The sequence below is a fragment of the Nyctereutes procyonoides genome, unplaced genomic scaffold, assembly GCF_905146905.1.
Source record: "Nyctereutes procyonoides isolate TBG_1078 unplaced genomic scaffold, NYPRO_anot_genome, whole genome shotgun sequence".
Lineage (NCBI taxonomy): Eukaryota > Metazoa > Chordata > Mammalia > Carnivora > Canidae > Nyctereutes > Nyctereutes procyonoides.
Genome location: NW_026575082.1, coordinates 14,789,256 through 15,077,613, shown reverse-complemented (window position 1 = coordinate 15,077,613; position 288,358 = coordinate 14,789,256). Strand labels below are relative to the sequence as shown.

Genomic DNA, 288,358 nt, shown 5'->3' with positions numbered 1-288,358 from the left:
TTTCTAACAAGTTGCTTTGAGGTCTTTTGCCCTGTTCAAAGATTCCATAATTGAATAAAACAAAAAATATTTAAAAGGTATCTGCAAAAAAATAAAAAATAAAAAATAAAAGGTATCTGCAGTAATACATTTCATGCCAAAATTTTAACAGACAAAAATAACTAATATATATTGAGTAGTTTTGTAACAAAGTATAAGAAATGGTCAGTTGTCTATCAAAGAACAGAAAATTGGAGGCACCTACGTGGCACAATCAGTTAAGCATACAACTCTTGATTTTGCCTCAGGTCATGATCTCAGGTCATGAGATCGATTCCTTAACCAGCTCCACACTCAGCATGGAGTTTGCTTGAGATTCTCTCTCCCTACCCCCAGCCCCCATTGCTTAAGCACACACACTCTCTCTCAAATAATAAATAAATAAAATGTTTTTTTTTAAAAAACAAAAAACAAAGAACAGAAAAGTGTTCTGTCTGGAAAGCCAAGAGGGTAGAGAAATTTTAGAAATGTGGAGAGATCATGCAGAGTGATATGTACAGAACCATCCAGTAAGAAAAGGCAGAAAGTGACTGCTGGGGTGACCTGTGCAAAAGCAATTCCAGTTAAATGATGCCACTGAATGGAAGACAGAAGAGGAGAGAAAGGAGAAAAAGGAATAAGCCAACTTCCCATGAAAACTGAATTAAGGATGGATCTAGTGTTTTTGTCCTGGGTCTGGAGTGAATGATAGCACCCAGAATATGACCCTCACATGGATAAGCATGGGCCATATTTCCAAACAAAGCAACTAATAATCAAAGTGAGATACTTTGCACTTTTCTTTCCAAGCCAGTATACAGACAACAGAGGTAACAAAACAATTGGTAAAATAATTGAGTGGGATGGAACTGAACACACCCAGAAAGGAATAGAAGTTTGGGCAGATAGTGAAATTTTAACAAATAACAGAAGGAAAAAGAAACTGGTCGATTCTGTTGCTTATAATTGTTCCACAAAAGAGATTGATCTCCAGAGTGATACCACCAAACAAACATTGGTAAGACAGAAATGAAGAGATTGTTGGAGAATAGCTGAGAGTTCTAATTCTCTCCAGTGAACAATCCAACAGGGACCGAGTGCAAAAAACCATTCTTGAAAAGCCACAAAAAGGGCACCTGAGTGGCTCAGTCAGGTAAGCATATGCCTTCAGCTCAGGTTATAATCCCAGGGTCCTGGAATCGAGTCCCATATAGGGACCTCTGCTCAGCAGGGAGTCTGTTCTGCCTCACCTTCTGCCCCTCCCCCATTCACTCTTTTCTCTCTCTCTCTCTCAAACAAATAAATAAATGAAATCTTAAAAGAAAAAAGAGCAGACTTCAAAATATTGCTCCACAGAATAGATTTTAAGTACAAATGAAAAGATATCTTCACAGTGGACAAACCAGGTAGAAACCACCTTACCAAGAGATGAAATTAAAATCACCAATCATTAGATAAACATGCCTGTCCAGTCATGTAAGGACACATTACCTCTGCAGCATTTCTGCCAAAAATGTTTAACCAAAATCTGACCATTAGGAAATAATCAGACCAATACAAATTAAGGAACATTTTGAAGAACAATGGGATTGATCCCTTCATAAATCTCCAGTGTCATGAAACATGTAAAAGGCAGGGGAACTTCTAGACCAAAGAGGTATGACAACTAAATGCAACATACCAGGTTATTTGGATCCTGTTCCAAAGAACATCACTGTGGTGATGGGTGAAATTTGAATATGAACCATATATTAAATAATATACTAATGATAAACTTCTTGAGAGTAATAACCATAGTGTTATATAAAAAATCTTCTTTGTGACTGTCTTCCTCATTCTCAACAGTGCTGCAAAATTATATAGATGCATTGTTAAAAAAAAAAAAAAGAAGTAACAGGCCCAAAATGGAGTTACTTGTGCTAAGCCCCACATCAGCAAGCCAAAACTTAATACCTAATCTAATACTGTTTTGAGCCTTTCCCAGAAATGTCACTTTTAGCCAGTCAGCCAAAATATCACTACACAGAATACTTTTTAAAATATTTTATTTATTTGAGCAAGAGAGAATGAGTGAGAGACAGAGCACAAGCAGGGGCACTGGCAGATGTAAAGGGAGCAGGAAGCCCAACTTGGGGCTCAATCCCTGGACCCTGGGACCATGACCTGAGCCAAAGGCAGTCACGCAGTCACTTAACTGACTGAGCCACCCAGGTGCCCCCATACGGAATATTTTTAAGTACAAATGAGCAAAGGTAGTTTTTCTGGTTAGTATTGATGTGGTAATTGACCTGATAGACCCTTGCCTTCCCCAGAAGGAAGGTGACTTTGCCTGAAATAATCCTTTCTTTTGTTTATGACTTCCTTGTCCCACCCCTTTAAACACCTTCCATTTTGTGCAGCTACTTGGAGCTCCTTTCTACTTGCTAGATAGGATGCTGCCCGACTCATGAATTATGGAATAAAGCCAATTAGAACTTCAAATTTACTCAGTTGAATTTTGTTTTTTAATGGTACATTATGCATTGTAATCTTAAGCAAAGTTCTATTTTAAAACTAGTTAGCAAGAACTTATAAGAAATCATGTTTACTAGAATCCAGCTCCATGTTTACTAAATTAAGTTAGGACTAATTTTTCAGAACTTAGAAGACAAGATATTTCAGGGAAATGGAATAGAATTTAGTGTTTTTTTTTTCCAAAGGCAATTAACGTCTATCTTAATATCATGTAGACAACCTAAAGAAATATGAGTTGAATGGTCATATGACAAAGTGAATTCAATCTTATCTGCATGGACATAATTCAAAGGATTGACATTCACCTGGAGAGAGCTCCTACTATTAAGATACAGGATTCTAGCCATCAATTGGATAAGAACATGAATGGCATGGTAATAAAACCTGTTAGTGACAATAGGAAATACTCTCAGTGACACAGTTATGAATCCCAAAGATCCTGATGGGCTAAATGGGTCAAAACCAACAACATGGTATTTGAAGTTCCATTATTATCAATTAGTTGTTAATACACGCATTTTGAACATGTTCCAGAAACTGGAAATTAAAAAGTAAATGAAAAGGTCATAAAACTCTTAATCTTGCTTGAAAATTTATATTTAAAAAAGTTACAAGTGATGGGTACCTGGGTGGCTCAGTCAGTTAAGTGGCTCAGGTTGATCTCTGGATCCTGGGATAGAGTGCCACCTCAGGCTCCATGCTCAACAGTCTAGTCTGCTTGAGGATTCTCTCTCTCTCCCTCTGCCCCTCCCCTTGCACATGCTATCTCGTTTTCTCTCTCAAATAAATAAATAAATAAATCTTAAAAAAAAAAAACAGAAGTGAGATAAGTTCATGAAAATGGAAGCACAGAGCCTTGGAAGTGTGTATTAGAGAGACCTAACAGAAACAGAAATTTAAGAAAGCCTGCCCATTGGAGACAATGCATGCATGGAAAATCTTAGACTGCTCTAGGAATAACCAATCAAATGAGAAGGCATCACAACAGAGGGGTAGGGGAATCTGAGCTGGAAAATGAAGCATATACCAGCCTACAAGAGGGAGTACATGTGCAAAGGCCCTAAGCAGAACTGGCCCTGGCATAGTAACCAGCTGAGAGTAATCCAGTATACTTAGAGCAGAGGGAGCAAGAGGAGACAACCTCAAAGAAATATAGTATATAAGAGATGATCCTAATGGCTGCATAAGTCAAAAAGGGTTATAGGTTTCACTGACTCTAATTTCAGTATGATTCAATAATGTAATGTAGTTCTTCAAAGGATACAATATCCCAGACAAGGACAATGAGGTCTTGTTCTGCTCATTGCTAATCACATCGAACTCTAAATCTGTACTTAGTTCAAATACATCCAGAGCAATCTGTATGTTGAAGCCAACTGAAATCCTGACAAAGTATTCAAGAAATTGGAAGTAGGTCATCTAAGGAGAAGAAGAGGGAAGATTCCAGGAGGCATGATAACTATCTCCAAATATCTGAAGGGCCATCGTGTGAAATAGAAATAACAGCTGGTATGTATTTACCAAGAGTTAATGAATGGGGGTCCTAACAATGCACATTTAGCTCAATCTTAGGAAGTCTCCTAATAGATCCTGGCTGAAGATGGAATGGCTGTCTGGGGAAATGCTGAATCTCCAAGGCTGACTGATAAATAGACAAGGCATTTATAGAGAAAATTCAAGTCCTTGAACTAGATAATTAATAGGCTTTCTTCCAATCCTGATAATCCATAATTCTACGACAGTACCATTTCCATTACATTGGCAACATACTAAAGAGCTATTCAGAATATTCTAGTAGGAAGAATTTGAATAGGGCCAAACTGATTAATCTGTAAGAATAAAGCTTAAAACTAACATCTGTACCACAAAGTTAAGACTGAATCTTAAGAGATGCCTGGGTGGCTCAGCCGGTTAAACATCTACCTTTGGCTCAGGTTGTGATCCCAGGTCCTGGGATCAGGCTCCCTGCTCAGCAAGGAGTCTGCTTCTCCTTCTGCCCCACTGCCTGCTAGATCTCTCTTTTTCTCTCTCTCTCTCCTCTCCTCTCCTCTCCTCTCCTCTCCTCTCCTCTCCTCTCCTCTCCTCTCCTCTCCTCTCCCTCTCTCTCTCTCTCTCAAATAAAATCTTTAAAAAACACACAGAGAGAGAGACTGCATCTTAAAAGTAACTTCAAGGCACTCCTGTGATTCAATGGTTGAGTATCTGCCTTTGGTTCAGGTCGTGGTCCTAGGGTCCTGGGATCGAGTATCACATTGGGATCCCCGCAGAGAGGCTGTTTCTCTCTCTGCCTGTGTCTCTGACTCTCAGTCTGTGTCTCTCATGAATAAATAAATAAAATCTTTTTTAAAAAGTAACTTCAAAAAATAAAACCTGAAAATGTAAAATAAAGGTAAACCTCATTTTTGAGATGAAAGTAGCCTAACCATTAAGAACACGGACTTTAGAACAGAGTGAGTCTCTGAACAAATTTCCCAGCCTTTATGTGTCTTGGTTCTTTACCTGTGTAATGAAGATAATTTTTTAAAGTACCTGGCTTATGGGATTATTGTGGGAATTAGTGAGTTGACAAATTTAAAGTGCTCAGAACAGTCCCTGGCACATAATAAACACTATAGAATTATCTGAGATCTGTGATCAATCACAGTAGTTAGATGAGAGATTCTGGAGTCAGACAAACTGGGAGTAAATCCAAGTTCCACTGCTAACTAGTTGGGTGACCTCTCCCTCCCTATAAAATGGGGATGAAATTATCCACCAGTCAAGATAGTTCCAAATATCAGAAACCATCCTGGTCAGCATAAGCAGATGCAGACTTTGTGCGGGGAATTAGGAGGTTACAGAAGTTTGCGAGGGAAGGCTGGAGGAGCAGGACCCAGACTGAGCTTTCAGGCCAATACCACACCACTGGTCCTCCAATGGAGCTGCTGCCTCTGGCATAATTTGAGATCAAGAGAATGAGGAACCCACTGTCCCAACTGCTAAATCTATACTTCTTCTGCTAGGATCTGGAAATCCAAAACTTCTACCATGACTGTAGACTTCCAGAACATATCACCAGAAAATGGGTGCTTACACTCCACGTCTCTACAACAACCCTGTTGTCATTGTTGCAAAGCCACAAATGCTCTACCAAAGGACTCACAGAGGCAACAGAGTGTAGACTTCACTTCATGTTTGGATTCCAAACTGCATGGGGGACCATCAGTTCACACACAAGCCTGAGTTGTAAGAAAGTCTGAAAAATGCAGACTAACTTTTCCACTATAGCAGCAACCTAACATTCTGAAAGTGGAGATGAAAGGGATGATCTGCAATATCTATCATCCTATCTCTTTATCACTAGGGTAACTTGCCATCAGATATGATATAAGGGACAGCATTTAGCCCTCTGGTTGGCAGACAGGAATCATACAATCAGTTACTAATTGACTTCTAATATAAACCTGGCTGAGTAAGAATTACCTTTCCATTTCTTAACCCAAAAGTCAAAGAAAAAAAAAATGAACACAACTTAAAACTCCATCTTCAGTAAAACTAAGAGAAATACACAATTCATAAAGACTTCCAAAATTAGCAGAAATAAAACAAAAGCCACAGAGGAAGATGGACAGACAGGAAACGCTGGGAGTGCTGACAGGGCCTAGTGACCCCAATCAAATCAAGTGCTGGAAGTGAAACCTCACACCAAAGTGCAAAAGGATATACCTGGTTTGTGAAAATGGGTGCAGAAATTGAAGTGAGAAAGCTGACAAAAGGAACGCTCCTTGGTTGACTTTCATTTTATTTTGAGAAACAGGGAGAAAGGCACCCCCCAATGATTCACTTCCAGGAGCACAGCTGCAAAAAACAGGCCCTCTCTGTGGCAGGAGAGGGCTTTTAGATTGAGAAGCCAGTAAGGCTGCCATGAACACCACACATGCACACAGACACACACACACACACACACACACACACACACACACCACATGCACACACACATGTACAAGTACAGGTCTATAGAAAGAGACAAGGAAAATTCAAATCATTCAATGAGTAATATAAGAAATTCCCACAGAATATGAAAATATGATAAGCAAACAATCTGGGGGGGGGAACCAATAAATTTTATCATTAGATGAAGAACACTTACCAAACAATGAGGAGATAAAAAACAACTAAATAATAATGTGAGAAAAATTTTAAAAATAAGAATTCCATAAAGTTGTGGGCTGAATTGTGTCCCCCACCAAAATTTCTATGTTGAAGTCCTACTCCCTAGGACCTCAGGATGTGACTGTATTTGGAGATAGGCCCTTTAAAGAGGTAAAGCTCAATGAGGTCACTGGGGTGGGCCCTAATCAGTATGACCAGTGGCCTTATGAGAAAAGGACATAAGGACACAGACACGCACAAAGGAAGACCCATATGAAGACAAAGGAGGAAGATGACCATCTGGAAGCCAAGGAGAGAAGCCTCAGAAGAAATCAACCCTATTAACACTTTGACCTTGGACTTCAAGCGTCCAGAACTGTGAGAAAGTGAATTTCCATTGGTTAAGCCACTCAGCCTGTGACACTTTGTTCTGGCAGCCCTAGCAAACCAAAACTTCACCTCCAGGAAGAAAGATCACAAGGGAGAAACGCAAAACTCAGTAAGAGATGGTGAGACAATAGAAGAAAACAAAATGTGTGCTGACAGAACTTATCAGGTAAGTAAAAGGGAGGGGAAAGGCAACCGTGGAATAACCAAAAAACAATGAACAAACAAAACCTACAGAAAACACTGTTAGGGACACATAGGACAGAAATAATAAGATGAACAAAGTTCAGAGGAAATAAGGAAAAGATTTTTAAAAGGGTGAGAGGGAAGATGATTATGGAAAGCAGCCAAGGCAAATCTAACGTGTGCATCATCAGAGGCCAAGGACCACCAAGACAATTCAACAGAATAAAGATTCAAGCACACAATTCAAGAGAAGTTTCCCGACTCTCTCTACCAAAGTGCTCACTATGTGTCCGTCAGTTCGGTTAGCAAGATACATCCCTGTGAAGTTACTGGAGTATAAAGATAAAGATAGACTCTTTGGGCAGTCAGGCAAAAAGATTAAGTTGTTCACAAAGGGAAAAGCTGCAGAGTGATCTCAGATTTCTCTACAGCAACACACAATACCAGAAGTGGGGCAGCACCAACAAATCGGAAAAAGAGTGTGAATGGAGGATTATGTGTGCATCTACTCATGGAAGTTTTGCGTACACAGCTGCAGACAAACAACGGAACATGCAAGTGTACAAGGAGTATGACACTCACAGGTTCTTCTTGGGCACTTGACCAGAAAACCAATGTCAATCAACCAAGAAATGCCTAGGAAAGAAAAAAGAAAAATAGCAGCTGGCCATGAGAACCAAATACACTTAACTGTAAAATTCAGGCTAAAATGAATGTGAAAAATAAGGTGATAAAAGAAAATGTAAATATTACATCACCCCACAATGTAGTAATCATACAACTATTTGGAGAGAAAAAGAGGTTAAAAGGTAGAATGTATGGGAATTTCATTGTTTCACCTGCATAGTTAACAGTCAAAGGATTTCATTCAATAATGCCACTAACATGATAAAATATAAGCACGGTTAACAATACAATGTAAACACTAAGAAAATAGTAATAATTAAAATTGAGTTGTAAAAAAAGAACATGGGAAAGGAAACATGACGAAACATAAGACTAAGACTGTTATTATATAAAGATTTAATTATAAAGATAACCACTAGAACAAAAATACAAACTACTCTAAACTCCGTAAGAAAAAATCTTACACACATACAAACTAATAGGCCAATAGGGAACATAGTTAAGACTTTAAAAGCTTACAAAATAGAAAATATTACATAAAGTAACATGACAAAACTAAGATCAAATATAACTTCTGTGTCAAATTCAGTAAAATGTAAGTTTAATTTGCATATCAGAAAGGAAAAAAATAATGATTTTTTAAAAGATTGTATTTATTTATTTGAGCTCATGCAAGAGAGACAAAGAACAAGGGAGGTGGAGGGTCAGGGGAAGAAGCAGACTCTCCAATGGGCAGGGAGCCCGACATGGGGCTCCATCCCAGCACCCTGAGATCATGACCTGAGCCGAAGGCAGATGCTTAACTGACTAACCACTCAGGTGCCCTGAAAAAAATAACTTTTAATACTACATCATAGGGTGCCTGAGTGGCTCTGTTGGTTAAGCATCTGCCTTTGGCTCAGGTCATGATCCTGGGACCCTGAGATCAAGCCCCACATTAGGCTCCTTGCTCAGCAGGGAGCCTGCTTTTCCCTTTGCCTGCCACTCTCCCTGCTTGTGCTCTCTCTGTCATATAAATAAATAAAAAATCTTTAAAAAATAAAAAAAACACTAGATCACAAAAGAAACCCCAATTCCTGATTTTTATAAAAGATAAATTAAAACAAAATGAGACAGAAAGATTGAAAATGAAACAATGGGCAGAAGTATACTGGAGATGAATGTCCAGCTGCAGCAAGGTGAAGAGTTCAGCAAATATTCTTCACACACACAAAAAAATCATAACTGGTCAAAATCATAAAAAATAACTACTCCAGGGCTCTGGAAATATACCTAAAGCAAACAACACTTTGGAAGAGTACTTGATCTTGAAAAACTACTATAGCTTCAGGTAAGAACAGTCTATGGCCTCATTGCCTGGGGTTGGTTGCATACCCAATCCCCATTCAACAGACAAGAGAGTGATCTTACAACATTGAGGTTGCTGGAAAACCAGCCACTCCGATCTGAGAAGGGGCAATCTTTATTTGGGTTGGGGGTAAGGTGGTGAGAGTAGGGAACTCATGGCTTTCTCCCTAAAAATTATGGGCCTCAAATAGAAAGCATTAAGGAAAAAACTATCTCTTTTCTAGCTTGAGTTTGTGCTCACAGATGGAGTAAATGCTGGAAATGAGAAAGTCACAGAAGGGGTCAATAAGCTTTCCTTCCACAAATCCTTGGATTGGAAGACACAAGAATGTGCAGGGGAAATCCAAGAAAGTCCAATGGCAAACAAACACCAAAGAAATTTAAAAATGGCTGAGCTCTGCATTTCCAACCTCAGCAGAGGGTTGAAGTCTTACTGGCTCAAAGTGTATGAGCACAGCCTTTGCTAAGTCATTGGCTGATCAATAAATTATGCAGACACAGGTGTCACCACTCTAAAGTCTGGCTAACGGGATGCCTGGGTGGCTCAGCAGTTGAGTGTCTGCCTTTAGCTCAGGGTGTGATCCCAGGGTCCGGGGATTGAGTCCCACATCAGGTTCCCTGCATGGAGCCTGCTTCTCCCTGTGTCTCTGTCTCTCTGTGTCTCTCATGAATAAATAAATAAAATCTTAAAAAAATAATAAAGTCTGGCTAACAAGTGAAAAAGAGAATAAGCTGACCAAAGATAAAAGTGTCTGCATGCAATGGAGGAAATGAGATTCCACAGATTAAGTTCAGGTAATTTATTTAAAGAAAAGAAAAACAAAACCAAAACCAACCAAACAAAAGAAATCAGCATCCTGAGTTGCTACACAATGTTAATTAAACTCTCCAGGATTCATTCAATCAAAAATTACAAACATGCAAAGAAACAAAAAAAGTGTGACCCATACTGAGGGAAAAAATCATTAAAAAAAAAAAGAAGAAGAAAAACTGACTCCAGGTAGATGGAGACATTGGATTTATTAGACATTAAATTTCAAGGCATTTATTATAAACATCTTAAAGAATTTTTAAAAATATGACAATGGTAACTCAACAAATTGGAAACTTCAATAGAGAAATATAACCCATATCTTAAAAATGGAAACTCTAGCATTAGAAAGTAGAATAGCCAAGGGGCACCTGGGTGGCTCAGCATGCAACTCTTGGTTTCAGCTCTGGTCAATGATCTTGGAGTCCTGGGACCGAACCCCACATTGGGATTTGCACTCAGCATTGGGTCTGCTGGAGATTCTCTCCCTCTCCCTGCATTTCCACCCCTCCTTGGCTCTCTCTAAATAAATAATAAAATCTAAGGGGGAAAAAAAAGTAGAATAGGCAAAATGTAAAATTCACTACATGGGATCAACGGCAGATTGGAGATGAGAGAATAAAGTATGAATGAACACAAGACAATAAAAGTTATCCAATCCAAAGAACAGAAAGGAAAAAACACTGAAGAAAAAATGAACAAAACCTCAGAGACCTTAGAGTCAAGATTGAGCATGCCAATTTACATGCAACAGGAATCCCAGAAAAAGGGAGATAAAAGCCCAGAAAAAAAGAGACAACGGTTTCAACCTCAAATTTGCTAGAAAACATTAATCTACATATCTGAGAAGCTCGACAAAGTCCAGATAAACACAGAGATGCCCACACCTAGACACACCATAACCAAACTTGTGAAACCCAAAAACTGGGGGGAAAAATAGCAAGAAAGAAATCTTGAAAGTAGGAAGAGAAAATAACTTATCATTTAAAGGGAATATAATATGAATAATGGTGAATTTTGGCTGACTTCCCATCAGAAAGTATGGGAGCAAGAATTCAGAAGAATCATCTAATCAAAATGCTAAAGAAAAACTTCCACTAAGAATTCTAACTCCAGCAAAACCAGCCTTCAAAAATGAATGTGAAATAGTGACACTCCCAGAATAAAATAAAAATAATATGAAGCCTGTTGCAAGCAGACCTGCCCTACAAGATATATTAAAAGAAACCCATCAGGCTAAAGGGAAATTACCCTAGATGGTAACTCATGTCCACAGGAAAGAATAAAGAGCACTAGAAATGGTGAGTAAATATAAAAGAACCACCATCCAGGAGAAACCTTAGCATACTGACTATCCTGGACTTGCATTAGCTTCTTCAGAAGCTACTCAAAGCAGCCAGCAATTCAACCCAGAAATGCAAGAAAGTTAATGTCCCCAATAACATACTCCAACCAATGGAAAATCAGACCAAAAGAAGATAAACTGGTCATCTGTCTACCTCGCACCCACCCTTCCTTTGCAGAGGACTGCTCTGAGAGAAGACTTGTAAATGCCATCTGTTTCCAGCTGTGTTCTTGGGAAGCTGTGGCTTCCTTAGTAGCAAACTCCCTTGTAATTCTTCTGCTTTCTTCATCAGTTCACTCCCCTTTCTCCTTCATTGTCACTTCTCTAGGATGACAACGCCTTCCCAAGAAGCTCTGTTTTTTCACGAAACCAAGTTAAGACAGCTGTTACCAAGAGTGGGCCTAGAACTCAACACTCAACAGATTCGGATTTTGGAGTTAAATTAGCAACCTGTCTGGAAATAATAGGAAGTCCTTCTCCAGTGGTCAATGTGGTAGTAACAACAATTATTATTATTACTATTTTCTATTATCCTGCACAATAATAGCATGATCTTTCACTTGACAGTGTATTTTTTATATTTTCAATATTGATGTATAATGAACTTTCTCATTCTGTTTTTTTACAGTAATGTTCTTTTTTATTTAAATACAATTAGCAATATAGAGTACATCATTAGTTTCAGATGGAAAGTTGAGTAATTCATCAGATGCACATCATATACAGTTCTCATCACATCACCTACCCTCCTTTATGCTTGTCACCCAGTTACCCCATCCCCCTACCCATCTCCCCTCCAGCAACCCTTTTTCTTTCCCATAGTTAAGAGTCTTTCATAGTTTCTCTCCCTCTCTGATTTCTTCCCATTCCATTTTCCTTCCCTTCCCCTACAATCTTCTGTGCTGTTTCTTATATTCCTCATATGAGTGAAACCATTTGATAATTGTCTTTCTCTGATTAACTTATTTCACACAGCATAATACCCTCCAATTTCATCCACACAGATGTAAATGGAAAGAGTTCAGCCATTCTGATGGTTGAGTAATACTCCACTATAGATATATACACCACATCTTTATCCATTCATCTGTTGATGGAAATCTCTGCTCTTTCCATAGTTTGGCTATTGTGGACATTGCTGCTATAAATACAGGAAGAAACAGAAAACCTGAACAGACTCATAACCGGCAAGGAAATTGGAGCAGTCAGCAAAAATCTCCCAACAAACAAAAGTCCAAGGCCAGATGGCTTCCCAGGGGAATTCTACCAAACATTTAAGGAAGAACTAATACCTATTTTCCAAATCTGTTTCAAAAAATAGAAATGGAAGGACAACTTCCAAATTCATTCTATAAAGCCAGCATCACCTTGATCCCCAAGCCACACAAAGATCCCACCAAAAAGGAGAATTACAGACCAATATCTCTGATGAACACAGATGCAAAAATTCTTATCAAGATACTCGCCAATAGGATACAACAGTACATTATAAGGATTATTCACCACAACCAAGTGGGATTTATTCCTGGGCTGCAAGGATGGGTCAACATTTTCAAATCAACCAGTGTGATACATCACATTAATAAAAGAAAGGACAAGAACCATATGATCCTCTCAATAGACTCAGAAAAAGCCTTTGACAAAATACAGCATCTTTCTTAATTAAAACTCTCCATAATGCAGGATAGAGGGAACATACCTCAATATCATAAAAACCATATATGAAAAGCCCATAGCAAATATCATTCTCAACGGGGAAAAACTGAGAGCTTTTCCCCTAAGGTCAGGAACATGACAGGGATGCCCATTCTAACCATTGTTGTTTACCATAGTACTAGAAGTCCTAGCCTCAGCAGTCAACACAAAGAAACAAAAGGCATTCAAATTGGCAAAGAAGAAGTCAAACTCTCACTTCTCTTAGATGACATGATACTTTACATTCAAAACCCCAGACTCCTCCCCAAAATTGCTAGAACTCATACAGGAATTCAGCAACATGGCAGGATATAAAATCATTGCACAGAAATCAGTTACATCTCTATACACTAACAAGGAGACAGAAGAAAGAAGTTAAGGAATCAATCCCATTTATAATTGCACCCAAAACCATAAGATACCTAGAAATAAACCTAAACAAAGAGATAAAGGATCTGTACTCTAAAAACTAAAGAACACTCATTAAAAAAAATGGGGAAGAAATGGAAAAACATTCCATGCTCATGGGTTAGAAAAATAAATATTGTTAATATGTCTACACTACCTAGAGCAATCTACACATTCAATGCAATCCCTACCAAAATACCATCCAACATTTTTTACAGAGCTGGAACACATACTCCTAAAATTTGTATGGAACCAGAAAACACCTCAAATATCCAGGGAAATGTTGAAAAAGAAAACCTGATGGCATCACAATGCCGGACTTCAAGCTCTATTACAAAGCTTGATCATCAAGACAGTGTGGTACTGGCACAAAAACAGACACACACATCAATGGAACAGAACAGAGAACCCAGAAATGGACCCTCAACTCTATGGTCAACTAATCTTCAACAAAGCAGGAAAGAATAGTCAAAGGAAAAGAGTCTCTTCAAAAAATGGTGTTGGGAAAATGGGAGAGACACATATAGAAGAATGAAACTAGACCCTTTTCTTACACCATACACAAAGATAAACTCAAAATGGATGAAAGACCTAAGTAGAGACAGGAATCCATCAAAATCCTGGAGGAGAACACAGGCAGCAACCTCCTTGACCTCAGCTGCAGCAACTTCTTGCTAGACACGTCTCCAAAGGCAAGGAAAACAAAAGCAGAAATGAACTATTGGGACTTCATCAAGATAAAAACCTTTTGCACAGCAAAGGAAACAGTCAACAAAACCAAGACAGCCTACAGAACAGGAGAAGATATTTGCAAATGTCTTATCAGATAAAGGGCTAGTATCCAAGATCTATAAAGAACTGAACAAACTCAAAAAACACCCCAAAAACAAATAATCCAGTCAAGAAATGGACAGAAGACATGAACAGACATTTCCCCAAAGAAGACATACAAATGGCCAACAGGAAAAAATGCTCCACATCACTAAGCATCAGTGAAATACAAATCAAAACCACAATTAGATACCTGTCAGAATGGCTAAAATTAGCAATTCAGGGAACAGCAAATGTTGGCAATGATGCAGAGAAAGGGGAACCCTCTTACACTGGTGGTGGGAATGCAAACTGGTGCAGCCACTCTGGAAAACAGTATGGGGGTTCCTCAAGAAGTTAAAACTAGAGCTACCCCATGACCCAGCAATTGCACTAATGGGTATTTACCCTAAAGATACAGATCTTAATCTTAAGGGGCACCTGCACCCCAATGTTTATGTTAGCCTTTGTTTCATTTTATTACAAGAGTTACAAAAGTTACCAGGATATTTATTTGTTTATTTTTATTCATCATCCAATAAATATTCACTTATTGATTCCCTCATGCTCAACACTGGAACTACCTGAGGGGAAACAAACAATCACCTCCTTGGTGGAAAAAAGTCCTTATCCCCAAGTAGCTAACAGCTTATAAGAGAGCAATGTTTAAGCAGACTTGGACACGCCAGTGAAATGATGAAAGCAATGGTTTTGATTACTGACATGCAATGGCACCATGATGTCTAAAACTTTCACCTGTGGTTAATCGGGATGATATGCAGGTGGGAGGTAAGGCACTGGGCTACCAAGGGGCTGCTACATATAATAGGTATGGGGCTAGGATGATGACAGGAATTATGGAGAGGGTTGTCTGCTTTTTAAGGAATTGAAACACTTGCAAAACAAACAAACAAACAAACTGATATGGTCAGCAGTGCAAATAGCATAGACAGTAAAAATAGAAGTACAACATTCAGAAATAAAAGCTCTTTCAACATACACACACATACACCCCACATGCACACAACGGGGTTAGCTGATTCCAACACCAGGCAGCGTCTTAGCGCAAGGAGAGAGGAAGACTCAAACAGATCACACTTTTCACCTCAGATTCCCATAACCTGCCACGAAGGTCAGAAAAGATTATCTAAAGTATTCAGTACAAATACAGCCTGTCCTGGCCTTCCAGAACCATGCAGAACAGATGAGGTATTATGCTGGATGGAAGTCTGGACCAACACACACGCAAGCACGCACACATATACACTGGAAGTTCACTTGGAATTACGAGGGTGATGATGAGTATATTACAATGTGTTCTACAACAGGTGTAGCCGTCAAAACTGTCACCAGCGATAAACAACTAGAAAGACTAAACCAGGGCTTACCAGATGAAAATGAACTTCATTCACTGCTAATGTATTTCCTGCCTCAAGTGAACTTCTGAAAAATCTCACAGGTTCCCAGTAGTCGAACCTAGAGAAACTGCCCAGTCAGAAGAAATGGGCTGAGAAGCAGGGGCAGGGACAGGAGCAGGGGCGGGGAGGGGATGGGAAGGGGGGCGGGGCTGGGGCAGGACCGACAGGGGAAGAAAGGGAAGTGCAAGGCCAGGCCTCCCTGCTCCCAATGAGGACTGGTAGTAGCCACCCTCCTCCTCAGGTCTCTCACACTCAACAGACTGCAGCCCGGTTGCCTGCATTCCTCCCTCCTCCCCCAGCTGCTCATCTTTCCTCCTTAAGCCCCACACCTTCTAAGGGTCCTGCTTTCTCTCTGTGCTCCTTCTCTCCTTCAGCTTCATGTACCATCCGTTTTCAGGTGATGACCTCAGTCCTCACTTCACATTGGCTTCCCTCCTTCATTTCTGAGCACCGGCAGTCTTGGATAAAGAGTATTGCCTGCAGAAAGTTCCCCATCCACATCGCCCTGGACTTGAGGATGGACTCCAGATATAAGTATGCCAATTGAATTATGAGCAGAGAAGTAAAGGACAAAATGGCTTTGGCCTAGAGCAGCAGAAAACAGATCCAGGAATTCTGCAAGGGTGGTTTTTGCACAGATTTAAGAGCTAGATTTATGTGAACCCAAAAGTTATTTCCTAAATAGTTCTACAGATCATAACAACTTCTCTAAAAAATGAAGTAGCTGTCTTATTCATAGTAGAGCTATAACTTCCCAATATGCCCTGGCTTCAGCTATTTATATATTTAACCAGGGCTCTCAATAAATATTTGTTGAATGGTGAATAAATGGGTGAATGCTTGTGGTTCTGATTAGACAGATGATAGCAGTTGGTCCTTTTGTGGCAGTTGAAAGAGATAAGAATGTCATGTGGCATTATTTTGAGACTACATCTCTGGAAGTACGGACAAGGGAGGCCTCAGACCTGATGTGCCAAAAGACTCCATCAAAAAATTGGATCCTTTGGAGCTGGCGACTTCTACACCAACACATCCACTCTGGGGATCACAAAATCAGAAAAGTAGCAATGTGGATGATTCCTAGCCCTACTTTAGCCTGTCACTACAATTCATATGTAAACCTTCCTCCTGGCTCCCCACACAGACACAGGCTGTCTTATTCCTCAGCCTCCTGGACTTACCATTTCTTTTTTTTTTTTTCAATTTTCCCTCCTCTACTCCGTATTTTAGTTATTTCCATGTAAAGACTGAATCTTCTCTACCTTCTCTGTCCTTAAGATCTTTGCTCTGCTCTCCAACAGCCAGTCATCTGTCCATCCTAATGAGGTTTTCTTTTAACGAGGTATTAATTGCATTATTGGCCCATAGCTATGCGTTTTTGCTTACGCCTCTGGCAGCTAGTCCTTCCCAAGGACTCCCTGGTGTGATTCCATAGTCAACAGGACCATTGGCAAGCCAGACATCCCTCTAAAACAATGCAGAGGGCAATAACTATATGGCATGTGAACCCAAATGTGGCTTCATTCTAAATGTGACAATTCTGAGGAAAACACATACATCTAACCAATAATTAAGAATGAATTATAAAGCCTCTTGTGACAGTATAAAGCTTTACTTGGTAGGAAAATATCTGTTGATTAAATATCTGTTGACAAGAGACCCTGTCTTGGAAAACTTGAGGCTATCAAAAATCTACCAAAGATCTCTTTTTTTTTTCTAGTTAACATTCAAAGTCATACAGTTACCAAAAATTTTTTTCTTATGATGAGAACTTTTTAGATCTACTCTCTTAGCAACTTTCAAATATGCAATATGGTAATATATTTTTTAAGATTTTATTTATTTGTTCATGAGAGACACAGAGAGGCAGAAACACAGGCAGAGGGAGAAGAAGGCTCCCTGTGGGAAGCCTGATGCGGGACTCGATCCCAGGACCCCAGGATTACATCCTGAGCTGAAGGCAGATGCTCCACCACTGAGCCACCCAGGTGCCCCACAATACAGTATTATTAGCTATGGTAACCATGATGTACATTATATTCCCCTGACTTGTTTATTTTATAAATGAAGTTTGTACCTTTTAACCTTCACCCAGGCACACTAGGAAGATACATCCCTATATTTCCAATGTTAAAAGAGTGCTAGATTAGTACAGTGGTTAAGTGTGCAAGCTCTACACCCAGAACCTGGATTTGAGCTCCAGCTCTGTTGCTTCCTTGGTGAAGTTGCATAATTCTCTTTGCCTTAGTTTCCCTAGCCATAATAAAATGGAGATAATAGTAGCACCTACTTAAAAGTGTTTTTGTGACATGTAGATAAGTTAATACATGCAGAGCACTCAGAATATAGCTTAGCACTTAGTAAAAATATGGGGATCTGATACCATCCAGCAAATAATATATTATTTATTTGTATGTACTACAAACATGGCACTGTGTGTTAGGAAATGGAAATATAATAGTGAACAAGACATAATGTCTGTTCTCCAAAAGCCTGTAGTCTAATGGCTTCATAGGAGATTATTTTCTTATATTAAAATAATATCTAAGCACCCAGCAATCTGTCACAAACGCTACAACTATTTCTAGGACACTCTGACCATGAAAAAGATGAGCTATTTTTCATAAGGAATCTTGAAAGCAAATGGGAGAATTGCAGTTATTATTTTTGCCCATCAATGAAGTACAGAATATTTCATTTAGACCCAAATACTTTTCACCTTAGTCACTTGGAGAATTTTCTGAGTCCCTACTTCCTAGGGCATGTATGAACCAAGTTCAGGAATTCAAATGCTAATTCTTTATACTGTTGCCGATTTCCCACTAAACTTAAACTTGTAAGAAACAGAATGAGATTGGTATGTCAACCCAAAATTTGTGCAGGTATTGAAAAGAAAGATAAAATTTCACATAATCCAGCTTCAGTGGGAGAAATCCCTAGATTCAGACATAGAGCTCTGATTAACACAGTTATAGAAAGAAAGTTGCTAAGTTAAATTAGGGAAGATGACATGATTGAAACCTCTAAATCCAGCACTTCCCTCCTTGAAATAATAAAATTGTAATTACAAAAATGAAAATGACTAAAATCCACTTATCTTCAGGGTTTGGTTTACAGATTATTCCATAACAGGCATACCAAATGATCTCAGCAACTGAAGCTGTGACAAGGTCGTAGTAAATTGGCCTCCTACCTGAAATCTCCAAAGACGTAAGAAATCATTTCTTTCAAATATAATAATGCACAAATGTGCTAAATTGTTATAAATGTTAGTATCTGAGAACCAAGTTAAACACAGAATTTTGTTCCTCAGCAACCTTTCCCTGCCTACCGATAAACAAATTTGCTGTAAGAGATGTTATGATACCTCTTTCATGGGAACTGTCCTGTAAAAGCACAATTTTCCTGTAGGACTAAGTGTTGGGATGTTGTAACTGTGGTGCTGCCAGTTCCAACCTGCTTAAGAATTCCCTTTGGTAATTTGCTCAGCAACAGAAACAGCAAGTCTATGGCTTAAAGGGAGAGTGCAGTGGCCTTGAGAGGAGGAAGGATGGTGCACCTACCTCTCTAAGACAAAGGAGCGGGGATCAAAAGAAACACTCCAGGAGACTGGGTGTGAAAGAGGGACACTGACTTGTCACTCTCAAACTGCACACTTGGAGAAGTACAGAGGGCCTCCCAGCCCTGTCATCAGAGCAGAAAGCAGCAACAGGGTTCTTGAGCAAGCTTGACATGGATACTCTGGAGTTTGGGCATATATGAGCATAGAGACTCATAGGTCTCCTTGTCTGGCAAATTTTGAAGGGACCCCTAACAACACAACAGAGAGGGCAACAGTGGGTCAGTCTGAACTGCTACTATGGAGTACAGCAAGGATGATCTTGTTTACCTTGGGTCAAGTAAATACTTAGAAGGTAGCAGGGCGGGGCCCCCACTGTAGGTATCTCATCCATGAGGGTGGGGGTGAGGAGACCTCACAGTTGGAGGTTACAGAACACATTCCAAGGGACATAAAGCAACATTGTTTGCAGATTAGTCAACCAGAGAGTGTGAAGCCAGTATACTGGAAGTGTGCAATGTGGTGGTCTTTGGAAGGACTTCCAAATTATCCAATGAATTACCCTGTCCATGTAGTTGCCCACAAAACAGCCTACCATACAAAAAGTCACAATTACAGAAAAGGGAAATTCTATAATTTCCTCATTATAGAAATGAGATCAAAACATTATATAATCTGCCTAAGGTGATCAAGAGGTGAAGAACATCTTATATGGGTTGAAAAAATAATAAAGCCATTTTCTACTAGTTGTCTAAGACTCTCTCATAATCAATAAATCAATCAGGAAGTTTTTATTGAGCACAAACAATGTGAAAGATAGCGTGCTCCCACACAAATAACTTACAGTGCCTTTACCTTATTTGGCGAAATTGGGGTAGACAGTGAATAGAGCTATACTGCCTAAAGGTAGAGCTACCCCACTAGTTCTGTACCTGCATAACCCTATCCTATATAAATGAAGATCTGCTAAGGGGGAGGCACTTGCTAGACTGATATTCCTGAGACTGTCTGCACCAGTACAGTGCCTGAAATGAATGTGCCTTCTAAAGATGGGAAACTTTAGGTCAAAATTGATGACAAATGTAGAGGGGAAAAAATAGTAACTGAGGGTAAAGGAATGAATAAGTGGATATGAAACAAGGGAGATCCAATTTTACATTGGTGGCCTGATAAAGATTCAGAGCAAGAGAATGATATTGTCTCATAGCACAATTATACCAGATGCCCGAAACAATGAAGCCATATGGTTGCCAAGACCACCCCTGCTTTTGGAATCTGACAAGGTCTAATGGCAGCCTAGAAACCTGAATGGCATCACTCTGGGAAACATTCTGCTCATACAATATGATGATGAACTGGACAAATTATTGATGAGGTTGGAACTCCAGTAATGTGCCAATATCTTTTGACTCCCACTTTTCAGGTAACATATACTATAATTGATATCACTTGGGAAGAAATTTCCAGTCACTAGGTAGTCTACAGCTTCTGACAGACTGATCACTGTGCAACTATAAACCTTGCACATGCTTAGAAAGACCCCTGGTCATAATGGAGGAAACAGAGCAGCTGCATGCCTGACATGCCACCATGAACTATGTACAAGTACATATTGTTCTCATTTTTGTGGGTGAAAAACTATTAACCAGAATAGAAGAACCAATGGGTTTCTGATGAGAATTAAGCAGTAGGCTTCATGCTGTGGGTCCAAAATCTCCTGGGGAGCAGCCCAACTCTGAGATGAGGAAAGCTATGGGAAGCCATACAGCATATTCAAACTACCTCATATCTAGGCATGACTACCACTCATTTAACCCAGCATTTGAGAGACTCAAATTTTGGGGCACAAAATATGCATCCTACCAGCACTCAGGCCACCAGTACACAATGGCAACAAAAAGTGTAGTAGGTTAAACAACACTGGCCCACAAGACAGAAGTGTTTTAGAGGAGATGGGTGCCAGTCTAGACATCACGGAACAAGATGAATTCACTTTTAGTGAGGAACAATATTCAAAGGAAAAAGATAAATTTACTAGAATAAGCAGATTAGAGGGCATTCTCTTCCAGGAGGAAGGTAAGGATTGGGAGCCAGCCTGAAAAGATGACAAGGATTTAGTGAAGTTAGTTAGGCCAACTCAACAAATAATGCTAGATAATGCTAGAACCTGGCATTGAGAAAAGTATTCCTTGTATTCCAACCCACCAGTACCTCTTGACTATTTCTTTAAGATTTTATTTATTATTTGAGGGGAGAAGGGAAGAAGGAGAGGAGAGAATCCTCAAGCAGATTCCCCAATGAACACGGGGCCCAATCTGGGCCTCAGTCTCATGACCTCAAGATCAGGACTTGAATCAAAACCAGGAGTCGGATGCCCAACCAACTGAGCCAGCCAGGTGCCCCTCTTGACTATTTTAATACAGATTAGGGCTAAAGTAACTATGTGGCAATGACCTTCCACTCTGCTACAGAGGCTTAAGAAGTGCACTGATGGGATGTTATGGATCTCCAAACCTAGGAAATTTCTCTGTGGCAATTTAATTTACACAGATGCACCTGACTGCTTTCACTTCAAGGATAGATCAGAATAAAAATATAACCTGTAGTATGGCTAGCAGGAATCAGAACTATTCCAAGTAACACTTGCGTCCTCTCCACAGAAGGAAGTGGGCTTGGCTATAAAAGAGCACACAATGGACACCTCTCTTGATACAAAACTTTTTAAATGAAGGTGAGGTAATTAGCTCTGTCCCTAACTGACTTAGAACCCAGAAATAGTCAAACCATGGCCAATTTTAAGGATTCCTGTCCACAATAATATCTGCTATATGGGCAAGAACCAGTTCTGTTGGGAAGACATTACAAATACCAATATACTTCAACTGACTTGTTTTGTAATAAAACTGAATTGTATCATGACTATATTCAATATAATGTAACACTGGCATTGCCAGTAAGATTCAACCACTTTGTATCAATAAGTTATATAATAATACTTATATTAATGACCAAATGTTTCAGAAGTTAGAGATAAGGCCTCTTCAGGATATAGTACTGATGAAAAATGACCAGCCAGAAGAACTGGATTTAGCTAACCATCAGTTAATCACTATGCTAAGTAGTACTGCATACATTTATCACAAGGTACAAATAACAATAGATCAAGGGGAATAGCAAGTAATCAAATTAGCACAAATATATGAAAATTACATATAATGCCTTCCACAGGATGGATTGGTTGTTCCTTTAAGTTCATCCTTACCCCTCACTAGATCCTTGAGGTGTTAGGTATATTCATGCTGACATGATTGCTGTGTTATGTAAATACTATACTAAATGTAGATGCTCATAAAAGTGTGATTCATTTTAGGAAGAGAGCCTAAGCCAAGGGCCAGGAGTGTAGGCTTTGTGGGAAAGAGATAACTCAGTAGGCTTGGGTTGCTCAAACCCTGCACATGCCCAAGTACCTGCCTACTTCAGGACTGGTCCTTGGCTGGCTCCTAGAAGACAAGCTTCGAGCCCTTGGAATACTCTGCCTGGTAAGAGTGTTTGTATGCCTCAAGCCTTGGGTCACCCAGTACCAGTTTGATCAGATAGCTTATGTTAACAATGTGATTTATGTTGATGCCCATTTTTGCTCTGGGATGCTGGAGGCTGAGTGGTTGGGGTCAGCTGCTTAAGTGACTAAACCCCAATAAAAACTCTGGAACACCAAGGCTCAGCCCTTCCTCTGTTAGCCATATTGCATGTGTCATCACACTTGATTGCTGAGAGAATTAAGCACATCCATGTGATTCTCTTGGAAGAGGACACCTGCAAGCTTGTGTATGGTTTCTTCTGAACTTGGCCCCTTGTGCCTTTTTCCCTTTGCTTATTTTAATCTGCATCTTTTCACTGTAATAAACTGTAACCATGAGTATAACAGTTTTTTCTGTTCCCCATTAAGTCTTTCCAGTCAAGCATAAAGCTTACGAGTGATCTTGGGATTCCCCAACCTATGGAGCAATCAGACTATGTGATCTAGTCAGTAAGATGTGACTGAGACTCGAAGGGTGGGTAGATATCCAAAGGAAAGATAGATCGCTCAAGGCAAGAGGGTGGTTAGACATGTAAAAAACAGTTCTCTCGCACAACAAAGAATCTTGAAAGGGAATAAAGAATTCCACTCACCAGAAGCCGTTGGACTGCCTACTGCTTCCTGGATATCTCTTTATGACTACTTTCTAACCCTGGCAAAAATAATAATAACAAAAACTACACTTTTTTATTTTCTATATTATGTTTCCTAAGTTTAGAAGCTTATCATGAACAATTCTCCACTTCATTCATCCTCCCTAAAGCAGAACTGCAACTTTTTTCTATTTTGAATGTTGATAAGTTGTGAATTTTATTTTTCACGGAACCTAGATCTTTTATTTTTACAGATAAAACCCACAAACACAGGCCTCCGTTGACTGTCACTTTTTTTTTGAGAAAATTCACAAATTGTGCCACATGATAGAACATGTACTATAAAAAGTTATTCCACGTCAGCTGTCGCCAAAAACATCTGAATCCTTTTTGTTTGACCGAGGCTTTTTGCCAAGCAGCTAAAAATGTTCTATCGTGGACACTTGATTTCCTAATAAAACTTCCAGTTCATATCTATGAAAAAGCTCTATAAGTTGTTTGTATGATCTGGTCCAAATTTGCCTAATGTTCTAATCATGCCAAGGTCTGCACCACAAAAGTCTTCCTCTGGATATTTCTTATCATTGTTGCTAGTGGTCTTCTCTCTGACCAACTCCTAGTTTGAAGAAATTCTTTCTTGGTTCTCTAGCTCCCAAATTTTGACTTGGAGCTGTCAAAACAAACACCATCCACAGATATGTCAGAAGTTTTTTCTCTGAAACACCATGAAAACTCTGGCTAACTTCTCATAAAAGTTTTTCTTTGCATTATATCTGGAAAAGTATAAAACAGGAGTGAAGAAAGGAAGTAAATCTATAGTAGGCAGGCAACTGCAGAGTATTTCTCTTGAAAAAGCATGGAGCTCAGATGATTCCTTTGATTTGCTTCCTATTTAAGATGTACCTTTCAAGAACCTAACAATTCTCTCGAGTTCATACAAATAACATGACTTACAGGAGCATAAGCCAGCTGGCTAAACAACAGATTGGAAACTCCAGGCTATTAGTTCTCATTCTTGTATTAAAATATTATAATTTGGTTCAAGTCCAAGGCTCTCTTTCTGCTTTTGTATACTCAGGTGTGAGACAGTGCCAGGAGTCCTAACTTATCTCACTGGATTCCTTGAAAGATTATTAATGATGGAAATTTCAAAGAGTTTTCCTAGGATAAAGCATCATACCAATGCTAAGTAAAAACACATGAATGATTTTAAAACAGCATGGTGAAAAGTATGCTGTAGTAGAGACTCTAACAGCCTCTCATATTTTGTGTTTACACTGGCAAGAATAATAATGTTGGCATATAAACTTTGTGAAAATAACAATAGTCATCCAAAGGCTTGCCTTGAATCTTGAAGCAAAGCAGAATGTCTTAGGTTCTTCTGAAGCTGGCACTCTCAATCCACAATCCATCCCTAAGCCCAGCAGATATATCTAACATGTGTGAATTAATTGAAATGGAGGGCATTTTACCTGAGACTTTTCCTAGCAGTGTGATTTGTTCTGTTCCTTAGGCACCTGGCACCTGACAGACTCTAATTTCAATATTTTAAAATCATTAGTAAGATTGCGCTATGCTTTAATTTAAATTGCCTTTAATCACTTGGTAAAATCTGTCTCTATAAAATTTTTCTATTTTTAATACCTTTTGGACTATAAGGAATGAGTGAGAAGCAGCTTCTCTGCCCAACATTTATCCAGAGCATTTTTTCATGAGAAAGATAAGAAACCTGAAATTAAGCAAGCATAAACAATAACGGAAAACAACACTATTTGTGTCAAAAAAAATTGAAAATCTAGGATCAGATCATCTCTCCACAAGTCAAATTCTCTTCTAATGCTTCCTTTAGTTTCCCAAACTTGCAAATGCAGAAAGCATTTGATTCTGAGCTCTACCTGTACAGAACATACTTACTGAGAATGAAGCTCTTTTCAATCACATGAGGATCCCTACAGTGACTACATTACACCAATGGCCATTTCCAAACTGTGTCACTAAGGAACTCAGCCTTAGTAGGGAAGACTTAGTAGATTGACACGCCAATAATGTAAATGTAGAAAAAGTGGCCAAGTGCACCTGCGCTCCCACAGCTCTTCCTGCAGTCCCACTTCCTCAAGCATGGGAGATGTTCTGCTCATCCATCATTTACAACTTGCTGCCGTGGTTCTGCAAAGTCAATACACACTCCTAACCCAAAGAGGAAGAAAAGGAAATTGAATTCTCTGTAATCTGTACACACATATACATAGTACACACATATGTGCTTGAACATGAATGTATATAAGCAGGAATCCCAACTTAGCAAGAGAAGCAAGTGTCTGAGCCAAAAGTTTACTACATTTCTGCTGAGAGTGAGGTACAGGAAGGATCTTACAGGGACGAGAAGGGTAGCAAGAAGTAAAAGGGAAGCAATTAGTGAGAGGTCTCTGAGCTCTTCATCCTGGGTGCAGTGCACGTGCCCAGAATGGTTTGATTTTACCTAAAAGCACAACTTAACACTATATTAAAGTCTTTGGCTCCAGCTTTTATATTTGCTGACGGCTTTCACATTCCACCAGTCCTTCTTCTCCTTCTGCTCTACATCCGAGCAAGCTGCTAAGAAAGCCTGAGTGCATCCTGCTTTAGTGCCAGCAAGAAGTTCAAATGTGTAAACTCCAGCCCATGTGAGCAAACCTTCACCCCAGCCCCAACCCACAACCACAATAAAAAGCCAAACCAATCTCCTCTCCTAGCTCTCTCATCCCATTTTCAGCTCTGCCTGGACACTTGCCCTGTTCTCTTCAGAAAGCCTCAGTGCATAATAAACCTTTTCATAACCTCTTGGTGCATGTGTGACATCAATCAGTTTCAACATCAGAACCAAATTTTGAGTGAATGGAAAAGCACAGCCTGTTTTTGTGCAGGAGACCAGAAGAGGCTCCATCTAAGCTAAGCAGCTAAGCATGGTCATTATTAATTGGATGAACTATTAAAAGGGTGAACTAGGAGAAGAGTAACTTCTACTCCCACTATTCAGTCCAACATTTTTATTTGTCAGCAGAAAAACTGGTAACAAGTATTTTATAGCATTATCCATGTAAAACTAGTTGTAGCCTTTTCATCAGAAGTGACTAAGGGAATAAGTGCCCCAATCTGTCCATGGATATGTCACAAGTACTTCAGGTCTCTGCCCAGATATCTAGAGAAACTTTATTGGGCAGCCCAGCATTTTTGCATCTGCATTGCAAAATACACAAAGAACAATGCATAAGATGGAAGCTTTCGGTGAAATAAAATCTAAAACTAGTATTATATCATCTCATCTCATATCACAACCTACCATATAACATTTTTTATACCAATTATTAAATTACTTCCAAAGCATAGACAGGCCTTGATAAATACAGAGATTATCTAGAGCTATTGACAATCAAAGAAAATGGGCTTTTATGAGATCTCAATCTATTTGTATCTTAATAAAAGCAGAAAAATCCAGAAAGACACAACAGGAGATACCTAAGGACACAGGGCAGCTCCTCCTGCGCCCCCATGCTAAGTGTTTACAGAAAAGGTGATAAAAGGCTGAGAGAAATTTGAAAAGCTAACTCCAATACTACCCCCTTGTAGGGCTGCAGAAGTGCCCCTCTTCATTAAAAACCTGAGGCAAGAGTGGTATTGGGTACACAAATCAGACCAGTGACAAATAGCTTGCAGAGTATGAGCATCATCCAACTTTAGGTATTCAAAGTGCCTCCTGAACCTGGGCACTGCTTAATTAGAAGTTAGTTGCGACTGGGTCCATCTTTCCTACATCCAACTCAAGCTCTTAAGAAGTCGTGATAATTCAAGTCATAAAGAAAGTTTGGCTTGGTATAACTTTTTTATTACCCTGTCATTTGTCTTCTTGAATACCTTTGCATGTTTGCAACAAGCAGATGTTGTATATTTGTTAAAGAGAACTAAAAACAATAAATACAAGTTTAAAGGGGTCTATTTTGTCAAGCTATGAGAAAGGATTTTCTAATTAGAGCTGCTCTTCAAAGAAATGGGCTTTTTCAACAAAAGATCGAGCTTCTAAATCCTGGAAATGCTCAAGTAGAAGCCATCTGTCATGGGGTTGTACACAGTATTACTGCATTGGGAAAAAGATTGGAATGCATGATCTGTAAGGCCCCCTTCCACTTCCAAAATGTGATGTGGACAGGAAAAACAAATTGTGAATCAGAGAATGATTTGTTCCTCTTAAGAAAAAAATGTCTTAATCTCTTTTTCAAAATGGCGTCCTAAGGAATGTGACAATGATGGTCTTCTAGAGGAAGACAACTATCTCACCCTGATTTCTCTTCTCTAAAACATAATTTCTTATTAAGAGCTGGGACTAGATCCAACCTGCCTGTCTCATTTGGTTAACACGGTTTTTAAAATTATTCATTTAGGCACTTAGGCGGGATATATACCTCTCCATTCCCCATGCCACCACTCCTCATATTATACCAGCCCAATTCACATATTTACATCAAACACCTGACATTTTTGGCAGTGGTATTTTTGAGATCCTAATCTATAATATAAAAAGTTAATAGCAACAATAACAGCATAAGTAGGTATACAGTTACTTTTAAACAAATATCACAAACAAGAAATACTACAGGGGTTTTGAAGAGGGAAAGATCAGTATGAGCTGAGTCTTCTTCAAGACTTTATGGAGAAGAATTTAAGTCATCTTTACACCCAACATGGAGCTTGAACTTACAACCTCGACATCAAGAGTCACATGCTCTAATGACTGAGCGAGCCAGGTGTCCCCTAGGAAGGAAAACTTCATCTGAGTTTTAAAGAACAGAAAGGACTTACGCAGAAAAAAGAGGAGAAGCCATCCCACACATGATAATGACAGGAAATCAGTCAAGAGTGAGAAAGCACAACCACAGCTGGGAAGAGGTGCTGAGAACAGTGGAAAGTAGAAGAAAAAGGTGGAGGTCAGAAGTAAGATTTGATCAAATTGTGGAAGGTTTGAAAGCCAAATCATAGTAATCAAAAATCTTGACAGAAAGTGACAGAAACCCAAGCCAAAAGTCTGTTCAAAAATAGGAATTTATTGGCTCCCCCAATTGATAAATAAATTCAGACACAGCTGGGTCCAGGCACTCAAATGATATTATCAGCATTTTCCCTCTTCTCACTCTTGCAATTACTTCTAATTCCTTCCATGTGTTCTTTGTTGGGTTTTTTTTTTTCTGTCTCATTGCAGATGGGCTAACACTATGAGACCAGGGATCTTGGCCTTCAAGAGCCTCAGCTTCTCCAGCTTCATAACCCAGCAGAAAGAAAGGCCCTTTTTCTCTGAATATTCATTTATGAGCTCAAGGGAAGAATTCTGAGTCCAGCATATGCTAACCACTATGGTCAGGGAAAGTGGGCTTATTAACAGTAATGATATATGTGCGCTGAGCAGTCACAATAAAGGAAGGTATCGAGGTGGCTCACCCAGGTGCCTCCAGGTTATGGAGATCCACTGAAGGTTTTAAAACCTGAAACTCACATGACCAAATCACTGTCTTCAGTTTACATGATGAATTGGAGGAAGAGGCAAAGGAATACAGTGGGCCAGTTAGAAGGTGCATCCAGAAGCCTAGGACAGAAGACATAAAGTTCGGACTAAAATGGAGAAGGATTATGAAAATTACATGCAAGAAATATTTAGGAGGAAAAAAATCAAGAGAATATGGAAACTGGATACAGGAAAGGGAGGTTTCACTGATACTTCATTCAATAAAGCATTCCTTCTGTTGCAGCTACTATTCCAGGTACTGGTGAATATGGTAGACAAGATGTCTGCATCATGGAGCTCATGCTCCTCTAGGGAATATGAAAGAGGGCACATAACTAAAAAACAAGTCACATCATTTCAGTTCCTAATAAATAAATGTTCTGAAGAAAAAAAAATGTGTCCATGGCATAGAAAGTGATGAGTGGAAGGTGCTATTTAGATGAGGAAGTCTGAGAAGGCCTTTTAGAGAGTGACACTTGAGCTAAGAACTGGACAGTGAGAAGGAATCAGCCACATGAGGCTGTAGGGGAGAAGCTGTTCAGGGAGCAGCACCTGCAAGTGAAGATTCTAAGCCAGGAACAGGCTTGGCAGAGGAGCAAGACAGATCACCTGGTAGGAGGAAAGTGGACTGGGGGAGATGAGAGGAGATGAGTGCTGGACAGCGCCAGATCTGGCGGGGCTGCCAAAGCGATGGAAAGGAGATCGGATTTTATTCAATTGCCAGAAAAATTCAGTGGAGGATGCAGAGCAGGGAAGAGACATGATCTCATTTGGGCTCTCCCCAGACCACCCAGGCTTCAGTGTAGAGGATGGACCACAGACAAGAACGAAGCAAGAAGAATTATTATCAAGTCTCTACAGTGGTCCAGACGAGAGAATATGGGGCTTAGGCTAGGGTGTTAGCAGTGGAGAAGGCATCAGATGGCCAAGGAAATACAAGGTTTTGTGCCAAGTGAAATATGGTTTTATCATGAAGGGAAAAACAGAAGTGGTTAAAGATTTTTCGTACTTTAAACCTGAATACATCTAGTACTCAGGAGATGTCTAAACTGTTGGAGGATACTCCCTATTCAAGAAGAGCAAGGGTCCACAAGTGCTTCCTTCCAACTATGCAGAGAGGGAGAAACATGTGAGCAGGTGCCTTAGAACTGCTTCTGACTGAAAGTTTTAACCAAGAGTGGAAAACTGTTGACAACAGCTATTTCTGTCAGGAAAAGCCCTAAAGAATGTCCCCAAAGAAAAAGGAAGGACAAGAAAGGAATATAAAAAATAAATCAAAATGGAATTTTTAAAAGAAAAATTATTTCACACAGGAATTCTTGAAAACTTCACAGAAAAGAAAAAAACAAGTTCCTTTGGCCTCTGGCTTTTACAAATTTTGTACAACAAAAAACACATGATTCCCTCCTACTTCTTTGCTTTCTTCTTTCTATTGAAATGTTGGTGATTTTTCAGAACAAAAAATAGTACAGAGACATTTCTGTACATTCGTGTTTAAAGAGTTAAGTATCTACAGATTTTCTGAAGGGGGTTTGGGCAGAATATATGAGTAAAACATATTTATATCCTTTATTTGTTCTTCCAGTTACAGAAATGTATCCTAAAGAAACTCAAATATCAAAAATACTTATAAAAAGTTATTAATTACAGATATTTTAAAAGGATTTATTTATTTATTTATTTATTTATTTATTTATTTATTTAAGAGAGAGAGAGAGAGGAATAGACACAGGCAGAGGGAGAAGCAGGCTCCATGCAGGGAGCCCAATGTGGGACTCGATCCCAGGTCTTCAGGATCACGCCCTGGGCTGAAGGCGGCGCTAAACTGCTGAGCCACCTGGGCTGCCCCAGATTGTTGTATATATAGTCTATATATATAATAATATACAGACTAGGGGCATCTAGGTGGCTCAGTGGTTGAGCGTCTGCCTTTGGCTCAGGTCGTGATCCTGGAGTCCTGGGATCGAATCCTGCATTGGGCTCCTTGCAGGGAGCCTGCTTCTCCCTCTGCCTGTGTCTCTGCCTCTCTATGTTTCTCATGAATAAATAAATAAAACCTTTAAAAAATGTACACAGACTACAGAGACTATATATAGACTGCATTTGTGTGTGCATGTGTGTATCAATTAAAAGTGTGAAATAATCTAAGTGAACAATACAGTACTGGCATGGACACATAGATAACTTTTCTGTATCCTTTTGTGTTATATTATAAACCCACAGGAGGGAAACCTGGAGAAAACCAAGAGAAAGACCCTTCTCACATTTCACTGGGTAAGTAAACCCTTCATGTGGTACATGGTTCATGATCCTACAGTAGCACTAAGAATGTAAAATACTGGCTTTGCAAAAAAAAAAAAAAAAAAAAACTTGTATCTTTGTTATTTCAGACATTAAATTCCAGTTTGGGAAACAAAATACCCAATAAAAAAGATAAGACAAAAAAAATAAATTAAAAAATCCTGTGAACCCTGGGTCATGATGATTTGAGGATTGAAGACAGCAGATCAGCACTTCAAGGCTAAAGATGTAGAAGTTCTGTTGCACTTTTTTCTGGAATCATCTGCGTTTCCCAATGTTGCTCTCCTCATTCATTGTTTGGCTCCATCAGATTCCTATCACTATCTTGTTCCTTAAAATGTCTAAAAATCTTTAGTATCATCTTGTTTAAAGAAGGGACCCAAAAAGCCACAACGAAGAGGATACAAAGAACTAGTTGTCCCTGCCTGCTTAGGTTTCATACTGAGAGAGACAGAGAGACAGGGGAGACACAGGCATGAGAAAATGAACAATATCATTCTGCAACTATGTCAACAACAGCACCCATCTCCTTTGACCATCTCAGAATTATTTTTCACAAATTAATGGGAGATCTGAAAAAATAAATGGCAGAAAATTTCATTGCAGGTGCTAACCCTGAATACAATACATAAGGCAGAGAAATTCGTGTGATGGCTTCATATTCTGAACCAAAAAAAAGGAAGAAAACACCATGTGTTTATATTTTGACATTTTCATTTTTAATTAGGGACTTCAAAGATTTTTAACAAGACCATGTTTGGCCCCTCAAATATCATATAATTTTAATCAGCTTCCAGATTCCTCCAATAGTTTAAAGAATGTGTTCAGGGTTTATTTTGTGTTTTGAGTGACAAACATCTAAATACACTGTGACACAACCCACTTTAGAGCTTTTAAAAAGATAAATGCGTTGTAAAGTAAGAGTTACATTTTGGTGACTCTGGTTTTAGATTTATTGAGAAGGTAACCACATGCCCTCAGTTATAGTGACATTTATACCACATTCATTTGGCAAAATTCTCCAGAGAGATCATTTATGTTTAAAAAAACACGCTTGGTACAATCAAGGCTGTATTTTAATGTCCTCATTTGTGGCATTGTCTCAAAACGCCAGCCTCTGCTTCGGACACACACACAAAAGAAACAAATAATACAGATCCCACTTTTTTCTTCTGTTTCCTCTGACATTGAGCAGTTTGCCATGATTGCAAAACATGACTTTTTGTTTCTTTAGATACGATGATGCAGGCTCTGGGCCTGGAGACTTTTTACATCGGCCTGTTTCCTGCTCCAGGAACAGTGAAAGGATGCTAACGCTGCCATGGGAGTGGATTCTGGGTCCTTCTAGGTGTTTGAGGGGGCATTTCCAACTTGATGACAGAAATGCATCTAATTCTTACATTAAAAGGAAATGAACAAGGATAAACCAAGTTCAGCAAGAAAAATAATAATCATTTAAGCTGTGTGGGCAATTCTCCTCAATGTCACAGAAACACTAATGACTTCATTGGTTGAAGAAGCAATGACCCAAAGGACACAGTGCTCCTACAGAAACAAGATAGCCAAAGAAATAAAAGCAACAGCCAGATATGATAATAGCTTGACACTGGCTAAAAAATCTGAAACTTCCCTAGCATGGCTTGAAAGTATTTATTTGAGGAAATACACTGGTGACCGACTATGGCCATTAGCTTTTTCCTTGTTGTGATCCTCCTCCCCCCACCCCTTTTGTGTGAGATTAATTTGTGACTGAGATTTATTTGCCTAAAGGAGGCTGGGGTTGATGAGATTTTGCTGATATACTGTGTAGAACACACATCAACTCAAAGGGAAAAGATGAAAAATTGAAATGATAGAGTTGCATTGCTAGCTTGTTGCTGAGGTAATTGAAGTGGCTTGTGTTGTGCTGTGCTGTGATGGGTAGAAATAAAATGTGTACGAATTTATCTAGATCATCCTTCTGAAGAAAAGGACTACAAAATACATTCCCTCTCTATTTATGTATTGAGAAAATCTCCCAATTCTTTTTTTGACAGTGATATTGAAGCAAAACAAAAATGAAACCCATTCAGAATGAGCTCCAAAAGTGAATCCCGCTTGAAGTTATCCATGGAAATAGGCATAAGGGTTAGCATAGATAATTGAAATATGAGCATAATGTAAAAACGGCATTTTGTCTATTAGGTGAAACCACAACTCCATATAATTTCTTTTCTAAAAGAACCGAAATAGCAAAATGAATTCCATTTTTTTAACCTGCCCAAATTTCCATCTGATGGGAAGATGCTAATTACCAGTGAAATGCCTAAAAAATACATACCAAAATATTTTAAAAGGAAGTTAAAAAAGCAAGGGCCATGGCATTCATAAAGCACTGGAATGTTGGTTTCACAAGAACAGGAATCTTTACCTCATTGATGTGTACCACGTGTCTGGAGTTGTGCTTGGCATTGGAAGGTGCCCAGTGGGCCTTTGGGAATTAACAAAGTGCATAATCAATCCTTTACCATTGAGAACTGACTGGCTGGTGTGGGTAAGGCCATGTGTATGTCTTCCTTTTGAGAATTGTCTGGCAGATAAATGCATCACATGGAAATCTGGCGCTCTATAGCAATTCACCAGAATGTGATCCTAGAGAGTGGACCACAGCCCAAGTCTAGTGGGCGTGGGTTTTCCTGGAAGGTGGTATGAGTGGAGAGGAGACATTCCCCCTATGTGTACCACCTGCACGTGGCAGAGATTTCAGAGCTAGAAGACTGGCCCTCTCCCTCTGAAGCCCATGATGATATGTCAGGACTGCTCTACGCCTTGACTCCCTAGCTCTTTAGTTCACTCAAACATGTAACATCACCCAGGTATTACAGGTCCTTCACAGATTTGGGCAAATGAGAGTCCCGGCATCACTGTCCTCTCCATCCCTTTTTCAACCTACAGTAGTTCAGACACAAGTAAAATAAAGTTTAAGTCCAGGGCGCCTGGGGGGCTCAGTCGGTTAAGCATCTGACTCTTGATTTCAGCTCAGGTCATGGTCTCAGGGTCTTGAGGTCTAGCCCTGCATCAGGCTCTGCACACAGCACAGAGTCTGCTTGTCCCTCTCCCTCTGCTCCTCCCCCCTGCTCATGCTCTCTCTCTCAAATAAATAAATAAAATATTTTTAAAAAACAAAGTTTAGGGGGTGCCTGGGTAGCTCAGTTGCTTAAGCATGTGACTTCGGCTCAGTTCATGATTCCAAGGTCCTGGGATCAAGACCCACATCAAGCTCCCCACTCAGTGGGGAGTCTGCTTCTCCTTCTCCCTCGGTCCCTTGCCCTGCTTCTGCTCTCTCTGTCTCTCTCTCAAAGAATATCTTTAAAAATAATTTTTAAAAATAAAAATAAAGTTTAAATTGGCAGAATGCCTCAAAGTAGGGGAAGGCACAAAAGAAAACTTGAGAGTGATTTGTAAAAGCTAATGTGCTTCACTTTGGTGGGGAGGGGGTGGGAGCTATAACAACTGATTGCATATATGAGACTCCAGATTTTACCACTGGGAACCATCTCCTTCCACTTCAGACTGCCCTCCACATCACCTTGACAGCAAACCAGGAGTCTCAGTAGAGACTTGCAGCACCCTAAGGAAAATTCTGACCTTAATCCCAAGAAGAATCCACCACTGTTTTAGTATCTATTTATTATGGTTCTCCTCACAGCACCTGTGCTCCAAAGAGCATCTGGAACATGCTTCACATTTTGCACGAAGGCTCAGGCGGCACCAAGGGCCCCATTATGGCCCTGCTCTCTCCAGAGACAGCACCATTGAAAATAGGGAATATCCAAGACGTTCTTCTGCATCAGTCTTTGGAAGGGCATCAAAGTCTCAAACTGCCACAGACTAAAGAAACTTATCACCCACAGAAGAAGGGTGAGGAGCACTCACTTATTAGCTGGGTGACCTTGGGCAACTCACCCATTGTGAAGTTTATTCTGTTCATATATTAAATGGAGATACAACAGAACCCACCTCCAAAGGCTGTTGTGGTAATTAGTTCTGTGTAAGATATTTAGCACAAATAAAGATACATGCTACAACTTAGATGAGCCTTGAAAATCTTTTGCAGTGTGGAAGACACCAATCACAAAGCTCATATACTCTATGATTCCATGAGTGAATTGTAAATAAGTGAATTATATCTCAATAAAGTTGCCTTTAAAAGATATTTAACACAGGGTCTGTCACATAATTAATATTTGAAAAATGCCATTATCATTTATTAACTCAACAGATATTTACGATATTTATTAAGTGCCTATTATAAACTGCCACTGTTCTTATTCTCATTCTTCTTATTATCTGTATACCATTTTTACGTTTTAAACTTGAATAATGCTGGAAAACTCCCTTGTGCTATTCAACTAAAATTCCTCACTTGAAATGATAAAACTAATTTAGGTGAATGAAATGTTTTAGGTGTAAAGTTTTTACCTGAGAAAAAGTCACTGAAACCCTGAAACCACACAGGTGTCTTGAGAATACCAACAAAAAAAGTATTCATTTATTCAAAACCAGAGTTAATTTATTTATAGTCAACTTAGAAAGTTTTCCAAATGAGAAATACATAATTTAGTGACTGCAGAGCAGAGAGCAAGATTCCATGTTTCTGTGGATTGGAGCACTTCCCATTTAAGAAACACAGACATGAAATTCTGCATTGAATGGTTTAGGCCAAATAACAACATCTAAAAGCCATATTTGAATTTCAGAAGACATTACACAATTACCCTAAGTAGCTCTACAAATGCCATCATCCCTACTACGCTTTCCATGACTTCTGCAAATTCCACTTCCTCTTGCCTTTCACTCTCAATCACCCTCATTTCCATCTTCCACCAAAGATTCCAGGTAATAGGTAAAATAATAGATGTGTAAGCAAAACATTATAGAAAAGAGAAGCAAAAAGAGGACTCTCAAAATCTATATCCAAATGGGAAATTCGTTTACAAAAAACATTTGGATCTGCTTCAGCAAGTGCAGAGATTTAAATGGTGTTGGGTTATGCCAAGCCGGCCTGTGTGCCAGCTCAAAGCGGGTTGTTTTAACCATAATTGGGACGAGACACTGAGCATGAGACAGAACAAAGAAACAAACTAAAAGACAAAGCAGCCAGCAGCCAGACTTCCCCTGTGAAACCCAACTCCTTTTTTTTTTTTTTTTATTTCAGGTCAGATAACCTGCTCGCCAGAATGCTCCCTTGACTTTCTAGTAAATTCTCAGAAACCAGGGCTGAATAGAAAAGCATTGAAGGCACCTGTTATAGCCCGTTTCTCCTAGCGATCCGTTGATACCTTGGCTGCCAGGGCTCGAATGCAGGTCAGAAAAGTTAAGTCTGCACTGGTGAAGGATTTTTTTTTTAAGATTTTATTTATTTATTCATGAGAGACACAGAGAGAGAGAGAGGCAGAGACACAGGCAGAGGGAGAAGCAGGCTCCATGCAGGGAGCCCGACATGGGACTCGATCCCAGGACTCCAGGATCACATCCTGGGCCGAAGGCAGGCGCAGAACCGCTGAGCCACCCAGGCATCCCCGGATTTTTGTTTTAGATAATGCTCTGCCCACTGTCCCCCCTTTCTCCATAAACGCTCCATGGGTTTGTTCATCCGCGCTATGTTCTAAACCACCAAAAGCCATTGAAAAGGGAGGGAAAATTGCCCTAAAAAATCAAGTATCCTAGGAAGTATCTTTCTTCCTTCCAGGCACATTCGGGATCCCTTCCCAAGCACACATTCTGAAGCAAACCGAAGGAAAGAAATTAGAAAAACACTGAAGGAGGAAGAATATACTGAAGGTCTCTAGGCAAATTTCCATGAGGATCACACTCATTTCTCTTCTCCTTAAACACATGGCTAACTTACTTAGCCTGCTATATTAATCACACAGTGAATCTAAATCAGTCAAGAAATTTAAATTCTTCATAGAAGAGAACTGTTGGTTTTATTTTTATAGATAGACAGTCAATATAAAGCAAAGTAGTAATAATACATTAATAATCACAAAGGGTTTTTTTCTTCTATTAGGATGTGAATTTTTTGATGAGTTAACTTTCCTGTATTACTGATATAACTATGTCCTTGAAAACAGAATTACGTTACCTGAATACAGTTATTTGTCCGAGATTCTTTTTGCTGTTGTTGTTAAGATTTTATTTATTTATTCATGAGAGACACACAGAGAGGCAGAGACACAGGCAGAGGGAGGAGCCGGCTCCCTGCAGGGAACCTGATGTGGGACTCGATCCCCAGATGCCAGCATCACGACCTGAGCCAAAGGCAGATGCTCAACCACTGAGCCACCCAGGTGTCCCATTGTCCAGGAGTCTTCACAAGTGCCTTCCTCCTATGGCTTTAGCTTTATGATAGCTTGTGAGCTGAACGCAATGTTTCTTGAGGAAAGTGACTATTTCTCCTTATTGACTTATTTTTATCCTTCTTACCTCACATGGTATCTGGCGCATAGTATGGATTTAGAAATTATTTGTGAAATAAGTGAATTACCACCTGAGTTACTAATGCATACGTGGCATCATTTCAGAGATCTATAACCAATTAAGGCAATTTTTCTCATAAAAAATCAGCCTAAACCCTTACAAATTTTTATGGAATGATGCCCAAATTATCATTGAGAAGGGAACTTCACTATGCTTCCCCTGTTGGTAGGTTTCAATAGTTGATAGGAAAGAGAAAAGTCATTCATGGTCATTTTATTCCATTTCAGCAAAATCTTTCCGTTACCTTTGGGATTAAGATATGATGAGAATATCCTAGCTGGTCTATTAACTTCCCCCCAAATTGCACTTGCCTGCTATTTCCCGTTTGGCTCCCAGGTCCAGAACCCCATCGTCGAGGACAACCAGATCAGAGGAGACAGATCTGGGGACACATAGGCTCTTATTCCTTGATTACAAAGCCACTGACAGTGAGCCTGGGCTGGATGGAGTGCACACCCAGGGCTTCTGACAGTTGCTGGACTCATACCCTGTCTCTCTTTTTCTTCCACATGTTTCGTTCTTTGCTTTCTGTTAAAGATATGTATTGACTTTGTGGAACCACTGCAGTGAGCTGTAAATGATGCATTTAATGAAAAATCCTTGCCTAGTGCTCTGAGAGAGAGCACAAACAATGTAGGGCAATCATTGCCGGGCAGTGACGAGTGTTGTAATATCACATTCATCTGCTTCACCGGCAAGACAGATGTACCGTTGGCAGTATTTCAACAGTATGCATATAGTAAAAAATATTAACTAATATGTTAATCATATTCATTATTTGTTGTTTCTCCTGTCCCTATCACAGTAATCCCTTATTCTTAAAGATCAGTGACTCTTTTGTCTGAACATCCCAAATCCCGTATCATGAAAAGATGCACAAAAGGATTTTGAATGATTACTTTTTTGGAGGGAGTATATTAAATTTTGATTTCTGCAGAGCTCTGTAGTTATTGCTACCATCCTTGTATTTTAATACTGAACTTCAGGTTATTGAAAAGACTATTTTTCTTCCGGTTTTTCTCTTTGTCTCTATTTCTCTCTTAAAAAAAACAAACAAAATAAGCAGGATTTAACCTTTTTCAACAATGCCCAGAAGTACAATTCAAGTGACAAAGTCTAATTGAAATGGGTGCCTATGATAACAGAGAATTTCATGGCAGGGCCTGGCTTGGAGGAGACTGGAGACGCTTCCCCAAGGGCCCCATGGCTCCTGCCCTGTAGTTGACACTAACGGTAAAGAAAATGCTGTCTCTGGATTCCACATTTTCCAGGATGACCACATACAATGGCTTCATATGCTGAGTGTGCATCTCCTGCCATAGCCTGACAGGCAGCCCACCAGCTGGTGTATTAAAGGAGGCCCCACATTGCCTGGGGTGGCTGGGTCAGTTAAGCATCCAACCCTTGATTTCTATTCAGGTCATGATCTCAGGGTCATAAGATCAAGCCCTGTGTCAAGCTCCGAGCTGGGCATAGAGCCTGCTTCAGATTCTCTCTCTCCCTCTGCCACAACCCCACCTTCTCTTTCTAAAAAAAATAGAATAAAATAAAAATAAAAGGGCTCCACACTGCTGAACAGCTCTGGGACCAGAGCAACACAGCACAGCCAACAACTGCCACTGCCACAGGGTAAGCAGCCCAGGACTCTTCCAGCTAGCTTTCATCCCCATCCTGCTGACGTGGAGCTCTGTGGGCTGAAGACAGAAGAGCTGGCTTAGTGATAACAGCCGGCAGGTGCATAAGCCTGCTCATCCTGTTGGAACAGGCTGTCTAGTTGTCCCCTGTGATTACCAGAAGTCACGAAAGTACCAGTCGACTTGTGTTCACATTACCTGAGGCCCATCCTCCCGAAGACAGTATCTTCCTGTGATGCTCTATTTTTTAACTACTTATTCCTGTAAGAGACAGTCTGTCCAGACTGCAGTCCAGTGCTTTTTCTTTATTGGAATTGCTATGCCCTATACTCATTACAGAACAAACTCTCTAATGGGATTGAGGTTTTTGGTTTTTGTTTGTTTTTGCTTTTTTTTTTTTTTTTTGCATAATCCCACCAATGTCCAAGTGAAGATAAAAATATTCTCTATATGATAAAGAATTGGCCAATTCTAATGGGGAAAAATTAGTCAACCGTGGTCTGGGTGTCATATAAATGAAATAACTTGTTGACAGGATTTGGTTGTTGTTCTTTTGGGTTGACACAGATACAGTTTGAGTTATAGAAATGGTTACTCATTTTTTTCCATTTCTGTCTAACTTTGACAGGCTTCTTGGAGTCTCCAGAATGGCTTACTGCATCTCCAGCCATCCTAGAGCATATCTGGGTCTTCAGAGAAGCCTAATTAAAACTGTGGTTAGAAAAATCCTACTTTTAAACATATCTAATCCTAGAAATGTTGTCATGTAAAGACCATACAGGATGCCTAGGATCCTATTAATTCCAAATATTAGAGAATTCTTCATGTTTTTACTTATTAAAATGACTCCCTTAGCAGTTCCTGGGTGGCTCAGTCAGTTGATGATTCCAAGGTCATGATTCCAAGATCATGAAATAGCTCAGGTCATGATTCCAAGGTCCTGGGATCCAGCTCTGTGTGGTCAGGCTCCCTGCTCAGCAGGGAGTCTGGTTCTCCCTCTCCCTCTGCCCTTCCCCCCTGCTCATTCTCTCTCATAAATAAATAAATAATCTTTTTTTAAATAAATAATCTTTTAAAAAAATAAAATACTAAAAAAAATGAGTCCCTTAATTTCCTACCACTGAATACAGTATCAAGACAATATATTTAATTTATAAATTTATATTTTCCCCAAACTATATTTCTAGAAATATGCCATATCAATGTCTTATAAAATCTATATGTTGGTATTCCATTTTATTTAAACTATCACTTGTTTTATCTTTATTTTTCTATTTGTTTCCACCCATCTTACTAGTACTTCTGGAGTCTAATAAATCCCTCATAGTTTCCCATATTTAAGCTACACCAGGCTAAAGAGATATTACCAACTCACATCTTGTTTCCATGGTCATTCCCTTGAAAAAGAACCTTCTTCCATCACTTTTGTGTGCTTCCTCTTTCCCTGATAATCTTGTCTGCTTGAGTCCAAAAATATTTTGCTGCATGATATTGGGGGAGATGAGTTGTTTCATCATTTTCCCCACCACTGCTCCTGGATGAATGGGATCTCCTTGTGAACATTGTGGGCTTTATGCAGAAGCATCACATGTGACATCCCTAATTTTGCCCTACTCTTTCGATTTTCAAAAGCTTTTGAAGGATAATTTGAATGTTCTCCCTCTAAATCCCTCTATTCCTACCTTATAAGCACAAGCCTTCTTTGACACTTCTTTGGAAAACTTTGCTGGCTTCCCTTTAAGAAATTCAGCCTTGATCTCACTGTTCCATCATCTCCCTGGTCATATCCCTCCTGCCCTCCAACTCTTCCAGCTTTTCAAACATCTGTTCTCCTGCTGATATTCCTTCCCATCAGGCAGGTAAAACAAAAGTCTTGCCCCCCAGTTTTCATGTCCCGCTCTCCTCACTGAGAATCATACAAAATCCAGTAACAACTCACCACTACTCACATCCTATAGCAAAACGTTTCATTAAATTTGCCCCGATTTTCCATAAGGCTCAACATAAAATTTTCAACAAACAAAATTAATTATGTGTTCTCTAATAATGGCTTGTGAATGCCCGATTTTTTACATTTCTACATATTTATTTTCATTTCTATTTAATTTTGCCTCTTTTAATCACTCTAAACTCCATGCCCAAACTCTTACCATCCTTGCCCACATTGGATGTATCTTCGAGACTTTCCATTTTGTTACATTTTTAGAATTTTTCCCTATGTTTGAGATCACACAGTCCGTTTTTCTGGCATAATTCTTACACCTCAAATACTGACTCTTTTTTCTCTTATTACCAGTGGGACACTCTCTGCATATGTTATAATATGGGATTTACGCTACCCTACTGTTTCTTTTCTATCTTTAAAATCTACCAGCCTTAAATAACAGTTATTTCCCTAGGAAAAAAAAAATCAGAAATCCACAATATAGCAAGAGCCATGACAGCCTCATATTGCTATAGGTTTTTTTCCTCTCCACCATTGAGAATGAAGATGAATGTCTTTCACGTTTGTATAGACTCTTCATACATTACAGTAACTTGGCTGGTACCCACAATTTGAATGATCTTAGAGAAAAACTGTGTTTGCTGATCCAAATGTTGTTCTCGGTCTAAACCTAATAAAATTCCCTCCTTTGGCACCTTCCCTTGTTTTTTCCCCTAAGATCAACATCAGTCATTGGTCTTCCGTCGCACAAACAAGATCTGGGGAAGTGTTCAGAAACCTGTTTAACAGTCTTTGGCTTTGGCAAGCTTCTCGTAGGCAGAATTCTCCCATAAATTCTTTAATCAGCATTCAAAATATCAATGAAATCAAGTTGCAATACCTGCCTTCTCCTTCTCTGTACTGGTCATCTCACTTCTCTTCCATGTGCCATGAAGTGCTGTGAATGTTTGGCCACTCAGCCTTCAAAAATGCAGAGTGGGTGCCTGGGTGGCTCAGTGGTTGAGCATCTGCATTTGGCTCAGGTCGTGATCCCGGGGTCCTGGGATGGAGTCTCGCATCAGGGTCCCCGCAGGGAGCCTGCTTCTCCCTCTGCCTGTCTCTGCCTCTCTCTGTGTGTCTCTCATGAATAAATAAATAAAATCTTTATTAAAAAATGCAGAAAGAAGTCACCTAAGTTGGAAATGTTTGTTATCCCTACAAGCTTGATCACATTGCTAACATAGAGCCGTAAATGATATTTCAAAAGATACTACCAATTACATTCTTTGTAGAACTGTTTCGTTGGCAGAAAACTAATTGGCTTTCTTCAAAACACACACACACACACACACACACACACACACACACACCTTACACAATCAGACCCTCTTAGGTTATTCTCTCTTGTTGATAATGCCAGTCTTCTAAGTCTGCAGTATCCGGGCTTCACGTTATGAGGTGAGCTGGGTGTGGCCACTGAAACCAGTGGGAGACCAGGAGAATCCTGAGGAGCAGGTGCTTCATAAGCTGAGTCAGGACAAGGCCCAGCTGGCCCTCCTCTCATGGAGAATCTATTCCCTCTGGCTCTCAGAGGTTGGAGGTTTCTTTGCCATTAAACACTTTACTTCTTTGGTCTTAACTCTGTCATTTTTCCACATCCTCTAATCTCAGGATATAGTTCTTCCTGCTCTGGAAACAGTTCTTAAAAGTACTTTATTATTCACATTATCTCTTTCAGCACCATTTAATCTACTGGTGCTCTATAGTCGAGCACCCATTCTGTTCTTGCAAATCAGATGGATTTGCCATTGCTTGACTTCTTTTCTATCAACTCATCCTGTATATAAATTATTCAGTTATTTGTTCTTTGATTCCTGTTATTCATGCTCTGATTTCTTCACTGTTTTCCTATACAAATAAGTGTCTTTCTGAACGCCTTTAGTCTCATCTCTTTGTCTTGAAAGCAGCCTCTCTCTTGCTTCATTACATGTCCCAGCCCTCTGCAATGGTTTTAGATGGAATTTTGGCTTACATTTCTTAATTCAACATATTCTAAAGTGAAATTAGTCCTCTACTATGGTGGAACTAACTAAATTTTCCAGATTCTGCAAATTAATCTGTTATTCCCTTAAAATTATGAGGGAAAAGCAATTTTCATTCAGATGTTAGGAAATGTTTTTCAAACAATATTTACTTAATATCTCTGTCTAGAACATACTTGTTTCGTGCTGGTCTCAGCCTCTCAATTACCAGTGTTATGGTTGGACCAGCCCTTGTGGTTCATATTATAACTGCTGGATGCTCTTCAATAATAACCACTAGGAAACTTTGAGAAAATAAAGGTTTATTACTTACAGGACCTGGAAATTACACAGCACACCTGGGGCCACACAGTCAGGTTTCGAGTAGAGAGAGAGCACAAAGGCTGGGGTCCTGCTTTTACTGGGGTTGAGGGTGGGACCTAGGGTTTCTCAGGCTCACTCTTTTTTGTTGAATTTAAGACATAAGAGTGGGAATTTAAGGTGCAAAAAAAAAAAAAAAAAAAAAAACAGTGGCCCAATAGTCAATCAAAATCAACCAAGATCTGTAAAACAAAGATGGTGGGGGGGTAGGGGGGTGGAGGTGGACAGATTGGGGGGTGGAAGTGGACGGGTTGGCGTGTGCAGCTGACCTGGCTCTTTCTCTGGTCAAGTGACTGACAATAAGTTTATTCAAGATAGCCCTCTTTGAAGTGGATGCCTTCACAATCAAAGCCTAAGTCAGGCACTCGCGTTATAAAAAGAAAAGCCAACGCCAGGGCTTACACTACAGTACTGTGCCAGACATTTGGGATATACAGACACTTCTCTCCACACTCACAAGTTCAACATCTACCTGTGGAGCTAGGTGTGCAAAGAAACAACTGCATCTAATGAAGCACATACCACCATGAGGGTAGGTCCAAAAGGTCTCCATTGGTAGGAAGTGATCAAAGAGATTCCAAGAGAAGAGAAAAGGGAAGTGTTAAAGGAGGAGCCTGTTTGCCAATTGGCAAGCCACAGAGCTAGTGGGAAAGTGGAAAGGAGAGAGCGTTGCACGCAGAAGGAAAAAATCATATTCAAGTCAAAGATTAAAGAAAAATGTATTTAGAGAACTACATATGCTAATTGCCTTAACATAGTTAAAGCCAACTATGCAACCAGTCTATCAACAACAACCTCTGTTTGTGGAAAACCTGGCAGTCCATGTTATCTCATTTAATCCTAACAATTTTGCAGTTAAGACATCGTGTCCATTTTATGGATGAAGAAACTGAGGCTGGGGAGGAACAGCTGGTGTGTGATGAGAGACTGGGACTAGGGGGCAGTGGGACCCTCAGCAGAGAAGCTGAAGCCAGGAACCATGGTAAGGGGCAAGGGCATGAGGGCAATGTCTGCAGAAAAAAGAGTCAATAATTATAAAAATAAACTTTAGTAATAAAACACACATAAAGAATTCCTCTAAGGTATTACATTAAAAGGTAGACTTTACAGGATAGCATAGAAAATAAAAAACCAGGAAAGCTCAAAAAACAAATTTTTTTTGATTTTGAGATTTTGAGATTTTTTTTAATGTACCCAACCTCAATCAGTCATTAAATGATAGAGTCAGAAATGAATTCACCTGTGTCTGATTCCATTGCCCAGACTTCTTCCACTACACCAGTATCTCTTCCAAATTTCATTCTGTAGGTGCTGGAGAACCAGAATACAGTTTTATATAAAAAGAAGAACTTGATCAGATTTGCCTTTTGGAGAAAACTGGTTTGAGAAGGGATGAACTGTAGGTAGGGAGTCCTTTAAAAAGACTATTTTGGGGGCAGCCCAGGTGGCTCAGCAGTTTAGCACCACCTTCAGCCCAGGGTGTGATCCTAGAGACCCGGGATCGAGTCCCATGTTGGGCTCCCTGCATGGAGTCTGCTTCTCCCTCTGCCTGTGTCTCTGCCTCTCTCTCTGTGTGTCTCTCATGAATAAATAAAACCTTTAAAAAAAAAGACTATTTTGATAACCCAGGGAAGAGATGATGGGGATGTTAATTGGGATAGGGAGCGGTAAGGGTAGAAAAGAGGATGTAACTTCAAAGAACAATTAGGATTTAGAATGGACAGCCCATAATGATTGGCTGAGCCTTGAGGATGACTGAGAGGAAAGCATTTGAGCAGTGTCTCTTGGGTCTCTGACAGTACCACTTGGTGAATAGTTGTACCATTCTCAGAGGCTGAGAAGAGAAATGGGTGAGAAAATGTGAGAGATGAGCTTGATTTCTTTCGCCAGACTGGCCATGCGTGGGACAGACTAGGGTGTCCAACAGGCAGTAAATCTCTAGCTGAGGAGCAGAGGTATAAGCACACCTGGCTCCGGGGGTCCCAAACACACAAGGTTCGGCCGCTAGCCACAGCAGGATCCCAAGGCAGAGAGATGCGGGGGCAGTAAAACAAGAAAGCTATTTATTTCGGTGACGCCAACATGAGGAAGACAGCAGACCAGCATCTCAAAGACAACCTCCAGAGTGCTAAAAGTACTTCCAGGTTTATATAAGAAAACATGGGACAAAGGTCGGTGGGTACATGCAGGTGGCAGTGAGAGTCGGGTCAAATATTGTCTTGGGGTCAATCACACAGGGTCTTGCTGGCTCAGGGCAGCCCTTATGGCTTGAAGACAGAGTTTCAGTTCCATCAGGGGGATGCGCCCCCCAAGTCTTTGCCTGAATAAAGAGATATGCTAGAAAAGAGAACTTCATCAGTTACAAGTACAGACTGAGGTCAAAATGGAGGTGGTCGATGTCCTCTTTCAAATCAGATGGGGGCTCAAGACTGAACTCAGAGCTAGAGATAAAAAAATTAGTAATCAGTATATGTCTGAAGTCATGGATATGTAGAATATTGAGTAGGAAGCACATAAAGTATGGCGGGGGATGGGGGAGACATAGAAGAACAGAGCAAAGAGGTGAGAAGAAAAAGGAAAGTCATTAAAGGAGCCTAAAGGCCATCATCAATGTAGGAAGAGAAGAAGAGGAGGGCGGCGTTGGAGACCCAGAAAGAGGAGTGGTTACTACGGACATGATGATGGTGGCAGCATGATGCTCCCCAAAGACTCCCGCCATGTGTAATGCTGCTCTCTCTTGAGTGTGGCCTCAATTCAGCAGCTTGCTTCTAACTAAAAGAACACAGCAAAAGTGAGGGAGGCTAGTTTATTAAAAGATCGCCACTTCCATCTGGGGCACTCATGCTGGTGGAAGGCAGCTGCCACGTTATGACGTGGTCGTAGGGAAAGAGAAACCTGCTGCCACGTCAGGAAGCCTGTGGAGAGGCCCATGTGGTGACCTAGCAAAACCTGCCGGCAGCCACTGGGAGTACACTTGCTTACAAACACCCCCCCTTCCCCCCCCCCCCCCACTGGCCTCCACTCCACCTTCACCTCTGGAAAGACTCTGAACCAGAGCCACCAGCTTCATTGTTTCTGGCCCCTTGACGCACAGAAATTAAAATAACAAATATGTGTTGTTTCAAGGCACTAAGTTTGAGATAATTTGTTGTGTCGCTATTGATAACTAATATAATCACCCAGCAAAGACAGCCCAAAGTAAGAGAGGACCAAAAGGACCCCTGCTGACTTAGCAGTCAGTGCTTTGGTTTTTGTTATACATACACCTGTCAAATTTCTTTTTTAAGATTTTATTTAGTTGAAGGAGAGAGAGAGAGAGCAGGAGCAGGGGACGGGGCGAGGGAGAAGCAGATTCCCCACTGAGCTGGGAGCCCGATGCAGGGCTCCATCCCAGGACCTGATCTGAAAGCAGATGTTTAACCAACTGAGCCACCCAGGCACCCGCATCTGTCAATTCTGAGGTCTCCTTCATGATTTTGGTCATTCATTCTGGCCTGTAAATAGTGCATAGGTATATAGTGAAAAGCATTACGGGGTAGCGGTAAAGGGCACAGGCTCTGGAGTCAAATTCCTGTATACCTCTGATTCCTGTGTAGCCTTGGGCATGTGACTTTACCTCTCTGGCTTTGTTGCCTTGATTTTTTTTTTTTTTTAGAGAGATTTTATTTCATTATTTGAGAAAAAGAGAAGAGAACAAGCAGGGGGAGCAGCAGGGAGAGAGGGGGAAGCAGGCTCCCTGATGAGTACAGAGCCCGACTCAGGGCTGGATCCCAGGACCCTGGGATCATGATCTGAGCTGAAGGCAGATGCTTAACCAACTGAGCCACCCACGTGCCCCTGGTGCCCTGATTCTTACGAAGGATATTAAAGCCATTCCTGAAGTGTTATTAGGAGGAAGACGTGAATTAGTACTTGCCACGCTCTCAAAACAGTTCCTGAAGCGCTACAGATACTCCATCAACACTAATTACTATTAATGGGGTTGGGTGTGAGTGTGTGTGTGCATGTGCAGAGAGAGAGATCCGTCAATTTATAGTTCCATACTGACTCAACTGTCACCTCCCTTGGTCACTCTTTATTTTCAATTCCATCATGTTTTCCCCCTGAGATACAGTTCCTTATTCACTATATTTACAAACCCCACCTTCTTCTTCCTTGGCTGAAGCTCATGATCCTGGAAACTGCCCCAGACTTCCCTTCATACACTGTTAGAACAGTTCCTGACTTAATCCTGACCCTGCACCTAACCAACCCATCCCTAACCATAAACTTAATCCCATCAACAAGTGTTATAAAACCACACACCTAAATCTCTCACTATGCAGGATTCCCACTGTTGAACCCTGTGCTTATTCCATACTTTGCCAGGGGGCTGCCCACACAGGCTGCCTCCAGGAGCCGCCAACCATGAGTTACCTGCTTTACCCGTTGTACAAAGGTGCAGATGACTTCCCTTAGGTCCCCAAGGCTTCCTCCGTCTTCTCCTCCTTACTCCAGGGCATATGCTATTCCTGTTTCCTTCGGGATTCGGGTCCCATCCGGTGCATATTAAGCAGGTCTACTGTCTTGGGTCTCCCCAGCTCCTGACAGCCACAGGCCCCTCCTTTCCTTTCCTCCACCATGGCCCTGCCCTTCCTCCTGTCCTTGGTGGGGCAGGAGCCCTCCTCATCACGCGGTTGCCACAGCTCACGGGGCCTACCTCTAAGCAGCCTTTCAGCACCCCTGCTCCCTTTTCCTCCATCCTGCGTTTCCCCCGGGGTTCTGGGGCCCCTCGCACGATCTCACCTTCCACCTGTAGGTGGCACCCTTGCATCAATCAGGGCAGGTAGGACGGCTGGGGCCTCTCCGGGTCATCAGCTGCCCTCTGAGGCAGCGGCACCCCAGGCCCTTCTTCCTCACGAAGATGCTCTGCCACCTGCATGAAGACATGGTGGCTGGGCCCTTGTCCCCACACCTGGAAGGCTTCCACTAACGGCATATTTCCTGGAATGATTTCTTCACCTGCACCTGTAATCTGTTTGCTTTTGGGCTCCGGTAAAATCCCTTAACCTCTCAAAGCCTCACCATGGTCATCTGTGGGGTTGATAATAATAGACCCCTTCAACTGCGGGGATGCTGTTTAAGGGACATAATATATGCAAATGCAGGCCCACAGCAAACAAGCGATATATGGGGGAGTGCTGTTGCTGTCATCAGCCTCCAGCAGCTCTGCCACTCTGTCCGGGAGGTAAAAAAAAAAAAAAAAAAAAAAAAAAAATCTAAAATCTGGTTTAACTCCATCTTTCCTGGGGTACAACAGTTGCATATCCCCAAATAGGTCTTCTTCTTTTCCAAAAATATCACCATCCCAGAAGAAGCCCTGATTGCTTCAATCCCACTATTCTATTTCTGGAAGGAATGGTGAGCATTTTTCATCCTCAACGTGCTAAGTAAAATCACAACAAACTCCTTCTAAGGGTCCTGTCCTTCGTTCTCCTAAATGATCTCCAAAACAAATCCATTTGCTCTCCAGGCCTGAAGCTGAACATCAGACTTCTTACTGGGAAGAATCCAGTTTACGAAAGAGATTTCCCTTAGGTAGACTCTACCTGAACTGCTGGTCGGGGTGCCCCGCCAGGTAAAAGTCTCTTAGTGCATAGTTGCTTCCGTCTCCCATAAAAAGATTCCTCGCAGCCAATGTGCCTTCGATGGCACGTTGGTGGGGCTCCCTCCCTCTTTCACAGACTTCCAAGACGTTCTTCACTTCTCTGCTTATTTCAGTCCTAACTACCTAGGAGCTGTGTGAAAGGCAAAACAGACATCATTCGCTTCCTTTCCCCCCTTCTCAGTCTCTTGTTCTGGTGCCTTCTGCATGCAACAGGCCCTTCCACGTTTTGCTGTCTCTGCCCCTTGCTAGGTCCCACTGCAGTGGACTCTCATCAGGCTCACAAGTCATAACCCAAATCCTCCGTCACTAAACAGGGTACTTGTGCTGATTACTGACCCCAAGAGGCTTTAAGAATCAGACCCACCCCTGGCTCTAACTGCCCTGGTCGGCCTCTTAGACCACTTTCCCAACTGAAGTCACATCAGCAACTCTTGGCTGGTTTCTCTCTCCCAGATGCCTCTGTTCTCAGCTCCTGACCACCCGGGGAGTTAGTTTGATCAGGATGTCAGTTTTATAGATGAGAAAATGCAAGCAAAAGGAATGAAGAACTTGCCTGGGGTGTATTCGATGTGTAGAAACAGGGACAAGTTCACGACCCCACTTTTCCTATAAGAAAAAAGAGGGCCCTTTCCAAATATTCTCAGTGGGACGGTTCTGTGAACGCTGCCCTCGTTTGAAAAACATATCAGTTCCCATGCTTTTGTCTCTATCCCTCTTTGTGCCCCCACACTGACAAAGTTCTGCCACCCCTGGCAAAAGTGAGAATGAGACTAATTGGTTCTATAAAGTTGATTTGTTTCATGAACCCACACAAAAAGGAGAAACACCCTATGTGCGCACAGAGAGGAAAAAATGCTGTGACTTTGGACAAGTCCCCTGGACTATACCTCAGTTTTTGTCAATAGTAAAATTAGAGGGCTAGATTTGGGGTGCCTGGGAGGCTCAGTGATTGAGCATCTGCCTTCAGCTCAGGTCGTGATCCCGGGGTCCTGGGATCGAGTCCCACATCAGTCCTGCTTCTCTCTCTGCCTATGACTCTGCCTCTCTCTGTGTCTCTCATGAATAAATAAGTAAAACCTTTAAAAAAAAAGAGGGGGGGGGATCCCTGGGTGGCGCAGTGGTTTAGCGCCTGCCTTTGGCCCGGGGTGCGATCCTGGAGACCCAGGATCGAATCCCACGTCGGGCTCCCGGTGCGTGGAGCCTGCTTCTCCCTCTGCCTGTGTCTCTGCCTCTCTCTCTCATTCTGTGTGACTATCATAAATAAATTAAAAAATATATATTTTTTTTTAAAAAAAAGGGGGGAGTAGATTTGACTATCTTTAAGTTCCCTTATATTCAAAAAATTCTGTAATATTCTTATGTTAACAATGGTACGAACAATATAAAGGGAAATATTTCAATCTCCTTTCTTGACAAAGAGGACATTAAAAAACATAAAAACACACAGAGATTCACAACTCTTATTAATAATAGTGAGCTTTTTTTTAATAGTAGGTAATCTTTAATGTATGCTTACTATGTGGCCATTGGTGCTGAACAATTGTCATGGATTCTCTGATTTAATCCTCCTGAGAACCCTGCGAGGTAAGTAGTACTATTTACACCCACTTTACAGATGAGGAAATGCAGGCACACAACAGGACTAAATAATTTTCTCAAAATCACTGGGTAGTAGCAGAGCCAAGACTCACACACAGAGGTGAGACTCCCAAGATGCCCTCTTAGCCACCTCGCTCCCCTGCTTTTGCTTTCTGAATGCTTTTTAAAGAGAGAAAAATATGTAATTAGTGGCTATTACTTTTCCAGTATAATATAGCACTAATTTACTCATTTAAGTCATCTACAACTTTTCCTTTAATAAGTTATCAATAAGCATATTTAGAGCTGTTTCTTGCAATTATTTGTTGCATACAGATTTCAGAATAATGTCAAGGATAACAAATAGTTTTTACTTACACAGGGACTTGCAAATTGAGTTTCCATCATCTGCAAAACCTCTCCACATAAAATTAGTCATCCTATTTTATACTTTATTTTTAGGCTGCTTTATGTTCTCTTAACATTTGGTTAAACATCAAAATTCACAGCAATCTATCTGTATGTGAGGACTTACTTACCAGAGGCTCAAAAATTAATTTATAGTCCATGCTAATTTTAGGAATTAGTGTGTTTTTAAATAACACGCACCTTGCCCAGCTTTTAAAGGATTTGTTATGAATAAGAAGTGATTATTATGCATATGTGTCATGCTGAGTGTACATGCGAATTTAACAGTGAATATATTTCAAGCATTTTTTCCTGCCATTAACTCTATTCTTTGATAAAGCATCAAAACGAAAATAATAAGCCAAACCCACACATTGCTAAAACACTAAAAGTGGAGAAATTCCTACCCCAGTTACTGGCAACTTATATTTTTTATATGAAATGTAACTTAATATTATATTACATTCATTTTTTAAATTATTAATCATCTCACATGACATCCATAATACCAATAACAATAGCAAAAGTAAAGAAGAAATTATTTAAATGCATTCTTTCAAAGGATATGCCACTTGAAGATGAATTATAAAAATGAACATTTAAGCATGATTGTTTTGTTTCAGCAAAGCACAAACTGGGTGAGGTGAACAAGGTTATAAACACACATTGTGATTTTTGAGCATTCGTGCTGTGTTTCACAACTCTTGAGATGCTAGTGTCACATCTAGGAGCACTGTCTGAGAGACTGCATGGGAAGCTTAATTTAAAACCATCGGCCTCCTCACTGCACACAGTATGACATAATCAAAGAACATACGCTCTGACTTCACACCACTAATGCTGTCATGTAGATTATATTCAGACCAAGAATTGGAATTTCATAACAAAACATATTTCTATAGTTGAATCTAGGACATCACATAAGACATAGCTCATGGAGTCTGGGGCATGACGGACACCAATATGTGATAATAAATCCGAAATAGAGAGCATGCTGGTTATCCTTCTGGATTAGTTTTCTATTGCTGTTGTAACAAATTACTGCATCATTAGTGGCTCAAAACAGCATCAATTAATGATCTCACGGTTCTGTAGATCAGAGGTCTGGTGTGTGTCCCACTGGGATAAGGTCATTGTGTCAACAGAGCCGTGCTCCCCTCAGGAGGCTCCCAGGGAGGGTGTTTCCTTGCCTTTTCCAGCTTCTAAAGGCTACTCTCATTCTTCTGCTTATGGCCCCTTCCACCATCTTCAAAGCCAGCAACCGCCAGCAGAGTCCTCATGTCGTGTTACTCTGCCTCTGCCTTTTTTGCCTACCTCTTTCCATTTTTAAGGACACTTGTGATTACATTGAGCCCCCTTGGATGATCCAGGATAATCCCCCTAATGGAACGTCAGTTCTTTAGCACCCCGAGTTCCACTTTGCCACATAACCTAACACAGTTATGGGTTCTGAGGATCAGAACACAAACACCTCTGAGAGACCGTGGCCAGCACACCTTCTAAATGGTTAAGAGGAAACCTTGATAAAATGCCCTGAAGTTCCCGTGAGTTTTTCTCAGACCTCAGAGATGTGTCCTAGCCATGAGGTTTTCCAGCTGTACCCAGCAGAGGCTCCACCAGATTTTTTTCATCTTCTCAGGCATTTCTAAAATCAGAAGTCATCGTCAGCCCCAGACATGCTCTTTTTTCCAATGCCAATTAATAAGGGGCATAGAGAATTTTCATAGTTTGCCTACCAAACTCCAGGACAAGCCAGAATCAATATTTTGCAATTCCTCATTTTCTCTGACACCCCACATCAATTGTTTTTTATTCCATCCAGTAAACAATTATCTAGTGCCAACAAAATGCCTGGCACTGTGCTAGGTACTGAGACACAGAGAGAAAAATGCGAACTATGCTCTTGAGGAGCTCACTGTGTGTGTACCGCATATGTACAAACGTGTGCATGCATGTACATGAACGTGTACACATGTATACGCATATTTGTGTATGTACGTGCATGGTGTGTGCCTGTTGCATGCGCACATGTGTGTGTGTGTGAGAGAGAGAGAGAGAGAGAGAGAGAGAGAGAGAGAGAGAAAAGGAAGGCTGTTGAAACAAAAAACATCCAGGACAGGCAGAAAAAAAAAAAAAAGACCATATTTGCATGTATTGCAGACACACCTGCCATACTGCTTTTCTGCCTCTCTCCCCCTCTCAGGTCCTGCTGCCACATCCCTGGCTCAGGCCATTTTCACATCTCGCCTCAGCTGCTGCAGGTCTCCCAGCTGGTCCCCATCCCATCAGTCTCCCACCTCCAAATGCTCCACACTCAAACATAAGCACAGCTGCACTATGGCACTCCCTGGCTCCAGAGCAACACCTTCCTCCTGGCCTAGGCTATCACATACACATTAGTCCACATGGCATCCAAGGACCTCTGGGCTCCACCTACCCTTCCAGTTCTAGCTCCTTTTAATGTCATGTGTACTTGGGTTAACCCCTCGGAATCAGCTTGTGCTTTCCCGGCCTCTCCCTCTGACCACTGACCATAAGATCCAAGGAATGTCCGGTCTTCAGAACCCGACCAGCCAACACTCTTGCCACTGAGCATCCTTCCATCCCATTCTTCTGTCTCCACTGGGGGAAAAAAATCTCTCTCTAATTGGGCCTCCCATGGTACTTCATTTTTTATCCTTTGATAGAAACTACTCATTTCTGCCTTAGTTCTACTTTGCTAACTATCAAGGCCCTTCTGCCAGATTATAAACTCCCTGAGTGCAGTCACTGGTTCTCTTTCTCTTTGAAACACCTATAACTAGCACAGCACCTTGCCCACAGCAAGGATGCTGTATTCAGGTTTGTCAGATTCAACGGAATGGATCAGCAGCGTCAACGTCCAGAATGTTGGCATGAGCACTGAATGTTTCTACGGCTAGTTCTCCTTGGAGGTGATGGTGGCAGGGTGCGGGTTCCTCCTCCCACAAATACTGTGACACAGACAGGAAGTGACAGGCATCAACCAGTGAGGGAACTGATTTCTTCTGAGAAGACTAAACGTTACTGATTAACCTACAAATTCAAAGGACAGAATAAATATATTGTACGTTACACAAAAACAAAAGTAAAGCAACACAGAACTGCAAACGCCCTTAGTAAAACCAGTATAGAAACATCATCCGACTTGTACATCAATGCTACAGAGAAGAAGGAGCCTGTAGAGTAAGAGGAATTGCTGGTTTTGTGAATATGTCTGCGTGTTTTTAATATAACAACAGTTCTGTAATGAATATTTAAGGGAAGACAGGCTATGAAGACACAAAAGTGTTTTTAATGTTTTAATGTTTTAACGCTGTCTTCAGTTCTACTAAGTAATTATCACTACAAATCCAAAAAATATCTTGAATGGATAATACTGATAGTCTAGATCATGGAATTGCATTGGAAGGATATTAGCTGACTCAGGAGACTCATTATGACGAAGTATTGAGCTGCTTACCACTCATCTCAATTGTAAAACCGTAAACCACACTGGATGGGCAGTGGCTGCCAATCAGGGTCAGTGTGAGGTAGCAAAAATAATACTGAAGGAGGGTCAAGAGCTCTAGCTCCGTCGTTAGCTCAGTGACCTTGGGAGCTCTTAATAAAGATCATCCCACAGGAAAAAAGCAGATCCCTTCCTTAGAGAAATACAGCTATCCTGGCAGCTGAAGCTGCTCATTCTCAGAAAACACCCTTAAATTGCAGAAAGATTACACACACACACACACCCTACACACATTCACTCACCTTTCCCAGACTAATACCTTCTTGCTTAATGGGCCAGTTTAGTACTACTATTAACCAGATGATTATAATTTGAGCAAGTGTTATCCATCCATGTCCTAAATAACAGTAGCTGACATAAAAATGACCAAACTGCTTTCTCACCCATAGAATGTATCAGCCAGAGGTCAAGGCCAAAGTTACTATATTTATTTCTGAATCTACTTTTGAACAATAATAATATTACTACATGGTATTTTTAAATTTCCAAAGCACCTGCCAACTATTTCATCTAATCCTAATAGCCTAGGAAAGTCAGAGACACATTTTCTGCAGTGTGAGGAACTGGTGTTGGTGGGCTCTCTGAGTGCCTCTCCCTAAACTGAACTTGGGGATATGAAAGCGATTAAGACAAGGTTCTTGATCTCAGGTTGCTCTTGGTTAGTGGTAGAGACAACACATTGTGTTCTAATTATTTCTCTGTGCATCCTAGACATCCTAGGGGAGTACAAAGAAGAGGATTGTATTTCTACTGGAGAAAGAAAAGTGTGTGGGGTGGGGGGAGTCTGGACAGAGAAAGATGTAAGAGATGGCTTCCCTGAGAAGGTGACTTTGTCACTGGATCCAAGTCCCCATTCTGTTTCTAGGAGAAGCTCAGAGTGATACTGAATCTCTGTGAGCATGATAGTCCTTGTCAATTAAATATGGGTAACAATGCTGAATTCACAAGGATGGAATTACTAGGAGGATGGAATGAGACAGCATATGGGGAAGCAATTTGTAAACAGCAAAGCACCCCGTAAATAGAGTATTATTATTTCTGCTTTGCAGAAGTACTAACTTGGTTGGCTCAAAAGGTGAATGGTTTGCCCAAGACTGCCCCACATTCCAAGCCACTGTTCCACCTCATACTCTGGTGGTCCTCCCCAGCACTGCCCACTGAAATTCTGGGGGACATTTGGAAAGCATTCATCCTGAAAACATTTTATGGCCCTAAAATCATGTTAACATTTTCATATAAACAAACGTTCCAACATCTGAAGACTTCTACTATACGTTTCCTCTAAATCCTAAGAGGATACTCTCCATAAAAGCAAGATCCAACAGAGTATTGTAAGGGAAGAATCATGATGGGGAAAATCTTAAATATTTAATACAGGGATAAAACAGTATATACCTTTTTTTTTTACAAAGGATTTTAAACTACCCAAAGTTTCAGAGAATAAAATATGGCAGACCTTCAACTGTTTTAAGTGATTTGACTGTGAACTTCAATAGAAAATGTTTGAATAGAAATGTGCCTTGCATCTCATAGGTACTCAACAACTGCTGAATTCAGAGATTTAGCCCCATCATTTTTACTCCTAATATTGTAATATTTAAATTTCTCCCCTCATATATCAATAAACCTTGCTTTAAGCAAACCTATTATAACCCATTGTTGAATTCTTCAAAGGCAATATTTTTATTTAAATCTGATGAAGTCTCATCCATATAAATAGCTATATATACAATTGTTCCTCCCTTATTAATAATGGGTCTAGAAAAGCTTAAGTTAAAAAATGTATATTTATTGTATACTACACAGTATGTATTGGTAAATGGAAATATTCAGACATTCATGGGAAATTCACAAATAGTAGTATTAACTGAAGGCATCCAACTCTATTAGTCAGAGTTCCCCAAAGAAATAGAACCAGTAGGTGACAGATAAATAATAAAGAATTGACTCATGCAATTATGGAGGCTGGCAAATTCCAAACCTGCAGAGCTGGTGTCCATCACAGGCAGGAGAATTCTCTTATTCAGAGAGCCAGCCTTTTTTTTTTTATCGTATTCAGGACTTCCACTGATTGAATGGGGGCCCTTCCACACTGGGAATAGCAATCTGCTTTATTTAATCTACCAATATAAATGTTAATCTCATCTAAAACACCCTCACAGAAACACCTACAACAACACTGACCAAATATTCAGGCACCCTGTGGCCCAATCAAGGTAACACACTAAACTACCGTGGCCGCCCCCCACCTGCCACCCTGCCACCAAAACAAAAACAAAAACAAAAAACCCTGTTTTGTTTTTTCTCTAAGTTATGGTAGGGAATTAATCACCAAGGAGAAATCGCTTCAACAAAACATGAAGATAACGGTTCTCTTTTTAGATACAAGGCAGTATAAACACCTGGGGACCTAAAGACTCTAGCATATGGATTCGGCTGCTCTGAATCAAAGTTCATCTTCCCCATCGTCCCCCATTATATATTTTGGGTACCTGTCTGAGCCACACCTTCCTCGTCCATTAAAATGGGAAAATAATAGTGCCTACTGAGCAGAGTAGTTGGAAAGATGAAATGAGATGACTCCGGTAATGTATGCCTGCCACATAACAAGTTCTCAATAAACACCGGCTGCTGTAATAAGAGTTACTGTTGTAACTGTGAGTTCCAATCCTAGGCCTTGCCAAAACCTATTAAAATATGGCATAACTGCCTTCACCAGGATATTTCTTTCTATGGCGCACATTTGGGAATTTTATCAGTTACTGATGCGCACATACTTTTATCAGTTGTTGTTAATACATGTAGATCATTTGGCCACGAGTACAAGTAAAACGTTTAGTAACCAATCAATTCAATCAAAATATCTTTCCGTATTTAGAAAATCAATGGTTGGGGTGGAGGGGAGAAATGCTAGAAGTGTTGCCCCCCCCCCCTCCAAGGACTGTAAAAAGAGAGAGATGTGGATGTGGATCTGGGCTGAGGTTCCCCCTCTACTCACCGGCTAAACCTAAGTTGTAGTCAATAAATAACCTGCGAAGAACTTGGCATTCAAGGGTAGGAGGCAGGACAAAGGAGACGCTTGTCTCTCCTGTCGACCTTGTCTGACCCCACAACCAAAAAGCCTGGACTAGAGTCAGAAACTGCCCTCTGGACCGGCCTTGTCACGGTGACTGTGTGATTCAAGAAGGCTCTCTCCACCCGAGGGTAGTCCCAGCTCCCTCCTCTGAAACTGCTGACCTTTCAGGTAACTCGGCCCCATCTCTACTTCGCACAAAGGTTTAAAACCCTACGGGGCTGCTGAGGACAAAGGGGGAAAATGGGAGCATTGGGAGAAATTCCTCCAAGTAAATGATAGAGCTTTTCCTCTCTGTCTGCCATGTCGCCCCACTTCTACTCCTGGAAATTCTGTCTGTGGCATCCTCAAGGTCAAGGTTAAACCCAGGTTCCTGTTCCTCTCCTTCCCCATCCTGTTTGCCTCTCTTCCAGTTCTCAGGAACTGCCTCTTCCAGAATCCAGGATCTATGCAGAATAGGTCACTTCAACTTCAGGGGGCGTTGGGGGGTGGGGGGTGTAGATACACCCCCAGCCCACCCCAGGACGACCTACCTCCCTTCCTCTTGCTCCCCCTCAACACTTCCCTACTCTCTCAGCCAATAGAGGAGTTTAAACATTTAAATGTGGTATCTAAACTGCATTTAAAGAATTAACCCCTTTTGCCCCTCACTGCTCTAAAGCGCGGGGTGCCGACCGGACTCTGGTTGCCTTCGTCTGGTGGGGTTCCAGACAGCTCCTCTCAAGGAAGGAGCGCACATTCCTGGCACCAATTGGCTAATTCAATTTACTTCCACGGCATTAGCCTCTGTCGGAATATTCATGAGCAGGGGAATGAGGACCCGCGGCGCAGGCGGGCGGCAGCCACTCGGGCCAGGGACCGCGCGCGGCGGGGGCGGCGGACGGCGCGCCGCGCTCGGGGGACGGTGACCGCGACCCGGGGGCTCTGGTCCCCGGCGGGCGGCCGCGGGGGCGCGCGGGGCGCGGGGGGCGCGGGGGGCGGGGCGGCGGCCGCGGGGTGGGCGCGCCGGGCACTGCCGCCCAACTCTCGGCGGCCGCGCGGACACTTTGCCAAAGACCCGAAGGCGGAAGAGCCGTGACTCCTTGGAGAGAGGGGGTCGGGGGGTGGGGGGCGGGGGCGCAGCGACCCCGCGGGACGCCGGCCGCCGGCGGGGCCGGCAGCGATGTGAGCCGGACGCCCGCCCCGAAGGAGTCTGCACCCGACGTCCCCGGAGAGTCGCCGGCCGAACCAGGTACAGGGGGGCGTTCGGGCGGGGCGCGGGGCGCGGGGGTCCGCTCGCTCCGGTAGCCGCCCCCTGGCGCTGCGCGCGGTCCCTCGCCGTCCCCGCAGGGAGCTGCCGCCGCGGCGAGTTGGACTTGCTCGGACTTCGGGGGAACGGGGCGTGAAGGGGCTGCCCCGGGCTGGGGAGCTGCTCTCCGGGGCCCGGGAGCTGCGCCCGGGGTCGGGGCAGACGGAGGACGCTGCGCCTGGGGGTGGGGGTGCGCGCGTGGCCGGGAGCTGCGCCTGGGGTCGGGAGCTGCGCCCGTGGCCGGGGGTGCGCCCGGGGCCGGGAGCTGCGCCCGGGGTCGGGGGTGAGCCCGGGGGCCGGGAGATGCTCCCGGGATCGGGGGAGCGCCCGGGGTCGGGGGTGCGCCCGGGGTCGGGGGTGCGCCCGTGGCCGGGGGTGCGCCCGGGGACCGGGAGCTGCGCCTGGAGCCGGGGGTGCGCCCGGGGGCCGGGAGCTGCGCCCGGGGTCGGGAGTGCGCCCGGGGAGCGGGGGTGCCCCCGGGGGTGGGGGTGCGCCGGGTGGCAGGGGCTTGGGGACCGAGGACCCGAGAGCGCCGAGGACCCCGGTTTGCCCCGAGGGCGGCGGCGCCTCCCTCCGGCTGCGGACGGGCGACGGCTGCCTGCGTCTCCAACCCGGGGATGCGCGCCGGGCAGGGGGCCCCGGGACCGAGGCTTCGGGGAGGCCCGGGCGCCTGCGGGGCCGGTCGCAGCCCGCGCCCCTCGCCGCGTCCCCGCTCGAGCTCAGCCGTGGGAGGAGAATGTGGTGGAGACTCGGGGCCCCGCCACCTGCCGGACATCGCCAACTCCCCGGATTTCCTGTCTCCGGGCCCGGACCCTCCGGGGAAAGCTCCGAATTGCGCGCGGGGTGTTTGGGCTTTGCTCGCTGTGCTCGCCGCGGGTGGAAGCTGGGGCGCGGAGGCTGCGAGCGGGGCGGATAGGGGGAAAGTTGCAGATTTGTAAAAGAAACGCTACCTCGGAGTCCCAGCCCCTTGGTAGCAGGAGAGACTGTGGGTTGGACTTAGGCTGAAGCAGGAGGCTCAGCAGGGCTACCCACCTTGGGGATGGGGGTGGGGGTTGGAACCTGGAGGGCAGCCTGGAGGCAGCGCCAGAGCCAGTTTGTGCGCTGAGACCCGCCAGAGTGAGAGGGCTGGCAGCAGGACACCTGGGCCGGGGGCGGGGGCGGGGCGTCGCCTGGTAGATTCAGGCTTTACTGCGCTTTAGTACTGCCATTGTCGTTACTATTACTATTGCTGCTGCTGTTGTTATTGGCGCAACCGCCGGGAAGTATTTTGTCTTCTGTTAATAGGTCGCCTGGAAACTGAGTCTGCTCCTCCCCAAATAAAATGTCCCCTGATCCCTTCTAGTCTCTGATGTCCTCCCACCAAAGGAAATTAGAGCTGTCGCGGCATCAGGGACACGGCTAAGGAATTAGATATACTTAAAAAAAAAAAAAAAAAAAAAAAAGTAGGCACAACTGTGTTACTGTGATTGCACCAATGCTAGAAATGGATAGTGTACTTGGATCATCAGCTCACCTTCTTCGGCCTCATTTGGCTGAGGTGCAGTGGGGTCATTGCCAACTGGGAACCCCATAAATGACCCGGCTCTTTCATGTATTTATACGATCTGTAAATGAATTGTTATGTTAGGGTGACCCTCGCAGCCCCACCAGGCATGGGACCTGGCAGGGGCAGGCTTCAGTTGCCAACACTGGAGGCAGCTACAAGGGCACCTGCGGTTGCCTCCTCTTGGCTTGGCCCCTGGTGAGAGCTGGCCAGCTGATGACGGAGAAAACAGGGCAAGAGTGTGGGAGAACAGCATGTCAGAGTGAAGCCAAGTACAGGAGATGAGGTCAAGCCTCCGCACTGGCCACATCCTTTCCTGCCAGGGCAAAAAGAGAGACAAATGAGGAGCAAGTGGGAAGTAGTATAAATTGGAAAACCAAGCACTCAGAGTCTACTTAAGGCTGCCGCCACTGACTTTGGTGTGACCTTTCCTTTCCAGGGCTTCTGATTTTCCCCTATTTGCCATTGCCAATGCACGAGTAGCCATGCCTTTCTAACAGGACAGTTGTCGTGAGATGATCTAATTCTGTATCCAAAAAATGCTTGGAGCATCCTGGGAAAGGACAGTCTATAAAATACGGGGTTTTCAATGTTTTGTGAAAAGTTTGCTACACTGCAGGTTACGGAGATACATTTTTAGCATGTGTGCCATGTGGCGGTGTAAAATTAAAATGGAAAAGGAAAGTGCAAACATAAAAATGACTTAGCATTCTTGACATTCTTGTGCATACTTGTAGAAAAATTATTTTTCATTTGGGGAGAGTTGCCCAGGAATTTAATCAGTGTTTATACTACTGAACCGCCCCTTTCTACCTTTCTCCCCTGTAAAATTCTATGACCCAGTTCTCACAGGAAAGGCAACGCGAATGAAGTGCTAGGGGCTGAGAGGCGAGATCCACGGGTTGTTAGGGGAACCAGCACATAGGGTTTGGAGACTGGAATGGGCAAAAAAGATGCCATCAGCCTCGCAGAGCAGGGAAGTGTTCTTCTGGAAAAAAAAAAACAGCTGAGCAGTGTAGGGCAGCGGACCCAGCCAGCAGTGGCTGTCGTCTGCTCTCAGATTCAGGAAGGACACTCCAGTCCTTCAGCCCAAAGAGGGCTGAGTGTTTTTTTTTTTTTTTCTCCTTCCTTGGGTGAAGGTATTGCCTTTCTCTTGTCTTTGCATTGGCAGTGATTTCTCTGTCCCTGACTGTACAGTGCAATAGTTTTCTCTTGCCATTTCGAAGAGACTCACACGTACTCTCTCAGCCCCTTATGTATTTGTAAATATTCCCCAAGTTCTGAAGCTTCTCAAAGACATGCAGCTGTTGGTGAATTTAAGTAAATAGTTGGAAGTAATCAAGAGAGCCACTGAAAAGTGGGTATGTTCTCCCCTGGTGGAGAAGTTATTGAATGCCTTTTGAGCAAGAAAATGAGCAGTTTAGAAAAGCAGGAGGGATTTCCTTGACTCGCCTCTCCCCATAAACCAGTAGTTGTATTATTCCTTCCCTCATAGTAGTGAGCACTGTTTGCTTAAGCATTTTTTTACAATTTTGGACTTAAAATGGGGTTTTGCCTGGTGGTGTTCTATGGAGAGAGGAAAAAATGTAAAGAGATACGGAAGGAAGAGCTGCAGTGGCTAGAACATAAATCAGTCAGAATATATGGGGGGGTGATGAGAATAGGTCTTTTCACCCTAAAAAAAAAAATGTCCACTTTGGAAGAAAAAGAAGTCTGATTATTGGCATCCAAGGCTGAAACCAAGGCAGCTGATGCCCAGAGGAGCCAAAGGGCAGTTCTTCTCAGTTTAGAAACAGCAAGACAGCCTCTGCCAAAGATTGCTGTAAACACGGAATAAAGATTTCATTGTGGGCTGCTGTGACTAGAATAATTAGACAGTTAATTGTTCATTCTGATCTGGTGGTGTTGGAATCAGTAGTGCAGAGCTGCAAAAATAAGAACAAGGGAGAAAGAGAAAAGTAACACATCACTTTTATCTTCACTTGTTTCACTGCAATGGTACTCTGGAAATCCTGGTTAGTTTGCAAAAAAAAAAAAAAAAAAAAGAAAAAGAAAGCAATATTCAGATCCCCAGAACACTGGCAACACTGTATTTGTAGCCCATTGCTGCCATTTTTCCCAGGTTCCACTCTGGTTATGGACAAAATATGGCATCTTCTAAGAACAGCATGAGGAATTAATGTCTCAGGTAACCCCCCTGTCAGGTAGTAGATTTTAGCTAGGTGCAAACCTTAGTAGCAGTTCAATCAGAATATATATGCAAATAACACCAAATTTTTGTGCTCCCCCAACATGTTTTTCACAGGCATCTTAAAGTTAAAGAAGTAAACATTCCATTTTTGGCAATAATTTTCTATTTTGCAACAAATTGCCTAGTGATTAATCTTTCACATTTAATTGAAGAGATAGCCTCCTCTGTATTTTCATGCTAATTTAGAGACAAAAGAAAACATATTTTAAGTGGTAAAGGTGATTTTAAACAGCTGAGCATCAGTTATTATAGGCAGTAGACTGTGACTTATTGCTATTTCCTAAAAGGTGGCACTGTCATAAATTCCTTCTAAAATGACTTCTGCAAATAAGAAATAAGTAAGGGATTGTGGAGAGCATTAAGTACTTGGTGTCGGGGGTGGGAAGGAAGAACGGTGTATTTATTCATGAGGTTTAAACTCTCCCTGGATCCTCATATTGACATGGAATTTGAAGCAAAGTTCTCATTATCCAAATTGAAAAAAGAACATCATTACATGTCAACATCAAGTATAATTGTCCCGTGAATAAAAGCCTATGTTATGAAGTAAGCAGAGTAAATTGCATAAGGTCATCAAGTCTCATGAAAAGGAATACTTCACTTCTCCAAGATATACATTCGGTCTCAGTTTGTTAAGGAGGTTCAGAACTACCTTTATTACCAACCTTTAGTTTCTTTGACCCATCCTGAATCAAAAGGATCGCAAAAGCAGAATACTTACCAAGTGTCAAGAAACATAAGTGGTACAAAATTATGGAACTCTCTAGCATTCGGATGACAATCTACTTTACGAAATGCACGGTCTACAGCAATTAAAAATAGAAGATCATATTGCCACGTTACATTATGGCAACAACCCATTTTAAAGAGAAATTTAATCTTTTTTCGTTTAATTGCTATTCGTGGTTTGCTAAATAGTTTTTCAGAAAAAAAACTGCCAATCTCCTGCTAACCAGGACTGTCTAGTTAAGAACGTTCCTAATTACATACGGATTGACTTAATTTTAGAACCCTAAAAATAGTCAACCCAAAGCATTACTCAAGTACAATGAAAACTAGAAATGGTCCAATCCCCCTCGAGGTATATGTAATTTTTTTTTTTAAGTTTAAGGAATCATAAAAGAGAGAACATTTGGTATGGGAATACATCAGCTAATAACTACCATAAAAGAGTAAAGGAAGCCATAAGCTGGAAGATCATTTTAAAATATTCAAAGTAAAGTTATTAACAATACCACTCATTTCTTCTTCCAAATCAGTAAGGGCCAGTCGTGTAAAATACCATGCAAAGTACAAATGTCAAATACATGCCCGGCACTGCCCAAAATGGGCATATTTTTGTTATTTATAAGAATGTTTAACAATCTAATTAAAAGTTTGGCCTTTATTCCAACTAATGCCTTGACCATGTTGACAGCAAGGATGTATCTTGCATGGAGGAGATATTTCTTTATCATTCTATAGCTCCTGGCTGGAATCTTACATATAGTAGATTCTCAATAAACATGGGGTGATTTCATTTTTTAGAAGAAAAATAAAATAGAATTGATGGAATTACCAAGTTAGATGAATTTATAACATTTTATGGGAAATACTTGGTCTTTGTTACTTTAGATTATTTCCCTAAATTAGTGAGCTATGCCTGTGACCAATAATAAATAATTATTAGCAGTGTTCAATGTGGTGTGGACCTGAGGAAGGTAAGAAAAGATTTGTTTTGGCGTGTTTTTGAGTTTTACCTAAATATTGAATATGCTTATGCATATGTAAGCTGTTAAAGATGCACAATAACTCTCCATAATAAATATGACACTTTATCCAAAGGGTTATTATTCCCAACAGGTAGTCACACAAATTCTACCCCTGAAGTACCGAGAGTATTCATCAGACCAATTATTACGAACTGGCTGCACATTCCCTCCCGTATCAACTAATTAAAGGGTTATTAATAAAATAATCATTGCATTCCATGGCAGTGGCTACTTCTGGTTGTCACTGAAGTTTGTCTGACATATGGCCCAACAGTCAAACCCAACCATGCACCTGTAACACTGTGCTCAACATCTGGCAGGATGCACTGAAATTACTTGTGGCCAATACGTTTACACTTCTCTGCTCTTCCGCCTGATTTATAACTAAAATAAACTAAGTGAACCTAATAGCAAATGAAAACCAGGTGCCCATGAGGAACTAAAATGTCCATTATAGGTAAATCATCAGCCTGTTTTTTTTTTTTGTTTTCTTTTTTTCCTTGTAGGTCTGACCTTAGTTGAATGAACAACGTGGTCTTAGTGTTTTCCTAGAGAACAGTACATAGTGTAATATGTTGGCATAATTGGGAGCTAGTAGTCAAGAGAAAACCAGGATAGAATTAGCATGAAGATTCAATTACCCCTTGTTCCCAGAGAGAGTTGTTTACTAGGATTCAAGTTGAGGTTGTGGTCAAAATAGCATGAAAAGATGAGCAGCGCAGCTTTCTTGTTCTCTAGCAGATATCTTTGCATGGAAGCAAACTTTGGTTTCCACTTTCCACCAACAAATTACAATGCAGTTTATTAATTAAATAGTAATTGATATAAATTGTTTGAATAGACATTTTTAAGTGTGCCCCTGAGCATACCTCCATGTTTTAGATGTATTTATAAAAACCTGTAGTCAGAGCTATCATATACAGGATATTTTCCTGAAGGAGTAGTGTAGATTTCCTATCATACTCTTTATCACTTTATTTTATAAAGTCAACATCTTTGAATCCCTTACCAAGTCCTATTATGTGGTTAATTTGTACATATCATGAATAATCAATGAACTTACCATCATTTGTTTTTAAACCAACAGAGGTAATTTCATTTAGCGATTTAATTAGAAATTGGCTAAAGGAATTCCATTTAGAAGTAATTTCTAAAGGCAACCTAATACATGTTTTTTTTTAATTTGAAAGATTATTAACATTCTGATATAAGTATCAGAACAGATGGAAGTAAACACTCAATCTCTGTATCTAAGGTCTTTTTCCGTGCAAATGTTTTGAACAGACAAGTAGAGTGCACAGTATCACCTACTTGCCACCTCTCCCGGTCAAGGAAAAACCACCTGGACATTTCAGCCATCTCTGTGCCCACCCACAAACAGGCCCAAAGTTGCCTAGTCTTCATTCTCTAATCCAAGAAACAATTCAAGTTCCAATCTCTCTCTTCTTCAAATCCCTCGATTCTCTGCATCCAAAGCCTCATCTGGAGTATGAATTTGCAAAGGCACCATCATCCCATCACTGAAAGAACCAGCCACTTGAGACCATAGGTCTTGTCAGCTTTTTTTGGATATTAAATAAGAATCTAAATCTGTGCCCATAATTTGCACAAACTGGCAACAACTCCCAAGGATGGTCATCTTACAAGTAAATATATTAAGCCACATCTTTGTGCTGTCATTAATATCACTACAAACTGTATTGAAAGCAAAAGATATCAAGCGATTGGAGTACATTTTCATTAAGGTCATAGTTTTGAAGTGTTAGAGTTTTATCTACCTTTACCCCTCGCCCAGACTGTCATCTCCATAACACTGGGAACATTATGTCTGTCTAAAAATGAGAGGCATACTGGTATTTGGACATAAAATTCTCAAGTAGTCATTAAAAAATTAATCCATTTGGCAGTTCGGCATCTCAGTGGAATACTTCAGGCAGCTAAGCACAGAGGCTATCATCAGATTCACGGGCTGGTGAACATTTGGAGATCAAATTGCTGAGGGCTGTTTCTTTAAACACAGGAAAACAACAGATTTCTTCATGATATAGAAGTGTTATCCATGTCTTTGGATACATCTCTATATACAGTAGTTAGCTTGTGTCAATTAAAATGTGTAGTATTCAGAGAAAAAGCAAACCAAACAATAAAATAACCACCATTTATTTAGTCCTTGCCTTGCACCAGACACTACACTGAGTGCTTCACAAGCATGACCTCATTAGTCTTCTTGCTGAGGATGCCACTGTTACCAACTTTATTTTGCATATGCACACCCTTAGGTACAAAGTTAAGTGGTCCCTGAAGGCAGATTTCAAACCCAGGACTCTCCAGCTCCCAAGTTTGTAGTTCTAACCATACAGCTACACCACCTGCCCTACAGCAGGGTTGTTTGTTTAAAGATGTATTTATTTAGAGAGAGAGAGAGAGAGAGAGAGAGCCCCAGAGAGTGTTGTCAGGGGGGCAGGGGGGCAGAAGTGGGAGAGGATCTCAAGCAGACTCCCCACTGAGCACAGAGCCTGATGCAGGGCTCTACCTCATGACCTTGAGACCATGACCTGAGCTGAAATTAAGAGTTAGACACTTAACCCACTGAGCCACCCAGGCGCTCCTAGAGCAGGGCTTTATAACTTCCACACTGACATTTGGGGCCAGATAATTCTTGTTTATTGGATGGGTAAGAAAGGAGCTGACCTGTATGTTGTAAGATACTTAACAGCATTTCTACCTGTTAGATGCCAGTAGCTTCCTTCCTCCCCACAGTGCACACCAAAAATGTCTCCTCTCCAGACATTGTCACTTGTCTCCTGGTGAGCACAGTTACCCCAATAAGAGAACCAGCACCACAAGAGCAAAGTGCAACATCCATGCATTGCTTATCAAAGCACACAGTTTCAATTTAAGGGTACATTCCATTGCCCAAATAATAATATAGATAATTTGCACAGTTATGCTAGCCACATTATAGATGACTTCTAAAAATTCACTAGACCAACTTAGAAAAAATTAGTAAGTAAACATTATTAAGTAAATATTATTAATATCTTTTGCTATTAAACTCTTTCCTTTGGGGCCCAAACTGGGTGATCAAGACATTGCTGTAATTAGATCTTTATACTGACAAAGACTGGTACAAAGACTGAAAACATTTTAAACCACAGTGCCCCAAAATGCCAACAGATTGTCCACTAGACTCTAGTTTCAGGAGGACAGCGATGGGAACTCTATTGTTCATCCTCACATCCCCTGCACAAAACATCATGCTTACCACATAGTCAGCACTTAATAAATACTTCTTGAATAAATAAATGAAATCATGGACAACCTAGTACAAGTTTTGAACGCTCAGTTATAGACCTGTGTTGGACTTGCCATGTTTTACATTTTAATCAGTGGCACGGATGTGCACATAATAGTATGCTGATCAGATTTATAAATTTAATGAAGCCAGAAGGGAAAGATAATACGTTAGATGAAGAAATGGGATCAAAAAGGTTGAGAAGATGGATTAGATCTAAGAAGATGAATTTTTCACATGCACAAATGCCTATGCGGAAAATAAACCACATGAGGGTTGAGTGGCATGCCCAAGGCCTCTGTCAGCTGGGGAAAGGCAAAGCTGACACTCAGACTCAAACCTCTTGATAACAGCTCTTCCCTGGCTTTATTTTGTCTTGGTCAGAGTACACCTGAGATTTCCCATTTTGTCTGCTCATCACACTCTGAGTCCTGAGTCTCTAGAATATATCCACTGGTCTATGGAGGTCCCACAAACATGGCTGTGAGATGAGAGAAATGGCTGAAGGTCTGCAAAATGGCAGACCTGACACAGAAAAGGCATAACACTCATCTTCAAGTATCTGGAATATCTTCATATAAAATAGAAATAAGTTTATTCTGAATTGCCATGAACAACTGAACCAGGGCTCCTAATGGAAACTATAGAGAAGCAACATAATGACAAGTTTCCTAATGATGAAGTGTCCTAGGTTGGAAGGGGCTACTCCCTTGGGGAGTCGAGCTCTTGGTCATCAGAGGAAAATATGCAGATGGCTGGCCTATGGGAGTCTGAGCCCAAACAGATGGAAAAATGTTCCTCCAGGGTGCTTTCTAGCCCTCTGTGTATAGGAACTCTTTCCTTTTAGTTATTTATTTCTTTGTTTTGAGAGAGAGATTGCATGAGTGCAGGGGAGAGACACAGAGGGAGAGGGAGAAAATCCCAAGCAGACTCCAGGCTGAATGCAGAGCCCAACACGGGGCTCAAGCTTAGGACCCTGGGATCATGACCCGAGCTGAAACCAGAAGTCAGCCACTTAGCCGACCAGGCCGCCCAGGCGCCCCAGGAACTCCTTCTTAATAGTTTATTATTGACCTTGTAAAACTACTCTGTGTAATCCTGTTAATAAAAGCAAGATCTAGGTTTTCTCTAACCCAATAACCTAATATCTAGACTTATGGGGTAAATAAAATACCATAATCAAGAAAGAGAATCTTACCATGTATGATCATGCAGAGCTAGAGTCACCTTCTGTGTGCCAAGCTTTGTGTAAAGTGTATCCCCCATCATGTCCCATCTATTCCTGATTGGAAGCCCATAAAGTAAGACCTGGTATCATCACCACTTCATAACCAAAGAAGCTAAGTCACAGAGAAGTTGAATAATTTAGATCACACAGCTACTAATTCCTGCCTTACTACGTGAAACTGAGTCAGTCCAGAGTTACAAAGTCTGTTTTATAAATATACAGCATACCACTTCATCCTTTCAACAGGGATACACTATTTTGTTTGAAATGCTGGCAATTTCTAGAGTTTGAGACATATGGCTATTTAAATGCAAATACCTAAAACATTTTCCACAGACTCAAATACAACATTTAAAAAATTATTTGCTATTTCCTATTATCTGTGATATTGCTCCCTTCAAATAGTGCAAATTGCTATGAGCTGACTTTAAGTAAACGAACAAAATAGGGTTGGGTTTGTTGTTGTTATTGTTGTTTTTTAATGTCTATAGAAGAAAAACTTGGTAATAGCATTTCAGCTACCATTCTGTAAATTAGAGTTAGAACCCAGGCCTCCAGGCTAGAAGCACTAGTGTGAAAACAGGATTGGTAACTCTGATTTACACAAATTCAGGAAATTTTCATGGTCAAGCTTTTTAGACAGTTATACCATTAGAGATTGTGTTCTCTTCTGATCCTAATTATCTTGTTGGATTATCTTCTGTTTCATGAGTATCTTTTTGGCTATTTTGTTAAACCAAACTGATTTTTAAAACTGCTTCCTATGCCTTTATCATTTCACTGCCAAAAAGATGCTGAGAAGCTCTAAACTCTTCTGCCAGACAGCACTAGATTCAGCCTACCTATAGTTCTGATTTCCTGAGGATAACCTCAACTTTGCAAATCCCGTCTGGCAAGGTCCTCTTCTCAGGGAGTGCTGCTCCCTGCCCACCATTCCAGACAAGAATCAGCCCAAGACTTCACACCCAGTTCAGCATTCTCTTTTTAAGCTGATTGCGGCCCTGGTGCTTATATGCATCTCAGCATGCAATGAAGTCCATAATTCGAAGTGTACCATTTTTGCAAAGCATAAAGGCAGTTGTAGGAAGGGGCCCAAGCACTTATCCTAAGACTGAAGATGGCATCGAATCCAGCTCTCCCCTGGCAGCACTCTTGCCAAAAAAGCAGAAGGCTTCGCTAGGCCCTGTGGCTCACAGAGTTTTCTTCCTCTGTCGATGATGGTGGTCATCTGTTGCTAGTGAAATATATGTTCACAGCCCACCCAGCACATGTCTATAATAACTGCCTTGTTGAACTTCATCCTATGACATTTACTTATCGGGGTACCATTCTTCTATGTCAAACTGTGGCTTGATGAATGTTTTTAAGGCTTTGTGAAGTGGAACGGACATTAGTTAGCACACTAATGTTTTATTCACAGATTTTTTCCCTAGGTTTTTATGTTATTCCACAGGGGGAAACTTATAAAAAGAGCATTCTCAATGTACTTCATGGAGGGAAATATTCTAAATCAAGAACTAAGATGCCTCCTAAATGAACATGAGTCACAGGAAACAACTCTACAACTCAAAGCAGTGTAGAGCATAGCGTACGAAACCACGAAAGCACATCTCCAATCACACATGAGCTGCCCAGAATGTAGGATCCCATAGGTTATTCAGGGGATTCAGACAGAATAAATCAGGAATTGACCTGAGAGAGAAATGTCCTATGAATGTTGAGGAACGTACCTGGCAAGTGCTGCTGCTAGTACCTTGACCCCAGACCTCCCCAGCTTCTTGAGTCAATGTATGTCAAAAGCCATGTGGCATCAATCTCTACCCTCATTCATAGTTCTCAGGTCATTGCCCTTACGTCATGACACCATTAGAAGTCACTAGCTAAGGAATCTGAATAACTAGGTCAGGAGTAAGTAATGTGGAGAGGAGAAAAAGAATGACCACTAAGGCATGGCTTTATTTATCATCAGGGTAGAAAGGAAATGTGCCATTAGTAGGAGTTTCATTATGATATGCAGCCTTTAAGTTAAAGAGATCTGTTACCTTCTCCTTCCCACCTAACCCCACCATCATTAATGTCCAATAGAAGATACCGAAGGGAACTCTTGTCTCTTTGAGATAGAAAGAAACCTTTCATACACTTGGTGCTAGGAAAAAGAAATATTTAAACCAAACTGAAGGCATCAAAAATAAGTAACTGCATTGAAAAGTCACAGCCATATTGAACAATAAACAATTTATGGAAGGAGCCCAGAAAAAAATTGTTTTTTAAAAAATTGAAAAGCGTGGCTTCTGACAAGTATTCTTTATTTATGAGTGTAAGTAGAATTTTCCAAGGAACACAAAAATACTAAAATAAAATGCAAGTTTGACACACACATTTTTCTTTGAGGGTTGCCCCAAAAGGGGACTCTAGATAGATAAGAAGTTAATTGCAGAGTTTAATTCATCATTATCTATACTAATTGAGAGAATAGACATAAGGATTATGTGAAACTATAAATGGTCCAAAATCATTTACAGTTGACTAAGTAAGTGTTTTGGGCCTTTGACCTGACTACAGGAATGCCCTGCTATCTAGCAATTCAGTTTTTAGAAGACAAGTCTAATAAGTGAAGTCCAGATGCTCAAGCCTAAAAACTTCTCTTGATCCTCCTCCTCTCTTAGCTCAGCTTCTCCCTACTTGTCCTGGGGTGATGGTGGGCCATACTCCCCAAATTAGTTCTGGGCTTACTTTCTGCTGGGTATGCCAGGTAACCCAACGGCCCATTGGTTGTGTTATTGCTCTTGTTCTCTGTTAGAGACCTTAGACCTCCAGTGATTGTATAAATGTATGAGTCAGAGGGCAAGGAAAGAGAGGGGATACTGAGAAGGTTAATCTAGGAAGTTTCTGCCCCAGTAACACAACTCCAGATCTAACATCCCAGACTGTTTACCACTATCAGATATGCAAAGACAAAACACTGTCTCTCTTAAACAATTCCCTGGTTTCGAAGCAAATTGAAATATGAATTGTTTCAAAAGGATTCTATGCATGCAAAGTGAATAGCTGTCAACAAAGCTATAATTAAGAAGATGAGATGCTGTCAATACACTTGAAATAATGATTTTCCTTGGAGCGGACACACTGTGTCTTATCTGTTCTCAACCCTCTTCTCATATGGCCTCCCTCCGGGATCATCTAGTTTTCTCAATATAATTTAGGAGGAGGAACTCCCTATGTAGCTCTTTAGAGACTTTGAGAAAGTCATAGACAACACTCTTCTTCCTGTTCAGATGGACATGTTCCTTTGTTTTCTTAAAATTCAAACTGTATGTTGGACCAATTATTATCAATTGTCCTACCTCCAGTGTTCCATTCATTTAAAGAACCCAATATAGTTTCATTGGTCAATGACTAGAGCAATAAGGATTACCTGCTGGGTGAATGAATAGAGCCTTGTCTTTGCAAATTAGTTTCACATGTGCTATTTCATGTTTTTAGCACCATCTGCCAACCACCCTTCTCCTAGCTGCAACTGATTTCATACTATTTTGGTCTACTTGGGACATTTTAGATCTCAACAAATGTTTTTAAATGGAAGTATGGACTTTCCCTGCCAATTAAGTCACTTTCCTTACTCTTCCACTCTTAGGAGCTGTTTCTACCACAGTCTTGCTCATATCACTCCCACTTCTTGAGGAAACCACATTTCTTTGGAACTATCTCCAATCCTTTTCCCCAAAAGATGACTCAAACCATCTCTTCCTGGATGAGACCTCAAACAATTAGCTATAGATTTCTCTGCCCACCTCCAAGCTTCTGTTGTTCTTCTTATACTAACTGATGTTTATGCACCATGTTTGATGGTGTTTCTACCAGTGATGGTGGTTGACTTGTGAACGTATTTTCTTAACTGAGTCATAACTTCTTGAAAGCAGAGAGGGGATGTGCTCCTTTCCTATGGCACAGAGTTCCCCACTCTCATGGGAAGTAGGAGAGAGCTCATTGATGCCAATGGCCTGGTGCTTTACCCCTGAAGCATTCCTCTGTGTCAGCTCCATGCTGGGACTAAGTTCGTTCTCCTGCCAGGTGGTTGTCTGACCTATGCAGCCACAGAAAGATGAGAACACCATATTGTCACTGCGATTCCAGGAAAGGAAGAACTGCAAAGGTTGAAGGAGAGGGGCACAAGAGCATAACCAGAGCCAAGAAAGGAATAAGGGAAGCGAGGAAAGGTGTTGGGAGGGAGATGTAAAGCGTAATTGTGAGGAAAAGGGGGAAAGTTTTCAGCTTTTTAAAAATATGAATAATTACATTTTGTTTGCTTCTTGGGATCTAGGTGTGGCTTTGTGATGTGTTGGGGAAAGTAAATTTATTTTTAAAGCACATGTGGGCTGTGCTTTACAGGTTGGAGACGGCAGGAGTTGAAATGTACTCTTTAGGAGCGGCTGTGAGAAACACAGGAATTACCAGAACTAACCACGACTCCTTTTTATGAATTCCAGGTCCCAGGTAGTATTTTGGCAAATCTGTTCTCTGTGCCCTACCTGCTGAAGAATCTTCTGTTTGGCTTTCACCATCTGCCTCCTAGCAAATCCAGCCCAAATCCAAAACAAATGGGTAGAATGAGGACCCGGAGATGGGCACTTTCCCAGGGAAGGTTAGAGCAGTTCATTAACTATTAGCAGTTTGAAAATACTCATTTGCGAATTGAACCTAAAACACTGTCATTCCCTGAATATGTCTTCCCAGGTTGAGATGCATGAATATGAGCTATCCAGGAAATAGGCTAATTTAGAAGGAATTTAAGTTCTTAATGAATGTTTCCTACAGATTCCATAATGACTCCATTCTGTTTTCACCGTGTAAAGAAGTATGCCCTTTTCACTGCTGTTAGCACACACGTCTTAGAAACTCACTCCTACGCAGAACAATGGCAATTATTTTTCCATGGATATCTATAGATTCAGCATCTAGAGGCTCTGCACTGAGAATGAGAGCATGTTCATTCAAGCCATATCTCTCCAAACCAAGCTGAAAAACCAAATGCGGCAACATCCCAAATTAGGCCAAAGTACTCCATAGACTCCTAAATTGCCACGTGCATATGATAAAAGAAAAGAAAGAGAAAAGTAAACAATATTAAAATTGGATGTTTTGATCAATCTCACATTGTAGCTTGCCACGATGTAATTTGGCACCTATCTCCCTAAACTAACAACAGCTGAAATTTGAAATGAATAACTAGAGGATCAGAACCAAAGGTGGCATATCAAGTCTATAGGGGTTCCAGGACAAAACAGCACAGACAGGGTGGCTGAAACAACCGAAATTTACTTTCTCACAGTTCTGGAAGCTGGAAGTACAAGATCAAGCTGCCGGGAGAGTTGGTGTTTGGGGAACTCTCCCCTGGGACCGAGATGGCCACCTTCTTATGGTGTGCTCACATGACCTCCTCTTTGTGCACATGTAGATGGGGGACAGAGAGAGATCTGCTGTCTCTTCTCATAAGAACATTGATCCTGTTGTATCAGGGCTCCATCCTGTGACCTCGTTTAACCTTAATGCTTCTTTATTCTAAATATAGCCACACTGGGAGGGTTAGGGCTTCCATGTATGAATTCAAGGCAGATACACACATTTGAGCCATAACAGTGATGCTTCAACCGTGAAACCTATTCATGTTTTTGTCACATTTAGATTGACTCAGGCACTAAGGAATCCCTGAATACTGTTTGAATCCACTGGGGATCTACTTGGCCACAAAGTAGTTACCCAAACTGAAACTGGATTCTAGGGCCCATGCCATTGGTTATCCCAGCACGATACAGTGCTCCACCTCACCCGCCACCTGCCACCGTGCCTTAGGTGGCCACTGCATTTCATGGTGTTTGGTAATGTCCGCTGCTGCCCAGTCTTAAGAAATACTGAAAGAATCCAGGGCTTTCTCTCTATTCTACTGGCTTTGTGTTCTAGCCCTTGTCATTTTTCTTTATGTTTCTAGCATGAAATTATCGCTGGTCTCCAAACCTTCAGTTTCTTCCAGCAGGATCCTTAACTTTCTGACAAGACTGAATTCCCTTCCATGATCCCCCTGGTTCTAGAACTAGATTCCCAGGGTCTCCAGTTGATGTGTCAAGGCAGTTATGCAAATAGAGGGTGAATCCAAGCAAGAGTCCTTCCCCAGTCAAAAGGAACCAAAAGTAGATGACTGAACTCGTGTGTTGGAAAGAGAAAGGGTGAATCATTTACTATCAGCAATACTTTGAGTAATACCTGCTAGCAAGTAGAATAAAAGCACCAAATGTCAGTGTTCTAACATGCTGGTAGTCAGTGCCTTGCTCACATCACAGTTCAACTTCCTATCACGCGGTCCTTCTGAGTGCTTTTCCTCCAAGAAATGACTCAGAAATTTATCAATTCCATCTCTTGGTTCTGCTTCACCTAAGGAGCAGAAATCTTTGCCTGAAGTCAGCAGAGGAGGAGAGGCAGAAGGTGTGGTGGGTCTCTCAGGATGTTTTATAGTTAGTCATGAAAATGGTGTAGATTGCTTCCAACTGCCTTTCATCGACCAGAACCCTGCCACTGGTCCCCAAGCTAACAGCAGGGGGACTGGGAAATGTACTCTTCCTATGTGCCCAGGAAGAAGGAATGGGATTCTTCCGCATGGGAACACAGTTCCCACCCTTTTCTTTTACTACTGGGAAGGATCTTGATGCTTAGATGAACTCACCAAATTTGAGGATACTGGGGATGGGGGCTTGGGGGAATGGGGAGTGGGAGAACTGACAAATAATTGTCAGTGATTCCACTTTATCTGTAACAACATGAATTCCAAACTCCTTAACAAGTCTCGGAAGACACAACATGGCAGTACTATATCATGGTTAAGTGCATTCTCTCTGGAACCAGACAACCTGAGTACAGCTGCTGCTGGTTCCAGGATCATAACCTACCCCACTTTCTGTGGGTGTGGATGTGGGTATCACTCTCGACATCTGACAACTAGCTCCTGGAGCATGGGATGGGGGTTTAACCAACAGACCTTGGAGTCCGGTTGGCTTTAGATCACTGTTCCTGACTCTTTCTGAGCTTGTTACTTACATTCCTGAACATTACATAACATTACTTCATCTCTCCGAGCAAGTTCACTCACTTGAGAAGTGGGAGTAATAATGCCAACCTCAAAGGAATTATATTTGATTATCTATATAAAGCACCGTGCACCTCCCCTAACACAGAAAACACACAATAAATGGTAACTGCAAATACAGAAGATGGGACCACATGCCTCTTTACTACCTCTAGCCAATAAAAATAACTGCAAAATCAAATTTTTTTAAAAAACATTTTTTTTTGGTGGTATGGGATAGTTTAAAAAGCAGCAGGTTTGGAATTCTTAAATCTATGTATAACCTGTGTGACTTTGGCTAAGTACCTTAACATCTCTTTCTTTAAAAATCTATTCCTACTACCCATGTCATGAGGTTGACGTCATGACTACATGCCATGACATAACACACAGAAGCATCTAGCACAATTCCTGTGACATAGTTGGGTACCAGATGCATAGTGAGGTACCAGAAGTGGAGTATGGGTTACCAAGTTCCTCTCAAATGGTTCTCCATCAGAAAGTAACATTTCAAACAGTGAGGGTGAGAAAATACCATCTTAGAAAGACATGTTTGGAGAGAATAAATGATTAGTTTAGTTTTCAAGCAGATGCTTATTATGGTGATTTTTTGATCTTTGACCTTTATCACCCCCCCGCCCCCATCTGAGAACAGTGTCTTGATGCCTCTATTCAAATGATAATCACTGTGCAAAAACTCAATGTCTCTCCATTCAGGAGCTTACAGTACACATCTTAATAAACCATAATGAACTGAAGACATGAAGAATCACTGGATAAACAGGCCTCTCTCTCCAGCTGTCATGTCTGTTTGTGACAGCGACTGGTATTTCATTGTAAAAGATGCTAATTTCAATCTAAGCTGTGGCAGTGTTGAGAGGAGCATAAAAGGAATTCTTGATTATCTATATCAGTAACTGTGGTCCCCAGGGATATGCTCGGAAACTTCAGATCACATATGGCAAGAGTGCTGTGATAAAATATGCATCAATGAGGCTTCATGATTTATGATAATAAAGAAATGGAAAGTTTTGCCCTTTATGATAACTGTTTGTGGCTGGTATGTCTCTCTTTCTTCCATTTCTGGAGGCTTTATAAATGACATTTGTTGTACTAATTATTGTATCATTCTCTACCTGGACCACCATCCCATTTCTGTAACTGTTGCGTCAAATTCCTGGGGGCTATTCATAATACTGTTTCAACAGTGATGATTTTTTCCCAACTTAAATTTAAGAAATAATAATTACGTAGGCTGCTGGACCACATTAGCTGCCTATCGGAGTTAAACAAATGCTAATTATTATTTCAACTTAAATATCACTGCTTATTAGCACTGGCCAGGCTACAGGGAGGCCAAAGTTTTCAGAGATGCAAAGCATACATGATAGGCAGAAACGACTGGGGGGCCAAATCAGCATGGCCACTGTCTTTCCTTGGGAATGGGCCATTCTTTATTTTTAAATGATGCTCTTCCTCATTAAGGAGCAGGGAGTGATGATCTTTCTTCTCTTAAACCGTGTGAATATGAGATGATAATGTTTGGGGAAAGTTAATATTCTCACTTAGCAAAATTAAGAGTTATCAACTGCAACCCCTCTATTGCTGTATTTTGACCAGTCCTTGAAATCTCAAAATCTGGAAACCAGTTGGGATGCTTCCCTATAATCCCACCACAAAATCTTCAGGTGGCTGAGGCTTAGTAACCATTTTACAAGGTATCTGGTTCTATTCATGGAAGCTCTCATGATAAGAAACTTACTCACTTGATTGATCTCAAAATCTGCCTTTGTGTATTTGCAACCATCAGTCCTGTAGTGTTACATGGAATAATCCTCATCCCTTTTGTTAGAATAACTCTTCAAATGGATAATAAAGCCAGTGTGGTCTCCCAATTAGCTTCTAATCTGGTCAGCACATCTGTTGTTCATGGTTTCTACTTCATGATGACCTTAGTAACAGCTCTCCCTCACTTCCAGGCACCTCCATCATCTGTGCCCCTACAAAAGAAGGGCCTGATTCATCAACTTCCAACCTAGAAATATTTATTTAATTGTCCAGAGAACAAAGCCTGAAGGTTTTTAGAGCAGCACTGACTTCTTTACCACAAACTTTCCCTCCCCCTGCCTTCCCCTGGTGCAATCCAATACACACTTAGTACACATCCGTCTCTCTGCTCCTATCCTTTCCTGACACTGGGCCTTTTCTCCTCTAAATGCTGATATCTATTGCTCCAAGAGTAACTTATCCTTCAAAGCCCAGCTTTTCCACAAAACCTTCTCAAACTCATAGGTTGGTATTCACTTCTCCATACCCTAGATTCCCATAAAAGGGACCTTATATTGCAATACCAGCACTAATGATTCATTTACTTGTGTTCCTGTTGGTTTCAATAGGACATTATGAGATCTATAATTGCACAGACAGCCTCACTTGCCTTTGAATACCCTATAGTGTCTACCACAGTGCTTTGCACTTGGTTTAACGTTCATTAAAATTCCGTTCCATTAAATTAAATGGTCCCTTGCATGCACACAACCTATCAAATACCCTTCAACTGCCATTCCTCAGTTTGCCAACCCCAGACCCCACTGAGATCTCTCTTGATCTCAACCTATGCTGTCCAGTACTATAGTCACAAGCCATATGTGGCTATTTAAACTCACATTAATGAAAGTTAAACAAAATTAAATGTTCCATCGCTCAGTCTTACTAGCTACATCTCCAATGCTCTCTGTAGCCACATGTGGCAAGGAACTGCCATACTGGATGGCACAGATATGGAACATTTCCATCACAACAGACAGTTCTATTGCAGAGTGTGGATCCAGACACTATTCCAACAATAGAAGCACTACCTTCCTTGCTGTGTGATTAGCCACATCACACTCTTGCCAAACAGCATGCAAGCCTCTGGCTAATTAAAATCCCCAGGTCTTTCTTGAATGAAACAGCTTTTAAGCTCAACTCCCTTCATATTGTACTTAGACAATTACTTCTGGGGATCTAAAGATAATTTCCTCTCCACCACATCTCATTAACATTTTATCTCTTCTATTTTATCTGTCTAGCTTATCAATATCTTTGGTTTTTAATTCTGGTATGCTTTAGGCTATCCTACCCTAGGTTGGAGTCATCTAAACATTTTAAGTACTTCTGACTTCACATTAGTTGTTGATAAAAATGCTGCCTGTAAATAGGGGAACTATATGATTTGTCATCCAAACCAGGACACTTTTCAGAGTGAAATGGAGTGCTATACTGGGACTCTCCAAGACACACCAGGGAGGATGGAACTTTGCCCATGAAAGATCACATTTAGACCATCACTAGAGAGTCCTCAGATTGAGACTGAACTAATATTTAAAAATCTGTTAATATGCTGGCTAAATTTTATCTATTTTCAGGCCATAATACTCCATTTAATTCATGAAGCTATCATGAGAAATAAAAGACCTTAAGCTCAAATCATCTGACTCTTCTCAACCTTCAACAAATGCACCAAAATGACTTTTTCAGAAAAAGAAGAAAACATAATGTAAATGGAAAAAAAATGTAGGTATACATCAGAAAAATGTGAATGGAATAAATACACTTATAAAAGGTGGATATAGTATCTTCCTTGTTGCTCTGTAAGGACTCTAGAGGTCAACAAAAACCTGCTTTGTACATGATAGGTCAACAGTGACTTGAAGCTAGATTTTCAAACAAAAGGAAAGAATGGCAAAATCGTATATTACAATTTTTTGAAAGTGTCAATTTAGAGAAAGCCTATAGCTCATGGTGGTCACTCACTAGTACTTGTCATTCATCTATGGCAATTGGGCCAACAAAGTCCTGGTAAAATCCTAACAGAATCTGACGCCCAGATTTTGTAAAACAGCAAAGACAAAGACAAGTGTGGATGCTTAAAACATGAAAAAGTGGAAGTCACACTGCCAACCTCCCAGAAAGGAAGATAAAATAAAGATTTATGTGTAAGTCTGTTTTAGCGGATTTTATGTACAGGACTATGAATATATTTGGACCCAAAATTGGACAAAACATCTCATAAATTAAAGTAGCTAAAAGTCACATAAAGGTCAGTGAGTAAGACTGAAGGAGAGAAAAGAAAAATACTGGGATGCCTGGGGCAGGCGGGATGAGTGACCCCACCTCTCAAGGTCCCCAAGGACAGCCTTGAACCCAAGTTCTCCATCTTAAAAATCCTGCAATGCTACATGTAGATGTCAAAGGAAATACTTAGGGCTCCTCGTACCCATTGAAAACGTAGCTTTCATTTATAATTAAAAGGAACACGTTTTAGAATTGTCATTTATTTCTTGGATCTCCACAACATATAGTGAGTATCTACAATCCATCTTTCCTACTTTGAAGACATTTTTAGGGCACTCTAGAGAATTATTCCACCCATGTCTTTTACTTATTTTTCAATGTTTTTCTCATATAGATTACATTTCCTTAAACTTGAAATCAAATATTTGTAATTTGGCATAAATAAGTAAAATATTATTTCAACAAAATCTTACTTCTATCCAGCTAGAATACCAAAATGAAGATTATGTTATCTCTTAGGAAAATATTTATTTTCCTCTGCAGCCTAGATAGGGAAAAAGAACTTTCTAATCATTAGTTTGTGGGTTGAGTGTATGTTATCCTTTTATTTGGGTTCTTATTTTAATTCCCAAGCTAATAGCAATTCACAGGCAGTTAAGAAACCCAATTTGATCAATTTTGTAAGTCCCTTGTTTTTCATTAAGGACAATCCTTAAGGCTGGTGGCCTTCAATTAGTTTGGTGGACAGCTCTAGCTAATGTTTTAATGATCCCTAGCAAGGGAAACAAAAAGAGAGAGAGAGAAATAAGGTGGAGGGAGATTTACAATGGTGAGGATAAGCTCGATCAGGCAGGGAGACAGAGTACATAACCACTAATTAACTGTCGTCATTTCAACATCTGGAAGCTAAAAGGAGACACCCAAGTATCCCTGCACTGCTGACAAGTCAGTCCTTGAAGTGCGCACTACAAAGAGTAGCCCCTAATCCTATATTCCCAGACACTAGGAACTTGTCAAACAGCCTAGCTAATAATACTATTACAACATCTAATTTTTGAAGGCGTAACTACACCAGAATACTTGTAAAACAAATGGAAAGAACAACATAATCTCTTGCAGCAGCCTTCTCACTGTTCCCTCTGCTTCCATCTTGCCTCTCTACTGTCTGATTTATACCCAGCAGACAAAATACTCTCTAAGAACAAACTAGATGGTATCATTCTTCTGCTTAAAACCCTCTAAAGATTTTCTGTTGCAATTAGAATAAAGTGTAAAGCTCTTTACTGGGGCAATAAACCCCACATGATGTAGCCCCTGACCACTTACACTTTTAGCTTCATGACTTAGGAACCCAGTTATAATCGCTTAAACACTAGCACTTAAATGAGCAAGAGATGTAAGCACTTTACCCTGATCCAAGTTTAAGAGGTTTATCTTTTTCTCATGTTAACAGAAAGTCTAGAGATTGGCAGTGCAGGGCTGATATAGCTGCTCAACAAAATCAGTAAGGAACCAAATTTCTCTCTGTCTTCCTGCTCTGCCATCCTTAATATATGGCATTTGTCCCATATAGTTGCAAAACGGCTGCTCTACCTCTAGGCATTGTGTCTGTGTTCCAGGGAGGAAGGAAGAGGAACAAAGGATGAAAGTACTGCAAGCCAGCTGAGTTTGTACCTTTCAGTCAGGAAAACGATCATTTTTTTTAGGATCCCTACCCAGTAGTCATCATCTCCTTGCTCAAGACAATATCACAAGGCCACTGCAACATAAGGAAATCACACGCTGTGTGGTTTGTTTGTTTGTTTTTTACTACACTTCCTAATCTCTTCCCTCCATTCTCCATGCTCCAGCCATCCTAGCCTCTCTGTCCCTCAAAAACTTCCTCCTTCCTCTCTCTTGATCTTAGCGCTTGTGTTTCCTTTTGCCAAATTTCTTTTCTCCAAATGACTGCATGGGTCATGCCTTCACATCATTCAAGCCTCTGCATGAATGTCAACTCCTGCAGGGTGCTCTATCTGAGTCTCTAGCAAACACAGTCCACCCCATCTCCAGTTCCTCCTCATCTCATTTTGTTTCACGTTTCTTGGGGTGGTTTATTTTCTTCATAGCATGTCTTGATATTTGAAAGATTTTGTAGTGTTTGTTTATGTGCTTATCGTCTGCCCCCATGACAATATAACCTCTTAACAATGAGGTTTTTCCCTCTTTTCTCTCTGCTACATTTTAGTGTCTTCACAGGCACCTGGCACCGGACAGGTGCTGAGTTAAGAGCCTGCTTCTGACTTAATGAATGGATCAGTGGATTTCTTAACCTGTTTCAAATTTTCGACCCTTTCCTTCACTGCATTAGCCACTTTATCTTTGACTCTGAAATGAGTAACAGCATAATGGTGCTTGATTCTATTTGAATTTTTTAATTACATTTCAGTTTTCTTAAATTTCCATATCACTTAGCTGACTTTTGTAAGCATGATTTTTTTGGTCATTAAATGTGTTTGAGGAAATGATTTCCAATTGTTTGGTATATGCATTGGACTTTTGATTCCCCTATCATTTAGAAGCCTCTGCTTTTAATTATTCTAAATATCTGGGCCATGAACAACTTATTCACATTTTCTAAGTGACTTTATGTGTTCTAGGGACCATTATTCAAAGCTGATCCTGCACCTTTTTCTTTCTTAAAGTCCAACAGCATATATTAAACAATTCTCACAAACATCTCTAGATGCCTTATGAAGTAAACAATCAAAACATTCCATTTTCACATTCTATCAGACAAATCTCTAAATCTTTGACTATGAGTATTTTTGACTTTCTGATTTTTGTTCCTGCTTCAAACTTGGTAAATGACTTTAATGTGACTTTCCTGCTCCATCTCTTTTTGCATCCCCTAGAATACATTTTGCAGAGCATTACAGAGGGACACAATTTTCCTTATCCTGAAGATTTAACATTTATTATGCTCAGAGCTTCTAAAGATTTTTTTTGACGTAGATTTTTCCTTTATATTCATTTGTCCTGCTGCAGGGACAAAAAGCTAGGAGAGCAGGAAAAAAAAAGAAAAAGAAGGAAAGAAAAAAGAAAAAAAAATGCGCCAAGCTTAGAAATCTTTTTCCCTTTCCCTCATGGGCATAAATGAGAACCTTTTCATGACCAATCTTCTAAGAACTCATTTTTCTTTTCACTGTAGCTTCACTGAATAAGGGTGGGGAGCATGGATTATCTGAGTAAAGTAAAAGTAAAAATAGTGCTAAAACTATGTTCTTCTTGAGAAGCCCAAGGCATGGTACGTTAAAAAAGAAAGCCATCAAACTGTCCCATCCAGGTTTTTTTTTTTTTTTTTTTTTCTAAAGGGACAAGAGCATTTGGATACACTGAGCAGGAGAATTAAATGTGTATGAAAACAAAACCTGGGCCCTTCAAATAAACCAAAATTGATCTTTCTGGCCTTGTTCCCTGATGATCATGCATCATCTGTCATCACAACCATTCCTCCAGGAACCCTGACTCTACAGTAAGGGCTGGGCTGCCCTGTCGATGGCCTGGGTCTAACATCAGGCCCTGGCTCCGTCCCTGTGCAGAGTGACAACAGACAAGGCAGCTATCCCTGGAGCAAGGTAAACTCTTTCAGGAGATTACAGAATAATTGTTAGTAACATCCACACAGAAAGAGTGTTCAAATTTTAGGGTGTGCCAGAGTCACTGGAAGGCTTGTTGAAAATGCGATCACTTTTTCTCTTCACTCTACTTTTGCTTTTTTTCAAATTGATTTACTTATTTTAGGCGAGGGCAGAGGGAGAGGGAGAGAAACCCAAGCAGACTCCACACTGAGCGCAGAGCCGAAGGTGGGGCTCGATCTCATGACCTTGAGATCACAACCTGAGCTGAAATCGAGAGTCCTGCGCTCAACTGACTGTGCCACCCAGGCACCCTGCTCTTCATTCTACTTTCACTGAATAAGGGTAGGAACATGGAACTAACTGGAAGTAAAAACAGTGCTAAACAAGGACTCCATATTTGATAGGTGGGGGGTGCAAGGACTCCCTATTTGATAGGTGGGGGGTGCAATCTGGAAACCTGCACTTAAGTTCACCAGGGGATCTTGATGTAGATAACCCAGAGGCAACACTCTGAGAAAAGACACTCCAAACTGTTTAATGGGTAAAAAGGGGGGACATAGCTCAAGTCCTGACAATGAAGTCTGTTCTCCAAAACTGATGAAAATAGACATTAGATTATTGAACAGAAGAAACAAACAAAAACCAGCATGGAGGTATGAATGAACGAATGAAAGCCCTTATTCACTAACATTTATGGAGGGAATACAAAATGAAATAAAGACTCCATTCCCTGGAAGTACTCGGTGTCTTGACCAGAGCACCAGCAGCCACCATCGCCAGTGGTAAATGTACAGCGAAGGAGAGCTGGGCAGGGGCTGTGGACAGTGGAGCACTCAGATTTACTGAGCAGCTAGGCTGTGCCAAGCCCTGTGGAGACAGGGGCCCTACATCCTCTGCCCGATAGTATTGAGTCAGGCCTCAGAGCGGAGATGACACTTGAAGAAGGAATAGGATTTACCTGGTAACTAAGGGGGCACACATTCCAGGGAGAAGGAGCTGAGTGCCAAAGTATAGCCAGGCAAAAGGATCCAACACCTTTCCAATTCTGCTTGCACCAGGGGCTGGGTGCAGAGAGAGAAATGGTGGAAGATCATGTCCTTAAGTTGCCATCAAAGCCACAAATGTGTTTTCTATGCTCAAAACTTGCCATCAAAGCCACAAATGTGTTTTCTATGCTCAAAACTTTCTCTTATGTGTCAGTTGCAATTTGTGGAAATCACACCGTATTTGCCACACTCGTGTTAGCAATGTAGAAGCCACCATAATTTATGCCTCTGCATAAATCTCAGTCTGTGTCCTTGGCACTATATCAGTAAGGTGGACAATTAATTTATCATTCAGACAGACTCTTTCTTTCTCAGAAAGTCTCTAACAAGCCCTGTGTGGTGACTACAAGTATTTCAATTAGTTTGCAAAAGCAAGTTCCACTCATTTATTTTTTTCCCGTTGCTTCATGGTTACCTTTCCCCTCTGCTAGCAGCATGCTGCAAGGTAGTAACAGAAGCTTGGAGAAGGAGCTAAGGAGAAGGAGGTAAATGCATGCACTCAAGGACACCCCCACACCAGATTGAACAGGTTCCAGCATTGTCAGTGCCGTACACTTGAATGAAATTTTAAAACGAGAGGGAAAATTCTCTCCCTAGAAGATTGCACAGTGCTTTTTTGTGCTTGTTCCTACCTATGCTTTCTTTTTATTAGTTCAATTTATATAATTTTTGCTTATGAATTTTATCATCTCTATAGGTCAGTTAACCTCTTGAGACATTACACATAAAAGAAAATCTAACAATTGTTATGAACAGAAAATAATTTTTAAAAAAACACACCTCTCTGATCAGTCACTCGTTGATGATAGTAATCAAACCAGAAGAATCATTAGAGGCCAGCGAGGTGTCAGCTAGTGCTGCTCCATAACCAGCAAAGTACAGAAATTGGGAGTAAGTGTTCACAAGCTTTTATAGCAATTGGACAGAGAAATATTTTTTCTATTAAATCTAAAAATAAATTTTAAATTTGGGCTTGTATATTGTTTTTTTTTTCATTTCATTGTTCTATCAAGTCACTTTTATTGTGCTTTTTAGATGCCCTCAGAATATAACAGATTAGAAGATAAATCCAGTCAGCCTATCAGAACAGATGGTCTGAGATGCACTCATCTAAGATTATCCTCAGACCTATAATAATAATAATTATAATATTAATTTACAGTTACACAGAGCTATCTGTTTTTCAAACATTCCCTTAGTAGCATTCACTCGATAGTAACCTTGCTAATTATTAATTTCCATTTCACAGAAGAAAAAATTTGTCTCGAGAGAGGTTAAGTGAATCACCAAAGGTCACACAGCAAGTCTGAGGTAGACCTAGGACTGTGACCTGTGGCCCCTTATTTTAAGAAACTTTTTTTTTCTCCTACTGTAACTCAAAACCATCACTTAAAGAAGGATATTTTAGAAAATTTAAGAAAATCTACCAACATTAGGAAGTAATGTTTTATAATTTTGCTAGGGTGTGGTTCAATATACTGTTTAAAAATGCTTCTCTGTTTATGGAGGATTTTAATGGTGGCAGAGACATTAAGGATGCATGACTTACATGCCTCCCCTCATATTATACAGATGGGAAAAAAGCAACCTAAAAACAGAAGTGCTACTTATCGACAGAGCCAGGGGAAAGAGATGGTACATCTCCTGGCTCAATGTCCTTTCCACTCGGAAGCACAGCCTCTGTCATTGATTTATTCAATCCTGATGTATTCAGCGCCTACTGTGCACAAAGGCCTAGCCAAGTGCAAAAGATACAAACGAAAAAAAATCCAGGCCCTTTTACAGCTTACATTCTAGTGGGGACAGACAGGTGACAAACATTCAAAATAAGTAAATTCATCATGCTAACAGTATTACACAGGTTAAAAAAAAAAAAAAAAAAGGACGAAAGGAGCCTTGAGAGCAAGGGAGGCAGGAGTTTTAAGTAATCAAGGGATACAGAATAGTCTTTGCTCAAATATACATATTTTTATTTTATATGTGTGTATATATATATATATATATATAATATTTATTCAGAGTTTCTCAAAAATGCCATTGCTTTTAGCCAATGACAGTAGTGCATTCAGAGCAAAATCACAGTTCACTAACCTTCACAGAAGGTAAAGCCTTTGAAACAAAAGACTTTGAAGATTTAAATGCCCCCGAGAAGTGTTATGTCTTATTCTTGCATCTTCATGATCCAAGGGACAGAAATGAAAGAAAGCAGATGCACCTTTTATGATTAATTAACAAATGTTTATCCTGCTCCCCTAACGTGCTTGGATCTGTGCTTGAATTGTGGAGAAAACAGAAAGAAGATATTTGGTCCTGTCTTTGGGGAGTTTACAATCTAGCTTGGGTGATTAAAAAAAAAGAGAGAGCACACTTAAAATATCCCAGAGCCACTTGGGTTGAAAGTCAGCAAGAGTGGCTATAAGATGGAGCAGGGATGCAGGGAACATTGAGGAAGCTGATCACAGAAGCCCTGGGTGGGAATCTCTACCGGGCAGTAAAAAGTTTTACAGGCCTCAAAGTTCTCCTACCAAGGAACTCTACGGGTCTATCAAATAATAATGTAACAAGCATGCTCTAATATCATCTTTTCCTTTGTAGCTAATTCATGGAGAGGCGGAAGTCTTCCTCAAGGATAAGCACTAAGACCAGGGGACACCTGGGTGGCTCAGCTGGTTGGGCATCTGCCTTTAGCTGAGGTCATGTCAAGGTCCTGGGATGGAGCCCCGTGTCAGGCTTCCTGCTCAGCAGAGTCTGTTTCTCCCTCTGCCTCTGCTGACCCCCCAGCTCATGCATGCTCTAAAATAAATAAATAAAATCCTAAAAAAAAAAAAAAAAAAAGGCACCTTGGTGACGCAGTTAAAGCATCTGCCTTCAGTTGAGGTCATGATCTCAAAAGTCTTGGGATCCAGCCCCTGCATCAGGCTCCCTGCTCAACAGGGAGTCAGCTTCTCCCTCAGCTCCTCCCTCTGCTCATACTTGTGCTTTCCCTCTCTTTGAAATAAATAAAATCATTTTTAAAAAGTAAAATTAAAATTATAAAAAAGAACTGAGACCAAGAAGAGTAAGAGACATCAGGAAACTAAAACTACAGCATTCCTTTAATGCATTTAGTATTATATTATTTTTTAAGATTATCTATTTATTTGAGAGATAGAGAGAGCACAAAAGTGGGGGGGGGGAGTAGCCAAGGGGGAGAGAAAAAAAATCTCAGTAGACTCTATGCTGAGCACTGGAGCACAATCTCACCACCCATGAGATCCTGATCTGAGCCAAAACCAAGAGTCACATGCTTAACTGGATGAGACACCCAGGCGCCCCACATTTAGTATTATTTTAATTACGTAAAAATCCATGCCTCAATACACTTGAACTATTTTTATTCTTTTGGCTGAAAGAGTGTAAATCTTTAATATCCATGTGTCTTAACGTGATGCTTATTTTCTGGACTTGTTCTACATGTCACAGAGAGAATAATGACTTATTGTGGATTTATGAAGGAGGTCTATAAAATTTTATTTTATCTTACTTAAAACAAGAGTCAGGGAATTCATCCCACTGGATGGTAGTAACAGCTTTTTATTACATCAAAGCTGGTAGTAGCTTACAGAGGAAAAAAATTGGCCTTCAATGGTGTCTAACTTCATGACCTAAATGAAATGAGATAGATAGTCCTCCCCTGGCTGATTCTTTATATTGTTTGAAATAGAAAAAAAAAAAAGGTAAAGAGAGAGAGAGAGACAGAAACAGCGAAAAGAAAGTACTACTAGTAAAGCTCATCTTCATACAGCACAGTGCTGTTGAGACCACACAGTTAGGGCCAAAGTGACATAGCATTAGCATTGGGGATGATTTAGAACAAGTGCACCTCTACTACAATTCCCATGGCCATCTCTATCATTAGTTTAAGTAAATTATAATTCCTTAAACTTAGTGAACTATTAGGCGAAAACAAAACAAGGCCAAAAACATGATAAAGCTTTGGAAATATGTGGGAAATAAGTCATTCTAAATCACTAAGCTAGAGTTACACCATACATCTTTAATCTCTAAGCATCTACACTATTTTTCTTATTTTAATTTGAATAGAAATCCCATTTTCTTACCTGAGGAATGCATTTACCTCCATAGCATTTTGTCTTCACTTTCAGGGCAATTAACATACCACCTACAGATTACTTCTTTTCACATCCATCCTCCATCCCAGTAGACCGAAGGCACACTCCCCAGGAAGAGGGAGTGTGTTTCATTCACCTTTTGCACAGAGTAGATGATCACTAACCTTTGTGGAATGAGTCAGCAGTGGCCTTACCATGACTAGAGCAGTGCCTTCAAAGATTCTTTCCAAGAAAAGTCAGATGTCATGGTGAATAACCATTATTGAGCCGAACTGTAAAATATTCCCTCAGGTCTTACTCCAGACTGCAGGACTGTTTGCCTCTATATTAATCAGTCCCAGACACTGGGTGAGGGGGGTGGGTATTCCTATTCCATGTTTCAGAGTTCTGGTTACTTCTAATCTCCTGGGACACCAGACCAAGATACTTTTTTCAGGTGCCTTGGCATAGTAATGGATTTCCAGTGACAGTCGCAGGACTAAAAAGTGAGTTTCACTAGTGAGTGAAAATATGAGTTGTAATGAAAGAATTTTGTGAACTTTCTTCTAACAACTCAGAACTTCCCCTCCCACCTCATTTTTAAACTGATTTTTTGGTTCTCAAATATGTATCAGAAAGATGAGGCTGGTGATTGCATAGTTGAGATGTTATATTTTCCAAACCTAAAAACTCTTGTAGGTATACAGATTCCTGAAAATTGAGTCTCTTCAGAGGTAAAGGTTTCCTTGGAACTCACAGATTCTACAACCTTATGAGCTACTGAAATAGTAAAAGTCATATTTCAACATGATACAATATGTGGCCACACACTAGACATTACACATCTTCAGTCTTCTTACAAAACAGAATGGAGTTGAGGATTTTTGTTAATATTTATAAAGTATTTAAAACTCCTTAGATATAAAATTTTTGGTTGAATATTGGAGTTTTATTATTTCATTTATAACTCTAAAAAACAAACTACTCATAACAATGCCCATTTTAAAACCTCTTATGGTTTTCACATACATTATCTAACGTGATCCTCATGCTGACCACTCATAAATATAGGCTGGTGTGAGATCTTTATCAGCTAATCTGCAATACTAAATTCTCAAATTTCATTTGGTTCTAAAACTGGCCTCCTGAATTCTCTTATCCTAGATATTATTCATTTCTTGTGTAAATGTCAGGGGCCAGAGAAAAACAAACTCACATTCTGCCATTTGGTATGAAGCAAGGAATCTAAACCAACATCATTAGTGTACTAAGTATCAGTGGTTAAGCACTGCAAATACTGAAGATGCGTTTTAAAGTTAGAAGGAAGGCTTCTCCTCCCCTCAAGGCCTTCTTCCGACCATTTCAAATTTCCTTAGACTTTATTAATGTACATCATATGTTGTTCAGAAAATTTAATGTTTGTGATATGAATGTGGCATTATTTCTCTAAGATAAGCACCGAAGAACTGGACATGTCCATAAATAAATAGGTTTTTATTATAGGTATCTGATATTTCTTAAAAGAACAGCAGCTGGTATAACTGACAAAAATAATGGGATTTGTATTTCTTAATTTTTAATGTGATATTAGTCTATAGTGAGTAACCAGCATCTCTGATTTAGGCATGCCTTAATTATAATTTTAAAGCATTTGTTATACAGCTCATTCTAGACAAATCTGAATGTTACTTGGAGATTTATAATGTTGCCACACACAGACACACACACACAATTTTTCATAATTTTCTAATTTCATTTCCAACAGTGAAACAGAGAGTGTAAAAAAAAATCTCTTCTTCCATAGCTGTATTTTACCTCCATATTATCTATTAGATGTTACTTTACATAATGCTAAATTACTGTGAAAACTGTGGAATTACAGAGGAGGCTTGTGGGGATACAAAATGAATATATTAGGACTCAAACAGGTAAAGTCAATTCCTAATTCTTAGTATACTATGGCCATCCGTGGTGTGACTTAAGAAGTACATCCAGGATTATAAAGTAATTTCAGAGAAGAAGAGAAGAATAAAAAAAAAAATGGGTCTATTGTATGTCTTACTATAAAGGGCTTCTCAGGCCTTTTTAGAAAAGGTACACGTTTTTTAAAACATTTCCTGTTATGTAGAGCAAGGGAATATCCTAAAAGAGTTTGCAATTCTTAAGAAAGGGAGAAGAAAAGCATGACAAGTTCCTTTAAAAATGTTTTACATGTTCTCTAAAATAGAAGACAGGGAAAAATGAGCCCCAAAGCTTTGAACCCATAAGAGATAAAACCAGAACAAAAAGAAGCCAAGCAGAATCCTAAGGAAATGAGATTTCATACCTAAGAGAAATTAAACTCACTGTATAGGGTTTCTATAGTTGCTGTAACAAATTACTATAGTTGACCCTTGAACAATGGGGTGGTGGGGCTGGGGCGCCAACACCAGCACAATCAAAACTCCACAAATTACTTTTGATCCCCCCAAAAAAAACTTAACTACTATTTTGCAGACCAGATGCCTTACTGAATAACATAAACAGTTAACACATATTTTGTATGTTACATATATTATATGCTGTTATTCTTATAATAAAGCAATCTAGACAAAGGAAAATGCTATTAAGAAAAATCATAAGGCAGAGAAATGCATTTATAGCACCAGACTGTTTACCCCCAAAAATCCACATATAAATGGACCCATACAGCTCAAACCCTTGTTGTTCAAGGGTCAATGGTATTTAATGGCTTAAACCTATCCACATTTATTGTCTTATAAGTCTGGAGTTCAAAAGTCCAAAATGGGTCTCACCATGCAACTTTTTTTTTAAAAGATTGATTGATTGATTAATTGATGATAGACATAGAAAGAGAGAGAGAGGCAGAGACACAGGAGGAGGGAGAAGCAGGCTCCATGCCGGGATCCACTCTGGGATCGCGCCCTGGGCCAAAGACAGGCACTAAACCACTGAGCCACCCAGGGATCCCCTCACCATGCAACTTTTGATCTTGGAGTTGTGAGTTCAAGCCCCACACTGGGTGAGGGCTTACTAAAATCAATCAATCATTGTTTGGGGCACCTGGCTGGCTCAGTTATTAGAACATGTGACTCTTGATTTCGGAGTTATAAGTTTGAGACCCACGTGAGGTGTAGAGATTACTTAAAAATAAGGTTTTTAAAAAACAAATAAAACAAAACAAAATGGGTCTCACTGGCCCAAAGTCCAGGAGTCAGCAGAGCCACATTCATTCCTTGCTGGAGGCTGTATGGAAGCAGCTTTTCCTTGCCTCTTCTAGCTTCTCGATGCTGCCTACATTCTTGGTTCAGGTCACTGCCATCTTCAAGGTCATCGAGGCAGGTCAAGTCTCACTCAACTAGGACTCTATATGACTCTCCTGCCTCTCTTCCACATTTAAAGGACCTGCTTTAGCTTGCTAGGGCTGCCACAACAAAGTACCACAGACTGGTGGCTTAACCGACAGAAACCCATTGTCTCTTCCCTGCGAGGAGCCTGCCTATGTCTCTGCCTCTCTCAGTCTGTGTGTCTCAGGAATAAATAAATAAATCTTAAAAAAAAAAAAAAGAAATGTATTGTCTCACAGTCCTGGAGTCTGGATGTCCATGTAAGGTGCTGGCAGAGTCTCTTCCTTCTGAGGGCCGTGAGGGTGAGATCTGCTCCAGGCCTCCCTCTCTGGCTCGTAGACGGCGCCTTCTCCCTGAGTCTTCATACGGTCTTCCCTCAATACCCGTCTGTGTCCAAATGTCCTCTTCTTATAAGGGCACAGTCATATTCGAGTAGGCCTCACTTTAACAAACTTATTTTAACCTGATTAACTCTACAGAGGTCCTATTTCCAAATAAAGTCACATTCTGAGATAATGGGAGTTAGGATTTCAACATTTGAATTGGGTGAGGGTGTTCAACTCAACCCATAACACGACCCTTGTGATTACACTGGGCCCACATGGATAATCCAGGACAAACTCCTCTTTTAAGGTCCCCTAATTAACAGCCTTCACTCCCCCTGCTTCCTTAATTTCTCCTTTACCATATAAAATAACATTTTCACAAATTCGAGGGAGAAAGATATGGATGCCTTTGGGAGGGGCATTATTCTATTGACCACACTCACTTTATATTTTTTATTTAATGGCAAGTTTTGCTTGCTAAGAAATCTGGTATATTTGCTATGTGTTGATGCCTGGGTATTTTAGACAATAAGTGCTATTAGGGAAAAAATGCTGTTTCAGCTATACAACTGATAAACATACGTAGAGCTACATACATTTTAAACAGAGAATTCTAGAAATCATAAATACAGATGTAAAATATGTAGTATTTTTTTAAATAATTAAAACTTTAAATATGTGTGGACATAGCCAAAAATCCTAGAAATGGCTTTACGTTTTATTTTGACAGTATATCCAAAAACCAGATAATACCTAAAAATTTTTATTATGTCAGTGTTACATACCTTATCTCATAAAAACAAATTAGTAGCAATTGCATTTAAAGGACAACTATACCATCTAATAAACTTCTAAAAACATTGTTGTGGGGAAGAAAACAAATTTTTTTCAAATGTCAACAAGGAGTCAAAATTTATAACCAAGATGCAGAATTCACATAAAGACATCCTGGAAAAAAAGAAAGTAGGAACTAGTCCTTTTTCAAGAAAGAAAATAAGTTCCAAATTAGCTGGGGGTTCTATAAATCACATTTACACCCATTCTACTAGTCCCAGAGAAAAGCTAGGCCTGACATTTAGTAATATAAAAGCCTAACTTCTAATAAATAATAATTTTACTGAAAACAAATAATGAAACACAAATAGTTCCTGGGACCTGAAAATGTTCTCTAAAAATTATAACGTGGAATTTGGATTCAAACAAAAGAGCAAGAGGAAAAAGTAGCAGTACAACTTACTATATAGGTTTACTGTGCATGAGATAGATACCTACATTTCAAAGAATGAACCTACAGGGTAGGTAGGTAAGTAGTATTTTAAAATGTGGAAACAGGGCAGCCCCAGTGGCTCAGTGGTTTAGTGCCGCCTTCAGCCCAGGGTGTGATCCTGGAGTTCTGGGATCAAGTCCTATGTCGGGCTCCCTGCATGGAGCCTGCTTCTCCCTCTGCCTGTGTCTCTGCCTCTCTCTCTCTCTCTCTCTCTCTCTCTCTCTCTCTCTCTCTGTGTGTGTGTGTGTGTGTGTGTGTGTCTCATAAATAAGATATTTATTTATTTATTTTTTATTTTTAGATCTTTAAAATAAAATAAAATGTGGAAACAGGGGCACTTGGGTGGCTCAGCTGGTTAAACGTCCAACTCTTGATTTCAGCCCAGGTCTTGATATTAGGGTCATGAGATTGAGCTCCCCTGAGCACGGTGAGGACTCCCTCTTATTCTGCTCCTCCCCCCGCCGCCCCCCTTCCCCGCTCATGCTCTTTTTGCCTCTAAATAAATAAATACATAAGTAAAAATAATCAATAAAATGTGGAAACAGGCTCAGAGAAGTTTTATGATTTATCCAAACTCAAACACCTTGTAGGGGCAGAACTGAAATGTGAACTCAATTTTGTGTCTGACTTGCAAAACTAACTTTCTGCTCTATGCAAAGGAAATATGCTGTATGGATTTCTAATCTCTGTTTAGTTACAAGATATACTTTTAATAGGGATATGTAAGCTTACCTATGATATATATTCAAGTTAAGTATTCTCTTAAAAAATATATCCAGCTCAAATGTTAATGGTTGTGGGCTGAACCTAGCTGTGTTAGGTAATATATTTTAAATCCTATGGTTAAATTTTCATTTCCAAGAGTTGTCTCTTAATTGTGAATTTTTATAACTAAGAATTTCTGCTCTCATCAGGACAGTTAAAACTTTATGGGGTGCTCATTCTGTTGTTTTGTCCATTTGATTTCCTTAGTAAGCACTTTGTGTTACAGCAGTAAAATGAGGGATACTTGGGTGGCTCAGCAGTTGAGAATCTGCCTTCAGCTCAGGGCATGATCCCAGGGTCCTGGGATTGAGTCTCAATATCAGGCTCCCTGCGAGGAACCTGCTTCTCCCTCTGCCTGTGTCTCTGCCTTTTCTCTGTGTCTCTCATGAATAAATAAACAAAATCTTTAAAAAAAAAAAAGGCAATGAAATGACACAAGGTCTCTCATCCTGAGCACAATATTGTTGTTTATCAGGATGCTCTAAAGTAGATGGGATGCTTGCTGCCTGACATACCTCTTCTAAATGAGATGCCGCGTGTTAATTGATTTTGTAATTCAAGTCATTTAAGAGTGGGTATATCTATGCTTTCAGTCCAGGTAAGTCTAGTACCTACTGAATGTAGGATAGTTTTAATAACTGATGTTATGCCATCACAGTATTACTTTTCCAGACTTTTCTTGGCAATATTGGCTTCTCCAATAGTGTATTACTTTGTATCTACTTTGAGGTTTGGATTCAAACAAAAGAGCAATGACAGATCAATTTTTAACTTGAAAATCATAATCAGGACATTCTTCTAAAATTAACAGTGGAATTTTTCTCCAGCTAGAAAAATATTAGATGAGGCAGGGAGCTCCAGCAATACTTATTGTTGGATAACAAAATCTACCAAATGACGAAAGTATCCTTTTAATCCAACTCTTTATTGATAGGGTCATGATCTCCAAAATGATCTTCTGAATTATGAATTAATTTTAAGAGCAAGAAATATTCATTAAAAGGAGAGATCCGGGGCAGCCCGAGTGGCTCAGCGATTTAGCGCCTGCCTTCAGCCCAGGGCCTGATCCTGGACCCTGGGATCAAGTTCCACTTCGGGCTCCCTGCATGGAGCCTGCTTCTCCCTCTGTCTGCATCTCTGCCTCTCTCTCTCTCTCTCTGTGTGTGTGTGTGTGTCTCATGAATAAATAAATAAAATATTTTTAAAAAATAAAAAAATAATAAAAAGAGAGATTCAAAGAGAGAGAGAGAAATTGTATTGCCTTGTTCCGTGTTTCCTAAGTTTGAAAAAATATGGGGATTAGTAACCTGCAATTAACCTGCTGTATTTGTGCACTTCTCATTAATCAAAGTGCTTTCCATTGTAACCAATGAGACAGAGCAGTGGGGCAATATTTCTTCATTAGTGCTGGTTGGCTTGTTTTGGGTTTTTGTTTCCTACTGAAAAAAAAATTAACTGGTGATAATGAAATGGTGTCTGTCTTGTTACAGGTGTTGTATAGTGAATCACCACAAACTTCTTTGGGATTGCTATCCATATTATTGGAACATGACATTTACTAAATCGAGGAAGCTAGACTCAAGGAAATGAGGTAACACATATTTTGTAATCCATTTATATGCATGGATATAAAATATACATTTCCTTGGATATAAGGAGAAAAAACTTCTTTTCAACAGAACTAAAGAGAAAAATGAGGTATTTTCTTTCCAAAAATACCCATGCCCTATGTGTCATTACACAATAATGATTGACAGCTGCCCAGAGGGCTTAGTCTCAGGAAAGGCTAATAAATGACCAAAAGAAAATAGCTCATTAGGAGCTAGAAAGCAATGACTTTTTATATCCTACAGCTAAATTTGTGACAAACATGATTATTGGCCTTACATTTTCCAAATGGTCTCCCTTCTTTCATTACAGTACAGAAATACACACTACTGCAAGTCAGCATGTCTTCTAGATGATTCCAGTAGAGGAATACTACCTGTAAACAGCTTGGTTACTCAGAAATGTACTGACTTTAAGAACAGTATTTCAATCCCAGTCATTCTCTCCTCATACTTGAAGGTCGTGTTCTTAAAAATCCCTGTGGGAGTAAAACCGCAAGTTAAAAAACTCTCACTGTAGACAAGATAAGGCTGGAAGTCACAGTCATGAAAGAATCTATAGAAGTCCTTATACTTTCATTCACTAGATATTTGTGTGTGTGTGTGTGTGTGTGTGTGTGTGTGTGAGAATATGTGTGTACAAAGAGTGCACAGTAAATGTAATTAACAAAGATGTTTCACTGGTTTTAAAATTTTAAATAATAGCTATTATACTATTAATTTTCATTTGTCTCTCCTAGCTCCCCAGAAATTTCTCAGAATCTTTTTTAAATTTTATTTAATTCTAATTAATTTAGATTTTAAAAAATATATTTTATTCATTTGAGAGAGAGAGAGAAAAGCAGATTCCCCACTGAGCAGAGAGCTGTGATCCCAGGACACCGGGATCATGACCTGAGCCCAAGGCAGATGCTTAACCGACTGAGCCACCCGGGAGCCCCTCTCTGGATCTCTTTTCCCTATGACTTCAATGTCCTAGGTTTTGTTTTGCTTTGTTGCACAGAATACTCATGCTAAAAGATTTTCTGCATCTGCTGATCCATTCAAATGTTCAACTCATCTCTAGTTTGATAATGCCTTATAAGTAAAAGAAAAATATTTTATGATAAAATAGCATATATTTAAACATGTAAATGCTCTAGAAAGACTTCAACTAGAAAACAAAAAATGCCTCCAAAGTTTCCCAGATGTTCCCTCAGGGACAGTATCTGCCCCATCAAGCACCTTTAACTTGGGCCAGAAGTTAGCAAACTATGGCCCACTGCTTATTTTTTTTATATTTGTCTATATAATACTTTATTTTTTTACAATCAAAGTTTTACTCTAAGTCTTCTCATCTAAGGTCTGAAGATTTACTGTTTTGTCCATTAGCAATCATATGTAAAATTATACTAATTTTATGCTTTTTATTCTATTATTGTTTAAATTTTAATTTCAATGTAGTTAACGTACAGTGTTATATTAGTTGCAGGTGTACAATACAGTGAGTCAGCACTTCCAACTGGTGCTCATCATGACAAGCTCACTCCTTAATCCCCATCACCTATTTCCCCACTTTCCCTCTGTGGACCATCAATGTGTTCTCTGTAGTTACAAGTCTGTTTCTTGGTCTTTTTCTCTGTTTTTCCCTTTGCTCATCTATTTCATTTCAAATTCCACATACGAGTGAAATCATATGGTATTTGTCTTTCTCTGACTGATTTTTATGCTTATTTTTTATACAGCCTGCAGCTTAAAATTATTTTTACATTTATAAAGTGTTGGGAAAAAATCAAAGGAATACTATCTGTGACATTAAAAGTTACATGAAATTCTAGTTTCAGTGTCCATAAATAGAATTTTATTGGCACACAGCTATACTCATTTGCTGATGGCTCATCTATGGCTACTTCTGTGGCACAACTACAGAGCTGAGTGGCTGTGGTGCATTGGCTGGCCCACAAAGCCTCATGCCCTTAGTATCTGCCCTTTTACAGAAAAAGTTGGCCAACCCTTGATTTACACTGCAACATCCCCCAATACATCAAGGTACACATTCTCAGCCCTGTCCATGATGATCCAATGAACAAATCTACATCATCAATCCACCCCTCTTCATTGATACAATGTAATTCAAAGGCAGGATTTTACTTTGTCTTTTCTTCTTTTGTCCTACCCCAACTCAGTTTGTCTAACTCTTCTGCTTTGGGGTTTGGTTATTTAGGGACTGAGGTGTAGGGGGGGGTTGTATTTTTGCTTTGTTATTTTGTTTCAATTCCCTCTAATAAGAATGGCTTTTATTGTACCTAAAACCCATATATTCCTGACCCCAGTAGGTCATATTTATTTTATATCTAATTACTACTGTGTGAAATTCCTCTACCCAAATACCAGAAATTTGCCCCCATCAGATTCTCCTACCATTTCTCAGGCTGCTTTGTTAATTTAAGAGCTCCCAGTAGATTCCATGGGGACTTCCGTCCCACCACAAGGAGTGCCATTCTGCTGACCAGATATACCATCCATGGCCACTGCTGCCACCATGACTGAGTTGTTGACTGATCTTCTCTTGGCTGCTCTTTCCAAAGCATGGGACATACCCTGATTCCCTGCAGTGCTTATGAAACCAAGCCTTTAATAAAGGCATAGGGATGATGGAAGAAAGTATAACAAAGAACATAACTGACAACTGCTACTAAAGTGGCTGCTTTTAAAGCCTAGGGCCCTAAACTTGCTGGACTAGAATCACCCGTTTCCAAAAAGTCACCACCTACCACCTTGCCTTGGTATCTGGGACCAATTGAGCCCCCATCAGACATGGAGAACGTTGCCCTTCTAAATCCAAGGCCCATTTCATGTCTTACTCCACGTCTGAAGACATTAACCTTCCCCCAGACATTCATTCTTCTCAAGGGAAACCATGTTGTCAAAGACTAGGAGACTAATTTGGCACCGTGGCCCAGACAATAAAAGTCCAAGTCTGTCAGTACAGTTTTCCCAAAAATTCTGAATTATCTTCCACTCTCTGCTATAATATTTTCTCTAAGATGAAGTGACAAGAAAATCAGATGTGTCTTTCTCTCTGAGTCCTGGCTTAACTTGAAATCCTATCTAGCTCAAATTATAATTTTCAAGCAAAGAGCATCTGTATTTAAATTTAGAATGTGCGTGTTGGGGGGCAGGGGTATTCACCAACTTTACTCCATAAAACCATAAATAATACAGCAAATCTCCATTATTTAACACAACTCTTAACACTTCAGTGTAAAGCATTTTTATTGAATTGCCTCACCGTCAACACATCCTGAGAGGTAAGGGTTGGTATTTGCTTTATTTTCACATAACTAATAATATCCGCCACAGTTGAATATTCCATGATTGTATATTATATATTCTTCCAAGAATAAAAGGATGGTCTGTTCCAAATGGGGGGAAATTCCTACAACTCTTTAAAGGGTAATTTTTCAATCTAAAAAACAAAACCATAAAACTTTAGGTTTTAGTTTGAACAGAAACTGTAACCAAAAATATTACTATTTTCAAAAAGAAAATATTGATGTATATTTTCATCAAAAAGAAAATATTTATGTGTATTGATGTAATATCCACTGATGTATATTACAATTTCAAAAAATTGAACATGTCTTTGGTAAGAAACATTTTTATATTCTGCTTACATCTGTTTTTCAAAACACTAAGAAGAGATCAATTAGCATTTTACAGAAAATTATCTACCCCCCCCTTTTTAAACTCATGAAAAATTTTGTTTAAATCATTTCTAAATACTTTCAGAGTTTTTAGATTCTCCTGTACTTGAAGATCTGAGCTGCCAGTTATCTACTAAAGGCAGATTTAGGTCAGTAGAGATCTGTCTACACGAAGCAAGTACAAGTGAAAGACATGGGTCTTACACATTTTGTAGATGTGTTCATTTCCTAGCCTACCCACTCTGGTCTTACTGTTATCATTAATAGTAAGCCATCTTATTTTACTATTTATCAGTTTTATCCACTCCATTTAGGTGTCTTTAGCAATAATAATAATAATAAATATTAATAATATTAATGAAAGCCTTAATAAAGACAATAAAAACATTAGGTTACTTAAGAATGACTAAACCCATAGTGTAGGATATATATTACATAATTTATTAACAAATATTTATAAATATATATAAATCAAGTAATATACAAATCAGTCATAAACCAATAAATACTGTCTGTAACTCTGTAACCTCTCAGTGGGGAAGCAGTCTAGCCTTAAATCACATCCAGGGGGAACAGGAAAGAGTTACTCTTGACTTAAGAAAAGTATCTGCTGAAAATATGATTCACTTGATCATAAAATACATATTAACATATTATTGGCCAGATTTCAACCATTACCCCATTGATATAATATATTCTTTAATATAATGAAGTTCTGGCTTACAAATATTTTTTAAAAAGAAATTTAGTTTAATAATAGCACACTAACATGTGCTCTCTATCCCTACAATAGAGTAGAGCCACCAAGATTTTCTGTGGGCCAATTATGAGGTGTGAAATCAGCTCATCTCCAAGTCAATTCCAGCAGATCCTGTTCACAGGTCAAAAGAATGCATAGATCTACACATATCAGTTGGTTCCTTATCCTGATTTTCCTATCAAATGTATAAAAGATAAAAGGCAACAGTACTCAATTCTCTATAGGCAGCATTTTTAGGAAAACCAATGAATTCCTTTCTAAAGAAAAGGAATCAAGGCTGTATAGCTATGCTGAATTTTTACATATACATTTGTATGGGTTTTGATTTATATTTGGTTATAAAATATCCTCATGCATCTATTATTTTTCCATCAGAAAGTCACTTTCCTTTTTTTTTTTTTTTAATTTATGATAGTCACAGAGAGAGAGAGAGGCAGAGACACAGGCGGAGGGAGAAGCAGGCTCCATGCACCGGGAGCCCGATGTGGGATTCGATCCCGGGTCTCCAGGATCGCGCCCTGGGCCAAAGGCAGGCGCCAAACCGCTGCACCACCCAGGGATCCCAGAAAGTCACTTTCCATCAAACTACTAGTATTATTTTTGTTATTATCTAAGAGAGATTTCTAGCATTAATATAAATATGTTATAAGAAGCACAGCTTCTTAGGTGTTGATGCTCTTGAAAACTGAAGTTTTCCAATCTAACCTTTCCTTTTAAAAAGGACATTGCCTCTTATGAATCTGTGATTAGCTGTCCTAATCTAATTATTAAAATATACACAGAGTGAGTGTATGTGTGAAGGAGTCAGAAAAACGGACACAAAGACAGGCAGAAGGAGAATGAGAAAATAAATATGCTAAAAAGCTTAAGCTTTCATCTTCCACTTTCTAGGCAGTTTATGAGTAAAATAAGTTTAGTATGTATACATCCTTTTGGAGGTGTAGCTTTCACTTACTTACAAGATTTTCTGTGTAACATATGAGCTATTTCAGGGCACAATAGCCCCCAAAAGATCAGCAATCAGGGTGACCGTGGTGAGGAACAGGTGTGAATGCAGGCATAGAGTTAAGTTATTGATGGAGGAGAAGTATCAGGTAAGCCTAGAGATTCTGCTAAGGTTTCATTAAGCTAATTAAGTATTAGCAAGGCTGAGTAAAGATTAGCTGATATAACAACAACAAAAACACAGACTGGAAGTTTATTTCTCTTTTATACAGAACATGAGGCAAAACTGCTCCCTGAGGCCATTCACAGACATGCATTCCTTTCAACTTGGAACCCTTAGAATTGACACAAAGTTGAGTTCACCCCCACATCCCTTTTCCAGTCTATGGCTCTCACCGGAAAAGTGGGAAAAAAAAGAAGTTTGGAACAAGTAATATCTTTCTAGACAATCACTTGCAGAAGTTGTACTTGGCACATCTATTTACATTTCACTGGAGAGAATGGGGGAGAGAACGGAGTCTCATGGCCACATCCAGCTGCAAGGGAATCTGGGAAATGCAATCTCTAACAGGGTAATCATGTACCCAGATAAACTCTATTACAATGGAACAAGGGACAACCAGCAGGTCCTTATCTGGGCCCTTTACCTTGGGTTCCCCAGTATTACCATTTATTTGTTTTTAGACCATTGGGTCTAAATCTTGGGGGATGAAACTATATATTGGATCTGTGTTACTCTTCCCCTCAGAAACCTATGCATATTTGACATCCCTGCCTTCCTTGCAGATCCCCAAGGGCCAAAAGGGCTCTCTTACATCAGAAAAGACTACAATGCTAAACAGTAGATTGCTCACCATTGGTTCATTCTATCAAGATGAGATTATATACTTCGTGAATATTAAAAAAATCTTAACACAATAGTGTTATGAAATAGCTTCATTTTCAACATTATGTTGACTTTGGTTAGCTGATGTAGTAGACACAGTTCTCCAGAGAAAAGAAGCAAAAGAGTACAGGTATATATTATAAGAAATTGGCTTACATGACTATGGAGGCTGTGTAAGTCCTGAGATCTGCACTTGGCAAAATGGAGGCCCGGGAAAACCAAGGGTATAAATTCTAGTCTGAGTTCCTGAAGGCAGGAGAAGACCCGTGTCTCAGCTCCGAGACACTCCGAAAGAGTAAGCTCTTTCTTACTCAGCCTTTTTGGTTCTGTTCGGGCCCTGGGTGGATTGGAGGCCAACTCACATTGGGAAGAGATACTTGCTTTACTCTATCTACTGATTCAAATGTTAATCTCATCTAGAAACATCCTCATAGACACACCCACTTAACCAAATATTTGGACACCTGGTGGCCCAGTCAAGTTAACACACAAAGTTAACCACCAAGGATGACTGTCCTTATTCTCTTTAGTAAAACAGCTCTGAGTTAGATCAAATATGACCAAAATAATCAGGTAGATATGAGAAAAACAGTTCTGTGTTGTTGTTGTTGTAGTTGTTTTAGTTTCTAAAGGCCCTGGCTTTTGGCACTTGAGCTTAAGTGTGACTTGGGATGTATTTTAAGGAAACAGCCACACTCCAGGCAGAATTAATATGAGACACTCAGGGCTACTTACCAGGAATAGAATATATACTGCAAATAGTCAGTCTAAGAGAGAATATGTAGCAATTTAAGAAGATCTTGTGATAAATTTGGATGGTGGCCTTTTTTTCCTCCCCCTAGTTTTCCCACAGTATTAAAGACTTTCTGAGATGCCTAGATAAATATAATATAAAATGAAAATTTAAGAATAACATCCACAATTAGGTTTTTTCCTTTATAAAAAACCTAATTTGCAAGCTTTTAGGCTGTCTGTATCCCTTGAAATGATGTATAAAAATGATAATGACTCAGAAAGTGTGACACAGACAATCAGTTCAGATAATTACAGCACAAAAGTGGATTTCTTTTATTCCAATTGGCTATTTTAATTGATCAGATAAGCCTAATAATCAAGCAATTTCTACTTAATTTGTGCTAGGCACGTATAATTTCAGCAGCTTTGAAGCATCACTACACTCCCTCAAAATTTTTGTTAAGGCTCTTTGCAAAACTGTAATGTCGAGTTTTAATGGCTTTATAGAGGAGAGCAAACCTTAAAACATGAATAGAAAAAAATCTCTTCATAGTCTCACATTGGTTTCCCTGGTTTTGAGACCTGGAATACACAAACTTAGCAACTCTTCTCTTTCTATTCTTTAGGCTCACAGCGTTAAGCTTAATAAGAGTGAAGAAAAACCAACAAAATCTTCTTGAGGACCAAAGAGACAGAATGTCTATTATTAGTTGATAGTTGTCAGTACCGTTAGATAGTTCCCAGATGAATCCCTAAGATATCAAAGTTTTAGAGCGCTCTGAGTAGCAAAGAAAATATCAGAGGAGAGCCTCAACTTGTAAAACTGTAGACCTGAGATTTACATTTTCTCTCTTGTCTATTGTCTTTGGTACACATCAAATGGTTTATTGGGGTTCTAACGTGATTTGTTGACCAACTCCAAGGGTTTTGTGTACATGAGGTAACCATTGCCACCGAGAAGGCTGCCAGGAGGGAGAAAGTGGTGGTGGAAGGGGGAGGAGTCCTTTGATGATTTAATTTGGATTGTAACGTCATGAGCCCTTCGCAGACCTTCCCTGTTCCCTCCTCTGCTACTGGACCAACGCAATGAGCAGAGCGCTTCTAAGGACAACTGACTCATGGCTGATATGGGCAAAGCATCCATGTCAGGATTAGTCATGCAGGCGGACAAGAGGATGTTTATTTTAGATCATTCGTTCTGACAAGACTATGGATTTGGAGTTGCTGCAACCATGGGTTAAGGGAAGTACTGAAAGTGGCTACAGGCAGAGAAAACTTCCAAAGGGGGGCTTCTGGGGAGGAGCGTCAATATCCTGATGAAAAGTCTTAAATTTATCCATGGTTAGCTGTGAGCTTGCAAAGTCAAAGTGTACTTCCAGGACTTGCTGCAATAATGTAGTACCTGTAGTACCTTCCTGCACTGTACGGAGCCCAGGGGGGTGGGGGGGGGTGTGGTCTCAGACTGAACGGGGTGTATAAACACTTTAGCAAAAACACTTTCTCAAAACGAAAGGAGAAAAACATTGGAAAAAGTGAAGCATGTGAAGAAGAGATGACAAGGTACCGGATGCTTTCCTTGGTTCACACATTAGAAACTGAAGTTAATTCACATTTTCCTGTTTGAGTTTCTGCAGTTTTTGTCATGAGAATTAACCAGACTGGGGCTCAGGAAGAATCAGCACAGAATCAGCACACAAGGGTCCTCTTGGCCGGGCCATGGCACGTATCACTGAATATAAGATAAATGGGCTCTGATTTCGAAAAGCAATTATTCCACTGAAAGGATACAGCCATCCCTCCCCTTAGTGCGACGAACAATGTGTTTACTATAAAATGCTAATTAGCCCTTAAAGTTATTAATGTAATTACTGTTCATCTAAGGACATAAATCTGACAGCCCCTGAGGACAGAGGCATTGCTCATTTTGAAGAAGCAGGCAGGAAGCCCTTTTTGCTTACCTATTTGCTTATTTTAAACTAAATCACTCTTAAAGACAAAAATAAAATATTATCAAGTTGCCAGCTATTCGAAGAAGATAAAGATGTGGAGAGCTGAAATAAGCAGTTATAAGACACACTGACATTTGTGTTCATAAGTAAGGCACCACTTTTTAAGCCTAATAAGAGCAGATCATGGATTTAAGGGTATGTGTTATGAATGCCTCATTTAATCTCTGATAGGGCAGCTTACTTTGAGTACTATCTGGAAGAATCATTTGGGCAGGGAAAATGAAAAATACTGTTTCTCTATTCACTAAGTATAGAAGATTTTAGAGGGGGCCTATTTATATTTCTCACAGAACTTCGAAGTTACATGTCTCTAGGGCAATATAGCTATCTTGTCCTCATTGCCTTCTTCAAATAGAGAGGTATTCCTCTAGTTGTCTGGAGTAAATAAAAGTTCCTTGCTACAAAGATAAAAAGCATATTAGAATTTTACCAATCATGTTCAACACTATTTAACTGAAAATGAGGTCAGTCCTCCTCATTAGGGCAGAAAGAAGAGGCCTCATTGCTCAAATTCCCAATGCTTTTACTATAAAAATTGTTCATACTGCATGTAACAGAAAACCTAGCCCAACATGGCTTAAGCAAAAATAGAGAATGGCTTTTCTTTTATAACTGGACACCCTGCAGTATAGGCAGCTTCAGCTACAGTTTGATCCAGAAATCTACCATAAACTCAAAGCTCCCACTATATTTTGCATTCCCTACTCTTGTGTTGTTGTCTTTTTCCTCAGGTGCACTCCCTTCGGAGTGGCTGCAGCAGTTTTAGATATCAGTTTTAGATATCACATCATCCATAGAAAAAGAGTGTTTATAGGTCTCTTAGAAGAGCATGGAAGTTCTTGCAGGAAGGATGCCCCTGCAAAGTTCTACTTGTGTCTACTAAATCATAGACCCAGTGAAACAGACTATATGTTGCCTATCCAATAGCTGGTATCCCCTTCCTCCTTGATAGCAGAACCTTGATTTTGTTCAAGTATAGAGCAGCAGTCAGCTCAGGGAAGTGAGCCACTCCCTCAGTCTTAAGGGATAAACCATAGTTGGACTAAGTCAATCATAATAGTACCACTGCTTTTTCCAATGACTGCTTTAGGGCTTGGGCAATTCTGCTCAATAGAACCTTTAGAGAAGTCTACTTAAGACCTCTGGAAAAGATTTTCCTCTTAAAGAGAAATGTAAGTAGACATCTACTCTGTCTACCCTTCTTTGGATGCTGTTACAGAAGGAAGTGATTATTTGAGACTGTGGCAGCTATCTTGTGACAATGAAAATCTTAGGCTGATATAGAGATTGACCTTACTGAATCATGGAAAAAGCCTTGGAGCTGCCTCCTTCCAGAAATCTTCTTGGGAGAATAATCTCCTAGTTCTTATGACACTTTTACTCAGATACCGTGTTATTTGCAACTCAAAGCATCTCAACTGATAAAACCAACCCTCAGGAGTCAGGAGATGGATGTGGTAAAGAGCTAAAATGCTAAAGGCCTACCTACTGAGTAGAGGGTATATCAATCCCATTCAAAGAGCCTGGCTGAGAATGAAAAAGAGGAGTTCTCTAGAAGCAGATCTGAGTGATTTTAAGAAAGCCCAAAGGGAAAAAGAATGCTGGAGAAGCAATCCAAAAATGTTTGATACACATGACAATCCACCTTCATCAAAAACACCAACCTGCTCATCAGGAACCTGTAGAATCCCCATTAACTATGACGATAATCAGAAAATAGGCCCTTTTTGTCAGATTTCAGCTGAGCACTTCTTTCTGGGCGTCCCACAAGTTCATCACACTTCAATGTTTAAAATAAAACTCCCATCCATTCCCCTTTAAAAGTCATTCCATCTGTTATATTCCACATCTCAGGGCATAAAATCTCTTTCACCAATTCAAATAAATCAGAAATTTAAAAATCATTCCCGACCCTTCCTTCATCACCACTTCCCAATAAGGTCAAAGCTTCTGTTCATTCCATATCCAAAATGTCTCTTGGTTCATCTCTTGCTGGTCGTTCCCATTTCCTCACCCTCATCCGTGTCCCATGCCCCATAGCAACAATGCCTGGTTGGACCTCCAGAGTGTAGTCACATTTCACTCCAATGTTTCATATCTATTGGGATCACAAACATGACTGAATGATGTTTAAAACAACCCTTCAAAAATCTCTTATACTGTTTCTAATATAAAGCCTCAGACCACTTTGTGCTCTAAGTCCACACTTCAAAGCATGTGTCTAAATGCACTGTAGTAATTAAGCTAACAACAAGCAAGGTCATTTCAATCGAAATAATGTTTGTAAAGAAAACAGAGTAATACTTAGGGCAAAAGGGTAGAATGAGAAAGCCAGGGCTTTGGAGTTAGCATGTCCTGCACCTGAGTTTTAGCTTATTAGCTGAGTAAAAACTGGTTAAGTCTCTTAACCTCTCAGAGACCTCCTTCCTTCTTCTGTTATTATGGGGAGCATGATCCCCACTTTAGGAGCTGTCAAGGATTTGACATAAGGAAACAGAGGTTAAGTATCTAGTACAGCATGACAGTAGATACTCAACAAATAACTATTAGTATTGTTTTTATTACTTGGCACTTAGAAAATGCTGGATTTCCTTCCTTATCCAGAACCAAGACTTGCAGAGATTAAAAACAAAATCCACAGATTCCGTGTACTGTTGCTCATACAATTTTTGCATAAGAGAGCAGCAAGTGGTGACAATATGCAATTCTAATCAGCTTTTTTAATGCTGATTTCCCAAGTCCAAATCCAAGGAGTAGCAGCAAATTAAAAGGCAGAAAGGGTGAAAACAGAGAGAACTAGTAGATGGCAGCAGGGAAGCTTAAGGAGACACCTTCACATACAGATGTAACAACACAAAATGCACAAGAGCAGAGCCAACAGCCTTCACTAGCTCAAGGGACCCACCACAAGAGGGGCAGAGAAGAGCAGCACGTGGTGGCTAACGACACAGATTCAGAACCCCGCTGCATATGTCTGAACCCCAGCTTTTCTATAGGCTACTTTACAGTCTCAGACAAGTTTCTCGACCTCTCTGTGCTTCAGTTTCCTCTCTGTGAAATGAAGACAAACACTGTACCTATGTCACAGGGTTGTATGGAAATAAACGTGGAAGTAAATTACTTGAAGCTGCAGGGGACTTAAAACGGTACCTGACCCATAGTGAGAGACCAGAGAAGCACTCACTTCTATTGTTACAACATGGTATCAGCAAGAGTCTTATCTGAAAGACTGAATCATCAAATATTATGCTCTGTAGCGTCTCCTTTTAAAGACAAGTGGCAATACCTTTGATAGTGAGTCTGGTGCTTATGGTAGGAAAATTTTAGGAATCTGAAATATTTACGTGTCTGTAATCTCACCAAGACTACCAGAAAAATGAGATACTACACTGAGATGCAGCACTTTTAAGTGGATGTTATTTTCAGTCCATTAAAAGAAGTCTTTTCTTTCCCCCATACCTGTGGAACTGCAAAGAGACAGGGAGAAAGACAGGTTCTTTTAAAAGGACCCAGCCTCAGTGCATGTTCCCCAATGGGAAAGAGCTGGACTCCATCCAAAAGTTTCTTTCTTTCTTTTTATTTTTTTTTTAAGATTTTATTTATTTATTCATGAAAGATACAGAGAGAGACAGAGACACAGGCAGAGGGACTCCCTGCAGGGAGCCCAATGCAGGACTGGATCCCAGGACCCCAGGATCACACCCTGAGCTGAAGGCAGCCGATCAACCACTGAGCCACCCAGGTGCCTCTCCATCCAAAAGTTTCCAAGTGATATAAAGATTCCAGCCTTGTGGTTTGTGAGAATGCCAGAACAAGGCTTCCCTACCTTGTCTTCTCTTTGCAGAAAAGAAACCACATAAGACATTTATTTATTCCTATTCCCTTAACTGACAGAAGCCAAAAGCAGCGGTTCTTGCATTTTTTAGAAAAAATGGGTGAAAATCGCTTACCAGATTTTTGTCAGTATGTTGTGTCAGGCTAGTAGGTATGTTCACTTTAGAGATGCTTCTAAATAGTAAATCACTCAGAAAATGCTGCACTCAGTTTTCAGTCCAACAGGAGATTAAAGCCATTTATCATCATCATTCATAAATTGTTCATTGTATCTCATCAGGAGAAAGAAAACAGAACTTCTAATTCAATCTAATTTTGACAGTAAGTTCATATAGTCTTCAATATTGCAATCCTTGGAACAAATCTTCTCAAAGTGGAAGTGCCAGCCTTCTGCCATGAAAACATAAAGTAGGGGTCTGTGCAGCCCTCACAGTGTGCCATCTTTTCTCATGTAATTATTCCCATAACTTAGAAAACCTAACCAAAAGTGTGACTAGGCCGTTGTGGCCAAGATGACTGCCTAACAATATTTTTCAACTGCAGCTGTGAGCAGTAAGTAAATAATCAATACATCGATCAATAAGGTACCGATTTTATTTTCTTATAGAATCTTCAGGATTCTCTTAGCATTTAGGGATTAACTACAACTGATCAATTAAGTTAGTAATTTGCAGCTAAAGGACTATTAAAAGCTCCACATTAATATTTACTCTGAAAAAATAATTAGAAGCAAATCAAACTTGAGAACATAATAAAAATAACATCCCAATGCAGCCAAGTACTTTACTGCATCAATGTAACAATCTATTAGTAGACAAGTGATAAATCTGATAGGATTTGCTCAAGAGATACAAAAAAATTGTTTCAGGGGCACCTGGGCGGTGCACTCAATTGAGCCTGTCCGACTCTTGGTTTCGGTTCAGGTCATGATCTCATAGGTTGTGAGATTGAGCCCCATATTGACCTCCATGTTTAGCATGGGCCTGTTTGGATCTCTCTCCCTCCTTCCTCCTCTTCACCTCCCCCTGTTCTCTCTCTTTCTCTCTAAAATGAATAAATAAGTCTTTTAAAAAAAAAGTTTCACAGAATTCCTACATTTTCCTAACATAAGTAAAAATAATAGCTATTGGATCAAACACCTCGTGTGTGTCAGACCCTACGTTACAGTTTAGACCCTCCTTTCACCATCTCATCACCATATCCAGAAGATGGCATCACAGAACTCTATGTAAAAATGAAGGTCTAGAAATGTAGAGGAATTTGTCTAACACCTTATTTCCAAACCTAGGTTTTAACTCATCATAATATACTACTTATACACATCGAAGAAAAAAACAAAAAAAGACTATTGTCTTAATGTGATAATCTATATATACTTAAACTAAACTAACAACCAATAACATATTTATGACAATCAAGAAATCAATGACTAAGAACATTAAGACCCCACATAAAAGATGTTAACAATTTATATAGAAGACAAAAGTAGACAAATATATGAAAAAATATAAATAGTATAATTTCTTAATGTAAGAAATCTTTCGTGTTTATCAAAAAGAGCAAACATTTCACATATAACACTCAGCTTGTTTAAGAATGTACTAGAACAATTACTCGTGGAAGGGCAAACATCTATAACTTCTTGGATAGATATTTGTCAGTAAATACTCTTAGACAATTTATTACCTTTTGTTCCAATAATCCCTATGTTACGTATTTACCCTAAGGAAATAATTAGAAATTTATACAATTTATAATAAAGAACATTCTTTGAAATGTTATATCTAACACTGAGAAAACTGGAAACAGCCTGACTATGGAATAATAGAGGAAGGATCAGGTTAATTTAGTTCATCCTGATGACAAAATATTAAGCCAATTTCTAAATGTTATTTGAGTATTCACCCAACTTAAAAATATTTTGTATCAAAACATAGCCAGCTATGTTAAATGAAAAACAGGATAGCATTTTTATATCTAATACTATCCTAATTGTGTACCTATGTATTAACTGAAAAAAAAAACCTGAATAAATACATGACAGTGTTGGCAGTAGTTATTTATTGTGGTGAATGTATGGTTGATTTTGATTTATATCTTCACACATTTCTGCATTTTACAAAATCTCTACAAGGAACTCAGATAAATGTTATATTATTTTAAAATGTTATAAAAAAAAAACAAGAGGGTCTCAACTAATGGTATCCTATAGGTATAAAGTCTGAGACTATTTCCATTTTTTTCAGCAAGAAGCTCCAGTAGTAGTGATCTATCTTCACCTATACTTGCACTCAGCTTTCACAGGTTAGACAGGCCCCCGTCACACTGTTGATGTTCATTAGAGTAAATGAAGACCAATAACCATCAGTGGGGTCCCTATGGCAAATACACCTTTCTCACTGTTCCAGAGCCTGGCTTTCTTAACCTCAGCAATCAGTTCTGCCAGAAGAAGCAGGGAATGGAGGAGTGAGGAGCCTGAGGTAAACAATTGTCAGGGTGTGTGCTCAAAGTGTTAGCAATTCGTTCTTAAGTGTAATGATAAAATGGTCACTGAGTCATGGTTCTTGTCCCAGTCACCCTCAGACCATTAACTGTGAGAACCTACAGGAAGATGCAGTCCCCCTTTGGGATACATGTCCAATTACTCAGTTCAATGAAGAGCAGTTCTCATTTGGCAAAAAGGTTGGAATTCATGCAACTCTGCTAAATTTCTTGATGAGATTTCCAGAGTCAAGGGCCTTCACACAATACTTTCCAGACTTTCTAGAGTGCTTTCTAGACAAGCTCGTCCATCCTCTGAGCAAATTCCCCTCTGCATTCTAAATAGACACAGAATAATGTACACAGACATAGAACAGACGTAAATATATGTCTGCCAGGTGGCTACATTGGACATCCAGAGTCAGACAAGATAGACTTATTGTCTTCTACTGCCTTCTAGCACCAACAACACCTACCCAACTAAAGTCAATATCTATTTGTCCGTGGTGGGGGACTATCAGGAAAAATTATTTCAGATCCTAAACACTGGTTATATTAGGGCAATGAATCAATGGAATTAATCTTTTCATTGTAACTTTCTGTAATTTTTCCAAATTTTCTCTCCTTGAATATATAGTACCTTTATAGTAGGGGGAAAAAACAACTTTAAAATGCTTAATGTGGGGCACCTGGGTGGCTCAGTGGTTGCGCGTCTTTTGACTCAGGTGGTGATCCTCGGGCCCTGGGATCATGTCCCCCATCAGCCTTCCCACAGGGAGCCTGCTTCTCCCTCTACCTATATCTCTGTCTCTCTCTCTTTTGTCTCTCATGAATGGATAAATAACATCTTTAAAAAATTAAAGTGATTAATGTTCTCTGCCCTGGCAGAAATTAAAACCCAGCAAGGAGGACAGTTTTACAAGTAGCTATTTGACGGTATAAAGAGTGCTACCCACACAGTGCCAAGGTTTGGGAGTCCCCAGGGAAAGGAAAGTAATTCTGTCCAAGTAGAAAGAGAAGCCATGATGTTGAGTGAGCTTCAGAGAGAAAGCAGCTTCTGAAATGGGCTTTGAAGGATGAGTAATATCTTTCTGTGATTGAGAAAACACTCCAAAGTAGAGGTCAGCATGAGAAAGCTCAGACATGAAAGTCCAAAATACTCTAGGGCATTTAATCTGGGGTGACAGTCCTTATTTATGTGGCCACCCAAACTGTCAACTATTCCAACCCAATAATTAATCTTGATTAACTTGTAAGTCTTGTATATGCATTTGGGTTAAAATTGATTTTTTATTTCTATGTTTTTACACTAAATGAAACTATGTGCTTCATCTGCCTCAATATGAAAATTATTTAAAACATGAAACTGATTTCAAAATTAAACAGATTTCAAAGTTCAGTCAATTCATTTAATTTGCATTTTAGAGATTTCTGTTGAGAAATTATAATGGTTCCTCACAACTCATTATTTCTTAGCTATTTGATTAAAGGTTTTGTAACTTAGCTAAATCAGGTGTAGAACAACATTTAGGAAAACATATTTAAGTGGTTATATGACATATGTGAGGATGTGAACTGTATTATAAGCATACAGCAATAGTTTCTGGTGGAAATCCTCTCAGTTAGTTTAACCAGAGACTCCGCTGAATCACCATAAAGCCAGTGGGGGAAATCATCTGATAGTGACAAAAAAGACTGCTGGAACAAGGAACAGAGGACTGGGGCTTTGGCCACAGTTCCTCCATTTACCAGTCATGAGATTATGGCAAATGACAAGCTCTGACCCTCAGTTTCCAAATCCATAAAAGATATAATAATACTATGTATTCCTTACTTTTTAGGATTATTGAAAATCACATGAGAATGTACATTCATCACTTATGCAAATGTTAAAGACCTTAGAGATAACTATTAGGTTTCTAGATTTTGCTTCATCTGGGGATCCCTAACAAGATGCAGGAAGAATGGAAACAGGATGAAGGACATTGCTGCGAATAAATAGAGTCCACTCTCTAACATCCTCATTTTCAGCTGAGCAGCCTGAGATTATCTGCATTACATTTTGAGCTCCAGAAGTTTCCATTTGAAAAAAATGCCCAATGGTTTAAAAGGATTGAAAACTAGAGATTTATTCCAATCTCCTCATATTAGAATGAAAAAAGTAAAACCCAGAGAAGCTAAGTAATTTCTCCAAACTTAAGTAACTAACTATAAAGCAGCTAGGCAACTAAGAAAATCCAATTGAGCCACCCATCCCAAAGCTCAATGCCTTGTCTGGTAACCACATGGAAGAGTCAAATAAACATGACGTACTGACACAGAAGTGTACATGGGAGCTGGGACATCACCTGTACAGTATGAAAATTCTGTTCGGCAATTATAGTTCATTCACTAATCTGAGTATTTATTCAATAAATACTAAATGTCAGATGTGTGCCATACATTGTTCTAAGCACTGGTCTAAACACTAAATACAATTCCGTTTCAAATGAAGCTATGACATCTCAGCTTAAAACTGGAATACAACATCCATTTTGGCTGAAATTGATGAATGACAGGCAAAGTATTATAAATTTAATTACTGTCTATCCAAAAGCACCTGTAATTCCAGTAATGAAATAAACATTAATCTACTTGTTTCTGGGGCCACCCTCCCTTAATTTCCTCTTATAATTTCTTTCCTTCTATCAAAAGCTAACACTCCATGTGAGAAGTACATTTCCTGTACTCTTACCTTCAAGGAATTGGAACCTGCAGTCACTTCCTTTCTCCTCTATTTATTTTTTTCCTATCTAGAGATCATTCAGCAGCAGATAAATATGTTCCACTGTATTCCATATTAAAAGCAAGACAAAAACCTCTCCCTTCATGACCAGCTGCAACTCGGTTTCCTTTCTTAGTTTCAAAGCAGTTGCTTCTGGAAAGAGTTGCCTTCAGCTACCACAGCCTTTCCAACCTTACCACTCCCATCCCACATCTATGGTAGAAGACAAGTTCCTCTGTTGCTCTCCTCAAGAACATGAGAAAGGAGATCCTGTCACTATTGCATCCCCAGCACTAAAACACCAGCTATCATATGCCAAATTCAGTAAATATTGTTGTATATGAATAAATCATATAGAACCATACAGTGATTTAGTGAATTATATACCATACAGCTTGCCAATTTCTCATGTATTTCTGAAGGAGGGTCACAACATATGCTTTACTTTTGACTTGCTCCAAAATTAAAACACTTCAATCAGTATTCGAAAAAAATTTATAATGACCCATAATGCTAGAGCAAAAGTAATCTGCAAATGCAGTTCAATCCGTACCAAAACCATAATAGGATATTTTTGTAACTTGGCAAAATAATTCTAAAATCCATTTTAAAAGAATAAATATTTTTAAATAACTAGGAAATTTTGACAAAGAAGAATAATGCAAGCAAAATTGCACTACCAGATATAAAAATTGCATTGCAAAATAACAGTAATTAAAACAGTGTGAATCTGGCACAGGATAAGGGATCAGAAACAGAATACAGAGTTCAGAATTGAGCTCAAATATATCTGAAAGTTTTGTAAATAAAAAAGATAGCACTTCAAATCAGGGAGGGAAAGAGTGGCTATTCAATAGAAGGTCTTGGGACAACTGACTAGCTACTTGCTAAACAAGTAACCCTTCCTTACTCCTCATACCAAATTCCAACCAAATTCATAATAGAAAATAAGGACTGGAAAATAATTTTACAGCCTTGGAGTGAGGAATGCCTTTTGAGTATATCAACAAAGCTATCATCATAAAGAGAAGCGCTGACTGATGACAGACCTAAGTACTTAAAAGTGAAAAAATATATATGGTAAAAACAAAACAAAATAAACTAGGAAATTCTGTCAGTGAGATTAAAAGGCAAACAAAAAACCAGCAAACATTTTTGCATCATATATATAAAAAATGTTACAGAAGAGTGATGCTAAGTCAACAGGGAGAAGAATATCCTGATAGATAAATGGGCAAAGGAAATTAAAAGTAACCCACCAAAGAATAAATATAAATGGTAAGTCAGTAAACATGTGAGAATATAGTCAGTGTCATCAGGAATCAAAAGGATGCATGTTAAGATATTAAATTTCCTTTAACTACTATCTTAGCCAGCTAAAATAAAAAAATATTGACAATACACTGGGTTGGCAAATGGAAAGCAGAATTCTTAAACTTTTATTATGAGCAAATAAACTGACAAAGTTTCTGGGAGTTCGTTTGGCATCAAATGTAAAATATCCATTAAGGGAATAACCAGACATTAATACATAAAGGGTATTCTTTGCAGAGTCATTTATAATTGAAAAAAAAGTCTATCAATAGGATATTATTGAATATGTCATTATTGATCCAGATGAACTACTATGGAAACCTAATTAGGTGAGCCTACATTTTTGAAATGTAGAAAGATAATCCACAATATGTCAAGTGGAAAAAGTAGATTACAAAATTATTCCACCTCCTAAATATTTCTTAAATCAGTCCTCTTCTTTCATCTCCATTGCCACTCTGGTGCAAGCTAATATCCTCTTCTCTTTCCTGCTCCAGTCTGCTTCCTGCAACATCTCCCAAGGCAGCTCTGAGACTGTTTTCCAGTGCTAAGACTTGCTTATCTTACTGCTCACTGAAAAAGTGTCCTACCCCTTGGCCATCTGGTTCCTGCCTACTCCTCCAGCTCTCTTGCCTCCTGCTGGTTCTAGGTACCCCAGCCTCAGTGGCCTTCTTTTTGTTCTTCTGTTACACCTGGCCTACTCCAATCTTGGTCCCTTGCACTTTTTCTGGAACCTTCTCACCCACCGTACAGCTAGCTCTATCTCATGATATGCCTGTCGATGCCCCTGCCTTTTCAGAACTCAGCACAGACACCATTACTTCAGGAAAGTCTTCCCTTTCCATACACTATAGGTCAGCGTTCTCTTTATACACTCTCATAGCTCTCTTACCTTTTCTTTGATCACCTTATCACAGTTTGCAATTTTTTATTTGTAGATTATATCATTACTATCCATCTCCCTCCAAAGGTCAAGGCAAAGACCATGTCCATTTGCTTTATCATTATATGTCACTGACATGTATTAAACACAATTTAGAGACTGCCATGTATCATGCACTGAAGTATCTCATAAGTGAAGGAAGGAAGGAAAGGAAGGTGAGAAGAGATAAATGAGGATAGTGCTGTTACTTGAAAATCAATAGAAAGAGCTAAAACCACTTCTTGACTATCATAATTAAAAATGTACACATTCATCATAGATTTTGAACCATGAAAGTAGTACACAGACACCTCACCTAAGAAGATATATAGATGGCAAATAAGGTTTTTTTTAAGATTTTATTTATTCATGAGAGACACAGAGAGAGAGAGAGACAGAGACACAGGCAGAGGCAGAAGCAGGCTCCATGCAGAGAAGCCTGACGTGGAACTCAATCTGAGGTCTCCAGGATCACACCCTGGGATGAAGGCGGCACTAAACCGCTGAGCCACCTAGGCTGCCCTTTTTTTTTTTTTTAAGATTTTATTTATTTATTCATGAGAGATGCAGAGAGAGAGAGAGAGAGAGAGAGAGAGAGGCAGAGACACAGGCAGAGGGAGAAGCAGATGGCAAGTAAGTTTATGAGATGTTCTGTATCATAGGTCATCAGGGAAATACAAATTAAAACAATGAAATACCACCACTGCATACCTATTGGAATGGCCCAAATCCATGACACTGACACCACCAAATGCTGACAAGGACACGAAGCACTAGGAACTCTCATTCATTGCTGGCAAGAATGCAAAAATGGTACAGCTAGTTTGAAGGTCAGTCTAGTGGTTTCTTACAAAATTAAGTATACTCCTATCATACAATTTAGGAATTCCACTCCTTGGTATTTACCCAAAGAATTTGCAAACTTAGGTCTGCACAAAAACCTACCCACGATGTTTACAGCAGCTTTACTCATAATTGTCAGAACTTGGAAGCAACCACAGTGGTCCTTCCATAGGTGAATAGATAAACTGTGGTACTTCCAGACCATGAAATATTCAGGGATAAAAAGAAGCGAGCTATCGAGCCATGAAAAGATACAAAGGAGACTTTAAATGCATTTTACTAAGTGAAAGAAGCCAATCTGAAAAGGCTACACACTGTATGACTCCAACCAAATGACATTCTGGAAAAGGCTAAAACTATGGAGACAGTAAAAATATCAGTCGTTGTCAAGAGTTGAGGGGAGAGATATATGAAGAAGTGGAGCACACAGATTTTTAGAGCAGTGAAAATACTCTGTATGATACTACAATTGTGGGCACATGTCATTATTCATTTGTCTACACAACACCAAAAGTGAACAGTAAGGAAACTATGGACTTTGGATCATAATGATGTGTGTGTGTCGAGGTAGGTTCATCAATTATAACAAATGTGCCACTCCAGTGGGGAATGCTAATAGAGGGAAGCTGTGCATATGTGGGGGCAGGGTTGATATGGGAACTCTCTACTTGCACTCAATTGTGCTATCAACCGAAAACTGCCCTAAAAATAGGCTCTTTTAAAAAAGTACTAAAGGGTTTTTTTCCCGTATTTATCCTTCCCAAATCAGAGGCTCAATGATGCATTGCCTGGTTATGGTTCCTCACTGCCACAAACGAGATGGCAAATTCATCTCTAGTGGCTGGATCACTGTCTGGGTCAACTTTATGGGACTTTAAGCATTCCAATGCCAAGAATCAGACCCATCTGTAACCCAGGGCCCTGATGTCTTAAATGCTGTCAATAACAAAGCCAATCCTACCTTCCATTTGCATAAAATAAACCAGAAATTCTATTTTGAATCAATGATTCCAGATTTCCACTTCTCACCCTCTCTTGCCCTAAGATAGTTCCTAAGATAATTTCACTTTCCTAGGGAAATTTCACTATATATCCAAAAGGGTAAGATCAATTTCCTCTTCATCTTCTCTTTTTTTCTTACGCTTTCTACACCATACACCACAACACCTACCAAATCCTAACCACCTTTAAACTCAGGGCAGACATTTTGCTCCCATGGTTATCAAGTTCTAGTCCATGGATCCCAGCTCCACATTGTATTTTTCAATATTGCAATTGCATTGGCAATAATCAACGTTTATCTGTTGGTGCAATAAAGAGTCCAGGTCTAAGTGCAGAGCCTAGCTCATTTCTCCTAGCTCATTCTGACCTCAATTAGGAAAGATGAATGCTATGAAGGGAGCAGAAGACCATAGTGATTCAAGGTGGTTAGTGATTTTATTTTTAAAGGATTCAAGAAACTTACTGTGCATTTTGGCATCAAATATATATGATATAAACTGTGTATAACTGTAGGCAGATTGGCACCTGTGGATAGTGGGAGGCTGAAGATTTACAGTCAATATTTAGTCAACAGCTCAGTCACTTTGCTCTGGATATAAATGTCTCTGACTTCTTTCAAACATTATTTTTCACTGTGTTTACAAGCTCATGTAATCTTTTTCCTGACCAGTTATATAAAAATAATTTTTTAAGTAATACATTTCAAAGACATTTGACATACTAGAAAATGGGTCTGCAAGTGTGCTTATATACATGGTGTAATTGAAAGATTACGGTAGGGAAGACCTTCAGGAGGTCGTTTGACATTTCGGAAATGAGATCCCTTGCCTGTATAATCAAAAATAAGCCAAATCAGCTGCAAGACTTCACCTCCCTTCTCAAATCATCTTTTAATTTATGTAAGTAACAATCTGCTCCTATCTCACATAGCATTTATCAGATTCTACTCCCGTTTTTGTTATCTGAGTTTTTCATACTCCACTGGTTCCTTCTACCACCACCAACTCCAGGTCCCTGAAGCCAGGGATGTTGTTTCATTCTATCAGTATATTCCCTGTTATACCTAGTAAAGTGTCTTGAATGCTCAGGTACTCAGAATGAATACTGAATGAATTGGGGTGTCCAGAAGTGAGCAATGTCCCTGACACCCACTCTTCTGGCTTGAATTGTGTCCCCCCAAAATTCATATGTGGAAGTCCTAATCCCTGGTACCTCAGAATATGACTGTATTTGGAACTAGGGCTGTTGCATAGAATCAGTTAAAATGAACAGGGTGGGCCCCAATCCAAAATGACTGGTATCCTTATAAAAAGGGGAAATTTGGACATAGACACAAACACAGAGAACAGCATGCAAAGATGAAGGTAGGGATCTCAGGGATGCTTTTACATGTCAAGAAACACCAAAGATTCTTAGCAAACTACCAGAAATTAGGAGAGGGGCATGGAGCAGATTCTTCCTCAGAGTCCCCAGAATGAACCAATGTGGCCAACACTGTGATCTTGAACTTCCAGCACCCAGAGCTACAGACAAGTAACTTCTGTTGCTTAAGCCATTGGGTTTGTGGTTCTTTGTTACATCAGCCCGAGCAAAGTATACCCACTGCATTACCAATAGCTGCCTCACTTGTAGTTATAAAGGGAACCCCTGAGGCCACAACAGCTGCTAGAAACCCAAGCCCACTTGGCCAGTATCATCAAATCCCCATCTGTACATGGTCTGTACACCTGACCACCCCCCTTCCCCTGCCTACCTGTCCACCTTCCCACTGGGCCTGGGAGACTTCCCATATGCTTTACCTTTTCAGAGAATGCTCCTTCTACTTCCTTGCCTTAATGGAAAACTCTGCTCCCCCCAGAGGAACTGCTGTCTGGAACCTGCCACTTTCTTAAATGGAGACTGGTTTGTCATTAGTGCCTCTCATTCCGCCAAGCCAAGAATTTGAGTTGCCCAAGACTACCACTTCCTTTTCCCTTTGCAAACTTTCCTGCTTAAGTTGCACACTATACCCTGTGGCTCCCTGTTACCTGCCATGTTACCTTCCCATTCACTGACAGACCAAGGTGGTTAAGAATGTAGGCGCTAGAGCCAGACTGCCCAAGTCTGAGAACCAGTTATGAGACTCGCCAGCAATGTCACTTGGGCAAGTCCATCAACTCTTGTGAGCCTCAGTTTCCTTGTCTAAACCCAAAGATGCCATTCTCAGTACTTACCAGTCTCTTCCATCTTCATCTGCCTCCAGCATTCTTCCTCTCCATTCTGGTACTCAACCAGGTGAATACTGCTAAAGAAAATTATAAAATAATTTAAACTGGTACAGTAGCCTTGGCATTTTAAAATATTTCCCTCCCTTCCATTAGTTATCCATACAACAGCAAGGTTGTTCCTTTTAAATATGCTGATAGGCCTGACTCTGTTGACTCTCACACAACTGGATGCATGAGCTGTCTCTGGCTGCTGGTTCCCAGTTCAACCCTAGTCATGCTCATTAATCTTGATAATGGATGGCTGTTTCAAGAGGCAAATGGGAACCCTCCAAGCCTAACCTCAACTCCTAGGTTCTCTCCTGAGACTCCCACTCCCCCAAACAACCTATTTATGGCTTTACTACTAGGTGTGGGATCTAGTTAGGAGAATAGTCTATGAAAAAGTGTTCATTTCTTTTTATAAAAGGAAAGCAAAACATTTTTTTCAGAAGAATAACAGGTACCTTCCCAATAGACCGAGAAACCATCCATCCCCCTCTGAGATTGTGCACCAGCCTTGTAGTGAAGCTGGATTCCCAACTCTCTCCCCAGGCGGAGTATCTCCACCCATGACTCTGTGTGTGTGCATGTGTGCATGCATGCTTGCATACATGTGTATATACAAGTGCATGCATCATCAGCAAATTAGGAGCAAACACCACTGAGGGGGTATTGAATTCACTTTTTTTTTTTAAGATTCTATTTATTTATTCATGAGAGACACAGAGAACGAGAGAGGCAGAGATACAGGCAGAGGGAGAAGCAGGCTCCATGCAGGCAGCCTGATGCGGGACTCGATCCCAGGACTCCAGGATCACGCCCTGGGCCAAAGGCAGGCACTAAACTGCTGAGCCACCCAGGGATCCCCCTTGAATTAATTTTTACCTTGATGGCCATTTCTCAGACTAAAGAACAGTATTCTGACTTTAGCGGGTACTGCTAAAAAAACAACTATTCTTTAGAATAACTATTTTAGAAAAATCACAGTTCAAGTTAGAAGCCATAAAAATCATTTTCAGAATTCACCTTTTCTAGGTATTCTTCGTAAAACCAGTAATTTAAATTACTAAAAATGTTCTTAAAAATCTAAACCTCTGAGTACCTTCACATTGTCTTTCTTCTAAAGAACCCCTTTTAATCTGCCCAGAGGGTTTAAAACTTTCTCTTGTGTTTTCTCAAGCTCTACCTTATGACAGACCACAGTTATTTCCAAAACCTGCAGTGATTTCTGAGTTGACCTCCTCTCTGACAGTTCTCCCACAGTTTACACTGGGTGCCTCCAAGCGACTTAGCTTTAATTCTAGAGTTTGTAATCAACCCACAGTGTGAATATCTGCTCCAGGTGAATTTTTACCAAACCTGGAAGATGCCTCCATGTGAAGCAAGTCAGAGCCTAACTCCACAAACTCAGACGTGTAAGAGATCAGCTTTATTTTTCCATTATTCCACTTCTGTTCTGAATCTCCATTCTGTGGGGGTACCTGGGAGTTCATCCCTGGCATTCAGTAACCCCTCCTTTTCCTGGGATCAGTCTAACTTTCTGGGGAGAAGAGAGAGCTTTCATAGTAGTAAGATACTGTTGAGGGCATTTGCCATTCATCTACACGAAGTCTCTCGAGATATCCCTAATGGCTGTGTACATGATTACTTCAGCCCTGGCTGTTCTCTCCACTGTGTTCCTGGGAACTTGGGAACTGTTTTAGCTTATTTGCCATGCTGGGACACCAGAGCCTCTCTGATGATATACATGACCCCATTTGCCTGGCTCTAAGATACTGCCGGTCCCTCTGTTTGAGAAAGGGATTGATGCTTCCATGGACATCAATCCAGGACATACGAACAGATCACCTACAGCCCTCAGCATCTTTGAGTCTCTTGGTGGTTGGCCAAACCCCTGAGACTTTCTGGGACCCACCTATCTTTCTGTCCTCCTTACTTCCTCTCCATATACTTCCCCATCCCTGTCTAAACTCCCCATATTCCAAGAAATATTCTCAGCTAAGCAAATAATTTTCTCTGTTTGTTGTCTGTGTCCCCTCTGGACTGAAAGTTCCAGGAGAGAAGAGACTTGGTATTAGGAGCATGAGCATGGACTTTGGAGCCAGCCTGTCTGGATCCTAATCTCAGCTCTGTGCTTACTAGCTATGTGACCTTAAACAAGTTACTCAACCTCTCTGTGACTCAGATTCCTTTTGTGTAAAACAAGGGAAACATACCTTATAAAGTTGTTAAGACAATTAAGCGAGTCAATACCTGACACACAGTACGTGCTATCACGTGTTTATTAGACAAAGTACCTAACACTTGGTATAATGCCTAAGTCCTATGGGATGCTCAAAACATATTTATTGAATGTAGAAATAAAAGAAAAAAAGAATGAATGAATACCACAAGGCCAAACATTATCTATAACTCACTTGTTCTGTGAGCTAAACCACAGTGCAACAAGATCAAGGTCATTTGCCTGAATCCTGAAAAGGGCAGCAAAATTTATTGTTGCATAGCGACTGAGTACATCTCTAAACCTGTGTAGCTGTCCAGCAATTGAATAATGCTGTCTTCAGCTAGAATGAATAAGAAAGTCTGAACGGGTCAATGTTTGCTTGTCACAGTTGGCATCCAAATCATACACAGGACATGTCCTATTCACTGCAGCTTCACAGTTTCACCTGCTTTATAAATGCTACCTCTTGTTTTTAATCATCCTGTGAGGGCAGCCCGGGTGGTTTAGTGGTTTAGCGCGGCCTTCAGTCCAGGGCCTGATCCTGGAGACTCAGGATCAAGTCCCACGTAGAGCTCCCTGCATGGAGCCTGCTTCTCCCTCTGCCTGTGTCTCTGCCTCTCTCTGTGTCTGTGTCTCTCATGAATAAATAAAGAAAATCTTAAAAAAAAAAAAGAAAAAGAAAAAAAGTAATCATCCTGTGAAAACTGCTATTTTACCAACAATAATCCTAGAACCTGGAAAGAAAAGAGTAATAGCAACTTAATTCTGGTCTCCTTAGGATTATTTGCACATGTATAAAGTTAATATATCTATAGTGTACATATTTAACTCTATATCTGGCTATGTAATCAAAATTTGAGTCTTGGTATACCAAAACTTGGGTCTTTCAGATACCATGCAAATATCTGAAAACCCTCCTACCAATCCCCATGTTGATATTTTTTTCAATGTCCAAAACAAACAAGGAGAGGAAAAGCATGTAAGAAGATACAAAAAAAAAATGCTCCTTAAAGATGGGCCATTACTATGAATTTAAGATTATCTCCACATCCAGAAAGTGCAAGTGTTCCTGTTTTATTTCCTTTGTGGGCTTTAAGGCTCTTGCATAAGTACTTTTCCCTTTGCTTTCCCACTGTCCATTCCAGGTCATTATAAAGAAATCATTGGTATAAAAGTTGGTCTAGCACTGCCCAGTCAGAAAGAGAATTCTCATATCAGAAAGTAGAAGTGAGTTAGAAGTCTATGCTTACTATGACAAGATCCAGACTACATAAGTACGTCTTGGGTAACTAGCACTCTTTGTCCAAGGAGAACAGGATAGTTCCCTTGACTGTCTGACTAGGGGAAAAATTACTATTTCCCCAGACGCAATCCATTATCAGTTCTCGAGAGCAGAGCCGTAATGGATAAAGGAGAGTCCCTCAATCTGTTTGTTTATGCAGTACACTTGAAATTTAGTCAAGCACACAACTTTTATCCACACAACTAATGGAATAAAGATATAAGATAGACACATTTCATTATGATGGATTCTGACCCTAGAATCATTCGGTATTCAGCGCTAATTCATGTTGAGTCCTCAGCTATATTCACAGAGCACTGGCAGTGGTATGAAACTCTACTAAGTGGAACATCTGAGACGTTTTCTGTGATTAATGTGCCTAACAGCAAAATGTTCTATATTCCACCACTAATTCCATGATGTACTCAAGTAGCCTAACTTATAACACATATGTCTCTTTTCTGCTTTCCTTGGGTTTTCATGCCCCAATTTTAAAATCTCTATGGCTATCAGACCATATATAGAAATGCTATCTCCCAGTTACACTTGATTTTGTGCCAATACCATGATTCATTTTATACAGGTAGCTCAATCTGGCGTTTCCTCTCCAGCCTAAAATCTCATCGTGTTTTGTTCAGCTCACTGGATCAAAAATATATTGCCATATCATTTTCTCCACTGGAAAACACTCTTACTATCATTAATTTTTTTTTCATAGAAATCAGGCTTTATCCTTTGCACACTGTTCCTCCTCTTCCCTACCAACAGCTCTCTCCATTCCTGCCTAAAATTGTTCGCCATTCCAATAAAGTGATATACTGGAATGGAAAAAAAATTGGTTTCAGTCTTGGGGATCAATTTATGATAATCTTAAATAAGCCTCTTTTTAATTGATGAGTCTATTGCAAATTGCATACTTTGGTTTACCCTGTAAGGAATACAATTAAACTAAGGCAAAGCTGGTTATGACTCATGTATAATGAAATGAAAACAGTATCATCATTAAACACCAAATAAAGCCATTGATTCCGTGTATTATTCTGTCAGTTTTAATTGAATTGCATTTTCCCCCTTTCAGTTCTTAATTATGCAGTTCATGCTGAATCTTTATTTTTATGCACAGAATGGGATAATGTTCTCTTCCTCCTTACCTTAGTGTCTAAAAATATAAGCCTATTGAGAACAGAAAAGTCTTTGTTGGTCTTAATTAAAGCAAAACACCTGCTTTTATCCTGGGAGCTGAATGTGTTGCTTTTCTGTGAGACTGTTACCAAGTGAGAGGACAATAGGGCTGCTTCCTGTTGCATGTCCCTCTCCCCGACCTCTAGTCTCAACCTCTTTCCAAATTCTATCGCAAGAGGGGAAACCGTGACATCATACTGCCCAGCAAAGCAGATCCAGGACCTCTCCAGCCTGCTAATGAGCACTAACTCTGTCTAGACTGTCAGGTCTAGACAGTACAGAGTAAAGCATATACTGTCTAACATGGGGGTGGATACAGTTAGTGAGATAATCATCTAAAAATTCATTCTCCTCTTTAGCTCACTTGTGAAAGATTTTTAAGGCAAAAGCTGGACTCTCTTCTCCGATATATACCACATAACTGAGATTATATGCAATTAAAACCGAACAGAGGAAGATGGAGTAAGTGTAGAACCTAGATCTGAAGGAGATCTTGCTACTATGATGTAAAGCCTATAATTCAGAAGAGGCAGAAGGAAGACACCCTCTACTCTTCTCTCTTCCCTCAAGGGTGTTGCCTATTTCTTAAGTGCTTCTACCAGATTCAAGTACACACATCACTCTAATATCAACACAATTTTATTTCTAAGGTTCAATTCATGGGGGCCAGATGTTCTTGTCTAGAAGTATCAACTGATAACGAGTAACGAGCAAGTTATTTTTTGTAGAGCATATAGACAAAGGCAAAATTGTGTGTTTTCAGCTAGCACAGTGTCCCAACAGAAACCTAGTTTGGTGAATAAATCTAGGAATTGAGGGATGCCTGGGTAGCTCAGTGGTTGAACATCTGCCTTCAGCTCAGGGCGTGATTCCGGTACGGAGATCGAGTCTTCCATCAGGCTCCTTGCAAGGAGCCTCCTTCTTCCTTTGTCTATGTCTCTGTGTCTCTCATAAATAAATAGATCTTAAAAAAAAATTAAGTTTTATTTATTTATTTTATGATAGAGAGAGAGAGAGAGAGAGAGGCAGAGACACAGGAGGAGGGAGAAGCAGGCTCCATGCCAGGAGCCCGACACGGGTCTGGATCCCGGAACTCCAGGATCGCGCCCTGGGCCAAAGGCAGGCGCCAAACCGCTGAGCCACCCAGGGATCCGCTAAAAATTTTTTTTTAAATACATCTCAGAATTGAGAATCCAGGGATCACCTAAGATCAGTCTTTGATGTCCCAATGGCATCCCATATGAACTGAGTAAATAAAGATTGAACAATTATTATCATAGCTTGGAAACCCAGATGACCTGGGCCTGAGTCATGGATAGAGGAAGTGGTTGCCATGCGGATGTATCCCCAGAGTCGACGGACTGGCCTTCTTGGGCTGAGAACATCTGATGGGTGGTGAGGAGGTGGCTCTCCCTAGAATATCTCCTAGCTCTGGCATATCAGACTCTGCCACCCGTGCAGCTGCATCTCCAGTATTCATGCTAATAGAGAAAGCTGTCTTGGAATGAGAAGAGGCACTAATCATTCTTGTACTCATTTTACCCATGTTGAAACTCATCTGCCAATATTTCCCTGTATGATGCACTGCTAAGCATTCTAATAAGCTTATTCCAATTCCATCCTTTTTATTCCCAACTTACCCTTTGATAGAAGAGAGGAGAGAAAGGAAATGCCTAAGAAATGAGAAGGGCGATGTAGACTAGGCTCTGGGAACTCAAATGTATCAAATTCCCTTTATGTCATAGGCATATTTGATTTTTTTTTTAATCAGTGACCAGACTTGAGATTTTTTTTTTTTTACATCACTGGTAAGTTTTTTTAAATATCAGTTTGTATGTAGGATTAACAGGGAAGTAAGTTAATGCTACTTCGGTACTTAACAGCCAAGGGTTAAATGTAAATGTGAGACATGGATCTCCACATTTTATAATATTCCTGACTCAGATTCTACAGTAGTAGGTCATTGGTAAGTCTATAAATAATGTTGATTTTCTATGTTCATTGTTTCTAATGTTGCAAACTAATGCTTATGCCATGGTACCATCTATTTCAAATCGATTTCCTGCAAATGCCTTTCACAACTATATTGCTTATATTAATAAATTAAAACACGGCATATTTTGGCAATGTTATTTTTCTTGTTCCACACAACTATGCAGAGATCCAAAAAGATTATGCAGGAGATAAAATTGTTGTTTACAGAAACTCTTCTTCAGAAGGGTTTATGAAATTATTCTTCCACTATTAAAAATGAGAAATCACAAAACAGGGAGATTATAACAAATCCTTGGCATAAATTCACATGAAGACTGCCTGCCAACATTTTAATTAAGGAGAATAGGTTGGCTTATCAAATATAATTGAGAGAATATTGACCAAAGATTGGTTTGTCTAAAAGGCAGTTGATGGGACATGAGGTTCTAGACAAGCATCTCTCCTTGTTCCCCCTTGACATCCATTAAAAAGGAACATTTTCCTTTACTTGGCCTTCCAAGAGCTGAAACAGTTAAATCAAAATGCCCAGCTGGATCTGACAGCCAGGTTCTCTGGAAGTATAAAGCCTTCTGATGCGGAAGGAACTCTTTCAGGGTAGATACCAAAGGGATTCCCAGGCCTTTGGGGACCCAGGAGGATACCCATGCAGGAGAAGGGTTCATGCCCCACCCTGGCTATAACTTGGGCCCCAACAAATTCTCTGATTAGATTTGCTGAACTACTTCTAAATGCAGAACGACATAGATTTACCCTGCCAGCATACAGAAATAACTTCCTGAGATTAAAAAAATGACATATATTCAAGAAAAAAATGGAAATCGACTGACAAAAATACCCTGTGAAATACATCCCCTGATTCCTTAATGTCGTCCTCTTTAAGAACCAGATTTTCTCACTGCCTAAACTACTCCCTGATTGTAAATTAAGCACCATGTGGATAACTTGCTTGACAGTATTCTAGTGATCTCAGGTTAACATTTAACTATTAACAGAAAATAGGATTCCAGGTACTATGGCCTGGGAAGAGTACCATTAGGGTACCATTTAGTGAATTCTGTTTAAGACTTATAATAAAGAAGTAACTTAAGTGCTGGAGGAATCTGAGCCAATGAAGAAATTGATGTGAAAAGAATTTATCCCTTGGGCTGGGGTATTTTATGTTTCAATATTGAAACTTGAACATTTTTTTGCATCAGAAAAGTTATTCTTAGTTGTTGGCAGAGTAAATCCATGTTATCCTGCATTCTGAAGTAGTTCAGCTGAATCTAATTAGAACATCTGCAGATTTATGCAGCTTTCTGTATATTAAAGTCCCTACCCTTGTGAAATAAATATTTCTCTTCAATCCTTTATTTTTACCCATCTGAGTGTTAATCAGACTAATATGGTATAAATTTTAACAACCACTTTTATGATCCTAGGATGAATGGTGCACTACAAGTCTAAAATATCAAGACCTTATAAATAGTGTCAGTGTGCACTGGATTTCAATGCCTTCCTACTGGCCATCAATTTTGGCTTAGAGAAAGGGAAACAATTATGAACTCAGCCTTTTGCTTCTTGTTATTAGTTTTTCAGAGATTTTCAAGGTGATCCATGCATTCCTAGAATATTAAGGAAAACCTCTTTGGTTTCAGTGTCTGTTGATAAAAAAATTCATTGACTCAGGTAGGCAATTAGATCAAAAAAGGTCAATTTGTTTTTGCAACTTAGATAAATTACTCAGACTCATAGAGAAAATGAGTGTTTTGCTAGAGTTAACTTTAAAATACTCCAACCCTCTTGGTAAGCAAGTCTGCCATGTTTCTTGAGTAATACACTTAGATGCTATACTTCACATTGGGACCTTCTTTTTTCCTTTTTTATCTTAACCAACCTTCTGTATCAGATCAGGCTCACCTCAAGCAAATGAGTAACTTCCTCCTTAGTTGTATAACACCTCAAGGTGTTACCATTTAGTCTGAAATTAAAATTAGTCTGAATTTTTCTGGCTGAGAAGCAGCACAATCAAAAGAGGCTTAATCCTCAAGTTCAGATAGCCCTGTTGAAATTCCAGCTTCATCACTGAGTAGGTTTGAACAACTGGACAGCAATCAAACAATCCTGAAGCATAAACTCTTCCTGGGTATAATGGAAATAATAATATTTAATTTGATGTGTAACCATAAGAATTAATTAAAAAGATGGATGTAACTAGGACATATTCAATAAGACCCAACATAAAGACCTGGAGGCCTGAAAAGAGGAGCACAGAAAAAAGAGATCCTTTTTCTTGGCAATTAAAAAGAATGTAACCTTTGTTTAATTTTTTTAAAGACATTATCAACTCCCCAAAAAATTGTTATAAACAAACTCTATCAACTTCTTCTAGTCAAGCAACACTTTAAACCAAGGACTCTCAAAATACAGTGCCTGGGCCAACAGGAGCAGCACTTGAAAAATTGTTAGAAATGAAAATTCTTGGGCCCCATTCCAGGCCTATTAAATGAGAAACTTGGAGGGTGGGGCCCAGCAACCACTGTTTAAAAAGCCCTCCAATGCATGCTCAAGTTTGAGAAACACTGTTTTAAGCCTTCCTTCAAATGTCAGCATAACCTCTAAGGCTTCCCCTATAGGGAGGTGAAGATTCCTAGTAGACTTGCTAAAGGACCTGAATCCCCACTTCCTCCCTCTTGGCAGTCTTCTCCTGCTCTTTATTCAGGACTAATTGATGTTCACACTGGCCAATTAGTCAATGCTACAATTCAAATAGCCCCAGCTGGAGCCAAAATTAACATGAAAGCTTTCCTAAAATATTTGCGTGTTTTTTTTTAACATTATACATGTTCCTATTTGAAAAACAAGGATTGGGGCCTATTTTTATTCAAGTATGAAGGTATGTTCATGGGTTACTTCCTCTCTATAACCATGTTATATGCTCATCAAACACAAACACTGCTAAAAGTAGTTTAAGACTTCTCTACAAGTAGAAAATAAATATGATAAAAGTAGATGTACATCTTCATTATATAACCACCCTAATGTGCTGATCATGTCCATCTTGTTCATTCTATTCGACTAATAGTTATCAGGCACCTAACAGGTGCTAGCACTATTCTAGGTAGGTATAGGGAATTCAGCTGCAAACAAGAGAGACTGGTTGGGGGTGGAGGAGAATCTCTTCCTCCTAGACCTTGTACTCTAGCAAAACAAAACACACTACAAAAAAAGTCAACAAACCAATAAGTTACTCTGTAAGATATATGCAGGATGATGTGATAGCCTGATGTAAGCAGTGGCTTCCTTAGACAGGGTGGTCGGGAGGGCCTCTTTAGGGACATCATACACAAGCTCAGTCAAGAATGGAAAGAACCAGTTTTATAGAGAGGTAGAAGAAGATGGAGGGTTTAGGCAAAAATCAGAGCCAGTAACAGTTTGGGATTTTTCAAGACATGAAAGAAAGCCACATTGAGTTAATGGAGAAGAGTGTTGGGGAAATAGAATTAAAAACAAAATCTTCTCCCAATCCAGGAAACCTCTCCACAAATGTAGATGAGAAAGAGAACAGTTTTATAATCGAACAAGCATTAAGTCAGAATGTGACACTCATCACAAGCAATCCACTAAGTGATTCCAAAGACTGCAAGCCATCTCACCCCTCTACATGGCCAAGTAGATACAACCCATTACATACATATTCTTAGGATAAACAACTAGTCAAGTAAGAGGACTTGACAGCACCATTTGTCACACAGTTGCTCCTAAATTTACTTAGTAGTGGGGTGACCATCTGTGTTAGCTAATTGGCTTTATTCAAAGGAAAAATAAACTTCTCTTTATGACAAGAAGTAGTTTTAAAACTTGGAATGAGGCGCCTGCTGCAGTTAAGTTCTATCCTCCCACAGACTCTGGGAGTTAGGTAAGGGGCTCTATCTTCCTTAATGATGACATTTCAAAGAGATGGCTCCCAGGGCCTTGAGAAACACAGTCCTGGGTCCTAAAGCTAGTAAGAGTCTCTATTTTAGCTTTTACAGAGATTTACATACATTTCAAACAGACAGTGGAAGAACTTATGAGTTTTTTTAAAGTAAGTGTTCTAAGATTAGGGAAGGAAAGGCAGTCCCATCCCTTATTTTCAACACTGAGAATGAAACTCCTTTTTTTGGTTTGTTTTCGCCCTTCCACAAGGCATGAATTAAAGTACACAGGGGCTAGAATACACAGTGTGTATTTCCTCAGAGAGACGGAAACTCACTGAACGTTTGTGGCAAGACCTATTACACTTACAAGACACTCAGACCCCCGCCGGATGTTCTGTGAAGAACAAACACATGACTTTGGTGACGATTCTTGCCAAAAATGCATAACTTCAACCTAATGGTAGAGAACAAAAGACAAACCTAAATTGAGGAACATTCTACCAAAGAACTGACAAGTACATTTCAAAAATGTGGAGGTCACAAAAGACAAAGAAAGACAGAGGACCCATCATAAATTGCAGGAGGCTAAAGAGACAGGACAATGAAATGTAATGTGAGGTCCTGTACTGGATCCCTGGACCAGACACATTAGTGGGAAAATTGGTATCATCTGAATAAGGTTTGTTAGCTTAGTTAATCGTACCGCATCAGTGTTAATCTCCTGGCTTTCCAAGATGGGTAAAGGATATAGAGGAACGTCCTGCACTATTTTTGCACCTTTTCTCTAGGTATAAAATTATTTCAAAATTAAAAATTTTTTTAGAAATGTAATAGATCATTTAGGCTACTGAAAAATTGATGGGGAAGGGGCTGGTGATAGAAGTAGTGAGCCCAGTTAGGAGGCTGATGAAAAAAAGTCCAGATAAGAGATCATAGTTTAAAGATGATGCCAGAAAAGGAGAAAAATAGGAATGAAAGTGTATTTTTAAGACAGAACTGACAGTATTGAAAATCTACTGAGTGTGAGAAGTGAAAGGGCTTGTTTCTAGGAGTTTGGTGCAAGTAACTATTGGAGAATGCCATTTGCTCAGATAGAACTAAGGGAGACCCAGGGTTTTGGCAAGATGATCTATGGTTCCAACCTCTCCTCTAAAATGTCACCTTATAAATCCAGCTCCCTGCAAACAAGGAGAGGAGGACATTCATCAATGCTATAGTGATCAATATATGATTCTAATATTACTGCTCAGACAGGTGGCCACAGATACTTCCAACCCTAGTTTAGACCTATGGACAAAGCACAACCTGCATAAGACTTTTTTCTTACCAATATTTGATTTCATATTTATTTTCTTTCCCTCCACTCCCCTCAGATTATCCCTAAACCTTAGACAGCAATCTAGTAAGAAAACAGAGGTAACCAGAACCCAACTGAACCCTTTCTTCCTCTTAATTTAGCCAACTGTGGAAGCCAAAAGAAAACTGCCACCTGCCTATTTTTTTATTTAAATCGTCATATTGCATCAGGTAAAATTTAACTAGTTTTAACTAAACTTCACAAAATCAGTAAAAGTGGATAAAAGATACTATTAGTAAGAAAATGCCAGAACTAACATTTCTAATTCTAGTATCTGCTCGCCATCTACCACATTACAAGCTTAAAAGTCAAGGCAATTAAATCAGATAAAGCAGTAACAGCCTCCTCTGCATTTTTTTTTAATAAATAAGTAATTACAATCTTCCCTTCCAGATGAGGATGCCTTTTCACAGAGACAGAGAATGTTACCACTTTTCACAAGGAACTTAGAGGCTAGGCCACCACAGCATTTTGAGCATTTTAAAATGGTTACTTAGAAATGGTTTCAATATACATGGTTTTTGTCACCAAAAACAATGCGAGTCTACCTCAGAGTTCCTACCATGGAAAAGTGAGTCTCCAATAGTGCTTCTGAGGCCAGCCTCCCCACCTCCACTTTTCCAAAGACTTTAAGACCCTGGCTTTTAAAGGGACAGGCAACTGTTTCTACCTTTACTGTCCTGCCTTTGGGGCACACTCCTTCAGCAAGTGCCCACAGCTGTCCTGGGGAAATTGCAGCAAACTGAGGAGACCCTTCAGTGGAAACATCTGGACTCCAAAGTCACACTGCCTGGGTTCACAAGGTGGCCCGGCCACTTATCAGTTATATGGCCTTGACAAGTTGTGTATCAACCTGAGCCCCCATCTTTCACTAGAAAGTGGGGGCTGATATAATGCCTCCCTCACTAGTGATGCAAGCGATGCTAAGGGGATTTAATAAGCCCCAGGATATAAAGTTTTCAGAATAGAGCTGAATAAAGGTTGGCTACTATCCTGGTCCCCTAACGGGACAAGTCTCCTGAGCTTTTGGTTTCAGAATTGTCCTGGTCCTGGATCAACCACTGCTGTCCATAGTTAAGGCAAGCTGTTAGTGAAACATGAGCACATTGAACTAACCTGAAAATACTGAAAAATAATTGCAAAACTGAATAACCGTAGGAAAAGAGTTCAGCCTTACTACTAATCAAGGATAGTACAATAAAGGTTTCAGATACTATATTTCATCTACCAAATTGGCAACTTATAAAATATATGTAAACTATATGCAATACATATGTACAAGTATTAGTAAGGTGAAGTGAAATAAGCGCTTGCATATACTGCCTCTGAGAGTGTAAACTGGTACAGCTTTTCTGGACTCCCCCAACCATGAGTAAAATTATACAAAACAATTTCCTTTGAGGAAGTAAGTAAAGTTTTTTTCTTCCTTTCAGATGCAAAACACATTATGAGGCTATAATAATGAAAACCATATATTATTTGAGCAAGGAATAGAGAAAGAGATTCAAATAAATATGACAATTTATATTAAGCTGGCACTTGAAATGAGTGACAAGAGATGGTACAAGAAAGAAATGGTTTAGAAATAATTGGATATTTTGAGGAAGAAGCAAAAAGATTTCCTCCTCATACCATTAAGCAAAAAACAAATTTCAAATGGGTTCAATATCTAAACATAAAAAAAAAAATGAACTATTTTATAGCCCTTGAGAGGAGAAGGCCTTTCCTAGCAAAGGCATAAAAGCTAGAAGCCACACATAAAATGGCTAAAATTTGGACAATTAAAAATATTTGTACAGCAAAAAAAAAAAGCCACAACTAAAATTAAAGATAAATTAAGATGGGGCACCTGGGTGGTACAAACATCTGACTCTTGGTTTCAGCTCAGGTCGTGATCTCAGGGTCATGAGATCAAGCCCCATGTTGGGTTCTGTGCTCAGAGTGGAGTCTGCTTGAGTTTCTCTTACCTCCTCCCTCTGCTCCTTCCCTCTGCTTGATCTTTCTCAAATAAATAAATAAATCTTTAAAAAAAAAAGATGAAGATTGAAAGAACACATTTGCCAGACATTTTAAAAAGGGTTAAAAGTTTCTATAAATCAATGAAAAGACATAATTTAATAGAAATATACACAAATGATTCAAACAGAAAATAATTCACTGAAATGGAAATACAGTCAACACACATTGAAAAGATTTTTTAAATTATTAAGGCCATAAAAATTAAGTTATATGTGAATTTTTTCCCAATAAGGCTGACAACATTTTTTTATAATGCTCAAGAAGATGTGGGAAAATGGAAATTGACATTGTTGTTGGGGGTATAAACTGGCACAACTTTTAATATAATACTTTGGCAATATATGTTAAAATTTTAAAAGCCACACAATCCTATTACTGGAACATTTCTCTTACAGAAAGCTATACTACATAACATACTCTACATATGCACAAAGATATGTGTCCAAGATGATTACAGGTGTTTTGTTTATAACAGGAAAACAAACAAACAAACAGAGATAGCCCAAGAGTCCATCAGTTGGCGAATAAGGGCACATAGTGACTCAGCTGTACAATCAAAAGAAAATTTTAAATAGCAATAAACAAAAAACTAAATATAACATGTCGTAATCAAGCTATTGCTTTAAAACAAATGTCTCCTCTATAATGAAATGCTTTGTAGTCATTAAAAATGATGCTTTAGAATATTTACTTAGGCAACATAGAAAAGGGCTCATCATCAGCTGATTAGAATGAGGTTACAATACCACAAGTTCACTATGACCCATTCTTGTGACATATACACCCCAGAGGAAGGACACACACCAACATATCAACAACAATGGACATTTCTGAGTGGAGTAGGAAAGGGCATTCCAAGGTTTCCAGGGTAGCTTAATTTATTCTTTTTATCTATACTTCCCAATTTTGTCACTATTCACAACTGAATTTTGTGATTGGGGGAATAAAAGTTTAACAAGAACAACAAGATGAAGTGTTAGGAGAATTCCAGAACGAAGGCAGAGTGCTTTATTTTCTATTTCTTTCCATCCAAACCCTAAATACCTAAAAGGAAATGTTTTCTGCTTACTTTACACATCTAAATACAAAATGTTTTAATTTCATCTCTGAAACATCCATAGTACCATCCACACTCACAGCTGTCAATCCTTTATACAAGGGGGTTGGGAATTTAGATGGTGAGATCTATGAACTCCACATTCTGCTGTCAGGGTTAACACCAGGGGTTTTAGAAAGTAGCATGAATAAAATGTGCTAACGCTGGCCTTGGGATAGAAGCATTCCACAAAAGTGTTTGTTTTTTATTTTTTTTAACCAAAGAATGAATACATGTTTCAGCTGCTATATATAAAAATATTCACTTTTCAATATGAAAGCTCAGCTGCAATGGGAAGAGAATATAATGCATTGTAAGAAAAATTTAAAGTTATAAGCTTGTGTGGCCATGCATAAAAACTCCTAAAAACTGTGACCATCCAAGGGTTTCTCTCTGAATGGGTCTTTTATTCCAGTGAGTTGGCACAGTGAAAGATACACTGCATTGTTCTGACATCACACCAGGGTGAAAACACACAGTTCTGTTGACATCAATACAATGCACTACAATATATTTTTTATATCCTCTGTAGGTGTTCTGAAAGGACCCCATTGGTAGAAATGTTTTTTTAAAAAATTGCAGGAAAATCCCTGCAATGAATAGAGCACAAAAGCATCTCAATTTCCTAGGAAAAACTAGAGTCTACTTAGAAATGTGACAGTAACATGAAGCATACAAATAGAAAGAAATTTCAAAGCGAACATATAAAACACTTTTCCTGTGTCACAGTTCATTATGCAAACTCCATACATCTTAGTATAATGCAGGATATTTAAGAAAATCAGTTTATCAGGAAACTTGTTCATAATAAACCTCAGCAGATCAAGAGAAACTTAGTTTTCATGTAGACATGGTTTTATCTCTCCCTGTGCTCTGTGGTTCTCATGCCTCCTGACATGAGACAATAAATCTGTCTTTATTTGAATTCTTATAAATGAGCCTTCTTGTGGACTTCACCGTCCCTCCACCAAATTCTAGAAACCAAAAAATAAAACATTACATCTAGGTGTGGATGGTAATATGGATAGTGTGGAATGCAATTAAACCAGTGGGAAACCAGACAAGTAAGGAACAGATGCAAAGCTTGAACCCCAGTGGGTCTAGGATACGAACATTCAAATGTAAGAATTCAGAATCTTGTTACATGCAGCTTGACTCAGAAACTGGAGAAATACAAAGGAAGATCTCAGCAAAATAATTCTTCCCAGCCCTATATATGACCCTCACATTGTAAGCCTACGACCCTCACGTTATACAAAACAGTAGCTCCAAAAGAACTGTGGGAATCAGAGTACTTAGTCATTTGCTAGCTTAATTAGATATTAATTATAGATTGGTATTAATTATAAATAATATAGTGTGCTCAAATTGATATGGGATCCATTGTATAAAAGTGTCAAAATGAGTGATTTGGGATTCTATATCCTCTATCTGCTTACTTCTGTGAGCATATCCACATAGTACAATATCTATATAAAAGCAATTCTGTCCAAAACATGTAGAATACCCCAAATAAAGGCATGGGTAAGAATAAAAGCAGTCATTAAGGAAAGCGTTTTGTGGAAGGCAATTTGTGTTTTAATTTAACTAAATTTTTTAACTTTTAGTTTTTTAAATTTGCAGTAAAATATAAATAACAAAAAAACTGACCATTTTAACCATCTGTATATGCACACTTCAGCAGCATTAAGTATATTCACATTGTTGAGGCAAACATCACCACTATCCATCTCCAGAACTTTTTCATCTTCTCAAAATGAAATGCCATGTTCATTAAACAGTAAATTCTCAGAGTAAAAAAAAAAAATGTTAATAGAGGAAAAATATCAACAAGTGTTGATAAATGACAAAAACATCATTTAACAAGTCAAAGACCAAATAAAGAATATAGGCTTTCATGTGATGTTTCCCAAACCATACAGGTAATAGTCTCTTTTGTGACTTTTTTTTTGTTATATTCAAGTACTTTTAGTAATTAGTATTTTTATGAACTTAATGTTTATCATCTAACTAGTTAGCTGTTTCTACTTAACCCTTGGCACACCAGGAAAAATAGCATCATTTACCATCTGAGTCAAATAGGCCTTTTAATATTTTATATTTTAAGTCATTTTACAAAAAATTTACAGAGGTAATAAAAACTTTATTTAAAATTTCATAAAAATTTAAACACACAAAGTCTCAAACAAGTAAATGTTGGTGCTCAAGCATCACAGTAGTTGAAATAGTACCATAATACACCTTGTTTGTGAGTCTTGTCACAAAATATTGGTATATTGAAGTCCTTCCTGGTTTAATGACAAACTGAATAAGAACATCTTATTTTTTAATGTATCCTTAGAAATATATTGTCTTTCATCAAACTAGCTTTTCAAGTTAGAAAAAAAATTCAAGATGGACATCTCCATCTGAAAACTCATAATTTCAAATTTGGCTTATATGATTAATTTCCCCATCATCACTCAAGACTAAAATGCTACTCTCTGCCTTTTTGCATTTATCTTTGGATTCATCTTATATTTTGAACGAGCTTCCTCTATTTCATCCCTTCATCATTTTGGAAAGAAAATGTAAAAATCTGTATTTTCAGATCTATTGTGATCATTTCTACTAAAATCATTACACTATGTATCTGAAACTAATACAATATCATATGTCACTTATACTTCAACAAAACAATTTTTTGATAAGCACTTTTTTTTCATTTTTTGAAAGAAATATGATGCAATGCTTTGGACAACATAATAAGAAAGCTGAAGAATGGTGATTTTACTTATTATATCATTCTTTTGAGGGCCTCAAATTTAGGGTATTCTATCATTCTTTTTTTTTTTTTTTTTCAGTCTTGTTTGGCCTAACTGGCCTAGTTTGGTCCAGTTAATAACTGATAATGATTAAATAATTCCTCATATGATGAATTAGCACCATGTTCTAAGATCTAAAAAATAGTGATAACAAGGTCACTAAGATCTCATAATATATTGTAGATTTACAAAAGGGTTTAATGGACTCACATAGTAACTACAAGATTGAATGTATTTTTTCCATTTAAGGGAACTAGCAGGGGCCCCTAGATGGCTCAGTCAGTTGACTCTTGGTTTTGCCTCAGTTCATGATCTCATGGGTTGTGAGACCGAGCCCCAGGTTGAGCTCCACACACGGTGGAGAGCCTGTTTGAAGATTCTCTCCATCCTTGCGCATGCTCAATAAAATAGATAATAAATCTTTTAAAGGAGAGAGAGAAACAGCAAATTTTTCTTTGTTCTTTGGAAGACTTTGAAGAAAGAATAAAAGTCATGAAGTATCAGTTAAATCTACTAAAAAAATTAACTCCAAAATTAGATTGGATCCAATACATACCAGTGAAACAAGTTTGTTGTAGAAGTAAATTTTGACTCACTGACATAATTAGAAAAACCAATTATATTTGCTGTATCAGTTTGGATTGTGTTGCTTTATATACCCACCTAAAATAATAACAGCTAAAACAGATAAATCTCTCATTCAAAAGTAGTCAAGACATAGGAAATCCAATCTTAGCTATGGCAGCATCATAGTAACTAGGGACCAGTATCCTATTTTTCTGCTTTGCCTTTCTTAATATGAGTCCTTTGTTCTCAAGATTGCTTAATGTTCCAGTTCAGCGGCTGCTTCTCTAGCCACCTCATCTATCTGAGAAGCAGGAAGGAAAAATGGGGCTAGGGCAGATAGTGTGCAATTCTCAGATAAACAAGCACTATTTAAGCATCCTTCCTGGATATCATACATGGCATTTCTGTTTATTCCACTGGCCGAAAACCGAGACACATGACCACACCTAGCTGTAAGAAGAGGGATTTTAATTCTTTAGCTGGCACACTGCCACTATCAATAACAAAGAGATTCCTTTAGTAAAGAAGAGGGAGTAATGTATATTGAATAGGTAACCAGCAGTTCATACTGCAGCCACCAAAAACAAATAGTAACCATGACACATTCAAGAAAAACAAAATAATATTATTTACCTATATGTATTTGTTGATAAGTTCAAAGCTCAAAAGCTTCTTGCACTTGCTTTAAAAAAGGGAAGTATCAAGTACTAGAAAAACATTAACAATTTTCTTCCTGACTCCAGCCAAAAGTACTGAAAAGGTCGAAAACTATTTTCCCCCACTGATTTGATAATTCAGTGATTCAATATTCTTTAATGCCTTATTTATGTAAGCACTCAAAGTCACCTCTAGAACCACTGGTATGCCTCCCACACTTTGGGAAACATTGGGCATGGAAGAAATCATGAAAGGAAATAAAATTATAGAAGTAAACTGAGGATATGGGGAAACAAATGACTGGTTACTAAGTCAAGGAACTCTAAATGAGAATGGTGGAATATATAATCAAAAGGGCACTTAGACGTTAGCTGGCCCCAGAGTCATAAACTCACAAAATTGAAATTTATTTTACTAGTCTTTCCCATTGACTAGGATGATTCTTTTTAGAACATCTTGGGAATAGTTAATAATTAACTAAGCTCTGTTTCAACCCTTCCAATGAGAATGGAGCTAATAATTGACAACCAATTCCATTTTAAAACATTTCTAGTCCTAGAAAATGCTTCCTTATACAGAATTAAAATAAGCCTAATACAACGGGCCCTGTTTCCTCTCTGGATCTACATAGAAAAAGGAATTTAACCGTTTTTCCATGTATAAATCCTCTAAAATTTTAGTTATTTACATTTATTCATTTATAACTTCCACTTATTATTTGTTCCTATTTTTTAAACCACTTCAATATATTTTTATGTAAAAATTACAATTTATGCAAATAAGGAGCCCCTTGACCCTCCCTGAATCCCAAAGAGGGGACCATTATTGTCAGCTTGTTATAAATTATTCCATGTGCATATCTGCATATCTCTTTATACATATAAGGGAATGTATCTTTTTTTTTAGGGCTTTTCCATACATACCTATTATACTCAGCATGCTATTTTTTTCCACTTAATAAATCTTGATGATATTTTGTCTATCAAAACCTAGAGATCTGCCTCTTTCATTTTCACTGCTGCATGGTATCCCACAGTAATATCAAGGATACAACCTAACTATGATAAACCCTTAGGATATTTCCAAGTTGGGGAAATTAATAAAACTGCTAAATACTCTTGTAAATTTCTTTGTATATGTACTTTTGCACATATGCATTGTGCACAAAATTTCTCTAAATTACCTATAGATAAACATTGATTTAATCAATTGTGCCAAATTGCCTCCCAACACAACCATAGCATTTCACACCATTTCCTCAAATTCTCAGCAGTACTAGATACTGTCAGTATTTATAGCTTTTCCCAATAGAAAACAACCATTTTTTTGAGTCATGCAATATCTCTACAACCTTTTCTTTCCAAGCCCAGCCCTCCAGTTCCTTCAGTCCTACTTTCATAGGTCATGATTTTCAGATATTTCACTATGGCAGCTTACCTCCCAGAGATGCTTCAGTTTATCACTGTTACTCTTAAAATGTATTTCCAAGAATTGATTACAATGGTGCAACTATACTTTGACCTGATGTGTATACAAATAAGACTGTTACTGATCTTCTGAACTGGTAGATCGTAATATTATGTGAATCATTGTTCTCATTAAGAATTTAATAAAAGGGGGATCCCCGGGTGGCTCAGCGGTTTGGAGCCTGCCTTCGGCCCAGGGTGTGATCCTGGAGTCCCAGGATCAAGTCCCACATCAGGCTCCTTGCATGGAGCCTGCTTCTACCTCTGCCTGTGTCTCTGCCTCTCTCTGTGTCCCTCATGAATAAATAAATAAAATCTTAAAAGAAAAAAGAATTTAATAAAAGGTAAGAAAACTTTCTCCTAAAAAAAAAATACACATAGGTGATGCATACAGTATCAGAGGTTTCATGAATCACAGACCCAAGGTTAAGTATGTATTAATGCAGCCCCAAATCATATTTACATTTTAGTGATCATATCAGGTTATTGTTGGTTCACACTGGGCTTGCAATCAAACTACATTGCAAGTGTAATTTATATTATATATTTAATTACCGGAAAATTCTATTTTTGTCAACCTATAGTTTTTATACTTTTTGAATCTGGATGCTAATAAGCATTTGCATTATTCTTTTAATATTTCATCCTTTTATAATCTATCTACTCCATCAGCCCCTTGTGTTCTGTGTGAACTGTAAGTCTGCTGTCACCTAATTTATAAATGTCTTCATTCATCTCAATGAAGAAGATTTAAGTAGAAGCACCACAACATGCCATGCAGCTACTCTCCAGAGGCTTCTTTCTTTTTTTTCAACAGGTATTTTTGGAGTGACCACTGGTCAGGCTCTAAAGTAACTAAGCTGTGACCTAACACATACTCATCTTCCTCTAAAAGATATCATGTACAAAATGATTAATATCTTGCTGAAATCCAGGTATACTTTATGGGTGGTATCCAGTAGTCTCCCTAAACATCAAAACAGGAATTGATATTAGTTTGCATTGCCCTAATTTGTTTTATTCATTCTTTCAAAAGATTTAATGAATGTATTCCAAGTGAGAAGTGCTTTCCTGGGGCTGGAACTACAATGGTGCATACAACAAAATGATGCTTCCCTGTACAGAGCCTGCAGTCTGGTGAGGGACTGCTTTGCTCATGCTGACTCCATGTCATCCTCACACCCCTTGCTGAGTGTTCAAAAACGTATTCCAATGGATAATCCATTTGAGTACTGTGCCGACTATAAAAAAAAAAAAAAAACAAAGGGTGAGGGGTATTACTTGCTCTTTCCAAACTTAAATAGCTATCTAGCAATTGTTTGGCATTATCTGATCAACAGTAACAGTGGTGAGACTACCAAAATACTACCTAAGAAAACATTCAAGAATTCTTTTTGTTAGTAAATGAAGCAGAGCAGAAAAACAGAGGCCATCAAGAAGATTGTAGAAATTCGGAACATTAAAAAGTAGTGTAATCTAATCTATTGAACATGAAGATAAATTTCACTTAATGAAATTCATATTATTCTCTCTTATTATCTTTGCAAATTCACTATTATCACCAGAGGCATAAATTCCATTTGCATATTCCAAAAGGGAAGCCCAGGATCTAAATATGAGTCTCTGGCAATCAGCCTGAAATGTTTGCCACTGTTTAATCACGTAGTCCATCAAAAGGGCATATGGTAACATAGAACTGACAATTGCACTGGAAAAATTGAGTTTGGTTTGCTTAGTTTCAATGAGTTTAAAAAAAGAAAAAAGTAGTTTTCATCTGAATAGTCACAAATTCCATTTTCAATAGTTCATATCATAAAATGAGCTCATTTTCCAAGCCACTTGTCAAAAATCTATACACTACCACGCTTACTGTGCTTAATACCTAAAATAACAAAAGAGGCATATTGATTTGGGATTAACATGGTTTAGGCCCATGCATTCATGACCTTAATCAGCATGGTAATATAAAAATAATTCAGGAAGCACAATGTTAAATTAACATGAGTAGTTCTTTAGTTCTGTAGGATAGAAAAGTGATTTCCTACATAAGCTTAAAGACATAATTAAACATATACTTCATTTCTCTTTCAAGAAGATTCTTTTGACCATGTCTGATACAGCTGCAGGGAAAGAAGTTGGCAGTTGCCAGTCAAAAAGAAAAACTATTGTTTTTTTATAAGCTACTTTACAGCTTTTCAAATTCTCTTTTTGTCTCTCCATCTCATCTTCCTCTGTCTTAATGTTATTTGTTGAATTATAAATTAGTGTTTTACCAGAGAAAATAATGTTGCTACAAGTAAAAGCAAAAATTAAATACTCAAATTAATGATGATTTTCCTAATTGCTTTACAGTTAGCCAGGATTTTTTGTTGACCCCTGCTCTGTTTTTGAGAGAAGCTGTTATTAGAAGAAAACTACATAGCTGCAAATTACATTTTTAAAAAATTGAAACTATTTGTACATCTCAGAGAAATAATATTACCCAGCATGGGAGCCAAGATTCTGAAAAAAGATCATCATACTGTGAGTTTCTGATTACATGAGATTTAATAGAAATTATTCATAGCATATGTCATAAATGAGAACAAAAATACATTATTTGTTAAATGGCATATTTATATAAGTATAGTAAATATACATACTTATAAACTTATATATCAAATGTTTCTAAAATTTATATAAAGTCCATATTTTATAGATATAACTAGTAAATGGGAAAGAGCATATAACCCATAAATAAAATTGCCCATGATTCATCTATTTAACATTAATGTAACTCTATGAAACAGTAGGGAAAATATGTTCAAACAATTATAGTATTTTGCCTTTGACTATATTCAGATGTGAATTCTATTACACAGAGAACAATGTGTTTTTTTATTACTTTTGCTTATTTATTGTCCTGGGTCTTTAAACATTATAACAATTAGCAAAGGAGGAAACATTTTCTGTGAATTTTAAACATTCAAAACTCTTCTTTACTTTTTTCTAGGCAAGTTAACTTTCCTGAAGTAGCAGGAGAAATGATAGGGAAAAATACAACGGGTAATTTTGTAACTTAAGTCTTATGGATAGATGATGGGCTTACTAACTAAAAACACAACTGTATAATCATCAATTGGTTTTATTGCTTCTTGCTCTTTCCTTTTAACCAACATCACAATCAGCATTAGCTACTACACACAATGGTTACCCACAGCATCCATCTTAAGCAAAATTATGAAACTGACAATCATGTTTTAACTTTGGAAGATGTGTAAACCAATGTTTGGCAAGTCAGGCAGCTGTTCAAACTGAATCAGCAAGCACAGAGGATATGCAATGACTTTGTCCAGCGGGAAAAGTTGGTACAGGGACAAATACTGAGCAGACCAAGCATCAGATGAAGAGTGGACCATGAAAGATGTGGTCAACAGGCTCAGGTCAGCATCAGAGCAACAGAGGACGGAGGTATTTGAAGCACAGGGAGACTGGTTTGGGGAGGTCCCCTGCGTCCTCAATGTTCCTCTTGTCAGCCCTGCACTCGCTGTTGTGTAACACAACCCAAATCTTCCATCTTGAGCTTCTCTAAGTGTGTCTGAGGACTCACTCCTTGGTGTGGAGAATTCACTGTGCTATGAATACTCGGACAGTACAATCCCACCAGGGATAATCTATATGTATGTCAGCGATCTCTGCTTTACCCCCCATGGCCAAGGCCCTGTCTTACCTATACACTGACTCCCCTGAATATCATGTACCATAAGTTTGAGGATCCACTAAATCCACAGTGATTCTCTCTGGAAGCTTCTTTTTCTTTCTAACTTGATAGATCTGTGCCACATTATAACACCCAGTCAGTAGGAGCCACTGTATGATTGTGATGTGGTTTAGACTTCCTACCTTTCTCCCCACAAAAATCCTTAAATTCAAGGCTCTGCAATCTGGTTCTATAAATCTGGAGTTCTGTAAAATTCTTTTACTTAGCATAAATTGTCTATATTTCACTTCCAAAGCTAGAAAATGGATTGTCTGTGTTTCATTTCTAAACGCTACATTAAATTCTTTCAAGCTGACAGTGCTTTATTGTTTCCTAAAGTACCAAAATTAATTAAAGAACATAACATGTACAGAGATAATGATCTCACATTCAAAGATTTTAATCATGTCTAAAAGTTTGTAATTTTTTCCAATCTATCTTTCTCTTATTTTCTGGCAAGTATACCCTTGTTAGCCTAGTCTTCCTATACTCATCAAAAAAAGGTGGGCAAGACAAGCTCCAGAACTATCTCCAATGCAAACTTGAGTTATATGCCCAGGTCTTTCAACTCACGTTTACAAGCAGTGTGCTGGAGACACTGAAGTCTTGCTGGTCACCTTATACAACATTTATTAAATGAAAGGCCAACTGAAACCATAAAAATCTTTTTTTCTCTGGGCATTGGGCAGCATGGCAGTATTACACTGATTATTATTTGTGTCTGGATTAGATTTAATTTGCTCTAGGCTAGAGAATATGCCTTTCCCAATCAGTACAGTATCTGTCATACTATGGAAGCTTATAAACTATAGAGAGATTAGTGACATCTCATCCATCTAGACTTTTGTTTATACTAATATTATTTAATGTCAAATAGAACCAGTTTAAAATTAATCAATCTAATCTTTCAGTGTTTTTTTTTGTTTTTGTTTGGTTGGTTTTTTTTTGATATTTGCTTTGAGGTAGCCTTCTTAAAATCACTGGAATAATACTGGAATCCAAACTGTTATAAGAACCTACTTGCCACTTATGTAATTTTAAATCACATTATTTCTTCTTCTTCCTTCAGTATTTTTGCTTTCTAACAGTAAAAAAAAAAAAATAAATAAAAAATAAAGGTAGAAAAATCTGGCCATTGACCACAAACCATTTAGGGGAATTCCTCAATATTCTCACCCCAATTTCTACCCAAGCAATGAAAAGTTCATCAATGACAGGGTTAACAATTAGATCCCAGAGCTTCTAAAATATCTCCTATTATTCCACAGTCCCTTTCTCTTTCTCTCTCTCCCTCCCTCCCTCCTAAAAAACATCTTACTGTAAATGCAAGACAAATCTGAGGAGTGTCATTCTGAGGACAAAGCCAAAGTCCTAGGGATGCACTTACTTCAGACTGTGGGGCCGGTATTTACATTTCCCTGACTTCGTTATTCAGATTTGTTCTCAAGCAGAGGAAGATGGACAGGAAGTAGTAGGAACTTCTAGTGATGACCCTGCCATTGCCCCACAGAACAAAAAGTAGAATGCTATGCTGTCAGAGAATAAGGGAGAAGGGGCATAAGGGGCGGCTGAGGGGCAGAGACCTAAGTGGCATTCCCTTCGTTGCTCCTCATGCGGTGTTGAGTAGGTGACCCCAGCAGACACCTGCCAGGAGCACATTCACCCTACAAGTTCCTGAATCACTCTGTGCCCCAACTTAAAATGGGGATAAGGTATTTCCTAGGGTGGTTGTGAAGATCAAATGAGTTAACATACATAAAACTCTTAGAAAAGAGCCCAGCATACTGTGAATCCTCAATAAATTATTTAAGACATACAGTATGCATACAAGAGGTCCAAGGACATAAAACTTAGAAAGGGTTTGAAAATGGTTTTGTAAAGCCTTGTGGGAGGAGAGGCGTTATATGAGAACGGTGTTCTTTATCTTCTCAAAATCTACAATTTTTAGGAGGCCTAGCAAATGGTCCAGGGAGCAGATTTTTTTAAATTGGTTGTTTTGTTTTTTGACAAAACATAAGTAAGACTTTCTAACTCCAGTCTTATAGTAAATCAGTTCCCTCATATGGGCAGAGTCTGATGGAAATTAAAACATGTTGTCCATTCTTGCCCACTGTTCTTTCCATGACAGGTCAATATTGCTTGTCCCACAAGGACTGACTTAATGGCCTGCATCAGCAGCATATTGTGTGATTCATTTTCTTTGTGGGAAAATCAGTCATCATTTTCATAAACATTTGCAGTCACCGCTCATCTTTGCTGCAGTGTTCTTGTGACACGTCCTCATTGTTTTGTTAAACAGCAGAGTTGGTGCTCGTCAGGAGATCAGCCAGCCCAGGTAATCTCTGTGATGACTCCAGTAAAGAAATGAAAGCCCCAGAACACAGAACAGAGCAGTAATTCCACTGTGGTCAGGGGGGAAGCAACACCATGACACAGATGTGTTCTACAGTAAACAGTGTGAGGAGGGCACAGAGCAATTAGGGAGTCAGCACAGGGTGAGGAAAGAGTATGAGAGAATTCAGAGAATATGATCATTGTTGGTAGGGGAAGATTTGAACTAAAGAGAAGAAACCACGAGAACATAGAATCTGCTGAGATGTCCAGGGACCCAGGTCTTTCTCTGAGTAGCTGTGTAACCACAAGCAACTCTCACCACTTCTCTGAGTGTGCTTTTCATCCACAAAAATAACAGAGGCCAGTAATTGTGCCACATTCGCTACATGGCAAGCCCTGTTCTAACGGCTTTATGTATGTGGACTCGATCATCACAACCACCTCAGGAGGTAGGCACAAAAAAACTGTGTCTTCATCGTAACCCATTTTTACAGAAGAGGAAACCAAGGAACAGAGATTAAGTAATTTCCCCAAGATCACCCATTTAGAACACAGAAGAACCAGATTCCCACTTGGGTAGCCTGTCTTTATGCCACGATGCCTCCCTGAAAAGGTGGAGAACCAAACTATAAATATGTACTTTGAGGTGGGAAAGAAGACAGACCTTTTTGTCTCTTTCATTCCCAATCCCTCGTAAACCACTATTGTAATACTGTCACAAATATGAAGTACTAGAAAAATGATCACAGGACTAGATGTTTCTGCAATGTCAAATACCATAAAAGGTTCTAAATACTTTCCGTCTCTGTACTTACCACAAACCAATGACCAGACCACATCATCCCAGGATCGATCCACCGATCACACTGTGTGCAGTCCTAGACTGATGGGTCTCTAAACTCCAGCTCTGTGGTTGTGAAGGGCAAATTTTGAAAAGCTGTCCAGGTATCCCCCCCTTCTGTACAAAAACAATTTCACTAGAGATTAAAATTCAACCTGAATAAAGCACCTAACGCAGTGCCTGCTTTAGGTTATATATCTTCCATTCATTCACAAGCACTTGCTGAGCACGTGCTTTGTTTCTGCTGTTTTAGCACATGTGGAGGATATAGAGATAAAAATATAGTCCCCTCCATGAACTTCGACTCTAGAAGGGAGGACAAAAAAATACATCCCAGGTGATATAAGATTGCCACGAGTGCTGAAGACATTTAAAGCTGTAGGAGCTTTCCTCTCTCCCTTCTACCCTTTTCAAGGAATAAAAAGAATGAAATCTGTTTCTCAAGTCATCCTTTTTACCAGCTGAGTACAGGATGGAGAGTGTCAGGGTGGTATAAAAATGGAATTTCTAATCAAGTAAGAGCATCAATTGGGCTCTAGCCTTATCCATGCAACTCTGGCTCTCTCTCCTTTACATTACTACCAACAAGGTCTGTGTGGCCCCAAGGATCTATGTGTGCCCTATAACCAATCTTCTTGACACCATGGCACATCATGGTCCTTCTTTGTCCTACCCTGATCTAGTTCTGTGTGATGATGTCTTGTGCATCGCATATAAGTGATAGTTGAACAACCGATGGCCACTAGTCTCCTACCCTCAATATTGAGGGCCCTGCTATAGGGTCTAGTTCCATTTCCCATCACCAAAAATGAGCACCATCAAGGCTGATGCTTGTCATCTCATATCTCAAATCTCCTAACTTCTACTGTTCTTTCCTTGTGCTTGCCTCATTTCCCTTGTACAGACAACCCAAGCCTTAGTTCAAAGGGCCGTGGTTGGGAGGACACTGATGAACTCTACAGAGAATCACCAACCCTCTCAGACACTAGTCCAAGGCTCTCTAAGATGCCCATTTCACCTTCCCTGCAAGATGAAATCATCACAGTTCCCTTAGTTCTTTCCAGTAACATGGACCCATAAAGGGACCACCCACCTGTTGTCATACATGGCTGATACAGGTTTAAGCTAGAATAACTGTTCAAGATGCCCGTGGCTCAACAACAAGCCCCTTGCCCTTTTCTTTAAATGATTACCCTTGTCTGTGCCAGAAGGCTTCCCAACTTCAGTTAGCCTGCACAACACCACTCCTAGTAATATACCTTGGTGCAGGCATCAGTGGGTTATATGAGTGTTATATGGGAATCCAGGGAGTGATGGGGGTTTTAACCAAATCTCTTGGAGGTATGGAGGCGTGCAGAGAATCATGAATGAATGGTAACTTCTTTGCAACACACAGGCAAACAAGGGAACTTTTTGGAAAACAATGCACTTCATTTTTTTAAATGCCAATTCAATATCTTTTGACTTTTGTTGCTCTATTGTTCTCCTTCCAAACACAAACCATGACTGATGGTGACACGGTGACTACACCTGGGGATTTTGCAGAATGCCTTCTACACCTCAGAGTTCTATTTCCTCTCTCAATTGTTCTACTTTATCTAAAACTTGGCTTTCAGACACCCTTTCAGTTGTTTATAACCTACAAATAATTACAATTAGTATGAGTGTTGTTAGAATACAGCCAGCCAACTTAACATCTCCCACAATTCCTGCTTTGAAGGGAAATCCTGTTCTTCAGATGCAGTCACAACTTAATTAAATTTTTTTATAGTTTTCTCCAAATTTGACTTATCTTCCCCAAACCACCTGGAAGAAGTAGTAAATACTCTTTCCTCCTCTTCCCTCCAGCTCACCAGGATGGCCTTTCCTCCCCCAGATTCTCCCTAGCACCAAAGAATTGAACTATCACAGCAATTCCTTCAAAGTCTTAGGAACATACCTATCAAATTAAGAGCAGAGAGAAACTTGGGGGAGTTCATTTTGATACGTGAATCCTCACTAATCCCTTCTCAGATAAACAATGATAGTTTACAATTATTATTTCTTGTTAGGAATTAGGTACTCTTCTCTCTCTTACTTCAACAGACTTCTATCCCTTTGTAGTTGATACTTTGAAAAAAGTCTATGGAATTCTCTACTCCAGCTCCTATGTTTTTGTCACATACCACACGTGTACTGTGAGGAAGCAGCAGCTTCAGAGGTGACCAGTGCAGATGCTGTGACAACACACGGCACCTGGAAGGGCTCAGTAACCAGAGTGGAATATTTGGCTGTTTGTCCCAGGTATTTTGTTTGTTTGTTTGTTTGTTTGTTTGTTTTTAACAAAAAATGCCTGAGTTGTTTTTCAGGTTGATCATTTACGGGCATAAATCTCACAATATCAAGGTGCCTGGGTGGCTCAGTTGGTTAAGCATCCAACTCTTTATATCCAATGCTCAGGTCCTGATCTCAGGGTGGTGAGATCGAGCCCCATGTCGGGGTCTGCATTGGGCATAGAGCCTGCTTAAGATTCTCTCTTTCCCTCTCCCTCTGTCCCACCCTTCCCTCTCTCTCTCTCCCTCTTACAAAAAATAAATAAATAAAAACCTCACAATTTAGATTGTAAACTCTCCGTGAATAGGAATACATCTTTGTTTTTTAAATTTCAAATAATGATGGGTTCCCAACGATTATCAGTCATCTGTTTTCAGAGGTAAACCATGAACAAATCCCTTTTTAAAACATCAAGAAAACATGTCTAATGAAGAACTGAATTTGCAGCACTCACCCATCAAATGTTTTGCTTCCCCATTACCATCAGCTACAGGTCTGCAGGTGAGGGTTGATGGGAAACGTTGGCTCTCAATCGTCTGCAGGGGGTAATGAGGGCTGCTGATTTGAGTCTGTGTTCTGCCTCTCAGTGCTGCTACCCTCCTCTCACCTGGGGAATCTGCTCCTACCTTCCCTGCCTTGGAGACTAAACTGATACTCCAACCTTTGACCAGCTGATACCTTTAAGGTTTTTGACATAGTCTACCTAAGTGCCTTCCACAAAGGCTGTACCAACACTCACACCAATAGCACCAACAGTGTCAATTTTCTAACACTCTCACCAAAACTGAGCATGAGGAAATGTGTGGTGGGTGGTGGAAGTCTCTCACTGTTGAAACGAAAGGTTTCAGCTAAGCAAAGTGAGAAGCTAGAATGAACCATGCAGTACTGGATGAGAATCAGCCAGAAGTATGAGCCCATGTTTAGCTTAATACAGACACAGATGGATACAGACAGAGAAATAATTTCGATATACAGGTACATGTGTGGTAGTATAAACACATACTAGTTCACAGCACTATACCCTAAGTGTGCCTAGAAGTAACAACACCCAGTAGCAATAAGCACAGCTAGGGCCCAGATCTTGGTATCTAAAACCTTCTCTAGGAAAAGGAACCAGAGCTTCTTGAGAAAATGGCTGATTCTGGGACTGGGACATTAAATATATAAGATGGGCATGGAGCAGGATGCCTGGGTAGCTCAGTGGTTGAATGTCTGCCTTTGGCTCAGGGCATGATCCCAGGGTCCTGGAATCGAGTTCTGCAACAGGCTCCCTCCAGGGAGCCTGCTTCTCCCTCTGCCTGTGTCTCTGCCTCTCTGTGTCTCTCATGAATAAATAAATAAAATCTTAAAAAAAAAAAAAAAAAGATGGGCATGGAGCATTTTAACAGTGCCAGAAAGTAGGGAAGTGCTCAAAAAAACAAATGCTGGGGGCCTGCCTGGGTCTCACAGGGGCCAACCTGAAAGGAAGTTAGGACAATTTGACTGACAAAATAAATGACATAATATTGGATTACAACCCTAAGTATAACATAAACATCCATAAATCCATGCTAATATAAATAATTAAATGAGGAAGAAGAGACACCTCTCTGTGCAGAAATCCAAAGAATTATGTAGATACACCACCCTCAAGGAGGTGGAACATAACTCCCCACTCCTTCAGTGTGGGCTGCATAGTAACTTCCTTCCAAATAGTATAGTATGGGAAGGGGAGGAAAAGAGTTATTTACAGTGAAGAAATCTGACAATACTACCAGCTGACCAGAGCTGACATCAACAGTGATGAGCCATGTTGATAGTACGTATCCTGGATATGAGGATGATGAGGTGATGAGAATAGTACTTTACTTCTGTGGTCTTCTTCACAAAACCCATAACTAACCATAAGGAAAAACATTAGACAAACCCAAATTGAAGAACAGTCTACAAAATACTGATCAGTACTCAAAATTGTCAAGGTCATCAAAAACAATGAAGTGTGAGACACTAAGGAGACATGATGACTAAATGTAATGTGACAGCATGAATGGGAGAAGAACATTAGATAAAAATTAAGGAAACCCAAATAAAGTATGGACTTCAGTTAAAAATAATGTTATGGGTTCATTAGTTGTGACAAATGTCCCACAGTATTGCGAAAGGAAACAAAGTATATAGGGTATATAAGAACTCTCTGTAATAGTCTTGCAACTTTTCAATAAATATAAACTTATTTTAAAATAAAAAATTGTATTAAATTAGGAAGGAGGTATAGAAAGTACCTGCATATACAGGAGTTCAATAAATAGTAGCTCTGTTATTTTTTAAAATGATTTTTGCCATTTTGAAAAGTGAAAGGAAACATTCTTGTTGTTGTAATTTTAATCTCTTTGGTTACTAATGAGGCTGGCCTTGCGAAAACATTTGTCTTTGCTTTTCATATTCATGTCCTTTATCTGGTTTTTGTAGTTTCTGGATCCTTCTGATTTATCTGGCCTAAGATGATCAAACTTCCCAGTTTGTCAGGGACAGGTCTAATTTATGTGCCCTGTTCCAGCTAATGATTAATAAGATCCCTTTTAATTGAGAAAGTAAATTGTATGGCCACCCTCCCATGTCCCATTGCTGCCCTCACGTTGTTTGTGTTCTCCCACATAACTGCCACTCCAGCTGCTAATCCACACTGTCCCTTTCCATTGCTGGCACCCAAGATACACCTTGACACTTGAATGGGGCGAGTGTTGGGGAGCTAGTAGTCTTCTGCCACAACTACACTTTACAGAAGATAGAATCTCAATATTAATTACAATTCACTTCAATACCCAACCTTCCACCTTCCACGGTGTTCTAAACACCTGCGGGTCCCCTGCCCAACTCTTGTGTTCTGAAGGACAGTTTCCTCTGCTCCTGCCCTCTCTGCTGGACTGCATTCAATGCCAGGCCCAACCCAAAATGAGGCAAGACGGTACAGAGCTGTGGACACGCGTCCCCTCAGAGCCACCTTAGGAAGACATCCTTCCCTCTCATCCCTCCTCTTTCCTTCCTTCCTTCACTCCCTCTCCCACCTTCTTCTCCCTCCCCTTTCTCTTCCTCTCTTTTATCTTACTTTCTTGTTACCTTCCCTTCTTTCCTTTCTGCCCTATCTCCTTCTTTTGTTTTGGCAAAGAGGAAGTTGTTTATGGTTCAATTTCTTTCTCCCCCTTCATTTATGATGCAAATAAGCTCACTGAAAAAAATCAGAAAATACGAATAAGCTAAAAGAAAAAAAAATTCCACACCCATGGATAACAATTACTATCATTTTTTAGAAAGATTTTATTTATTTATTTGAGAGAGACAGAGAACAAGCACACAAGCAGGGGGAGGGACAGAGAGAGAGAGGGAGAAGCAGACCCCTTGCTGAGCAAGGAGCCTGATGGAAACTCAATGCCAGGACCCTGAGATCATGACCTGAGCCAAAGGCAGATGCTTAACCCACTGAACCACCCAGATGCCCCAATTACTAACATTTTTATATATCTTAGCCTCTGTCTTTTAGGAGCAGTAGATCAATATGCATAGTACTGTTGGAATCAACAGCTTCCCAGCTCTCTCACATTTTGGCCATGTGACCTTCAATAACTTACTTAACCTAAGCCTCAGTTTTCACATCTATAAAATGAGGATAAATGGTGTATTTTTTATTATTAAAATACATATTATTATGTCCAGATAAAACAAGACAATATATGTAAATCACTTAGCACAGTGCCAAAAACAGAACAGGTGCTAAATAAATGGTAGCTTTTACTAATAATACATGTTTTGTCAAACATGAGATCATACTAACATTTCAAATTTGGTACCCTGGTGTTTCGCTCAACAAAATACATAACTAATATATGACTAAATATAGGTCTGCATTCTCATTTTTGCTATGTATTTCTGTGCTGCATTTTTATTTTAAAATACAATGAGGGAGGCACCTGGGTGGCTCAGTTGGTTGAGCATCCAACTCTTGGTTTCAGCTCCAGCCATCTTCCCAGGGTTGAGAGATCGAGCCCTGCATTGGGCTCTAAGCTCAGCTCAATGCAGAGTCTGCTTGAGATTCTCCAGCTCCCTCTGCCCCTCCCCCAACTCATGCTCACATGCATGCTCCCCCCCCCTCAAACAAATAAGTAAATGAAATACAGTGAGAAGGGACGACTCGGTGGCTCAGCGGTTGAGCACCTGCCTTCGGCCCAGGGCATGATCCCAGAGTACCAAGACTGAGTCCCATTTTGGGCTCCCACCATGGAGCCTGCTTCTCCCTCTACCTATGTCTCTGTCTCTCTCTCTCTCTCTCCATGTCTCTTATGAATAAATAAATTTTAAAAAATACAATGAGGAAAAGTATATGTTAAAAAATAACTATTGGGCATGACGTATTCCCACTACTTTAGAAACTTCCTGGGGATTCTCCTTTCCCCACGAATGATCACTATTCTTTTACCTCAGTCTCACAGGAAAATAGAGCCACTTCACATAGCAGAAAGGCTGGGCCAGTGGAGTCCTCAGTAGCCCCTTGCTCTCATGAGCAGCAGGCCCTCAAACCGGATGAATCTTTGGGGCCACTACTGAGCCAGAAGCCTAAGGAGCTCCAAAGAACAACCTAAGCTAGAACTAATGGTGGTCTTCTTGTAATGTGATTTGAACAATCGCCTCTTCTGCCCTCTGCTGTTTATCTGGGGGGAGTGTGGTTTCTTCGTGGCCATTGCTGTGGTTGTTTGTGCTATCCAAGAGCCAGAGGTTTGGCCTGTGTTGGCTTTCATAATTGAGGAATAAGAAACCAGAAAACAGGAGAGAAATGTAATTTCTGTATACTCTCAGAAAATGGAACCCTGGAAACAAATTCAGGAGTAGAATCAATGCAACACAAAGAGAAGGTATTGAGTTCCTTGGTATTTGACTAGATTTTCCCTAGAGAAAAGTCTGGGCAGGCTGATTATTTGGGGACATTCATATGTATGTGTACTCTTGCAGGGTTCCAACATAATAGTAACAGCCGTTTACATTATGATATACAATATATTTCATAAGTAGTCTGTATGCTTCTGAATATATTTTCATATTACATTCTGTATGTTAAAAAAATGTGTATTAACCAATTAAAGGAGCCTTGATGATATAAATCTTCCCATCAGTTAACTGGTCCATTTCATCTGGGGACTTAGAAGTCCCCGACAGGGACAGGAACCACAGTGCCTGGCATACTAGGCAATGATAAAGCCCTGTTGACTGATTTGAAGGTAAACTGCTATAAAATGTGGTATGAAACTCTGTATTTGCTTACAAGTTATGTGGAGAAAGGGTCTTCAAAGGATCCCTCGGTCTGAAGCACATCTACTGAGGGCTCACTAAGTCCCTGACACTGTTTGAAGGTTTCACATCCTGGCTTCACTTTATCTCCTTGGACACCTGTGAGGGAGCTATTATGATGGCCTGAGTCTCGCACACAGGGAAACTGAGGCCTGTAGAAGTTACATCACAGACCCAGGGCCTGCACAGCTAGCAGGTGGCAGCCTGGCACCAGAAGCCCACCCTCAGCCACCTGTCTGTGCTGTGGGACTTGGCCTGGCACTGTCTTGGACAATCACTGGGCAGCCCAAGCACCAGGATCAGACCCTGCCTCCTAAGTCTCTGGGTGTCATGGGGTGTCCTCCTGTAGCTCACTAATTACTGAGCTAAGACTGATGAAAAGGATCACTATAACACAAATGAAAATCATGACATATGAAGACATTTTGGCCCATAAAGTAAACAGTTATTGAATTCATGCCAATGTTTGTATAATTCCACAGTTCTTCCACTCATGCTTCCTCTTAGGTGTCCACAATGAGTATGAGAAAGAAAACACAACCGAGTTCCTGTGCTTACCCCTTAACTGAGATAGGGTCTGAGGACAGGACTAAAAGTCCAAATAACAATATAAGAACAGCAACAAAGCCCTCTCACCATATTTCAGACAACTTTATATACAGTCGCATTGTATCTTCACAATCCTTAGAAGGAAGTGTTCCTATCTTTTTTCTATAGATCGGAGAGAAACAGAGAGACTCACAGAGGACAGATAATTATTCAAATCACCCAGCTGGGTTCACAGCCTGGCCTCATTATTTACTGTCTCTGGGACCTTGAGGAAAACTGTCATTCTGCCCAATATATCGAACTGCCTCTCGCGGTGCTACTACTACCTAGCACACCCAGGCTGATAACGAGGGAAACCGAGATGTGGGTAGGATGCCTTCAATACCGCCTGTTAGTCCAAACCTGGCTCTTTTCCCTTCTTTCAATGCCCCCATTTCTCCCAGGTTCCCAGGGGTCTCCTCCTGTCCGGGTTCTCCTTAGAAGGCAGGAAAATGCTACTGCCCTCCCAGGATAACTCACCTCATAAAATGGGTCACATAGGGTCTAGGCATGATGCTGGATGCAGGTGGACAAACATGAATAGGAAGCTGGCCCTTGCAAAGAATACACAGTCCCGCTGGGGAAAGCAGCAGGGATGTTATTATCGTAGGATGAGGGATAGGTAGGACAAGAAATCCCATACATGCTAGTCAATGCCCCCATTCCCACACACCTCCTACACCAGCCCTAAGCAACCACTGCTCTACCTTCTGTATCCATAGACTGGCCTATTCTGGACACTTACATAGATAGAATCATATAATATGTGGTCTTTCATGTGGCATCTTTCACTAAACATAATGTTTTCAAGGTTCACCCGTGTCGTAGCGTGTATCAGCACTTCACGCCGTCTTATTGCTGAATAGCATTCCATTGTATGGATATATAACATTTTGTTTTTCTCATCATCAGCTGACCAACAGTTGAGTAGGTTTCCACCTTTTGGCTATTATGAACATTCATGTACAGGTTTTTGAGTGGACACAGGTTTTAAATTCTGAAAATATGCCTAGGAGTAGAATTTTGGGGGTATCTGACAATTCTATGTTTAACCTTTTGAAGAAATACCATGTTCATTTCCAAAGCAGTTGTGCCATCTCCCATCCTCCTTCCCCTCCCCCCAGCAATGTATGGGGAGTTCTAATCTCTCCATATCCTCACCAATGCTTGTTATTGCCTGTCTTTTTTATTCTAGACTTTCTGGTAGGTTTCAAGTGCTATCTATCTCATTGTTTTGATTTGCATTTACAAATGAGTGATGAAGTTTAATTTTAGACACTTTGAATGTAAGACATCTAGAAAACTTCCGGAATGCAGCTTTAAGTTTGGTAGAAAGTCTAAATTGAGGAGAGATGTTGTATTTACTCTTGGAAGTCATCAGTGCAATAATGTAAAAGAAAGCATTTTTATTTGTGGGATTCAAGAACTGTGGTATTAGGTGGAAACTATCTGGGATATGGGATTTTCCCAAGACTTATACATGGTACCACAATGGGTAACTACTTACTCTACTCACACCCAAGACTAGTCTTGGCTAAACAAACTAGGCTTTTCCTGTTTTGCGTTAGGTTTAGAGGCTTTCTGATGGTGGGGGCAGGCTGCATGCCTAGGGGTTAAAAGCTCAGCTTATGAGATCTAAATCCAGACTTACACATCACATAGCTGCATGACTGAAAGACATTTTACTTCACCTCCCTAAGACTGTTTCCTTTGCTGAACTGAGGAATACACATCTGTACCTACATCCTAAGGCTACTGTGAGGAATTAAAAAAAAAAAAATGGAACAGTGGCATGGAGCACCTGGGGGGGCTCAGCTAGTTAAGTGTCTGCCTTTAGCTTGGGTCATGATACCAGGGTCCTGGGATTGAGCCCCGTACTGGACTCCCTGCTCAGCGCAGAGCCTGCTTTTTCCTCTACACTTCTCCCCTGCTTGTGATCTGTCACTTTCTCTCTCAAATAAATAAATAAAATCTTTATTTTAAAAAAAAAGGACCTAGCACATAGTAGGCATCCAAACAATGATTGAATGCATGCATGCAAGAATGAATCAGTGAATAAAATGGAATAAATTAATTAATGAAAAGTACTCAGCACAGGATCCTGCACTTAGTAAATGTTCAACAGTTACTCTTATTACTCCATACATGCAAGCAATAAAGATTAATGCGCAGCAAGGGCAAACATTCCTTTGCTACCATCATCCTCTGACCAGAACAAAACATGAATGGTAGATGTCTTTATATGTTCGGCCCAGCTGGCAGGTGGCTCCCTGTGGGCCTCGTCAGACAGGAAGAATTCATGTCCACAGTCACTCAGCTCTTTGAGCCGAGTAAACGTGATTTGTGAGCCGCCATGCTCATCATCCTCTTCCATCAGGCCATTTATGGCCCTTACAATTTCACTCTTGATGAGAATGCATAAAATATTATTGGCCCTGTGTGCTTACTGTATAATATACGGAACTTACAATAGACATTATTAAATATTGTTAAATGAAGAGCTGAATAGGCACAGTAAAATGCATGTTGGAAAATTCGTTAACCCCGCTGATGCCACAGACAGTATCTGCAATATTTCTCTGATATCTCCTTGCACAGAAATCATCGTTAGCTGGTTCAAAGGGGCCATGCAGAAAGGAAGTTCTGGGCCAGGAGCACTGGTCCTGGGGTCAGGAGCCTGGGGTCGCTCCCGGCTCTGGCATTCACATTACCTAGGGCAAACTACTTTACTTCTCTAGACCTCCATCTCCTCTATAAAATGAGATGCTGGACAGTACAGTTTCTAGATTCCTTTTAGCTCTGGCATTCCTGAACTCCTCAGAAATATTCAGTGTAGAATTCACTTTTACTACTCTCTTCTCCCTTCAGCAAATTCTCTACTCATTTCACCCACACTAGGTTTTGGGGCAGGGTTGATGAAACATTAAACACAGAGAGCCTCAGGTTAGAACTGCCTAAACTGCTTCCACTCGGCACACACGCTGCAACCGAGCCCAGGAGACCTAAGCAGTAGGGTGAAGAGCGGTGGAGAACTGAGAATGAATATTCTGAAGCTGGACAGTCACATCAGTGGCATCTCAACAGGAGCATTTCAGCTTTCTGAAACATTCAAACCTGCTTATGCCTCTTTCATCTTCCCAGTGTGCTGGTCTCTGCACTACCACTCCACCCCGAGTGCCCTTTTGCCTGTATCTCTTGCTTTCTTTCCCCTGGACTCTGTCAACACAGATTGCTCCCGAGGGAACAACACATTTCTTCCCTGGCATCGTATGTGCTCAGATACGAGGATGGAGACAGGAAAGAGAGAGGAGCTGTTTCAGCAAAGACAGGTGAGGTGGAGAAGAATTCTGCAGAGGGCCAAGCAAACGTGCTCCTGAGAGAGGGACTTCAACACATTTGATACAGGGAGAGGTCATCTTTAAAAGACATATCCACAGGGCAAACCAACCAAAAATATGTACTGTGCTTCAAGTTTTTCTTGCAGTATGTTATTTCAAATCAATTTTTCTGATAAACACTTGTAGATACTGAGGTACTGGTATATATTCATTTTTAACAAAGAAAGGGTGTGACTTTTTGTGACTGTCACACTTCCTAAATAATAAAATAGCAGTATTCAAGGGAAGACCTATCAAAGAAAGAAGCAATGCTAACAATCAACACAAAAAAACAATATCTAGATTCTAAAGTTTTCAGAGAAGAGTGTGACATACCTTATATAATACAGGTGACATACCATATATAATAGGGCGTTTAGACACTTTTCTGCATGGCCTATTATGTACAAGGTAGAGTACTACATTCCTATAATAAAATAAAATTATTCTCTCATTTAGTTCTTTCAACTCATTTTACAGCTCAAACTAAACACCATTTTTATACTGTTCTTTCCTATTTCTCCAACACTGTAAACCCAAGGGAACCTTACTAAAAGGGAAGTAGATAAAGTTATAAAACCAAGCGAAGAAATATCACAGAACCCCCAAAGGTAGTGAGCATAAACAGGAGCTGATAGGTGAGCTGAACAAAAATATGAGAACATTTTTGGCATATGCCTTTTCCAAATAATGGATGTTTCAAGAAGAAGACGTAATTCCATATTCATTCCAGCATATTCACTGCCGCAAGTCTTTCATAAGCTATTTTGGCTTTTTCTGCAACAAACTCTTTATTGCACTAATGAGTTTCATCAAGTATTTTAGAAAACAGTTTCCCTCATTTTGCCTTCTCAATAGTTCTCCCTGTGGTCAAATATGCTTCCTGGCTCTTCATTTCTTTCCTGGAATATGATTACACATCATTCTCTTGACATCTGACTTTGCTGGGCCTCTAGCAACCTAGGTAAACTCCACACTGCTCCACTGACTTCTGGCTTGGCCATGTGACTTCCTTTACCCAGTAGAATGTTAGCGGGCATGATGTGAACAAAGACTTTACATTCGTTGCATGTTTTAGCTCAACTCTTGTGTTTCTGCCATCTGTCATGAGAAAACCATATTCAGGCCAGCCCTTGACCCTAGAATGAGGGACATACGGAACAGTCCTGAATCCTACCCTCAGCCCGAAGGAGCCAAACTCAAATCTGTGAGGAGAAATAAAAACAAAAAAGAAATATTGTAAACCATTAAGAATTGGGAGTTGTTTGTTATACAGCTTTACTATGGCCAAAGCTGACTATGCATACCCTCTGGGTCACCCTTCCATTGCCACAATCATACCCTATAAGAAAACAACACAAACACATAAAACAAAACCCACTTATTGTCATTCCTAAGACTAACATCAGCTGCCTGGCTCCAGCCTCCGCTGGTTCAATGAAATTTACTCATGCATCTGTAATCTGTAGTCAGCTTCAAGGCAGCTAAGAACCTTTTCTGATCTTGGCTAGACTCTTCGGCATATCTGGGAGCTTGGCTGCACAGATGGGCTTTACTCAGCTCTGCCCCACAAGGCCTCTCACCCTCCAACAGACCAGCCTTGTTCTCATAGTACAGTTGAGTTCGGGGAGAGAGAGAAAGCTTATAAGGCCTAGCCTTTGAACTTCTGCGTGAGGCCACTGTCACTTCTCTGCTTTCTACTGAACAAAGCAGATCATAAGGTCACCCAATTCCAAGTAGAGGAAGACAACTACACCTCTTTTTTTTTAAGATTTTATTTATTTATTTATTCATGAGAGGCACAGAGAGAGAGAAAGGGGGGGTGGGGCGGAGGGAGAAGCAGGCTCTATGCAGGGAGCCTGATGTGGGACTCCATCCCAAGTCTCCAGGATCAGGCCCTGGGCTGAATGCAGCGCTAAACCGCTGAGCCACCCCTGGTTGCCCTAAACCTCTTAATGGGCAGAGCTACAGTCACATTACTGAAATTATGGATGCAGGGAAGGATGGAACTTAAGAAAGAACCAAATTAAGGGCTGAGGCTCATTCAGGTACTGTCATTTTTATTAGGTGAACCAACTAAGCAATAAATATAAACTTTGTACACAGTGTTCAAGAAATTACACTGAAGTTCGTGAGACAAAGAAACACTGAATGGTCATGCTGACAGCAATGGGACATAGTACCTTCTGTAAAGCCACCTTCTTTTAGGTAGTTAATTGCACCCAATTTTGATTCCACCTTTATTTTGTGTCTCTTTGACATTCCTGTATTCTGTTTCTATCAAAGAATATTTTACATTTAGTGAAAATGCCTTATTTTTCACTTCTACATTTATGTTCTTTTCATATTCTCTCACCTGCCTTGCTTAAAATTCTAAGTCCAACTGGCTGTAGACTGAAGAAGTGATGACCCCAGCATCCTATCTCTCTCAGCTCAGGAGCCATAAAATTTTACGCTATTTTATACTAAGTAAATAAATAAAAACAAAACAAAATGCAAACAAAACTCAGCACCAAGCAAAGGGCTGGTCATGTGGTCATGGGAATTTGCCAGGCAGGGTTTCTGTTTTAGAACATCACAGTGGTTTCCAGAACTTTACCCAAGTCTGGCTAACTGAAGACTTACTCAAAACCAAGTATTATGCATCACAAATACTCTCTTATAATTCCCAATTTCAATTAGTGTATTTCATATGGCACAAGAAAATATATTCAAGGCTTTAAATCAATGAAAACCTGGCATCAAGAAATCTGACTAGAACTGGAGACTAGTGTGTGCTTTCAGAGAAGTCAGATCAAAAACCATTTTGTAAAATTTGTAAGGATTAGAGGGAGCAGTGAAATGAGAATCTTTGTAACAAGAAGATCATTGAACCATTAGAAAACCAAAAGGCAGTTTCTAAAGCAGGACTTTGATATAACCTCCTCTCTCGGGAAGGTTAATGGTAATTCATCTCTGAGCAGTTAGCAGTGGTACACAGGGCTGGGCCTCTGAGACACCCTCTTACCCTTCGCTGGTTTGCTCTCAGGTCTATAGATTTAATAGCTCCCCAGGTTCCTAAAAAAACAGTGCCTGACAGATTGGCACTGGGGCTTTGCTGTGCATGAAAAAATTTACGCATATTCACTTTCCCTCAATTCTCCTCTCCCAATCTCATCACTCAGCAGGTTCAACACAAAGTTTGAATGATTTTATGATGAAGAGGATACAAGACTCCATGAATGGATGGAAGAATAAAGGAAAGAAAAGGAGGAGCATTCTTAATCACAACCCAACCCAGTCCTTCTCCCTCCTGGGGCCGAGTTACAATCATGCTTGTTCAGTGACCCCCCACGATTCTTATAGGGTATCGAATCAAATGCCTCTAAGGGCCAATAGGCAACATAAATAAACAAAGTGGGCAAAATGGGTCCCTTGGGTTCCCTGAATGTACATGCCCAGTATAAAAGGGATAGTCACTTCTCAGTTCCATCAAATGTTGCTGTGTAGGAATATGGGACCATGAGGCTTCAGATGTTGAAGGAATGCAAAGCAAAGGTGTGATTAAGAGGTGTTGGAAATGTAGAATTTTATGCAGAATCTTTCCACTTAAAATGTTGACAACAATAACAACAACAAAAAATGTTGACAACAGTGTGCAGACCAGGTACAGTAACATGGTTCCCTAATTTGCAATTTACACTTAAGAGCAAGCTACTCAAAGTGTGGCCCACAGACCTGTCTACAAATTATTTGTTCCCAATATGTGACAAGATAGGAATCCAACATTAGAATGCAAATCCAGTAAATCACTTAGAAAACCATATAGTTCAGCTGAGATTTTTCTTTATAGGGGACACAAAGCACTGATCTCTATTCTGGCACAAGAAGCTTCTTATCTCATTGCAGGTGGCATTTTGGGTACCATTACTCTCTGGAGAAACTTTCAGGGACCTTCATTACGGTGCTGTCTCAGAGACTTGAATAGACCCATACCTTGGCTCCTTGAAACCCAGTATCCTGTATGGGATAGAAAGGAGAAAGAAGAGAGGAGAATTCTAGTAGGGTCTGGGAAGTTGCTTGTGGATGGTCCAAGATTAAGTCAGGGAAGTAAGACCGGCTTGTACTCCAATGGATCTGAGTGTACAGTATGGACAGGCAGGATGGCAGTCAGCATTCCAGGCCACTTAGGCTTTCCTTTCTCTCTCTCTCTCTGAGATTTTATTTGAGAGAAAGAGAGGTTGTATGCCAGTGGGGGGAGGGGCAGAGGGAAAGGGAGAGAATCTCAAGCCAATGCTACACTGAGTGTGGAGCCCAACACAAGGTTCAGTCTCATGACCCTGAGATCATGACCTGAGCTGAAACCAAGAGCTGGATGCTTAACCAACTCAGCGACCCAGGCTCCCCTTCCCATTAACATACCCAACACCTGCACTCTCTTAGGCACATAAGAGTTTTGTGCAGGTAGCTAATTAAGATATATTGTATGTCATGGATGTTCTTTCTACTAGGACAGGTCTATTTGTTTGTTGTCTATCTTCTCACCACTGCAACCCCTTCCCCAGCCCCACCACAGATTACAAGTTCCAGGAATATAGGGGGTCTAGACCAGTGGCTAGTACATAGTGGATACTCAGTAAATAACAAGCAAATAAATGATATTATAGCAAAGGTATAGAAGACAGATGAATACATCATGCTAATTAGATAGGTAAAATAATTTTTAAAAAATGTTTCCAGAGGCTGACATAAACCTTTCTCAGGAGCTGTTAAGTATATACCTTGTTACTATGTCCAGGCCAAAAGAGATGTTCAATAGGCATTAACTATGGAATGGGACATGTTTAAAGGGCAAGATTCCTGAAAAGACATAAGTCAATAGACATGGGAAGACTTTGGGATATTGAGTTAGTAAATTACTGATTGATAATCTTTTGAGGAAAGAATAACTTCCCATTTAAGAAAGTTTGAGAGAGATTCAGCCCAAAGGTGGAGGATCTCAAGTCCTATGCAAGCTGAAGTGTGTGGCTAATACGAGAGACAAGAACACAGAGCTATGGCCATGAGTTGTCTGTTGAATGATGGAGAGACTTAAATCTCCCCCTTCTTTACTGAAATTCTTAAAAACTAATCCTGCTTATCAATCATATTACTTTCCTTTCAGTCTCTCCATCTTACTTGTCCCCTCAGAACTTCAGATCCATTGTGGTGGAGTTTTGTGGCCTTTTCTAATATTTAGAAACTTATTATTTTTCTAATCTTCTAAGCCTATTTCCTCCTATTCTCAGCACTAGTAGAAGAAAGAGGATGTTCTAAATGCTTTTTTGAAGTCTTTATCTTACTCTCATCATTCAAAAGTTTCTTCTATTGAAACTTATACTACTTATTAATATCATCCTTCCCGAAATTTCATTACTGTCTCTACTAGAACCTTCCTCCAACTGCATGCAAGGCTTCAGTGCTTGTGTCAGAATTTTCTAGTCTGCCCTACTCTGGCCAGTAGTCATAATAAATTCAGGGATATCATACTAATTATCACATTTATAATTAGTATATTACTACTTGTTGAGTACCTACCAGGTGCCAGTCAGTTACTATGCAATTGCTAATCTGTTGTACAGACACAGATTCTAATTTCCATCAACCCTGGAAGGCAGGCTTCATCCTCCTCTTACACAAGAAGAATGCATGATTCAGAGAATTTCCATAACTTGCCCAAAAACCCACACATTTAGTTAGCAATGGAACCAGAAGATAAACACAAATGTAACTGATGCCTGATGCCACAGCCCAAGCTCCTCCCAGGCTTCCCTAACAATAAACAGAAGAGCTGCCATTTGTCAATGGCAATCACTTAACAGCTACTGACTTTATACCAATTGTTCCTAAACTGCACAGTAATCCCTGAGGTCCAAATCATCTCCACTTTAAAGACAGGATAAATGGAGCTCAGAAATGGTCACCAAAGATATGAACTCAGATCATCCCATGTCCAACAACTTTGCTCTTTGCATAGACCACACTGATAGAAACATCTCTGTTGATGACCTTGCTAAAACCCTACTCCTCTTTTCTGTAGCTGCATACAAACCACCAGCTTTAGTGACTTAAAACATAATAATCATACATTTTCCTCACAAATCCACAATCTGGACAGGGATCAACAGGATGAGGCTCCTCTCTGTGCCGCATGGCATCAGCCTGGATGGTTCAACCAAAGGCTTGAGGATTGGCTTCTGGGAGGGTTCCTTCCAGGACTGCCAGAGTACAGCTGGATTCAGCTGGGAGCTCAGCCCAGGCTGAGAGTTGGTTCACAATATAAGTGCCTCTCCCCGTAGATCTTTCTATGTGACCTGGATCCTCAGAGCATAGTAAATGGGTTCCAAAAGCAAGCATCTCTCAAGAAAGCCAGATGGAAGTTACACTGCCTTTTATGACCTGGCTTCACAGGCTACACAGCATCACTTCCACTGCCTCGTTAGAAGCCAGTCACTGAGACCAGCCCATATTTTAAGGGAAGTTTATTCAATCACACCTCTTATGAGAAGAATATCAGAGAATATGCACACATTTTAAAACCACCATACACACTGCCCCATACTCTCTTACCCAATTTTATCTCTGTTCTGCCAACCCAGCCACAAAAATAATGCACTTGAACCACCTCAGCATCACTGAGGAAAGCATCAAACACAAGACTTTGACCATAGGGCTCACCTTCTTCAAGTGTCTCCTGCTCTCTCCTCTCTCTCTCTCTCTCTTACTAAGTTACTGCTCCTGAACTTCACCAGAACTCTAACCCCTTTCTCCACATTTTTCAAGTCCTTCATCTCTCAGCTTGGGCTCCATAGTCAGGAATTTCACTGCTGCCCCTTCCAGCATTTTAGAATTTTTCACATCCCCTTCATTATCTATATCCTTTCCATCACCTTGTCATCTGTCTTCCTTTCCCACAATTCCTCTCAAGTTATTTTCTCAGAAGTTACCGATTCTCCTAATTCTCCTTCTAATTACCTTCTCCCTTCTCTCATTTTCCTTCCTATTTCTGCATCACCAGACATGGCTGTCTACACTGTCTTTAAGTTTTGCCCTTTTTCATGTCCTGGGGTATGTTTGTCCTTGCCTCAATTCATTTCAGTTTAACAGAGGAGCCCAAAACTAACAGGAAGGCCAGTCCTAAAAGTAGAATGAAGGGTAAGCATATGATGAATGATAGCACAGCAAAGCAAGCTGCCATATGTGTAAACCAAGGAATTGTGTTATCCTCACAAGAGGCATGAGACTGAGGTTAAGAAGTACTACAATAGCCAGGATTTGCAAGTCTGCACAGAGTATCTGCCCCAACCATTGGGATCATGATCAGGGAAGAGTTCCATCTTCAGGAAGAATGCACAGTAGCTCTAAGCTTTTCTTGAGCCATGGACCTTTTAAATTATCTATTGAAAGCTTTAAATGTTACCTTTAGAATAAAAATATCTACAGAAAAAAAATCTACAGAGACACACAAATGTTTCAATAAGGAGGCTTAGTGTGTTCATATGGAGCATATAAGATTTATTGATTTTGAGGTACCCATGGGACTCCAAAATGGAGTTATACTAGGAAAAAGTTGGACATAGAGTTACATGCTCAGGAAAGAAATTCAAACTAAACTAGAGATTTTAGAAACAATAATTACAGGCTAGTTAATGCCACTGGGTGCAGTTTCCAACCCCTAGAACATAAATACAGTAGATTGACATGTATGTTAAGGGTAGACAGCTGGGAAACAATAGAGGGTCAGGAGAAAGTGGAACACGGACAGCTGGGAAACAATAGAGGGTCAGGAGAAAGTGGAACCCGGAAGAGACTGGTGAGGAGCAGCCAGTAAGTTGAGGGAAAAATCTACAGAGAGTGGTTTCACAGATGTCAGAGAATTTGAAAAGGAAATGGGTTTGTAACATTCAGTGAATATTCATTAACTGCCTTTGTCTTATGGCTTGAAGATGCAGCAATAAAAAAGTTGAGCAAAGTCCACAACCTATGGGGTGAACAGATATTTAATTAGTCATTATAAGTGTGATGAACTAAACCAACAGTTCTCTTTTGGGAAGAGATATTTAAATGTAAGTTCACGTCGTGACTCTAGTTCCTGTTCTGTTTCCCTACACAGCCAGTCTGAAGGCACCTTACCAACCCTCACAGGTACATGAGCCTCCCTGTTCATCCCAGTAACATTGTCCCCCTCAACTTATACCTGCCACCGCAACATATGTCCCGAGCAGCCGATTGCCACCCGTGTGAGTACGTTCTCAGAGTCCTCTGGTACTCTAGACCTGACAAGGGCTCCATGCTGGTTTACATCCAGGCTTCACTGTTTACCAACCTCATAACCCTGAGCAAGGACTTAACCTCTTCTATGAACTTCAGTTTTCTTACCTGTAAACTGAAGATGATGCTAACTTCCTCCTCTTGAGATCACAGGGCATTAAATCAGATAATGTAAAGCACAGAACACAATGCTTGGCTGAATCCTCATTAAATATCAAAACAAAAAAAGGGAAAAGAAGACTAAAGATGTACTTAGCATAATCCAACCTCCCTTGATTTAGAGGGGAAATTACAGAAAGCCCAGCCCTCCCCCATCACGACATGTAAGGGAAGATAACAGGAGACCATGTATTTTGGAATAGGTGTGAGAACCTTCCACGTCTTTCAAATACGAGAGAGAGGTCAAATCATATAAGCCTGAAAAGTGTCCGCCAACTGGGCAAGAACACCTTGGGTGAGTTTCAAAACCCATTTCAATTGATTGGGGAAGGTAAAGCCAGATACTGCTAAATCGCAAAGTGAATGAGAAGTGAGAAAGTGAAAGTTATATAAACTTCCAAGGAAGTGGGGCCATAGCAGGCATGGGGAACTGGGCACTATTTAATTTTAATTAGCTTGTACTCCTCTACAATCACCTGAACCTTCTCTGAATAGAGATGAATTGGTCTTCTCGGCCTTATTTGAACAAAATCTCATTTGTTTTCTCTCAGATATGGAACGAGTTAAGGTTGTTTTAAATATTCATCTTCTTCTAGTTACCAGCTCTCTCTCATCTCTGTCCTGCCAAGTTGATGACATCTCTGTATCAGGAGTGGCTCAATATCTCCCTTTCTAGAGGTGTTTAAGAAATGGATAGGCGTTGTTGCCAAAAGGATTAAACTTTGCTTTAAACTAGGTGACCTTTGAAGTCCCTTTCCCAACAGCACAAGTCAATGCTCTTTGAGCTTCTCTAGCTAAAATCAATTCTAAGCAGCTCTCCCAATCTCTTCGCTGAGAAAGGACTGATATATTCTTACACCGCATTCCATTTCTGATGGTATCAGATGTGCACCCTGATGCCAGGTACTTGGAGAGGCCACTGATGGCTTTCAATTCCACTGCCCCATTTATATTTTGCTTTCAGTGCCAAAAAAGTCAAGAGGACCGTATTCACATAGCACTTTTCTCATTAAAGCCAAACATGAGCCTGAACCCCCCACCTTTACCACTCAAACCAATAACGACCTCATTTAATTCCAGCACCGAACAATGTCTTTCACTTAAAATTAATGTCTTGTCCACATAAAATTGAAATACAGAATGCAGCCTTCCTGATGATAAGTAGAAAGCATAAAGGTGACTTTTAAGGAGATAAATTTATTCTGTCAGGGATGGAATAAAAACCTTTTGTTATTCACCTGTGACTTGAACACTCCTAAGCAATGAGTTCTTCCCTTATTTGTAACTAAATATGATCTGTCACTCAGCCTTCCCTTGCTGTCATGTGTTAAATTAAAATATATCATTAATATATACATCGCTTCTGATCCTCACATGGTTAATGGCTCTCTATTAAAAGACCAGGGAGTGTGTTGGCATCCGATAGCCAGGCATGCCGAATAATATACCATACAAATGGATAGGTGGTAGGGAACATGGTCTTTAAATTACTTAAAATAGCATAATTGTATCACCTCCATTTACAGAGAAAATCAAGCAAGGCAGTGCAAATTGTCTTGAGTTAATGGAATAATAAAGAATTCTAATGATCCAATAGAGATTTCTGGAAATAAAATCATGTAGAAATATTTGTGTTGTTTAATATGACAGCTCAGATTTTAAAACAGGAAAATATGTTAGATAATTGAACACAGAAGAGGTGTTTTCTCCAGTGAGTCAAAATCAAGAATTTTGCATTCAACCCTCCATTATCTTGTTTCTAGATATGAAATGAGACTAATTTATGATATCAATTTATTTATAATTTATAAGTTATATTGGCCATTCTCTCAAAGAAAACTTAGTTCAGGCTGTGTTTTTGTTGTATTACTGCCAGTGTAGATGTACTTACATTTGGTGAATACTTACTAGGTGCCAACTATTTTATTTAATCCCCACAACAAGCCTTCGGAATTTATTTTAGCATCATCATCATCATCTTTTTTCAGATTGGGAAACCAAACAACATAACATCTTAGTAATTGGCTCAAAATCACCAGTAGTGGAGAGCATGGATTAGAATACAGTTGATTCTGCTTCTCAATAAGGAAAACAAGACTCAGAATAGACAACCATCTCAAAGTCAGAAATGAAATCAAACAAAAATCCAAACCCCTCTTTTTAAAAAATTTTTTATTATGGGGATACTGAAATAGACACTCAACTAAAGAAAATGGTATTATGAACCAGAACCAAAAAACAAGACTTTTATTTCCAAATCTACAATTCTAGTTTTCCTAGAACATGTTTCATCTATGAGATAGAAATATTTATAGAAGTATTTATCTCAGAAATTTTTAATAGAAAAAATTTCAATGCTATTTTAATTTTAAAGGTAATACATGTTCAGTATAAAACCATTCATTGAAAAAGACAAGAAATAACAATTGTTGGAGAAGATGTGGAGAAAAAGGAACCCTTGTGCACTGTTGGTGGAATGCAAACTGGTACAGACATCATAGAAAATAGTATGGAGGTTGCTCAAAAAATTAAAAATAGAGTTATCATATGATCCAATAATTCCACTACTATTTGCCCAAAGAATACAAAAACACTAATTCAAAAAGATATATGCACCCCTATGTTTAGTACAGCATTATTTCCAATAGCCAAAATTGGCAATTTTACAATAGCCAGGTGTCCATCAATAGATGAATGGATCAAAAGATGTGAGCTATATATACATATACATGCACACACTAGAATATTACTCAGCCATAAAAAAGAATGAAATCTTGCCATCTGCAAGAACATGGATATATCTGGCGGGTAAAATGATAAGTGAAATAAGTCAGACAGAGAAAGGCAAATACCATATGATTTCACTCATATATAGAATTTAAGAAACAAATCAAACAACAGAAAAAAAGCGACCAAAAAAAATGGACTCTTAAATATTGAGAACAGATCAGCGGTTGCCGTCTGTGGGGGTGAGTGAAACAGATAAAGGGCATCAAAAGTACACTATTATGATGAGCCCTAAATAATGTATGGAATTGTTGAATCATTATATTGTACACCTGAAAGTAATATAATACAGGTTAATTGTGAATCAATGAAATAAATAAAATAAAAAAGATTAAAAAGACAAAAAACATTCATTCAGAATAGAAAGGTCTGCCTAATAGCTTGTGCAATTCCTTCTAGATTTTCTCTACTCATACAAACACATGTATAGAAATATAATTATTTTTTACAAGATGGAATCATACTATGTGTACTCTTAAAACCTACTAATTTTGTTCTTTAAATGTACAATTGACATATTTCCATTTAATAGACATTTATCTATAGCTTCATTCTTAATGTTTACATTGTGTTCTATTGTATCAATGAACCATCATTTACTTAACCAATCCTTTGTTAATGAATATTTACAGTTTTCAGGGTTTTTCAGGGTTTTGTTACTATAAAAACATTGTGGCAAATTTCCTATCTTATGTATCTTTCTATGTTTGTAAAATTAATTCTTAGAAGTTCCTGGCACATAATAGGTTCTCAATAAATTTGATGAATTAATGGATGAATGAACAGTAAAATGGCTTGGACAAAGAACTGGTAAATCTTATTGCTATGTATGGCTAAATTACCTTCTAGAAAGCAATGAATCCATCTTCTGTTATTTACATTTTGTTGTTTTAACTTTGTTTATGGTTTGAATATTTAAGGAAGTTTCAAATCTTCTACTTTGTGGTTCTGTCTTAGGGACAGTGATGTGTAGGAGTGAGATCCCAGTATCTTGTGAAAGCCAAATGGTGAATTTTCAGAAATTTTGAGAACCAGCTATAAAATGTAGCCATTATTTTAAAATGTTAACTTACAATTAAATAACTTATGTTTAAAAGAGGTAATACTGCACTTCTTAATTATTTTTCTATGTTTTACTATTATTTACACTCTCAAAATCAGTTATGAGTAAGTATCGTATTGTCAACCAAGAGGCAGACCTGAAATCAAACAAAAGTATTCATTTAGGGTCTCAGAATTATAATCGAGGGAGCACAGATTTAGGTAGCAATAGGTAGACTAGGGAGCAAAAGTTGGGTTTTTTTTTAAAACAAATGGGAACGCTTATATGTGTTGTTTACAAAGAACTTTGGTTGGTGTTGGCGGCAGAAAACTAATCTTGGCTAAAAATAATTGGTTGCTACAACTATCACTAAGCAAAAGCCTGTTACTGTGGCAAGTTGCAGATGTTCCTACAGTCTTTAGATGTTTGGCTCAGTTCACATGATTTCACTCAATGAGGACGTGCATAAGCCCACCTCCTACAGGTCTCTCAGCTCCATTTTAAAAGCCCTTGACATGAGTGACTTCATTTATTTCATGTTTCACAATATCTGGAGGATGGAAATAATAGAGTGATGTGCTACTCCGATCTCTTTCCAACTCCATGTTCAGTGACTTTATGTTGGTAGCTTGAAATTGGTCATGGTAGGAGTATTTACCTTGGAAATCAGTAGGTGCTATAAATCAGGACTTGATTTACTGTTGAAGCTGAAAGAGTTTTTAGTTTAATTAAAAATTTATATGAGGGTGAGAAGAAGTCTAACAATAAGCCTTATATCAGATTTAATGGCAATAAATCTACTGGGAAAAGAGCAGACTGAGACACAGCTCCCTATGTCAAATCATAGCTGAATACGCCTGCAGATTTAAAGTTAAAAAAAAAATCAAGAAAAGCATTATGAGAAAAACAATTGACTACATGAAATTATATTTACAATAAGAAGAATTGTGAACTTTTAAGTTGCAAGTTGTGTGCTATGCATCCTTTATATTAGTAAAATCTATAATAAATACATGTACATACATATAATACTTTTTTCAAAGAGTTGGTTGTTAAACATTTAATGGCACATTACCTTTAGGGTCATATACTGAGAAGTTTTCCCTTTATAAAAACTGAAATACCACGTGTACTTTATTTTAACCTTCTACATGCAGTCAGCTATCTCTCAAATTTGTGTTGTTTCATTGATCTTTCTGTATTTATGACCTTAGTAATGATTGAATCATACCTTTAAAATGCATTTAGACTATGTTGTATACCTGAAACTAATATGGTATTGTACGTTAACTAAGCTTCAATAAAAAAATTATAAAATATATAAAATGCATTAGGTATCTGGAAAGGCAAATACACTCATGACTTTCCCGACCCCTGTCCATATACCAGATGAACTTTAAAAAACTCTTTCCAACAGTACACCAGTGACATTTCCTTTCATTCAGCTCTTATTTTATATTCATTGTTAGAATCTTATCATTTGGGGATCCCTGGGTGGCGCAGCGGTTTGGCGCCTGCCTTTGGCCCAGGGCGCGATCCTGGAGACCCGGGATCGAAATCCACGTCAGGCTCCCGGTGCATGGAGCCTGCTTCTCCCTCTGCCTGTGTCTCTCTCTCTCTCACTGTGTGCCTATCATAAATAAATAAAAATTTAAAAAAAAAAAAAGAATCTTATCATTTGCTTCGTATATACCCTATATATTTCTAGTCTTCATAACTCTACATATTTTATATCTTTGGTGTTTATGTACTTCATACATGGGATTTTTAATATTTTTGAAATTATCACATGAGCACTGAGTAATGTATAGAGTTATTGAATCACTATATTGTACACTTGAAACTAATATAACACCATATGTTAATTATACATACATGGAAATAAAATATATATGGAAATGAGAAAAATTATTTATCATAGATGTTATACTACTAGTTAGAATTATTTCAAAACTCTTTCATGAAAGGGGCACCTGGGTGGCTCAGTGGTTGAGCATCTGCCTTTGGCGCAGGTCGTGATCCTGGGGTCCTGGGATCAAGTCCCGCATGGGGCCCCCTCACAGGAGGCTGCTTCTCCCTCTGCCTATGTCTCTGCCTCTCTCTGTGTGTCTCTCATGAATAAATTTTAAAAATCTTAAAAGAAAAAAAAAAAACCTCTTCCATGAAAAACCAAGTTTAAAAGAATAGTTGCAAACCAATTCTAACAGGACGATGGCTGGGTCCTTGTTCAGTTTTTACCATCCTCCCGGTAATTCTCAATTTTTTCCACCTAGAAACTGGTTATGGTTATTTTCTTTAAAATTCCTTTCCTATAGAAAGAAAAGTATGAGTTGTTAGAAGGAGAGTTCTAGAATGCCAGCATTAAAGCATGAATGTTTTATCTGTACCAGGAATGGCCATATACAAACAAGTACAAATATGCCATCTCTAATAATTATCCTTTCTATACTGTAGAATATGAAAATAATATTAGCATTACAAACATACTAGCACTTGAATTTCTTGTATTTTTTTCTTCTACTTAACATGTTTCCCTCTTGGCTGTGACTAAAAGGCAGCACAAAGCCAAGTTTATGTCTTAACAGTTTCTTCGTTAAGATGCACACACGATTTTACATTCTCCTTCCCTCTCCCTTTTGGTAATAGTGCCCTAATAATACATGAATATCTACTGATTTAAAAATTCAAACAAAAAAATTTTCAGGAAGTGGTAGAAACATTTCCCCTCTTTAATATCTGGCTATGCCTAATTTTAAATTATTTTTTTATTCTGAGATAAATACAGCTTCACAGAAAGTTGTAGGAAATAATTCAGAGAGACCCTGTGTACCACTCAGCATCTCCACCATCATCCCCCATGGTAACTTCTTTTAATGATAGCACAAGATCACAAGCAGGTATTGATATTGATACAAAGTACAGACATTTTCCATCATCAAGACCATTCCTTATGTTGCTCACTTAGAGCACATCCACTTAACCTCCTGCCTCTACCCATTCTTTAACCCCCGACAACCATTAGTCCAATCTCCAGGTCTATAATTTTGGCATTTCAAGAATGCTGTATTAACTGATTCATACAGTGTATGACCTTTTGGATTGGCCTTTTTTTTCACTCAGCATAATTCTCTGGAGATTCATCCACAGTACTGCATATATCAATGGTTCCATATATTATTGCTGAGTGGTATGCCATGGTGTATATGTGTCATTTTGTTTAACCACTCACCCACTGAAGGACATCTAGGTTGTTTCCATTTAGGAATTATTATGAAAAAAGCCACTATAAACATTCATGGTCCTGGGTACAGCACCAGGACCATTTGCCAATCACATTATATTCAAATAACCATCTTGTAGAATCTCATATTTTATCTGTTCTTTTATTATAAGCCACCTCAAATCATCTTATAAACAGTCCAGGTAGACACGTCAATCCCACCAGAACTGTATTAACTCCATACTATGTGAACGCTATCCCAGAAGCATAAACAGCATCATCAGGGTTTGTGGGTCCCTATGTGTTAAGGCGTTGGATGGGCAAATATAGAGGGATCATTTTCATGGTGCCTTGAAAAAGGATCAGGTGTGTGATAAAAGAACTGAGTACTAACCCTGGCCCTGTAACTGATCTGGGGGAAGTCATTTAAACCACAGAGGACTTGCTTTCAATGCCAATGAAATCAGGAATATGGACTAAACAATAATATGGCTTCTGAGGTTGTTTCCAGGTCCTAGTTCTTTTATTTCCATTAGAAAAGTATGAGAATTTCACCAAAAGGTATGATCTGAGAAACATCATGCAAATCCAAACTGATGGGCCTTCTACAAAATACCTAAGCAGTACTCTTCAAAAAGTGTATCGTGAAAACCAAAGAAAGCTCAGGAAACTGTCACAGATTGAAGGAGACTAAAGAGACATGATAATTAAATGCAATGTAGGATCCAGGATTAAATCCTGGAATAGAAAATGGACATTAGTGGAAAAATTGGGGAAACCTAAATAAAGTCTGTAGTTAATTAAAAAGTATGATTGATGGGTAAAAGTTTTAATAGGACAGTTCGCAAGATAAAGGTTCTGGAGGCATTAATGAAATTATTTTTTGGAAAAGAGGTCAACTCTTCTTTTTAAATGTGAATATGCATATTTAAATAATCTTATAATGACACAGCTTTTGAGTAATTTATTCCATGTTTTGGGTTTCTTCGATATGCTTAATTATAAAATCAATGGACGGTTACATTATATTATTAATATTCTTTTGGCCACATTATCATCTTCTAGGAGATTCTACAAGTATATAATTAGTTGTCAAACGTGGGAATGTGGTTATGAGAACTTGAGTTAGACAAGCAAACAAATCAACCAACCCCAAAATGTTACCTTTAAGAACAAAACTCGTATTTCTGTGCTAAATGGCATCAAAAAGATGCCATTTAATTTTATTCTTAATTTTATCTCAAATTAGTATTTGTTACATAACTTGTGCAGTTAATATCATCTCAATGATGAGCATCCCTTAGAGTTTTTAATGAATTACTGAAAAATGTTTAAACAAACTGACATGAGTTTAAATGCTGGACCCCTCTTTGCTATAAATTTACCCCCACAGAGTTCTAAAAAACGAACTACTATGACCCTATCATTTATTAAGCTTTCAGCTTGGATTGGCCCCATTCCACACTAAGTTGCTAACCTCGATCCTCTATGTATGTATGTATGTATGACGATACATAGATCATGTAGTTCCTCTCATTTGCTCCAAGGTGGGTGTGGGATCTGATGGCTGTAAAATAATAAATTTTAGTGCATTCAATGATAGTAGGCTCAAACTTCTTCTTCCCTTCTTTCAGGTCATCAAATGCAAAGAATGAGTTGGCCTGGGTATTCTATGTTCTCCATAGGATTTATGGAATACCTCTCTGAAGTTTTCCCAGATCTAGTATTGTCTTTATTTGTTATTCATGGGTAATACCACTAGATGAAAAAAAAAATACCACTAGATGATGCACTTTTCATATTTGGTAGGTAAGACCTGCAAACCAAATCTCTTTAATGCTTAAAAGATTCCTAATCTACTTTAATAGAGTCGCTTTTATGTTTCAAATATAAAAGCTTTTCATGTCTAACAGAATTATGTAATTACATAACACTTAAAAAACAAAAACCAGGTTCAGGAGAACATGGCTTGAAAGCAAGACAATTTTAGCCACGAGTTTCGGGTAGGAGACATTTTACAATGGAAACAGTCTATCTTTAAAAAAAGAGCCCTTTGAGGAGCACCTGGGTGGCTCAGTCAGTTAAACATCTCACTCTTGATTTTAGCTCAGGTCATGATCTCAGGGTGGTGAGATCAAGCCCCACATCAGACTCTGTGCTCAGTGGGGAGTCTGCTGCTCTCTCTCCTTCTCCCTCTGCCCCTCTCCCAGAGTGCTAACTAAAAATCTTTTTTAAAATTTATTAAATTTTTTTTAATTTAAAAAGACCCCTTAATAAAGCCATTTTTGACAGAACATCTTCCAATCACAGATTCTCCCAAACAGATCCTTGCTCTCCCTGAAACTCTGTTCTTGCTTCCACTGTAGAACATCAGTCTTGTCTGTGAAGCATTCCCAGAATCTAAAAAGAGGTGGTGACCTCTGATTATCCACTGATGCTTCGGTGGTTGCCTAACCATGGCTTACTGAAACAAGCAGTGGCTGTGAATCCAGAAAACCTGGTCTGAATAGCTTAGTCTAGCATTAATAATTATAATGATAGCTAGCATTTATCCAGCATTTAAAGAGTTTTGTCAGACACTAGTCTAAGTGCTCGCTGTACTATTCTATTTAAGCTTGACAAGAATCTTGAAAGTCAGGTATTCTTATTATCCTCCCATTTTGACAGAAGAGGAAATTATGGCACAGAAAGGTTAAATTACTTGCCCAAGATATCATAGTGGCAGGGCTACGCCACGTTGAGCCACTATGAATATTACTACTCATATCCTTCCTCACGAGGTCACTTTCCCTGGGCAATTAAATTCCAGTCTGTTTCCTTATCTGCCTTTTGATTAGATGGCCTCGGAATTAATGCCCATACCATCTACTTCACAAACTAGCTGGAAAGATCAAATATGATGGCAAAGCAATGTGTTTGGGTTTTTCTTTTCTTATTTGGGACTGTTACAAAAAAAATACTGAATACTGAATGCAGAATATATAACATACGTGGCAAGATCTTAACTATTTGGATGGAAGTGGAGTTCTTTCTAGAGCTAAATGAACACTGAAAACATGAAGTGGAGCTCCCACTGCAGGGCAATCTACTGCCGTTTCCTGGTCAACCTCACATTGCTGCCTCTCCTCTGTCTAACATTTTAAAATGCAGATCCTCCAATGAACAATCTGGGTTCTCAGTCAACTCTTTTTGTGAGCAAAGAAACTAGACTCCCTTCAAACGCTTGTACAAAAAACACACATTGAGCATAACACAAGTGTTTAAACAAACACAACAGAATGCCTTTCAGCTCTGCCTCTTTGCATCTTCTTTCTGTGTCTGTTTCTCTTTCCCTCTGTCAGCCCTGTTATTGGTATCACATCCTCTCCACCTAGCTGCCTTCCCATGCTCTAAAATCTCCTTCGTAATTCCACACTCCCCCACGCTCTTGATTTACTATTATATTGAGCCAACATATTACCTATTATTTACTCTATTTCAGAATAGGCTTTTCCTTAGGTAAGAATAGTGAAATATTCTAAATATCCATTTTCAAAAAGAATTGCAAAATACCTTAGGTTGTCAATGATTTATTTAGCCCTCAATTCTGATTTATTAGGCCCATTCCCACAATATTTGGGGCCAGGAAAGTAACCTGTCAAAGAGACATCTTGGAAATTATCTTTCCACATGATGCCTACCAAAGCCCCCTCCCTTTCAGAGCAAAGCATCTACCAGACGAGAGGCAAAAAATTGTTCTCCACAAACCTCTTTGATTCTGCATACATCAATAGAGCCTCCCTCGGGCTTGGAGAATCAGGCTGAGAGGCTCATGATGTCTGTAACCTGTGATTCCTTCTGGATCCGAACAGAAGCTAAAGGGCCCATATGCAGTAACTTAACTTGAAGGTAGATTGTGCATAAGCATCTGAGACCAGAAGTCAGCCCTGCAATGGTATGTGAATTAATGAAGCCAAATTAGCCTGGGATTTGTGTTTGTTGTGTGGGAAGGTGATGGCAGAGCAAATCTTCCAAATTTAAGTATATTTTATGTTAATTGCATAAAGTAGCATAGATTTGTTGCTTTAAATCTCATCCACTGGGAGCTGGAATTGGGCTTGTTGATTTCTTTTATTATCCACTAAAATGACTCCAGTCCTTGTTTGTATTTACTTGAGAAGCACAGATCTATTTCAGAATTGCTTTACAACTTTAAGTGTTTTAAGAAACTTCTTTTTAATACCATCCAGTTAATTGTACCATGATAGCTCCTAAGTGGAACATTATATCTATCAGTCTTAAGTGCTCCTGTGGATATAATAGCTTCGGTCATATTAGTATAATCTCTTTTATTTAGAGCACTTGGAAAGCTAAAAATTAAATATGCCTCAATCTGCTATCATTCTATTACTTACCTTAGTGCTAAGTAAATACTAATAAAACTCTATCACCTCTGATACAATTATATTCTGAATTCTTTCATGATGGAATGCAAGTTCATTGGAGACAGACATCTTCCCTTGTTTCCCCTCTCTCTACACAGTTAGAAATGTTTCCCCTATAATGGCAAGTTTCTGTGTGCACTGATTTTTTAACTTAATTTGTGCACTTAGTGGGGGGAAAGAAATAAAGCAGAGAAAGGGGAAATGGTGGAATTACATCCATGTGCTAAATCCTAATGCATTTAACATATCAAGCCCAGAAATTTCTAAGTTCTGAGAGAGGGCCAGATAGAGCCAGAATTCCTAAAGGAGGACAACCTCCTTGTTACTCTAAATGTAGTCCAACACTTAGCATCTGTTTGCAGCACCTACAAGCTTTTTCAGCAATGCAAAAGCTCAAGCCCCACCCCAGGCTACCCTAATAATGTCTGCACCTGAACCAGACCCTCCAGGACTCCTATGCATCATATGTACTTGCGAGTCTAAGAAGCCTTGTTTGTAACTCAGCCCAGAGCCTCCACTGGAAAGATGGGAAAGTCCACACTAATTAACATCAGGAATACTCTAGTCATTCCCCACAGCAGACAATGATGCTACACTCCAGTCATTCCCCTCAGCAGACAGTGGTGCTATAGAGATCGTGGAAAGTACAAAGCTGCAACTCTTTAAAAATCAAATCAGCCACTGAGATCTGGTGGCAGGAGAGATAGAGACAGGGAAGCGGGAAAGTGTCACACACTTAAGCCCAACTACTGAAAGAAAAAGCTCTTGTTGGAACCATTCTACCCTCCTCTCTGCATGATGTTATTGGATTTGATTTCCTTTCTTCTAGAGAAGGACAAATTGAAAAAAAAAATGACCTAAATTCAGTATTCCATCCAGATGCTTTCAATTTGGCAAGCGGGAAGCAAGTTTTGCATAGAGACTGAGCTCACTGAAAGGGATTAGAATTTTGAGTTGGAAATTCCAAAGGCATTTTAAAGTCAAGAAACTGTTTAGGAAAAGAATAAATACAAGCGACCTTGATATAATTCTGCAATGATATTCACATCTCAGAGTCAGTCATCTTAGGGGACCTTTGTAACTACTCTGGGGACCTTTGTAACTACTCTTCCCGGCACTGAGTTCAAAACAACAGACTCATGCTAACTTTCATTCAGACAAGAGACAAAACGTAGTAGGATCCTGAACACACCTCATTTAAGAGGAGGAGCCAGTCACAGAAAACTCCTGCATACAGGGAGGTCATAAGGTAAACAAGGAGCTGTCACCACAAAGGCTCTGCTTACCCAGCTAATGGTGTCTCAGAACTGGCTGCCCTCTCTGAGTCTGACACATACCTGGCTTTCACACCTGGCAGCCCCCCATGGAAGTGACGTGGGCAGCAACACCTGACTTCCCTGAAGGTAATCTGCAAGGCAGACTGCCTCTGGTCTGAGGTTTGAGACTTTGGCATCCCTTGACCATATAGTCTAGTACTGTGTTAGCTATTTTGTTGAGTTTCCTTTTTCCTTAGCCATTTGTGTTCTCATGTTTTGCCACTTCTTTCAATAAGTAATATCTTAGACACCACCAGCCGCTAACATCAGACAATATTTAAATACTTGTTTTTCATTTTTCTCAAATAATTCATTGGTTTAGGAGTAAATACAATTTTTGATATTCTTTAATGAAAATTATTTAGACTATCTCAGGTAAGTGCTAACGAGGTGTAGGACATCGTTAACTTACATTGTTTCCTCTAAGGTACACAAATGAGGTTTTTAATTCTAAAAGACAAATAGCAGTTTCATCATTTTATGAAAAGGTAAATTTGAACCACAGCATATACAGATCATATAAAAATTATGCAAGTGCCGATACAAGCAGGGGATCTGAATTTAGTATTAATTGGGAAAATGTTTTAGTTTCTTTAATGACTCTAATGACTATTCCATCTCAAATAGTAGTATATGAAACTAATGACCCTATTTAAAATTAGATCAAAATTACTAATTATAGAAAAATATTTAAGCATGGTATATTAGCTTTCTAGGCTGCCATAACAAACTAGATGCCTTAGAACAACAGAAATTTACTCTCTCACAATTCTGGAAGCTAGAAGTCCAAAATCAAGGTGTTGGCAGAGCCACAGTCTTCCACATCACTAGAGGAGAACTCTTCTTTGCCTTTTCCAGTTTCTGGTAGCCCCAAGAGTTTGTTGGCTTTATAGCAGCCTCCACATCCTCATGACCACCTTCTCTGTGTCTGTGTCTTTTCTTTTCTTATAAAGACATCAGTCATATTGGATTAAGGGCCCACCCTAATGGGCGGATCTTAACTTGATTATATCTGTTAAAGATCTCATTTCCAAATAAGGCCATATTCACAGGTTCCAGGGGTTAGGATTTTTTTGGAGGGGGACACAATTCAACCCATACCATGTGGCTAGGATTTTCTCAGTGAGGGAATGTAGACTCTAACTTTACCAAAATCATAGTATCATTCTGTTTCTGCTCCAAAAATTCTAACTTCTTTTCACGTGCCTTCACAAAACAAAGGAACAGTCAGAAATCACGCAGCAGTTTCTAATGTAATGTGTCAACAAGTATTTGATAAACAAAGTATTTGATAAAGTTTCTCTTAGAAAAGAGAAAAGGGCATCCAAAGCATGTCAGGGATAGGAGCTGATGACTTAAGACCCTCTGAGATTTTTGAGAAACTCATCTCCCTGGGTGGCAGAGGTAATGTGCCAAAGAAAACAAGGTAATGATAACTTCAAAAGATTCATCAAGGGGAAGAGATAGAAGACATCCTAAAGTTACTTACTCTATAAATAATTTAGCATGACGAATCTTTGATACCAGTGAATATTTAGAAAACATAATCGATGCTAAGTTATGATGTACCATTCAGCACCTAACAGATTATAGTAAACAACTGTTGTTATAGTCTGTCCCTGACTTTCTTCTCCAGACTTTGGATATGCCCACCTTCCCCTTGGGGTACCACTTCAAGGTCTCTTTCCATTGTCTCTTCCCCTGTGCGAGCTCTCTTTCTCTCCCTTGTAAGCACTCATAGGTACCTTCACAGGCACCTCTCTGCATCAGTCCTAGTCCTGCTCACTGGCTTCCTCTAATCTCAATGCCCACTCCCTACTCCTATGCTGGTATCTTTGATACACATCCATGCTTCTCAAACTTGAACGTGGGATCTTGTTAAAATGCAGCCTCTGATTCAGTATATCTGGGGAAGGGCCATCCTCTGTTTCTAACAAACTCCTAGGCAATGACCACACCACTGGCCCATGGACCACCCTGATGGATGGCCCTCCAAGGCCCTCTCTATAAGCCCTACCACCTTCCCCAGCGAAGCTTCCCTTCCTCATCAAAGGCTCATACTTCAAAATAATTTTTTATCACTACCACCCACCTCCTCTCATCAGCTCCTGTCACCTCAAGCACATCTCAGGTACTCAGATGATAAAATAACCCTACTGAAGAATGAAATAAGATGCACTCTCCCTACAGCTCCCCCCTGTCCCCCTCCCAGAGATTTTCCTTGGTGGTTTGTATGAATATTTTAACCAAGTAGTTTTCAGGGCACCTGAGTGGCTCAATAGTTGAGCATCTACCTTTGGCTCAGGTCATGATCCCAGGGTCCTGGGATCGAGTCCCGCTTTAGGCTCCCCCATAGGGAGCCTGCTTCTCCCTCTGCCTATGTCTCTGCCTCTCTCTGTGTCTCTCATGAATAAATGAATAAAATCTTTTAAAAAATAAACAAACCAAGTAGTTTTCACTTGAAGTGTCAACATAGGTACATTTTTCTGGGACGTGGAATCAAGATTGTTATCAGACTTTCAAGTAATTCTCTAATCCCTTTACTTTAGGTAGTAAAATATCAGGTACTGTCAATAAACGTATTTTGAAGGGCATAAGAGGGGTGTGGAGGGGCCTCCTCTTGGAGCACACCACCTGGCTTTCTTCCTTTCACTTCATGAGACTATTCATGGGAGAGGAAGAGCAGAGCTGAGAACTACAGCAGTTTCCTATTCACACTCCCTCAAACTCAGGGAAGGAGCTGCTTTGGGTTGTGTTTCCTTATATGCAAACAGAATTCCAGTCTGCAGGCTGGAGCACAACTCCCAGCCCTTAGTGAAACCTGAAGGTGAGACAAGATATAGAAGGAAGCAGCCATGTCCTCACTGCATCCAACTGTAGCTAAGACTATAGGGCCCAGGAAGTCCAAATTCTCAAACTGGGGAGAAGGCAAAGGATCCTGGACCACTGGGAAAATATATGCTTCTGACAAAGAAAAGAATCCTGGGTCTTCCAAAGGACCTGGATGTGTAGCCTCTGCTTCCTCCAGCCACGGTGGACCCTGGAAATGCCTTGTTTAGCTACATATTAAATGAGATAACATATGTAAAGCACCCAGCATGGAGCCCAGCAGATATTAAGAGTTCAATAAATATTAGTTCCCTTCCCTATTAAAAGTAACACCAGCTACACGGTTTATGTGATTTGCTCGCCGTTATTACCATACAGCACAGTGAGAGGCGTGCATAATTAAATATGTACCACTATGGTAATTTCGGTTTTTTAATTTTATTGATAACATCATTATATGCTTTATATAAGCTCAGAGTTTTCTGCTTAGCCAGCATGGTCAACTATCCTAACTTTCAAAAAAAAAAAAAATGCAAAGGACCTTTCTGAGGGAAGAATGAAAAACAGTTTACTGGTTTAACAAGGTAAAACAAGTTTAACATCTTCCTGCAGGGTGAAGTGTCACCTTCCTCATGGATCTTCTTGTGCTAACCCAGTTGCAGCCCTCAACCCTAATACTCCCCACCAGCTCCACACAACACCCCTCCCTCTGTCCTCCTTATAAGGCAGCAAAGACCAGGCAATCTCCAGGGATATCTCCTCCCATAGATGCTCTGATTCACACGCTGTCCAACCCTAGCAGTTTGGCAACACCAGCCAGGGCATGGAGCACACAGGAGCTGACTGTTGCCTGGCAAAACTATCCTCATTCAGGTCCCTGCTGGCACAAAGGGAATGTGGGTGGTGCCTTGACACCACATGGGAGCTCAAAGCAATCACACCCATTTATCGACATCTGGGACCAGGAGGAAACATCAGCACCAGAGTGAAAAAGAGCCAGAGCCCTCCTACTTGAAAGCAGACACTCATGAACCAAGCACAGAGCTGAAGTTGAAGTTGAGGTTGTAATGAAAGCTGCTGGAACCTCCATCCTGGCCTGGATGTGAATCGCTAAAATGTCTATGGAACCACTGAACCTATTTAGAAAATCCTCAATGGCATTTACCACTGTAGGACACTAATTCTGATTTGTAACTAACTTTAGGAAATTATAATATCTACAAATGGAATCAATCATTTCAAAATAAGCCTTGTCACAGCAGACAACTTCAATTCCTAAGTAAATCTTAAAGATGTCATCATGATGCTCACTGGCCTGGCCTGGTTGCCCACGAACATCACCTGATGTTTTTTTAAAACTGAAATTGAAAATAGGGTCATTGTCAACAGGCTCTGGCACTCATTACTCTCCACATGTGTACTCCTACAGCTACTAAATAAACAAGGCATAAAAAACAAAGAACACCAAATCTATTAACTGTACTCATCCTTTAGCCTGCTGACTTCTCTCAACCATAAATTTGCATCTGATAGTTACAACTGCCATTTTCCTACAAAGAATGGCACAACCCCATCTTCTGGCTGTGTGGACCTTTTGCTAGTAACGCACAATATTTTCCATCACAGTAAAGAAAATAAAACATAAATGGCAATAAGAACCTGGATTGTTCAGTTACCAGGTTTGCAAGAGTGAACTGACATCTGATTTCCAAAACATCTTTAAATTTTCATATTTTGGGGATCCCTGGGTGGTGCAGCGGTTTGGCGCCTGCCTTTGGCCCAGGGCGCGATTCTGGAGACCCGGGATCGAATCCCACGTCGGGCTCCCGGTGCATGGAGCCTGCTTCTCCCTCTGCCTGTGTCTCTGCCTCTCTCTCTCTCTCTGTGACTATCATAAAATAAATAAAAATTAAAAAAAAATAAAAAAATAAAAAAATAAATTTTCATATTTTGGAAATAAAATGATACTTAATGTTCAGAAAAAATTAATGGCCTGGAATTTTGTTATCAAATCAGGTGAACTTTAATGGCTCATTTTAAAAATTAACATTGAAATGAAACGAGAAATTTGAACAGCATATTAGATCAAAGCACCCAGAAAACAGATGGAAGGTGATGTTTAAGTGCAAAGTCAATAAAAACTATCCTCATTCTAATTCTACAGAAAAATCTCAGTAACCCACCCACATACATGAGGATCTGCCCTAAAAAGCAGGTGTACTCATCACTTACACAATACAAAGCTGAATAAAGACATATTCCCTAGGAGCAGCAAGCAGTTCTTTTCACCATTTGAAGAGTAATGAATCACTTTTTGAAATAAATACAAATAAAAGATTCACAATCTGTAAACAACTCTGAGTGACTGTCTACCCACATTAAAAAAAAAAAAAACCTCTATCCTTGTTATCTTAAAACATTCAAACTTATTTCCTAACATTTACAAGAGAAACTTTGTTTTATTTAAATGCTGTATCATGGTATGCTTCTTAAAAAATTAGTATTCGGGATCCCTGGGTGGCGCAGCGGTTTAGCGCCTGCCTTTGGCCCAGGGCGCGATCCTGGAGACCCGGGATCGAATCCCATGTCGGGCTCCCGGTGCATGGAGCCTGCTTCTCCCTCTGCCTGTGTCTCTGCCTCTCTCTCTCCCTGTGTGTGTGACTATCATAAATAAATAAAAATTTAAAAAAGTATATATTTAAAAAAAATAGTATTCATAAATCCTTCCATGAAATGTTCTAGTCATGCAAAGTTACAGAATATGTAGCTCATGACATCACTGCCATTATCCCAAGGCCATCTTGTTATGACTCTACCTTCTGCAGGTCATCATATTAATAAAGGTGCTCATATTAATAAAGGTGATCAAAACAATTGAGGGGGTGGGGAAGAGGATTAACTCTATGAAAATCTCAAAGCTAGTTTTCCCACAACTTGAGGCCAGTTTTCCATGAGACAGAGATAACTCTTACAAGTAAAGTTTTGGTCTGAGAGAACCAAAACTGGCTTCCTCAAGTTAGTTTTAAGGAAAAGGGGAAAATGAGTGCATGGTTACGGTAGCACTTCACGATATCCAAAGACAGGAGGCTGAAACAGCTCAGCCTCCCAAGAGAGAGGCCCTGTGCCTTCCCTTGAGTCTCTCTCTTCCCTGCCAGTCTTCCTTTGCACAGCCTCCGTGGGATACAGCATCCTATTCCTCCCTGCACATCCCAGGTCCACATCCCCAGAAAACAGAAGGTATTTAGCCTACCTTGACTCAAACAGCTTCAGCCTGGGAGAGGGACTTAGCCTTTTGTTATGAACAAGTCCGCAGAAGGGTCCCAGGCTTTGAGACAGGGACAGTTCTTAAACAAGACAGACATATGCTACACAGGAACCCTAAAAGACATCTGGGGCAGTCTTGAATAAGAGGTGCCATACATAATGGTGAGCCTGCCATTTGGGAGACACATTGCTAACATTTCCTTGTCAGATTCTACTGTTAGAATTATGTGCGAATTATTTCATTGGAAAATATGCTTCTCATTTTTTCTATATTTGGAGAGACTTTTGTGGCATAATTTTCCTTTCTCTCCTCTTGAGAACCTGACAGTTTCTACACAGACACAGTGAAGAAGCATGTTTATGGTGTTTTGGTCTGGTTTTTTTTTTTTTTTTTCCAAAAAAAATGTCAAGAATAGTGTGTCCTTTTGACAGGCAGAACATTACAACTCATCTACAAGTGTCCATTTTCTGCTATCTACCCAATATAGGAATTGCAACTTCAATGCCTTTAGGGAAATATCCACTCCTGACTAAAAACGGATATGAAATCCCAAGTTGGATAGATTAATGGCCCCTCCTCCACCCCAAAAAAACTCAGAAAAAAAGATGCAAACAACTATGAGAAAAGGCTTTATAGTTTGTACCAACCACAGGAGTATTGTCTTTTCGACTTTCGGAAAGAATTAAACTTTACTGAGCAGCTATTTATGTTTTTCATACACTATGCTTTGCATATTGCAGACAGGAGATGATTTCAACCTTAGAGCAACCCTGTAACACTATAGATTGGAAAAACCCTCTAAGTCTCAGAAAGATGAAATAATTTGGGGGGGGGATATCAGAGGTAAATGTAAACCAATCTGCCTGTTCCCACGGCCCATGGTGTTTATCCCACTAGTACGAATAGCTAATATTTATTAAGGACACTGTGCCAAGGTCATTCAATGACTTAGGCAGCAGATACACAAACCAGCTACCATCAGCTCCATTTCTTTTTATTTCTTTTTTAGATTATTTTTATTTATTCATGAGAAACACACAGAGAGAGGCAGAGACTCAGGCAGAGGGAGAAGCAGGCTCCGTGAGGGGAGCCCAATACAGGACTCGATCCCAGGACTCCAGGATCACGACTTGAGCCAAAGGCAGATGCTCAACCACTGAGTCACCCGGGTGCCCCCCACACCCATCAGCTCCATTTCGTACACGTGGACAGAGAAACACATAGATGTTTAGTGTTTGCCCAAATTCAACCAGCCTGTAAACAGTGGAGCTGAGATTAGAACCCAGGCGATCCGGTTGCATGTCACATCCAGTTGCCTCCTCTAGAGAATCCGATCATGTAGACAGCATACAGCCCTCCTCAGTGATCGCTCTCATTATTAAGTTGATAGGCCGTAATTGTGTCTGTGAGAACAGCCATGATTCCATCAGAAGTTCAAAGTAAAACAGAGTTAAAATTACATAGCTCACCTTTTCATCACATGCGTGCAGGATGGAAACGACCGTCTTGGTAGGCAGGCAGGATTCTCCGATCCTTATTTCACCCTAAAGCAGCTCTTTTTCCTTATATCTTCTAAAGATTCAAGACATCAAGACATGCTAAAGGTTTTACGGGTGGGGGCAATCGCTTCATTTGTGTGTAGGGGTGCATGTGCATGCACATGCGTGTGCACGTGGGTGGGGGTATGTGTTTGGGGAGGAGGAGAGCACAGTAGTAAAGAATATTGGTGACTCTCTTCTAAAAATATTTTCCTTACCTCTCCTTTTAAAGATAAGCGTATGTGGTGTCTCTGCCAGGAGACCTTAATGGACTGCTTTCCTCCAGTAGCTTCTTTTCCCCCTGCTTGCTCCATTAAAAGTCTTCTGATTTCAAATCACTACAGCGCAATTGGTTTAGATAATGTACTGTCATCCGCACCTCATACATCGTGTCCAGGGGACTCCCCTTACAGTAAGCATCACTTCAGTTGCAAGGAGCTGGCCATGAGCCATGACCTGTGGGGGCCCCCGGTGGCCATTTATTGTAAACTATAGCTTCTGGGTGATGCTAATGAAGTTCTTCAAGAAGTCACATTTGCATGACTTCACATTTTTGTCTCCTTTAAAACTGCTAATAAAAGGCTGGCAAACATGTTCTTTATCATTCGTTACCCCATTTTCTTCATCTCTCTGTACAAGGGAAACCATTTCCATGCATCACAGTGTATCCCTTCATGACCACCAAAAACCAAACACCTCCCTGAAAAAAAAAAATCACGAAAACGTAATGTGGTAACTGCCTCCAAATCTGGAGCTTTATATGCAAACTGTTTATGACATTTACAAAACTGGGAAGACACTGCAATGGCACCGTGCTTCTGGAAGGATAAGGCCAATTTCAGAATCCAATTTTTAAAAGGAAATGCCATGTTTGTTTCATGTCAGCCTCTGCTTCAGACCAGGAAAAAAAAAAAGGCGGTTTTGCCGAACAAAGCAAAAACCGTTGGTCTGGCTAGTTATTTCCAAGCAAAGCAGAGGGCAGATGGAAAGCCATTCAGTTGGCTGTAGCCCCTTGTCTTGTCTACTTCCAGTTGCTTTGGAAGCAGCTGAGAAAAAGCTTAACCCCTTTGAATGGGGGCTCTCACTCCCTCTCTCTTGCGCTCTCTCTCTCTCTCTCTCTCTCTCTCTCTCTCTCATACACACACATACACACAAATGTTTATTTAAATAGCAATATTTTTAAAAATATAGGCTGGGCTGTCACATGGACAGGTGGCCTGGCTGTGTTCGCAGTTCTGCTACACCAGGCTGGCTGCCCAGTTTGTCAAAAGCCCTGCCTCCCAACTGACCTGTAGTGACGACACCATACACATCCGTGGACGCACAAGATACCCGCAAGCCCAGTGTAGTCTCTTGCTAAGGCAGCAAAGATTTCCAGAAGGGAACCCGTGGCACTCTGTAAATTTAGAATCAAACTTTGGAGTATGAGTGTGTGTAAAATGGAAATCACCTCTGCAATTTCATTTTGCATTTACATATGTACATTATAGTTTCCAGCTACAACCATATATGGGGAATTAATGAATGAATAAAAACATGTCACAAACACAGACACATAAATATATACTAAACACAGAGAAGGAACTAGATACACTGCAGATATCGTATATGATATCAGATATCAGTGCACCTAGATACAGAGACGATATCACTTATCATACATAGTTCATAGAGATTCTGATAAAAAAAATCTGTATGAGAGGGATGCCTGGGTGGCTCAGCAGTTAAGCATCTGCCTTTGGCTCAGGGCATGATCCCTGGACACCCATGATCAAGTCCTGCATTGGGCTCCCTGCTGGAAGTCTGCTTCTCCCTCTGCCTATGTCTCTGCTTCTGTGTCTCTCATGAATAAATAAAAAATTTTAAAATCTTAAAAAAAATTTATATGGGAAGAAATATATAATCGACTTTTAAATGAATTTCTTTCCCATATATTCAATTTTCTTACTGAAGACTATTTTTCTCATTGCTTCTAGTGTAAAACAATCTGTGTATTGCCTCTGATGGTCTACACAGTGTGCAAAAAGAACACAGGACCAACCAACCAGCCACATCTATGTTTGCTCACATCTGTCAACTGTCTGTGTATAAAGCTCACTCATTCCCCTGCCTGCTGCTGTATATGTAGATCATACATAGCAGAATGCCCAGAGCGTGTAGGGGAAACAAGACTCAGTTAGCTTGATGATTGTGGGGGGTCACATCTTATCATCCCTGCTCACAACATATCCCATGACTGTTGCCTGCAACACGACTGGGCACTAGCTGTATCCAATCTATTTCTACGGTGTATTGTCACTGGTCAAAACTGGCCTTGTTCTCCCATTCCCTCCATTTTCCAACTGAAAAAGGAAAGGAACTGATAAGCCTGAGCTCAATTTGTTCTGGCAATTATTGCAAAGTTCCTACTGTGAGGGAGGCCCTGCCTGTTGGTGCGGAATGACACGCAGCCATCCAAGGTCCAGACAAAAGGAGACCCTGCTTTTCTCCAAGTGTATTCAGCCATATATAGACATATTGGCTGAGATGCCTACCCATTCACATCTTAATGGGAAAAAGAGAGAGACAAGAACCTGCAGTGGGGGGAGGGGAGGAGAATGAAAGATTATCAAGTGACACCAGACAACAAAACGTGAACTTGGTGAAGAGGAAGAAAGGAAACGATTTTGACCACAGGACAGTAAATCACTGATAAAATGTGGATGCAGGTGTTTTAGTACTATCCAGCTAAATTATGCTTTTATCACAGATAAAGGTTACTCTAATGATACTGAAATATGAAGTTGAAGAAAGTTACACTTGGAGGTTGGATTATGTGACTCTCACTTCTATTCTCTCTCTCTCCTGCACATTAATTCAACCAAATGAAACTGTTGGATGAAATACCACCAAGCTGCATTCTAAAGTGTAATTCCTCTGAAACAAGTATGTAGCTTTATTAGAAAACCAAAGTACCGGTCAAAAGGTGAAAAAAACAGATTATATTATGATGAAAAAGAGGTCATTTAAGAAAAGGCTGAAATAGCACTTCTTTTTGAAATGGCATATGGAGGCTTTTATAATACTGAAAAAAAAAAGGTGACTTTTTCTTAATATTTGTCCTTATTCTCTGCTTATGAACAGAAAGAAAATGTTCGACGATAAGGTCACTTTAAATTCTAGGCCATGGCACATGTTCCTCTCTGGAGCTGAATGCCCTCATCCTTCCCCCTTTCAACTATATCTAATGATAATTGTCCTGCCCATCCAACACCCCTGTCTACTAGGAAAACAGATGACAAGAAGTAATGTCAGAGTTGCATCTGTGACATACCAGAAATCATTTCTCCCAGCAAAAGTCACTTATTTCAAAGGATAAGTAATGAAATGAGCAGGGGAAAATTAAGTTAATTTTAAAATCCGTTATTAGTTGCTTCTCTTTAGTCATAATGGAAATAGGGGGGGAAATTACAGATTCAATAACATCCATTTTTTCCATTACGGAGAATGGCTAATTCAATGGATGAATCATTAGAGAAAGATCCCTCTGGCCTTACACAACTCCAGACAGAGAAACAAAAAGGAAAAGTTTAAGATATAAAATATACTATAAAATTGTTGGGAAGAGTGAGCTACAACCCCCAACGAAATTGCCTCTTCTGGCAATTAAGAGCCCGTTTGTTAGAGCATTAATAGCCTCAGGCAAACTAAACAAACCCATTCCTGGCTGCCGGTAATGACAGATTTCTTAGGGAGTATTATTTAATTAACAATAATTTGAAAGAGCAGCTCAGCTGAGACACTGCATGTACTTACTGGAAACACTGAGCAATGGTAGTGGAAAAGACGTGCAATTTGTTAGCCTTCCCATTATCTCTCGTTTCTGAAATACATAAGTAGCTGATAGGTATTTGCCACTAGGTATTTTCAGCTGCCTGTGAGGCCATCATGTCCAAAGAACTTTAGCTCTTACTGTACAAGGCTGCTAATAGTCCTCTGCTGTTTGATTCTGTTAAGAAATCCCCCAGGGCCTCAAATGTTCAGGGACAGCATTCTTTGTCCTTCCCCCTTCTAGACAAGGGCAACTGCCAGCCCCCCTTCCCTGTGTATGCCAGGCTCCCTCCCACCCCCATACATCATTTGCTGCTAATCACCTAACATAAGTGATGCCTTTTGTTCTCCTTCCCTTCCCAAGTAGCTTTAGGTTGCATCAGCAACTTGGTAGCTGGCTGGGCCTTACTCCCCCCAGAGACGCCTTCCGACCCTAAGGCACTGACAGAGGAGGGAAAAAGGCTTTAGCCAGGAGCAGCCTTCTCCCCTCCACGTTACTGGACTAAATCCCCACCTCCAACAGCCTCCTTTAGAGCTGATTATCATTTAAAGACCAATTTCAGAATGGCAGAGGGAGGACCACTTTAAGTTGTTCTGACAGACAGTGGGAGCTGACATGAACTCCATGACTAAAGTGGCAAGCTCAGGAAAATGCAAAAATAGTGCACTCCCTGGAAGAAGGAGAAAAGTAAGTTATAAAACTTTCCATGTCGTATGTTGTTTCCATGACATAGCTTCACAAAATCTGGTTTAAAATTGGTCAATGGCATAGAAAGACTGTGTTGGGAAGTGAAAGTGTTGATTTCGTTCTGTGGAAGCCAAAAGACGCTAGCTAAGACAGTATTTTAAATTATTATTGGATGGCTGTTAATTGTACTTACCAGTGTCCATTAAAATTCCTGCCAACATAAAAATCTTTATCTTGACTTGATTTGTGAGAAGCTTAGGAATGAATTGTCAGTGTAGAACATGGTTACTAAGCCAAACAAACTTGTTTGTAGCTTCTGAAAAGACAAATGTGAAATCCCAACCAGATAGTTCATGCTTAGGAGAGTAGATTAGGACAGGGTATGTGCAGAGCACCAGCATCCATAGTGGATGAAGACTGATTGCAGGAGCTAAAGATTTTTTCTTTGATTCTTCTGAGTCCACGGTAGTTTTTACTCAAATAATATCAAACGCATCTGATTAAACACATCTCCCAGAAGGATTTTATCGTAGGACATGCTTTATTGTGTACAGTAGGATCAGATTGATATCATATGGCATCAGCCAGTGAATGCCTTGTTTTGAAACAACTTGCGGAAATAGATTTTTATCCCCTTCTTTAATCCTAATTTGATACTATTAACCAATTCCATTATTTAAATTGACTATTAAGATTAGAATCAGTTTGATTTATCAGAATGTATTTCCCATTAATAAGGTTTTCTTTCTAGTATTCCCTTTTAACCTTCATTTACTTTTAGCACTTTGAAGAGAAACATTTACAAAATCTTTTTCCCTCGTATGGATTAAAGCATGTGGATTGGTTCCTGTTAAACTATTCTTAGCCTTACGGTATAAGAACAAAACCTTGTAGAGTTTATACGCATTTCTTTTAACGATTTTTTACTGCATAGGGGAAAAAAATGAAAGGGATTATAAGAGAAAGAAATAATAAATTTTGCAAAAGATACATAAGAGCATTTTCCATTCCAAAGAAACCCAATTCCTTTACTGACATAGAAAAGAAATATACAGGAGTTTTAACTGCTAATGCAGTTTCCACTAGTAACATCTGAACATCTTTGTGGCACTGCTATATAGTATTTAAATACCAGAAAGGGGAGAAAGTGCCAACATAAAAGCAATGGAGACACACAATTTTTCCAGACAGAGCTAACAATCCTATCTTGCCACAAGTGTTACCTGAGATCAATCCGCAAGTCATTAACAACAAAAGAAAGTTTTTTCCTTTAACAGATCCTTTACAGCAAGTAAAAGTAGAAATAGGTAGTAGCAAATATCATCACCAACTGACTAGAGAGAAGGACTGCTAGTTCCTTGCATTGTATGCTCATAAATTCAGCATTTCTTCTAGGCAAGAATGAGTGAAATGCTGCAAATACTTACTATGATGTAAAGTCAGCATTTGAAAATATCACTGATTTGTGGAATTTGCAAAAGGCCTTATGTCCCTTGGGTTCCATTTCCACCTTTGGAAGACCTACTTGAGTCTGTGGAAGCATCCCCTTCTGCAGTCTCCTGCCCGTCCTCTCTCCCTGACCAAAAAAAGGCAGATTTCTCAATTTCCATAAGCAACCTGTCCCAGTTTATGAGCATAACTGTTCAGGAAATCTTTGTTTAAATCTCTTCCTCTACTGATTAAGGACATGGTCCCTGCTCCTGATTCCGAGGAGATGCCTATCTTCAGTGAAAATGAATGTTTAAAATCTGGATGCCATTACTGAGCTACACCTTGACTTTTTCTCCTCTAAGCCTTTCTCCTCCCCAGCCTCCTTTCCTGGGGTGCCTGGCTGGCTCAGATGGCAGAGCATGCGACTCTGGGATGGACTCAGGGTTAGGAGTTCAATCCCCATGCTGGGTGTAGAGATTACTTAAAAATAAAAAAAATAAATAAAATATTTTTTTTAATTTCTTTTCCTTGGACACTGTTAGGTTTCATCTTTAAAGCCTTGAGGACTCCTCTGAACCTGATCCAAGCTTCTACCCTCACTTCGCAGCCTCCTTTGGGTTGCAACTCTCAGACATGGAGAAAGCTCTGGTGAGGAACCCAGTCTCACCTGGCAGATCCTCAGGATCATACTCTGTTAACATTGCCATATTCAGTGCCATGATTTGCACTGAAATGAGAATGTTATACTGCTAAATCATTGTTCACTTTTTGTTTAATTTCATTCTATTCCAATTTTTATTAAATTCCTGCTTGGTGCTGACACTGTGCTAATCCTGAAGACACAAGGGTGACAGTCACTGCCCTCAGAGAACTCACAGGCTAGTGGGGAAAGCAGACCATGTGGGCTGACCAGGCATAATGGACAGAGTGGCATGGGGGCACAGAAGACAGGTCTCGTAATTAACAGATGCTTCCTGGAAGAAAGGTTGCCAAGTAAAGGGCCTGGAAAAAGCATCTGTTTGAACAAAAGCATGAAGGTGTTAAAATACAGGGTCTGTAGTTTATTTTAATGAACGAAAAAATATGAGAAGGGAAATGAGGCTAGAATGGTAGGCAGATCATGTAGGTCCTTGAGTACCTTGTCAAGGAGTTCAGTTTTATCAGTTAAGAAAAGAGGAGCCATTAGAGACCTTTTAGCAGGTGAGTGACCTGTTAAGATCTCTCCTGCTGATAGAACAGATTAGAACAGAGACACCACGGAGGAGGTAGCTACAATGGTGAAAGTGTAGAAGTTACTGGGGCAGCTAGAGACAGAAGGAATCTTACATTAACTTCTGGATTCCTACTTTGATGGCTGGAAATGCTACCTGTTCCATGGCTAGCATAAGCAGAGCAAGAGACCCAAAGAGGAAACAATGAGAAGTCAAACTGGGAGGAAATGATATCCACTATGACCCACCAGTCTTGTATTTCTTCAATGAGTTCTTATTTCCAGATATTACTAAATTTTATTTTATTCATTATTGCTCTGCTTATATTTTAATACTTCTTCAAAGAGCCACATGTCTACAGCCAAGTCACATCCTTTTCTACCATCTCTTTAATCTGTTCTACTTTGCAAAAATCCCAATACTTAGTGATCATGACTTTAATATCCTTAAACTGTGAATATTAAACACCTGATACAGAACTTACTTTACTACTTGTCATTGTACTAAAGTTGAAAATGATCCATTGATAACAATTCTCCAGTCACTCAGTAATAGAACCATATTTCCTTATTTTTTATGCCTGAGCAGTCTTATGCAAAAGTTGTGCATCTATCACTTATATAGACACACCCAACCTTTACATACACCCATCTCTACCACAACAGATATGGAAATTAGGCCATTCAAACAGAACTTGCTCTCTATGTTTTTTTTTTTAAATCAAAGAATGACTATTCCCCCACCCCCTAAATCCCTTTCCAAATACAAAAACTTGCCTTTGCTCATCTGAAAATGCAAAAGTTCTTCCACACTGAATTCAGTGGTCCTGAATAGCTTGACTGATGAGCCAAGTGTAAGTGTATTTTCTACACATGGTCACAATAATGTCCCATCCCACAGGCTCTCCTGGGGCCTTGCCACTCCCCTTCAAGAGGTGGAGTCTAATTGCCTTTTAAGTGTGTGGACTGGGAAGTGGCTCACAACCAACAGAATATAGCAGACATGAAGCTTGAGAGGATTCTAAGGTTGGGTCATTAAAGCTAATGCATCATATGCTTTGAGAATGTACCCACCTGAGAGCCCTGACCACATACATAGCCCAAATGCTTTCATGGACGCCCCCACGCTACGAGGAAGCCCAAATTAGTCCATGTGGATGGAAATCGCATGTGAACATACTAAATGAGACTGTGTGAAGAGACAAGAGATGGCCCAGCAGGCTCCAGTGACACCAGACCCCTGCTGTACCAGTCTAGCCACCATTTGACTGCAAATGCCTGAGAAACCCCATGCCAGAATCATCTAGCCAAAACACATCCAAAGTCCTGACCCATAGAAACCACAAAAATTAATAAAATAATTGCTGTTTCAAGCTACTACATTTTGAGGTGATTTGTTTCATAGCATAGCCAGAAAACAGGAATTAGTGCCAAAATGATCCAGTACAAGGTCTTTAATGGAGGACTAGTAGTCAAGATCCCTCTTACACCTCATTGTATGAGGCTATATATTCCTATGATTTGTGCCTCTTGACCCAGACCTGAAGCTAGTCAGTGATCTTGATGCTGACACTAAATTGGGTTCTGATGACCCCGAAATGACTAGAAGATCCTATATTGAAAACAGTTCTCGGGATCCCTGGGTGGCGCAGCGGTTTGGCGCCTGCCTTTGGCCCAGGGCGTGATCCTGGAGACCCGGGATGGAATCCCACGTCGGGCTCCTGGTGCATGGAGCCTGCTTCTCCCTCTGCCTGTGTCTCTGCCTCTCTGTGTGTGTGTGTGTGACTATCATAAATAAATAAATTAATTAAAAAAAAAAAAGAAAACAGTTCTCACTCTTCATGAACCCAATGGTCACTACTGGAACCCATGAGGGCTCCACTTTGCTAGTTTTAGACCAATGTATTTTGCTTGATCCATTTGGGAATCTTCTTTTTAATACATCCCTTGTTATCTTGATAAATGTCCCTAAGAAAAACAACAAGCTTAAGTATATATTCACTGATTCTATTAGAAACTAACTGGACTAGATTTTGGGGGAGCAGGGGGAGTCCATTCAGAGTTCACATTAAGACCAACTCACCACACATTTGCTTGAAACGTGGTTCTGTTACTGAGCTACAGAACACTACTGAAGAACCATCAGGGAATAAACATAGCCTAGAAAGAGGAGGATATCAAACCAATATCTGCCCCATGATTGTATCACTATGTTATAATTAGAGGGGGGCTAATGCTAGAGATTGCAGATCAAATAAGCATTCTTGTTACATATGCATGGCTATCTGCACATGGCTGGGCGTGGTCTGGTGGGGATAGCCAAGAGATGGTGGTATCAAGGAGGAGTAGAGAATATTGAATCTCAAACTTAAAGACAATGCCTTCTACCATTACGCTCTATAAAGGTAACTGAGGTCTGTAAATAATGGATAATAACCAGCCTATGATCAGCTAATTCTAATATAACTTGACTCTCAGTATTATTTCATTTTGAGGTATTTCTGGGGTAGATTTCCCATTTTCTGATAAAAACTTTTTTTTAGAACAGCTTTCAAACCAATTGTTGATCTTCCCTCAAAAATAGAGCTGCATGATATTCCTTCACATGGGTATATCATAGTTTTTAAAATCATCTATCACTGGAAATCTGGATTAATCTTTCTTTTGCTATAATAAGAATACCATAATAAATACAAATAGATTTAAATTCAAATAAAATCTCTATCAAAATTATTTCCTTGGGATCAATTAAATACTCATTTTCAAGACATGACCCATATTGCAAAACTGCTTTCAAGAAAGCTTTTGTCAATCTACACTTCTATCTGAAGTATATGAAAATGTCTAGTTCTCCACATTCTCAGCAACATAGGTTTTATAATGTTTTCCAATTTAATAGGATAGAAGTAACTCATTTTCTTCAGCTAATTGCAAAAGTAAAATTTTATCATATATTATAGGTCATTTTATTTCCTCTTTTATGAATTTCTCTTACTGTCATTTGATCATCATTTTTAATAATGAGTATAAATGCTCTTTAGTATGGTAAGGGTAGTACCTCTATCTATCCTCTATCATTTTGCTAAAACACATGAACTTTCTCAATGGTAATACAGAGTTCTAGAAGACTGTTTTCTCATGCATGTTGCTGATTTTTAAACTCAAAATATAGCAATGTCTAGTAATTATTTAGTTCAATCTATTAACATTATCCTTGATTACCTATCATGATACTTTGGGAAGCCTTCTTCAACCCAGTATCATAAAAACAATATTCACCTATATCTTCTCTTAGTATTTTTTTAAAATATATTCTACTAACCTGCATAGTTTGATTTGTCCCATTTGACTCTCCAATGAAATGGAAAGTGGATGGTGGATGGTGAAGGACAGGATACAGCTTTTCCAACCACAGTTAACCAACTTACTGAAGACATCTGCCTTGCCACATATATAATATAGATTAAGATGGAGCTTAGTAAAGAGGATACAGTAATAAAGAAAAGGAGAAATAAGACGAAGGCAGAGCCTAGCAATTTTACCTTGAAAAAGCTTCAGAAGACCAGAGTTCTGAAAAATCCTGCACTAAAGGATTTCCACTTCCTTGATCCTATGAAAACACAATCAGAAATATAGGTGCCAGGGATCCCTGGTGGCGCAGCGGTTTAGCGCCTGCCTTTGGCCCAGGGCGCGATCCTGGAGACCCGGGATTGAATCCCACGTCAGGCTCCCGGTGCATGGAGCCTGCTTCTCCCTCTGCCTGTGTCTCTGCCTCTCTCTCTCTCTCTCTGTGAATATCATAAAAAAAAAAAAGAAATATAGGTGCCAGAACTGGGTGTTATTCTATATGTTGGCAAATTGAACACCAATAAAAAATAAATTTACAAGAAAAAAAAGAAATATAGGTACCAGAAATATAACAGTTAAAAAAAAAAAAGAAATATAACAGTTGCAAGTTTTGGCTGGGGGAGAAAGGTACTAATGCATAAATGCTAATAATGTAAATAGTGTAAACACTAATGACTTTGGTCATTGTAAGATACATTCTGATCTCAGAAACACTTAAAAGTTTTTTAAAAGTCCTAAAAAATACAAAATATATTCATTAAGTCTGTTTGGAGGCTTTCTTTTCAGTTCTTCAACATCTATTTTATTTTAAAATGCTTTTAAATTTTTAATCAGTTTTTATTTTATTAAAAGTAAAATATTTGTATCGGTCAAAAACAAAACAATACAGTACTGGAAAGCTTATAATAAATGGAAAAGCAGTGCCTTGTCCCCCCCAAAACCCAATACCCAAAGGCAACCCCAGAAGTTCTTTCTTCAAGTACCTGCTCATATATTTCTAAGTAATATGCTTACACAGATATTTCCTCAAATATCTATTTTTTAAAGATTTTATTTATTTGAGAGACAGCTCAGAGGAAGAGTGAAAGGGAGAGGCAGACTCCTCACTGAGCGGAGAGCCCCACGTGGGGCTCGATCACAAACCCCTAGGATCATGAGCTGAGCTGAGGCAGACATTTAGCCAACTGAGCCACCTAGGCGCCCCATGAAATATCTATTTTAGATATTAGCACTTGACTTCCCAGTACAGTAGTTGAGGATTTAATTCTCTCTAAATATTCCCACCCATTCTCTACTCCTTCACCCTCTCAACACAGTTCTATTTCAACTTTCACTAAAAGAATAGTCAACACATACCTTATTATGAATGAATGTTGTTTCCTATCATAAGCAAAGTTGTACATCAAGATTCTAATTCTTGTTTTCCAGAATAGTTTTGTATTTCTGGATTAACGACTGCCTATTCTTTTCTTTTCTCCTCTTCTTTATATCTGTGTCACTATTATTTTTTCAAATGTTCAAAAGATCTGTCTCATGCTTATCGATAATTTTAACAAATACTGCAAGAATTTCTCAAACCCACTAATACTAGCTTCATTTTTTCCCTGGAGCCCTCCCCACTCCCACCCCCACCCAGCCTGGTTTCTGTATCTAGGCCTAGTACTTAACTGTTATCCTAGGCCTTCTCCTTGCTGGTCCTCTACGTTGGATCTCCTTTCTCTGGGATCCCATATCTTTTTCTCAGTCTCCTCTATCATTTTGCTAAAACACATGAACTTTCTCAATGGTAATACCGAGTTCTAGAAGACTGTGGAGCAATTTTCATCAGAGACTTCTATACATAGCCAAACTCAACAGAACAAAAACATTTTATTTTGTTGTTGTTGTTGGTTTTGGTTTTTTGTTTTGTTTTGTTTTTTTAAGATTTTCCTTATTTACTCATGAGAGACACACACACAGAGAGAGAGAGAGAGAGAGAGAGAGAGAGAGAGGCAGAGACATAGGCAGAGGGAAAGCAGGCTCCATGAAGGGAGCCTGACGTGGGACTCAATCCTGGGTCTCCAGGATCAGGCCCTGGACTGAAGGCAACGCTAAACCGCTGAGCCACCCGGGCTGCCCTCAATAGAATAAAAACATTTTAAAAGGAAATGTAAATATGGTCATGTGGTGAAGACTGGACTGATAGGATCTAGGTTCAAGAAGGAGGGGGCTGTCAAAGCATTGTTGACCTTGAAAAGAATTATAGAAATCTTCTCATATCAGCCCCTTTCCCCCTGAATTAAAGAGATAAAAAAGCTAAACCATCAGAGATAACTTTGTGGTCATATCCCTTTAACTAGACAACTAAAAAACGTCCCAGAATTTTAGACCACTGTCATTTTACAAACCCCAATTCTCTCATAAGTTTTCTTAGCATCTCTACAAAGGATTCCTTAGCTTCATATTAACAACAAATGATGCCAAAGTCTAGAGCACTTGTGACCTATCAGGGTTTATTTTATTTGCTGTCCAAGAACAAAACTATCATGTGTAAAAATCTATTCTTTTCTGGAATTTTTTGCCTTTATACTGTCTAATTATACATGCCTCTTAATACATTAGTGGTAAGAACAGATATTAAGTATGAGAAAATATTAAACAAAATTAAAAGAATGAGGGCAGAATGAATAATAATATCAAACTGTTAAATACGTTTTTACAGCTTAAAAACACATTGGCACTCTATTTACTAAACACCTGGGATGTGTCAAATATTGTGCTAAGTATCCAGTTGATAGGGATAAAAGACACTATCTGTATCTTCAAGGAACTTACAATATGGGGAAGAGAGAGGTAAATAATTACAATATCGAATAATTAAGAGCCAACAGAAAATGCAAGAGGTACTGTGAGAAGAGAGACAAGAAGGGGAATACAGAGAAAGTAAAAAAATAAAACAGAATTTGATCTATAGTATTAGGTCATGATAATCTTTGACAACACTTTAAACTGTTAAACCTTTAAGCCCTTTGAAGAAGATATCTGAGCCTCAACAAGGTTAAGCAAACACCCAGCATCACACATCGAGGGGCAGAGCCAGAAGTTGTCTTAAGCCAAAATGTCCTGAGTCCAAATTCTGCATCATTTTCCAAAAGAGGGGTGTTTTTTTTTTTTGAAAACAGATATTAGAAGTTTTTTCCTTTAACAGAAAAAATAAATAAACATCACTGTGATTTTTGTTTTCTTTTGTTCTTGTCTGTTTGATTTTTCTTTTGTTTTACCAGGAGTTTTTCTTTTCCTTGGACAGAGTATCCAGTTGTCCTCTATGTATACAATCCTTACACGTTAGAAAAATGAAAGCTAAAATACGCATAATTCCAACGTGAGAATGGGTATTGTGTAAAGGGAACATCTGAGAGGTGACAGGTCAAAAGGTCCAGATCAGTTTCACCAAATTGGCTATAGGAAGCCACCTGGAGCAGGTCCAGCCCTGGGTCAGGAGCAGGGGGCCTGGATGCAGTGTGTGCTCTGGAAGCAGTCAGAACCACTCTCAGGGAGAGGATGCAGATCACATTCTTTATGTCCAAAGCTGCTTTAAGGTTTTGGACTAAAAAGAGAAGGAAAGTTCTTGCCTCTTTAAATATCAGGCATGGAAGGATGAATTTTTTATTCCTAAATCTAAAACTAAATTTATTACCTTGCCTCTAATGAATGCCTGCTCCCAATTTCCAGCCATAACCTAAGCACAAACCTTCCTGTCATTGTTTCATTAGCCTCCCAACCCCCGTACCCACATTCCTGCACATCGATTCAGTTTCCCAATGATGGAGACTCTGTGTCCTCAGGGGTTCAGACTCCTCACCAACCCTTCTCCTACCCCCGGAGTCCTGGTCAAAGTTCTCCTTCCAGGTTCCCCTGGACTCTCCACTGACTCTCCCATTGGCTCTCCGCTACAGTCCAGCAACGTTACTCAACAGTGACTGGACTGGCTCGTTTGCATGCTCAAAAACCTTTCATTGCTCACTATGAACAACTAGATTCAAAATACTTCAGCCTGGCAACATTCACAGCTCCTAGCTACTGTTTTCTGCCTGTCTTTCCTGCCCCATCTCTCACTACTCTATTGAATGGGCCTCGTTCTCCACTCAATTTCAAGTTATTTTTCTCCTGACAGGGCTTGCATTTGCTTTCACTTGGAAGGTCCTCCTTTCCATCTTTCAAGGTTTAGTTCATATGCTACCTTAAACTCTTCCTTCCCGACAGAAATTATTGCCCCCTCTCCTGACCTGGCCTAGGACTGCTTTTAGGGGTCTGGCAGGCATCATCACCATCAGATCCATGTCATGGTGAGTCACATACGAAACATGCCATAGTTACTCCTGAGGAAGAATCCAAGATCACCCGTTCACTCTCCCCATAGCATCTGTCAAGAGCCCTAATGTCAACACTCACATCATGGCCAATTTAAGATGCTGCAAAAAGATGTGCCAATCAGCTCTGGTGAGAGCTGGTGGGATCCTAGGAGCCATCCCAGCACACCAGTATTGGTTTGTCTTTGTGTCAAAGGGGGAAAGTATACCTTTTCCTGGAATTCTTGCAAAGACTTAATAATAAAGGTACAGGACTTAACAAAGGCTGGCATCAAGTGAACACTCCATGCTAGTACTTCCGCCATCACTGCTTGTTATTCCTGCTGCTACAACACTGTCATCACTGCCACTAGTGATGCCATAATGCCTACTCCTATTACTATTTCTACTACCAGCTTTAATGGCAGTATCTCCCCCACTACACTGTAAACTCCTTGAGAGAGGAAAAGAGAACTAACATGGATTAAGCACCTACTGTTTTTCAAACACAAGGCCATTGCCCAAATACCATGCTAAGAGCTTCATGGACATTTTCCCACTTAATTCTGACAATCATCCTGTGAGACTCTATAATTATCTCTAGTTTGCACATGAAAAACAGACTGAAAGAGTGTAAGTCACTGGCTCAAGATTGCACAGATAAAAAGTGGTAGGGCTAAAACTGGAACTCTATTTCATTTGGTTTCACAAACTACTATTGATTAAGCATATCTGGTGCTCAAGTATTTATCAAATTAATACATTAAGTCTTAATTTTAGACAGCAAACTGACTTTTGCCAAAAACTCTTCTTCCTATGGTTTAACCATTATGGTCCAGGAAAGACTACAGATTTGTCCTATTTCCCTAAAATTCTGTACAAAGACAAAGGTATAAGAAAAGCAATGAGTAGGAATTATTTGCAACTTCAAAGAAGAACTTTAGCCAGATAATTACTTAATTTAAAACACACGCTTTTTAAAAATGAACAAGTGCAAATTTAGTGCAATTATAAATGCCACGTAAGACTAGAAATCAGGGAACATGTGAGACAACTCTGAAAAATCAAAATTGATCATTCTTGTCTAACTGGAGTCAAAGAAATTGCCCATGGACCGAACTGTACTTTCATTAGCTTGATTAAAAGTGAAAGCCAGAGGAAGCATAAAGTAGGTCAAAAACTTCCTGACTCCTTTGGGATTAAAACATGTACTAGATACTAAGTATGCGTGAAAGGATCCGTAAGAATCTATTTGCCATTCTTGGAAGATATGGAAGAAAAGAAAGGGTATCCTCAGATGGAAAAATTAATTATATTAGGAATGAAACCACAGAGGAATTGGGCATGAACTCTAGTGAAAGGATTTCTAAAGTGGAAATGCCTCTATTCGGGACCTGAGCTGGGGAGTTTATAGCCAGAGAGTCAGCGTATATGTAGGATGCACGAGGCAGTTTTTATTATGGGCCTGATCAGGTTTTTCAAAGCCAGCTCCTAATCATATAATTCATACTTTCTCCCATTTTTTTTTGTTCTACTCTTCACCCACATGTGGACACGCACACACACACACACACTCTCTCTCTCTCTCTCTCTCTCTCTCTCCTATAAAACCAAATACTGTTCCTAAACTCCATTCAGCCACCCTACACCTCCCCCTCAGCTGTGTCTCAGCTCCACGCTTCCATATTTGAACTTCTTAAAAGCACTCCCGCTCATCAACTAGTTCCGTTGTGGGAAAGAAAAGGAGAGAAAGAATAAGAGTGGTGAGAGAAGGAAGATTTCAGAGATAATAATAGCAGAGTGATCATTTTAACAGCTGTAGCCTTAGGCTCAGGGTTTCCAGTTTTTGAGGAACCAGGAGAAGTGGGGGTTCATAGAAATATAAGAAAATCTGAATAAGTGAAAGTGATGACCACCTTTTTGAACAAATCCGTGGAAATTAGTATGCTTTGTTTTTCTTCTGCTGCTCAATTAAAAAAAAAGGCAATACCATAACTCCTCAATTCTAGACACACTATTAATTTATTAATAGCCTCTCTGAGGAGGGGGGAAGGAAATATGACCACATTAAATGTACACACTGACTCTAAACTGTATCCATTTCAGAAATGCTAGCTTTGGGGTTGGGGACTATGTCATGAGGCAGGTAAGGTATGCAGCAGGGGAGTGGAAGGGAAAGAACAACCCAAATCCAAGAAATCTAGTACTTGGACAACCTCTTCTGGCTCTGGGTAGGGTCAGTCGCCTCCACAGATTGGCAGCTTTGCATAGGCTGGTACGTTGTTTCTGTTCACTTAATGACCATCCAGGAGGAAACAGAGGATGGCACATCTATAGTAAATAAAAAAAGACTTCGGGTCAGAGAATGTCTCATCTTTCTCAGACTACAACACCAGAATAGACACCCTTTCCAAAACACATCTACGGTGGTGGGTGGACTTGGGTCAGCCAAGGCATTCACACCCAGAGGCAGAACGAAAATATCTCCTTTATAGGATTCCGCAGTGGGAATCTTATTGTCTGTGAAGTGTACATATTCAAAGACATCACCATCATATGAATTTTTCACTCCAATTTATACCGCAACCACCCGCTTTTTGTTCTCTCTGGGTTCTATATTCTATACTGAAGAATTGGGACTCCTGAATAAAATATGTTTGCTCATATTTCTCAAGTGAGACCCTTGATTGAAAGGCAAGATAGCATCGTGACCCTGGGACGCGTTCTGATTTAATGTTGCTGAACGTCCTGGTTCTATAAAGTAAAAGTGATAGCTTAAGAAGTTTAGCTCCCCAAAACCACACCACTGTCTGTATTTACCTCTTAAAGCCAATCAAAAAATTAAAACACCTTCCCTCCAGAGAGGGAGTCAGCAGCAAAGGCAACTGACTTTCTGCTTCTACAGAAATGTCTTTTGAGCTTTACTGAGTAGTACTTCCATTAACCATGAAAAGCTCAAGAAAATGGGAATAATGGAAAAAGAAATCAGAGGGAGACCATAACAGCCCAGTTCATTTCAAGGAGAAAGTGGTAACCATCCCTTCCCCCTACATTTTAAATATCACAACGAATTTAAGTAATGAAATAAACAATTCACCAAAAGCACACTTTATCTACAACTTTAATTTCTTCCTACTGTGTTCATTACCAGGCTGTTTGCTTTCTTCAGGCAGGATGGGGGAAAAACTTTTAAAAGACTCATTTAACACAGAAGTCAATTTCCACTAATGTATTCTTTGTGTGGCATATGTGGTCTTTCAAAGCAGATCTATACATACAAATACACATACATTAGTCTCTTCCTTGACAAGAACGACAGAAATGAACCCACCTTCAAACATCATCACTACGATTAGCCCGTAGGAAAGACACAAATGAGAACCATATTTTTTATAACGCATCAAAGCTGTTAGTATTTCTGATAGAACTGACTTCCCCGCACTTGCATAAACAGCCCTAATTGTGAAAAGAATAATGTACCTTTTGTATAACCCAGAGTTTACTTTCTGAAAAGTTAGGCAGGGAGGATTTTTTCATGCATTCTGCCCCGAGGAAGCAGGAATACAGTGCTTCCCCCATCAACTGTAGCTATCAGGTTATTTAACACAGTAAGAGTTTACAGGTGCTGCGGGCTCTGATATTTGCTGTTTGTGAGGGGGGAATGTGAAAGGGGCACCCAGACCACCTGAGCTTTCACAGGATCACCAAGGGCTCCACAGATCCTAAACAGCCAAAAGCCACTCTCGTCTGTGTTTGGCGAAAGGCTTTGCACGCATGTGTAGGAGGCCAAAGTGGGCAGGAGAGAGAGATGAAAGCTCAGGCAGCTGCACCACCTACAAAATATTCATCACAAAGATTCCAAAGAACATCTTTTTTTTCCCCCTGGCGCTCTTCAGATCACACTGAGGTAAAGACAGGGGGTTTAATTGGCAAGAATGCATGTCTAGTTTCTGAGAGATGAGAGAATATAAGGGACAGTATTTAAAATCCCTCAAAATGGCCTCAAATCTTATTTGAATTGTCCAGAAAATTTAGCCAGTACAAGCAGGAAAGGAGACATCTGCACACCCCCACACCCAAACATGCAGGCACCTAAGCACTCAGAACCCAACAGTGAGATGCTAAAAGTAGCCAGAGAATATATGACATAGTTGAAAAATAATGCTTAGGCAAAAGGCACACATGTGAAACACAGATGTGGAAGGAAATATATTAAAGTATATATATTGAGTTTTAGCTTTGATAAATGCAATCCAAAAAGATAATTTTTCTCTATTCTACAGAATTTTCTAACTAGTAGTTCTTCATTAAGTTCACTTCTACAGGAAAAAAAAAATTGTGGTTATTACAAAATTAGGCTAGGCCAGAATCGAATACTCCAGAGTACTTATCCCAGATGCAGAAATCTGTGAAATGATATATATACATTAGGCCCTTCCGGAATGGTGGTCCAAAGAGTGCCCACGAAACATGGTGTGGGCTCGGCTTTGTCATTTTTACACACAACTCAGCTAACTTCTCCTCACGTGGCTGGCACCTCAGCCATTTACAGTCCATCTTCTAAGTCCCAAGAACAGCATAGCTGTTTCTCACCAATCTTTTTAATTAATCCATCTCCCTGGGTTAAGACTCCTTCTTCCAGAACATCTCTTCCTAGACAGGGATCAGAGAAACATGAGCTGGGTTTTTGTCTATTGGTCCAAAAAGGAAAACCACTAATACTTGGTACCTGACCCTCTGGCACACCATTGTTCTTTATTAACAAACATGTCACCCTAAATAAGGCACACCTAGCTCCCTTTTACTTAACAGTCAATCCACATTTAAGAGCTAGAACTTGAGGCACAGCCTCCCCATTCAGTTACAGAAAATCTTTAGTCTCCCCCAGCTTGTCGTCTTTATCAGTTCTCACTGAAGGGATTTCTCGCACAGAAATGAAATGGCATATTGTATGAAATGATTATAAGATCTCTTTTTTAATTCTTTTGTTCATTTCAATAGTGGGTATTTGAGAGGACGCTAAAACGAGTTCTGGTGGCGACAGGTAGAAGGTGGTAATTCAGATACCATCAAAGCATTCACTTTAAACCACTTGTAGAAATGGAGCATTAAAAAAAAAAAAAAAGAAAGAAATGGAGCATTATTTAGTTGCATGGGTCTGAAATCCCCAAACACACATTGTTCTGAGACGATGACAGCAGTTCTCTACATTAACAGTGAAAATATTAAGCCCACAGAAGCCATTTTGGTTGTTTTGACAGAGTGGTGGGAGTGCTGTGCCGTTTCATTATGCCTCGCCAAAGTAAAGGAAGAAAAGGTGGATGAAGAAAGGTGGATGACCTCACTCACAGCCCAGGAGTGAGGTCACCAGCTAATCTGCCTTCATAGCAACAAAAGAAGTTTGACTGATGAAAAGGTGTCCCCAGGGTAGAAGTCAACATCCTTTTGTCTAAATGAGTCTTTCAGATCAGGAAAAAAAAAACGTGTTGGCTAGCCTCTCTTCACATGCCCCCAGTAGCATGTGACTAACAGCACTTTAAAGTCTGTTGTGAGTGATACAATGATTAACTGACCATTCAAACTCTAGAAAGGTCACATTAGCAGCCCCTCTCAGAGCTTCAGAGCCAAAGCAGTAGAGTGTGAAACTCAAATTCTACCAGGAGCTCAGAGAATGATTAAAGTCCGAAGTGATCTGTGGCTGCTTATAAATGAAGTCCGAGCTTTCTAATATTATCAATAACACAGGGTAGACACAAGATAATTGTAGGTGGCAAAAAAGATAGTTAGATTTGCTTTTGGCTTTTTTAATGAGCCAAGAAAAGCGGTTGGGCTAATGAAAATATTAGTTATTTGCTATAAATTTTGGAAATGAAGGCTGTTTCTAAGAGTTTAGGAGGCTGTCTGACCATAAATATTTCAAAGAGCACACTATTAATTCAAGCCAATCAATAATACAGCATAAACCCTCCAGCTATGTTATCAATGAGAAGAAATTTATTCACCAGTTTTATTCCCGCTGAAATCCATATCCAAAGGTTTGGGATTGATTACAGCAAGATAAGTTGTCTTCTTTTTATTAAAATATTATTTGTTACTCAAACATTTCTAAGGCAATAACATGTTATGACTCTTTAATTCGCTGAGTAGAGAACTGGATATTTACTGACATTTCTTGAAAACTTGCTATAAGCCCACAGGAGAGAATCTGACATCATCACAGTGTGTTCTCCTTAACTTGACAGGAAGTCAACTTCAAGCAGATTGACTTGAATCGAGATCTCATTTGAGAAGCGTTAAGTGTCCGGTAAACCGCATTAGTATTTTTTTACTTGGAAAACACTCAAGTTCCAGTGGCTTTATCATCTTGTACTTTACTTTCTGAAAACCTGGCAATCCCATGTGGACTCCTGGTAGAATGAGCAATGCAAAGAGCTGGCTGGGACTTGGCATGTCCTTGTACTTCTGGGGATTGATGGACCTTACGACCACTGTTCTCTCGGGCACACCAACACCACCAGGCAAATTAGAAGCGCTCCTGCCAGACAAGCCACAGTCACACTTGCGGATAAAGAGGAGCTGGGTTTGGAACCAGTTTTTTGTTCTGGAAGAGTACACTGGAACTGACCCTTTGTATGTTGGCAAGGTAAGAATGGCCACGTAGACACATTATCAGAATATCGAATATTGAAAGGGAAAATGACATGAACTGAATATGAGAGATCACCTAGCCTGTGTTTGAGTCCTGAGAGCAATTTTAACTAGCGGTATGTTACTTGACAGCTAGTTTAAATCTAATTCTGGCTTTGTCAGATACCAGTCAGAAACGGAAAGATTTCTCTCCTTGTTCAAATCTCTGTTCTAAGTGGGAGAAAACAAGGAATTGGATTTTGGAGGAAAAGCCTGGGACCTTGCAACAGCCAAGAGAGTCCCAAAAGAGGCAGTGGCAGCAGCCTGGAAAATAACAGGATGGGGAAGAAAGAAACTGGGAAATGCAAAGAGGAAAGCAGAGGGTTTTTCCTTTTGTTTTTTGTTTTTTTTAAAAAGCATTTCCACAGGTATTGCCTGGGGCCTAAATTTAATGGGAAAAAATGATATATATACATTATATATATATATTATATATATATATATAATTCTTCATTTCAGAAGATCCTAGCATGTGCTTTAGAATAGTTGGAGACAATCAATGAATATATTTATAAACTTTACACTCAAATTCCCTTGATTTATCTATCATCATTTCATTTTTAATCCAGGCTTTCTCCTGTGTTTACTTTATTTGGATGTTAATCAGAGACCATTTTGTGAAAGCAACCAAGTGAGAGAAAATGGGAAACAAGGACCTAATTAGAAAATAAATAATTCATTCAAATGATAACTTAAACACTTGTTTAGCACAGCTAAGAATGTGGGTTTCAGAGTCAAACATATGTGGGTTCAAAATCTGGCTTTGCCAAGCACTTCTAGAATGACTCTGGATAGGACATGAAGCCCCGTTAGCCTGTTTCCTCAGACATCAAACCAGATTAACAAGAGAACAACTTCTCAAGAGTTACCTGCAAAAGCTCCTTCCTCAACTCCTACCCACTTCTGAATCAGACCTGACTTCTGCCCACTGGATTAAAGCCATGTTTTTTCAGTGCTGCCAAGAGCCTCCCAATTACCAAATCTAATGGTTCATTTTATGGAACCGCTCAACACAGCCTCAGACACTGCTGACCAGTCCCCTCCTTCCTGACTCACTTTCCTCTCTGCCTCTTGACCTTCACAATCCTGTTTTTCCCTCCTTCCTTCTCAGCCTCTTTGCTGGTCCTCTCCCTCCACACGACCCCATCTGTTAGTGGTCCAGTTTGTCAACTTTGCTCCAGGCCTCTTCTCTACCCACATTCATTCTCTCTGGATGGATTTGCCATCCTCATAGTTTTAAACGCCACCTCTAAATCCATGAATCCAAAGCCTCCATCTCTGGCTCAGGTCATTTGTCTGGGTTCCAGACTCATAAACCCTACTGCATATGGGTTGACCGCTCCACACTTATGACCCAAAGCCCTCCCAAATGTAGCATACCCAGTAAGGAATTCTTGGTTTTCCTCCCAAACTGAGTCTGCCCCCGTCTTCCCTATGTTACTAGCATGGCCACCACACAGTTTCTAAAACCAGAGACAAGGTGGTCATTCTTCCCTTTCTTGGCCGCTCCTCCAAATTCTCTCCACCTGCAAATTGTTAGTCCTTTGCAAAATACATCCCAAATCCTTCATTTCTCCACCTCTACTTCCACTGTTATCTCTCACCTGGGCAAACACCTGGACCAATTTCTGTACTTCTACCCACACTTTCTTCCAATCCATTCTCCACACATGAGAGCCAGACCATGTCACTCTGCTTACACCCTACAATGTCCTCCCACTGTACTTTGAGTCACCCAGACCCCTCCTCACACAGCTCCCAAGGCTTCCTCGCTGACCTAGCCTGCCTCCTGGCCTCCCACCACATCGCAACCCACCCTTTCTTTCCCTTGCTCTCTCGTGTTTCAGGGACATAGCCTCCTGGCAATTTCCCACAACAATTTCCCACATCAGACCAAGCTTTGCCTGATTGTTCCCCCATAATAAAATATTCTTCCTCTGGCTTCTCTCATGGTTGGCTTCTCCCCACTCTTCAGGGCTCACTTTGAATCTAGGTCTTCCTTGACCATTCCCTAAAATAGGCTTCTCTGTTAGACTCTCTCATGACCATTATTTTTTTCAGAGCTCTAATCACAACCTACAATATCTAATTCATTTATTTACATGAGTCTTGTCTGAAGCCTTGGCCTAGACTATAAGCTCAGTGAGGGCATAGACAGAGCTCCCATTTTATCCCCAAGGCCTAACCCAGCACCTGTCACATAGAAGATGCTCAAAAAAGATATTTAATAAATGGATGCTTCATGGCAGAGTAAGGATTAAATAAGGTAATACATGCAAAGTGTTTAGCACAGTACTTGGTCCAGAGTAAGATTTTAATAATCATTACTCTGTAATAATGGTAGTGATGGTGGTAGTGATAGTAGTGGTAGATAGGGATTGTGTTTGGGAAATCAGCAGCTCAGTAATATTTAGTTATTATCATAACATAATGCGGCTGCAAATCTCTTAGCCTAAAAATCTGTGACTTCTCTTTGACTTCCTCCTTTCCTCACACAAAACCAGTCACCACAACCTGTCAATACCCCCTTGCCAGTTTCGCTCAGATTCACCTTATCCTCTCCAGGCTCTGTCATTACTGTGGTCCCTCTGCTCTTCATGATTAGATTAACTGAGCAGCCACTGCTCATCTCCCTGTAGAGAATCTTCCCAGTTCTCCCCCAGGACTCAACACTTTCATCTCCTTGAAGCACCCTTTCCATCATGTCACTCCTCTGATTAAGAAAGCATTGTAGCAAAAAATGCTTATCAGAGCTCTTAGCATATAGTTCAAGGGCTTGAAGAAAATGAGTCCTCCTCCCTTATCCAGCCCTCTGCCTACAGATTTCTCAAATCTAATCCTGATCCCAACCTTACTGGTCCTGACACACATACCATGTTTGTCCCTACCACAGACATGTACCCATGCTACTGCCCTGTCGAGGACACACCATCACTGCCTCTCTGTTCAATCACATTCCAATTTCCCAGGGCCTCAGCTCAAAAGCCACTTCCATCATGAAACACATCTTCTATCCGTTCAAAGTTCCAAAGACTTGTAGCTACTCATCATTTGTATAATCTTTCTTCCAACTAGACATACATGGCTACTACTAAAATAAGTTTCATGAAATACATTTGAATTCAGTAACTGCTTTGCAGGCTTGTACAATCTAGAGCCCTCTTCCCCTCTCCTAAGGATAGAAGTTGAGATGCCATCCTTAGCCTTACCTACACCTCCCCAACACTGAGTACCAGCATAGGGTTGGATATACAACACTGCAGAAAGGCGAAGGTATCTAACATTTTACTGGGCTACTATAGGACTATGTGTCAGTCACAGTCATACAGAACAGATCGTAGAATCATCACAACAGTCATGTGAGGTAAGTGTGATTCACCACTTGTAGATAATTAGCCTACGGGACACAGCTCACAGAAGTTAAGCTTATTGCCCAAAGTTACAAAGAAAGTAAGAAAAAATCTGACTCTGTAGCCATGGGCTTTCCTTTTCATTGCCCTGAGACTTAGTCCCAGGTACATGGAAGAGTCAATGGTATTAGGGCAACAGGAATCCAAACAAGCCTGACTGCTTCTCAATGCTGGGAATACACTCGTGATTAGTGCCCACCCTTTCCTAATCACCCCAACCCAGGACAGAGAACACCTCTTGCATCTCTACAGTCATCTTGTTCAGCCAACACTGTGCAGCCAGTGAAGTTGGGTGTTACTCCACATTATATATTCACTGACCCAGGCACTTTCCCTCCTTACTTTGTTTTGAAAGAGAATTCATCCACCTTTCATTCCCTCTCCCAGGGGTATTTAGCTTTTCACCTTGAGCTCTGGAGAATGTCTGTTTAGAGAGCCTGCCTATGTATTTGCTTATTTCAGAAGGAGTATGGCAACAATTATCAGATGTAATTGGTATGGCCTTATAAAATCCACACTGGGCTTTCCGGGGACAAAGCCATGTCGAGTTAAAGCTAGATTATATTGACATATGCAAAGAGTGGGATGCAGAGAGCTTGTGCTTTGGGCACGAAGCTGTGGTTCCAAGGCATGCTGAGGTTAACAGCTACATGGAAGCTTCCTAACCACAAAGTCTAAGCACTACTGCACTCTGGAATCATACAGTACATTATGGAAGATGGCAAAAAAAAGAGTGAAAATCACTCTTGTTTTTAAAATCCTAAATCATTAAGATTTTTCATAATTTACCTGGACTTCCCATAATTCACTACTCCTCTGGCTGAAGATCTTATTAACTAAAGCATTAGTAAGGTAAGTAGGAAATCCACCTGTCTTATTAGATTTTGGGGGAAACATTTTCCCAAGATGGACATAACCATGTGCTGCCATCTCCATTCCAGAAACTCCTTACCTTCTTCTGAAGAGCTGATAGTCAGTGTTAGTTGAATTAAACATAGATAGATATAAAACACATTTTTATTAAACTGCCAATTTGCTTGGTGACTTAGGGAAACCTACCATTGTGTCCTGTTCGCAATTGTTGTAATTAAATGTGTGTTCTGGGCTGGCAAACCCTAATATTAGATGCACACTACCATCAACAAGTAACTTACTCGTTACTAAGCTCGTGTCTCTCAGCCCTATGTTCACCTTCCCACACTCCCCATAGTGATGTCAGTCACTGGGACTCTGCAGTCCATGGTGTCTTCTTTTCCAAACAGCTCCCCACCGGGTTCTGATAGCAGAATGTACTAGAGGGAGAATCAGAGGCAGGAAGAGGGAGAAGGGACTTTGTCCCTTTTCCCAAGCCCGCAGGGGTTCCAGTTTCTGGATCCTCCCTATGCTCCGAGCACCAGCCTCATCACACCCCCTCAGAAAGATGAACACAACTAGATGACAGCCCCTTCTCAGCAGTCTAGATCTGAAGTCTGAGAGATGTAGGTGCTGGGGGAACCTCTCCTTAAGCTCCAGCCCCCGGTGACACGACTCCCTCCTCAAAGGCCTCAGGCCCAGCCTCCAAACACCCAGATTCCAGGAGCCCCAACTGTTGCCTTCTGCCCAAGCCAGAGAGATACTAGCTATTTCCTGGAGTTTCTAACACTCCAAAATTTCAGTGTTCCTTTTTTCGCCTTTTTAATTCTCCATATTAAATTCGCTCTGCTGAATTTTTACTGGTTTAGGTTATGTTCCCTGACTGGATCCTGAAACGATACAATTCTATTCCTCAGAAAACAGTTCTGCATAAAGCAGATTCCGGTCATGTCCATAGCTGGTTCCCATTTGTTTCTGGTCGTAAGAAGCCCATCATGCTTCTCTGGGGATGTCCTCTCGCCCCCTCCTCCCTCCCTTCTCTCCTTCTTACACCCACACTCACAAATACACACACAAAAGCTATCTGCAAGATGCTTGCTAGCTTTTTTAAAACAAAGGGAACATTTGACAAAAAGCTTTAACCCTATTCCTATACCCTACATCACTCATTCCATACAATTTTATTGAGCATTTGCTACATGTGAAAACCCACACGAACATGAAAGCCACAGGGTTCCTGCTTTCAAGGAACTTACTATCCAGAAAGTTCCTCAAATTCTTCTCCCAATACAGACAAAAACAAAGACAAGAGATCTGATCAGCCCAGGCTCTACTGACTTCAGCAGCCAGATGGCTCCTGAGGAACCAGAACCTCTATAGCAGCAGCGATTTTATTAGCCTTCTAACTTACGCACTCTCCAAGTCTGGCCTATGATGACAGCAAGTACATTTAGTTTTTTTAAGGACCACAGGACAAAATCTTTTAGATAATAAATAGAATACCTCAAAACAGTCCTGAGGGGATCCCTGGGTGGCTCAGCGGTTTGGCACCTGCCTTTGGCCCAGGGCACGATCCTGGAGTCCCGGGATCGAGTCCTGCGTCGGGCTCCTGGCATGGAGCCTGCTTCTCCCTCCTCCTGTGTCTCTGCCTCTCTCTCTCTATCATAAACAAATAAATAAATCTTAAAAAAAAAAAAGTCCTGAGTACTTTCTTTATGTCAGCTTCTATTCTTTTTCTTCCCCCTAAATAATCTGCCATGCCCTAAATGAACCTATTTCATTCTAAGTAAAAGTTCTATGCCATGTGCCTTAGGATTACATGTCTTACACGGATAAATACACAGCAATTTTTTTTAACTAAAAAAAAAAAATCCTGGGGCCCCAGGGCAGCTCGGGCAGTTGAGCATCTGACACATTTTCGGCTCAGGTAGTGATCTCATGGGTCATGAGATCGAGTCCTGCCAGCTCCAAGTTCAGCGAGGTGTCAGCTTGAGATCCTCTCCCTCTGCTTTCCCTCCCCTGCTCCCTCCCCTGCACACACTCTCTCTCAAATAAATACATAAATCTTTCTTCAAAAAATCCTGAGCTGCTTCTCCTCCTCCTCCCAATTCCATTCCTTTGTCTGGAAACACAGCTCCAAATGGAATGGATTTTCCTTTCTTTGTGACCAGGTCCCAATAAAATGGCTTTCTATTCTACACAATAAAAGCTGGGCACCTCTGGGTTTTTTTTAACTGCATAAATAGAAGATTTAGATTACAAAAAAATAATAATACTATATACAGAATGAGGAAATGTGAGAACTTCATATTCTAAATAGAATTCTTTATTTATTTATTTATTTATTTATTTATTTATGATAGTCACAGAGAGAGAGAGAGAGAGAGGCGCAGAGACACAGGCAGAGGGAGAAGCAGGCTCCATGCACCGGGAGCCCGATGTGGGATTCGATCCCGGGTCTCCAGGATCGCGCCCTGGGCCAAAGGCAGGCGCCAAACCGCTGCGCCACCCAGGGATCCCTAAATAGAATTCTTTAGGTAGAAAAAAAAATCCACAGCTATTTTTTCGGTCAGTTTTAATTCTCTTATTTCTCCTCTCTAGATAAGACACAGCTGAATTCCTCTAGGCAGCAAAATCGCTACCTGCGTGATTTGGCCATGAGTCAATGTGAGATCAACTCAAAGCCAGCCACAACCTCCAAAACCCATCCTTGTCTGAGGATGTTGTGAATACATTTTCAGGTGTCCTCTCGGAGTCTGTGCCATTTAATCCTCAGAGTAACACTGTCCTAGCAATGCTTCAGGCAGTCTTCTGCAGGTTTCACCGTTACACCATGCATAATAAAAAAGCCAACAGGTTGTTTGTACCATCTCTGCTACACTCCTGAAGGCTTGAAGGGAGCAGAGAAGAGATGGGCATGTTAATACACCTTTCTTTATGCATATCATCATCATTATTATCATCATCATAATCGGCCCCATTTATACTGTTCCTATTATGGGAGAGACGCTCGCTGTGCTAGGTGCTTTACATACATTAATTTCTAATGATCCCAACAACCCTTCAAAGTAAGTATTAATGGTGTTCTCCACATTTATAAGATCAGAAATTTGAAAGTAATAAACATTCAATACTTTGTCAAAGGCCTCAATTTATAACTGACATTGCGTTTTAGGCCAGATACATCTGTCCCACTAGCCTAAGCCTAACACTGGTTACCTGTTCTGTAAACGAAACTCTGAACTATGCAAAGCGCTAAAACCCACTTTAGAGAGAAACTGTTACTTATTTGATGAAAAAAAAATTCAGGATTCTTGCCATAGAACATTATCTGTAATTAGAGATGCAGAAATGTATTTCTAGGCCTTAAATGGAAATAGTGCCCTGAACTCCTTTTGAGAGTACAACATTCATTACAAAGTAATTTGGAAGAAAATATAGTTGGATGGGCAGATAAAAGCATGTCCCTAACTCAACTATCCACATATATATTTGAGTGATTTCAAGTACAGGCCCAGGAACTGGTCCCACCAAAGAGAGATACACTGATGCAAATAACAACAACCAGCCGTTAAATGCATTCTGACACCCGAAACATAGGCACTCATACAGAGCCCTACTGAAGGAAATTACTGAATAGGGACCACAGAATCAGAGTTGCAGGAGTCCTTGGAGGTCATTTAACACCCAGTACAGTGGCCATAACCTATTTATTAAGTATTTCATTAGTTTTTCTCAAATACTTATTTTAAAATGTTAAAGTTTGTCCATATTTTTAAAGTGGAAATGCTAGGCTCCTCATTAGACCTGTTCCTATTTCTCATTTCCAGAACTCCCGTTTTTTAGAATTCCCAGGGAAAGGAACCTAAAAATATAGTAGTAAGTGCAGGATACTGAATGTGATATGGGATAACTTTACTTATTCATCAATCTATATTTGGTCTTTGATACAATCATGTTCAATGTATGTTAGTTCTTTGTAGAACAACATTTTAAACATTTGAGTGAAAAACAATTCTTCCTGTTTGAAAGAAGGTCATGAGTTTGGACCAAACTGAAAATCAATCTATTTCCAACACCTGTTCATATCCATAATGAGATTTCAGGGTTTGTTTTTTTTCCCCCAGCTTCATTCAGACATGGACAGGGGAGATGGATCCATCAAATACATCCTCTCAGGAGAAGGTGCAGGTGTCGTGTTTACCATCGACGACACCACTGGAGACATCCATGCCATTCAGAGGCTTGATCGGGAGGAAAGGGCCCAGTACACTTTAAGGGCTCAAGCCCTCGACAGGCGGACAGGCAGACCGATGGAGCCGGAGTCAGAGTTCATCATCAAAATCCAAGACATCAATGACAATGAGCCCAAGTTCCTGGATGGACCTTATGTCGCCACTGTGCCAGAAATGTCACCAGTGGGTAAGGAGGAGAGTCACTGATTCTCACAGACAGCAGTTCTACAGAAGACCCTCCCCTCTTATATATAAAGAAAGAATGTGCAGAACCGCTCACAAATTTTAAAACTGCACCAAAAATGACAACCAAGTCCTTAGGCAGGAAACTTCTTAGACACTGAAATCAGATATACTAAAAAATAATAGCCATAATAAGCCTAGCATTGTTATTCAGCTCTGATTCTTAGAAGACAGAGGATAACAGATAGGTAAATGTCTGACTCATAATGGAGAAGCATTCTGGCATTATCAAAAAGAGCAATGAAGAACCCAAAGGCTGTGTTGTTCTTACTGGTTACTAAGAGTTTAAAACACAAATAACTCCTATCTCACTAGAGAGGCACAAGTTAGGAGCTATGGAAGCTTGACCTCAAAAAGGGTTCTCCCAAGGAAGCAAAAACAACAATTGGAAATGTTTTAAGATTGCCTATTCAGGATTGCTTCCAGCCTTTAGCAGTTCAACTTGAACAGGTTTCACCATCTCTCTTCCTCAGGGACCTCAGTTATCCAGGTGACAGCCACAGATGCTGATGATCCAACCTACGGCAACAGCGCCCGGGTTGTGTACAGCATTCTCCAGGGCCAGCCGTATTTCTCTGTGGACTCCAAAACAGGTATTTTATGTATGCCGTCAGAGGTGGTTGCTTTATTCCCTACTAATTCATAACTGCTACTTATGACAAACCCAACTATCCTTTTCAAGGACTCTCTAGGGACTGTATTAGTTCAAGAAGATTGTTACAAGCTTTCAAACTAGCACTGCCCTGGTGGGTAAGAGCAGCACTATGTAGAGACAGTGTATGGAGTCTGGCTGGCGTGGCCAAAAGGCCTGCCTATACAAAGATGCATCCTCACGAGCCTTCAATCACTACTACAGTTGAATTTATTCCCAGGGACTGTCTTTTATCACTCCAAGAAGACCTGAGAGGATTGACATGTTAACCTGGACTCCCTAGAGGACTAGGATCATTGATTTTGAAACTATGAAGAGCCTTAGGGGAATCATTCAGTCCATTACCGGTCACTTAACAGATAAGGAAATTGGGAATTGCAACCTAACAAAGTGCTTCTATTTGTAGATATGTTCCTTGACTTCTGGTCTGATGTTCTTCCCACTGAACCACCCTATACTAAGTAGAGAACACAGAATAAAGGGATGCTGGGACACAAATATTTTGCTGAAGAGGGAAAGAGTGTAGGGCATGCGATGTGGCCCCCCAAAAGGCAGGTTCTGAGTGGGAAGCTCTCACAGAGAGGACAGCATAAAGAACTGGACGGGCAAGGAGGAATGTGGCAAACAGGACACACTGACAGAAGTTTGGTTTTCTCTTTTTGTTTTGTTTCTTTCCAGTTTTACCTGAGAGCTTTGACTTCAGAATTTATGTTTTATCATTACTATCCTGCACTTGGGCCAATCTTCTTTCCTTTTAAAATACTTTCATAGACATTACCATATTGGAGCCTCCCATTATTCTTATGTACCTGTGAAATACATGGGAGTTACTGTTATTCCCATTTTACATACAGGAAAACTGAAGACCTAAAATGGGGTTAACACTCAAAGTCACCTCTCCATCTAAAAGAGAAAAGATACATTTCTATTAGCAACCTGATAGAATTTTTTTTTCCCAAAAGTCCTAAGGGAACCAGCCATTCAGAAGACCTAAAATGGGGTTAAAACTCAAAGTCACCTCTCCATCTAAAAGAGAAAAAATACATTTCTATTAGCAACCTGATAGAATTTTTTTCTCCCAAAAGTCCTAAGGGAACCAGCCATTCAGAAAATTATGTCATAAAAGCGGAAAAGTAAGGGAGTGTAAATTAGCAAGAGGAAAGAAAAAAGGTTGCAGTGAGGGACTTCTAGAAAACAGTAACTTTAACAATTCTACAAAAGGGGGGTGGGGGAGTGGGGAGATGCCCACAGGAAAGAAAAACACAGACAGGAAGAGGGTAATGTGTCCTTTATATCCTAAGAGGAACCTTACATTATTTTGACAGCTCCCAGGGGGCATCTTTAGTGTTAAGGTCAAAAATACATGAAAAGGTAATTATATCTATGCCTCTAGGGCATTTTAAAAAGGAAAATGCTGCATATTTCACTTTAGAATGTTGTTACTATAATGCACTATATACAGTATAAGAGTAAACTGGAGACAGGTTTGTGGTTCTCAATCTCTTCTCTTTGCATGCAAAAGGTCTATTTAGCCAAGGGTCATGCTATAAACTTGTAATAAACAAGCCTTTAATCTTTGCCTGGAGCGCAGAGAAGTCAACTTTTCCACGTAGCTGGGCTAAAAGGGAGATAAAACATTACAGAAGATCCTTGGCAGGATCAAAACAACACATTTCACTAGATTTTGATTTAGACCCTTCTTGAATGCAACCATATCATCACACTGTGATTCTGCTACTTACTGTTTGGGGGAGTTCCTCCCCTATGCATGTCAAAAATGAACAACTCAACAGAGCAGCTTTCATGTCCCAGCTCATGGAAATCAGTGAAGCACAGAAGTAAGCAGCATATAACAAAACTGAATGAATATATAACAAAAGGAAAATCAAATCATAATTCTAATCCTGCTTACAGGTACCGGGGAAGCAGGAAAAAAGCAAGACTAGAAGTGAGCTGCCTAAGGAAAAGTCATGCACACCACAAGGGCTCTAGGGTCTGAAGAGCGAGCAAGCTGAAAGAGAATTATCTAAAATCACAGATTTGCAGACCTATGGGCTTTGTTTTCAGGACCTGGAGCCCCAGTTTTCTTTGGTACAACAGAGAGCCTTGAATTCGGCCTTGAATTCGGCCCTAACTCTGTTTGAGAACCACTGCCGCCACCTCCTGTTCTCTGGCAGTAATGTTGCCAAAGAAAATGGGCCCCCAGCTCCTCCTGCTGGAATAGTGTTTACTCACAATTTGTTTAAGCGCAGCGCTGTTTTGAAGCTAGAATTCTGACCTCGAATTTGGTAAAATACAGATGATTTGCATCTCGACTCTAGCTATTTACAAATGCACAAGGGAGAAACCTAGAAGCCAATCCTAAACACTGGATTTGTGGTTTTGTTTTTAAAAAGTCTTTTCTATCCTGCAGGTGTCATTAGGACAGCACTCATGAACATGGACAGAGAAGCCAAAGAATACTATGAAGTGATTATCCAAGCTAAGGACATGGGAGGGCAGCTTGGAGGATTAGCTGGGACCACCACAGTCAACATCACCCTCTCGGATGTCAATGACAACCCACCCCGCTTTCCCCAGAGTGAGTACCCAACCAGAGAACAGATCTAAGGCCAGACAGACGTACCTATTACCAAAGTGGAAGAAAAAGACCAGCCTGAGTTACTCTCTAAGTTCAACTATCCATGGGTCTCCTTCCTATATTTATCACGTAATTCTCACATAACCACTTCTCTTCTGGGTCCCAACATCCCAAAGCACTGGACCAGTGTTTCTCACTTGTTTTCATTATCGCCTCTCTCTGGAGCTCTTTCAGACTTCTTTTTTCTTGACTGACATACCCGGCACACCACCGCATAAAACTAAGTTCTAAGGAATAAGATTTTGTTAGGTAGGGCTTAACTTTAGAGAGCCACAAACTACTGTAGCATCTAAGCTTTTTGTTCCTATCTCCCCTGCCCCAAACCGATGTTTGTCCCCTAGGAGACAATACTGGCCTGCTGAGAACACACATAGAGACCAAGCCAAACTGTAGGTGAATACAGAGTGGCCCACATCTGACTACCTTATCCAGTGAATTCACAAGAGTACCAACCATCTGCTTTCTAACGGCCCTGGGCATGAGGGATACAAAATGCTTGAAACCTAGTCGCTGTGCCTGTGCAGCTTAAAATCCAGCTGGGGAGTATGTATCTAACTCCTCAAAAGTTAGCCAAGAAGTAGCATTTGCTGTACCACTTTAGTAGTGCAGACCACTTTAGTAGTGCAGAATGAAATATCCACCATAAGCTATGATGAATGAAGACAGTGTCAAAGGAGGACATTAACTAATGGGGACTAAAGAATATAAAAGATTTAAATAGGAAAAAAGGAAAACATTCCAGAAGGGGGAAGGCATTTATTCATTAAAAAAAATGTTTGCTTCAGGCACCATCTTGGTATGGCATAGGGAGCAGTTGGTATGGCATAGAGAGCAGTTATTTGTTGTGTAAAGATTTTATTTATTTATTCCTGAAAGACACAGAGATAGAGGCAGAGACACAGGCAGAGGGAGAAGCAGGCTCCTTGCAGGGAGCCCGATGTAGGACTTGATCCCAGGACCCCAGGATCCCAGGATCATGCCCTGAGTTGGCAGCCGTTCAACCACTGAGCCACTCAGGTGTCCCAAATGTGTTTTATTTCTAAAGGAAGTCCCTGAAAAGTTTTTGAGCAAGACAGAAACATAAAGGAAGGCTAACCTGATAGCCATGTACAAGATGGGTTGGCAGGAATGGAAACTAGATGCTGGGGAATCCATCAGGGAGGCTTTCAGAATGGTCAAGATTTGAACTGATAAGGACTTAAGTAGCAGCAGAAGGAGTGCAGTGGGACAAATCAGAAAACATGGATTTCTGCCTCCTGACTTCTTGGCTGAAGAAACCAAAGCAGAGGGTGGAGTCAAAGATGACTATGATGTTTTAAGTCTGGGTGACAGGGAGAAGAATTGTAGTACTGACAGAAATAGAGGATACATAATGGAACTCGTGGCAGGGAAGGAGAAAGACAAATTCAGATTTGAAGACAAAGTGACAGCAGAACAATGATTGAATATCCTTAAGAAAGGTGGAGATATATAGCTATACTGTGGAATGGAGCCCAGGAATGGAGATGTGAGTTTGAGAATCAGATGTCTCAAGGGAGCAGGTGGGAGAAATGAAAATAGCAAACACAATTCCAGGTGAAAGACTTGACCAGGAATATCAGGTCAAAAAAAAAAAAAGAAGAAGAAAAGAAACTAAAAACAGAGTCAAGCCAGACCATCAGGTTAACAGCTATATTTTGAGTATACCTGACCAAGTGAGTCATCTCTTTTATCTATGTAAAGACAGGAAGGAAGTTCAAATATTCCCTTACAACTGGTATAAACAAAGACCCCATGATATTTCATGAAACAAAAAGGCAGATACTAGATAAGTATTTCACAAGTGGTGCAACCAAGTACACCACTAAGTTAATAGGTTCTACGGTACAGAATGGCAATGTAGCATGGCACAGTTTGTGAAATGCCATGTGGACTGGTTTCTTACTTTCTGTGGGTTCTATCTTTATTACTTCATGAATGGCTCACATTGCACACACTGTAGACTATAGATTCTTGAAGATCCTTGAACTACCTTATTTGGCTTTTTAAATTTGACAATATCTTTGATGAAGACAGAAAGGGCAAAAGAAGCAAGTTATTATATAGCTCATAAGTATATGGATTTAGACAAACTGCCTTAAAGTCCTATCACCCCCAACATGACAACTTTACAACAGCATAACACAACACAATGATAACCAGGGTTTTCGTCTTGCCCCCACAAACCAACATCTTAACATTCAATCCAAAGCAAACATTTTGAGTTGCCACTTTTTCAAAATAATGGACAATCTGGCATAGCACAAAAGCATGGACTATGCTGCACAGAAGACAAAATCTAAATGATAAAAATAATCTGCCTGAAAGCATTCTTTGCATATTATCTCTGTTCCCTCTAAAGTTGTTAACTATTTTGGACTTTTAAAAAATCGTCTTTAGGGATGCCTGAGTGGCTCAGCAGTTGAGCATCCGCCTTTGGCTCAGGGCGTGATCCTGGAGTCCCGGATCGGGCTTCCTGCAGGGAGCCTGCTTCTCCCTCTGCCTGTGTCTCTGACTCTCTCTGTGTCTCTCATGAATAAACAGATAAAATCTTTAAAAAATAAAAATAAAAAATTGTCTTCACCTCACCATTAAATGTTTTCCCATCTATTTGCTAAAACAAAGTTTCAATGACCTATTTCATAAACCTATCTTGGATAAACTCTCTGCCTTATTATCTTCTGACTGCTCATTTTAAAAATTCAATTTTCCTTCCTTTCTATAAATATTACCATAACTGATTATGGGATGTTGGCAAAATAACATTCCTATTATTTTTTTATTGAACAAGTTCAGTTACCTTTAACTAAACCAAATATAATGGAATATCAAGATCTCAGGCTATTTCTTTCTAATATAATGCATCATGTGTAGAAATTTTATGTAAATGCTTATTTAAACACAGAACAAATAGCTTTCCTGTTTTTTCCCAAAAGTTCTGCAATAGCAAAGTCTAATCCATTAACTTTGGTAGAGAATGGAAGGAGATGATGAAATCCAAGTGCCTGCCAGCTTTAATACAGACATTAGCAATTTCCTGACTCATACTGGCAAAGAACAGGCCTTATTTCTTCTCCTGTGCAAGGGAGGGTGCTGTGAGCTGGTTGGGTGCTGTCAACCTCCCCAAATCTTTGTGAAACTCAAGCCCTCACATCCCAGGCTCCCCTATAGCTTGAAATACGTATTAGAATAAAAGAGACCATGAACATATTGAAAATGTGATTGTGTGACTTTCTTCGTTATTTAGTCAGTCACATTTTGATTGACAAAATGAAGAAGAATGTCAAAAAGCTGAGCCCCAGAGAAGGTAAGTTAGCGAAGACATAACTCTGTGGAGACAAAAAGGAACTAAATTTAATTGTGAATCTGAAAAGGAGAACATTACCAACTCTGAGATTCTTACATTTGTGAGAACTTTGGGGTATTCTGTTCTGAAAAAAGATAACAAGAAACAACAGAGGTTTCCAGTAGGCAGAGCCAAGGGTAAGGACACACCACTGATGGACAACACATGGAGCTGGTGGGAGCTTGCTCTCTGCAGCTGTCCCTCCTTCATAGATCACTGATCACTGTTAAATTTGGGCAGGTGGCCACTGGGGTAGAAACTCCACACACTGGCCTGGCCACGAAGGAAAATGTCGGTATCTCAAGTTTGAACAGAATAAATGTGTACTTTGCAATCACAATGCTTTTTTCTTCCTCAGAAAGAATTAACATTTGAGGCAACAGTCCATTAGGAGGGACTGAAAGATTGGAAAACGAGGTAACTCCTTCCACACTGAGGGTAGATTCATGGAAATAAGGAATATTTTTGTTTTTATCTTGTTCCAGTCTTAGGATTATTAGGTCAAACTATCTTGGCCCATCCTTATCAAATAACCAGTAATAGGATAAGACTTCATACTGTTTGCTCAGCCTTTTGGGGTCTCAGTTTCTCTGTAAAACTCAAGTTTTAATTCTTGAACAAGAAAGATGTCTTGACCGACATGCCTGATATGATTTGATATTGTGGTATTTTTTACAGTAACAGATTACAAGAATGCCTGTTCTGACCTTTCTTCATAGAACATTATCAGATGAGTGTGCTGGAATCGGCGCCAGTTAGCTCCACCGTGGGTAGAGTGTTTGCCAAGGACTTGGATGAAGGAATCAACGCAGAGATGAAATATACCATTGTGGATGGAGATGGTGCAGATGCCTTTGACATTAACACAGATCCCAATTTCCAAGTTGGCATCATAACTGTGAAGAAGGTAATCCAACTCCTCTTTCCAAATCATGTTAATGGAGGCTCTGAATATATATGAGATGTTAGGAAGGGCTGTTGTGCTATTAATACATACAGCTTCAAATCCTCTGATAAACATTCTTTCCACTTCTTAAAAGAAAGAAACAACTCTTATTCCTTTTGCTTACATGTAACATTGGCTGTGTCATCATTTTACAGAGAGGGTACCAGATCACGATAAAAATATAAATATGTCCTTTCTCCTAGCTCACTACTTAACCACTTAAAAAACTATAGTAGCTTAATTCACTAATGATGTTAATGACTTGATCAATATTTGCAATTGAATAACACTCATTTTTACCATAATATGCCATAAATAACAATAAAACAATCTATATTATTATTTATGAATCAATAAATAACATGCAGAGATTTTTTTAATTGCCACTGGAAGATCCATAGATGCTAATTAGACTTGGAAAAGCTTTATCGAACATAACTGCTGAGTGGTAGTATCACTTGAAACTCCTTTGCTTCATAAATCACCAAGTTTTCTGAATATAAGCTAACAATATTTTCTGTGGCACAAAGCACATACGGATATATTAGGGTGGAAGATAAAACCTTGAAACACTGAAGTTTTAACATCTTAGTAAATATATGTGAAGAAATTTAAAAATTCCTTGATTTAATCTTCTTTCTCCTCTATTTTAAATATATCTAAAAACCCAAGATATTTTAAATTATTCATTCAACAAATATTTGTTGAGCATCTACCTATGTGCCAGGTATTATATTCTAGGCATTTAATGTTAAAGAGTAAATAAAATAACCAAAAACATCTACTTTCATGGAGCTTACATTCTAGTAAGGGGAGGAAGATAATCGAAATAGCAAGTAAATTGGAAGCCTGGGTGGCTCAGTGGTTGAGTGTCTGCCTTCGCCTCAGGGCATGATCCCAGAGTCCCGGGATCAAGTCCCACATTGGGCTCCTTGCATGCAGCCTGCTTCTCCTGTCTCTGCCTCTTTCTGTATCTCTCATAAGTAAATAAAATCTTAAAAAAAAAAAAAAACAGCAAGTAAATCAACAAAGTAATATACTAGAAAGCATTACATGCTAGGATGGGGAGGAGTAGAACAGAACAAAAGTGGTATTAGAAAAGTCAACATGACTTTGAATTTAAACTGGGTGCTTGGGGTTGGCTTTACAGAGAAGTGCCATTCATACAAAAATGTAAAGTGGATAGAGTCACAGCACAGAGCTGGGCAGGCTGACAATGCACAACCCTGGGAGGTACCCTACAAGTGACTTTCAGGGAGAACTGTACATGCAGCCCAGAAGATAGGGGAATATGCATGGAGATATTGAGGGAAAGTGTTCCAGGCAAAGGGACAACCAGTGCCAAGGCCCAAAGACAGGGCTCTGCCAAGTTTGTTTCAAAAGCAACATGGGGGCTGAGAAGGTTGAGTGGAGGGGAAGACCAGCAGGAGATGAAAGAAGAAAAGTAACAAGGAAGTCAAAGGCATAGGATCTTATAGGCTGCTATAAGTACTTCTTCCTCTGAGTGGAGAACTGGAAGGCTTTAAAACATAAATAATAGGGAGCACGTGGGTGGTTCCATCTGTTAAGCGTCCAACTCTTGATTTTGGCTCAGGTCATGATCTCAGGGTCATGAGATGGAGCCCACATTGGGCTCCATGGTCAGCAGGGAGTCTGCTTCCCTACCTTTCCCTATACCCCTCCCACTCCCTGCTCATGCTCTCACTCTCTCTCTCCATAAAATAAATAAATGTTTTTTTAAAAATTAAAAAAATAAAACATACATGACAGAACTGGACTTTCATTATAAAATAATTACTGTGTCGGCTGTGTTGAGAAAGGAATTCCCGTAAGAGGGGAGCAAGGATGGGAACATGCAGACCTGCCGGGAGACTACTGCAATAATCTAGGTAGATGATGGAGGCTTGGTCTAGGGTAGTAGGAATGGAGATAGTGAGAAGTGATCAGAATCTACATACATTTTGAAAGTAGAATCAAGAGAATTTCCTAGCAGATTGGATGAGGATGTGCAAGAAAGAGAGAAGTCAACTGAGCAACAAGGACAGAGCTGCCTGTACCTCAGATGGGAGAGTCTGCAGGTAGAGAAGGTGGCAGGTGGTGGCAAATCCTGGATTAAGTTCTGGACATGTTACCCAAGTGGAGATGTGTCACGCTGCTGGCTATAGGAGTATGGAGTTTGGAGAGGAGTTCTGGAAGAAAGCTGGAAATATAAAATTTGGGAGTCGCAAGCATATAAATGATATGCAGCCTTTAAGATGCAGTTTTATCTTATTTTTTAAAAGATTATTTATTTATGCAGAGAGAGAGAGAGGGGCAGAGAGAGAAGCAGGCTCCATGCAGGAAGCCCGACGTGGGACTCGATCCCAGGTCTCCAGGATCACACCCTGGGCTGCAGGCAGTGCTAAACCACTGTGCCACCAGGGCTTCCCTGCAGTTGTATCTTAAAACAAATACAAGAAAATACAAGAAAATTCCAAGGACCTGGGCATAGATAGAGAAGATAGTGAAATGAGCCCTGCAGCACCCCAACATGAAGAGGTCAGAGAGAAGAGCAAGGATAAGAAAGGAGACTAAGAAGGGGGGAGCAGGGAAACAGGAGGAAAATCCAGGGAGTGTGGTGTCCTGGAAGGCATGAAAAACCATTTCCAGGAGAAGGGAAGACAAATGCTACTGAAGCTCATGTAAGAACCCTGAAAACTGACCACAGACTTCAGAAACATGAAGATCACCAATGATCTTGACGAAAGCAACGGTCATAACTTAGAATGGGGCACAAGTTAATGTGCTTAATAACTACTATATGCTGTTCCACAGAGTTTAATTAACACTGCTTTTGAAGGGAAGAGTTCACATACATTTGTCCTATATTCACTTAAGCAATATACAAATGCAGCAAAAGAACAGATATATTCAGCATTTCACTGAGAAATCTTCATAACCAGCACACAATGACCTCAAAGCAGTGTAAAATGCTGATATTAACTTCACAATCATCAAATACATCTGAATATAATTTAAATATTAGTTTCTTATTTTATTCTCATTCCTTGAGAGTTAATAACATGTTAGAAATATAAAAGATAAAAAAAAAGAAATATAAAAGATGATTAGAAATAATACCAATTTGGTACATAGGATTGAGAACATTCCCCTATGCATGATATGCCCCAAGTAAGCAGTTAAATAATACATTGCCTATCATGACTGATAACCGTGAACAAGGTAAATATTTGCTCAAAGCTTAGGATAATTATTGTTTAACATAAAAATTTTCTTTAAAACAATTAAGCAATCAGAAAAAGAGCTTTTGGGATTCGCAACATATTTTCAATTTTATCTTGTATCTTAAAATAACATAATTCTAAATAATACTAATTTATGTCAAATTATTAGAATATAGTTTAGACCTTATTACAAGCCATTTATTTTTAAAAACATTAACTATTACAATTTTGTATTTGAAAGGAACCTCAAAGTGTTGTTTCTCCAGCTCCCTTATGGGAAGAAAAGATTAAGCTCCTAAGATACACTGCTGTCTTTCATTGTTATTACTAAAACTATATCCATGTTTAATCAAAACAGACATCAGTTTTGCCAAGGTCATTTGGATTTCTCTTCTGAATTTAGGAAGTGACAGAAAACGGAATTAAAAAAGAGGTCAATACATTGGGAGATGGACAAGTCAAATATAATAAATACTTTAGAGGCTATTGACTGCTCAGTCTATACTTTTGGAACAAAATTCACTCAGATGCCTGATCCACACCCATCTTCTACTTTGTCATTAATAATGTCATATAAAATTGAAACAGAAGTTCGGCTTTTGATTTATTACCCTAAGCCCTATTATTCATCTAAAAAGCACATAGTTTTTCAAAAAGAAAAATTAAGTTGAATTGATAGAATTGGGTCTTCATAAACCACACTGATTACTACCCAGTACCTTGGGTCTTTTTGGCTTTTAAGTAATCAATCAATTGATTTTCAGTCTCTTAACTTAAATGCTTGAAAGATAACTTAAAACACATATTTTTCAAATTGCTCTTTATTCTAGATGAGCATGCTGTTACACCATACTCCAATCTTCAGCATGTCTTCCATCTCCCAGCATACAAAAAGCAATTGTTTTGAGTCCATTTCCCTCTTAGGTAGTCCACAAAGAGCAAATCTAAGATGCCTGTGAAATGTAAATCACATCACTATTTTATATACTACTTTTAAAAAGAAGAAAAAAAATCTTGCAATTTAAATGATACAATGCCTTCTTCTTCCTTAGTTTATAGTTTTTGAAGAAGCTCTTGTTGACACAGACATATGTGCTTCACTAATAGCAGATTTACTTCCTGCTGTTGTTTCCATGCCATTCTGCCCACACAACAATTTTTGTTTCAATGTCAAATCATAGTACAATCTTTCTGAAGACATTTTAAAAGGCAATGAAGTTCAACACATGTAGTATCCACAATGTGCAGAACTCAACTGAAATGCATGCATCCTATTTCCTGGTGGGCCTAAAGTAATTTTAAGATGCCATCAATTAATTGGAGAAGCAATGGATTTCCAAAATGCCAAAATATGAAAAGATGCACACCTTAAAATCACTGAAATATTGTAACATAAAATCTGTATATATTATCACCCAACAAGTACTATTAATACCTGCACTGAAAAACTTTTTTACACTACTCAATATAACATTTTTTTTTTTTTTGCTGCCTTTTGGGTTTTAGATCCTTGGTAGGCACTGGGGAATAAAAATCTAATTCATAGCCTTTACCCTTGAGTCTGGTGAAAGGGACCAACAATGAAACATCTGTAAAATGGAATAAAAAGAACCATAATGTAAGTATGACAAAGTGCTATGGGAACAGAGGAAGGAATAATTAATTCTGCTTAAAGAGGCTGTGTTACTATTTTGTGCCACAGTTTTTTGTGACTCAATTTTCAAGAATATATTTGTTATATGTTATTATGTGCTCTAACTTTGAGAAATTTCTGGAATTTGGAACTTAGGTTTTGAGATTACTATTCTTGGCTTTACTATTATGACTATGGAAACAATTTCTTGATGTTAAAAAGTAAGTACAAAAAAACATTTCACGAGAAAAAAGTTAAACTCGAATTTCAATTGTGAGCAACTTAACACTTAGAGTATTTAGGACAATGTATTCTTAAAAAAAAAGGACAATGTATTCTTTCAATTTTAAATAATAAAATTATTTAAGTGAGGGAGACAATAATCTTAAGTAATCATCACTAGGTAACTTATTTTTTAAAAACGTTTAATAATTAAAAACTCACTTTATCTCTTCAACAAATAGTGTTGAAAAACTGGATATCCATATGCAAAAAAACCCACTTCACACCTCACAAAAACACATTCAAAATGGATTACATACTTACCTAAATGTAATAAACTAAAACTATACAATTCCTAGAAGGAAACATGGAAGAAAATCTTTGTGATCCTTATAAAGCAAAGATTTCTTAGATACAACACCAAAATCCCAGTAAGAAAGTGATAAATAATGCACATGGGTGACCCAGTCGGTTGGGCATCTATCTGCCTTTGGCTCAGGTCATGATCCTAGTGTCCTGGGATTGAGCCCTGCATTGGGCTTCCTGCTCAGCAGGAAGTCTGCTTCTCCCTCTGTCCTTCCCTCCCTGCTCATGAACTGTCACTCTCTCTCCCTCAAATGAATAAATCTTTTTTTAAAAAATGATAAATAAGGGCAGCCCTGGTGGCTTAGCAGTTTAGCGCCGCCTTCAGCCCAGAGCGTGATCCTGGAGTCCCGGGATCAAGTCCCATGTCAGGCTCCCTACATGGAGCCTGCTTCTCCCTCTGCCTCTCTCTCTCTATCTCTCTCTCTGTCTCTAATAAATAAATTAAATCTTAAAAAAAAAAAAGGAATGTTCTTTCCTTCCTAAAAAAAAAAAAGTGATAAGATTTCATCAAAATTAAGAGTTTCTCTTCAAAAGCACTACTAAGTCACAGATTGGTTAAAAAATATTTGTAAACATATGTCTGATAAAGGATTTGAATACAGAATACATGAACTCTAAAAGAAGATACATAAATGCAAATCAAACTCCAATGAGATACCACTTCATACCCACGAGGATGGCTAAAATCAGAAAAACTGATGAAATCAAATAATGACAAGGATATTGAGCAACTAGAACTTTCGTACATTGCTGGTGGGAATGCAACATGGTAGAGCCACTTTAAAAATTGGTTTGGGGGATCCCTGGGTGGCGCAGTGGTTTAGCGCCTGCCTTTGGCCCAGGGCATGATCCTGGAGATCCAGGATCGAGTCCCACGTCAGGCTCCCGGTGCATGGAGCCTGCTTCTCCCTCTGCCTATGTCTCTGCCTCTCTCCCTCTCTCTCTCTCTGTGACTATCATAAATAAATAAAAATTAAAAAAAAATAAAATAAAAATTGGTTTGGAAATTTCTTATAAAGTTAAAAATATACTTAATCATACAATCCTGCAATCCCATTCCTAGATTTTTCCCACATTAAATAAAAACCTAGGTTCACACAAAAATCTGTATACAGATGTTCATGGCAGCTTTATTCATAACCATCAGAAACTGGAAACAACTCAAATGTACCTCTAGTAGAGAACAGATAAATAAATTGTGGTACACCCATAAAATAAACAGAACTTGGCAATAAAAAGGAATGAACTATTCATTCACAAAACAACATGGATGAATTTCAAATGCATCACGCCAGGTGAAAGAAACCAGATTCGAAAAAGTATATACTGAATGGTTCCATTTACATGACTTTTTTTTTAAGATTTTATTTATTTATTCATAACGACACAGAAAGAGAGAGAGGCAGAGACACAGGCAGAGGGAAAAGTAGGCTCCATGCAGGGAGCCCAACATGGGACTCGATCCGGGGTCTCCAGGATCACATCTCGGGCCTAAAGCAGTGCTAAACCGCTGGGCCACCGGGGCTGCCCCCTAATGACATTCTTTTTTTAATGTTTTTTTTGTTTTGTTTTTTATGACAGTCGCACAGAGAGAGAGAGAGAGAGAGGCAGAGACACAGGCAGAGGGAGAAGCAGGCTCCATGCACCAGGAGCCTGACATGGGACTCGATCCCGGGTCTCCAGGACCGCGCCCTGGGCCAAAGGCAGGTGCTAAACCACTGTGCCACCCAGGGATCCCCCTAATGACATTCTTATACTAGGGACAGAGCATAGGTCAGTGATTGTCAGTAGGGAGGACCTTACCACAAAGGGGCACAAGACAAAGGGTAATGGCAGTGATAGAAATGTTCTATATCTCATCATGATGGAAACATGACTATGTAATCTGTCAAAACCTGCAAAATATATACTAAAAAAGATGAATTCTAATGTATGTATATTATACCTTAATTTTATTTTTTTAAATATTTTTTAATTTATTTATTTATATTTATTTATGACAGTGACACAGAGAGAGAGAGAGAGGCAGAGACACAGGCAGAGGGAGAAGCAGGCTCCATGCACCGGGAGCCTGACGTGGGATTCGATCCCGGGTCTCCAGGATCGCGCGCTGGGCCAAAGGCAGGCGCTAAACCGCTGCGCCACCCAGGGATCCCTATACCTTAATTTTAAAAAGAAAACAAATACAAAATTACACCAAATTAGAAAAATGACTTAAAATTAAGGGGAAACCAAACTTTACCTAGCTCAAGCCTAACATAAACAACAGTGCCCACTTTGGATTACCCATATTTAAGAAAGAATTTAAAGAGAACATAATATAATTTACCAGGAAACAATGAATGTCTAGATTTAGAGAGTAAGTATAAATCAGTGAAACTATTACTTCGAGCATATCATAATCTGGGTGGCAGAATTCCCTATTAATAAGATCTTGCTTTTTTTTTCAATTAATTTTTAATTTATTTTTTGTAAGTAATCTCTACACCCTATGTGAGGCTCAAACTCACAATCCTGAAATTAAGAGTCACATGCTCTACAGACTAAATCAGCTAGGTGCCCCTCAAACCTTGCCTTTTGACTAAAAACTAGGGAGACAAGGAAGTTGGTAAAATGGCTGCTTAGTTCCAATGGGAATGGCTGACTCCACGAAACAAGGAATATAATGCAGGGTGTACCTAATGCAAACAAATAATAACCAAACAGCAACAGCACAAAAAAACTGTTAGAATTTGAAAATGAAGTAAAAGCAAGCAACCTCTACTTGTTTCTCAAAAGCAAAGCAGTTAATTAAATGGACACATGCCTCTAACATAAAATTTGCTGACATTCAGCATATTTTATGAAAAAAATCGCCAGTGAATATTTAGTTAGAAAACTTTAAGTTGCTGCCAAGTGGACGTGTGACTTTTAAGCTATAATAACTGCTTCACTAACCACTGTAATTATCTTAAAGGACTAACTTTCTATGATCCTTCTTTACTATTGATGCTTTGAGGTAATTATTGCTCAAAACACTTAGAAATTTTGTCAGTTTAAAAAAAATAATAAATGGATTGTCTTAAGAGATACCATTGAAGTTCACTTTCTACCCTAAAATGTATTTACTTTGACATAAAACACTCTTAAGGTAGGAATAGAATTTTTAAAAAGGGGGGCAGGGACAACCAAAAAAATTGTATGTATAACATCGAATTTTATAGACAAAGTTAAAGGTTTGTGGATGACCTCTGAGTGAGGAATTTAAAAATCTAGAGCATTTCTACTCTGACACTATGTAGCCACGTCTGCTTAACCCAACATTCTCAGCCTTCTGTCTCAATCTCTTCACTGAAAATGAGGCACTGGATTAGGTCTTTTTTTTTTTTTTTTTTGGATTAGGTCTTTAAGAGGTTTTTAAAGGAGAGTGTCTATGGTAACCTTAATACACAAACACTAATCTAGCACATTATTCTGAGAACCCTTCTAAGGTGCTTGTGGTAGTTTCTTGAAAAAAATCACTATTGCCTTTGTACGGAAGAATTATTTTTAAAGAAGAAGATGGAAAAGACTAGGCCTCAATTGTATAGATATTCTGAAACTGAACTCAAGCTCTTAGTACTCATGACATCTTTTCCGGTAAACAAGCAGTTTAATGATACGGGGATTAAGCTGACTAAAGAACAGGTAGGTAAACCAGAGCTTGCCCAGAGTAATGGGATTTCCTGACCAGTACACTGGCTGCCTTTATCCTCTCAAGTATCCAGCCACATTCCTTACCTTCTTTACTCCATTTGTTGAAAATGACCTTAAGACCAAGAACTATTGGGGCACCTGGGTGGCTCAGTGGTTGAGCGTCTGTCTGCCTTTGGTCCTCAGGTCATGATCCCGTGGTCCTGGGATTGAGCCCCGATTCGGGCTACCCACGGGGAGCCTGCTTTTCCTTCTGCCTATGACTCTGCCTCTTTCTCTGTGTGTGTCTCTCATGAATAAATACATAAAATCTTAAAAAAAAAAAAAAAAAAGACCAACTATGGAACAAAGGAAAAGTTCCTTGTTTTTCCCTTTGCCTCTTTCCCACCATTTTAGTGAAGTTGGGAGTCTACCTTCCAGCCATCAATATTGGTGGCCCTTTAGAACCTTGATATATATGCTCATGGCTAATCAATTTTCCTGTCATTAATTTTCAGCCCCTGAGCTTTGAAAGCAAGAAAAGTTACACCTTAAAAGTGGAAGGAGCCAATCCTCACCTAGAGATGCGTTTCCTGAACCTAGGACCATTTCAGGACACAACAACAGTGCACATCAGCGTGGAAGATGTGGATGAGCCCCCCATCTTTGAACCAGGCTTTTATTTTGTGGAGGTTCCGGAGGATGTAGCGATTGGAACAACCATACAGATCATTTCTGCCAAGGACCCAGATGTAACCAACAACTCAATCAGGTTTTTCCATAGATTTCACCTTTCTTATGCCTCAGAATCTTCCCTCCCCTGGTATCTAATTTTCTAGCACTTTTTCCCTTTGCTTCTTCCATCTCTGAAGACTCTCCTATTTAGTTCTTGTTTAAATATTATGGCTTTTTCATGTTATTTAGAAGCAATGTATCATGTCTGCCACTTACTGCCAATTGGTTCAGCAAAAAACACATGCATACTTCACATACACACACACACCACACACACACCACACACACACACACATGCACGCGCACACGCACACCCCTACCTTACTTTTAATCATAGCCCTATTGACATTCTGGGATGGATTCTTTGTTGTGACAGGCTGCCCTGTGCATCGTACAATGTTTAACAGCATCTCTGGCCTCAACCCACTAAATGCCAGTAGCACTCCCTGAGTTGTAACAACTTAAAATGTCCCCACATATTGCCGAATATCCCAGGAGGGGGAAGGGATGGGGATCAAAACATCCCCAATTCGATAAAGCACATACAGACACATAGCACAAAAAAGTTAAAAACTGTCAAATCCTGGGGCGCTTGGGTGGCTCAGTCAGTTAAGCGTCCAACTCTTCTTGGTCTCAGCTCAGGATTGTGAGTTCAAGCCCCACACTGGGCTCCACACTTGGGGGGCATGAAGTCTACTTAAAACAGAATAACCTTCAAATCTTATTAATGAATACAAAAGTGATCACTGCACATTTTTTCAATTCTTATGAACCTTTGATTTTTCTACTATATATATATATTTCCATATACTACAAAAAAACATAGAAACTATTCCTGCTGTCAATGGCTTCAGTGGTTTATAGAATGGCTAGATAGACCTTTATATTTCAAGCCTACATAATAATCTCTCCAAACGGTGTTTTGTAGTTAAAGATTCCAATCAAGATGCTTCCCCAACAAGGCAGGGAGGAGAGCTGCTCTTACAGCCATGGCTATTTCCTTCTATCAACTCTGGAGCCAAAGTGCAAACCGCTGATAGGTTGACACCTCAACCTTCCAGAGCAACTGCCAAACCTCTAAAGCTTGACACAAAAGATCAGGATTCCAAGGCTGTTTGGGGGCCATCTGTCACATTAATTGTTGAAAGCCAAATGGCAAAAATGGATCTGGGGCTTTAGTACAGATAACACATTTTAAATGCACCCCAATTTATCAAATGCCTTTTCTATTGGATACTTCCCTTACCTAGTGCTACTTTGTATTTAATGAATACATGCTTTTTCAGTTTAACAAGGATGCTTCTCTCCTGAGAATAACTTTACTGAGGAAAAATCTGCTTCATCTAACCAACTAGTAAACATTTTACATTTGCAGGCATTAAAATGGCTAAAATGATTTTGTTTGAATTCTGATATTTGATTTTTAGAAGTCAACTAATCTTTCTAGTATGAATTATATCAACTTTATAGAAATGATATTTCAACCTTAAGCTTTTAAAATGTATAATAGGAGGGAAGAAGTTAGTAAAACCATATTATTCCCAAAACAACCATAACATAAATGAAACAGATTCTATAAATTCATATTTTCAGAAGCCAAGAAAAATATATTTATATCTTCTGATCAATTAGTTCATCTGTTCATGTTGGAAAAGATACTGTGGGGTAAATTTTATGGAGGGAGAGAAACAAAAGAGGCGTAAGCTTGAAAAACTTACGAGTCCATTTCTAAAACAGTCAATCAAATATCCAGTAGATACTTCTATATCTTCTTTCCCGATTCTGAATCTGGATTTCCACATAGTAAGCACTGGGAATACAGTTGTTAGGAGTTACACTGCTAAGTGACAAGCAAAAGAGACTGAATGCAGTCAGAAAACACATACACACACACACACACCCCTAGTGTGTATGTGCAGTATACAAGACTGAAGTCATCAACTCATGACAGACATACAAATAAAAGCAAGATACCAACAAGCCTACATCCACTCCTGCCATGGAGCAAAATGAGGCACACAAAATTAAGGAATCCTGTCTGGCTAACAGAAAATACTGCTTCAGATGACTGGCCTTTGAAAATCATCAGTTGGCCTGCATCATGGAGGCACACAATCGAGAAGTTTTCTATTCCAATATATCCCAGTCAGGAGGAATCCACAAGTGAATAGGCCAGAGGTAGAGAGCAGTGTCTCCTGGGCTTACTCTGGGGCAGAACTCTAGGGCCTGAGAAAGAAACTGGCCAGAACAGGGTGACAGTCACAGGCCTGGAGAGAACAAGATAATCATTCAGACAGAGGGGGAAAGAATCCCTCCTATCAGAAATGGAGATAATTCTCCTTCTGCCTTTTGGTTGCAAAGGAGAATTCATATTGCCAAGATAGAGGGGTCCTGACTCTGTACTGTCTGACAGGAATAAAGAATGGTTCCCTAGACTCAGATATATATTAGGAGTCCTGGATTCTCAGAGGGAAAAGCACATAAAAGGCAAATCTCTGGCTATCATTTAATAAATCCATTTGGAAATTACTGTCCTGTTATCTTTCCCCAAATTGCTCATTTTATCCTCATTTTTCCTATAAAAGTTAATTTCTTTTAAAATAATTTGCAAGTTATATGCTGCTTGGCTATCTAATTCATCTTCTGCATTTTTATTAGAAATAAATGAGATTTATATTCCTAAAAAGAAAACACATATTAAACTGCCCTAAAATCAATATATCACCTTAGGTTAAAATGTTATGGATAGGCCATTTAACTTTTTAAAAAAATTATTAGGACCTTCATAATCTCCTTTGTAGAAACTTTATGGCATGCTCAGGCATATAAACTGGTCATGATTCACTAGTAAATCCCAAAACCAAATCTCCAGATTTAGTTACATATACATGAAAAATATCATGTTTAGTATCTCCTGAACAATTTAGGATCTCCTAAATTTTTAATAAATGCCCAAGGCACTTCTGGCAAGCAGGAAATGGAATCATTTGGCACCTGAAATAGGCTTCTGCTGGTATGGAAACAGCCTGCCCTCCCAGAGTACGTGTGTGTGGATTTAGCAAGCCTGCCGATGACGCCCCACCTTCAAATTGCTCACAAATTCAGAATATGTCCTCAGCCAAGCAAGTAAGCAGGGAGCCCAACAAACACTAGCTATTGTTCACTGAAGGCAGTTCTGTATGTGAATATTATACCTATTCTGCCCATAATTGGTTGGAGTATTATGGTTAGAGAAAGGAAAACCACCTACATAATTCACTAGTATGTCCCAATTTCCTCATTTTCCATCTGTATCTACACCTTTAATTTGTTCTCCTGCCTCCTGAAAATTGGCCCAGCGTCCCACTCAGAGTAGCGAATGCCTCTACTGCCTCAGTTCAGTAACTTCTGATTTGGGAAATCGGAAGGGGGTTCCACCAGATCAGGAAGGCTTCTCTAAGGCAAGCTTGCACTGTTTCCTCTTGGTGTGTCACCAGGCAGTACTGTCATGGGTTCTGTTGGTTAGTCCCACCTCCCATACCACCTCCCATACCATCTGCGACACTTGCTATGGCACTATACATCTGAGTGTAGAAAGCCGGTTCATCATAGAGGCTAGGGGCTGCCTCTCCCCTCCACACCATGCCTACAGCATGGAGAGCTGCCATCAGGATTATAGCTCCATGGGCTGAATGGCTGGCTGAAAGAAAAGACCGTATTTTTTTTCCAAAGATAAATTCAACTCTTAAAATAGCCAGTGAACTTTAAAACTAAATCACTAATTATGCCTAGGAAAAAAATGCTCCAATTAATTTTAAATTAATTTTGTTCTTTACTAAGAAGTCAATGGTTTGTCATCATGGCTTAGTCTATTTCAAGAAGAGATAAGGCTTTGTTTCCTTCAACAATTGCATTCGTTCCATGTGCAATAAAGCAGCATGGAGCGGCAGTTAGGAGTAGGAACTTGAAACCAACCTGCCTAGACTTGATTCCAATCTTGGGAAATGACATAACCAATCCAGGACTCAGTCTCTTTACCTATAAAACCAAGATAACGGAACCTACCCTGTAACATGAGCCAATATAATGTAAAGTATACAGAGCAATGTGTGGCTACAGTAAGTGTTTATTAAAATGGGTCACAAGCAGAGAATGGCACTACTGTTCTTCCTTAAATTTCCCAACTCGTGGAGAATTATAAATGAGATGATTCCACTTCTCCAGGCCTTAGTGGTCACCTTTTCCCTTAATGCCTCTCTGAAAGGCCAACCTGAATCCCTACAGAAAAAATATATATATTTGGAACAAAACATTTTACCAAATTATACACACACAAGAATATACTACATATGTGTCTGTGTTTATATATGTATATATACCTACACACTTGTTCATATTTGGGGATTTTTTTTAAGATTTTATTTATTCATGAGAGACACAGAAAGAGAGAGGCAGAGACACAGGCCAAGGGAGAAGCAGGCTCCCTGCAAGGAGCCCGATATGGGACTCGATCCTGGTTCCTGGGATTACTCCCTGGGCCAAAGGCAGATGCTCAACCTCTGAGCCACCCAGGCATCCCAGTTGTTCATATTTGAAACAAAAGTTGTACCATCAATATTTACCCTTACTGCATGTGACAGTCTGGCATGCATATGTTGCATTTCATTTTCTTTCAACGCTAGTCATAACCTACCATATTGATTTCATAACCTGCAATTTAAAAAATAATGCACTAAAGAAACTTCTTACTCCCATCAAAATGACAGTTTCCTAGTTTCAACAACTTTAACATATAGGCTGCAATCCCTGACAACTTTAAATAGAATTTTGAACCCAATATGTTATAGTAGTTTTATATGCACGTATATAAACATGTTACCCCTGCAAATTATTAGCTGTTTAACTGTACAAAAGTGACTTCTCTTAGTTTTCTTTTCTGCTTACTGAGATAATATCTACCTCTTAGAGATTTTATAACAATTTTAAAAAGAAGCTATAAAACATCTGGTATTCCACAAATGGCAACTATTATAATTACTGGATGTTACCAAGGACTACACAGATTCTCAAGAATGGTTCTCAATCATGGCTACATACCATGGAGGATTTTAAACATACAGATGCCTGAATCTCCCTCCACACTTACTGAATCTCCCAAAATGGGGACCAGGTGAGAGAACACAGAGAGTTAGACTGCCAAATTAGATTCAACAGGAACTGTGGCTCTTACCCAGTGCCCAAAATAAATAATGACTCAAAGGATACAGACAACAGCAAAGTATGAGGCAAGCATTCTGTCCCTGGAGAGATCTAAAATCATCAGGTAAACATCCTTCTTTTCCTGTGTAAGGATGCATGTTGGACCATATTGAACATGAAAGATACAAGCAGTGAAGGACACCGCCTGAACAAAAAAGGAGCCATTTTGGTTATGGAACATCTGCTTTTTATACCCCATTAATTACATGGCTCACATGATATTTTCCAGCAAGCTGTACCCCATAAATTCATAAATTCCAAGTTTATTTACATTAAGCAACCTAGTCAAACCTGGTTCATCCTGCTAAAAATATTCCATGGATAAAAGGACTCTTTAGCTAATAAATACCATTACTGTTTGCCAGCAGGTCAGTCATTAGCACATTTACAAAGAACCCGATGGAAATCTTTCCTTCTCAATAGGTGATATGAATTACAAGGATCAGAACCACTGAACTATACCTTTTCCATTTCCAATCTAACATTTCAAAACTTAAAGGAATACGTTTTTGTTTTTTTTTTAAGATTTTATTTATTTATTCATGAGAGAAACAGAGAGAGAGAGAGGCAGAGACACAAGCAGAGGGAGAAGCAGGCTCCATGCAGGGAGCCTGATGTGAGACTCGATCCTGGGTCTCCAGGATCACACCCTGGGCTGAAGGCGGCGCTAAACTGCTGAGCCACCGGGGCTGCCCTACAATTTGTTTTGAACTAAGACATGTAGGGGTTGATATTCAGAATATCTCAAAAGCCTCAGGGCAGTATTAAGCTGTAAACAGCTGGAATTAATCTTTAATTGGTTTAAAACTTCCCCAAGGATTTGGCATCCTGTTTTATTTCATTTTATGAATGAGGAAATTCAAGCAGTAATAGTTTGTTTGTGTTCGTGTTTTTTAGAGGGTTTTTATTGGGGGACTGTTTCTGGACATGATAAAACAGCAAATGTGGTCTTCCAAGTGTCCTTAACTCAGAACTAGCTGAGCCATGTTTCACGTAGTATGCACTCAGTTCTCTCATGTAATATGCCGTGGTACAGTTATTCAAATAAAACAGTGTACTTAATCTGTGTTTCTGCAGATATTCCATAGACAGAAGCAGTGACCCTGGAAGATTCTTCTATGTTGACATTACAACAGGTGCCCTGATGACTGCAAGACCCCTTGATAGGGAGGAGTTTTCTTGGCATAATATCACTGTCCTTGCTATGGAAATGAGTAAGTAACACAATAAATTGGTCTCTGTCATGTGACAAAATATAAGCATTGTAGACTGTGGAAGTTTCTAGAGCTATTATATTCTTTATGGGAAGAAACACAGATTATGGTTTATGCAAGTGAGTGAATGCATTTAGTTCAGATACTTACCAACTCCTATATACCTAGTTCTGTGCTAGAAATTAAAAAAAAAAAACACTGTGCAAAAATAGCACCTTTAAATCAAGGTGCTAGACTTCTATATGAAGAAAGGGACAATTCCTGAGAAATCTAAGAGGTTTTCAATCTTTAATAAGATTGGGAATGCACAAATAGTATTCTCAAGGAGCAAGAACTCCTGTCCCCTCCAAGGGTCCTTCTAGCTGAACTAAGAATCAAATTGACATGAGACAGATTAACAAAAGAAAAGCAAATGTAACATGCATACATAAAAGGAATCCACACGGACATAAAAATTCCAAAGATAGGCAAAATGAAGTATACATGTCAGGCCGAACTATGAAGGAGGGGGTAGGAGTTTGGGAGTTTCCAAGGGCCGAAATGCATTTCACAGGACGGTAAGAGCAGATGTTTGATAATCGGAGGTTTGGGGCAGCCCAGGTGGCTCAGCGGCTTGGTGCCGCCTTCAGCCCAGGGCATGATCCTGGAGACCCGGGATCGAGTCCCACGTCAGGCTCCCTGCATAGAGCCTGCTTCTGTCTCTGCCTGTGTCTCTGCCTCTCTCTCTCTCTCTCTCTCTCTCTCTCTGTGTGTGTGTGTGTGTGTGTCTCATGAATAAATAAATAAAACCTTAAAAAAAATTGGAGGTTTGCCCTATCATACAGATGAGTCCACTCAGATAAAAATTTTCCTGTTAATAACTCTTATTTTGGGGAGGGGAAAAAAAACAATCTAGATTCTTCTGTGTGGGTTAAGGGAATGACGGAAGTTTCTCTTGAACCCTCAGGGGCTCAAGTGCCTTCAGCTTAAATAATCTGCATGCCAAAGTGTCAAATGTGGGGGAGAGACCCATTCTGTATAGGACATTACTGCTGGATGAAAGAAAGCACTTACATCACCCTCACCACACACATGCATACACACAAACATGAATACAAAAATTTGAGACATCTTACACTAAAAAGAAGATTTATGAACATAAAAATAGAATGGAAAACTACTAAAAACTAGATAACATATTTATTATAAACTGCACAAAAATTAGATTACTCACTACTACATTCAGTTTTTCATAACAGTGATGGTTAAGGGTTCAGGGAAATGCAGACCCCAATGTACTGGCACAACTATGTACAGTCATTCAGGAGGGCAACTGGGCAATTAAGCTTTTGTATTAAGATTCTCCAATATAGGAGGGGGAGGGGCAAGATGGCGGAAGAGCAGGGTCCCCAAATCGCCTGTCCCCACCAAATTACCTAGATAACCTTCAAACCATCCTGAAAATTTACGAATTCGGCCTGAGATGTAAAGAGAGACCAGCTGGAATGCTACAGTGAGAAGAGTCCGCGCTTCTATCAAGGTAGGAAGACGGGGAAAAAGAGATAAAGGAACAAAAGGCCTCCGAGGGGGAGGGGCCCCGGAGGAGCCGGGCTGAGGCCGGGGCGAGTGTCCCCAGGACAGGAGAGCCCCGTCCCGGAGGAGCAGGAGCTGCACCAACCTTCCCGGGCGGGCGGAAAGGGGCTCGCAGGGAGTTAGAGCAGGACCCAGGAGAGCGGGGATGCCCTCAGGCTCCCTGGGACACTAACAGACACCTGCGAGCGCAGGAGAGTGCTCCGAGCTCCCTAAGGGCTGCAGCGCGCACGGCGGGACCCACCGGAGCAGCTCGGAGGGGCTCGGGAGCGGCTCCAGGGAGGGAGCTGCAGGGCGGGAGCGCGAATCCACCAGGCAGGCCCCGGAGCACAGGGCGCCGGGACACAGCCCAGGATCCGGCCTCCCCCGGGACAGGCATTCCTGCGGAGGCTAAATCCAGGCTTCCAGAGTTGCCATAGCAACTGCTGCTGTTCCTCCTGGGGCCCCACGGGGGTAAACAACCCCCGCTGAGCCCGGCAGCAGGCAGGGGCAGAGCAGCTCCCCCAAGTGCTAACATCTGAAAATCAGCACAGCAGGCCCCTCCCCCAGAAGACCAGCTGGACGGACCAGTGATACTCCCCCGTGTTCCAATACAACTTGTTTCTGGCCACTCTGCACTGAGCAAAATGACTAGAAGGAAAACCTCACCTCAAAAGAAAGAATCAGAAACAGCCCTCTCTCCCACAGAGTTACAAAATCTGGATTACACTTCAATGTCAGAAAGCCAATTCAGAAGCACTATTCTACAGCTACTGGTGGCTCTAGAAAAAAGCATTAAGGCCTCACGAGACTTCATGACTGCAGAATTTAGATCCAATCAGGCAGAAGTTAAAAATCAATTGAATGAGATGCAATCCAAACTAGAAGTCCTAACGACGAGGGTTAACGAGGTGGAAGAACGAGTGAGTGACATAGAAGACAAGTTAATGGCGAAGAGGGAAACTGAGGAAAAAAGAGACAATCAATTAAGGGACCATGAAGACAGATTAAGGCAAATAAATGACAGTCTAAGGAAGAAAAACCTACGTTTAATTGGGGTTCCCGAGGGCGCCGAAAGGGCCAGAGGACCAGAATATGTATTTGAACAAATCCTAGCTGAAAACTTTCCCAATCTGGGAAGGGAAACAGGCATTCAGATCCAGGAAATAGAGAGATCCCCCCCTAAAATCAATAAAAACCGTTCAACACCTCGACATTTAATAGTGAAGCTTGCAAATTCCAAAGATAAAGAGAAGATCCTTAAAGCAGCAAGAGACAAGAAATCCCTGACTTTTATGGGGAGGAGTATTAGGGTAACAGCAGACCTCTCCACAGAGACGTGGCAGGCCAGAAAGGGCTGGCAGGATATATTCAGGGTCCTAAATGAGAAGAACATGCAACCAAGAATACTTTATCCAGCAAGGCTCTCATTCAAAATGGAAGGAGAGATAAAGAGCTTCCAAGACAGGCAGGAACTGAAAGAATATGTGACCTCCAAACCAGCTCTGCAAGAAATTTTAAGGGGGACTCTTAAAACTCCCCTTTAAGAAGAAGTTCAGTGGAACAATCCACAAAAACAAGGACTAAATAGATATCATGGTGACACTAAACTCATATCTGTCAATAGTAACTCTGAACGTGAATGGGCTTAATGACCCCATCAAAAGGCGCAGGGTTTCAGACTGGATAAAAAAGCAGGACCCATCTATTTGCTGTCTACAAGAGACTCATTTTAGACAGAAGGACACCTACAACCTGAAAATAAAAGGTTGGAGAACCATTTACCATTCAAATGGTTCTCAAAATATACCCTAAAAACTATAGAACACTTCTGAAAGAAATTGAGGAAGACACAAAGAGATGGAAAAATATTCCATGCTCATGGATTGGCAGAATTAATATTGTGAAAATGTCAATGTTACCCAGGGCAATTTACACGTATAATGCAATCCCTATCAAAATACCATGGACTTTCTTCAGAGACTTAGAACAAATTATTTTAAAATTTGTGTGGAATCAGAAAAGACCCCAAACAGCCAGGGGAATTTTAAAAAAAGAAAACCATATCTGGGGGCATCACAATGCCAGATTTCAGGTTGTACTACAAAGCTGTGTTCATCAAGACAGTGTGGTACTGGCACAAAAACAGACATATAGATCAATGGAACAGAACAGAGAACCCAGAAGTGGACCCTGAACTTTATGGTCAACTAATATACGATAAAGGAGGAAAGACGATCCACTGGAAGAAAGACAGTCTCTTCAATAAATGGTGCTGGGAAATTGGACATCCACATGCAGAAGAATGAAACTGGACCACTCTCTAGCACCATACACAAAGATAAACTCAAAATAGATGAAAGATCTAAATGTGAGACAAGATTCCATCAAAATCCCAGAGGAGAACTCAGGCAACACCCTTTTTGAACTTGGCCATAGTAACCGGAGAAGGACAAACAGTGTATGTTCTCATTCATTTGGGGAATATGAATAATAGTGAAAGGGAATATAAGGGAAGGGAGAAGAAATGTGTGAGAAATATCAGAAAGGGAGACAGAACATAAAGACTTCTAACTCTGGGAAATGAACTAGGGGTGGTGGAGGGGGAGGAGGGCGGGGGGTGGGGGTGAATGGGTGACGGGCACTGAGGGGTACACTTGACGGGATGAGCACTGGGTGTTATTCTGTATGTTGGTAAATTGAACACCAATAAAAATTAATTTATAAAATAAAAAAAAAGATTCTCCAATATATTTATTCATACTCTTCTTCTCAAGAACCCTGCTTCTAATAACTATCTTAAGGAAATAATCATAGATGTCAACAAAGATCTATGTACCAAAATATTTACTGCAGTGCAATTTTTACATAGGGGGAAAAATAGGAATTACCTAAATGTCTAATAATAGGGGTCTGCCTAAGTAAATTGTTACAACCATACAATAAAATGAGACTATCAATCAGATATTAATATACATGTTTTCGAAGTGTATTTGAATGATATAGGATGATACTGCCCTAAAATATTAAAGTTTTAAATCCAACTTTTTAATTTTGCTTAGTTGCAATGCATGTGTGTCTGTGTGTGTCTCCCATATTTTTGGATATATGTAATAGTACATATATAATTGATATCTCTGGTGGTAGGTTTGGGGATCATATATACCTTGACATTTTTGGAGGATTTTCATTATTCCTTCTATAAACAAGTACCACAGTTATAACAGAAAAAAATTAAATAGGTCAGCACTTTGGTAACCAGGCAATAGAAATATTTAAGGGGAAAACATAGGAGAGCATAGATATTTCTGGGAAAGAAAAGATACATAAAGAAAAAATAAATCAGAAGAATAAGGCATTCTGAGATTTTATAAAATTATTTACTAGGAATAATTTCTGTGTCTTACAATTTCTATTTTATCTTCTTGGGATGTGGCCAAAACAAAAAAGGACAGGAGGGGCCCTCCAGGGGCTGTGAAATTGTCCTTGTGTGGCAATGCCAAACAAAAGACAGACCAAAAGACACATTTCCTCATGAGTGACTATGAGTAACTTCTCCTGCCTGAGCCAAAGATATAGATTGGGTGTGTGTTTGATCCCATAATATCTTCTTAGTCCCTAGGCAAAAATAAATGTGCAGTGTTACCTGTATTCCTGTGAATAACTTGAAATCTTCTGAAATATAATTCAAAGAACTGATTATTCCACAGGAATAAAGCCAAGCAATGCCACACAGTATGCATCCGACTAGAAATGGGCTGTTTTCAAGCCCAGAATACAGAACTGACCTATCTTTAATTTCAGAACCTGAAGTGTGAGCCAAGTGAGAGATTCAAACCCTCTTTTGAAGATGTATTTTGTGACACCTGCCCCCTCCCAAGTCATACTCGCCTCATCCTCCTGACATCACACCCTGACACACACCTCATTCTGCACATGCACCTTGTGTTACTCGACTGCACTCTTACCAGGCAGCACATGCATCCTGTTTCTCTTGCCATTTTCGTGTTCTTTATCCATTCCTTTAAAAAACCAAAGTGACAAGGTAAATACCTATTCCAGCAAAGAACCGCTTTCTTATACCACTGAACCCTCACCTTTGGTTTTCTCTGTGTTCTCTTTAGACAATCCTTCCCAGGTTGGAAGTGTTTCCGTCACAATCAAAGTCTTAGATGTGAATGACAATGCTCCAGAATTCCCCAGATTCTATGAAGCTTTTGTGTGTGAAAATGCCAAAGCCGGGCAGGTAAGGCAGTCGGGAGGTGTACACATTGGTTAACCTCCAACATTCAGAAATTACTGCTACAGATAACCAAATTTGCCATCAAAGAAGTTTAGACTTCAGGAACTAACAGTTCATGAAAGACTCCCTGATTTTTGTGTGGCATGTTGCAGTTTATTTGTTAGGACAACCATGGGGAGCCCCCATTACATTTTATGACCTCAACAATGCTTTGGTGGTAGCTTCATTCATAGGCTAACCTGAAGTTATCTACCCATCTTGTAACTGAACTGTACAGTACCAACTGCAGGAATATGTGCTCTGGGTCCTGGGAGTGAGGGACCATGAAGATCAGAAAACTCTTTTCCTCAGTTCAGCACTAATACCTAAAAATACTTGCAGTAAGGAAGGTTTATTTTTTATATCTTCCCACCTCCTTTTCTTAACTTCTGACAACAGGTAACTTGTTTAAGGACTGCCTATCCTATTCTCAGAATGCTTTGTTACCCAGAATACTTACTCACTCCTTCCTCAATTAAAAGACATTTCCTAATGTTGCTCGTGTCAGGTCAATTTTAATAGAAAAGGAATCTGAAGGAAAAATATTCTATTAATTTGAAATAACCACAGTTCTATAATATGCAGAGACATATTTGTACATGTTTTCAAGTATGCTCTTAAATGTAAATGAATAATGTGGTTGATCAAATTCCAAGTGGTGTAACTCAGAACTCTGCCTGGAGTGGCCATGTATTCATGCATACTCTGGGCTGCTGCCTACCCTGTGTCTACTCTTCCACACATCAGAGTATAAGCCTTGTCTTGTTTCTGCTCCTGCTTTTGTAAGATGCTTTCTTCTCTACCTATGACCCAACAGATCCCCTCACAGTCCTAATTTCTTCCCAAAGGATACTCTGTGGTCCTATTGATTCTGGTGCTAAGGCAAATGGGTCAGGATAGGTTTAATCTGGAAGTCATGAGTCTATGCAGTGCATATCTATAACGCAAGGATTTGTGCTTTGGTAATTCAGGTAGATTTTGCTTTCAGTTCTCTGAACATGACATCTTGCTGCAAAGAGACTAGTTAATACAACCAAACGTTATACTAGCATCCTGTACTCAGCAAAGATTAACACATCTTCACCATGCTAGCTTGGTCAAAAGAAAAAGTGATTCACATCAGCCACAGAAAGAAAAAAAAAAAGTCCTATAATGATTCTGATCTAAATCATCTCATCTACTGATTCTTGAAACTCAGTACAATGGTCTATAACACTCCTAAAAAATTTTTTTCAGCAAGTCTGGGACAATTCTACTTCCACATCTGTTGAATTTCTAGGAAGACCTAAAACATTATACAGCTAATAAAAGTTACAATGCTGACTTTACTGTGTAAGAAATGATCTGTGTTATTATAAGAAAGAAGGTATAAAAACTACATGTACATACTTGCAGTTATATAAAATTATGGCTACTTGTGAACAAAGACTGGTGGCGGCAGGATATAAAAACAGCAATAGTTACTGTGTTATGGTAGTTGAGGGTTGTTTTTTTTTTTTTATTTGAGAGAGTGTGAAGAGAGAGAGAGAGAACACAAGCAGAGGGTGGTGGAGAGCAGACTCCCTGCTGAGCAATGTGAGGCTCAATCCCAGGATCCTGGGATCAAAGGCAGATGTTTAACCAACAGAACCACCCAGGCACCCCAATGGTAGCTGAGTTCTGAGTGAGGGTGTTTGCACCTTTCTTTCAATAATTTCTCTTTTATATTAGAAAAAAATTTCATATTTATTATATAAAGAATAACATAAAATTGTGTTTTATAAGACTTCATTAAAACAAATATATATGACAGAGCTAATTATTAATCTGCATGATAAAGAAGGTGATAAGCAGCACATTAATCAGACTTCCTCTCCTCCAGGAAATGAAGCACTTACTTTCTTAAACATCTTCAGAATAGAAGTTGCATTCTGACAGGTCAATAGCACTTTACCTCTCTTGGAGATTTTTTTTATTTTTTTCTTTTTTTAAGTTTTTATTTTATTTTATTTGAGAGAAGGAGGGAGATGAGAGAGAACATGAGGTGGGGGTCAGGGGGCAGTTGGTCAGGGAGAGGGAGAAACAGGCTCCCCGCTGAGCAGGAAGCCCAATGCAGGGCTATATGCCAGGACCCGGGGATCATGATCTGAGCCAAAGACATTTAACAGACTGAGGCACCCAGGCACCCTGCGTTTTTTAAAGATTTTATTTATTATTTAGAGAGAGAGAGAGCACGCACACATGCATGAGTGAGAAAGAGAGGGAGAGGGAAAGAGAGCATCTCAAGCTGACTCCCTGCCGAGCCAGAAGCCCAACTCAGGGCTCAATCTCACAACCCCAAGATCATGACTGGGGCCGACACCAAGAGTCAGACACTCAACCAACTGAGCCACCCAGGTGCCCCTAATCACCTCTCTTATTTTTGGAGCACAAACACACATCTCCTGTTCTACATTTCTGTTCTATACTTCTAAATACATCTTTCTTTTTTATTTATTCATTTGAGAGAAAAAGACAGGTACAAGCAGAGTGGGGGGGGGGGGTTGGTTGGGAAAGGGACAAGCAGACTGCACTGAGCACAGAACCCAACACAGGGCTCAATCTCAGGAACCCAAGAGCCAATTGGACGCTCAACTGACTGAGCCACCCAGGCACCCCTCTAAATACATCTTCTAATGACAGTCCTTTGAAACACAGTTTGTGACTTAAAGTTCAGGTCATGCGCCACAAGTCTGTCACATTTATCATCTTTAGCCCAAGATACTAAAAACCCTACCCCTTGAGTTTGGCTCTGGGACATGTTTCAAACATTTTCAAAAGCACACTACTCAGTAGGCACACCTGGTTTATAACGTATCAGGCCTCCTTGTGTTAAATGTGTCAGATACTGTTGTCAGCTGTGTGCCTGTCAAGTCAGGATATGTGCTCTCCTCCTAGCAAGAAGCCATGAAGGAGACCCATAAAGAAATCAGACATTACCTAGCAATGGCTGAAGGCACAATGAAACCAGTTGAGCAGAATATTGCATGGCAAATGGGACTGAGAATAAAATCTGACTTGCCAGGAGACTGGACAGCAGGAAAGCAGGCCACTGTATTCCCAACAACCAAATTTTGTCTTTATGTGTCTGGCACTGTAGGCAAGATGGAAAGTATAGGATCTGTCCCAGCAGGGATGGGGTAGTGGGGTGGTAAGGTGGCCCTCGTGTGTAAGCAGTACTGACACCAGGCTGTGGGGCAAGTTCATGTTTAGTGTTCTATCAACCCCTCTCTTTTATACAACTCCATTTTCCCAACTTTTAGATTCAACAGAGGCCAGGTGCCAGTTGGGCTCACCAGAAGACATAACCAGAAGTGGAGTTCTGGCATAAGATGTTTATTGAGGAATGCCCTTGGGACCCAATGCCTGTAGAAAAGGACTTTTGCAGGACAAAGCAATATGAGCAGTCCAGCTATGACACAGACCCACTAACAAGCCGTGGGTGACTTCAGAGAGTTCTCAAATTAGAGTTTTTGCAAGTTGAGATGGGATGCCTGAGCCTTTTACTATTTCATCAGTCACTGGATGTGGGTTGCCCTGGAAGGATGTGGTAAATGTGGCTAGGTGACTCTCAGCAAATGAGGCAGTCCTCGAAGAGACAAGTAAAGGCTGAGGCATCAAGCCCTTTACTGAAGGGGGATCTGAGCAACACAGTGTCCACCACCAGACACTCCCTGACTGGGAGCCTCCCTCTCTGTTATTTAATGTTCAGTATACTGAGGGGTAGCATTACCTCTCTTAATTTACAAATGAAAAAGTAAAAACTAAACGAGCCTACCCGCCCTCCAACTGACCCTTGATGTTCTGGGTTCTACCCTGCTTTTAACAGCAGGAATGTCAAGTCTACAGGGTCAGGCCCAAGAGGGGGTAGGAGGTGTCTGTGCTATTGGTTGGCAGAGGAGGAAACATAGAGGAAGGTGAGCACCCTCTGAACTCTTTTTTCATATCCTTCCCAGCTGGCCAGCTAACTTTTTAATGGTGTATATTGCACTGCTTTCTTCAGCAGTTTTTTGTTTTGTTTTGTTTTTTGAGATAGCACATGCGTACACAGGGGTGGGGCAGAAAAGGAGAGAGAATCTTAAGCAGGCTCCATACTCAGCACAGAGCCCAACATGGGGCTCCTATCTCACAACCCTAACACTATGACCTGAGCCAAAATCAACAGTTGGGATACTAAACCCACGAGCCACCAAGGTCCACCTTCAACAGCTTTTATATCATGGCCTTCATAACCCTCATGGCAAACTACTACTTTGAACAGCACTGTGGAAAAGGCAAAGCTTGGGCCAAATAGCTCCAGAGAAAGCCATCCTTTCTTTTGTTCTCCTCACCACCCCGTAAGCTCTGCTTCTGACTCTAGTCTGTTCCATATTTCCCACCGTAGGTCTTGGGCTGTATACCATTCTTAATACTCCTTCCAGGCAACAAAAAACAACAGCCCTGTGACCTATCCCCTTCCATCTGTATTCCATTAACCTGACACAGATATTGATGTGTCTACTTCTCTTCTACGTATTGGTCATTTTTAAATAGGAGTTTCTCAAAGATAGCAAATTGACCCTGAAACATTAACCCAAATGATGAGGTTAAGTAGGTGAGATGAGAAAATGAAATACTGGCAGACAAGCAGGACCCTGTGGCATCCCATAGTTCTTTTAGCCCGTCTTCTATTTAGATTGCTTAACAATGGTGTTGGTGTGAGAATTGGTTATGTTGATGCTTAGCCCCGGACCATACTCAGGTAAAATTCACCATGTGCCTGTCAGTATACTCAGGCCCAACAATGAAGACCAAATTCCAGCCTGAGTTGGGTGATGGCACAGATACTTTCCAGGTAAGTCTCAGGATGTCCTTCTCATTAGGAAAAACAATACACTGTGGGACTCCGGGGTTTAGGGTCTCACTGGGCCCTGATGATTTTTCTTTTGACTCTGATGCACATGAATTCATTTCACTCCCACAGCTGATCCAGACAGTGAGTGCAGTGGACCAAGATGACCCACACAACGGTCAGCACTTCCACTACAGCTTGGCTCCTGAGGCTGCGAACAACCCCAACTTCACTGTTAGGGACAACCAAGGTAATCAGAAGGATAGGACTACCGATGCTTTCCTATTGCACCTGAGCTGGATACTTTTGGTTACTGTACCATGCAAACTGTATCAAAGGCTCTTTAGTAGCAGTAAAGACATTAATGCTAATTTGTAGCATCTTTACAAGTTTTGTTTAAACAGATCAAAGACAAAGAATGTCCTTTTCGGATTCCGAAAAATGTTTTTAGAGTTGGCTCTGTGTGAGACACTGCACCAGGCACACAGGCAAAAGCCTTCCTTCATTCCCACAGACAACAGCCATGTCTGTATGTTCTGTAACTATGAGAAGAATCAGAAAAATGACAGAAATTGAATTAGATAAAGAGAAAAACCTGAAGGAACATTTCTGAGCAAGCATCAAAGGGGATAACAGTGAAAAGCTCCCAGAACAAAAGGGAGACAAAGGCTAAGACAGCAAAGAACAAACAGGATCACAAAGTGTAGCTTTGGCACTGAAACACCTTTATTACTTTAGAATGATTTTAAAAAGACAGAGCCAGGTACGATTCCCTATTCCAGAAAGCACTCCCCACTACAACTTAACTGGAATGGAATTCTAGACCCTCTTTTCCAGTAAGCATTCTGATCGGCTAAGAAATCTATAGACCAAGCACACTCTTCCTTGGGCACAGATGGGAGGAGAAGGGACTTCCATTCTCTCACCAGATGATTTTCAAAGAAAGATCAGAAAAAATCATTTAAATGGGTCAAGTGAACCCCTTCTGTTGCTACCTCTGCTACTTGCTGTCTGACCTTGGGGAGAGAGGTCATCACTTCCCTGGACTCTACTAGCCACATTTTTATTCCAATTCTAAAATATTAGTTGTCACTGTGTAATGACCTAAGCAAAGGGTAACAAAAAGTCATGATTAGGCCTGCCTGGTCTTAGTCTCAAACATCAATTATTTGAGAATTAAAGTATTAAGTCCACCCCACACGATATCCTGCCATTAAAACTTGAGACTATTAAATCTGTTTTCTCTTAAAAGGAAAACATTCCTCCAAGTCTTTCCTTTTACCTTCTACAAGTTATCATAAAATCATTCTGATAATTCTAGATGGAAAGGTAATATAAATCATAACAGAAGCACAATTACACATCCCAATATTTTTATTGGATCAAATGTCGAATATTCATTTATCTGCTTCACAGGGGAAATCCTTCCTACAAAAAGTGGTTTCAACCCCCTCAGGACTGGTTTTACAATGGAAACCAAGGTGGGGATCATACATTATACTGTTTCTTCAAATTTTCAATGAAGTGTTACTCTATTCCTTCACCCCAATATTTGTCAGAATCAATGCAGAAACAATATGTAGCAACATGTTGCAAAGTTTTGGACTTTGGACACCAATTCATGGAGCCAGTGCTTTAAAAAGATGGGCCACTGGAACATGAGGACTATAAAAAGAAATGACTCATTTCTTGGAAGGTTTTCCAAAACGAAAGTCAGCACATCTTCAATAGAAAGAATGAACTCTTAATCTCCTCACAACAATTTATCCCATAAGTATCTTTTACTGAGGCTTATTAAAAAAAAAAAAAAACTGACCAACATCTGATTTGGTGGATCTATTGTCAGGACCCCAACTCCTATACCCAAAACATTACATCCTTTTATGAACAGAACAAGGCACTATCTAAAGTAGAGCCTTTATTTTTTTAATCCCCAAAGTATTAGTAAAAGGACTGTATGTATATAGCATTTTTCGATTTCAAACACATTTTCCCATACTTTGCTTTATTTGATATTTATAAGAATCCTCTAAGGTTTCGAGAATACTAATTACTACGATATTCATGGTCTCATATTCATGGTCTCATTTGATAGATAAGGAAAGAAAGCAAATGGCCCACGATCAGAAAGTGAGTAAGCATTAAGACTAGGACTGGAAGATGGGGCCTGTTTAGCCACACACACACACACACACACACACACACACACACACGTGTTTTATGTCTCCTTGGAAACACATATCGTTACTAAACCCCTATTTATCATATTCAATAAAAACTCAGCAAGTGGTTACTCTGCAAGTGGTTACCTCTTCTAAGACTAAACTCAGCAAGGGAAAGCTCTGATCTTTTTTCTTTTTCTTTAACCTTAAAGAAGTCTGAGATCAAGCATGATGTTTAGTACTTGATTAAGTGATAATGTAATACTTTTGTGAAATTCAGCTCTGATCAAGCTTTCTAGAAGTCTTACAACCTAGCCTCGATTAAACTGAAAAATAAAACAGATTTGTGTTTGAGAAAGACTTGGTTTCTGGAAAAATAAAATTAACACTGTGAAACAGAATTAACAGCACTTACCTACTAAATCTGGAAAAACATAAAAGCAAGTGGGTTGTACAGTAGGTAGAAATATTAATTTAATCCTCAGACTGGCAACCAGTTGCCATCTTCCTCCACAGAGAAGCAAATACAAGATAAAAAAATCTATATCAAAGCAGGGGCCTATATCAAAGCAGGAAGGGATTTCCATTGGCTGGAAAATTTTCAAGAGTTAATATCACGAAACCCAAATAGGCAGTTACACAGTACAATGGAAGAAATGTATATTTGGAGACAGCCCAGAGTTCAAATTTCAGCTCTGCTAAGTTAGTAACTTTGTTGTTGTTTCTTTTTTTTTTTTAGTAACTTTGAACAAATTATAACCTCTCTCTAGGCCTCAGCTCATCCCATGTAATAGTGTCAGATTATCACTATCTCACCAAATGTGAAAATTAAATTGGGTATAAAGACTAAGTACTTGGCACATAAGCACTCAGTAAACAATCACTGCTACTGTGAAAAGGCAGGGCAAGAAGGGGAAGAGCTCATGAAGGGATCATGTATTCATCAGAATAGACTAGCCTATGCTGCTGAACAAATGACTCCAAAATTCCAGTGGCTTAACACAACTAAAATTAATTTCTTGCTCACATAAAACTAATTGTGGGTGTGAGCAACAGGGACAGCTGTCCATGTAGCTCAGTGTTCAAGGCTGCCTGGCTCTCCCTCTTAAGCATTCTTATACAGTATCACACCAAGGCCAGAGAACACAGAGAAACACATACCAGCTGTTACAATGCTTCTGCCTGGAAGTGACACAAATCACTTTTGTTCATCTTTCATCATCAAAAGCAAATCATATAAACATGCCAAAATTCAAGAAGGTACAAAAGAATGATCTTTTAATATGTCCAAGAAGGGAAGGAGAACCAGAAATATTAATAATTAGTAACATTTATTTTGGGTAGGCTGTCAGAAGTTTTTGTCAAGTTCTAGATCTTCCTTGTGAAATGTAAAACACATCCAGAGGACCTTCTGTGTTGGTATTACCTTTGAGAGTCACTGCATGCATGTTCTATCACATCTCTCAAACTTTCCCTCTCCTGAAAATGATCTGAACTTCACAAAAAATATATGACTTATAATTCAAACCCACTCAAAAAAACTTGAAAACACAGATTAAAAAAATAAAAGATCCCAAAACATTACACTAGGCAAATACAAATATGCACCCACACACACACCACCTTTGTGGAAACCCATTAAATAATTTTTGCTATTCCCCTTTAAAACTGGAAGGGGAAAAAAAACTAGTATTGCTGATCAGTAATGGGTTTTCACCAAGTTCTTATGAACTGTGTAACCTAAGACCACCAAGTAGGGAGAAATAACACAGCGTATCACGTCATGAGGGGATTTCAAATAAGCTTCTGCTAAATGAGCAGATCCTTTACAACGCACAGGAGGAGTTGGTGACTGCGTTTCAGAGGCATGAAAGAAAAGAGCAAAAAAAGTGAATTCCAACCAAAGTGGCAAAAATAAGCAATTGGCCTGCTGAGTGGGCTCCTCAGCATTCTTTTCCTGGAGGCACAAAGCAGCCCCAGGGCCTTGGAAAGCTGCTGAGGGGGAACAATCGGGAAGCACAAGTGGCCAGTGATTGTTCATTCCTATCAAGCTTTCACAGGAACATTTCGGTTAGATCTGAAGTCTAACAGCTCGCCCTGGGCACTTTATGTCACAAAGGGTAAAATACACTCTCAGAAAGGGTTTCTCTCCTAGGCCTCAGGGTTTTGCCTAGAAGCCAGCAAAAATCCTGGTTTCAGAATTTGAACGCTGATCCAGACAAACCAGAGCCGGCTGTAGCCAACCGCCTCCAGGGAATGCCTGATGCTCCCTCTCTGTCCTTCCCACATCTTATCCCTGGCCTCTGGCTTTCCTCAATCCAAGAAATTAATTCACTTGCTGATTCTTCCATGTTCTTTTCCCTCCCACTTTTCCTCTCCCCTTTCTCAACCCTGGAATCCTGTCTTCTCCAGATAACACCGCCCGGATTCTCACCAGGAGGTCTGGCTTCCGGCAGCAGGAGCAGAGCGTCTTTTACCTGCCCATCCTGATAGCAGACAGCGGGCAGCCTGTGCTGAGTAGCACAGGCACGCTGACCATCCAGGTGTGCAGCTGTGACGACGATGGCCACGTCCTGTCCTGCAGTCCTGAGGCCTATATGCTCCCCGTCAGTTTGAGCCGGGGCGCCCTCATCGCCATCCTGGCCTGCATCTTTGTCCTCTTAGGTGAGCAACTGCCTCCTTTCTATTCTGTGGGGTCCCACAAGTGTTTACTTAGCTACCATTCTGCACAGCTGTTCAGACCCATTTTCTACACCATGCTTATTGAAAAAGTGACAGAGTAAGGCTGGGAAAGGATAAGGAAACTGAAAATAGTTATAGTTCTTTCCATCAAGGAACTCATGGCCTCTTTGGCCAGATCAAAGCAAATATATTTATCAAGCATCCATTATGGGCCAAGGTATTGCTCTAGGTGCTGGGATTAATAAGATCAACATGTCCCAGCCTTCACAAAGCTTACTTCACAGCAAAGTCAAGTTCATTCTGACACCACAGAATCCACATGACAATTTTGGGCAGGATATGATAAACATCTCCTTTAACCCTTTCATTTCAGATAAATAGTAGTTAAATCACAAAGAGACAGTGACAGGCCCAAGACCAAATGTCAGAGGCAGAGCCAGAAGTGAAATGCAGGCAGACCCTACATTGTACATCCCTGTACCTGAGTGGTAAGGCTCTTCTCTTAAATGCTCCCCCCCAAAAAAAAAAAATTCTGGAGGTGGATGGTGTTACAGAGAAGAGAAGGAAGACAGCATATTCTGAGGAAACTGGAGACAAGGGTAGATGTCATCATAAATGAGGTGGTCAGGGAAGGCCTTCCAGATAAGGAGACCTTTGAGCAAAGACCTAAAAGAAGTAACAGAATGAACCCCATGGCTATCTGGGAGAATAAGTTATCTGGGGGCATGAGCATCCCTCTGAGGCACTGTGGCCATCCAACAAGGAGCAGTGAGCACCCGGGGTTGTGTGCCACTGGGATGACATTAAAAGATGCGATGACAGGCTAGTGGGAGAGCACTAGTGAGGGAGAGGACCCTTTATTCCTCCTCTCAAATCATACAGCAAGGCAGCAACCCACTTCCCTTGTACATAAGGCTATTCTAGCAATTGGTTTTGAACTCAACGGTTAAAAAAACAAAACAACAAAACCACATAAATATCTGCACGTACATCCCAACTCTTCTAATTGAATTAATTCACTGCACATATAATTTGCTTAGAAAAAAGCAAACTTAGTAGATAGTAGTACTATTCAACAGGAAAGAAATCCCAGTGTTCTATGAGGGAAAATACAGCCCTGTGGATTAAAATTAGAATAAATATGCAGATATCCACACAACCCCTTGATCCCAGGTTTACCTATACACCAAGAGACTGAGTCAGACCCAAGAAACAAGGTCCTGAGTGCAAAATATCAGCACTTGACTGAATTTCTAGATAGGTCTGTGGAATATGCTTCTCACAAAACATTCACAAATACCACATGTGGTTTGATTTTGCTGTTTTAGTTCAGTGCTATATGGAAAGAGAAGCAATATAAATAAGTAACTTTTCTAAGTCCTCAGATCCCTGGATCAGAGAGTTGTTCCGGTTTCTGGTCCCTATCTGCATTGACAAATAACTCCTTCCTGCAATTCCCTGAGTGTCCATACGATGGCATTGAGAGTCCTTGAGCGCAGAACAGGATAAAATACAAGAGACCTTTGAAGAAATTTGCTCCTAGAAGAAAGTTCCAGCCTGGCAGTCCATACTTCTATCTTTGGAAAATGTCTACATTATAAGTTCACCCTTGCCCACAAAGAGTAGAAAAAGCCATCATTACAGAAAGATTGATTTAAAAAGACTGGCACAGAGCGGCTCTCAAGCTAGAAATGGTGTGCAAGGGGCAATTTATATGGTGCCTCCCAAACCCATTATGTCTTATCTTTTGAATTGTACAGAATGAATAGACAATTTTCAGAAACTAAACTGAGCAGAGCTTTATATGCAACTTTATATAAAATCCTCATAGTTTTAGGCATTCTTATCTCTAAGAATGCACATCCTAAATAAAAGAGAATTCATAAAACTGAGTTCAGATTGAATTGCAGTGGATTTCCTAACAAAATACTACATTTTGTGGACAATTAGATAAACACACTAATTTTGACTTTACAGAGTTTTTTTCATGTCTCTAGTATATATCTAGTTCCTAGAAAATCTCATAGGCCCTCTGCGTTGTGGCTGCAATACCTAAAGAACAAACATCCCTAGAATTGATTCTCTTCTCTCAGGGAAGCCTTTCATTTAAACGGACCACGTTTCCCAGACTCTGATTCTCAGGGCATTATCCAATACTTGTTATTTACATCAGATTCTCTAAAAAAAATAAAGTATTTGTATCTTATAAGATACATGTAAAATATTTATAAGATACATGTAAGATGGACCAGTCTTATAAACTACCCAATTCTCTATCATCAGAATTCTTTCCAGAAGATAACCAAGAACTTTTCTAATTTTGCATCCTAGCATTTTCTTAAGTACCACCCTACCATTCCAATACCATCTGTGTAAAGGTCTTCTAGTGCCCTAGGAAGAACCACCCAGCCCTGCCTCTCTATCCTCTTTGCAACACTTATAACCCTAGGATAGCCCTTATCACTGCCTGTCTTGTATGAATCATCATTGTCTATAAACTCCTTAGATTACAAGTTTCTAGAACCAAAAATCATGTCATATTCAATACCGTTTCTCTATTGTTTTGCATAGTGCCTAAAAAATATTTGAGTTTAGTCACTGTTGCCTGAACCCCACAAACACAGCACGTTCACTTAGAATCCCATTTATCCAGCCTATATCTACCCAGATCACGCCCCAGCCTCCTACACCCAGGTTAAGCCCCCACTTCCTTAGGGCCCTATTAGTCCACTTCTCTGAAATCCCACAATCCTGTAGTCCAGGAATCACATTTTGGCACACAGAAAATATACAAAGAGTATGTAATTGTTTCCTGTGTGTGCCTTTTGTCATCCAAGCTACTTGGAAAAATATTAGGCATCAACCTCATCAACTGCAATTTACAAAAAGCACGTTCTACATTCATATTATTTAAGTCAGTTCATAATTTTACTGGGCTTACCACTGCACTCCATTTTTCTCCCTCTTGGTAAACTGCAGTTTTATTCTGCTGTGTTGTCAAGTTGTTACCCTTCACCAGCTGTAACAAAGCACATGAGAGAGGGGGAAAAAAATCAATAAGTCAATAGCAGTTCTACAGCTAAAACCTCAACACACTTCCTGGAAAACATTTTCAGTCACAGAGATAAACAGTTCAATGGGATTATCTCTATCTCTCCTCTAAACCCCAGTGAACACATCCTGGGGGGAAAAAAAAAAACACATTTGTTGGGATAAAATTTTGTCCAAACCTGCAAGGGCACATCTAACAGTGTGGTGCTTCTTTGATAACATGATGAATCATATAAAATGTCACTGCTCGTTCCCTCCCTTCCACAAACCTCTTTGGGTCCAGAGAGTCACAACCACCTCTCTAATGGAAGGCTTTCTGAGGAATCTGAGCTCGCTGGAAAACGGCAATCACTTAGATAATTTTTTGAAGGAGGTATAAACAGACTAAGACTTTGATTCACACTTAACCTCTATGCATAGGTAGTAACAAGTGATTATATATGTACAGAGTGGAGTCCTGCTGAGATACCAATGTAAAAAAGGCAGGATTCCACCTACATGGTAAGATTTCCGTATTAAAGGGGCACCCGGGTGGCTCAGTGCTTAAGCGTCTGCCTTTGGTTCGGGTCATGACCCCGAGGTCCCAGGGGTCCCGGGATCGAGTCCCACGGGCTCCTTGCAGGGAGCCTGCTTCTCCCTCTGCCTGTGTCTCTGCCTCTCTCTGTCTCTCTCACAAATAAATAAATAAAATCTTTAAACAAACAAACAAAAAAAGATTTCCACATTATGAGGAAATCTTGCCCTAATATGGTCAGGGGACATTGAGCGCCTCAGCGCACACTGCGCGCAGGCCGTGGTGCTCTGGGCTTCATTAGTGGGATTTCACCTGGGAGAGGCTGCTCCCCCGCACACCCCCGCACGACCTCCGAGGGGCAGGCTGACGCAGAGAGACCTTACCCGCGACGTCTTGTGACCGAGGCAGCCGGGGAAACACACGGGGCTCCACCTGCCTCAACCCTCAGGCTGACCCGGCAGAGCGGGCGAGAACCGCGTGGGCCCTGCGCTCGGAACTACCCCCAACGCGGTCTCTGCGGTGGCCCCTCCCCTGCCCGCGCACCTGCGGCTGGTCACGGCCACTTCCGGTGGGGCACACGCGGCCGGGGCTCTCGGCTCAAGGCCCCGTCCTCTCTGTCCCCCGCAGTGCTGGTGCTGCTCATTCTGTCCCTGAGGAGGCACCGGAAACAGCCGTACATCATCGACGACGAGGAGAACATCCACGAGAACATCGTCCGCTACGACGACGAGGGCGGCGGCGAGGAGGACACCGAGGCCTTCGACATCGCGGCCATGTGGAACCCCCGGGAGGCGCAGGGCGGGGGCGCCCCCAAGACGCGGCAGGACATGCTGCCGGAGATTGAGAGCCTCTCCCGCTACGTGCCTCAGACGTGCGCCGTCAACAGCACGGTCCACAGCTACGTGCTGGCCAAGCTCTACGAGGCCGACATGGACCTGTGGGCCCCGCCCTTCGACTCCCTGCAGACGTACATGTTCGAGGGGGACGGCTCGGTGGCCGGGTCGCTGAGCTCCCTGCAGTCGGCCACGTCGGACTCGGAGCAGAGCTTCGACTTCCTCACGGACTGGGGGCCCCGCTTCCGGAAGCTGGCGGAGCTCTACGGGGCGTCGGAGGGGCCGGCGCCCCTGTGGTGACGGAAGCCGGGAGGCGGGCGCGCGTCCAAACCTAGGCGCTCTCGGGGACGCTCGCCGTGGGCACACCGAGCTGGAGGGCGAGAAGGGGTGAGCGGCGGAGAGGGCTCTCTCTGGATCAGCTTTACTCGGTCACATTAGGTTATCAAAAGGAAGCGCAGGAAGAGGGGGGGCAGAAACTCCACAATTACCTTTTCTTTTCTTTTCTTTCTTTTTTTTTTTTTCCTTTTTCATTTCTGGGACGCTGTATTCAAGGGCTTGGAGTCCAAGGTTCAGTGTTGAAGAGCTTGGCTTTCCCCTGCCAGTCGCCGAGGCCTTTGTCGCTCTGTCCCTTTGCCACTGAAGCGTCTCCGGCCTTACACAGGCGGCAGCTGAAGGAAAGTCTGACTCTCGTATCCTTTTTCTTTTTTCCTCCTCTTTTTTTTTTTTTTTTTTAAATCTTACTGTATTCTCCACTTAAAGAGCGTTGCTGGCTCATCAGACCGCACAAAACCAACCCACACAAAAGAACACTGGGAAGAAAAAAAATTTTTTTTTTTTTTGTTACTTGGTGAAATTAACCTGCTTGTCCGGTGATGGATGGGATTTCGTATTTGACCCTTTTGAGACCAGGTTAAGGCGGATCGGCCTTGCATGACGGGTGGGTGGGGGATGGGAGAAGGAAGAGGCATCGACTTCGTGCTCAAGTGTAACGGCTGAACCAGGAGTTGTTGGCGTTGCAGCGAATCCAAGGCCATCGAGTCAGAGCGCTCCGCTCTCTCGGCTCCTTGACGGCGCCCCTGCAGGATTGTTCACGACGAAACCGGAAGAATCTGCCTCTTTTGCACTGTACATGTCTCTTCCATGTGCCAAATGTGAAGATTAGATGCTACAAATGAAAGCCAAATAAAAAGAAGTATCTGATAAAAGCATGGGTTAGAGGGCTTTCCTAATCTGTGTGAGGTCAATCCAAGGGATGTTTACATACTGTAGATAACCTACTTGAACAAAAATCAGTATTATAGAGAATAAATGGATGTAAGAAAATTACATGTATAAGTTTTGTATATTTGTTAATAATTTTGGTAATAAATATGATGTACTGCATCTCAGTACCCTAGCACTTCTTTTAATAAAAGTTAAATAGAAGGGAAAGTCTATTGCACATTTGTTTAATTGCGGACCACAGAGATGGCCTTGTGATCTTGACCTAGCCTCCAGGTTCCTGGGGCTGGAGCTGATTCATAAGGCCAAGGCAGCAGCAGAGAAGTATGACGCTGTGCACTCTTTTTCAGTCACGGGACACAGGAGCGTTATGGTTCCAAATCTTAAGATTTCATGAACATGGGATCCCCAGGTGGCTCAGCGGTTTAGCGCCTGCCTTCTGCCCAGGCGGTGATCCTGGAGTTCCCGGATCAAGTCCCACATCAGGCTCCCTGCATGGAGCCTGCTTCTCCTTCTGCCTGTGTCTCTGCCTCTCTCTGTGTCTGTCATGAATAAATAAATAAAATCTTAAAAAAAAAAATTTCATGAACACTCTGCATCCCCCAATCTCCGAAGAGAGTAAAGGATGGTTTGATAATATCAATGACATAATAGTGAATTTTGCCCATATTTTTCATTTTGGGAGAGAGTTCTCCACGTAGCCACTAAGGAGACAGGCCACTATGCTACTTTTAACTCTGTTCTATTGGCAAAGCAAATATATACAAATATATACCAGATACATACAGTTCACCAACACTGGATGGGCTCACAGAAGGCTGGAACCAAATTTTATTCATCTGTCCTCGCCCCACAATTGATTGTGAACAAAATAGTTTTCTGTGGGTCTTGTTTATCAAAATGATTCTCAAGTTTTCGTGGGTGTCAGAATCTCCTGGAACACTTGTTGAACAATAGCTTGCTGGGCCTTACCCACCTGGAGTTTCTAATTCAGTTGGACTACGGCAGTTTGCACTTTCTAACACGTTTCTAGGTGCTGATGCCGCTGGCCCAGGGGTCACACTTTGAGAATCTCTGTGGTATTTTATGGTCTATTACATGATACACTAACAGCCAAGCAAGTTCTTATCATCAAACTTCAGTAGACTAACCTTTCTTCCCATGAAAGGCAGTTCGCACACCTCCTCTATGAGGGCAAGGTGTGATAGATATAAAAATAAGTAAACTTAGCAAAGAAAGAAAGAAAGCATCAACTTGAGTCCAAACCAGCCTCTACGACACATTGGATGTGAGCAACCAGCCTCTACGACACATTGGATGTGAGTAAATTACCCCTATAACATTTTTCCTTTCTGTCACTAGCCCTGAGGATAATTTTGCAACTATTTCACTTTGTATTGCATGTGTTAAGGACTGGGAACAGCTGTTATCCTAACCACAGGAGGTTATCATGCCCCACATCCTGCAAATGTGGTACCCATGATACTGGGCATGAAGCGATTAAAGTATCTCCCAGAGAGCTTCTGGTCTCTGGGAGGATGTTTAATGGTGTGATACAGGAAGTGTGGAGAGAAGCACAGAATAAGAGATCCATTTCTGCTCACACTCTAAGCTGAAAGAGACTCTTCCCTCCAAATGTGTTTTAAAATTCCCTTTCCACTGACAGTTTACCAGAAATGCTGGCCCCTGTGAAAAGAAAGCATTATCGCCACCAGATGGAATGCAGAATGTGATCAGGTTAGGCAAGAGAGCTGTAAAATTATTCAGCCATTGCTTTGTTAACAGGTAAAGGAGCTAGCCTATAATTTACATGTTGGGCAGAAACAGGAACATCGGTAGAAATCAATAAGACTGAAACAATTCTGGAACAAGAACACAAGCAGATAAAAATTATCCATGAGTTTTCTGGAAAAAAAAATCAGAATATCCCAACATGGCAGATGGCAAAGACAAAGATGGGATGGTTCACACAAGAAAGAATCCATAAATCCTGAAAACAAAATTCAGACAAGCCAAAATCAGTGCAAGCACATTGATTACAGGTTGTTACTAATTCACTTGTGATGCAGACCTGGACCTTGACATCAGAATTCGTGATACAGTCTTCATAGTGGTGGGACTACATTAACTTGTAGTTTTTAACTTGTAGGATACATTTTACAAGTAGTTCTTGTTGCAGATGGACTCAGTCTCAAATCCATTTATTATCTCCATAGTAGAGCTAAAGAACTTCAAATATTTTTATGAATAAATACCTGGATTTAAGAGGCTTTTGTTTGAATCTAAAGGTCAAAGTTCTGAAATAGGGAGTGGACAAAATTAGATCAAGGAATCCTCCTTTTAAAATGATCTACTAGGGGCAACTGGGTGGCTCAGTTGGTTAAGTGTCCAACTTCAACTCAGGTCGTGATCCCAGGGTCCTGGGATCAAGTCCCACATCAGGCTCCCTGCTCAGCTTGTGCTCTCTCTCTCTCTCTCTCTCTCTCTCTCTCAAATAAATAAAATCTTTTTTAAAATAATAAATAAATAAAAATAAAATGATCTACTAATGAGACATACCTGTCTCTAGTGATTCATGTTGGCAAAAACTATGAATACTAATTTATAGTATATGAAATTAACTATGACATTAACCCCAAACAAAATTCTTCTAAAATCTTTATTCCCAAGGCAGGAAGCTTGCAAATCCTACCCCATGTGTTTGGCTACACTTTGGGTTTTGAAAGGATTGTCAGGGGGCTTTCACTCCAATACATTTGCTACTGTGGCCACCTTTCTGGTACTTATGATGACAAGGGTTACTTCCCATCCCAGAAAGCCTTAGACCACTTCTCAGGAGTATCAACTCTCAAAAGCCATTAAAACTATCTATGAATCCTTTCCAATTTTTCAGAAAGGCTAGATCCTAGCTTCTCTTTTTTTTTATTTCCATGTCTTCCCCTTCCTCCCCAATACCTGTTTTGTGACTACTGCTGCATAAAAAGACCCTCCAAACTTAGTGGTGTAAATAGACAACAATTTTTATCATGCTCACAGATTCTGTGGGTGGGAATTCAGGAAGGATCCATCAAGGATACCATCTCTGCTCCATGAAGCCAGGACCCTACCTGGGGTGACCAAAGGCTGGGGATGAGTCATCTATCCTTTCTATATGTCTGGGGGTTGGTGCTGGCTATCCAGACCTGGGGCAGCTGTCAACAAGACATCCTCTTGGCTGTTTGGGCTTCCCCACATCACAGGTGCTGAGCTCCAGGAGTGAATATCACAAGAAAAGGCAGAAACTGAATCATCTTTTATCACCAGAAGTCACATAACGTAACCTCCACAATAGCTACAAGCCTCCCCATATTGAAAATGAGGAAACAAAAACAACTCCACCTCTCAACAGAAAGAGTGTCAGAGCTACATTGCAAGAAGAAATAACGTGCTCACTGTTGGAAATTGTGAACAGCCATGTTGTCTTTCTCCTTTTTCTGCCTGCCACCTCTCCCCATCCCAGGAATCTTTTTTGGTTCTGTTCACCATTCCCTTTCTCTCTCCTCCTCTCTATAGACCACATTCTTGTTCTATGGATATATTATTCTTCTCTGAAATTCACTTGTATCCCTACCACACAATACTCTCAGAAGTAAGTGAATATTCCATGAAAACAGCTAGCAAAATGTCCAACATATAACAAGCATATGTTTTTATTGAAGTATAATTAACATACAATAAACACATATTTAAGGTATATAATTTAATAACTGCTAACATACATGTATACCCATGAAGCCATCACCACAGTCAAGAAAGTGAGTATATCTGTCACCTCCTCACATCCCTTTGTAATACATCCTTCCCACACCTGCCTCTAACCCCCCACCAACTCTAATCAACCACTGTTGTGCTTTCTGTGAATTAGTTTACATTTTCTGAAGTTTATATAAATGAAATCATTCAGTGTGTACTTTTTTTTTAAGAGTTCATTTATCTATTCATGAGAGACACAGAGAAAGAGGCAGAGACATAGACAGAGAGAAGCAGGCTCCCTGCAGGGAGCCCAATACGGGACTTGATCCCAGGACCCCAAAATCATGCCCTGAGCTGAAGGCAGATGCTCAACCACTGAGCCACCCAGGTGCCCCTACAGTGTGTACTTTTTTGTGTCTGGGAGATCTGGATTCTTTCACTCAGCTTAATTACATTAATTACATTAAGATTAATTAATGTAATTAATGTAATGTAATTAATCTTAATTACATTAAGATTCATTCACATCACTGTGTGTATCGGTAGTCCACTGCTTTTTGTTGCTGAGCAGCAGTCTCCATAGATATACCACAACCGTTTATTCATTCATAATCCATCAGTCTGCTCAGGCTGCTATAACAAAATACCATAAACTGGGAGGCTTAAACAACAGAAATTAATTTGCTCACAGTTCTGGAAGCTGGAAGTACAAAATCAGGGTGCCAGCGTGGCTAGGTTCTGATGAGGACCCTCCTCCTGGTTTGCCAATGGCTGTTTTCTCACTGTGTCCTCACATGGAGGGGAGAAAGTGAGCTCTCTGGGGTCTCTTCTCCTAGACACTAATCCTATCAGATTAGCACCCTACCCTTATGACCTCCTTTAACCTTAATTATCTCTTACTCCAAATATAGTCACATTACGCATTAGGGCTTTCAGCATATAAATTTGGGGGAGATGCAATTTAATCCATATCAATTCACATGTTGATTGATGGACATTTAGATAGTCTGCAGATTTGGTCATTACAAGTTAAGCTGCCATGAATATATGCATATAAGCCTTTGTACAGATGTATATATTTTCTTCTCGCAGATAAAAACATAGAAATGGAATGGCTAGAATCATAGAGTGGGTATACGTTTTGCGATGTTTAACTGCCAAACTGTTCTCCAAAGTCTTTTTACCATTTTACGTTCCCATGAGCAGTGTGTGAGAGTTCCATTTCCTTCCCATGCTCGCCACCACTTGGCATAGTCAGTCTTCATCATTTTAGTCAGTACAGCAGGAGTATTACAGTATCCCACATGCTTCTAGTTTCTGATACCCCAGTGACTCAGAATGTTGAACATCTTTTGTGCCCTGTTTGCTATCCATATATCCTCTTTAGTATCCAGATGTATTTGCTCATTTTTGATTGAGTTGTTTCATCGTTGTTGAGTTTTGAGATTTCCTTATATTTTCTAGATAGACATCCTTTATCGGGTACATGCTTTGCAAAGATTTTCTCCCAGTCTGGCTGGTCTTTTAATTCTCTGAACAATGTCTTTTGAAGGGCAGGAGCTCTTGATTTTAATAAAACCCAATTCATCAATTTATTTTCTTATAGATTGTCCTTTGGTGTCATCTCTAAGAAATCTTTGCTTAGCCAAGGTCACAAAGATTTTCATGTTTTATTTTAGAGTTTTATGGTTTTAGGTTTTAATGCCTACGATCTGTTTTGAGTTTATCTTTGTAGATTAGCAGGTTTGAATTGAGGCTCTTTTTTTTTTTCACATATGGATATCCAATTGCTCCAGCTCCATTTACCCAATCATAATAGCTCTCTCTTTTTATTATTTTTATTTTTTTAAAGATTTATTTATTCATGAGAGACACAGAGAGAGAGGCAGAGACATAAACAGAGGGAGAAGCAGGCTCCCTGCAAGGAGCCTGATGTGGGACTCAATCCCAGGACCCCAGAATCAAGCCCTGAGCCAAAGGCAGACGCTCAATCACTAAGCTACCTACCCACCCCAATAGCTCTATTTTTAAAAGGCTATCTTTTTTTTCTTTTACCTGCACTGTCTCTAACTCTTATTATGAGTTGAATTGTGTCTATCAAAAGATATGTTCAAGCCCTAACCCTAATTATTTATGAATCTGACCTTATTTGGAAATAGGGTCTTTGTTTACAGATGTAATCAAGTTAAGATGAGGTTATCCTGGATTAGGGTGCGCTCTAGTCCAATGACTGCTGTCTTTAGGAAAGAGAAAGTCAGACAAAGAAACAGAGACACAGAGAGGGGAGCACTATGTGTCAACCAAGGCACAGGTTGGAGAGATGCTTCAAGAAGCATCAAGGAGGGATCCCTGGGTGGCTCAGCGGTTTAGCGCCTGCCTTTGGTCTGGGGCATGATCCTGGAGACCCGGGGTGGAGTCCCACGTCGGGCTCCCTGCATGGAGCCTGCTTCTCCCTCCTCCTGTGTCTCTACCTCTCTCTCTCTCTCTCTCTCTCTCTCTCTCTCTCTCTCTCTGCCTATCATGAATAAATAAATAAAATCTTAAGAAAAAGAAGAAGAAGAAGAAGAAGAAGAAGAAGAAGAAGAAGAAGAAGAAGAAGAAGCAAGGATTGCTGGCAACCACCAAAAGCTAAGAGAGAAGCATGGCACAAATTCCCCCTCAGAGCCTCCAGAAGGTACCAACTCTGCTCACCCCTGGATTTCATACTTGTAACCTCCAGAACGATAAGAGAATTAAATCCTATTGTTTTAAGCAGCCCCTTTTGTGGTAATTCGTTATGACTTCCCTGGAAAACCAACGCAAACCTCATGCAGTACATTTTAAAAGATATATTTTAACATAAAAAATAACTAAGCATGTATTCTTCATGTGCCCCCATCATTTTGTCTGGATCTATGACACATACACACCAGTTTACATATTAATTAACAAACTGATTTGTGTGTTTGCCTTGCGGGATTTTTTTTTTTTATTTCAACCGAGCCATTGCACATGTTCTGAGGGAATGGAGAAGGCCTCTGAGGATGCCCGTTGTCTGGCAGGCCCCAGGCGGCAGCAGCCCTCTTCAGCTGACTTGGCTGCGTGTGAGCAGCTCTCACAGCTCCAGGCAGGGGGTAGGGAAAAATGAATCACCAGATGGCTGAGAAGAGACACTTCCATTCATATGACCCCACTGATGTGGGCGGCGCAGAGAGGTTGCAGAGAATGGAAAGAGGCAGATTGCTTGCTGGAAACAGCACTAAGTGCCCACTGGTCCTCATGCACCGCAGTAAAAGGACAACGTTCTGAGTGGTGTCCCACGCTCTGCTGTAATATAAAGCACAGGTGTAATACCAATGAATTCCCCCTTGGCTTGACTCTGTCGGTGAAGAGCTGTCCTGGAAAGTGAAAAAAAATTACCTTTAAGGGGGCCACATGGGGACGCCTGGGTGGCTCAGTGGTTGAGCGTCTGCCTTTGGTTCGGGTTGTGATCCCAGGATCCTGGGATTGAGTCCTGCATTGGGGTCCCCACAGGGAGCCTGCTTCTTCCTCTACCTATGTCTCTGCCTCTCTCATGAATAAATAAAACCTTTTAAAAAATAATAAAATAAAGAGGCCACATGGTTTCCTTCTGTCCCTCACACTGGATGTTCCGTGGCCGCCCCAGGAACCTGATGCAGTCCTCTGTGTTTCCCTGCCAGGCCCATAGGTAATGAGAGTCACGCATCCTGATTGGTAGCACTAACAGTCTGGCCTGGGTTTACCCCCAATAAGTAACCTCATCAACCTCAAATGTTTACATTTGCCGGTGACTTCTTGGGACTTCTACCGTTGGACTATAGGATGGTCAGTGCAAGAGGAGATTCTTTTTTTTTTTTTCTTTTAAGATTCCGTGTATTTATTTGATAAAAAGAGAGATCGAGAGAGCACAAGCAGGGGGAGCAGCAGGCAGAGGGAGAGGGAGAAGCAGACTCCCTGCTGAGCAGGGAGCCTGACATGGGGCTTGATCCCAGGACCCGGGGACCAGGACCGGAGCCAAAGGCAACCGCTTAACCAATCAAGCCACCCAGGTGCCCCTCAAGATGAAATTTTTAAGGCAGGGACACTGCCCAAGGGTGAATATTAATTCTCCCCGAGAAGGGACACGGGTCCTCACCAGCATCCTCCAGGCTGCCTGGCATCACCGCTGCCCAGCTGCAGAGTTTAGGAGCAAGGAGGGAGAAGGAAACCACCAAGGGTTGAGTACTGACGGTGACGAGCTACTGTGCCAGGTGCTTTCACATGAAGTATTTCTCACACGTGGAAATATACGTAAGTACAGACCCCCACATCCGAAAAGGAGACAAAGCCATGTAGGACACGTTCACCTTGCAGGCTGATGCCGTCGGCTCCTCTGGGGACTATAACACATAACGAGCTCTGCACACATCCTTTGTCGCTGATTACTGACATCCCTGTACACCGTGAGCCTGGAGAACCGAAGGCTGGCCTTCACCCTGGGCAGCGGAACCGGGTGAGGGCAGCTGACATGAGTCATCTGAGAAGTACTGAGCAATCAAGCTTTCGAAGTTCCAGGGTTGTGTTCTTTCCCGAAAGCATGATTTCACTACAGATGTAAGAATTTTTTAAAAATAGATGTCATTGGATAGGACTTCATTACCAGGGCCCTTATGTAACCCAGGTCAATCTCCTCCCAAAGGAGGAGAAATAGCAGAAGGCTATTTCTGGAGGACTCTGGCGCACTGCCATATTTACCATGTGTCCCGTACCTACAAACTGGGTACAAATTCTCCGTAAACTCAGAGCCACTTACCCCATCCAGACTCCCACATGGATCTAAGCATATGCCATGTACACCTCAGGCACATTGGGCAAAAAGATTATTTATGGGACTTGGCAGAGAAGTCTGTATTGGGGTTTTGAGTCACAGTCTCTGTGACAGCACCCACTGTGACAGTGAACAGGTAAAGTGAATAATAATACATCCAACTTGGAAGGTCAAGTTCTGCTCATATTTCTAATTATTAAGTATACCATTATCGAGAGCCTCTCTGTAGCAGTCTCCTACTGTGGAGGCTGTTCATTATTCAAAACTGTTATTTGCTGCAAACGTACAACAGCACAAGTGGAAATTGCTCTAGTATAATTTCTCTGTTTGGGGGTCGGGGGGGGCAAAAGACAGTTTTTTTTTTTCTTGAAAGGGAAGTTGCATGCTTGTTTCTTCTCCTTTCATTTCCATGTCCTCCTCACTGTTGGAGTTCACTGGTACACATGAGGCTCAATAAAAAAAAGAACTTGGTGGGGCACCTGGGTGGCTCAGCAGTTAAGCGACTGCCCTTGGCTCAGGTTGTGATCCTGGGGTCCTGGGATCAAGTCCTACAGAGGGCTCCCTGCGGGGAGCCTGCTTCTCCCTCTGCCTTTGTCTCTGCCTTTCTCTCTGTGTCTCTCATGAATAAATAAATAAAATCTTAAGAAAAAAAAAAGAACTTGATTAGGGACTATCCTTTAGCATCACCTTCATTGGTCTGTTGCCCTCCTGTCTAAACACTTTTCTTATGAGGGAAAAGAAAATGATGGGGCTCTCACATTTTATCTCGAAGAGAAAAAAAGAAACCCACACAAAAAAATTTCAGGTCGCAGAAATAGGAAATCACAGCACAGAAGAAGTCCCTACAGGCTCCCACTAACCAAATAGAGACTAGGCTCAAAAACCTTAGCACAGGAGAAACTTGACCATCTAAATGAGGGTCACATTAATTGTATTACTTGACCTTCCTTGGCCGAATTTTCCAATAAGGCCTAGATGGATAAACTAGATAAATAGCAAGCTTGAGAAGATAGGTTATTTTTATATCTTCTGTATTAACCAGCATACTTGGGATCCTAAATTATTAAATAGTAATCATAAGACGATTCGAGGGATGACTGCAAATTCTTTGTCCTTCAGCTTTTAAGTCGTTGCTTACAAATGGCATTATTACCCACGGCTGCGTCCTAAGAGTTGGCTCAGCAGCATACTCGGTTCTTTGTTTCAAGTTCCACACCATGGGGAAGTATGTTCTCCCTCTCCAGAGTGAAAGGAATGGTGATGGCAATATGTAGTAAGTGCAGAGCTAAAGAAAGGAAGCTGCAACTCCACGTGGGAGAGGAGGTTCACATATACTCTACTTCTCCCGGCAGACACACAGTAGGTCTGCACTTCTCCACCTTTCATAGTTAGACCTGGCCATGGGACTGCAGTGAGCTAATGAAACACGAGCAGGAGCCTTAACAGCCGATGTAGGATTTGGTGCATCCCTTGTCCCTGCTACAGTGATTTTTAAAGTCTATGTCAAGATGGAGCCTCTGTCTGCTTAGGTCCCTGGGTGGCTGGCTTGTAGCCAGAGACAGAAATGAAAGCTGTCCCATGACAGAGACATCAACTTTTGTAGTATTAAGCCACTGAGATTTCAGAGTTACTTATCAGTACAGTATAAACTAGCCTATCCTGACTACTACGACAATAAAAATTGTTGGGGAACCTGGGTGGCTCAGTTGGTTAAGCATCTGCCTTCAGCTCAGGTCATGATCCCAGGGTTCTGAGATCCAGCCCCGCATTGGGCTTCCTGCCCTACTCTGCAGGGAGTCTGCTTCTCCCTGTCCCTCTGCCCTTCCCCTTGCTTGTGCTCTCTCTTTCTCTCTCTGTCGAATAAATAAATAAAATATTAAAAAGAAAAAAAACACAAAATTGTTCATTTCTCTTGAGAAGAGAAACTAACCAACTGGTATACCTGCTACAACTAGAATGATGACATATGAGGGCTGATCAAGAATACAGTGCATGTTCCCTGTTGTTTTCTTCCACGAATAAGAATGGATTTCATTGACCATTTCATTTCACCTTCTTTCATTTTTCCTCAAAACAAGCAGTTCACATTTTCAAGACTAAAGGTATAAAACAGCACAGCACCCAGAAATGGACAGACACAAAGGCAATATAACCATGTGACCATACAACCATAAGACAAGGAATACCAAGGATTACTGGCAACCACCAGATGCTAGAAGAGAAGCAAGAACAGATACTCCTTTTGAACCCTCAAAAAGGAACTAATCCTGCCAATACCTTGATTATGAACTTCTGGCCTCCAGAACTGTGAAAGAATAAATTCCTGACGCTTTCTGCCACCCACTAATAGGCACTTGGTCAGGGCAGCACTAGAAAATGAATACAGTGACCTTAACTATACTTTCTACCATTCCTCAGTCTCCTTGGCATTTTTATGGTGAGTCTTTACACAATGGCTCTGCACATACCTGTATTTTAAACTGTGATGCTTTCCAGGCCTCTTCCCGAGTGGAGTAAAAATGGACATGAGGCCTAGACCCTTCTTTTACCAAATAAACCCTGTCAAACAATGTCTTGTTCATCCTTTACTCCTCCTCCAAGAACTTCTCAGAACCTAGCACAGCACTCGGCTGTCCAAAATATTTGTTTAGAAAATTACAGAACAAATATTGGATATCCCTCCTTACTGCACCTCTCATCTCATGCTAAACAGTGATTTAAGACAACTGAATTACTGCCTGTTAGTGTTGGCTCCCTTCATGGTCAATTACCAAACAATAAACTGGATCACTTTGGTAGCCAATCTAAATCAGTCCATCCAAACATAGTGCCAACTATTCCATGGTCCATTAATGCCATTTTCATCAATTATTATACCGAGTCAAGCTAAGGATCAGCCAATCACCAGAGCCAGGCTTAGGGTACTTGAAGTAACAGATCATTAATCACTAAGGGCAGAACAAGAAACCTGAGATTTAAGAGGCAAAAGCAAAAGCTAATCTGAACAAAATGGGATTCCATGTGCATATGGCCAACTCATCAATGATAGTGGACTCATGCCTCATCCCTCAACAGAATTTCTGTTTATTCATTTGTTATTTGTGTTCATGAGTTGGCTCACAGGTAAGATATCTGCTGGCTTCCATATACACTCACCTTTCTTTCCAAGCCTAAGGTAAAGCCAATTTTCTCATTCTGGCTGGGAAGGAGTCCTAATTACCTGAAGAACCAGCACATTTCAATCTCGTGAGGACTGAGTTTCATCGTATTAAAATGCCACCAACACACAGAGTTCTGTCTCACACACAGAGAAAGCCAAGTGAAGGTCTTCCCCCCAAACCACGTAATGCCTGAGAGAATCTCCAGTCAACTTTACCACTTGAAACCATGTCCCTTACAGGCAAACAAATGGTCTTTAGAGCATCCCTTTCACCATTAATCTTTCCAGTTTGTGGCATTTGGGAAAGGTTTTAATGAGCTCGGATGCTTTACCACTCCCTCAAGCATCTCCAGGTATCTGCTGGCTTACTACAGGTCTCAGGGAAATGGCCCCCTTCCCCAGAGGTGGCAAGGAAATCTATATTTACTTTCAAGGTTCTATGACAAGCAGTTCATCTTCCTATTTCCCTTCCACTGCTAGTCACTAAATGCTAAAGGCCTTAGGAAATTCTTGGTGCCCTGATCCACACTTAGATCTGAAACGGGAAAATCAGGTGAAAGGTAAACTATGGATGTTCCTGTACCCATTTTGGGACCCGACTGGTCACCAAGGTGGAGTAGCTGACTGTCTACTTTGGGTTCCAGAATGGGTCTCAAACTCACCAGCATTCCCCTCCACCCCCAGATCCTCTCGGAAAATGCAAGACACCTGAAGGAGACAAGCTCTCTTCATGAAGACATCTTTTCCCATTGCAGCATTGAACAGGGCACTGGGGTGATGTAATTTCTATAAAGCTGGGGGAAAAGGGTTCTGGTGGTGCCCAGGTCGGCACGGAATACAGAGCCAGAGAGGATGCAGAGAGGAGACAATAGAATCCATGATCCCTGATCAGATGTGACATTGTTATCTCCATTTCAGAAATAAGACGCTGAGTCCTTTAGAATTAAGAACGGTGCCCTGGGGATCCCTGGGTGGCGCAGCTGTTTGGCACCTGCCTTTGGCCCAGGGCGCGATCCTGGAGACCCGGGATCGAATCCCACATCGGGCTCCCGGTGCATGGAGCCTGCTTCTCCCTCTGCCTATGTCTCTGCCTCTCTCTCTCTCTCTCTCTCTCTCTCTCTCTCCTCTCTCTCTGTGACTATCATAAATAAATAAAAATTAAAAAAAAAAGAACGGTGCCCTGTTGAACAGCAAGAAGACACTAGACCCTTGAAGCTGTGTATGAGTAGAGGACAGAAGAAAACAGGAAAGGGCAGTGAGAAGATGCCAAATCCTAGCTGGCTCCTTCGTAACTGTGCCTGGAATTTTCCCCACTATGTGAAAATGTCAGTGCCACCTGCGAAGGTTTCACATGAAACCAAGACCAATCGTGGCTTTGAAGAAGTAGGACATGAGAGAAGGGAGTTTGCACGAGGGAAGGGGCACTACAACGGACACAGTGGTGGGGGTAAGAAGCAGAGGGATATCAGAGACATTGGGGGCTCTGGATATCTGGCTGAGGAAGTTGAGAAATGCGGAGAGCAGGGGTGCCTGGGTGGCACAGCCCATTAAGCATCCAACTTTTGATTTCGGCTCAGGTCAGGATCTCAGTGTTGTGAGATTGAGCCCCAAGTCCAGCTCTGTGCTGGGCATAGAGCCTGCTTAAGGTTCTCTGTCTCCCTCTCCCTCTGCTCTTCCCACCCCACCTTCACCCCCCCTCCCAGCTCTCTCTCTTTCTTTCTCTCTCTCTCTCTCTCTCTCTCCCTCAAATAAGAAAATAAATAAGGAGAGCAAAGACGACACTCACTTTTTTGTTGTTTGGAAGCTGGCCCTGATTTCATTCCTATATTCAGGATAGATTGACCAGTAGCAGAGGGAAAGAAGTCAAAGTGAGGTAGAAATGAGCAAAGCCAAAGCTTTTCTGTGTAAAATCCAGTGTTCCAAAACCTGTAGGGTAATGTTCCAGGTCAGAGACCCACAACTATACCCGCACCAGACCCACACTACGGTGGACCAGCTATGGATCAGTTCAGAGCATTTGTCTCTAAGTAGCAGAAAAGCATATTAATGGGGGCCTAAGCAAAAATTTCTTTTTCTCACCAACAAGAACTCCGTGTTGCCTCGGTGACTCAGTGGTGTCAGGGCCAACACTGCTGCAATCCGCAGGTCATAAGACAGCAACAGAAGCTCCAAGGAGCAAATCTCACACTGCGTTCAAAGGCAGGAAGCTGAGGACAGGGCTAGGTCAGGTGTTTTTCTGTACCTTCCCCTTACTAGACAGGAAAAATCTGTCCTGGGAGGTCCCGGCAGATGTCTTATATTCTTGTTGATCCATGTGACATTCCAGTCCTTAGATTAGGGACTGTGCCCAAATTCCCCAAAAAGAAGAGACCTCTAGCCTGCCAAGATAGGTTGCCCGTGTTGCTTCCTGCAAGCCTGGAAGATGAGGGCAGTGCCTTTGCAGGTGCCTAACTTCTATTGTTAATGGGGTTTAATTGGGGGTCCACCAAGCACTACCCTTGGAGCAGAGCTGTTAAGATCACCAGAAGCAGGAGACGGCTGGGACTTCCATAGCGAGAAAAGCATGCATCCCAGACAAGCATCCTGTCCAGATTTAGAAGCAAGAACTAGCCTTCCCAGAGGCTCCTTTGAAACTGTTAAGAAGTTATAATTAGACTTTGTGTTTCTGCTAAGCCTTTCATCCCAGAAGCTCAGGGCGCTTCCCTGCATCATCTCATTAATCTTCACACCATTCGTGGCAGCTGGCATCTACTGTCATCTTTATTTTCAGGATGAAGGAACTGAGATGTAGATACAGGTTAATGACTTTCCAGATGTCATATGCTCAGCAAGCCACCAGCCAGCTGGGGACTGGACCCAAGTCGATGGGTCCCCAACTATCCCAACTCACTAAAGACCCCAGGCAAGTATGTAGAGATCATTTACTTACCCAGCTAGCAAGAGTCCCAAAAAGGTGACTTGAGAATGTCAGAGGTCTGGAATAAAAAAGGCAAAAAGAAGAGGGTGCAAGCTGCGATTGACTGTCCAGACAACCTTAGGCAAGTCACTTGCACTTTCTGAACATTTTCCTTATTTAAAAACTAAGGACAGTAACAGCCACCCTGTCTAATTCACTCAGCTGTTTTAAAAAATGAAACTCGTGTTTCTAATGAAACCATGTGAGCTAGGACATTTTGTAAAATCTAAGTCCATTGAAGAGGCCGATAGAACCAACATTTAAAATCAGCCTGCTGCTTCTGGCTCACATAACAGTCCTAAATTGCAATCAGCCAATTACACAGAAGCCTTCCCAGATGACCAAGAAATTCCCTTTTGCCACTCAGTGTGCTAAGAACCCACTTTCAGCACATACCGTATAGAATACGCGAGGTGGGCTACAGGTGCAACCAGGCTGTGCCCCACGTCGTCTGGGAAATACAGCGTGGTGGTGAAGGCAGACTAACGAACCATGTATTTCACTGGGAGGCAAAATGAAATGCAAGACCTTTCAGGGACAAGAAGACTCAAAGGCGGAGGTGGGGAGGAGAGGTGTTGGGGGGCGGCGTTTGGCTCAGCCTGTTGGGGGGCAGAAGGTGAAGTGGAGAGAGGGGGCAGTGTCCACAAGCGAAAACAGAGAAAAATCCTTAGCTCTTCTTTTTCTTCCCCGGGGCGCATCATTCTTCCCTCTGGGAAAGGCAAGGTCAAGGTGGGAAAGCAGCAGAGGTGGTTTGCAGCGGTGGGCAAGGAGATGTGCAGAGAGAACGTTTCCTCCCGGCACAGGCTTCTTTTCAGACACAGGAGGGCGCCTCTCCTCCTCCGCTGCTCCCTTCTCTGCCCAACTTCCAACAATTGACCTGTCTTAAAGGAGCCAGGATAGATGTGCAAAAACAATGTGCCCTCTAAGGACAATAATCCCTAGAAAATTCTCCCACTATTGGGAGACTGTCTACAGGAAAGAAAGAAACAGATCCATCAAGAGGTGGAAACAGTTTCTCTAGCCTTGACAGAGAGATCTCCCTGTCCCAGGCTTAAAATAAGGTGGTAACAAATTGGCAGAGCAGGACGCCAAGTCCCATCCCAGGGACATCCCGTGTGATGCGAAGGGGGCCTACAGGAGAAAAGCAAGGGGCTTCCAAATCTGAAACACGACCAGAAAGGGAAAACAGTCATCTTTCATTTATTTTTGTTTTCATAGTTAATTGTTAAAATACCTGAAGAAAGGAAACTAATCAGGTTGGCTCTGTACCAGGCAAGAATTCCTAAATGACCCTAAGGTATAGCTGTTCCTCAAAGTTCCTTTGTTCTGGCCACACCCTCACCACCACCCTGTGTTATTTGCCTTCAAGGAATTGGAAAGAAAGTTTTAAGATAAGGCAGGATAAAACACTGACAGTCAGTTAGGAGTCTTTCATTCAAAACCACCCCTTAGAGGGGCTCCAGGGTGGCTCAGATGATTGAACAACTAACTCTTGATTTTGGTTCAGGTCATGATCTCAGGGTCCTGGGATCCAGCCCTGCAGTCTGCTGCAGGCTCAGTGTGGAGTGTGCCCCTCCCCACCCCCCCTGCACCCTCTCTCTCTCTCTCTTTCAAATAAATAAATAAATCTGTAAAACCACAACAACTACCTCTTGGCATTAATGAAGAACTGTCTTGTTTGGTTTTGCCTCCTGAGAGTTACCGATCCCATGATTTGGGATTGGTCGCTGGATTGGAGTGATTTTTGTGATAGAAACAGCCTAAACTTTTCCTAAACTTTGAGATGAACAAAAGCTATCACAGCACGTAAAAACAAAAATGACCAGCACACCAAAATTATCCTTTTTTGTAAAGAAAAAAAAGTCAGCTTATGAAAAAGTTTTAAAACAATCTAATAACCATATACTAACACCAAGTAGATCTAAAATAGTCTGAGAGATGTTTGAGCTAAACGCCCATAACTTGCTCCAGAATATTTATCAAGACACATGCCTCAAACATACTATATATATTGATAGGCGCTGTCAGATGAGTGGATCATCATCATCGAATCAGTGGTTTAGCAGCCAGAGGCTGACTCAGGTAGAGCCCATTGTTAAACCCTGACTTTTTTTAAACCTTTATTTGCTGAGCCTAGGTGCCAAACATTGGCACCTTGCTGCTTCCTGGATTGCCTTGGTGTTCCTGTGGACACGAAAGAAAGTCTCTCTCCAGTTCCCTCCCCACAGCAGAACACCGTGGATTAATTCTGAATTAGAGTGTAAGTGGAACAGCGTAGAATTGCGCCAAGTCCATCTATTTCTGGAGACATCTCTATGGATGTTATGGGCTAGTAGGAAAAACAATGATTCATGTGGTTTCATTGTGGTCACACTCTCCATAGGTTTGTGTTTCTGAATTCGCACCAACACCACCCACTCCAAGGAGATCTGAAACTAGAAACATTAAGGGAAATCAGATTGAAGAATAAAGATTATGTGATGGTTAATTTTATGCGTCAATTTTATGTAGCTATGGTAGCTTGGGCAAACACTAGTCTAGATGCTGCTGTGAAGGTATTTTGTAGATGTAATTAAGATGTACAGTCAGTTGACTTTGATTAAAGGGGATCGTTCTTGGTAATGTGGGTGGGCTCCTCCAATCAGTGTAAGGTCTTGAGAACAAACACTGAGGTTTAACTGTAGAAGGAATCCTGCCTCAAGACCTCTCTTGGGCTCCCGTCTTCTTGGTAGAGAGGATGCTGCCCAATTCTTGAATTGTTTAATAAAGCCCATTAGCTTTTCAAACTAAAACAGTGTACCTGGCATTCCGGTCTGCCCTACAGATTTCAGACTTGCCAGGCCCCATGACAATGGAGCCAATTTTTAAAAACCATTCTGTGTATGTGTGTATATGTGGTATATGTTCATATATACTATTGGTTCTGTTTCTCTGGAGAACCCTGACTGATACAGGTTTCAAGTATAGCATTTTATTTTGAATGCTATCTAAATTAAAACAATGAAGGCATTTAATAATGCTATTTTACACGATATTACACGTAGCAGGACTTCTGGTTTTGTTTGGGTACCCAGCCCCTCTCCATCAGCCCACCCACTTCACTAGAGGCTGACCTGACCCCGGCTGCAGGTGTGGTCCTGACTGGGCTGAAGGTGAGATGTCCCTCTTCAATGATTGGCTCAGAAGTGATTCTGTGACTTTGGTCAAAGGCCAATGAGCTATAAAAAGAGGTTTGTTGTCAACTTCCTGTAACGTTTGTCCTCATGCTTCTAAGAGGCTTTACCAAAGTAGCATTCTCTTTCTACTATTGGAGGAGAACAAGCAATCAGCAGCCCCAGATCGGTGCTGACAACCACCCTTCAGTGGGAAATAACCTGGCTCCCTAAAGCTGCTCCTGGGTCAGCTAGGCCCTAAACCTACATGGACTCTGGACTTTTTTTCAAGTACGCCAATATATTTTCTTTTAATTGTTCAAGCCAGCCTCAGGCTGGCTTCCTGTTAGTTGTAGCCAAAGGACCAAGTTTTCTTGTCCTTAGTTTTCTATTTGTAAGCTGGGAAAGTAGAACTAGATCATCTCAGATCTCCTCAAGTTTTCAATATGCATGAATTGAACATTTAGGCCCTGGTAGTAAGTGAGTAAGTGTAATTGTCAGTTATTGCTTGAAGAATCTAAATATTATTGTAGGTATCTTTCTAAATCCATCTTCACTTTTAGAAACAGCAACATTTGTTTTAAGTGCTTAAAGTTTAATTTGATGCAATTTTTTCCAGTGCCTTAACCCTAGTCAACTACCATCGGCAATAATAATGACCATGTCAAAAATAATAATAATAATAATAATGACCATGTCAGGGGCTTTTATTTATTTGAGAAAGAGAAAGAGAGAGAAGAAGCAGGGGCAGAGGCAGAGGCAGAAGCAGACTCCCCACAGAGCAGGGAGCCCAATGCAGGGCTCCCATCCCAGGACCCTGGGGTCATGACCTGAGCCACAGGCAGATGCTTAACTGATGGAGCTACCCAGGTGTCCCTAAAAAAGATGTGTTTATTTTAGAGAGAAAGAAAGGGGGGGAGGGGGCAGAGGGAGAGAGAATCCTCAAAGAGACTCCTTACTGAGCACGGAGCCCAACAAGAGGCTCAATTCCAGGACTTTGAGATCACGACCTGAGCCAGAACCCACTGGGCCACCCAGGTACCCGAATACCAATGAATCTTAAACCTTTGGGAAGATGTTCAGCCTCCCTCAGAGAGAGGGAAATGCAAATTAAAATGGCAGTGAGGGTGTTTCCTCACCTAAAAGACTGGCAGGTTATCAAAAAGTTTAATAACGCACTGTTGAAGATATAAACGAATAGCAACACTCATACCAATAATGAGACTTATCACCAAATCACCAAAGACCAGGATTACAGGAAAGAGTGGAAATGGTACAACTTTCAAGAAAGACAATTTGGCATTATCTGTCAAAACTACAAATGCATTCACTCTTTGTCCCAACCATTCTCCTTGTAGAACTTTACCCGACAGTTATATTTGCCCATATACAACATGATGTTATTTGTGATTGCAGTAATTGGAAACAAATACTTATCAGTGGAGAAAGGATTCAATTATCATGGATGCAGATAATAGGATAAAGACAGAGGCAGCTCTCCATGCAGTAAAATGGAATCATCTCAAAATTCTATGTTAAATAGAAATATAAAGATGAAGAACAATGAGTATTGTATGCTACTATTTATATTTTCTTTTAAAAAAGCTAAATGTATGTTTGTGTTGAGATCAAGTAGGAGACTACATAAGAAAATGGGAATTGTGGTTCTATCTAGGGGTTGTAACCCAGAAACTACAACACAGGGTGAGAGAGAGTTAATGTTCCACTGGATATCTTCTAAAATTTTTAACATATAAATGTACAGCAGTTATTCTAAAAGTAATAAACTTGGGGAGAAAGTGACATTATTATTATATATACATTTCCTGATTAGCTATCATGACAGTAATCCTGAAACTAAATTACCACGCTTGTATTTTTGGATAAATGATAATTAATGATCAGATATAAAACAATGATTTGGTACATTTGTTCTCATTTCCCCTTCTGTCTAAATAAGGGCAGTAGAAAAAGGATCTTGCATTAGGGAAAGAAAATGAATCTTATCTATAACATTACAAAAGTTAGTTTGCTTGGCATTTGGCTTTTCCACACATTTTGCCCCTAAAGTGCCTTATCTAGATGCCTTCTAATCCAGTGTCCTATCATTCACTCATAGCCACTCATTCGACAGATATTTACTAAATGCCTTCAGTGTGCCAGACATTGGGGCTGCAGGAGACAAAGCCACTAACTGTCATCTCTATGAGCTCAGTCTGTTCACTATTGTCATCCTTCAGGGCAGATGGGAAGACTGATCAATAAATCAATAAACGGAGAGCGACAGGTCCTAAAATATGGAGAACACACTAGCAGAAAAGATCACCATCATCTGGAAAAGAGGACAGCGAGAATTCACAGAGAACACTGTTGGTCCACAATAGCGGACCAAATCATTCTAGAAGGAATCTTTTCCACTAGAGGATTTCCATGACCCAGGAAGGGCTTACTTTAGGAAGAAAAATAAGAAGGAAGGGGGAAGAGAATAACAAAGAAAAGAATGGACCGAGCTGACAAAATAATGCAGGAGAAATAACCTCCGAGCCTGGGGTTAATACATTCATTAATTCATCCACTTGTTTAACAACTGTTTGCTGAGAGCTTACTATGTGCCAGGCTGAATCAGAGGTAAACAACAAGAAAAGCTAACACACAAGAGAGATAGATAATAAATCATTAAATGTATACTGTACTGGCAGGACTATAATAACTACTATGAATAAAGGAAAGCAGCATAAGGGTATAGAGTGATGGGCCACCATTTTAGATGGATGGTGAGGAAAGGTCTCTCTGAGGAGATGCTGAGCACAGATTTGAAAGAAGTGAGAAAGTACTTGGCAAAAGAGTTTTCTAGAGAGGGGAAAGAAGCCCGGTGTGGAAATGTACTTAGGAATTTGAAGAATCAACAGGCAAAAATGAGTGACTGTCCTCGTTGAGTTTAGAAGAACATAGCTGGGATGCCCGGGTGGCTCAGCAGTTGAGCTTCTGCCTTCAGCCTGGGGTGTGATCCTGGAGACCCCAGATCGAGTCCCACATCGGGCTCCCTGCAAGGATCCTGCTTCTCCCTCTGCCTGTGTCTCTGCCTCTCCCTGTGTGTCTATCATGAATAAATAACTAAAATCTTAAAGAGAGAGAGAGAGAGAAACATAGCTGAAGCTCAATGTCAGAGTTTCTTCCAGAAAACACACCCAACAGTTAACATAACTCCACACAGTCCTGGATCTTTAAAGCAAAAATGACATCTTATTTAGAGACAGAGTAGGAGTCTCCCTACATGAGTTGACACTTACAAACTGCCCTCTGACCAAAAAACACCCCCACCCCATGGTCCCTGACCCTTGAATTTTCTTCTACAGGAAGCAACATTTGGCATCCATATTCTTAGGTGAGCTTCAAAATGTAAAATGCCTTAGAAAGACAATGAACAGATCTGAATTCATACTAAGGTAAAAATTACCATGATCTAAAATAAATAAATAAATAAATAAATAAATAAATAAATAAATAACCATGAGAGGATATTTCTGTGAGCAGTATAGCTTTCTAAATACGGGGGGGGGGGGGGGCAGAGCGTTGAAAAAATTAAACACATATAACACAAAGACTGTAAGCCCCCAGATCAAGCTTTGGCTGTTGCACTATCTTCTCTCAGACAAGTGCTGAGCAGAAATATTCTTTCTCCCCAGAGAGAAAAAAAGGTATTTCTGTTAAGCTTACCATAGCTTGTTAAAAATATCCCTTAGGGACTGACAGCTCCCTTTGGAGTCTAATTATACATTCACCCAGCGGTGTTCTGATCTGAATCTAGCTACCTGGGAAATACCCAAGAAGGGAATGCCATTTGCAGGCAGCTGCACTAATGGCATGGAGTAAATTAATAAATGTATCCTGTTCTATATAATTCCAGTTCTGATGAATTTTGCAAGTGTGGTAGAGCCTAAGATTCAACTCTGAAACAACCTAATGAACATATGGCAGTGTCCCTGGAATTCCAATCTGTGAACTCCTTGTTTAGACCTCACTCTTCTAGAACCTCTCCATATTCAAAAGCTAAGGAAATTAACTTGCTGGTTGTAGACCATGGAAGGAAGAATCCATTCACTCTACAAAGGACACGAGAGTAAGCAGACACTCTGTGCCAGGTGCAGGACTTCTAAGGGAAAATGTGATCTACTTCTTTCCAGGTGAGACCATCCATGTCCAGCAGTTAAGCAGAGGGGGATGGAGACCCCAGGGCTGAGTCCCATCCCTCAGACTGATTGTCAAAGGGCAGGGAGGGAGCTCTCCCAACCTCAGGCTCCTTGGAGGGAAAAGGACTCCCTGTGCCTTATCCACCACCCCCATGAGACACACACTGAAAGGAGGTTTCAGAAATAGGAAGCAGGTATGCTTTGGGGCATTCAAAAAGAAAAAAATAACACTTGAATGACACTAGATGTTGGAAGTCAGAGAGGCAATAAAGAGGGACAACAGGAATGGACTCGATTGAACAGCTGATCTCAAAATCAAAATTTATATAGAGACCGTCTTTAGATACATAAAATTGCTCCAGTGAAAACAGCCCAATTTTGGGGAGTCACCATGGATATAATACTTCCTTGGTTAACTGCAAAGGGATAGCTCTGTTGGAATAAAAACAAAACTGACAGTCCCACCTGCCCACGAACAGTGTTATCGAGAGATAGGTTATTCAAAGCACAACTTAAAGTCACCTCAGAATTATAAACTAAACAAATTTAATGTTAATTATAGGTTTAGTATAGTTAGCATATTAGAAATGAGTCAAATTGATGATATGGTAAAGTTATATTTTTAATAAAACATATACAAGCGCTCTAGAACACATTTGTACTTATTTTATAATCAATATAGAGTACATTTATGTGTATTTTATGACCTCTAGTATAATTTTACTACTCATATGATTATACCAAAGGTTTATAGATATTGTGGCTTTACATGTATTGTATATTCTTAGTTTGGTCCATAATTTCTTTGGAACAAGAATATAACCTCCAAATCATTTAAGATAGACCCTGTCTTCTGCAATAATCTGCTTTATGGCGTTGTGTCCAGGGTCACAGAGCAAAAACTGAGCCCTGACCATTTACTGTACTTTTACATAAAATTTGATCTATTATTATAATAAAATGGTTGGAATTGTTGGCTGGGTTCTCCGTGAACCTACAAAATTTGAACTTTACAAAATTACGCACCATGGATGTTTTCCAAAGTTTATATTTTCCAAGATGTAAATATTCCATTAATGTTCGATCCTATTAATGTTTCAAATGTTCAGTTAATGACTGGGGGCTGAGATGGACATTTCTATAGTCCACCATAGGAAGAAGAAGCCAGTTAGTTATAGGAAGGAAAGGTGAGTAGAGAACATACTTGACTTGCCGCTCCACTACCCACCTGGATCAGTAGCTTACACAAAAGCTGATTGACCCAAACTTTTCCCATCATCGCTTGCCCAGTATGCTGCCCCCTAATGCCTGTCTCCTTACAGTGCCCCTAGGAGCTTAATGTTCTCCTCAGCCCATGTCATGCCTCTGCAGCCATTGATGAAAGATGTGAGTTGAAGACAGAAATAATTCTGAAATATATACCAAATCCATCCCCCAACCCCTACATTACTTGCATTTTCATGATTGCAACAATCTAAAAGCCTACCCTCCTGGTATTATGGGCTGAATTATGTCCTTCCAAAATTCATATGCAGATGTTGACTGTAGATGAGGACTTTAAGGTGGTGATTAAGTAAAAATAAGGTCATTGGGGGACACCTGGGTGATTCTGTGGTTGAGCATCTGCCTTTGGCTCTTTGCATTGGGCTCCTTGCAGGGAGTCGGCTTCTCCCTTTGCCTATGTCTCTGCCTCTGTGTGTATGTGTGTCTCTCATGAATAAATAAATAAAATATTTTTAAAAATAAGGTTATTGGGATGGGCCCTAATCCAACATGGCTGTTGTCCTTATAAGGAGAAAAGAGTTAGACTCAAACACACAGAGAGACCATATGAAGACACAGAGAGAAGATCACCATCTACAAGTCACACGGAGAAGCCTCAGAAGACATCAACCCTCCCAATACCTCAATTTAGAATTTTGGCCCCAGAACTGTGAAAAAAGTATTTTGGTTGTTCAAACCATCCAGCCTGTGATGCTGTGTTACATCAGCCCTGGAAACCAATATACTTGGGTAAACGTGAGTAAATTGATACTAATTGATGTGGAGAGCGAAGGCAAAAGAAATGCAGAAAAAATTAAATTTCTTTACAACTTGCAGCTCACTGACAAGTCCTTGGGACAAGCAGAGTGACCTTCCTCCAGGGGCTCAGTTGCCTCAATGTTAATGC

General features: G+C 40.2%; 1 protein-coding gene across 2 annotated transcripts; it reads left to right on the top strand.

Moving 5' to 3' along the window:
- The first annotated feature begins 59,191 nt into the window (after positions 1 to 59,191).
- Positions 59,192 to 264,361, top strand: LOC129514536 (cadherin-20). Of its 2 annotated transcripts, none has more exons than XM_055333180.1 (12): positions 59,192 to 59,205; positions 209,979 to 210,379; positions 218,813 to 219,107; positions 219,637 to 219,756; positions 222,229 to 222,396; positions 226,540 to 226,727; positions 236,381 to 236,634; positions 242,913 to 243,049; positions 248,722 to 248,843; positions 253,861 to 253,978; positions 258,303 to 258,554; positions 262,765 to 264,361. In XM_055333180.1, exons 2-12 carry the CDS (start codon positions 210,134 to 210,136, stop codon positions 263,268 to 263,270), a joined length of 2,406 nt encoding a protein of 801 aa, XP_055189155.1. In that variant the 5' UTR covers positions 59,192 to 59,205; positions 209,979 to 210,133; the 3' UTR covers positions 263,271 to 264,361. The 2 variants fall into 2 exon arrangements, with proteins under 2 accessions (XP_055189155.1, XP_055189156.1); XM_055333181.1 differs by lacking the exon at positions 262,765 to 264,361 and adding an exon at positions 259,951 to 260,068.
- Positions 264,362 to 288,358: the final 23,997 nt, after the last annotated feature.

Coding starts and splice junctions, on each gene's coding strand:
- LOC129514536 (XM_055333180.1), top strand. CDS start 210,134: ATGTGGACTCCTGGTAGAATGAGCAATGCAAAGAGCTGGCTGGGACTT. Junction 222,397..226,539: donor CCCACCCCGCTTTCCCCAGA/GTGAGTACCCAA, acceptor CTTTCTTCATAG/AACATTATCAGATGAGTGTG. Junction 236,635..242,912: donor GTAACCAACAACTCAATCAG/GTTTTTCCATAG, acceptor GTGTTTCTGCAG/ATATTCCATAGACAGAAGCA.